Source organism: Drosophila obscura, unplaced genomic scaffold, assembly GCF_018151105.1.
Source record: "Drosophila obscura isolate BZ-5 IFL unplaced genomic scaffold, ASM1815110v1 contig_200, whole genome shotgun sequence".
NCBI lineage: Eukaryota > Metazoa > Arthropoda > Insecta > Diptera > Drosophilidae > Drosophila > Drosophila obscura.
Genome location: NW_024542791.1, coordinates 5,485,672 through 5,771,307, shown reverse-complemented (window position 1 = coordinate 5,771,307; position 285,636 = coordinate 5,485,672). Strand labels below are relative to the sequence as shown.

Here is a 285,636-nt window from a genome sequence, read left to right as displayed (position 1 = left end):
TAAACGACCCTCCCGCTCAATCAAAACCTATTGCAATTATAGAGAGTTGGGATGAAGAAACGCCCCTGTGCAATTTTACAATCTACACTTTTGCACACGGCAACGGAAGAACAAAAATTAAGCCAAGTCAGTGGGATGTTTGGTCCTTGTCACGTCGCTCCTTGAGCGGCAACTTGAGTCTCACGTAGTGACCCAGTCCTCAGTCATCCGAAAAAGGGAATACTTAATGCAAAACTTTTGCCTTTGCGCCTGCCTGCCTGCCTGCCTGCCTGCTGCTTATCTTCTCGTGCTGCACATTCAATATTTATTACGCATACGCCTGGGTGACACGCTCGACTAAAACGAAGCCAAGGCCCCAGACCAAAACTCTGGCCAAAGACCACCTATAAGTGGCTTAATTAGTGCGACAAAGTGTTTGCCAATTGAGCAGCTGCCGCTGCTGCCCCACTTCGTTGCAACTTGCGGCCTTTAATCAGCTTACACTCTGTGTGTGTGTGTGTGTGTGTGTATAAGTCGGGGTCCAGGGCTCCTGGTTTCCTGGTTTCGGGTCCAGTCAAAAGTGGCTTGACTTAAGCCCCGATTCCCCCGGCCACACAGAAATGGTGCTCCTCCCCCGCATTTCTACTTTGGTCTGCTCCTCTGGCCATGTTTCCGTTTGTGCGTTAATTTTATAAAAATTTCAGCGGCATTGAAACAAAAACAACTAAAAATTGTGCTACTGATGGCTTTGACTCGTGAAGCGATTTAATTTGGTCGGGAATACCCTATTTGTAGATGGAAGATGATGAAAAACGGAGGTGCAGAATATACAATTTTCGATGCTTGGCTACACTAAACGATGTCTATTAAAATTTTTCATATGTAGTTTTCGATTTAAATAATGCTGTTAAATAGATTTTCGTTAAAAATATATTTAATTCCCATGGTAGTAGGGTATTTCCGAGTGGTATATTCCCCTTGATTCTTTTTGGAAACGCTGCTCTAGATCCTGAGTACACAAAAGCCAGGAAATTGAATAAAATTGCCATGTTATGATTATGGAAAGGAAGTGTGTGTAGAGAGAGGGAGTCAAAGAGCAGAGCAGAGATGAGAAAACACAAGAAAGGAGAGGAGAGACAGGGAAGGAGAGAAGGACTGACTGCAAAAGAGAGTGGCAGCAGGAGCAATGTCAAATGAAAAGTTCTTTGCCTGCTGTGCACCGGAAACAGCCTTTGGCTTTGAGCTTTGCGCAAGGGTAACGGTAACGGTAACGACAACGACAACGTACGTACGGTTAACGGTAACGGAATGGCAACGGCAACGCGCCATACGGCAACGATAACGGTTACCAGCCAGCTGTTAATGAGCACGTATGATGACTTGACTTCTGTACTCCCGATGCATTGACTTTTGACTCTCTTTCTCTCTCTGTAATTGAGAATCGTAATTTTGCTGTCTGCTGTCCCTGTTTGTGTGGCATAATTTTAATATAATAATGATGGATACTATCGTATTTTTATTATTCCTGTGGCAGTCTCTCGAGCTGCATATTAAATTTCGTTGAAAATTTGTTTTAATTTCATTAAACAACAACAGCTGGCAATTTACACATCAGTAAAGACTGGCTACTGCCAGGGCTGCTGCCACTCTGCCACGCTGCTCGGATATAAATTTTGCAGGGCGAATCCCTTGCGGCCCCTTGTAACACAGGCTGAAGCGCAAAAATATTGACATGTGTGGCTATGGCAACGATTCCTGGTGGTTGGGCATGGGTAGGGGGAGGCACTGCAGTAGGGAGCAGTACGGGTATCATATGACCAGAAACAGGACCAGAACCGGCACTGGAAATGGCACCGGGTCTGTTGTAGGTCGGCCAGCCTTCTGCAAATAAAGCGGAAAATTGTGTTTTTTTTTGACTCTGGTTTTTGTGTTTTCCAAAAAAAAAATTGACGAATGAAAAAAGTGCACAAACAATCAAATGCATTTCACTGTTCGGTGTGCGTGTGGTGTGGGTGTGTGTGTTTTTGGGGTGCGGGTGGGTGTGTGCATGTGTTAAAATGACCTTTGGCTTTTATTGTCGCCAGCATTGTTTCACTCATGCTACCCCGCAATCGTGCTGTACTCATCGTGGGTATATTTTATTGTACATATATTTTACCACTCTACGAGTATCTACCCATTGCCAGTCGTTCTCTTGTCTGCCTATGAAAACAATCCCATCTTAGGATCTGGGGGGACAGAGTAGGCATTTTTTTCAGTTTTCCATCTGTTCAGTTTTTGTAAAATGTCTGCTGTGATTTAATTAGCATTAGCAATTGATAAAAACATTGACAATTGTTTTAAAAAAGAAACATTTTTTTTTGCTATTTATTAGTAATTTCCGCTGATTTTTTTTTTTTCTGCTCTGTGTGTGCTTGCTTCACCAATCTCCATTCATTGATCTTTAGCTCTTTACTCTTACTAGTCGCTGCTGCAAGGAAATGCCCTCCTCCTCTTCCCTTTGATTAAACGTATCTGCTGCTGCTTTCCTGCTTTGATCTCCTACGTTTCTCTTCGTTTTCTATTACTGCCGCTGCTATTGATCTGCTGCTCTTTTCAAGCTTTCTTTCGCTTTTCTGCATTTTGCATTTTCTGTCGCTCCCCTCATTCGCAATTCTTTTATGCACTCTGCCTTGCTCTCTGCCTCTTTTACAGTGGTTATTTGTTGCTTTATTCTGTTGCACAGCTTCCAGCTGCTGCGTTAATTGCATATTTAAATTTATGCCGTTAATTGCTGGCAGCCCACGAGCAGGATTCATTGCCTTCATTCCCGTTCGCTCGACTGAGTTATGTGCTGCCAGCCAATGCTCCCACTCCCACTCTCTGAAAGCCATTCACTCCGCCCACTTGATGTGCGGGTTTGGGCGTGTCTGCCGCCTCAATCGTTACATTTTATACATTCCATTCGTCTGCGGCTGGAAGGAGTCTCCGGGATGCTGGGGGAATGCGTGTATTACGGGAAATGCATTCAAAGTGAATAAAATGTCAGCTTTTCACTTTAAGGGAAATAAAATCATTCTCTCGAGGGTAAAAGACAAGAGGCATGCTTCCAAAAAATTAAAGAATTCATAACATATAAAAACAAAATTCCAAAAATTTTTCAAGCATGCTGATTGTTACTCGCTACCATCCCGTAAATTAAAATAAATTAAAAAATATAATAACGTAATTTATCAGCTTTCAAGAGAAATAGATTAAAAATAATGGCAACGGAGTAATTTCTTAAAAAGCAATTCTAGCTGAGATGATGCTTCTCTTCTTCTGCATCTGAAGATTGTCTTCCAAATGGAAAAATGGATCTTATTCTAACAAAAGTTTTAATTAAAAACCTTAGAACTCACATTAAAGATTGCAATTGTGTTTATTATTATTACATTATATAGCTGCATTTTTCCCTAATTTTATACAAACTCAAAGGGAATCGGACGCAAATGTCATCGTCAACGGAAATGTAAAATGCAAATGCAAATGCAAATGAGGGGAAAATTAAGAAAAATCATCAAAATGTCAGCAAACTTATGAACAAAACCGAAACATATTTTATAAGCAGTGTCGGCAGGAAGGGCCTGCTGTTGAAGGGACAGGCACAGGCACAGGCTCCCTTCAAATTGAGATTTCGATCGCCATTATTCGAAGAGACATCCCAACCCTGTAGAAGTCCCAAGGAGGATCGGTGTCTGCAATTGTTCTGGTTGTGGCTCCAACATCAGCAGCTCCTCTGCGGTGTAGCGTATGATGTTATCGAGCGGATAACTTTCCGACGATGGCTCGAACTGTACGGGCGGGCGACTAAGCAGGGCCTGGGCATAGGTGAGATTGCCACGACGCTTCTCTGTCTGGAGCAGTCGTGCCAAAACACAATCGGCTGTTTCGACAATGGGAATGGGTGGAATGTAGCGTGGTATGACTACAGCTACTGTCGGGTTTTCAAATTTGATCATTTCTGGTAAGTTTTTGGCCGAGTTGGACACTGTCAAAGGTCGATTGCTGTCGGCGCGCCACAATACCGGTTTGTTGGCGGTCAAAGTTGCATTGGGGTTTGATTTTGACTTATCATTCTCCTTGTCGGAAGCCTTCAGCCGTTCCAGTTGGCGTGTACGACATTTTTCATCCCACTCCTTGGTTGTGGGGATGTAACGTCTGGCGGGCAGGTTCGCCACCGGCTCAGACTTTGCCTCAGTGTTAACCTCAAGCTTTGGCTCAGTTTTCACCTCGGGCTTTACCTCAATTTTGACCTCTGACTGCACCACTGGATCCACCGCAGTCTTCAACTGTGGATTGATGATCGCTGTTGCCCGTTGAAGGCCAAAGTATCGCTTCTGGATCATCCTCTGAGGCGGCGGCTTCTCCTGCTGCACCTGTTGACACATCTCCTGCTGGAGACTCTCCCGTTTCAACATCTTCTCTTGCATCATCTCGTTATGTAACTTTTCCTGTTTTAGCGCCTCGTTAAGCTGATTCAGCTTGAATATCTCAAATTGGATATCCTTTTGTAGCTGGTCGCTATCAATCTTCATCACTTGATTTAACGTTGGCTCGTTTTGGCACTTCTCTTGATATGTCTTCTCCTTTTGGGGCTTCTGCTGTAAGGGCTTCTTCTTTTTCTGCGTCATCTCTTTCAGGACTCTTTCGATTCTCTCCTTCTTGGCCGCACGCAGCTTATCCACGCGCACCCTCTCCTCTGGAGTGAATCGCACTGGCGAATGCGATATATGGCGGATGACCTCTCCAGCCTCCGCTTTCTTAGAAGGGTCAACGAAGGGTCCGCGCAAGCGTCGCTGCTCCACCAATTTGAGGGCCTCCAAGGCGATTTTTCTTCCGTGCTCGAGTCGCTTTTCCTCCAGAGTTAGATCTACGGAAGCCACAGTGACTGCTTCAGTTTTGGCCTCTTCTGCGGGGACTTTTTTAGGTTTCTCCTCCGCGCTGGCAATCTCTCTTTTGGCTCGCTTGCCGCCAGACTTAATTTCGAAGGCGTAATCTTCGTTTATCTTCGCCGTAACGTGGGTGGGATTAGCTAAGAGAGACAGAGGCAGTGTACACCATCATACAAAGAAATGCTTTGAAGCCTCACTCACCTGCTTTATCTGGTCGCTTTGGAAATCCCTTCCAAGGCAATGTCAACTTTGTCTTCTGCTGCTTCACATCCTTGGACTCAAAATGACGCTTAAGCTGTTCGAGATCCACTGGGGCAATGTCTTCATCTGCCTTGACTGCCACAGAGCGTGGCACAAAGACACAAGCATTGGCATTGAGCGGAAAAACTCCGCTGCCAACACTTTTCACCCCAGCATCACGTTCTTCAACGCTTTTAACTGGATTGTGAAAATTCGGAAGCGGATACTTTAGGATCGAAAGCAGAGCAGGGCTCTGTATTAAATTTTGCATGTTTATGTTTTTTTTTATTTTCTATAGTTCTATTCTACTTTCGGTTTGTTGCTTCGGAATGTAACGTGTTGGCTACGTTAGTTATTCGCCACTAACGTATCATAAAAGGCCTACTTGGAAATAAGATTTGTAATCCGGCTCAAGCTTTTAGATTGTGGAGTTTATAGAACGTATAGAATGTCAAACTCCGAACATTTTCTTCTGAGAATCACTGTCCTACTTAAATCTCAGAGGCTCCCAAAGTTATAGCAACCACTTCAGGTTATTTTATATCTTGCGAAAACCGGCTTTATATTCATTCAATTTGTGCCACTAGGCTTACATATATGTATGTATGTATGTGCCTTTTATCCGTCATAAATCTCCGTTTAGTTTCAATAAAGTTTCTGTATCGCTAAAGTTCAGCACTGTGTTACTGTATGTTTGTGCATTTCTGATCGCTCCCACGAACATTACTCCATTGTCGACATTTATTCGCACAATAAACACAAAGCCAGCGCAGGGCCAAGAGTGAGGAGACGACGAAATAAGTCTTGGCCAAACGGTAGGTAGATGGCCAAGTGGGAGACGATGAAGATGGTTATGTGGTACAGGTAAAGGCACAGGCAGAGGCAGAGGCAAATGTAAACGGTAAACGACATTCAATAAAACGTTTGAAAATATCACGGGTACACATAGAAAGAAAAAGGAAAAGGTAAGAGTAAGGAGCGATACATGGGAGAGATGGCGAATCTACAGTGATGGTGGAGCTTTGTGCGAAATGAAATGAAAGAAGCACACAGAAATATGCAATTTCATCTCAATCAGAGTTGTAAAAACAAACAAACAATGGCCAAGTGCACTGTGAGCACAGGGCTCTGCTCTGCTATAGGGTTCCCATTCCGACCCATGTCATATGAGCCACATGCTGACTGGTGCCTTCCTTTCCTCACCATTTCTTCATCTTCTTTCAGTCTCCGTTTTCCCTTTTCTACCAAGTCCTGTATCGTTTTGCAAGCTCCAGCGAAAATGCAAAGAGCACAAAAATGCAATAAGTAAAATGTAATAACTGCTCAGGAGCTGTTGGAATGGTTGTTGGTACAATCAGCTTGTAACGACGAAAATACTAGAGCCAACGTTCATTTTCGCAGCTCTAAAGTGTGGAAAACTGCTGCCAGAGAAAGTGAAAATTTAAATGCTAAGATAATGATATCTATACAATTTGAACAGACACAAATAAATATGTTAGAGAGCTACTTTTCTCCTGAAAATATTTAATATAAGGATTGCGTTAAGTCATGTAAGTATTCATCTTTAATTCCAATCCAACTTATACTCAAACTACATAAGTGATGCAATCAAGAAGCTCAGAGATGCACTAAAATTTAAGTATGGATTCACCATTGTATCTTCAAATGAAAACTACGAGTATGTATTGGAATCCAACCCACGGGATCCCAAAATAAATCGATTGAAAACATTTCACTTGAGATAGAAAACTGAATGAAACAAAGTGCGCATATCAATTAAGGAATTATGCCATAAGCAGTGCAACAAGCTTGTCCAACAACTTGTAGGTCAGCCGGGGATTATCATACAGAGAGATGTAGAGGGAGAAATTGTCAAGCTCCGCACATTTATTTATACATGCAGGCGGCGGGCACAGAGCCCAAAGGGTTGCTGAAATTTTTGTATAATTCGACTTGGAAAGTAGGTGAAAGTGGAAACAGCAGTAGCAGCAGCAGCAGGAGGCCGCCACTAATGCATTTGTGGTCAATTTTTGGGCACAGGAGGAGCCGACACCAAACGCCCCGCACAAACACTGAAACACTGACATCATTTTAATAATAAAATTGTTAACAGAATTGCTGTGCTTTTGGCCATGGCCCGCACACACAAAAACATGTGTTGGCCTTGTTAGCACAAAACCTACACCTACACACACACCCCCACACGAGTATTCGTACAATTTTTGAGAGCCCCACGACAACGACCTCAATGTGTCGTTGTCATTGCTCCTGTTTCAGTTCCTGACTCTGTTTTTGGTCCTTTCGCAATCTAAATAAAATTGCCGACGTGTGTGTACGCACAACTTTTGCCATATTTAATCGTATTTGCACCAAACAACAACCACACCACAGAGAAATATATATATATATATACATTTTTGGCTGGATTTTTAGTGTTGGCAATTGAAGCCAACACTGAAGCACGAGAGACAGAGAGGGAGACTCCACTCCTGGCACTGCTTTTGAGCATTTGCTTATTATTGTTAAAAACTTTTTGCGCCCACACAACACAACACAACGAAACAGAAACAGAACAGGGATCACACAATTGGCCTCGACGCCCCTGTTTTGGTCTCTGCAAATGTGTTTTTAGAATATTTTGTAACGCAGAAATTACCCTAGAAATTGCACAGATGCAAATGAAACTAGAGATGGTAATGTGAGAAATGTTAAAAGTAAAAGATTGGGACACAAAGTGGATTTTATTCGGGATATTTTCAAGCTTAAATAAAATGATGAAGGCTGTGCCAGAATTTTACTAAGAGGCTAAAAATACTTCAATTGCGATAAACAGAAATAAAGTTAATAAATATATTTATTTATATTTATTAAACATGTTAAATATATATATATGTATACACAGTATGTTTCTGTATTCTCTATTCGGATTACTCTTTATACGATTACTTCCACTTGAAAATCCCATCTCGAATTCCGATTTTCGGGCTAGTTTACCTTTGTGCCGCTTTGGCTTCGTACAGATTTTTAAGCTTGTTTCGGACTCTGACTCTGCTGGGGCAGCTTAAAACGTGCAGCCGAAACTTTTGCCTGGGCTACGAGGCAACTTTTAAGACACAAATTTATGCCAGAACAGCGGACAGAATGGACAGAGGTTAGCATGTGTGCTTGCAAAGTGATTAAAAATTGGGTCAAGTGGCCCGGTGTGCGTGCGGTGGGATATTAAGCAATTTGGGATCGGCACGCACACAAATCAAAGGATTTGCTCATCTTTTTTTTATGAATACTTACCGTGCTCCGAGCACTTAAAGTTTCTCACCCATAACTATTTGTCATTCAACCAGAAAAAGAACCTCAGAGAGAAAGATAGAGAGCGAGCGAGAGATGAGAGATTAGAGGAAGAAATTTCAACTTAATTACAAAACGAGACCACAAACTGTACGCTCAGACAAGTGCAACAAACAGAGGCAGAGGTAACAACCAGTTAACTGGGTGGCATCAGCATCAACATCAGTTGACTGTGGCGCCTCCATGCCCAACCACAGGGAGAGACAGCCAAACAGGGATCCCACTTGCTGCTGCTTGCTACTCGTAGAGGTGGTATCTGGGAGGTACAGTGTGTTGGTGTTTGTTTCCCCGGGTTTGTTTTGGCTGTGGTTACAGCGGCCTCCCTGGCAGCGGCATGGACCAAACACCAGAAACAACAGAAACAACTCCCAGATGCCGCTCCACTCCACTCTCTGCGGCATTCCTGAAATTCTGCATTTCCACTGGGCTGCATCATGCACTGAGCGATTGCGAATCTGAGGGGATGCTTAAGCTTCGGGATTCCTTACTGAGCATACAACTCTGATTCGTGCCTGTGTGTCCTTCCAATTGTGTATCAATCATTCGCTATTCGTGCATAGGACTAGCGATTGGGCTTTAGTTTGCCTTGAAATTTTGGAATTGGGTTGAGGTACATGGCGTAAGAGATTTGTTTAATTGATTTCCTTTGTTTGGGAAAACGTTTAACCACCGATTCCCTTTAAATTTATTTTCGTTTCCAAGGTGCAATAATCTTTTGTTGTACCCATTGTACCATTTTCAAATCAAAATCAAATGCCACTTAAATGCCAGCAAGTGGAAAGATATGGGTTGTATGCGACTCTGTGTGTCGTGCTATTGCATATTTTATGTGGTCATCGGAGTTGGGAGAGGGGCCCCAACTGCAGCTGGGGCTCCAACCACAGGACACGACTCGACTCCACTTAGTGTCCGCTCGCTCTCCGTCTGACTGCCTTTAAATTGTTGTTTTGTTGTCCGAGCCTTGATTGCAGACGGAAGGATCTTTCTGGACAAGTATCTGCGTGGGGGCGTGTCTGTGTGTATTTAACGTGCCTTAAATCACATTTGGTCTGTAATCAAGCTAAACAAATATGGGCACACTGTACCGTACTGGGTGATGTGTGTTTGAACGAGTACGAGTATTGAGAGGAGGAGGAGGCGGAGGTGGTTCACTTGTGTCAAGCTTTCGGTTGCGTTTGGGTAAACTTAAATTTAGACCCCACAACCCTACCGAAAATGCATGCCAGCGGCTTTGGGGCTCTGTGTGTGTGGGGCTGTGTGGTTAACTGGGTCAATTGTTGAGCTGATTTTGGCTATAATATACAGTGAATCTGGAAATTAGAAGTTAACTGTAATGACAATCGATTGGTAGGCTCCACTATATGGTATGCTATAACCATAACGAAGGATTAGTAGGAGCAGCGCGTAGTTGAAGCAGAAAAAAATAGAAAAAAAAGAAAAAAAATAATTTAATGTCGAATTTCAATCTTTACTACAGTAAACTCATCGCAGATCTATTAATTTTTAGCATTATTATAATAACTCGGGTCGAATAGATTTTATCAGTACATATGTGCTTATCAAATGACGTCATGCAGTTAGAAGATCCGAACTACAAATCCATTTTGATGTCCCTTTAAATTACTCTCTATGCTCTTAGTTTAATAGTTTCAAATCCCCGTCATTTAGAGCTTTTGTTAATAGCCGTAGCATATATAAAATTGCAACTTTTCACTGCATTATAGTTACGCAACGCACTGTCCATAAAGGCTGTCCAACGGACTGACGAAGCTGCAGTTAAAGCGCTTATGCTCATGCACTTATATCTATACGTACAGTTTATGGCGAATGCCATGGATGGGCAATGCGGACATTTTATTGTCACAGCGACCCATCGTCATAATCATCATCGGCATTGCATTGGGGGCGGGCGGGATTCATTTTTTATGCAAAATCAATACGAAACTGTCTGCTGAGGAGGGGTAAAGGGCGAGAAAGAATTGAAATCTGATTGAAAAATTGCCATAAATCGACGTCAATTCAATTAACATAAATTGTTTGATTAATGATTGACAAATGCTAAGCAGACAGACAGGAACACGGTGGATGAGAGAGAGATAGAGTAAGAGAAGGAGGCCGGGTTGATTCCCGCAAGTAATTGCCGCATAATTCGATAACGATAGCCATGACTGATGGGGTCCACACACACAGACAAACAGATTTTACACTTTGCTCGAACAAAATTTGGGGCCAAATAATTTTTTAATTCCCATCCGAAAATCCAATGGAAAAAAATCATCAAATGCCTGAAAGTCATTAATCACGCATTGTACTTTCGAATCCCTGACCATCCACTCAGTCAGTCAGTCATTCTCTCACGCCTCCTCTCACTCCTTCAGTCAATCAAACAATTGAATACATTTCAATCATTAATGGACACAGACAGTCGAAGGTAGCACACGGTCACCGCCTTCCTTTCCCTCCCATTCGAACACAATTGGATTTGGCTCGACTTGACTTGGGTCAGAAAGTCGTTTAAGCCCCGGCGCCAGACGAGACGGCGATTGCGCTCATGTCTAATTGATGGACAGTTGCTGAAGTTGCCCTAATGACGGCGGCGGAATTATTGAATTATGATTGCGAGGGTCGTGACCAGTGGGAAATCGGGCAAAGCAAAGAACTGAAAGCTTAGGTAAGGAAATGTAACAGTCTAGGTGTTGTGCAGTCAGTGTCGAGAATGAAGTTGATTTGCTATTCAGAGTTTCCATAAGGAAATTAAATCATTTAAATGGAACGATACGAACGAAAGTTATTTGGCCTTTGTAGCAAAAATACTGATACGATACTGGGATCGTACTACTTTTTTTCCCATTTAATTTTCTCCTTCACCATTTATAGATACATCCCATCGAATTTATCCAATAAAATTCCCATCGCTTTTTGATTAGTTGATCATCGAATTGTGGTAAATTATTCTCGATTTTGCAGTGCATAAATTAAAACAAATTTTTGGCATTTATTTCTGGGGTAGGAGAAACGTAGCGATAGCCAACAACCATTATTTATCTCCGACCTATTCCATAGTTCGTTAATTTGCGAAATATTTTAGTGGCTCTTAATCGATGCATTTTCACTGTCTGCGACATGAATGCCACACTATGTGAGTCCTTCTACCCCCTACCAACACCCATATATAGTATTTGTATTTCTGTTCTAATGAATATGCATATTGGGGGTTTGGGGCCCCCAGCCACACTGAAAATGTGTGGAAATATATGCGTACTGCGAAATGGAAAGGAAAATGTATCGTTTTGGCTAGGACCAACATGAAATATTTTTGCATGCCTTTGCCCAGAAATGTTTTTGGAAAACATAATTACTTAGTGGGTTGGATGGCGGCTAAAGAGAGTTGTAATTAGCTTTTGTAATAACTCGTTGAATTATTTGCGTCGATTGAGCAAACAAAAGGCTGGCTAACAGTATTTGGAGTGGGGTTGGAGATACAGTAAGAACTCTATCGAACGAAACGGGAATCAGACGACTTTCTGGCCGGAAAAGTTATAAGTAATAATAACTATAAAATATTCAATAAAATGGCGACAACGATTTACTATGTATAAATATGAGAATTCTATGTACCCAAAATTAATACTCATATAGAACTCACTGTATAAAGTTTGTCTAGCCCGCAGGCTATTTTCCAAATAGAAATGTTGCATAGCTAATGTCAGTACCGACTCCTCTCTTTTCTCCGTCTTGTTCCTAGCTCTTTACTCTCCCCTAATTCTCCCTTTCTCCGACTAAGCTTAACCCCTTTCAATCAGCGAGTTGTGTTTTTCTTGTCCTTTTCCCGCTAATTTCCTGCGCTCTTTTGTCAAATTAAACACACACACACACACACACATACAGAGACAAAAAGTTTTCCCCTTTCTCAGTTTTCTCGGCTTTCTCCGTTCGCTTCTCAGTTTTTCTCTGTTGGTTTGTTTGCCTGTTGGTTGGGTTCATTTATCATGATTTTGTTTGTCGAACTTTGTCGCGTATGTTCCCCTCTCCAGCCGACTCCTGGATAGGCGGAAAAGTGTCTCCTCTGTTGTTATACCCTGGAAGAGGGCATTGTGATTCTGAACAGACGTTTGTATTTAACAAAAGGAAGGCTCTTCAGACTCATACTCAAGTCAGATGAATCAATATACTCGCATGTACCAATATCTGCTGATTTATACCATATAATCAATTGAATAGATCTTCAAGGGTATCTAAAACTTCTACTATCGTTTCCTCTGATACTTTTGTTGTTCTTGATGTGAATGCCAGCAGCAAATGGCAGCTGTTGATGGTACTTCTACTTCCCCAAGCCATAAGCAGATCCACAGCCCTTGGGAAGGGTCTCCTGCTTGTGTCAGGAATTTTCCCTCGGTGGGGGGGACGCTCACTTTTTGTTTGTCTTTTTGTCAGAGAGAGCCGAACCGAGCCAAAATTGCAAAGTGATTACTTTTGATTAGTTGCAAAAAGAAACGTAATTTGTTTATCGCTTTTGCTGTTGTTGCAGGTTGTCACTGTCGTTGCTTTGCTGCTTTGATAAATGTAATTTGGGCCAAAACTCGCTGATTACAACACAAATTTCCAACTGAAACAATGGAAAACAATGGCTAACGAGCTGAGATTCATGTGTGGAAGCGTTTGATGTGTGTCTTTGTTGATTGTGCTGCAGCAGAATCAATCCATGTTGATCAATTATTTAAGCCGGTTGTATCACAAAGATGAATACGAAAAACGTTACAGTCTGCCTCTTTCTGAATCATTATCTGGGACTGAGAAGCACAAGCCTCGACTAAATTTCTCACTATTTTCCAAACTAATTTTTTGCAGTCTTTCCCAACAACTGAAACCGCAATATGAAAATGTTTGTGATGCCACAAGTTTTTTGTTTAAATTTCAGTTGAACGGAGAAGCTAAACAACTTGGCTTGGCCATACTTCTGCATGACTTTCATTACTGATGGAAACGTATTCAGATTGTTTGTCTAGGATAGAGTGGAGTGGCGTCTGAAAGTGGAACAGTGGTGGAGTGGCTCTGGGGCAACTATGGAACTGAAGGGGCAAACTTAATCTAGGAGCAACCGAGCTTACATTTTTAAGCAGCGACAGCTGCTTGCATGCAAAATTATGACTTAAAGCGCAGCTGGGGCCATGGATCTAAAATGTACTCCTACTCGTAGTCGTAGTCGTACTGGTACTGGTACTCTAACCAACCAAGGAACCACTCTGTCCTTCGTATGCTCCCACACACACACACACACGCAGGAGTATGAGCACAAAAGGATAACATAGAAGTAAGTTATTCATTGTGCACGCAAACATTACGGAAGTCATATGTTAAAGGCAGGAGAGCAGGAGCGAAGCGAGGCAAAACCTGGCTAAAAGGTAGCAAAAGGTAAAACCAGCAGGCTCCCACTTCCTCTTCCAGCTGCCGCTCTCACAGCATGAAAAGCTGGCCAAGTTTTTGCCGAGTAAAAGAAAAGAAATATGAAATATGACTCCAAGTCGAATTGTGAAAACTTGCAGAAAGGTACGAATAAGCATATCAAGATCATAAATAAAACACAGTAACAGAGAGAGTGAGAGAGAGAGAGAGGGTTGGAAAATTAAATTTTCGACTAGGAAAACCTAACCGAAAACATGGCTCCCTTCACAGCTCGTAGTCCCTGCCCTATATGGTGTAGACTTGGAGTGCACATTGCTAATATACGCAACGCGCTGCCAACTTTGATTTGCAAATAAATTATTTCGTTTCGTTTGCTCTTTTACCTCCAAAATGAAAATCCTGCCCAAAAGACCAGAAACATGGAAACCAGAAAGAAGAAAAGAAACAAAAACAGGTGAGGAATAGCTGGATAAATGTACAAACGTATACATTTTTATAGGGTTTTATTGGGGTATACTGGTTATAGGGAGAATAAAAATTTCAATCGAAGTTTAGTTTAAGGTGGTCCAAAGCTCTTTTTATCCGATGAAGCTCCTACACTTCTATTATTTTAACTAGTATATACTGCTAAAATACCTCAATCAGTTATAGGGTTTCCTTTCAATCTCTTTCTATATTGAGTGGTATCAGCAATCCCACAACTTGACCATCAATTCCTGCCAACTCCCTGTTACCTTCCGATTCCTTCCCATCCTCCATCCCTCACCCACCTTTCACTTTACCAGAATTTTTCTTTTGCCTTTACCCCGCAGCATTCTAACCAGAAAGTTAACTTGAACTTAAAATAAAAGTTTTCTTCGTTTTTTTTTCGACTGGAATTTTTGTTTTCGGTTATTCCACATTTTTTTCGTGTGATTTTTTTTCCTTAGCGTTCCACACAAAGTCAAATATCATAAAGTTCGCTACGCCTTTTTGCATATTTTATTTGCGCTTATTTCAAAAAGCGAACGAACGGGGCAAGATGAAGATGACGAAGAAAAAGGAGCAGGCAGGAGAGAAGAAAAAGTTACGGTTGCTCCTTTCATTGCTGTTCCTCGCCTCGCACTGCTTGATTCTGTATGACACTTTACAGTGAACTTCATTCAGTGAACTTGCTAATGATTCGCTCTTTAATTTTGGCATTAAGACATTAACAATCTCTAAAGAGGGATTTTTCAGAACAATATTGAGAATTGTAGTACATACTGCACTGACAATTTGTAAATTTATCTGTGAAGAAGAACTTACTTTTGGCAAGCAATAAATCAATCCAAATGGTACAATTTCACTTATACTTTTGACTTCTTGAGTTTTAAATGTTTCATAAGGCTTTTTAATTAGTGAACTAAGTCATTCAGTATAATGTCATACAGCCTCACCGCTGCCTCTGCTTCCTTTACTTCTGCTAATGTCGCTGCCTTCAGTCAAGGTTTTTCTCATCCTCACCCACTCAAAATCCCAACCAATCCCCCCACATCCACCACACTTTCTCTCTCTCTCTCGTATTCTGTCTGTTCCCCTCTCCTTTTGGAAACAATTAAATTATTCAACCGAAATTTGTTGAAGCTCCCGAAAAAGTCACGCGCACTTGACGGCCGGCAACAACAACAATAGCAGTTTCCCAAACTAACTTTTCCCGCTTTCCACTCTCGTCGGTGGCTGCTGCTGTTGTAGCTGCGCTTTCGGTTCGGTTCGGTTCCAGTTGTCTTTTATCCTAGTGCTCGGTTCAGGTTTTTATTTTCCAAATGAAATGAGTTTGAAGTGCATTTGATGGTGGTCGCCAAAGTTCGGGCGTGCGCCTTCTTTTCAACATCAGTGGGCGTGGCCTGCAACTTTTTTGGCTGGTCTTTTTTCATTATAATTGTTGTTGTTGTATTGAGCATTTTAATGGAAAAGTTTTGCAGTTAAAGGCGCCTTTCCACCCAATGGTATTTTAAAAGCTATTCCAAAAAGGAAAACGCAAAAATGTACAGTTTGAATGCCAAAAACAATTTTTTTTGGAATGACATAAATTTGATATTTTGCGATTGGTTTTATAAAAGAAATAATCAGATCATTTTTTACATATTTTATTGATCATTTTATATGCTAAAATATTCTCGGTAAGCATCACTCGCCAGCGGCATTACACAATTTACGGTGAACCACGCTCCGAGGACCATCGCAACAGGGAAAACACACGTATACATGTATATACTTCAGACATATGCATACATACATATATAAATGATTAGGAATAGGTATTGGCATTGAAGGAGCTCTTTAGCTTGATCCAGTTTTTGGTGGCGACGTCGATGAGTAAGGAGTAGTTATTCCGCACGTCGCAGACAACTTTCGTCAGAGAGAGGCAAGTCTTCTCATCAATCTCGACAACAGCTTTTCGGTGTTCCTCGGCGTGCGGGTATTTCGCCACCAGTGCAAGGGTCTTGTCGCGTACGGCGAAGTACTCCGAAATCATTTTGAAGCAGTCGATTGCATTCAGCTCGATTTTCTTGAATTCATCGTTGATATCCTCCTGGATGGAGGCGCAAATTGCGCTACCGGATTGTATAGTCAGTACCGTTATCCACATATTCAAGAAATTTGCTGCAAGCAAATGCAACAACTCGTAAGATCTCCAATAAGAAATGACACGCTGTTCACTTACCCTGCTTTATCAGAGTACGGACAATGGTCTGGACCACTTTGATCATTTCGCAGACCGTCTTGTTACAAGGCACTGGGCTGCACGTCACAGCTGGGCATCCGGCGACAATGACATCGGTGAGCGCACGCTTACTCTGAGGCTGATCATCGATGCAGCCGTCGCAATGGTTTTCGGCAAGCACTGGAGGCAGGACAGGAATGCATAGCTCCTGGCGCAGCTCTTCGAGATCTCGGGGCTTGAACATTGGCATGCCGAGCAGCTCGTTCAGCTCGACAATCTTCTCAGGGTAGCACTTGGTAATCAGCTGCTCCACATTCTGAATCGCAGTGTCATACTTCTGGACTTTCGACGGCATATTTGTGAACATTACAATACCGAAATTCGCGATAGTGCACTGAGCAAAAAAAAAAGAACTGTGGAGCCGTAATTTGTGTATTGTGTGCGTTGGCTTTGTTTAATCTTTGTACTTTTGTCGGAAAATTGCAGTTCCTGACTGTGATGCAACGTGCTAAAGTCAACTTTTGTCAGTCACAGTCAACGTTGACAGTTTCACCACTAGCAATGTTTGGTGTTACGATAGATATTGCAAAGTCAACGTTTCTATCTATCTATGTTTTCAATATGAAAAGGTGATCTTTTAAAAAATGATTTAAACGAAAAATATACACCTTCCGCCAAATTAATAACAACGGATAATGATAAAGTGTATTATGAGTGCTGTCTGTTTGGATTGGATTCCGTTGATTAGCTGTTTCATATAGGATTGCACCATTATATCTCTGATCTAATTAAAGTTTATTTATTTATATATATTTATAAGCTGTTCAGACTGGGACTGTGTCATGCTTCTTTGCATCTTGACGGAGACGCAATTTTCGAAATATTCGATTGCCTTTGCGCTTAATTGCACAATTCTGCACTTTTCTGCCTATCAGCGCAACTTTCACCCCTAATAACAAAAAAAACTTGCAAATCAAAGATAAAATTTTGGCGCTAAAAAGTTATGGTTGTGGGAAAAGGTAAAAGTATACATAACATAAGTCCTTAAACTAATTTTATTATTATTATAAGACAATTCTCTGAGCCCCTGAGGCTATTCAAACACTTCTGGATAGAACTTCGATGGTTTTCATGGTGTGAAGAAGAACTCCCAACTACAAAGAAATGTCTGCAAGTAATAAATAAATATGAGCATCACTTGTCTTTGATCCATTTTGCCGTCGTCTTGCATTATTCTGTTGATTTGCGTCTGTTCCGATATCGATAGAAAACGCGCAGAGTGTGAAAAGGCTTTAACACGTTATATCCAAAAAATATCTGCAAGCTCTTCTGATGCAATTGAACTATCGTTGGATTTGCCACCTCTCTCCGAGTCCTATATTGTCATCGCTAGTGGGACAGCTGTTGTTTCAATTAATTTATCCGAAAAAAGCGTACGCTGCAAGGATTGGTAAGTTTTCGGGCAAAACCACGCGAATTAAACACACCCTGAACTCAGAATGTACAAATTAAGGCATTAGAGCTGCACAGGCTAATGAATATAAAGCCCCCAACCGCTCTTCTTGCAGACAACCAATAAGTGAATCCCATCCAGGCCCACAATCTAAGATGTCGCACACTATTCTACTCGTACAGCCTGGGGCTCGCCCGGAGACTCGCACTTTCTGCGACTACGAGAGCGTCAACGAGTGCATGGAGGGCATGTGCAAGAGCTACGAGGAGTATCTCAGGCGACTCTACCCTAACAAACTGACAATTGAATACGAAATCAGTCAGCTTTTCGATTTCATCGATACGATGAAGGACATCTGCTGCTTGGTGTACCAGAAGACCACCAAAACCTATGCTCCGTTCAACAAGGAGTGGATCAAGGATAAGATTTATGTGCTGCTTCGTAGCTCGGCATCCATTGTCAGCGCTTGAAACGAGGCGATGTCACGCAGATCAAAGCTACAAGAAGAAGAACCACAAGCACGATTCACACCTCCAACATAATCTGAACCGTGTTGATCTGACGTACTCTAAAATCAATCAATCAAGTGTATTCCTTACTTAACAAGAACTAATAAAATGTAGAAACTCACAGCTGAGCACAGATCACCTCTGGTTGGACTTGGGTTTCAGCATCGTCATAGAAAAGATCAATCTGCAATGGAAATACGAAGAGATCTCGAAGAGGTGTGCTGCTAGCAGCTAAGCATTCCTGTCCTGCCCCAGGCTCAAAGGTAGGGCGCCACCAGCATTGTCGCCGGATGCCCAGCTCTGACGTGCAACCCAGTGCCTTCTAACAAGACGGTCTGCGAAATGATCAAAGTGGTCCAGACCATGCCGTACCTGATAAAGCGGTAAGTGAACAGGTGCATTTCTTATGGAACTTACGAGTGTTGCATTTGCTTGCAGCAAATTCTTGAAGTGGATAACGGTACTGACTAACAATCCGGTAGCGCAATGCGCCCCACAGGAGGATACAACGAGAATTGAAAAAGCTGAATGCAACGACGCCAAAATGATTGAGTACTCGCCGACGCGACAGACCCGCACGGTGGCACCCCACGCCGAGGACACCGAAGCGTTGCGAATTGAAGAGACTGCCCCTCGAAGAAGTGGCGGACGGAAAACCACCACGACGCTACCAGACGGAACAGCAAAAGCCCTCAAGCCAATCCACCAACGCAAGAGCAATTAGTAAGCCCGTCCTGACGCCAGGTGCGGGACCGTACTACACAACCAAGGAGGGAGATTTAGAACCAACAGGGAACAAGGCGCAAAGCAAAGACCACCCAAAAAAAAAAAGCAGAGAAGGAAAACAAAGTGACATTTGGTTAAGTTTCAAAATTGCAGATGAGCTCTGTAGGGGAATGCACGTTCAGGTGGTTGTTTTTGGAGCAACAGTTTCGTAGTGCCATTTTTCACATTTAGCTACGGAAGTTTTTGGATGTAGATTCGAATTCGATGTATTACTTTTGGGATAGGACTGGTTTGTAAGTCAGGCGAAAAACACTTCCAAGAAAAGAGATCTTGAAAATTCGAAGGAAGGAAAATGTTATAAATATGGTACATACATATACATACATATGTACATATTTCTATTCGTTTGTTTTTCTATTTTCAGATATTTCTGTCCGTTGGTTCCTCAAACATATATTGATGGTTTTTCTCACCTGTGAGTCATCCTTCAGTTGCAGCTCGGCTTCTGGGTTTGCTTTAAGCCATTTTCCATTCAACATTCAATTCAATCTTTCCTATCCCTTGCACCGCTACGAGTCTCTCTTCTTCACTTTCTCTTATACGACTGTCTGTCTGTCTTGAAAGGCTCACCTGCATGTGTCACTCGATTCCGAGCAATGCTTTCCCTTTGGCTTGTTGCCTGCATTGCACTTAAGCACCAATTTACACGCAGAAAAAGACAGCAGAAGGCAAAAGACGACAGAAAGAAACAGAAACAGAAACATGAAGAAAGAGAGAAACACAGTAGTGCAAAAAGACACGGGCAAAGAATTGAAGAAAGAGTTAGAGAAGTGTAGTTTTTCTAGTTTCTTCTTTTTTCCCCACATTTCCATTTCCGGGCCTAATGGCGCATCGTGTTCTAGGCCTCTCACATCAGTCGTTGTTCTATGTGGGGTTTTTTGTTAGAGCTTAAAACAGGTTCCTTTAGAATTCGCTCAAATGCTGCTCCCTTTTAAACTCGCAAGTGTTCAAATTGAAGAGGATTTTGATCACACTTGATGTCATTTATACTAATTTAAAAAATTGAATATTTCCATGATTAAGTTTCCATACGTTTACTAATACACTTCATAAGAGCATAAAATTCCACTCAAAGAATCACTCTTCAACAGAGATACAGGTAAATTGGTGGAAGCTTCCCTCTTATAGTTGCTCTGTCTTGATATACTATTACGTTCATGGCCACATCGCTCCTGACATGTCTTTCACTTTCTTATCCTTTCGCTAATTATGTCCGAGAGGAACTTCATTAATGCAGCAATTCAACATCATTCCCGCTATATGCATGACGGCTTGGAAAACCAGGCTATTTACGCTCACTTCTTTAATCATGTGATATCAATATGATGTTTAATTTTTTGTACGTATTTTTCACAATGACTGGTCATTGTTCAACACTGGCTGCCAAATAAAAACAAATACCTTTATTTACAGATTTTATTTATGCGCTTCATTAAAACTTTAAGTCGGCTTTATTTACGTCGACTGACATCATGCGCATCAGCGGCATTGTTAATATTAATATTAAATTTATTTTATTTCATTTTGGCCAGTATGTACATATATTTTATGCACAATAACACTGTGTTGATGATGTTTTCGTTATCGTACGAGTATACAGACAGTATGTCGGGAGAGTATTCAAATGTTGGGAAAGATTTACTGTCATTTATTTGACAAGAATAAAATCGGTATTGAACCGTGGCTAGTAATTTTACGAGTGTCAAAAGTTTCAGTATCATAAAAAGAAGTTGTTTTTATTTTTAAGTGTCAGAAATTGTCCTTCAAATATTAAGGAACTGCTTTAAAGTCTTTTTGAGAGAGATTGTTTCTATGGTGCATTTCATATGATTTACTCTCACAGATTCGATCTTATGAGTTCCCACGTATGAAACTATATATATATACAAATAATTAAAACCATAATTTTTGTATTTTCATTGTCCAAAAACTTTCCGGACTCACTGTGTACATTGTGTTCAAAGTGAATTGGCTGACTCTGTCCGATGTCGTCCTGGTGCCGTATAAATCGCACTCAATAAAGCATATAGAAGGCATAAATTATATTTTGCCTGCTCGGAATTTTCATTAAGCCAAGTCCCAGACACAGTCGGCAGAAGGGAGACAGCAAGACGGGGAGAGAGAGAGAGAGAGTGAGACGAGGGGAAAACGAGAGAAGAGAATGAGAAAATTGCACAAATTAAAGCTCTTGAAACTTTAATGCAATTTCAGAGCTTCTACTTATTCCACCTCCTCTGCGCTTGAGTCTTCCTCTTCGAGTCGACTTGTGCTTTCTGCCATTTCTATTTTTATTGTATTGGCCAAAAAGCAACCGACAACCAAACAACCGGCAACAACTCTCCAAAAAACAACCAAAAAATTAATGAGCGCAATAAACATTTTAAGTGGAATTGTTGGTGAAGTTGTTAATTTTTAGTGCAATTTATAATTTTATTTTCCACCGAGCAAGTGTAATAAAATTGTTTGTGGGTAAAATTGGCAGTCAGAGAGAAAGAGGCGGAGAGAGGGTTAGGAGTATCTCTCCTCAATTGGCATCATAAATAATCAGTTTACAAGTTAGTTACGCAGCTAATTTCTTTGCGCTTCCTCTTGTTCCATCTGGTTTTGACCTTTTAAACTAATTTCCCCAAAGATTGGGCAACCTGAAACGCAAACGCAGTGTCCAAGTCTCAGGCACGCAGAAGGTGACGCTTTGGTAGCCTCCTTCCTAAAAATACCCCCACCATCTAACCTTCTACACCCAACGTATCGTATCGAATCCCCTCTCTGATACTTTGTTTATTGTTGTGAAAGCCAAGCACGACACCTGTCGAGCCGTTTCTGGTCTAGTTACGCTTTTGGCCCGCACAAAATTATTAATATTTTATTTGCCACACCATCCCCATCACCATTCCACTTTCACCTCACATCTCTATTCTGCCCCTTTTTACCACCCCTAATCGTTAGTTCTGTGTCGTTCGAGGGACCTGTCTTCCGTTCCATTCCGCATTGCATACTTGATGACGCTTTCATCTCGTTAAGTGGCTTAAAGCCTTTCCTCGCTGACCCCTGCCACATGAAGCAGACAGGGAATCTTAACGGAATGCGTGTGTGTCTGTCGCTATCTCTCTCGCTCCCTCTCTCTCGCTCTCTCTTTCTGTGTCTGACTCTGTTGCCCCGGAAAGTCCCCTCATTGAAGCTACCTGTCATAATTGCGCAATCTGTTTCGGGCGTTTATAGCATTAGCGGTTAGCGTATCACCAACAGGTCGATTCAAGATTGTCAGTGGGGGATTCTGGTGTGTATTGGATATGCATTTTCAATGCGGCTTAGATATGGGGGGATACTTTGGACGGATTTTAAGTGTGATAATTTCAGAAAGCGACTCCTCAGTTGGGAGGGGTTACTTGTACTCTTATGGCTAATGGAAATTCTAAACAAATGCATACATATGTATATGAAGTAGCCACAGATTTTATACCTTCCTGCATAGCCTGTCCTTCTGGTAGTTCTGAATTCAGAGCTTTTTTTATATGCAGCAGATAATGCTGTTCAGAAGTTGGCATTATAAGTCAGCTGTTTGACTTTCATCCTGCAATGTTTCATATGAATTTATGCATGAAGTCAATGCATTAAAAAGGAGCCCCCCTACCCCCACCCTCTGCTGTTGAATATGGAAAAAGGAAAATATGCAGTTACCTGAGCATAAATGCATGTCAAACATGTGTTTGTGCGTATCTGCGCGGAAGTTTTGCACGGTACTCAAAGAGTGAAAGGGTATATTGTTATCGCGAAAGCGCAGAAAATAGTCACTTACCTTTCAACACGAACAAGGGTACAGAAATGGAGAAAAACTAACTTGGGTATTCAGAACTTTAGTGATATATTTATTCCACAATTTAGTTTTATTTTATTTAATGTATACATATTATGTATTATGCATCGCCATCAGATATGCATTAATAATTTCAACTGAAATGTCTCTGACATTGAATCACTGCATGATGATTTTTTTTCGATGTTTTCCCAATCGAGGGTATTCCTATAGTCAATATGTGCTCTGTGGACTTGTGCTTGCTGTAAATAATTTTTTATGAACTTTAAAAATGAGAAGCATTAAAATAACTTGGAATATGTATGATGAAGGCGGAGGTAGGCGTAACCATGGACGAAAGAATGTTGGAACGGATCGGGATGGGGTACGATACGTACTCGTACACCGAAAAATAAATACAGCGAATATTTAAATGTATAATGAGCAGCTGAAAGCTTTTTAATGGGTTTTCAATTAGATGAGGTCAAGTTGAGCCGCAGTCTCCGTGTGTGTTTGCATACACATACATACATACGTATATATGTGTATTTGTGTGTGGCACCGAAATTAGCATACCACCTGATTGTGGACAGCGGTGGAGTTTGAGCTGGCAGCTAATTAGACACCAGCTGAGGCAAAAGCCATCTTCCTAATTGAGTCGGATATTGAAATTCTTTGTAATTACAGTTTAAAAGACATCAGATGCTGCAGAAGAACGACTGATGTTACCACTCCATGTAGCAAATTGGTTTGATATCTCTTTTAAGGCAATCAGATAATAGCTATAGGAATAAAGAAGAAACACTTATGGAATCAGAAATTTAATAGATGTGGTGTTTTTGCTTTTAATCCCGCATTTTATTAAGATTTTATTTGATCGATATGTACCGTTAAACTGGCATACACTCAAAATTTCTTAATTTTTATATGCTAATTTAGATGAACCTTAAACTAAAATCGCTTGTAAGTTCTCTTAGCATGTAAGGTTTCCTGTTAACTTTTTCCATTTAAGATTTTTCCAATACCTTTTTCTCTTCCCACTCCGTAATGAGCCCCGTCCCACGTGCCACGCTACTCCATTTCCGCACTTAATTCCACCTTTTCCCACTCGCTCTGTTTACTGCCAACGCCAACTCGCATTCCTTTGCCTCACAATCTCTGCCTGCCCACTTTTACAGTTATTTTAAGGATTTCTCCTGAGGCTGCGGTTCGTGGTTTTTTTTTACAATACTCTATAATGTGTGCAAAATTATTTTGCAGCACTGAAATTATATATAATTAGATTGGACATGTTACATCGTTTGCCACTTCACATCAGCGTGTGCACGCGGGAATTCCATCAGCACTCTTCAAAGAATAAGGAGTAGCACTCAAAGCTGGGAAGGGAAATATTCTCATATCGACGACTGATCAATGAGTCAACTGCACAACATCATTTGAACTAACACGGAAACCCATTGATTATGATATTGATATCGTTGTTCAGTCAACTTTTGGATTATATTCAGCATATTCAGCGCCAAAAAGTGAGAGGTTGAGAAGTAGAACTAAGAACCTTTACAGTTGAAATGATTTCCAGAGGGTTTTGTGCCATTTGAGCTGATATTTCCTACAGGCCGCCCGCTCTTTGCTCCAACATTCCAAACCTCCTGTCAGTTCCGCCCTTAATATAAACAGTAACCATTGTATCTATGAGTGGGATATATTTTTTGTATGTAAAAACCAATGCCCCATACAGAAAAAGAAAACGCCGCAAAAATTTTTGCATGCGTCAGTATTTCACCGAAAATATTTTGCAAGTACAAATAAATCCATTTCAATGCAAGTTGCACAGTACCCCCAACATACAACAATCGAACCAACGAAAAAATAACCCAACATCAAACAACAAAAAAAAGACGGAGGATATATGAAAACTCAGCGAAACCAAAGCGGCACAGCACGAGTATTAGTGGATTAGAGAGGGAAAAAGATATGGGCTAAAGATAGGGCCAGCGGGAGATGGAGAAAAAAAACATCAGAACTATGTATACGAAAAACCGCATAAACAACAACGTAAATAAATCAATGTAAACAATCGAAACAGTTGTCGGTAAATTGAAATTTGAAATGCAACGCTGCCGGTGCCGATACCACGGTACGGTTACGGGTACGGGTACGGGAGTACTCACCCCCTATTCACCACCCACTCGACAAAACGTCATTGTAACCCCACTGTCTCTTTATCCATGACTCTGCTCTTTGTGACAGGAACAACACTACCAACAAAACACATGTGTGAAAACAGACAGGCGGAAAAAAGAAGAACACTGATGATGACGACGACAACATCCCACATCTAGCATGAGGCTTGGTAACCCTGCCAACCAGATGACTGAAGAAGGAACGGAACAACAAATGTGGGCAAGTTCCGAACAAAATTCCGAGTAAGCGTTAATTGACAAATACTTGAATCGAGTGGGAAGAAGGGGAAATACAATAAGGATATAGACAGAGAGTAAGACAGAGAAATGAATAAATAAACGGAAATATGAGCAAACTGTATGCTATATTTTTAAGGCACTTGCAACTAAAAATTATACCACACAAAAATTCCTTTCAAAGAAAGTCCAACAAAAATAATACTGAGAGATAAACAAAATTGACCAGGAGTGTGCGAAATAGAAAGAAAGCTGTATAAATGGAGTGGCTGTTTTAAATTGAATATGAGATATATAACACAATAATTGAAATATAATTTCCATAAAAACTAAAGGTTTATCCTTATTTTCATACCTAGAATCCTGGCTTCATTCAAAAATCGTAACTTCTCTCAGTCCAAAGACATCTTAATCATTAAAGAAATCCATTACGATTGCCTCTCTGCTGAAACTTTTCAGCCAAAAGGGCAACTCTCTTCTGTCTTTCATTATCCATTCCTCCCAACATAAATCTCAACCCGTTTTTGGCCCCCAACATACTCCTTTTCTTTCCACCCTCTCCGTGTGGGAGGGGAGGCGCATCTTGTGGCACGTGTCATGTGTGGCACAGCAGTCAAGTCACAGAGGATTGTGTTGCTGTTGAAGCTAGACAAAGGCAGGAAGCAGGAATGCCAACGCATGTTTTGTTGTGAGGCATTGTGAATGCGGAGAAGAATGATGGAGCACAGGAGGCACAGCCGCAGCATAAAATGAACTGCGCCAGGAAACAAAGGAACAACATCCAGCGTCCATCTACACATCTCCGACACCGCCACCGACACCGACACTGGACTCTGTGTCGTGTGTGTGGCAATCAACAATGCCACAACTCTCGCCTCGGACCATGTCCAAGTGCCATGTATAACATTGTCCGCAGCTCCATTCATTTCACACCACATAGATTTTATGTACTGAGGAAATCTTTAGCCCAAAACTTGGCCAATAATATAAAGTAATTAAAAACCGCAGAGACACTCTCGGGGAAGATCCGAGCTGACGGCTAATCTGGTTGGACTTTTATTGAGGAAGCGTACAAGTGCTTGGAGGGGGAAGGATACACAGCGAATGGGGGAATGTTTATGTCTGGCCACAGGATTTGGTGGCACCTGTTTTCTCCCCCCGGCACCCAACCTTCTCCTGTTTTCTCCTCCCTTCTAAAACAAACAAATTTTTATGATGGAATTACAAAATTTTAATGTTTGCTTGTTTGTAATTAAATTTTCTGTAGCTGTTGCTGCTTCACGTTGATGTTTGCAGTGGATACCCTCGCGAGGGGTTTTATAAATAGGCTAAAAGTAAGCCAGGATACACATCTTGACAGTATTTTATTGATTTTAATAACAATCCAAATGGCAACCTTCCCTTCAATAACATTAAATTCCTATTTGGTTCTTCATAAGCTCGAATCATTATCAACTCCAAGGGTATTCAACCCTTCGACCCTTCAAAAGATCTCTCCATTCTCTTGCTCGCTTTTTTTTTGTTGTTTTATGTGTGACTTTTATGGGCGTGACACGTGAGCAATTTTTATTACCCTGCTAGAGAAAACGGAAGTGGAGACAGCAGAAGGAAGGGAGAATGGGGACAAACAAAGGGACTGGGCAAGGACACTGCCGGTGACCTTTAAACTTTTAATTACACACAACTGTCCGAGCGGCATAGTAAATTTTTAATTAAACCAAATTGCCTTCAAATTGCGCCTGGAAAGGAGGTAAAGCAGGTCCTTACATCGCTTTAAGCTAAGGACAAATTGCAGCTATTACTTTGCACTATTCCGATTATCTATGACCGACCCGACCAATCCATATGTGGGGCACAGCCACGGCAACCCTCTGCGCGTTTAAGTGAATTATAACTTTTGGCTCTTCATTCCCTCGCTTTTGTGGCATGTGGCAAAGTTTTGTGGCAGGCGGCGGGACCAAGTTATCCACAGAATCAACATTTATATTGGCGCGTGTGCGAAAAGAAAATAGCTCAAAGGTTCAATTCAGCCACTCAACCGCTGACTGACTCGAAACAGAACAGAGCACAAAACTTAACTGGCCAAAAAAGGCGAACCAGTCAGACCCACAAAAAAAAAAAACGAAACTGTCAAAAGTTTCATTCTCTCTCCTTTTTTTTTGGGCCAACAACAAGTTTAACTTATCCCAGAAGCCACAGAGTTGTGGCAGCGATCAATGGTTGCAAGTAGGGGAAATCACAGCTGCAAACGCGGCCTCGAGATGAAGTGAGACAACCTAATCGACTGCTGGACATACTAGAAATGTCTGGCATTCTCTTAGATAGAGATAGGGGGGAAAGTCTCTCGTAGACAGAGCGCCAGCATCCCAACATTCTGTGACTCGAATGCCAGGGGCATTCGTGAAGGCTCGTCAAAAGCTGGAAAAGTCATTCAAGTACGAAGATATGTGAGAGGAAAGAAAATGCAAGAATATGCTAAATAAAAAAAATTTTGGAATAAATTTATCCAGGGTGCAGGGGGTAGGCTAAAGCCTACGAAAAAAGGTGTATTAAATTCATGGCAGGAGTGTGTTTAAATTTTGACACGTTTTTCTGTTTGACAATTAATGAAATAAGACTTTGTGCCAAATCTCGTGTAATCAGCGACATTTGAATACCAAAGAAAGCAACCCATTAAAATCATATGAGACCCATCACAGAAACCAGGAACAAAGGTAAACAGAGAACGTTTAATTAAAGGGCAATTTTCCCCGTACCCAGAAGTGACACACTTTCATGTAACCAAAATCCTTGAGTCTTGCGACCTGTAATTCCTCATCCTCTGCTTTACCCACTCCATGTGCTTCAGTTTCACCTCGGGGTCGCATCGAAAGTATCAATTTGTTGTAATCCAAACTCCCCCAAGTATGGCAAATGACACATGCCAATTATTGGTGTGCATTTTTCATGACATTCGACCTGGATACGTATTCCTTTCAGCCATTCCTTCGGTTTCCCCTTTTGACCTTTCCGTTGGGTCGCACTTTTGGTGGGGGCGGATGTGGCGGCTCAGCCTTCTGGTGGGGACGAATGGCGACGATGTTCTCAGTGCCCTTGGCCTCGCCAACAAATGATTAAAATTGCATTCATGTCATTTCCTTTATTATTTCAGCACACAAAAAAGAAAAACAAGCAAGGAAATGGACGGAAAAGGAGGCACAGCAATAAGCAAATGTGTAAATCAACAGAATGAAAATGGCATTCAAATTATTCGGATTATAAAATCCCTACATGACAGTCATCATCGGAATCATCATAACCATCATACTCATCGATGACATCGACAGCATTGTCAGCGTTGACAGCACCAATTGTCAGAGGCCAACAGGCAGGGACATTCAGTAGCAGGCGAGTAGCAGCAACGACAGCAGAAGAAGACGTCTTGCAGTCTTGGTCTTGCAGTAAAAGGGGAAGCAGGGGCAGGTCCTTCGATCAATACGAAGCCAAGGACAAACGAAAGTCCATCTCATTTGCTTTTGCTGCTGGTGCCGCTCTGATGCCTACCAATTATGATTGGCTCCTTTGATTCGTCCCGTTCATTCAGTCGATTCTTTTTCAAAATTAAAGCCAATTATCCTTATGCAAATAGGCACGGAGGTGACCTTGAGAGGATTTCCGTTGGGCAAATGAATGGCTGCAGTATGCTGTAAGGATAAGATTCTTAATGAAGCGCACAGATTTATCTTTGCAGGGGATAATAGTAGATTGATTTGAATATAAACGACCAAGTAATCTGTAGAAATACTAATAAAAACTGTAAGGAAAAAATAATGCAAAATCTGTATGGTTTTGGGTTTCTTTTGGCCCTTAATTTTTCCAACTTTTGCTTTTGCTTTATAAGTACTTTTTAGATGCGGGAATATAAAGGGAAACTTTAACGTTTTTCATGTGTTGAGTCAAGCGCTGCAAATTTAATTTGCTTTGACTATTAGCCAATAGCCGGTTCGGACCGGATACTAAGGACTGGACACAACAGAATAGAACTCCACTGGAAAACGATCCATTCCCCTCATCAGGGGCATGTTTTGCGGCTTTTGTTGTTGGCCGCAACTTTGTTGTTTGCTGCCGGATTCTCTTATGCTCCGAATGAATTCTGTTCGTCCAAGGAAATATGTGTGTATGTAAAATACTTACATGAGTCAGGGTCTGACTGGGGTGTACATAGTATGTTTGAATGTTTCTTGGCATATTTCTTTGATTTTTGGCCACAAAACCGCATTATTTTGGTTTCAACTTGCACGTTTTCCCATTTACCGTCCTTTTCTCTGTTATTTTCTTTTCGTCACTTCTCTTTCAAGAGACCAATTGCAAACATTTTCTGACGTTTTCTTGTAAAATCTCAAATTCATTTAGCACACATGAATGCATGCAACAGGAAGAGAGAAATGGGCGAAAGGATGGGGAAGTTTTGGAGCAAATAAATTCTAAGCCATTTTGCGGAACTTGCTTCATTATTAAAGAAATTTCTATAATTGATTTACTTAACATTTAAAATGGAATTTGCCTTTTAGAGTATTTTAACAATTAATAAATAAGACTATCATTATGTTGAAATTCTACTATGATAAATGTAAGCGATTCTTCAAAGTTCAAATGGATGGTATTGCGAAAGAATTCAGATAATGAGTAAGAGATAATTAAATTTACTATTCCCACAGCTACAAGCCGCCTTCAACCTACCCCAAGTCAAGCGGATTCCAGCCTCATGATATCACCGTACGGAACACTCAAGCATCCCCATTGAGTAAACCACAACTTGAGATTGAAATATTCCTTTTGGCTGCTGGATGCTGGATCCTGGGGTTTTCAAATTTTGGTTTGGATTTGGGTTGTGTTTCTGATTCTGTTTGAGCTCTGGTTCTTGACTCTGGCGGTTTTCTTAATTAAAATGTCGTCAAAACAATGGAAAATTTGTCAAATGCAGTTGGTTCAAGGGACCGGCAAGGGTTTCGTGTTGAGGGTTGAATTGTTTGCTGAGGCTGGACATCAGAATGACAAACAGCTGCCGTCTTGAGAATGCTCTCCCTGTGACCACACATTGATGGTTGATTCAATCAAAGGGACACACGACACACACATACTCGTACATACATATGAAGATGAGACTTCCATACACAGAGATACGCACCCATACATCCACTATTAATCATGACATGTGTCTGCTGGCCCTGTAATTAGCTCATTTATGTTGATTTCCTTTGACAATGTAACAAAAATATAAATTGCTTCTATTAATTCCGGTTATTCATTATGCATTTGCTCGTTCCATCGCATCCAAAAATCCCGCAGAAACCAAAAGCATTCATAAATTTGTGGTTGTGCATGCTATCGACCAAATGGCTCAAATGGTGCGGTCACTAACTGTTAAGTGCATGCCATTCCGAATTGTGATTCAAATGCCAAATTTTAGGCTAAAATAATTATGGTCTAATGGTTGACTCCTCTTTAGTTCTCTGATGTTGCTAATTACAGATGCGAATTCATGACGAATTTGCGAGTAATGATTGACTAGTACAAACTCTTTGCTTACATTGTGACAACGTACGGATTTTCGAGTATTTACTCATACGAGTAGTTTAGTTTATAGTTTATATCCAACAATAATTGTTTTAACTTTAAATAAATTAATCATTCTCTGAGCTTGAATATAAGGTAGATCCAAGTCTGAATATATCGTTACCTCACTTAGCAACCAGTCCTTTGCTTCTTTCCCTGCTTGGATAAGCAAACTGGATTACGAGTAACCCAAAAGATAGATGAAAAACCCTTCATTAGGCGGCGCTCCTTAAATATTTCGCCTCTTCAGGCACTCGAAATGCTTTAAAAGTTGCAGCTTTTTCCTCCGTTATACTCCAGAATGGCATAGATACTCGTAAAGCAAGAGAGAGAGAGAGAGAGAAGAGTGGGAAGCCAGCATGGATTTAATTAACATTGAAATGGTTTCAATTACGTTGGGGAATTAGCAGAACTTTTGTGCTGCTACTTGGGTGCGAGGCGCCTGATTGGGGACACTTGTGTTTTTGGCCTTTTGCTGCACTTTGGCGCAACTTTTTGACTCTTAAAGAGGAACTCTTACCATCTGCATCTCTTGAGGCTCTGATTGGGTTTACGCCATCTCTCTGTTTCTGTATGGCTTAAGACCCTCTCAAAACTCTCTGTCGGGGCTTAAGCCCTCCCTACTCTCTTTGTTGTGGTTTTAGCCACCTCTCTTATATCTGCCTTGGCTTAAGTCTGAGTAAACTCTGAAGAGAGAGCACATCCATTTGCGTTTAATAATCTCATAATTGCAACTATGAAACTTAAGCCATATAAATTGAGTCTCGAGTTGGGGGTCTTGCACTTTGCATATGTAGATTTTCCAGCTTCGAAACTGGAAGTTCTCCCCATATATCCTCTGTGTGTGTGTGTGTGTCTGCAATAAATACGAAATACTTAAACTGCAATTGAGTTGCGCATACGCCATGTGTGCCACTGCCACAGGCAGCATCATCAGCATTCCCCATCCTCGTCCTCATAGTCCATTGCATCCCATTCCCATCATCGTTGCTTAAAACAATTAGAAATGCAACATTGTTTTAATCTCTTTCGCATTCAACGCAAATTGCTTAGCATTAAGGCGCTCGCCAAAACCTCCAATGCGAAAACAAAGGAAATGGAAAGTGAAAGAGCAAGGCATAATGTGGTAAAGGAGGAGTGAAAGAGCCAAGCAGAATGTACTTGTAGATGAAAGAGTAAGGCGGAGTATGAAAGAGGGTGACTGAAAGAGCCAAATAGAGTATGGAAGAGGGAAAAAAGATAGAAAACTATGCACTAATTCGAATTTAAGCATTTAGATGGATAAAGAAATTCAAGAATATATTTACACAATAGCATATAGATATCGGCATATGTAGAATCAGATAAGTATAACATAACCTGGTAAAAATTCATGGATTTCTATATAATTAAAAAGTTATAGGGATCTCATTATATACGTCCACAAATATTGGATAGCAATCGAGTTCTGTTCGTTCATTGACCCAACACGGCCAAGGCTAAGCCTATCTTTGGTCCACTCGATTGTTAACCCTTATCGGGAGTTTATTGTGTGTGGTGGGGTTAATTTCCGAAATAAAAACCCCAAATCCCCCTGTGGACATTCGTGTGCTCGTATTTTGTGTTGTTTTCTAAGCCCCGAAACTACAAACTGTTTAAGCCAAAGACAAATCCGCTGGAACCAAAAGCAGCTCCATGACAGGTACACACACATGGCTAGACGAGGACGGGGACGAAGCGATGGGGAACTGACGTGGCACACAGCATAGTAGAGGGAAACAAATATTTATTTGAGCATTTATTGCGAACCCCTACAGTAGGGGTTCTCCGTACTGGTGCTCTGACCTCGTCGCGCATTTGCTGCGTTTGCTGCACACACACACACACACACACACACACACACACACACACACACACCAAAACCCACACCAACGCACGCAATGCGGGCGTGCCTCAAACTGCTGCAAGCTTCGATAAGGGGAGCCCGAGCAGCGCTGCTTTGGTTATGCGTGTTAATTCCCTTTGATAAAATAATGCCAGGGATAACCTTTAAATGGTTTTCGCTGCTGCCCGCATAGCAAATCTCTCTCTCTCTCTCTATGGCTCTCGCCCTCCCGCTGGCTATCCGATGGCCTCCTCTGCGTATACTCAATTAAGCCTTATTTATTCTTGGGCCTCCACCAATTGATTGCTGTGCCAAGCAATAAATGTATAAATAAATATTATTGAGGAAACAGCACACACGGCTGAAGCAGAGGAAATCCATCACAACAGCAATGGAATCAAAGGCCGCGTTAAGTAATATCAAAACTCGTTGCTTTTCCCTGTTTATACACTTTCAGGGGGCAGTGTGCTTACAACTAAATGTTTGCCACGCTGAGATAAAAGCTTTTTTGAACCTATAATGTCAGCTCGGAAAAGATTCTTCATAAAAAGGATCGATATTAAAGGGCATTAAAAGCTGACCTTCCTTGCTCGTTTCCTTTTAGCCTCGAACAGCATTTCTCTTAGCACTAATTGGTGCTTTCCAGGCACACTTCCCACGCATCACACCACACACACACACACAGCCATACCGAAGACGGTGGTCAGGGTTTAAGAGTGGGTTCAGAGAGCATTTAGCAAACATGACAAAGTGTTAATACCCAAGGCTGGCTGGGCATTGCGTAAGCAGCTTGCAAGTGGCACCCGCTAGACCAGGTGTGGCATGCGGCATTTGGCTGGTGTTTGGTGCCTGGTGGCAGGTGGCAGGCAGTTGGCGGCATTTGTGCCAGCTCAACTTGCTTAACGAGGTTAGTTGCGTGCGAGCGCGCTCGCGCATCAACAAATTAAAAAGAAAAATTCTAGTCAAAGAAAAATTACGCCAAAAACTAAGCTCAAAACTGGGGGAGGAGACTACGAAAGAATGTTGGAAATTTGTGTGGAAATGTGTGGAGGAATGCTGGTACATATATCCAAGGAGTTTCACCTTTGGCTCATCAGATTCTTAACGAAAATTCCGCGACGTCTGAAATATCTGAAATGGTTCAAAAGTAGTTGAATTAGTTGACATTACACGCACGAGCTATTGAAGCTTTCTATGCTCAGATGGGACAGCAAATTTAATTCCATCATCTTTGCTTCGCATGTAGTTTGAAGTCTATCCCAAAATTATTTCATTTGCATTTGCATAACTCATACGCTTTTTAGAGGGACACGAAGCAATCTGCAGTCAATTTGCCATAATTTATCACATATCCAAGAACAACCTTGATTTTTTTTCCTAACAACTTTAGATCATACTTAAGATGTCATAAGCAGATGCCCCCTCCAAGGAACGCCTATCAAGCACATATGGGGTGTGGGTGTGGCCGTCCAGGCCATTGGAACTCCATGGATGTGGGCATCCTTGTTTTGGTCCATCCTCCGCTACAAATTGATCATAATCTGTAAGCCATTTATCTTACCAACACAAGCATTGGGGCTAGAACGGGGAATGAGTTCGCACTGAGGATATACATAGATGATAGCAAATGTAGGGAGGTGAGAAGCGAGGATTGACAGCGGCGGCTTAAGATGAATGACCAGAGATGCTGCTCGCACGATTGGGCAGCGCTATCCCCCGCCATGAATGACACTGTCTGAATGGATGGCTTTGTTTGAATAGATGAATTGCTTGGCACACACCCAGGACCCAGCTCCATGTCTATCTGTCGACCAAGAACCCCTCAACAGACTCAACAGATTTGTTTTTGGTTATTTTTTTTGGGGCACTGTGCTAATTTGCCAATTTGTTTATCGATTTTGTTTTTGGCTTGTTGTTTGCTCCACAGCGTTAAGTGGCCAATAATCAAAATCACTTAAGCTTAAGTGTATTGGTTAACACAAGAAATACTCGCAGCAGTACCAGATAAATTAATGGTTGATGATATTTTATTGCATTAAATAAGTGTGGGGGCATTGTCTTATGAACCATCAACTGTTAGTTTCTTTTGATACTCAATTGATAATTTACATATATTGAAATGCATAAACCAATCCTGAATACCTTAAATATTAAATATATTAACAGCTGGTGTGACTAGGAAATTAAATCACTTTCTTCAAATCATGTTTACACCCCCCAAAAACATATTCAACGTTTTTCTAATAAAGTCATTATTCCACTACATTTAATATAGTTTCATTTGCTTTTTTTCATTTTTTTTTGTGTGCCAGATTGTGTTTATGCCCCGGCATGAAGGCTGCCAAAAGGCTAAAACATTTGTTGAATATTTTGGCACACGAATATGCCGCATTTTGCGATTTGCCACTTTAAGTCACAGAACTCCTTGACCCCTATGACACTTCATCCTGCTGTTGCCACATTTGTGTGTGACACAAATTTGTGGCACAAGAAAACAAAGTAATACCGGGTTAGGTAGAGTTAGGGGCTGCTTTTACACGATACGTTTTCAACCGATGGATATTGGTCTTCTACACAAAATGAATATAAATTCCAATTGAATGGGAAGCACTGTAAATTTTCATGAATTTACCCGATGTCGAGGGTTTTCACTCAAAAAGTGTCGGTGAAAGTGCGTACCGTGTAATATCAGCTTAAGAGAAATCATTTTATGAGCACGCCATGCACATATTGATCAAGTGACAGGCTGGCTGAGTGACAAACAAACTGGGTCTCTCTCTCTCGTCGCTCGTCTCTCTATGCTTATTATGCAAATATGCAGGCCAAATTGATTTGCTGCTGCTGCCGCGGCTGCTGCTGCTGCGGAGGTGTGTAGACGGTGTTCTGGCTAGGAACTGTGTCAGCAAGACGGGGAAAACAAAACGCGGCGTATGCGCAATTTCCTTCTACAAAAACATTCACCGCAAAATGTATGCAAATATTACATATACTTATATATATATATGTATATGTGTAGGAGGCAATGGAGGCATACGGCCACGTAAACAATATAAGGAATTGCTAGGCACAAAATTGAAAAGAAATTGAAAATATATGTAGATATATGTATAACGTAGCTAGGGGCCATCACCTGAGTGCCGTACTGTGCCGCGTCTGTGCGCGGGTGTGTCTAAAGAAATCTCAGATTAAACTAATTTTTGGCTTGTTGCATTGGAGCAGCCAGCAACCAGCAACCACATTGGAGCCACTGAAGTTGCCTTTGAATATTTAATAAGCCCACCAACAAAAAAAAAAGGAAAAGCTGCCAAATATCAAAAGTGCTATACTCGCACAACAACAGGGCACACAATATAAAAAGACGTACAGTTTTTGGCTAACGAAAAGGGGAATACACTGTTGGAAAGGGATTTTGGGGAGAAATAAAGATATAGAAATGTATTTAGAAGAACATTTGTGAAAACAGTGAAGACTTCTATACTTGTACTATATATTCTACAAAGTAATTCCTCAATATTAATATCTATTATCCTAAAATGTATTTAAACATTTATTTGACCCAGAAAAATGAAAGAGGCCTGAGCAATCAGTCTACAACTTTGTATTTGGATGTTATTCCCTTTAAGTCAAATACCAAACGAAATTCCTATCCGCCCAAAACGGCAAATGCTCATCCAAAGCTTGTAGAGAACAAACACCCACACACAGATACACACCCACACCCATATATGTACAATTGTCCTGAGGGAAATATGAATGAACGGGCGCGAAAAGAGGCAAAAGCCAAGGTGAATACCAGCACAACTTCCTCTTCCTGGCCATGGCCTCTCTCTTGGCTGGCATTTTCATGGCCATAAAGGGACCTCCGCTAACACAGAACAAAGAACTTGTACACAAATTATTGAACGCCCAAACGAGTGCAGTGCGTTTCGGGAACGTAATACTGGTTTCTTGCATTTCGAATGCCTTTTGACCCATTTACTTTGGGTTTTTGTTGAATGAACTTTAGGTAGTTTTGGAATTTAAGGAGCTCTAATAATCTTGTTCCACTTACAACGCATTCACATAAGGTAATCAATATTAGCACTTTGCATTGTTTATTAATTAAAGTTGGCCCTTCTATGATTTTCATAATTAAAATTCCAACTTTCCATCAATATATATTTACGAAACGCACTTTCTATGTGCCTTTCAGAGGCAAAGTTTTTCCTGTTTGTCCTGTTTAAGGTGAAGATCACGACCCATAAATAAATTTGCGACAAAATAATTATAAAAAAAAAACAGGAAACAAAAGAACTGAAAGCGAGAGAAGGCACGGCTCAAGCGTGGCTATAAAACTAGAATCACAGACACTTTTTCGATTACAACTTTTTTGGTCCACTTGGAAATAGAAATAAAATTGGTCAGCCATTGTTTGGCCACGCCCCTGTCCCTGTCCGTCCGTCCGTCCGTTTCGTGGTGTCCGTGTGCGTTGGCAGTCCCGTCTGTCTGTCCGTGAGTCCGAGTCCGTGTCCTGTCCTGACCACCTACACAATTTCAACTTAATGACACAACAATCACGAATGCCATAAAACATTTTCCCTGCTCGTATGCCCACGTCTATATCTATTTTGTGTATATATTGTATTTTGAAAACTATTTCCGTTGAATGCCAAACGAAACGCAGCAAATTTGGTTGTCTGGCAGTTAGTTTTTGGCTTCCATTTCTGGCCTGGATACTGGGAACTCCTCCCCCCACATTGTATTGCTATATTCTGGTGATGCCAATGCCTCTGCTGCAGACTTTTAGAAGTTTTTACTGCAGATACCCTAGAAAATGGAGCAGTTTGGGAGGCCTTTTGTATCATTCAACATTATAAGAACCTCACCAGTAAAATTGGTATCTTTAAACGTTCTCCTGGCTTTTAGATGAGCATGATCAAATGATCCTCATTAACCTCAAGGGTATTGCAATCTTCGAGTCACCCAAGCACCTTTTCCAACTGTGCAAATTGTTGTTTTGTGCTGAAGTTTTTCTATTATATTCAAATTAAACTTTTGGGCTTGCCTGTCAGCCAGGTGGGGTTCTCTCTGCAGAGGATAGAGATGAGCTGAATTTGTTTTATTTCGAGGCGAACAGAATGTTGCACACGTTGGATATATATTTGATGTCCTGCCTAATAGGGCGCGGTAGCTGCCGCTTTATTCTGTGGCTGCGGCTGTGACTTGTGGCACGTTCTGTCATTAAATTCCGCAAAAAGACCAGGCAGAGGCTGACGCTTAAAAGCGTCATTAATACGTGGCCAGGAGTGGTCTCACAAGTCTCTACATTTTTCTTTTTCATTAAATAATAAATTTCAGTGCACCTGAGACGCAGCCCCGGAGTCCGTCCGAGGCCGTGCGGCATGCGGCATGCACCATGCTCCGTTTGCCTGGCGCCTTGTGCATTTTAGCAAGTTATCAAGCACTTGACTGTAATTCTATTTATTGCAGCATTTGCCATGCGAAGCAGTTCCCGGGGCCACGACGGGACAGGCCTTGCAGCAGAATGGTGTCGACTCCGCTGGGCATTGGATGCGCTTCACCGTTGGGCATGGGGGAATCGAGTGGCAGGAAGCCAAAGGAGAGTTCTTCTTCAGATTTATGCTAGAGAAATTAAAATAATACTTTTATAATTAAAAAATATAGCTAGAAGGTAGTTGGCACAGCTGAGAGCAACGCAAAGATTCAAATCTTTTGTTAATTGTATATTTATTTATCTATTTGTCTATTGTTTTAAACTATTTTAAGATATTATTCTTAACAAATAAAAATAGCCTCAAAGCGAAGTCAAACTAACTATGACAGCCAACTGTTTAAAGCGAAAGCTCTCCATGGTACAGATGTTTTCTTAAAGGAAGAACTCCTCTAAATACACCGCATTTACATTTACAAATATGAATAAACATTGACAGAATTTCACTTAAAATATTCCAAAGCCAAAATGCCGTTCGCCTGGACAAAACCGCAGGGGCTGCCTGCCTGGTGTTGGCCAAGTCTTTATGTTAACCCCAAGGCCAGGTTTGTCCAGGGCCAAGAAGCCGCCGCTGGCTGTAAATGCAGCTACAGCTGCCGTTGCCGTTGCTGCTGCTGAAGTTGCAATTTTAACTGCCTTTTTCTCTAATTTCTCTGCAGTTTTCCCCCTGGCTGTTGGCCGTTTTCCGACCGGGAGCTTAGCACTTGCGCTTTTCTGCAACTGCCGCAAGAGGCTGCCGGAGAGATGGGAGGTCTTCTGGGCTGGAAATATAGACATAGACGACTGGCAGCCAGCGTCAGGAGTTTATTTAGTTGGCGGGACTGTATTTCTTCAAACAGACTCTCGGTGTGTGTGTGTGTGTGGGACAGAGGGCAGGGTAAGACATTGAGAGAGTCACACTGACAGCCGTCGTCCATATTTCTTATTGATTTATCTGTTAATTAAAATTCCTAGCACGTAACAGGGTGTGTGCACGGTGGGTGCGGGTAAATGGGTTGGGTTCTGGGTTGAACATGAAGATAGTATACTCGTATTTATACACACAAACACACTCGAAGGGTTGGGGGTTGAGAGACATGCAACACGAAATGCATTTCAACGGCTTGTCTTCAAATTGCAGTGCCAATGTCTCTGTGTGTCTATGTCTCTGTCCCTGTCCCTGTCTCTAAACCTATATTTATCTTTCTCTGAGCAAGAAATATTGGTTCCCTTTTAATTTGATCAAATCCCACACTCCTCTCACTCTCTCAATGATATAGGGTTTCCTATCAGTTGTCATCGCATTTGATTTGATTGATTTCTCAAAAACAAAAACCCAACGCAACAATAAATAACTTTACTGCACGACTTTCATCTGCTGACGATGCAAAAGTTAGAAATCCAACAGCACAAATTCCAGATGTAATGAAAATTCTGAATACACTTTGGGGACACTTTATGTGGTACGTAATAGCTGCAAAAAGATTCATTATGCGCAAGATACAAGTGACGTTGCAGTCCCTGATATTTTTCACATAATTTACAATCATTTTTGTAACCTCTCTCCATTGCTTCCTAAAACATTCCCTGCAAATCCCAAGCTAAACTTTAAACAAATTAACAGAAAATGCAGGACCAAAGAACGTATCTACACGAACAGTTAGTGTATCTATATCTATAGTATCTATGCCCACATCTACAAGGGAGTTTCGCCCCAAATCTGACAGACAGAGAGACAGACGGAAAGAGGCAGGAGGCGGCAGGCGACAGAGACATAAGCATATTACAATATTACACTGTCACCGGAAATAGCTATAACAACAGAAAAAACATGCAAAAAAGAAAAATAGAGGGAAAAGTGAAGGAAAAGGAAAATAAAAAGAGAAGGCAAGCAGATTGTATGCGACAAATGGGAGATAATGTTACTGGTGAAAAGGGACTAGACTAGGTAGAATGTCTGGAGAAGTGGCATGAAATTGGGGCACTGTGATGAGCATGTGAAACCCGAATATGAACCCAAACTGAAGGTAAAGCGAACAGAGAGAAGCATCGCCCAAATAGAGACGGGCCCCTGTCTATGTCTCTGTGCGGCACATTATTTTAACATTTTATGCTGGCACAACGAAAATCTGACAGTTGACTAGCGCATAAAATATGCTCACATATGTATGTATAGCATAGTACATATGTATGTTTGTATGTACATACATATGTCTAAAGGGTGGGAGCTGAGTGGGAAAAATGAAGCCGGAAACGAGCACGAAAAGTGTTAAAGGAAGCCTGAAACGAGCACGAAAAGTGTTAAAAGAAGCCCAACAACGAGTGCAGATGAAAGAAATTCCTTTTGTGCCAGAGCGTTGATATTCAATCAGCAGCACTCATATATTCATCATCATCATCACCAGCAGCAGAAGCAGTAGGAGCCGCAGTAGTAGCACTCATATCATCATCACCAACAACCTCCTGCCTGCCGCCCCATCTCTGGGCGCACATTCCACATTCCACCTAGGCCATCATACATGATTGACAAACCAGATCACGTAGTGAATCAGTGATGAATGTTTTTATGCTTATTGTTGAGTTCACTGAGCGAAATGAGTTGTTTGTCTGTCCGTGGGCTCACGTATGTGCCAATGTGTGGGCATTAGCCAGCACTGCGCGTGGTACTGGTGCTAGCTGTGGTAGTGGGAGTGAAGCATGGCACGTGTTGGTCTCGATCTTCCTTCCAGCGAAAGGATTATAAATACAAGAATTTGGTAAATTTAATTCTGATAGTTTTCAGGATCAACTCGAACAGGGTACGAGTATCAATAGATCATAAGTCATAGAATTTATGTTCTTTTCTTGAATCCTTATCAAAATTATCTAGACTTTTTAACCCTCAAAATATAATTTGTACGAAAAGAAACGCAAGACTTATGATCTTATAATCTTATATTTCAACAAGAATTTTTTATAAATTTCGAATATAAGAATACCTTTATATCATTCAGTTAAGCTTTCTTGTCCGACATTTACTTCTTTATATTTCCCCTTTTGTATATTGGAAACATTTTCATGTAAACTGTAAATAATTTTCTGGCAAGTACAAATCTGTTTTAATATTTTTTTCTATTTAACAATTTCAAGTATTTAGCTGGGCAATTAAATACTAAACAACCAAAACCAAAATTAAGATACTTGACTTATATTTTAGAATTAATTTTCCACGAGCCATTTTATCTGATAGGCTACCACCTGTTAGCTGTATGAATTTTCATATGATTTTCCCCTGTCACATTCCTCGTAGGTCCCTATTCAAATGTTTTTTATAACGATGATCAACCAAACTTTGGCTAGACAGAATTCTACGCATTACTAATCCCCCTTTAAATATATATCTGCATAGTGTTCCCACCCACACACAATACTTGCAATTTTATAAAAATGTATCCTTTTTTCGATAGACCGCAAACAGCACAAAAATATGACTAATTTAAAATGTTTTTCCGCCAAGGCTCAAGGGCTTCAAAGTAACCGAGAAACAGATACAAAAATAAAAACCGCAGCCAGGGCTGCCAGCCACAACTGCGGCTGTTGGCTGTTAGCTGCTGGCTGCTGGCTGTTGCATTGCTCATTCTGCACAAAATGGCAATTGAAATTATTAACATTCATAACATTCATGAATGACAGTCATCGTCATCGCTGGGGCGGCCAATCGATGTGGTTTTCGAAGGGGTTTGCGTTTGGGTTTGAATGGATGTGTATAATAAATTAGGTTGATTGCTGTGGGTATTCGGAACTCCCTTCATTTGCCCTCCCCACTTCCCACTGCCCCTCTGTGCAATTGCCTGTGATTACTTGGGGCAATACTTTTTCCCCTCCCACAGTGCAAAATGGGAAAATATTTGTTTGTGCTGGCACTCGAATTTCTCAGAAAACGAATCAACTCTTTTGGAATTTGATTACCAGTTTTCGTCCTTTGGCCCATCATCAATTATTCGGTTGAGGGGGCGGCCAGTGGCAAGTGTCACGGGGACTCCCGCAGGCAATCTGAGGAGAAGGCGAGCAACAATTGCAATAATTAGCGAATGATTTAAAACCGTCAGTAATCATCATTACCGTTGTCGTCGTTGTCGCTGTCGTCTCGTTCTCATCTCCTCCTTTCCTCAGTCGATTCCTGGTTATGTGCCTCGTCCAGGTCCAGTTACTACGTCTGCTCCTGGTCTATTCACTGCTGCCATCATTAACAAAGGCAAAGGGACCAAACACCAGGCCCGTACCGCACCATTGGACGGACCAACAGGACCGCAGGCATTTTCATTTCAGCTCGTGAAAATTTCAAGTGAAAATTTCGTTTTGCGACCGGCGCTAATGACGATAAATTGCGTCGCCATCGCACGGACAACTATAAATAAGTTACGCTTGGCTTCTGCACGGGTTCGACTTGACTCCTGACCCCATTTCGGGGGTATCGTATACCCATCAACGTTTGGTGGTAGGCTTAAAAATGCTGCGCAATGCGCTTCTATTCCGCCACTGAATGTTATTTCGATTTATCAAATTTTAGATCGAAAGGGTATCTTGAATGCAGTCAGATTAGGTGAAACGCTATTTAATCTATAAAGCGGAAGGGCTGGTTTTACTTATGCATGAAATAAATCAATTACAGAAGTTTGAGAAATTTTAGATGAATGAATATTGGATATGGATATTCATTTGCAGCTTTTTCTTTGTCTCATAGTGATTCCCTAGAACAGAGACGAGCAGAAGAGTGCCAGAGAAGCGGGGACTTTATTAAGTTATACTCAATCAGGGGACACAAACAACACTCGAGTTGTTGCCCAGTTTCAGTTTTCGCTCCACAGTTGGCCATGGCAATGGCACAGCAAATAAATGAAACGAAGTCTTCGCACTCTGAGTGGAAGTTGTCGCACTAGCAGTTGTAGACCCTGCCCCATTCGACCATTTGTAGTCCTAGTCAGTCACCCACTTGGTCAGTCACTTGTGCTGCACATTCAAGTGTCACTGATTTGAGGATAAGCACTTCACAGGCAACTTGATAGCCCTCTTTCCTCACGCCCTCTGGATTCCAGCAATGAGCCCACTCCGGGGACGGATTGAATTGGATTTGCTTGGGATTCAGGCTGGGGCTTGGGTCGGTTGGTTGGTTGGTGGTCAGTCAGCCGTAGTTGGGAAAATATCACAGCAGTACGACGCTTTCATTCGAGTGCCACTCGTGCAAAACGAACTAATTTGAATATATAAAATCAACGGCAACAACGGCCAAGGGGGCAGGCGAAGCCCCACACACAGACTGACAGGCAGATGGACTAACAGACAGACTAGCCAGACAGATAGACGGCAGAGAGCAGAAACCCCAACCGAATGACTGAATGAATGACTGGCAAAGTGAAATTGATGAAAACAAAAGCCGTCAATTTGCTGTAGCCATCTTTAATTGATATTCCCTTCACCGTACGGAAAACAGTTGACAACCCTGGCAGAAAAGGGGGGTTGCATTTGATTGAATGGAAGAAATAAATGAATCTGATTTGAGAGGGCAAAAGTCTGGCAAATTATGAATTTGATTAACTTTTGTGGGTGATCTTTTGAAGGGTTTTTTCAAGCACTCCTTGGTAAAATATTTCATATTAAATTAGTCTCAAGGTTTAGTCTGTGCATTGAACAATAAATTTACTCCTTACATAAACATTTTCCATTTTCCCATAATACCCTTTTTTCTTTGATCCGTTTTTAATGTATTTGTGCACATTTTTCCTATATTTTCAATTAAAATATCCCCCGATTTCTAGTTAAGCCAACAGACACACAATTTTTATATACATATCATATGTAGAAATGCTGCCCACAAAATGGCCATTCAAGGGCTGGCCAATAAATTAGCGCAAGTAATTTGTGCAATTAACTAAAAAAAAAGTAAAAACCACTATTAGTTCTCGATTCTATGCGCAAATGCAATCCATTGGCCATAAATTAAGCAAATGGCTAACGACTGACTAAGTCGCGTGGGGCAAACTTTCTCTCTGTGGAGTGTGGGGGCGTGGCAGAGTCAACTAATTTATGTTTTAACACACTCGCACATGCAAATTAGTGCACACATATGGAATAAATTCAGCAAAGAGAGAATGCTATATAAGAGAGTGTTGCGACACTGAGATGCTTGTTAATTAGGTGCGGCCTTTGATGATTTAAATAAGATTCCGAGATTATACAAATCAAACTCCTATATTCCTATTCACTTCTGTTGACAGGAAGAATCTTGGATTAGATCATTTAATTTAGAAAAAATCGAACAAACCATGAAAACCGATTCTGTCTAGCTGTTACAAACATGTACATGACCAGAACACACCCTGATTTTCTGTGCGTGTACAGGGTACAATAAATTCATATATTTTACAACGGAATGGGGCACGAGAGTACACATAATGAGCTCAAGTTTGGTCTGCGTTCTGGCTGTGGTTCTTTGCGGTGTGGCGACTGGCAACAACTGTTGACAAAATGAAATCAATAAATTTTGAGCGCAAATCAATTAAAATCCACAGAGAATCCATCCGAAAGGTCTGCACTCTTGTGTATTCTCCCCCAAAATCAAAATATTTGCCAATTTGCGGTATTCATAAAATTAAATTTGTCCCACAAAAACGCACACAACACCCACACAGACACACACACAAGTTAATAGCGAGAGGATTTTCAGAAACGAGTATTCTAATTTATTTATACGGCTTATTAAAATTGTTGTAAGTTGTAGTATTTAATTAAAATTGTTGTCAAATTTGATTTGTGTCATGCCGCCCGCCCACTGCAGCACTAGGGCAAAAGTGACAGTTCAACCAACAATTTATAAATCAAATTAAATGCATATTCTGTGAATTTGTATAGAGAAATTCCACTGTAAGGCAATTCCTACAAACAGAATAAACAGATTATTTGCTTACGAAAGGCTAGTTTTTGTCAGTTCAAATTGAACATAGAATTTGATTAATGAAGCAAGCAGGATAGAAAGGTAAATTAACCTTTAAATTGTTTTAAAATTCAGTCTGTAATTAATTTAAGAAATTATTTTTACATTAACACATAATATTACCTTTGTAAGAAATGCAATAGTTATTCGGCGAGAAATTTTTCTAAATGTCAGACAAGAATTTGATTTATTTCACTCGGCCTACTCAGGATATTTGAATGCCATCAAAATATACCTATCAGAAATTTACAATACGTACTATAAAGTAGGCCCATATAATATTCATCAAAACAGTAAAATCTGAATTGGAAATCGTAGTCTAAAAATAGTTGTATTGTATTTACACTTTTTTTGTTTGCGCACATTTAATTTTCTGAAAGATGTCCAGTGATAGCAATAACGAATCCCTCGGCGAAATCAAACGCGAGGAAGGCGGTGAGGTGCCCGGAGGAAGACGCCTCTTGACAATCGATGAGACCTGTTCCCCTGGAGTGAACCGACTCTGGTCCACAGTCGAGGATACCAGCGGGATACCAGCCGATGAGGCCCCCTGTTGCAGTAGCACCCTGCTAGGACTTGGGGCTCCAACTCCCAGTCGCACTTGGACAGCACTTGGTGCCCCGGAAAGCAGCCGCACACGACAGGAGAAACGGCTCAATCCCAATGCTGCGGTATTTGTGCCAGGCGTCACAGATCACATAATTGCTGACAAAATTTCAGAGTGTAAGTTTTAGGCCCCATTTTAATAATAATCCATTCATTCTATTGATCTGCAGTGGCCTACTACTCGCCCTGGAGCATTATCGGCTGTCCGCAAAATATATCGTGTGGACCGCGATACGATAGCATTTGGCGCGAGAGCAGCTTACAACTGCAGCTGCCTCATTCGAGCCCGGCTCAGGATATGATCATAGCAGAGCCGACGCAACCACCACAAAACGTAAATGTTGAGGTTTCACGAGATAAAGTAAAGCCAATGATAACAAAGCGCCCAAAGGGGAATAAACAAAAGCAGGAGCAGGAACCGGAGGACGAAGTAGAAGAAGAACAGGAACCACCCAAGCCAACTAAAGATAAAAAGAAACTCTTGAAGATCCCTGCTGGGCTCAAACGAAGCTGCAGCCTCATGTAAGAGCCTTTGACACATGATCAGAAGGAAACAGAGCCGAAGCAGCCACAGCACTTAAATACCGAGGTTATACGGGAAGTGGAGAAGGTACTGAACAGGAACAGAAGGAGAATAGATCAAGAAACACAATTACAGAATTTGTACAATCATCATTCGATGGATGTTATGTCTACTGCACAGATACGATATACAATATGTAATCCTACACACTTATCGAAATATTGTACGCCCACTTCCAAACTAAACGTCCGATTAAACCTCAATCAAAGCTGCACAATTGAAGAATTCAAATCAATTAAGTGCTGCAATTAGAAGAGGCCCTTACAGACTCCTTTCAACAACTGCATTTGAGTAAGCTCTCGTGGAGAGAGGTCGACTCTACCTATGACATAATTTATAGTCTACATTTTAGCGCCTTAAACGGGTTTGTTTTACTTTCCCTGGAGAGCTGGAGAAGGCGCCTGTCCATGTCGTGCGTTGCCTTGCTGCTGCCTTCAGCTACTTTGTCCTGACTTTCTAATGATGTTGAATATGCATGGAAAACTTTTGCCTTACGCAAAATTTTCTTGCAGGGAAAGAAAACTTGATTCACCTGTCTATGGGTTGCGTGGACAACTTGCGCGTTGCACCAGTCGCACAGCAGGCATCCTTTCCCCATGCACACCCCCTTTTGTCTGTTAAGCAAAGTGGCGACAACTTTCCTTTTTACGCCTTGATTATTTTACTTTTTAATACGCGGTATTTTGCAGATTAAAAGGGTATGCAGCAGTCGGGTAAGAGTTGGTAACAGGCAGAAATCTACCTACCTTCTATTTTAATCAATCTCTGCTGTGGTCTGACTTCGGAGTTTTTTTTAATTAAATGCACTCTTTTTTATAGATTTACACATTAAAAATCCCTTAAGGTATCCTCTAGTCGCATGATCGATCATAGCATTACTAGAAGCTCAAAAGGTGGGAGAGAGAGAGGGCCAGTGTGTGGCATAATGAGAAAAGTTTCATGTCTTTTCATGTCTCATTTAGAGAGGGGCTGACAGCAATGTGGGCCAAAAGGGTTGACTTCCACAAGACAATGGCCGTGGTGTGTCCTTCTCTGGCCTGTCCTGATTATGCTGATCTGCCCGGCATGTCCTGATCTGTCTAGCACTCCGTTCTGTTATATTCTGTATCCAATTTCTCATGCGTTAGGATGACGCAGCTGCCCATGACTTTTGAATGATTAAAATGGCCAAAAGGAGGAGCATTACCAGCTGCAGAGATTGTTGGCGAAAACAATTACCAAGTTGTATGCAAAAGCGCCAATGGAGGACGAAACTTTCACGCCGCTCAATGTCAGGCCAGGACATGTGGCAGGCACCACCTGTGCCACACACTCACACACCCAATCCTTGGCCGACAAAAAGGATTGGCAATTTTGTGCCAATTTTCTCCGCCTTCTGTTTGTTTATGAAACAAGTCACGTAAACGTTGTTGTGTGTCCTCGTGGAAACCCCGTTCCCCTGCCGCTTCTCGTATATCTCTGCCGGGGGCGTTGAACCGGGGGTCTCACACTCAGACATCTGGCTAAATGGGCGTGCCATCACCTTGTTGTGTTGGCGGGTGCTTGGTCCTTGGTCCTTGCTCCCTGCTTCTCCTGTCCTTCCTTTCCCTGGCGATTGTCATTGGCATCGAGAATTTAGCAATTGGCAAACGTCACGAAAGTAGCACCAAAAAAACCAAAAACTTTCACGATCTTTCGCACCCTTCCTTTTGGCCGCCTCCTGATTGTTGATTTGCTAAAGTTTCTCTTTTGATTTTCTTTTTTCCCCTTGTTTTTTCGCTTGTTTGTTTTGTGCCCTGTTTATTGCATAAAATTTATGCCCGTATATTGTGCAATTGAAAAAGTTTGTCATATTTCACTGATTTTGCGCTTGTTCCGTCATCGTTACAGTGCGTTCCATAGTTGTAGGGAACTGTGGTTGCCTTACCATTCAATATCAATGAAATATTCAAATCTGCGAATGTGCATATTCCACTAACATATTAATTTGGTTTCCAACGGTTTGGTCTCTTCACTTTTGAAGCGCACTGTACGGCGGTTAGCTCTTCATCGATGTAGAGTAGGCCGCAACCAGAATGTTGAAACAAGGGGAAACCAGAGCCGCTGGCAGAAACCATTATTTATGCATCGATTTCAAATCACTAAAAACAGAAAACCAAAGAAGAAAAAAACTTGCAAAAAAAGAAGAGTTACGAATAAACACAATAACAAAACGGAAGGCGGCAAATAAATAGACAACAGAGTCGAATATGAGCAAACAATGCATGCAATAAATATCCGTACATTTATGCATATGAATGTTAGGATATGTATGTAGGATATATAGAAATGAATTTCGTGATATTTATGTCATGATATGGCAATCAGTTCAATGACCAACAGAAAGTTTGTCTTTTCAAATATAAGGCCCAATGCTAACTATGTATTATTATAGCTCGAGTATGGATATCTGTCGTTTATTCGATATCAGAATTTTCCTCGTCACTTTTAACATTGGATGTATTCTCGTTGCAGCAGTAATTACACTCGCGTGTTTTTTCCAAAGGGTTTTCATAAAAATTGACGACTTCCTTTGGTAATTCCTCCTTTTTAGCTTCTTGTTGAGTATCCTCGTTTGGTGGATAGGTGACTTTTAATTCTTTGGTAATTAAATCTAAAGCCGTTCCTAAACGGCCTGTCAGTTGGGAGAAAAATATCTCCCTTGCCATTTCCAATAATTCTTGGGCCACTGTTTTTATGGGTATCTTGCGGAAACGCTTCTTTTTAATTGACTTTTTCTGACAATTTTTAGGTGACTTGATGATGTCGTACTCGAATTTACATTCCATAAGCTTCGTTTCGCCGTGCGGTAGGAACAGGCGCTTCAACTCGTCGCTAAAGTCCTCATATTCGTCTATATCGTCAAAAGATCCTGGCATGGCAACGAAGTTCGCAAAAAAATATGTTTTTACATCATTATAGCGTTCAATGGACATTTTCATCCAAATATTTCCACTTTGGACGGCTGCATTATAACCCTCGCGCCATCCCTGGTGGTATATGGATATATTAAGCGGTTATTGTGTAGAATGCATTGTCAAAGTTATTCCGCTTACCTTAACATCCTTTGCCATTATCATCTTGCATTCGATTTTCTTTTGGTTATCCCTTTCTATAGTTCTTATTGAAAACATAATTAAGATCAATTTAACGTGACGTTTCAGGTAGAAATTTTTGACTTTTTGTCTAGTGTTTTGGGTAAGCTGTGAAAAAGCAGATTTAAAAGAATATTAGTATGAGAATTAGATATGGAGTAGGTCAATAAAAAAAGAGAAAGTTTCCAATTCGTTGCATACAACAATTAAATCGACAACTAATGCTTCGCTACAGCGTTAAATTTTAAGACATTTAAAAATAGTTGCTTCCAGCTATAAAAACATTGGTACTGGTCATTCTCCAGTACATGTACGGGAGTCCTCGTTTCCAAGATTATCACAGACGTCGTATAAAAGACGACTGGGAAATAGTCGCCTAACCTTGAGCGCAGTATACTGCACGCTATCATGTCAGCATTAAAATGCTCCGATATTCCATAATGAGCGCAAAACAAAAAACAAAAATGTTGCTAGACGCGAAAATGAGACTGTATTTATGGTGTGCCAAAACACGCATATTCCTCTTCCCATGCGTCTTCTCAAACAGCCTCAACAATTTTATATCTGCTTCTTCCATTCCTTTTACAATTCCCGCTTACCAACGATCGCAATCTGCTTTAGCCAAACGTTCGCTTTATTCTCCTTGCTCCTTTGCCTTCATTCCCATTTACCGTTCGTTCCGTTTTCGTGTCTGTCTCTTACCAATCGTTCGCTTTCTGCTTCTTATGCCCCCCGCTACAAATTCCTCTTTCAGGACAAGCCGCTCGAAAATGCAAGGCTAAGGGGAAGCGAAAGAGACAGCAAGAGTTGACAGCACTTTTAGTTAAATTGAGCAACAAACACATTTGGCAATAAAAATGATTCCACTTCCAGTTGCAGCCGCCACCCCCACCCCCACGCTCAAATCTTTTCGAACTATGTACTTTGCTGTAGTCGCCCTGTCTCTCTCACACGAGCAATCCTTAGAATCGAAACGACTTCTCTCCTCTCTCTCTTTCTAACTCTACCAACAACTTATTCAGCAGCAAAGGGTACAAAAGAGCAGCGGAGGCGCAAGGAATTGGCGGTATATTTTAAACAAGGTGAGGTATTCCGCGCATTTCGAGGTGCATATTATCCCTCTCTCTCGCTTTTGTTCACAAACACAAACACACACACACAGAGACATATTAATGCTATTAATGAAAAATATGTATTTATTGGAGTCTGCTATCTGCGTCACGTTACATTCATACACCTTGGTATCGCCCTCATTCACTCACATTCGTTTTCTCACTCACTCTTCCTTGCAAAGCACAGTCCCTTCCCAAAAAAAAAATGCCCGCCGCAATGCGCTTGGAAGGAGTTTTGCACATTCCAACAGATTTATTTCACTCGAAATAGTTTCATTTTTGTTGCGTTATTGTTATTGTTGGTTGTTCTTGTCATTGTTGTAAAACTTAGTTGTTGTTTTTGTTGCTGTTATTGTAAGGGTTATTGTTTGCCAGGAGTGACTGTAGAAAGTTTTTCTATTATTTTCAAATTTAACTTTGCCATTTGTTTGATTTTCATGGCTGTTCATGTGTGTGCCCCTTTTAGAGGGGCATATAAATGGGTCTGAGGCATAATAGTTTCTAGTATTTACCAAGTTTTTCCTTTTTGTTGTGCGTTGCGTCCGTTTTCCAATATGAAATATCACATCAGCTTTTCAGCGCAATTCCAATGGACACACCAATACCCTCAAGCGTTGGTGAAGAGGTGTGTGCGTGTGTTGAGAATTTCGTTGGATTTTACGAGCTGACACACAAACGGCAATACATACATATGTATGTGTGTCCAAATTGTGTAAAAAATCTTCAGATTCAAAAAAACAGCACTGATCTACTTTTAATAATGCGCAATAGAATCTAAAACAACAAAAAAAGAACAAAAAATATTTTCAACTATGTATGTACAAGCCACATGGCAAATTTTGTATGTTGGAATACGCAGATGTTGCCGTCAAAACGCAAGTATTTGAGAAAATGAACTATGAATTTAACAATTTAACCACACTTTTATAGTTGACGATCCGCGATTTGGAAATTTAACACAACTCAAAAGCGATTACAGAAGATAAAACACACGACTTTGCTTTGAATAATAAAAAAGAAAAAGCGCAGCCAAATTCGAAAGGCACGTATGTGTTAGAGCTGGAGAAACATCGATGTTAACATCGATTTCGTCGATGTTTGAGTGCAGACATCGATGATTTTTCTGAAACATCGATGTTTTTAGTTAAAAAGAATAATTTAAAAATTTCATACATTAATAATTACAAAGATTAAAAAGTTGATTTTAAGTTGTATATCCTAAATAATATACACATACGGAACACACATACATTCACAAATACACACAGAAAATTTAACCCATTGAGAGCTGCTTCTAGACGGCTTGATGAAATTTTGATATTATAATAGTTTATTGAACAAATAATTGTGCCTCCACGAATACCTAAGAGTAGATGAGTATTTAATCACCATAGTTGTATCCTTAGATACAAATAACTATGTTTTCGACCAAGTTTTGTTATTATATTTTTTTTTAAAACCCTTCGGGACATAATGGGTTAAGCTTACACAACAATTTCAAAAACATCAATGTCTGTTTCAGTTTCTGTTTTCACCACAATCGATAAAAATTAGCAATATTATCACTTAGATAAGCTTGCGGGAGCTCTTTGCAAAAACAAAAACGAAAAAACGAATGGTTAAACTAGTGAAACTGAAAGATATATTTAAATTAATCTGAGCTTTTTTCTTATCGATATATATCGAACGAAGTTCGGATGACAATTCGCTCCAAATAGGAAGAAATTGATCTCAAAACAGTCAGAGGAATGAATATTATAAAATAAACGGTATTTGGGGTCAATCTCTATTTGACAGCATACAAAGTACGTATATAACTGATTTATATCGATGTACGGCAGGCCGCAGTCGATTGCGGCCGTACGGTACCCCTGAAGATCTGCGTTGGCGAACAAACAAAATTAGTTCTCAAAGTTGATCCTGAGTAAATAACTGATAGAAGCCAGATGAGCTATAAACCAACTTCGTTTGTCTGCGATTCGACGGTAAGTGGAGCTGTGGCTTGATACTTTCCAATTAACTATTCTCTTGTGGATCCTCAGTCGCAGTTGGTAGAAGGCTGCACTCTATCTGTTCGTATGCAAAAGACAGGCTTGTGGAAAAGGGCCGAAATTTTGAGCATCAAAACAGAGGGGGGCAAGCGTCAGTACTATGTGCACTTCTTGGATTGTAAGTAGGCTGCAATGTCCAACTTTATTAGTTTACAGGGATTGCCTTTCAGTTAACAAGCGTCTGGATGACTGGGTCGGGGACGATGACCTTAATTTGTCTTCTGTGCGATTTCCTCGCAACCGACATCGCCAAAGAATGGAACTATCTAAAGAATCGCGAAAGAAGTTGCCCGATGAGGATCACACCGTCTCCGACGAGATCACTAAATCACAGCAATCCCAACTGAAGCAGAAGTCGGTACATGAAATCAAGAACGTGCAGTGGATTGAGCTGGGAAGGCATCGCATCAAGCCCTGGTACTTCTCGCCATATCCACAGGTAATGTGCGCCCAGCCGTGCATCTACTTATGCGAGTGGTGCCTGAAGTACGTGTTGAGTGCCACATGCCTGGGTCGCCATTTGATGAAGTGTAATCTTCGCCATCCGCCTGGCGAGGAAATCTACCGCAAGAACACCATATCCTTTTTCGAGATCGATGGACGTCGGAGCCGGACCTACGCGCAGAATCTCTGCCTACTGAGCAAGCTGTTCCTGGACGAAAAGACTCTGTATAACGACATGGATCCCTTTCTTTTCTACATAATGACTGTGTTCGACTCGCGCGGCTTCCATATTGTGGGATACTTTTCAAAGGAGAAGATGAGCGGCGAGAATAATTTGGCGTGCGTTTTGACTCTGCCTCCGTACCAGCGGCTGGGCTATGGCCGCCTGCTTATCGAGTTTAGCTACGCGCTGTCAAAGTGTGAGGGGAAGACGGGCTCACCAGAGAAACCGCTCTCGGATTTGGGACTCTTGTCGTATCGCTCCTTCTGGGCCCAGGCCATACTCGATGTACTCATCAATCAGAAGTACAACGATTCGGAAAATAAGATTACCATTTCCATCAAGTATACGCGTAAAGAGCTTTGCAGTTTCATCTACTAACTGATTTCTTTTTGTTCCTAATAGTGATATCTCTGAAAAAACTGCCATCAGCCCAGAGGATGTGGCTTCCACGCTGAAGCATCTGAACATTATCATGTACTATAAAAGCCGATACATTGTCTGCGTCAAAGGCGATATGGTTAAGAATCATCTGAAAACCAAGACTAAGCCTCAGTTTCGTATTGATGCCGACTGCCTGCGCTGGGTGCCCAAGGAATGGAACGGTACACTAGGAAAAGCCACTAGACATTAAACAAAACGTATCAATAAGCAGGAGTATAACTCATCTTATTTTCCGACTGTGGAACAGAGAAAAGTTTGAATCGACAACCTAGAATTAAACCAACCGTTATTTAAAAATTTTTTTTTCATTTACTTCATTCAAAGTTTTTAAGATGTATGTGGAAGATACGTGGAATAGCGCTTGAAGACTATTCCCGACCGGCCCAGGGCACGCAGAGAAGACGTCTGTGCCAGTAGCACGATTGATTTTTAGGACAGTGATGTCGCCCTTTTTTAAAGCCTTGAACTTTCTGAAAGCTCTGTCTCAACAAAAAAATAAGTAAATATTTGCCGATGGTTACTTGAAGGTTCATCACTGGTTCAGAACCAGAGGTTCATTAGCGACTAGCTTAATTGCACTTTTTCCAACACTGTTCAAAGAAGATGTGTCAAGACGTGCTACTTGTAATAAATTCGTAGGTTTGCCAAAAAGTTCTTCCAATTGGCAAGAAACCTATTCATCAGTATAATTAATAAGCAAAAATGGATCCAATAAACGAACAACAAAACACAAGCGAGCGGAGAATCGATGACGTTGAGGCGGAGGGCCAGTTCATAATGCGAGTTCCCGAGGTAAGCAGACTGTTTTGCTTAATGGCGCATGCTGCTGCATGGCCGTTTTATGTTGCACAATTTTGCATTGCATTGCAGGATCGTGCCGGGACCATTCACGAGGCCATCAGCGATGGAAATGTACACAAGAAATTGAGCATTGCACTGAAGAAAGACATGCGTCAAGGCCAGGTTTGGTTGGATGGGTCTATGCTCTACACAAAGCTCGTCGACTTGCCCACCATCGTGGAAAGCTATAAGACATCGGACAAGAAGAACTTTTACAAGACTGCAGATATTTCCCAGATGCTCATATGCACTGAGCAGCCACAGGAAGTCGAGAGCAAATCATCAGAATCAGACGAAGAGACAGCCAATAAAGTGCCCAAAAGTTACTTGCATCCACATGGCGTTACTCGTCCACTCAAGAACGTCCGCAAGCGTCGTTTCCGCAAGAAAATGATAAAGAGTCCAGAAATGCATGCAAGCGACATCTCGAAGCAGGTAAATTGGCTGCTCACCACCGACAGAAACGCCGTGCGAAGCCAATACGAGCTCATCTACGAGTCCGACCACACAGAGAACATATAGATGTCTTCTAACTGACAGCAACTACAAAGATTATTGTACAAATAAACTGAAATTTGTATCCGCTCCAAAGGAGAGGTCCACCAAGAGAGATTTCACTGTTGATGTTGATTATTAGAGCAAGAATAGACTTTTCATTTGCTTTATTAATAGTTTTGAGGCAGATACAACATAGAATAGCGCTTACAGACGGCGACCACGACGACCGCCCTTCTTGCGTGTGCTATCAGAGGGGATGGGAACGCAGTCCTCGATGCGACCAATCTTCATTCCGGAACGGGCCAGAGCTCGCAGAGCAGACTGGGCACCAGGTCCGGGAGTCTTGTTCTTGTTGCCGCCAGTAGCACGCAGATTGATCTTAAGGGCGGTGATGCTAAGGGTCTTGCACTTCTCGGCGACATCCTGGGCAGCCAGCATAGCAGCGTAGGGCGAAGCCTCGTCGCGATCGGCTTTAACCTTCATGCCGCCGGTGACGCGGACAATGGTTTCGCGGCCGGACAAGTCGGTGACATGGACGAACGTGTCATTGAAGCTGGAAAAGATGTGGGCCACGCCAAAGACGTCCTCGCCGTCGTAAACCTGAGGTCCCAGGTGGACCTGCGTCTCTTCCTTCTGGGCCTTGGATTTTCTGGGAGCCATTCTGAGCCGGATAGGATACGAAGAGAATAGTTTGCAGAGTTTATTCAACTGTGACGTGAAAGCTAAGTGTTGACTATGATATATTTTATTTGTATACGATTTTTTCGTCGTCAATTAAGGTATCGATATTACTTCTCAAGTATCGCCTTGTATTTACTTTTTACTATTCGCGCAACTGTTTAGTTTAATTCAGTTTTATACCTAAGCTTATGAAAAATAGTAGAAAAATATGTTAATTTTCTTAATGAATTAACAAATTATGTATAAGAACTCTAACAAGAATAGCATTAATGATATTTTCGAAGAAAATTACAAAATATATCGATATATATATATATATAACACATCGCAACAAACTTCGGAAAGAAGCGTAAGAAAAATAGATTTACTTGCGGGAAAAGTCCGAGTAATTGCTTTCGCACCAGTAGCTGTATTAATGATACCTAATGATTAAATAAATTTGTCTCATTTTTTAATTTTTATTTTGCATCAACTTTTTAATTTAATTCCCATACGACGCTGTGTGGACGAGTGTATACACCAGAGTTCTGTAAGAATCCACACTACATTCATCTATCTTTCTTTTAGCTTTGACGCCACATTTGCTTAAAAAAGTCTGTTATTACGTATAAAGTACATAACTGGAAGAAAAAATTTAAAAAGTATTATCGGAATCAATAAATTTGTTTGCAGTGAATTCCTTATAGGGTTCATCTGGTCCCCAATAATATTGAAGATGTGGTTTCCATCTATAAGCATCAGTAAGGATTCTCCATTTCTAGAGAATCCAGTATTAGTTGTGTATGGCCATCCACATGTACATAGTTTCTCTCCATCCTGCTTTTCGTTTTCCATTCCCGTTTGCATTTAGCTTTCTGGCTTCCTCTTGCCACCCACCGAACTGCTGCAACACCACAACTGCTACCCCTGTATTCCTTTCTGCTCCTCTAAACAAACACACCTAGACAAGGTGGCCAAATTACTGCCGGTTTGCTGTTGTAGTTGTAGTTGCTGTTGGTGTCGTGGCCGGGTGTCAGAGTGTGTTGCCACCTTGTCGGCCAAAAGCAAGAAAAAATGTGAGCGAACGAAAGAGAAAGAACAGTAGTACAGTTGAAAATGTTGCATTTGTATGCATGGCCAGTCCTGTGTCCTCCTGACTCCCGTTCCGTCTACGCTCCGGCCCCCCTCGACCACACCATCCGTCGCACTGTGGGACATATTGCTATAAGAACAGAAAAATAAGGAAAAGGAATTTTTTTGGATTCATTAGCTATTTTTGGAGCCATTATCTGCTTCGCACCCGATCATTCCCTGCCGAAGCCCATCAATATATGTTTATGAGTGTAGACCACTGTGCGTCGGCCAGTTCGAAATAAACACACACACACACACACTGATACAGGTGAACGGTGTCGCTGCTATTTAGACAAGTGACATATGCGCCATGCACACAGAGCGAGAAAGAGAAGGAGCGAGAGAGGAAGACACGCACACACATGGCAGCTTCATGCAACATGCAAAATGGTGTGTCAAAAAGGAAAGCCGCGTCGGTTTCTGTTTTCCCCCCATACGCCCACCCACCCATCCGTTCTCGCACATATTCTCCTCCCAGAGCACCGCTCGCTCCGACTGTTCGTTCGGCTGCAGCAAACAGATAGCAAAGGACGTTGCTGCAGCCGCCGCAGTCACAGTCTACGCCAGCGCACAGTGGTTCACGGCTAATGAGGTATCTCTCATAAGAAAATATTTGATTATATAATTAGTTTTCTTCCAGAAAAAGGGCTCCGAAAATCTCGTCTATACAAATTATATGGTAATAATATCTTGGGACTTTCAAAAATGCTTTTAAGACACTGTTTCTCACCGGCGCTGATGTTGATGCTGCTGCCGCCGCTTCAGTCCAACACCTGCGGCACCGGCTCCAGCTCCGTCCTTAAAGAGGAAGCTTTGGCAGAGCGCAAATTGCAGGAAGCAACGGGCAGCGAACAAACAGACACACGGATGGACAAACAAACAAACAAACAAAAAACCAAACAGAACTAAACAACAAACTTGTGTGTGAATCTTCAGTTTCGTTCCGTATATTTTTTACTGCTGCTGCTGCTACTGCTGCCATTTTGGCCGTTTCCCGGTTTACCGGTTTGGGCCCTTGTTTTTGACACAGTTCAGAGGAGCAGTCAACGTTATTTTCGTAGTTCTCTAGGAAGACCTAAACTCATTTTTTTTTATTTTTCTCCTGCTGTTGCTTTCCGCTTTTAGTTGCAATTAAACAAGCTACTGCCGAAGCAGACGAGGCAGAAAGCGTACCAACAGCGTACCAGAGAAACAAACATCGCTCATCAGTGCAATGTCCAATTTGCATGCATTCCATTCTCTCTCTCTCTAACTCTATCTCTCACAGTGTCTGTACCTCGTTCTCTTTTTCTCTTCTCTTCAGTTGTAACTCACAATCAGTAGTAGGAGATATTTTAGAAATACGAGTATGTGCATACGAGCGACCAGAAGTGGCTGCTTGAAATTTAATAAAAACATTCACGAATCACAGGAAACTTAAAGAAGTTTCTTTAAAGAAGAAACCGAACTTTTGTTCATCCATCAAAAAATGTCCCATAAGAAATGGAAATCTACTTTATCCACCGATTACTCAACAGAAGAGACAATATAAGCCATTATTTCTCTTAGTTAACTGCCACTTAATTTAACAAATAAAAATATTTAAAAAAATAGCCTCAATCAATTAATACACATTCATTCCATGCGAAAGGAATCGGGGATTGTTTTTCATTAGTTATTCATAAATGTTATAACTGCTCTGCTGGGGTCGGTCGGATCACGGGTTTATCAATTACGTTCACGACTGAAAAACATTCCATGTTAAAATTCAATCAAAGTTGACGTCTGTCGATTAGCACCAGCCACTGGGAGGTTCAATCCAAAAATGGTAGAAAAAGATCTACAGAAAAAAATCGAAAAACATTGAACCGTAAATATTTACCTATAAAAATTGTTTAAGCATTTTATGTTGGCACAGCAGTTGCCATAACGGAATATATACATACGATACGATACGTTACGTAAATATGGGGGAAAAGTTAAGGCGCAGACTTTATGTATATGTATTTTTTTTGGTGCGACAAAATTAAATTAAACATTTTTTATACCTCTCTTTGGTTTGGTTGGGTTCTGGATTTCCTGGGTTTCCCGGGGAGTTGCGTGGCTTGACAGGCGCCAGGCAAATAAATTTCTGTTTCGTTGGGTTGTGTATCGCATGACATATGCATCAAAGTGTGTGGCATGTGGCAGGGGGTTTTGAGGCGGCTTGGGGGCGTATCACATGCCTGTCGCAGCTGTCAATAAGTGCGCCGAGTCGACGTTAAAAATCAGGCATTAAAATATGCTGTTAAAAATGCAGATCATCTCCCCTATGCCCATACCCCAACTATGGTCTTTGTTAATGCGTTGCATAAGCCATAGCTGGCTGGGAGTGTTGCCACTTGCATGTGGCAAGTAAATTTAATGCGATACAAAAAGCAAACTTTGTACCGATTTGGGCATCGATATTACATGCTCCCACAACATCAGCCATACAAAGGAATGGCCAAAGTTTTGGCTTAATTTTAATTTGTTGCAAAGCTGAACGAAGCGAATGGGATGGGCATGGGGGTTGTCCAAATATGTAAATGGATAAGTGCATATGTATTTAAAGGAGAGGGTCGATCAGGATGTTTGAATACATGATGGATATTACAATTGTTGGATTCATTTTGACTTGTTTTGTTCTACCAGAACATCATCTCCCTTCTCCGAATGATTTCCTTTGAATGTCTGAATTTTGTTAACCAACCCTCGTATTGATGATTGCAAGGATGAGGCAAACGCCAATTGAATGTGTGGCCTGTAGCAGAGAAAAGTTTTTAAATAGTTACACAAACTGCAAAACGCTTTTCATTTTGCGCTCGGGCCAGCCAAAACGGATTTTCCAGCATTCTGGCCAAGCATTTGCCATTGCCATTGCACTTCGATTTCGATTTGGCTGCACAGAAAAGTACACAGAAGTTTTATGAAAGAAAATGAAATGAAAATCCTGATCCGAGTCGTCATTCCATTTGGCCATTCGCAATCCCTCAAAGCGTCTCAAACTAAACAAATCTTTAGTTTTTGGCTTCAACTTTGTGGAAACAATTAAATGGAATTTGATGTGAAAAAAACCCCAAAGAGAAAAGATTTCCGGGTCAGAATCCTTTAAGCAAACACTTAAAATCCAAGGAGCGGAAAGTTTCCTCTTTCCTGAAGCAATTAGCAGCTGGAAAGGAAATATTTTTCTACTCTGAAATCGAATCACACTCATTAGGACCTCCCGCCATGATTTGAGTGAATCGAATGTATTAATAAAATAATAATTAAATGTGTCAAAGTTTCCAAAGAGTAATTAATTATAATTATATAGACAAAACTTGACCAAATCACATCCACAAGAGCACACATCCCCAGGAAATTTGAGACGGTCGCAAACTCTGAAACAGTGAGGTCTACTTCTGATGAACAACATGAATGATAATATCCCTTGCAAAATGATTTTCGTACTCTATGAATGCTCGTCTAGGGTTTCACTGTTTGAGGCAAACAAAGAGCGCAAAACTTTTCTTATTGGCCCGCTCACATTAAATGTTTAATGGGCTTGGGTGACAAAGCACCTGCTCGTATAAGAACAAAAAAATATGTCCGACTTTGATGATGGCCAAAATAAATGTTAAATTCAAGTTAGTTTTGACCCAAATATGCCCTAGTTTTGTGGTAGTTCTAATAGAAAATAATAATTAAATCGTTAACTATAAGATAGTATGGAATAAGAATTTACTTCTTTTATTTCCATAAGTGCTTCCTCCCTGTCGATGCCTAAATTATATTTAATTCATTCCAACTTATACCACTCTTACACTCACATCTTACAGGGTATTCGATCCCACTCACCCATATACTTAGGTGCATGGACCTGTACCTGGCTGGAAAGTTTTGCTTAGTTTTGTTCTTTGGGGTTTGGGGTCACACCCAATCCATCAGTTAATAAAAATGTGACAAAATGAATCGTTAGCAAGTGAAACCTAGGGCAGGGTGTGAGTGGTGAGTGAGTGGGTGGAAAGGTTGTTCCCAGAGGGAGAGCACATTGAAAAATAATAAATCATAGGCAACTCGGACAAAAGCCCCGAATCGATTCGAGCCGAAACTTAAAGTCAACCATAAAGTGCACCTGTGTGGGCGAGTATCTCTGTGTGGCTGGGTGTGTGTGTGGCAAGCTGAGCTGCAAACAGCAGCTGGCAACAATTTGCTACGTGCCTCCGTTGCGCTTCCCTGTCAACTATTTTCTCAGCCAAAAATGTATAACGCAACTGAAGCAATGTATGGGGCAGAGAGGGAAATGTGGAGAGTGCTTGCTCATGTGTGTGGCAAATGAGTTTAATCACCTTCAAGAAAGTGCGAAAAAGGGCAGGAGAGAGGACAAAATACAGTGAAACGTCGGTGAAACGACAACACTAATGATAGTTACTACTGATATCAGTAGACTAGACCCAGAGGCTCCTATCCCAATTTCAAACCAGACATCTCTTTCTTCATAGAAAGATTTCACTGTACTTGCGTCTTTACGCATCCTCCAAGACAGTTGACATAGTTTTCGAAGGCGTTGTAATTGAAGTGTTGCTTAAACAAAAGCTAAAACTTAAATTGCTGTGAAATTGTCTGTGCAGTCATCCCCCTGAAAAATGGCAAACGTTTGCCATTTTTTTTTCTTTTCTGGTTAGTTGTTGGTGTGGCGGCTCCTACTCAAGTTGCAAGTTGCACAAACTCCAAAGGAGCAGCAGAGGGAGGGCACGGGGCACAGCGCACGGGGCACGAGGCTGGGCTCTGGTGCGGCAACATTTATGGCGTCGGCAACGTTGCTTAACTGCTCCAAGAGCCACTTGACGCAATGCTTTGACCAAGTAGCGGGTGACAAGCCAAGCGCTTTGTGGCTGTCAAGTGGCTCCAGCTTCCCCTTCCCTTTCCTTTCTGCCCTTTTTTTTTGGTGCTGATACTCGTACTCGCTTCGACTCCACACATAAGTGTCCTTGGCCCGGGACCGGGACCGGGACCGAACACAGAGACTGCAACAAAGTTGCCTCTTGGATCGCTTTAGCAGTGGTAACAAATTGCAGTTTGGTTTGGCGCAAGGAAGCGACTTTAACTGTTGACCTTGGTTGAGTATTGTGGGTGCGCACTGTAGTATTGACTTATTGACTAGCATAGGATACATCTCCAGCTAGTGAGTCTCTCTTCCATTGCTACCAAATGGTGCCAAACAATCGTTAGATATTTATTGTGAGACCTATCCCCGTAATATAATCGTACGAAAATATTTTACAAAAGCGGTTCAGGAACTTGTCTTGTGATATAGTCTGAATTTGTTCGCAATTTAATTTTCGTTAGAAGTTTTACTACTATATCTGTAAAGAAATTCTAGAGAGAACATCTTTATCTTAAATCTTACGACTGTGCCCAATCAAATACCAAAAGATCACTTCAATGGCTGTCCAACCACAGTGCAGAGACGCTCCGACACGACGACTGTCACTATGATGACATCGAGGATGGACACTTTGTCAAAATGTTGCCCCATCCCTTTTGCTGTTTGCCAAATTAAATCTAAACCATTGGCCACAAAAGCGCAACATCTTACCAAACTGAAAAGTGGCGTAGTAAGAGCCGGAATGGAGGCTTTCCCCCCCAAGTGCGAGTGTGTGTACAGTTGTGCTTTCAGACAACTATCGATTGGTGGCCAAAGCACAGATGTAGCACACTTTGTGGCTGGAAGGAAGTCAAACAATGGTCGAGGAGGGCAGGGAGAGAAAAAGAGAGAGAGATGAGGAAGGGCAGAGGCAACGAAAGAAAAAATAAACTTTTGCTAATACAATAATAAAAAGTTACTGCGCGCAGTGTTGCAAAAGTAAGAAAGTCAGACGCGAGGAGATGAGGGGAAAGCTAAAGCAAAATAATATAAAAAATTTAAGTGAAAACTTTTGCTCCAATCTCCAGGTCCTGCCTTCAATCTCTCCTTTCTTCCCGCTTCACACTCGTCAAGGAGAAGTTGCAACAAAACTTTTGCCTAACGTTAACCTTTAAGGTAAGCACTGACGAGGGGCGTGTCGGCTTAATGTTGCACGTTGGCCGCGACACTGATTAGATTTATCAGCGGCAACGGAATCAAGTTGCACATGACAAGTTGCAAGCAGCAAGAGGAAAGAGAGTGGGCTGCTGCAACTTATGCAAAAATCCACTACAGCAATCAAAATTCAATCAGACAGCAACTGAAGCCGCAACTGCCACCACTGGTGGCAGCAACAGTTGTCAATTGGTTGTGGCATAAGCGGCGTATGCGTAATGTGCAACAGTTTCCGGCGCTGATTGGTAGTGCAACATGACAGGACACAGCACGACATTTCAGTAATGAGTCGAGTGGAAAACAAGGATGTCAGAGAATTAAGTTCGTTATTGGATTATACTCGTAGAAGACACTACAGCACTGTTTCCGGAAGAATGGCACAACTCAAATCGAATTGGAGCATTTCCCATAAATGAGTGATGTATGGGTAGGGGAGGGGAGGGGATGGGAGGGTGGGCTATAGACAGACCATTTTCCCCTAAGCTCATCAAAATGCAAAAGCCTTTGAGGGAAATGTTCCTTTTGTCTAACCAACAGATCTGCTGCCTGCTTGTTTTACAATATCTCACAAATATCACGCTTCCCAATCATAAATGAGCCATAAATAACACATTGCCACCCATACGCACACTCCAATACGAATAGAACAAACAGAGAAAATGTTGTGAGCAGAGTAGGACACGTAATAACTGGGCCTGGGTATACCCTATAAAACGGAAAACATTTGTTTAATCAAAAATTAAAAAATAAAATTAGTCCTTAAGAAAACAACAATTCAGTAGAGAAAATTCTATATGGCTATGGAAGCCAAGTGATGTGCGTGTTTTGATTTCCTCATCCTTGACACTTGTCTGGTAATCACAAGCCATCTCCTGTATCTCCATCATACCCTTCCCTAACCACGTTAAGTAATGGGCATGCATATAACGATACTTATGGCCAGGCCTCATATAGTACATTTCTAGATGAAAAAGCTTGGGGAAACGGGCTGGGTTCTTGTATTTTCGTATTCTCTTTTGTTGCTTTTTGCTCTCTACCATACACAGGACCACTACCCTCTCTATGATACACCATTCTCTTCATTCTGGGAGTGATGTGCTCCTTCTTTCCTTTACATTGGTTGTACAATGCTGTTCCTGGCAGAGTTGCTTGTTGATAAAATTTAATCATATTACATATACTTCGCTCTTTACGGTCTGTTACCCCAATATGGCCCCAAGGTATGGGCTGTGAAAAAAAAAGGAGCTAGGGTGCATACGATGCTGTGATGCTGGAAGTATTTACTCTTGTTTACAGTTGTGCACCGCCGGCTGAAATGGGCAAAAATATCCAATTTGAAAATTAATGCCTTTAGGATATTATTCATAAAATTCGTGCATGCTGCAGGGGTAAGCAAGAGCGAACGAGACAGAGTGCGGGAAAGCGGGGCATATCAGGGATAAATAGCATGAAAGAGAAAGAAATTGGTCAGAAAAAAGCAGAGCAGCAGCAGCAGCTGATGCATGGCGTTGCTCTCTCTTCCCCACTCACTCACTCTATTGTTTTCTCTCTTCATATTTATGCATGTAGATTTGTATACCCTGTAATCAAAAAGTAGAAGGGCATACTAAGCCGTGGACTTGGCACGATAAATATAGAAACATTTCAATTGGATAAATCTTAAAGTAACAATAACAATTCCACCAGTGATTTTTACGCTGCTAATCATTTCTACTCCACGTTTCCTATAGCAAGTGACAGCTAGATCCCAAGAATGGGGTATCTTATAGTCGGTAAATCTGAGTGTATTTCTTTCTTGTTTGGTTTGCCCTCTGCCCCCGCTCTCAGTTGTAATTGCCCTGCGGCATTTGGCGCGTTGAAGTTTTGCCAGAAACCGCAAAAGTTTATTGTGCGCTATAAATTAAATGCAACAAACCATTTAGACTGACAATGAGGTACAGCGGAAGGAGAGATCTAGGGAGGGAGTCAGTGGATAAATATGGACCGAATGACATAATTCAATTTAAGGCATTTTCGGTAAACGCTCAATAAAAATAGCGATAAACGGATAGCAAGAGTCAGAAGGAAGATGGATTGCTCTCAAGCAAAACCCTGAAGAAATCCAAAGAGACTGTTAATGTTATCGTATTCTCTCAGTGAGTCAAATACTCTTAAAAAACAAAGACAGAGAAAGAGAGATTCAGTGAATTTTACAAGTGAGTTTACAAGTCATCGAATATCAATATGGTACACCATATTTTAGTAAATGAAAAGGAAAGAAATACATGGAATAATCTTGCTGTCGAGGACCCAAGTTCCGAAACAATCAGATGACCTACGGTAGGGACATGGGTTTATGAAGAATCAGGTGGAGTAGGAGACTGCATAAGAGCGACTCCACAAATGTACAGCATCGCCAAAAAATAAGAATGCGTTTTGTTTTTTATGGGATTTATCTGCAATTCGTTTAGGCTAAGAGGGAATTAGCTTCTGAGCGAATTAGATGGCTTGGCAACTGTGGAGATGGAGAGACATTCACGAATTAGTGAATGCAACTGAATGTACCAGATTTTCTAGTAATAATCCCTATTACCAATGAGAGAATATATTCAAAAACAGTGAACCGAAATAAAATCAATGAAAATTAAGAATTTCCGTCCGCTTGGAGAACACACAGACAAATGCGAAGCAAATAAAGCGTTTGGCTGTCAAGGTTAAATTCAGAATAAATGAAAATGTAGGAGGGGTGGGGTGGTGTAGCCAGGAGTTCATGGAGAGTGTGGTGGAGTCATGGTGAGAGTGTAGGTAGTGCGGTAGTCAGGCGATATCAATAAGCGCAGAGGGGCATAAAATGTTGTCGGAAATGATTGCGGAAATTACACTAAAACGCAACCCGGGTGTCGCGTCGCGTCGGACGCATGTGACGCAACAATACCAACTCATATGAGTACAAGGAAGGAGGGAAGGAGGCGCAGAGCCTGAGCGTGAGTGGAGGTGGGCCGGAAAATGCCTCAACCAACAGCCCAGGCAATGCAAATATTTTGTTACCGTCTGTCTGCGTGGGAAATTTCCTCACTCTCAGCTTTTTTTTTTTGTTTCGGAATATTCTTGGAAATAAAAGTATTTTTATAAAATGTCAGAGTATACGAATTTTATTATGACTTTCACCAAATCTTTGTCAGGAAGGAAATGATACATTTCCGACTGTATTCTTTATTAAATAATTCAAATATTCAAATTATCAGATATAAATTTCCAAAATCAAATCACTATTTCATACTATTAATGCATATCTGCACAGCAAATCGATGTATTTGCAAGTGTATTTAACGCTTCGGCTACCAAAACCAATTTATTAGTTTCCTGTTAAATTTAACTTTGGATAAAAGGATGTTCATATATAAAATGAGAGCTATAAAAATTGATATACACATGTAATATATAAATACATTTTTTTCTGTCTAAGTGTGGAAGTGGCAGACATAAATTTGACATGAAAATATGAGGAAAGTTTAACTGAATGATATTTATATGGAATTCCTTCAGCACATTGAGAAAATGTTATCCATTTGTAGGGGTTTTCAAAAAATTTAAGACAGTGAGGTGCTGAAATAGACATTCAGTGAATCTGTTCGTAGTGGTACGAGTGGAACCTACAGCGAAATGCCTCATTTCAAGAGAAATGCACACCCATTTACACCATGCTGGCGCCTGGGGGAATGTCGCTTAGTCCAAGCGATCGGTTTAATTCCTTCTCGACTCTAGGCTCCGTGTCGAGGCGCTAATGTATTTTAGTCGCGTGTGCATTTCAGCTGCCCCCCAGGGAGGCAGAAACACGTCAACGCGAGAGGTAAACAAATGGAGGCGGTATGGGTTGTAGGATTAACAGGCGCTGTGCTAATTATACCCTCAAATAGGGCACTGTAGCTTGGAAGAGTAAGAAAGGAACAAATAGGAAGCTATTTCTCTACTGTAGGGTATTCCCAGATACTTAATAGCTGTGATACTTTCTGTTTAAAATTTTGTTTGCTTACTAGTCTTCATATTTAACTGAAATTACGGATAAACTTAACCTGAAAGTTTATTTAAGCCATGAGAAAACCCTCTATTTCCTGTACTCGACATTTGAACTATTTTTCGGTTTATTTACTTGCATACTCGTACATACATACATTTGTTTACCCTCTCGCACATCGAAAACATCTGCTGACCAACACAGAATCCCAATTAATTGAATTTATAGCCACAAATTTTTATAAAATTCATTGAATTGCAATTTATAATTTTATGTAAAAACTTCGTGTGCATTTTTTAATTGCCAAATATTTAGTCTATGTATACATAATTTGTTCTGCATTAACTGGAACAAAGAATGAACCATTCAGTGCGCAGATAGGGTGTGGGGGGAAATAAAGTGGAAAATATTTGGAAAATGCAAATTAATTATGCTACACATGTATTTGTTTAAGTTATCTAATTAGAGTCGCACGCAATTCATTACCAATTGTTTGTCGCCACTGGCATTTGAATATTTATGGGTTACACTCATTTAATTTAATATACTACAAATTGCAGTTCTGAATCCACATTATTTTTCTACAGGATTAAATCGATTAGCCTGGGGCTGAAAATTTCATGAATTAAATAGATTTCTATTAATGGAATCTGTGCACTTTCAAATCTTTCTGATTTAGTGTTACTTAATTTTATGAGATTATAGCTTTAAATATCTAAAAAATAAAGGAATGAACCAATTTTAAAATTAAATGATTACCACCCTTACTTCAAGTTAAACTTCGCTCAACTCATCTAATTATCATTTGTTTAAGTTTAAATTTAAAATTTGACTTTTCCCAAATGAAAAAAATCCATCCAGACCCATAAATTTAATTAGTTTGAGCCACGCTCAGTGCGGTCTGGAGGTCAGCAGAAGGAACATCAGCAGGAGCAAAAGCAGAAACAGAAGCAGGCCGGCCAAGCAGCTGCCAGAGTCAGGGCCAGAGCCAGAGCCACATGCATACACTCGTACAGCGGGCCCGAACACAGAGCCAAAAACTTTGCCAAATTAGTTCAAAGTTCACAAAATTTTCCCCTGGCCGAAGGGGGCGAGTAGAGTGTGCCAGGAAAAAAAGCAGCAAACACCAAGTCAATTATTAAAAATAATTACTTTAGCCCAAGTTGCCACAGCGAAAATTTTGTATTTGTATACAGTTTTTTGTTTGGTATGTTCTTTATATTTGGGGCAGTGTTTGAGTTTTAGGGGTATACTCGTATTGAGCTGGATATAGGGAGAGACGACCTACAATGACCTATCGGCGCGAATCAATAACTGAGAAGATATTTTGTTGGCTGTTCTGTAATTTGTTTACAGGGAACTTTCAGTCTCGACACTTTTCCTTAATTTGGTGTTTTTAACTTAAACTTTGTCGGCTTTTTTCGTTTAAGCTGAAACATACAAAAAGAACCCCAGACCAGACCAAATGGTATTCAAAAATACAAAATACCTCGAAAAACACAGTCGGTCCCCGTGACACACCCCCGCCAACCACTTCCTCCTCCTCTACCAATGGTGCCACGCCCCATACTGCCAAAAAGGCAGGCAACTTATGCCATTTGTTATTTATAAAAGATTAAACCACAAAAAAGCAGAGTAACCCCACTTTGCCACCCAAAAAAGAGGTGGTAACTCAGAGAGACAGAGAGGGAAGAATGGTGTGGGAGGGAGATAGATTGCGAGAGACAGTGAAAGAGATAGATAGAGAATCGTTTTATCTGTTTCATGTCCTGACCAACCGCAAAAAGGCGCTGGGTAAAAAAAAAACGAAAGAGAAATTAAAATAATATTTAACTAAATACGAGTATGCCTACAGTCACTGGGGGGCTTCCAAGCTACACCCTCACCCTTGCCCTGGCTGCTACTGTTTCCCAACACAGCACCCCTCCCTTAGGCCAGTTCTTGTGGCTTATTTATGGCCGCGTCCCTAATTGAATTGCAGTTTATTTGAGAGCCCCCGCACTGGAAGCTGTTTCGCTCAGAGGAGGCTACTTACACAAAAGCTCTGGCCGCCGTCTCTTTCACTGGCCGCAATTTTTTAATTAACTTTCTGCTGGGCCAAAAGGTAATTTCTCCGTGTGTCTGTGTGTCTTTCTGTCTGTTTGTATTTCTCTGTATGTGTGTGTGTGTGTGTGTGTCTGTGTTGACCAAAATGATTTATACGAAACAATTATCAGTTTAAATGGCGTATTGAAATTTCTGCACAGAAGTTTTCCCCTTAGCGCAGCGCACCTGGAAAAGTGCCCTGGCATCGGGCTTTAATTTTATTATTCCGCCCAAGCTAACGAGATTAAAAAGTTTTGCCAACGCCTGTCACAGCTGGCTGACAGCGTGGTGGGTGGTAGAAGTGAATGGGTAGGTAGCTGGGTTTGAGCCAAAGTGCTTGCGATAGTTGCAGCTGAGAGCCGCGTTGCATTAGCCGTGAAGGGGAAAACTTGTTGCTGAAATGAAATGGCAGTGGCCATTAGGAAAACTTCACAGGGAAAAAAAGAAATGCTGGAGGGGAAGCCAGAGAGCAGCCGCAACAATAAATCAAAGCTGAAATATGCAAACATCCCCATACAAATCAAATGAAAGCCAAAGCCACAAAAAATAAAAGACAAACCCCAAACGAAACTAATAGAAAACTCTCTCCCTCACTCTCTCTTCGCTCCACACACACACACAGCACTGGGAACCCAATTCAATTGCAACTGCCAAAGGATCGCCCAACACAAAAAAAAATCAGAAAAAAACCCAAAAAAATATATATGTACATTTGGGAAAGTAAAAACAAGAAGCGGGCAATAAAAACGCCCATGCTTCAGCGATGGGCGTGGCACTGGACCGAGCTCTAGTGGTGCTGCCAATCGGCGTAAAAGTGAACACTGACTGTTTGACTAGGAGGAAGGCAGCGAATCCGCGGAATAAAGGAAATCAATTTGGTTTGATATCATACTCAAATTAAAGGGAATTGCGATTTTAGATGAAAATGTTTTATAGCAGTTCGGATTTGGTTTTTGCTTTTTGTTTTCTCCTTGTTATTTGGTTTTAATGATTGAATAGAAGGAAATATGGATTTCAGTACGGAAATCTGATGAAAGAAGGCAGGAATTGAATGAATTTTAGGATGCAATTAGAACGCACAAAAATATGAAGAAAAATCCATACAAATTTTTCAGGTGTGTGCAGTATTTTTTCAAAATAGTAATTTAATTTTGTAGTATGTTTCTACAAGTTTTTCATTGTATTTATTGAATTACAAATTTTCCACGGAAATTCGTTTAAAGATGTGGGAATGGAAGCTTTTTTAAATATTTCTGCCATTTGATTGCATTCAGTACTAATGCTCGAATGAGAAACTAAATTCCGAAACAAATTTCATGCTCTTCTAAGTTACATATTTGTTCCTGAGTTTAATGAATTTAATTTTAAATATTCTACCATCTAACTCTTAAACGCCCTTTCAAAGGGACACTACTAATGTTAGCTATATTTTACATGCTAAGCGCATCATTTATTTGAAATTTAATTTTCCAGTTGTTATTTCCCTGCGATTATCAATAATAGTCATCCTCAAAGCAGCCCATATCAATTCAATTTCAAATGAAACTAAAAAAACTCCTACCAAACATGTTGTGAAAAAATGCTAAACAGATAAAAATGTTCATTGCGGTCACCCAAAAAAAAAAGCAGAAAAGAGATAGACAGGGCAAGGAAACAGACAGGCATACATACATATATGGAAGCCATATCGGAGTCCTGTGTATTTTATAAATTTAAAGGGAAAGTTTTCATTTTGTAACTATTTTTGGGGAGTGTGTATGAGTTTACACAAAATTAAATGCCATAAAATTCAACAAAAAAGGACAGAATGTAGGGAGGGCCAGACAGAAAGAGAGGGGCAGAGGGTTAGAGTTAGAGGGAAATGCAGTGACATATTTTAGCGACAAAACAATTAAAACTGCATGCTGAGCGAAGCGACAGAGGAATCTCCAAGCTCTCCCCACATGCAAGTCCCTTCAGCCAGGGGCCAAATGAGCAGTTTCCGCTCTGCAGGAGAGCAGGACTGAACAGGACAGGACAGGACAGGATATGGGACAGGACGATGGGTAGACAGAGACAGGGTAGAAATCGAGCTGCAGTCCTGCGAGGCAGTGTCACGTTTGCCAGCCATAAATTTCGCATTATTGCTCGCGTATCCGTGCATAGATTTTCATGCACATTTGCTTAATAAAAACCCACCCCAAATCCCCTACCCCAAAAACAACTCATACAAAAAACAGCAAAAAAAAAAAAGTGTAAATCAAAAGCGAGCAAAGCAACGCACAGGCAACAAAAACAAAATTTTGATGGCCCACATGGCGTATGCTTAACCACATCCGACTACACACTTCCGCACATTTGGCGCTGTGTCTCCCCCGAAAACCGCCACCGCTTTGGATTGTTAACAAATGACTCGATGTGGTCGACGGGGTAGGGCCGAAGGGGTCGAAGGTTTAACGGGGAAAAGGATGCCATGCCCCGACTGATTGCATATACATACCATATCTGTAATGACTCATTTGGCATGCCCATTTTGATTCCCTTCAAACAAATGGGCAGTTTGATTTCGCTTTGAAGTTTGTCAATATCAGATCAAAGAATTTATTTAATCTTGAATGTATATTTCTATGTGTATGAATTATGTGTAGAATGGCCTAGGTATTTATCATTCTTGAAGAGTATTTATAGCTTCGCCCCATAAAGCACAAACTTCTTTCACGTTTAGGGGTGGTGTTGCTTCGGTTTCGAGTTTGGTTTTGCTTTGGTGGGTGCTGCTTTCCACATTAAATCAGAGCGTCAGCACTTGCTGGAGCTGGACAACAGAACAGAGTTGCAAATTACAATGGAGAGGAACTTCGAAGGAGGAAGGGAGGAGTTGAATTGGAGTTCCCTTCTGCGAGTCTGTGTGGCAGCTGCGGTCAAAGAGCGCCCATTAGTCTTCCACCAAAAATGAAATCTATATTGTCGCAGAGCTAGACGTGCGGCGCCTTTAATTAGACGCGCGACACACCACACAAAGGGGGGCACAGAGAGAGAGAACGAGAGAGAGAGAGAGGGACAAGCTCTGATGCTTCAAAGAGTGGAACGAGATACCTATCCCCATCATGCATAGCGCATGAGAGTCGAGCACTTCAAAGAGCTGGTTATCACATGGCCTCTGGCTTTGGGCTCTGTCCCTGTATCCTGCTACGTGTAATTGGCGCAAGTAGGCTGCCATGGGGCATGTGGGGCATGCACCTAAGGGCCACGTAAGTACTGTAACACACACACAAATTCGCATTCACATCTACTCGTATAGCCTATAGCCAGCGGATCTAACCCGAGGCCATTGTGTGCTGCGTTTGGCGACATGTTTTCTTTATGCATTGCAGTTCCCGTCGAATGGCCGCAGCAGAGGCACGGGAGGGCCTTGCGTCCATCCATTAAGCCGAATGTTCACTTCATTGCCAGTCAGGCCAGTCAGGGAGTAGGAGTGACGCAATCGATGTACGGCCTAAATTGGGTACTTTGATTGGAAACAGCTTCCCTGTTCAGCCTATTTATTCATTGAATGTTATCTATTAAGGATGTCATGAATATGATCAGAACTTGTATAGAAATAGGGTATATCCTTAAAATGATACTTAAATTAGGAAAACTCGATTAACGTATGTTAATAAAATCTTTCCTTGCAGTCGAATTGTTTTTGGCATTAAATCCAGAGTGTCTGATATGGGAGAAACTCTTTAATGTGGCTAATGTCCCAGCCATTCTGAACTTATGCCGAACCATTTCCAAGCCATTGCAATTGAAATGCGTTTGGCATGATTTTCAGCCCGGGAAATGGCATGAAATTCCAAACACCATGAAAATGGCATGCTTGGAAAATCCGTGTAAATGGCATCACACATACCAAGCCCATGGCTATGACATCACATCCCAAGCTTGTGACATTCAAACTCCTCAATATTCTCAATATAAATATTGTTTATTTTTCATACTGCTGGCCCCTTATGCACGAGTAATAAAACTTTTTGAGCTGCCATCTTTTGCCAAATATGCCAGACCTTAATTTGAACGAAATAAAAAATTATTAAAAATTCCACAAAATGTTCTCAATTGCTGACAAACTTTCAGCAAAATAGTTTATGCATTCTTTTCAAGTAAGGCAAAAAAGGAGAGACACGAAAAGGGTGTATAGAAAGAGAGAGAGGTAGAGAGAGGGAGAAGGCAAGAGAGCGAAAAAGTAGGGATGCAGAATATGGGCTAGAAATTTTAAATATTTTGCGAGGCCCGCAGCTAATAGTTCCCTAATGGCGGCAACTTTTTGCTAGGAGCCACCCACAAGGTCAACTACATGTGCCACAGATAAACCCCACCCAAAAATAAGAGGAAAAAAAATATTTGCAGAACGCTCAGAGACAGAAAGAGTGAGAGTTTTTCAGCTGGAAAATGCTGACACTTGCAGTCGCGTCCAGCGTTTTGGCTGCCAGCAACAATTTTGAGTTTATCACACGTGCCAAATTGTGCGGCGACCTCCTGCGGCGACAGCAGCACCGGCAGCACCAGCACCAGCAGCAGCAGCAGCGATGAGCCCTGGAAACGTGCATCAGGTCTACGTGAGTTAAAACTACAAAACGAGTTGCCCCCCGAAAACTGTTGGGCATCTCCAATCCATCCCCACAGCCATACCCGCACCGCAGCGAACCCAGTTGCACGTTTTGATTTATGCACCGGAGTTCAATGCAAAAAGTCAACTTTTCTTTGGGCTGCTGCTGCTGCTGCTCTGCTGGCTGTCTGGCTGGCCATAAAGAATATAATTTATGTCGTTTCACTGATGGCTTTCCCATGCGCTTAGGAGTTGAGTGCTTCGATGGGGTGTTGGTGTTGCTGCTGTTCGGCTCTCCACTAAAACTCAACATCAGGCAAAGGGTCTTTATTCATTCTATATCTGCCCCTGTGATGGACGAAAATTCAATTGTGGTTTCTGGCACGGGGCGAATTGACCGGAAATGAGCCTAATTGACTTGGCTTTTGCTTTTCTTTTCGTTTTGTGTGTTTCTCTTTTACAATTTAAGTGCATTAGCCTATGTATGTCCTCACAATTATTATTACAATGGGCGATGACTTCAATTTGATTGGGTCCAGCTCACAGGTATACTCTATTTACTGTGGGATCTCCCAGTTAAAAAGTTAACAGGAATAGTAGTCAGAGATAGATATTGAAATTAAATTTAAGCCAGAATAAACGCATTAATTAAGTCTTAAGAAACAATACTAGTATGTATAATTTCAGAGAATAGTAGCATGTTAAAATAAAACAACACAAAGAAAAAAGTTATTCCTCAAAAAATAGTTTAGCTGCTAGTTGTTGAGCCATCAAATGATTGTCAAGTTGCATCACCATTCAACATATAATGATGATAATAAATGGAGTTATATTGAATCATTCGAAATATAATCTTAGCTGAAAATGTATCCATTAAAGAGCATCTTCAATTCGACTTGAACATCAGTTCTAGTCCATTTCACATTGTGTTTTTTTTTTCTCTCTTCTTGCCGGTTAAGTTCTTTTTGAAAGGAGTTTCGACTATTGTTGTTGGCTTTTTATTTAGCTATTTTCATTGTTATGCGATTTTGTGGGCCATATTATTGTTACGGTTGCCGCTTGACGGGTTCCCAGAGCATTTCACCTCAACGTCCCTCTCTCTCTCTCTCTCTCTCTGCAGTTTTGGCCCTCCATCTGCCATCTGCAATCTTTCAGTTGCCATTTCTGGCTCCCATCTTCGTTTATGTAATTTAATTCAATGTACCGTTTCAAATTGAATCTGTGAAAAGCTGCGCAAAGAAAAATAAGCTCCACAACGGACTAACGGAAATTTCCATTAGCTGGGGAAAAAGCAAAATGGAAGCTAAAAAGCCAAACAAAGACAGGGGAGACAGGGGAGACAGAGACAGGTGCAGGTCGGGACTTTTCCTTCTGCTTGGTCTCTCTTTTATCCGATTTAATTGAGCAATGACAGGAAATATGTTTCATTTGTGGGTTTTTTTTTTTGCCGGACACCAGCTTTAAACCCAAATGGCAGCAACCTCTGGGATTGTTTGCCACACAGCTCCATCCTGTCCTTTCCGGACATATTAGGGGATATCTACTCACTCTCTCCTACACACACACACACACACACACACACTCGAAGCAGGCACTTAAAACTAAAACTGAACTCAAGAAAATTAATTGCAATAAACGTGGCGAAGAAGTTTTCGGTTGGTGTTGGTGTTGGTGGAGGAGGAGGAGGTGGCGCAGCCTTTGCCTGCAGGACTTGGCCGAAACTAATGAAGTGTCGCAATGGGATAATTAAGCTTTTAATCGCCGTGTCTGCAACGGTGTTTGTGGGTGGACGGAAGCCCGCTTGGAGCTCAAAGAAAGAGCGTGTTAACGTGCTTAGTTCGGGAAGCGTAATTAGTATTTTATGATCGATTTGTGTTCACACATAAGACCATAATTCAATTTGTGCGACCCCTAAAACACTTTAAACGGAATGCTGGATGAGTGGAGCCAGGGAAGTAGGTGGGTCTCCAGGGCTAGGGGTTTCTTTGGGTGATGTGTGGGTGTGTGTCTGTGTGGTGTTTGAGTGTAAGTTTTTGCGGGCAGTGCTCCTTCGCCTTCATCTGGCCCCTAGGCAAGTGGAGCCCCAAGTTAAACAGTTTGGCAAACAAACAGGCTGGCAAAATACACAGACACCCCAAACATACTCGGAGATTTCCCCGAGACAAGGCAAACGAACAACTCAAAGAAGAAGGAGAAGAAGAACACCACCAACGCTAACACCAACAGCAACAGCAACTGACACCAACATAAACAGCAGCAACCACACTTAAGTTGCTCTTACACTATGCGTTTTCCACCGATGAATCTCATGCTGACTAAAAATCGACACACAACTTATACAGCAAAGGACCTCACAGGCGCCATATTCATGGAAATTTATTTAATTTAAACCAAATAAACCGACAGTAGAAATTCGAACGTCTATTTGCTGCTCAAAGGGGCGACTAAACACCCAAAGCCGAGCATGGGGGTACTGCACCAGTCCTACTATTGGCAAAGATAAACAGCAGAAGAAGTAGTGAGAGACATGGGGGGAGCAAGAGCAGGATCAGCAGCAGTAGAGAATGTGCGAAAAAGAAGGAGCAGCCTAAGAGAGCACAGCTTAAAGGAGCCGCCGTGTGGAAATGGTAAAAGCCGCCGCTTTGAGGCTGTTAATCCTTTGAATGAAATCGGACACAAGCCAAGCGAAGGTAGCTAAGAAAGTTGGAAACTAATTGAATATATTGTTGATAGGTAGAGTGGATGATCAAGATAGATATAATAGAAGGAAAGTCAGATACATGGAGGTATACATCATGAAGTCTGACAAAGTTTGAACACTTTCTTCCCGCGTCTGATTACATTAAAATGAAGAAGAAGATCTCCCACATCCTGTCCTTTTCGACACTTAAGGAGAGCCCTGGAATGTGGTTAGTAAGGAAAATGTAAGGAAGAACTTAAGGCAGACTTACAGAGAACCACTCAGAGTACCACTCAGTAGTCCAAAGGCCACCCTCGCAGTCTTACTAATACTCAAAACATTCAGACACACACACACACACACCCGTTGATTTAGGAACCTCATACACACCACATACACACACACACCCTCAAGGATCAGACAAGTTTGAACGACAGTAAGCTGATTGTTTTGTTTGGCTTAACATTGAAATGTTGATATAAATTAATTAGTCTCGAAAAGGGCATCTAACTGTGGGCCCGACCCAGCCAATGCTGAAATATTTGTTGAGAGCCAACACATGGCCTAAACACACAGACACATTCCAACAAGAGTAAAGGAGACTCTGTTTGGTGTTTGAAGCATTCAAAACTTAAGTTTCTGGTGGAATGAATCTCTCGGGCACCCAAAAAAAAATATTAATATTAATAGAGCTGAAATTTTTAGCATTTTCTGCCTCACTTTTTATGAAAAATTACAGTTTCAGAGCAACAAACAGTTTAATTGTTTAAAAAGCGATAACAATCTAAATATGGAAAGTTATGAAAAAATAAAAGATATTTTTATACCCTACCCAAAATTAGGGATAGTGGGGGGGGTGTGGAGAGGACGTTTCACCCAACAAGGGCCCGCCGCCCGGTGGCGGGTTGCCCGCCCCACAGGGGGGACCAAATCTAAACCAGACCGGATCATAATTATAGCCAGAAGGGCGGGCCCGCGGCCCCCCCCCCCCCCCCCGGGGGGGGGGGGAAAACCCTAGCGGAGGAGATGGAGGGGGGGGCGGGGGGGGGGCCCGCGCCAGCCTTTTTAGTTTTTGCTCTGTTGATTTGATGTGGGATTTATTTTCTGATTTATTTTGTTTGTCTTTGATGTGATGCATTTCGTTTTTACATTCTTTGACATTGAATTGACTTCATTTCACTTTTGCTAATTGGTTAACGTCGACAGGATGATAAATGTAGGAATATGCTTTTAATTGAAGTAAGTTTACATTTCAAAGCAGTGTTATGCTATATCTTGTGCAGCAAGCATCAATAACATAGCAGTTCTTATACGAAAATGACTATTTGAAAGCCATCTGCAAGATCTGAAATTCATATAGCTAATATTCGTACTCTTAGGGCTATGCAAGTTTGCACTGTAACCCCAGTGCGCTTGAATGAATCAATTCAGTTGTCAAGTTCGTGCATAATTTAAGCGTGAGCACTCGTATCTTGCCACAGAAATGCGACAGTCAGCTAATAAGAAAACAAAAGGCCTCCTTTTCATCCTTGTCATCCTGCATCTATATCTGAACACTCTGTGTGCCACTCTGCGTACTAAATAAACATAACCTGACCCGGCAAATCGACCCTAATATATGCAATTAAACACACAAAATTCAGACAGTATGATTATTATACACGCACTTTCCACCCCATCAACACTGGTTCTCTCACCAGTTCCGACAATGTGATTATATAATGCGACCCGTACTGCTGTTTGTCCTGTGTGGCCAAATCAATTAAAAATTACGCATACGCAGTGTAAATATTTGGCCTTGTCCGCTGCTTATTTGCCCGCACACACACGGCCCATCGTGCGGAGCCGATGTGGAGCCATGATGTGGACCAGAGCAGAGCGGACAAAATATTTGCCAATTTACCACGGAATACAGTAATAATTAAAGCTGGCCAATGGATATGGATGGACATATCAGATCCAGGGGTAAATCAGTGCAGGGAAAGGCGGCACTTTGATGAGCCATAAATTGTGTCAAGACTGTGTTAATTAAAGGGGAAATTGTTTGCTTGTTTTTGGTTGTTTGCCCAGCTTCGGTTTTCTTCTTTTTTTTTTGGTTTTTTTTTTGCTTCTCCTGCAAGCAAATATTTTCCATTGGCATTAAGTGAAACGAATCTCTTGCTTTTTCGGCTACACAACTTTTCTGTGGCGCTCAAAAGTAAATGCCAGAAAAAATATATAAAACTTTTCCAAATAGCAACAATCGTGAAAGGTGTGTGTGAGTTTGTTTGTTTCCATGAATGTCACAACTTTCTCGTGTCTGACGACTCAAAGTGCAACTGCAACAGCGATTGCAGCACTGACAGTGGCTCTATCTACCTATCTCTTTCTCTCTCTCTCTCGCAATCGCTATCGCCCCACTCTACTTGTCTCGCTTTCATTGCTGACACAAAAGTTTAAAGCAAATATGCAACGGCGCTGCCAAGCCCGGCTTCGTGGCATGCAGCAAACATCAACAACATTTTGGCTCTTTCGTTTTGCATGCAAAATAAAAACACCCGTAAAACCAAAAGAGGATGGATATACTCCTATTATTAAAGCAGATGGTTTTAATACTCTTTTAGATGGATAATTTCTTTGGTAGCTCTTTGGTATCTCTTAGATCATCCAGATTTCCTTTTTCGAGCGGCGCTACTTACTTTTTTTGCCCTGCAAATATCTACTTTCAATCATTATCCCCTTTGTGAGGGTATAAAATGGAAAAAAAAATCAAACAAGCAAATGAAAATGGAAATTAGGCAGCGACCGTGGCACGACTGCAGATGCACTGTGGAGCACTCAGCCATACTTGATTTGGGCAAAGGAATTCTAGGCAGGGGAACCTTGACTTTTCACGATTTGATACTTTCGACTGCTCCTCTTGTTTGTAATTAAATGCGGAATGTATCTGCCCATCCACTGCAGTGAAATGGTGTATCAATCATCGATATAACTTTTATGCTTTTAAGTGGAATATCTGTATGTAAACATATGTAGATCCACTGCAGTACTTTTGCAGGGTATCTGACAAAAATCTGAAAATGAACTTGTGCATTTATCTTGACGCTAGACGTTAGAGCCAAGTTTGTTTGGTTGATTGCGGGGTGGCACCGCCCAGATGGGGAAGGGGGCCCTGAATGTGTGTGTGTTTGGGTGGGACACAAAATGGGTGTCCATGGAGCAGACTCCTGGAATGGTGGCGAACGAATGGCAAAGTCTTGCAATATTTCCAGTGACATTTATATCTCAACCGCTGTGTTTCGTTCATGTCTTTTTTGGCACTTAAAAATGTATGCAATAAAGTTTCTACTGCATGTGATGTAAGAAAGGAGAGCCATTCCATGTTTGGTTTATTTAGAAGAGATTTTTCATTATTTTTGGAGCCCCAACTTTGGCGGAGGTCAAGTTTGTAGAGAAAAGACTTTGAATTCTCTAATTATTCAGGGGTACAGCGGGGCGTTCTAGGAGATGGAGGTGCTCTCCAGAGTGGATGACTGGCCATTTGGACTGCCAAATAAATCAGCCACGCACTTGACAGACGCACTGAAGTTACTAATTTAATTTACATTTTTAATTTATTTTTGCGCTTGGCTTTTCTTTTTCCCGCTTGCTGCTGTCTTTTCATTGCTGCTTTTTTTCCGCCGTCAAGTGAATAAGTAATGAATTTACAACTTCTCAAGAATTCTCAAATTAAAAACAATAACACAAATGGGTGTAAGGCAAACACTCTCTGCGAGCACACAAATATACGTACGCATACAAATGGCAGTGACTGTGTGGCGCAGGGGACCGAGAAATGAGAGAGAAACTGAAATAGAAACAGGTGCTGGGATTTTTGCATATAGATTCAAAGCAAATGACTAATTAAAAATGGTTGTGGGCGTGGCACAGTTAGTCAGCATAAAACATAAAACAGGCGGGGGAAATTGTCAGAGTGGAAAAGAGAGAAATGAGCGGTGGAAGAGAAGAGAAGAGTGGCAGAAAGAGCAGTCTCCTCGCTAAAGGAAAGTTTAAGAACTGCAAGCACTTTAAGCATTCACCCCGAAGTGATTCCTCTGCTGGGTGGGAATTCCCACCAAACGAGGTGGCATGCAACCCTGCAGAAGACATCCCTGCTTCTTCTTTTTCTTCTCCTTGTTGCACAGTCATTGGTGCCTCAGCTGCACCGCCCGCCTTTGGTCACTGTCATTTGCACCTCTTACACTTTACACTTGCAAAAATGTCGGCCACAGAGCCCCCTCATGCATATGCAAATTGCATTTGCTCGTTCCTCGGACTCCAAATCACTGCCTCTCTCTTTCGTATATGCTCTTTTCCTCTCTTTCTATTCGGTTACTCCACGCACACAGGTTGCATCTCGTACAAGCAGCAGCTGAGATTGAGGCAAAGGTGGTTGGTAGCCTGACTTGATCAATTCAAGTGTTAGGCAATGTGTGTCTCAGTCTGTTTTTTTTCAGTCTCTCTATATAGGCGGATTCTCTCTCTCTTCCTCCCGCAAACGGTCATGATGTGTGTGTCCAATTGAATAGGTAAACCTGTCTGTGAGCTGGATGCCAGCTTCTGTCAGCCGCGAAGATTGCCACTGGAAGGGGATTATGGTGGGATTGCATAGCCAAAGCAGGGAATTAGGTGTAGACTTTGGCCCATGTATTAGGGGAGTGATTGTCGTTCTCTTATAAGTATAATTACCAGAATCAGGCCTCAAGGTATTACAAGCTCTCATTTTATGCCTTCCTATCAAAATTTTAAATTCAAACATTATCGAACCTAATAAAACGTATATCCATTAAGCTTGGTAATCAGTTAACCACCGAATCCACTTGAATAAATTCGTGAGTATCGCGAGCCCTCCGCCTACTAACTCTTGGTTTTTTCTGCTCAACAAGTCAAAGAAAGTATGAGAAGCGTTCATAATTGCGCATACGCCTTGTTGTGCCATTCACATAATAATTAGTTTGACCAAACCAAACCAACCCTTGCCCTGCACCACCCCACCCCACGGACTGGTCCACCTGCCCGCTCACAATTTCCTTCCGCCTCTCCAGTCAAATGGGTCACTTGACCTTGCCTTTGCCATTTCGACGGCCCCCCCAAAAAAAAAAACAAAACCCTTGATGCTTGTTAAACAATTTCTGCTGTTTGATTGCAGCAAACTCCGCCAGAAAACAAAGAAATACGAAAGGGAAAAAAAGTACTGCAAGTAAAGCAGGGGAAAAAAATCAGAAAGCAGAGCATAAAAATTAACTTTGTTAAAAAAGTACGAGAATTTTCTGCTCAAATGTCCAGCTGGAAAAAGGTTTATGGTAAAAACACTTAGGTGAGGGGCGTGGTAATGAGAAGGACGGTGTGGGCGCTTCCACACAAAAAAGTTACACAGAATGAAAATTAAACGATGCTTAAAATTACTTTTTCGTCAAAACTCTTTACTCGCTTGTGGATCGGTGTAGGTGTCCAGAGGGGGTTGTAGCTTGTATAAGTACTGGAATAACCTTTCCGTACTCTGCTACCTTCAAACCCTTTCCTTAACTTCGTCTTTTACTCATCATATTTCTCTCACCTTTCCCTCACCCTCTTTGGACCGATTCGGAAATCTTATTTGCCTCTCCTGCGAAACTTTAAAGCTTTTTGATTCAAAATATACCCATTGACCCTAGAAGTTTAAGCGAATTACATTTGGTTTTCTATGCCACTCTTTGGTCCTCATTTTTATTTACTTTTGTTAAATTACATTTTTTAATTAAGCGACCAGCGAAACGATTCGCTTTGGGTGTTTTTGTTGTTGTTTGTTGTGTGTGATATTTTATTGGGACTGGCGACATTAAAATGTTAATGAAGCCGCATTAACATATGACGGTCATAAAAAGGTATTAGCTCGGGCTAACACATACCCAGATATACGAATATATATGTATGAGCTCATGCATTAAGTGCAGGGAGCAGAGTAGAGAGAATGAGTGTAAACACACCTGAATTCAACAGGAACTACCCGCTGACCGCTTGATCCGGTCCCTATCCACGAATCGTACTGTCCTGGTCCCAACCTTCTTGCTGCCTTCAGCTTTCACCTCATGCCGCATAATCCCTCACACACACACACACACCGCACACGCACACACAAACACAGAAAGAAGAGGAGACAGAGAGATACTAACAGAGAAAGAGAGCCACAGCGAGAGAAGCAGACATCAAGAAGGGAGTGAGGGAGAAAGTGCGAGTTTAGGACCCGCACACATGCTGACAGGACCCCACTTACAGGGGACGTCCCAGAGTCCTTGCCAAAATGGCATAAAGTTGAAATAAAAGTTGACTGTCTGCTGTGGCTGCGGCTGCCCCCTGATGCTACTGATGCTCCTGATGGTGCTGCTCTTGCTCCGGATATCCCCACCTTCGCATTAGCATATCCATTGGCATTTTGTGTGATGTAGAACGAACCGTTTTTGGCCTTCCAAATGTCACCACAATAGTTTCCATTTTGGGTTCTGTTATGCTTGTTTTTTTGGGATCAGCGTTGTCAGGACAACGATCTCGTTCAAATGAGAGAATGATTTTTCAATGACCAAAACATATCCGATAACATTACGACGGAATCAATTATGTTAACGTATCTCAGGAATTTTCACAAGCTGGAGAAAGGGAAATACCAAAATGAAATCCAAGTAATATCGGTTGTCGAGTGCAATTTAAATATTGTCTGATTATGCAGAGTGATTATGAAATAATCATGTATGCTTGTCGTCTGTTACCTCGGAAGGTTGTTTTTTGAAGAAACATTAAGTAAAAATAAAGAGTAAGTCATAGATGTAAATTAGAAAAGGAGTTGGTAGAACGTTTTATTCTAAAAAATCTTCGTCAAAATCTTCCTCTCTTTCCAGGGTAAAGGTTCAGTCAATCCCACTCCACTCTACTCTACTTTACCTCTCTCCGCTTATTTTTATGAGCATTTTCCTAGCTGCTCTAGTTTAGCAAGTTAATTTGCGGTTTTTGCTAAGCCAAAAAAATGCTTCGCATATTTGTAGCCCGACTCTGGCGGAGAATCCGCACAGTAGCAAGGAGCAGAAGGACTGGCAGTACTAGTAGTACTAGTGGAAGAAATGCGGTAGTAAAAATTTAGTTTATTTCTCCCTGCCCGCAGCTCTTGCTCTCCGCTCACATGTATATTTATACGCACATAAATTTGCAGAGCCTCGGTTCGGCTCGGCGACTGGCAGAGCTTACATTTTTATGCATGGGAAAATGCCGGGGCCGAAACGTAACGTCGCTAATAAGTTGGCCCACAACGAGAACAAAGCTTTACTATATACCATACCGTACCAAAGCATTTGCTGGTACTCCCCCCCAAGAGCCCCTTTCATTCGCATCATTCTTGCACACATTTCACGCATTTTGATATGCAAACAAAATGCACTGAATACAAAAGGCTGGCCAACAACAAAGCGAATGGGGGAAAAAAAACTAAAAAACCCAGAGGAGAAAAAAAAAGTCTAAAAAACCGTCGAAATTTGCACGTGAACACAAAGAAGCAATTTAACAAAAAGCAAATGGCAAATAGCACAGCTGCGACCAAAACGCCGCTCCATCCCCCAAAAATAGGTGCAACAGGAAGGTTTCCATAATGCATATAATACACACGAGTAGGGGACTATCGTCCTTCTTTGCCGCTGCCTCTACTCTACTCTACCTCTATCTGTATCTCTCAGTTGTTTATTAAAAGTACAAACAAAAGGCTGCAACAAAAGGCGCTTTGCTTACTCCTTTATATGTACCTGCAATGTAGTTACTTTTTAGTGCAAACTGCATAATTTATAAATGTGTTCCATAGCTGATGGATGGCTGAATGTAGTCGTAAGACGACTTGCTCATCAGGATGCCAGCATGTAGATGAAAATAGAGTTGAAGAAGGTGAGAGTGTATGCAAATATTGGGCAACTTGTTAGTGAATGGGAAATGGGAAATGTTCTCTAAATTTTAGTTAGCACATTAGGTAAGTCTTTTGCTTAAGTATATTTTATTTGTCGCCTGAAAGCGTTGATGATTTGATAAAGCTGAAACCACATATCTTTATGGCTATATCTTTTGATGCTTATCGAGAACGATAATACTTCGTCCGTTGGGCTACAAAGCGTTTGAGTTGAAAGCGCAAGAATATAACAATGTTTTGCAATAAACAAGTAAAATCAATTTTCGTTGCTAGAGCAGAAGGCAATCACCGCAACGAGGACACGCGACAGAGACACGCCCTTTACTGGCAGTAGACCCCTTACCCCTACCCCTTATCATCACCACTTTTTCTCCCATCTACCACTTTCAACTACTCCTGAACCATCGACCACTTTCTACTCCTCCAAAGAGCCCTTTGGGGGTACTTTTTCGAACCGTTTGACGGCTCATCGGAGTCACGTAAATGGTGTGGAGGGGCACAACGACGGCATTGGCTCCCCTTCGATCAGCTGCTAGGTGGCATCCATACACACCTGTTGGCCCACTTTCCTGCTCACAAAGGCCACTCACGTGCTGTAATCCTCTGTTTCTCATTAGCCCAGAGAGTTCGTTGCGAAAAAAAATATGTAAAAAACCTGACAACTGAAAGATTCAAATAATACTTGAAATATAAAAAAAAAATGTGGCAGCATGTGGCAGAAGGCAAGTGCCCCAGAAGCGACGGCAACAAATTAAAAGCCATAAAAGGCATCAAATTATGTGACTCACTTGGTGTGGGAAGAGGTGGTGGCAGCCGCAAACAAAAGGGGGGAGGTCCTATGGGTGGCATGGACTGGTGGCAGCCTATTTGTTAACCCCAGCGTGCCGGCAAACAAAGTTTTTCAATTTCAGACGCATAATAAGCGACACAAAAGACACAGTGGGAAAAGGGAATAGGAGATAGAACAAGAAAATAATCCTTATTTGAGGTCGAGGCATTTGCTACTTATTGTAGATTATAGTAGAATAATGTCATCCGATTTCGACAAAATTAAGTGTTGTGTGAAGAAATAATTGAAAGATAATTGCTGCAATTTTTCGGACGGAGATACGAAGCTTTAAGATTATCAAAAGAGTCTTATAAAGTTAGTGAAGACAATACTGCGACCTACAGGGGGTCTATGGATTAAATTATAGATAGGTAAAAACAGAGGTAGAGCTAGATAGAGCAGATCTTCCGCTTAAGGAGGGTTGACTTCGGCGTGTATCAGGAATTCGCCCCGATCACTCTTTCGTTTCCTTTATCGTAGCTAGGTGGTATTTTTGCTGACTGACAAATCTCTGGCCAAACTTAGCATACCCAGCGCGTATATAAAAAAGAGAAGGAAATAGAGAAAAAGAGAGAGGAGCAGGCACCTAGAGAGTACCTGTCGTCTCTAAGGAAAATGAAATTATGAATGTGCGTTTGTTCCAACAACCGCACCCCAGACACCCACGTAGGATCGACCTCACTTGGTCTGGGGTTCTCTTGGGTTCGTTTTTCTCCCTTTAACCCTCTCTTCACCAGCACCCCGCTATGCCGCTATACCACCCCCTCTGGTGTGGTGTGTGTGCTCATTTTTCTGTCAAGGTGTCATAAATGACGCGACGTTGGCGGCATCGCCATCGCCCATTGCCATCGCATGCGTGTAAGTAAAATAAATGAGGCACGGCACAATGCCAACGACAGCGGGTGGCAGCCAAAGAGATGGGGAAGTGGGGCAGCAGACAGGTAGGGAAACAATGGGGCAGGTTGGAGGCGACTGCCAAGTGGAACAAAAGCCAAATGAATGACACAAACCACAGGAGCAACAGTGCCGAAAAAAGGTAAAAAGCCATATAAAATAATAGACTTGAAGATACCCTAGATAGAAAGGAAAAAAACAAAAATACAGTTTGTGTATTTTTCCATAAAGTAAGTTGGAAAACTATGAAGTTTTTCATTTAGCTCCAACCCATCGTAGGATTTTAGTCCTTTTCTTCAGTGAAAGAAACATTTAGGACTATATTAATGGTGTTTTAATGATGTTTTCCATTAAGAAACTAATCTAACTAGAGACTTGATAGATATGTAGTTGTGGAAATACCCAATGATTGATTATGGGAAGTGTGCACATATTAATAGAAACAGATACTTTTATAGCCGTTGATTAATGCATGGAATGGAATTTTTAAGGTAGTACTTTACAAATATAAAGGCTATAAATTAATTATGGGAATGGTAAACCCTTGAAGAGTAACCAAATTATCTGTATACCCTTGGGACAACTGCCTGTTGCAGGGTATCAATATCAGGTATTATGCCGAAAAGGTAGTCGTGTACAGCCATTTTATTTATGACATTATTTGCATGCGCTCAAATATACGGCAAACATTTTTTAAGTCAACAAAAAATAAAATAAGTAAATTTAATTAAAAAAATATTTGCCTTTTTTTTTCCTTTCGCATTTCAATGTGCGGATTCTATGGGCGTTGCGCAGGTTCATGGATTCGGAGACATTCAATGGAAAATAATGATCTCAATGGTGGGAAAATTTTAAGATGATTTGGGAAAAAATTATGACATTATTGCACTGCGTTTTACAACTGTAGGGAAAACTGAAAAGCTGTACCGAAATGTCTCCAAGTAAAATATATATTTGATTGAAATTTAAACCAATTAATTAATTGGCTAATATCCTAAAAATCAAGCATCTCATATACAAATTTAGCAAATGATAGAAAATCATTATAAAGTCATTGCCAATATCGGCATATTCAAAACTAAGTATTTCGAGACTTTACTAACATTAAAGTGAAAACTTTCAACTTACTCACAGTACAGTTGATCCTTTTGTCTGCCAGTCAAAGATGCCCCAACTCCGATAACAACTTATACTGTTCGCTCGTAAAACCTCCCCTTGACTCATGCTCCCATCGCTAATGGGCGATACTTGCAACTTTCTCGCAGTCCTCTAAACTGACAATTTCAACTAATTTGCTCAACTGACGCCCAATAAATCTCTGTGCCCAAATCAACTGTGCCACGCCCACTCCCGTTGCCGCATCAACACCCACTGCATTGCCTCAATCTCATTTACCCAGAAAGACTGTGAGACAGGGTGAGAGGGTAAAGAGCCAAAGGAGAGAGACAACTACAATAGCACCGTCGACATCGTCACTCTAAAGAAATGTAATTTTATGTAATTGAAACCATTTTCGTGTTAATTAAACTCTTTTTCTTTCCCACTTTGCTTCACTTTGCACTGCTCTGGACTGCTATGTCCTGCTTTGGTTTTGCTCTGTTCCCTGCTCTGGCAGTGCTTTCTATCTTCAGGGCCTTGGGAGGCTGATGGAGGTCTTGGTCTTGGCTTACACCATTTTACACTTGCCATTAACGTGGCTGTGCGTCCAAAGTGACAGCCGCAATGAAAACAAAGACGCGGACCAGGGACTGAGGCTGAGTGTGAGACTGGGGGGCCAGGCACAAGTCATCGCAGAACGGCTGTCCAGCGGTTGAGTTGGGTCTTTGAAGGGTCCACGGGGACTGCTTCATAGTCATTAAATTGGATTTCTTTTTGAGCATCATTCGGTGGCTCCACCGTTTGAAGGGTTGGGTCCACTCAAACGATGGCATGCGATGGGGGACTAAATGAGTATTTTGAATAACAAATGTTCTGTGTGCATTACAGTTATTTCTGTTTGTGTTTGCTTTGGCCTGGTCCTCGTCAAGGATCTGCTACTGGTCCTTCTCCTGGTGTTGGTTCTGCTTCTGGTTCTCATTCTCTCTGCGGTTGTTTGAGTTTGTAAGCTTTGAAGCAGCTCTTCGATTGGTGACAAGAGTATGATTCTAGCAAGTGGATGGTGAGTTTGGTTAGAGAAGAGTTGTTAATTGACGGAGAATTTTACAGGGATAACTAAAATATAAAATTCACGCATATCCATTTCTTTTAGAGGTGGAGCTTTGCATCTTTGCAGGTTAAGGACTCATTTGGTATGTGAATCAGAAGTCTAGTAATCTACAATATCTAGAAGTTTCCCCTTTAACCTTTTCTATTTTAACCAACGTTCCATCAGTGCTCAAACATATTATCTCTCATATTTTGCGACTTAAATTCGCAGAATTTCATCCTCCAATGCTTTAATCTGGCAATGCACTTTGTCTGGCATTCGAGTGGAGTTCGTTCATTCTTTGGCCAAACGTTCCGGGTCGCGGTCCGTCTGCCATTATTGACACATTAATCAAACAATGGACAAGTACTTTCAATTTATTTTCCGCCATCGTTTTAAAGCGCTTCGCTCGATAGAGAGTCAAACAGAACACAGACGTTGCTTCCATGGCATGGGGAATAGAAGTACACAGTGATTTAGCTGGTGACCACGACCAGTGGTGACCCCAGCCTACGGCATTGCCCTCTATGGAAACCATTGCTGCCTTTATTGTAGATTAGCTATCATTATAAATATTGACCAACTGACAGGCAGACACGAAACTGAAGAGAACAGAGCCGGACGCAGTGCATATGACAAATTAGGTTGATTGCTTGGGCTCTCCAACTGTCCCCAGACCCAGGCTCTATATCTATTCTTGGTGTCCACTCGTATTCCTGGCCCTACCTCTGCCTTTGGGAGTATTCATGGTCCTGCCTCTGTCTCTGGCTTTCAATTAAGCCACGCTCAATGTATTTTTTTATTTAATTTGATTCATTTATTTTGATAAGAAAAGCTAGAAACAGAATGAAGAGAAAGAATCGCCCAAGCGGTGCCTCAACATTTTTTTGCGATTTGCTTTTGCATATTTTAGCGCTTTCGCATAACTTTAAGCGGCCGCACAGCTGTGAGTGCAAAAATAGCAACAAATGCCACATACTTTTGGCTTAATAGTCATAAATTTGCTTTGTGCCATTTCTTGTGCCTGAACCAAGCCCAAGCCCCGGGAGCTACCACCCTTCCCTGCTCTTTCATCCCTCCCCTCCTCTTTGGTCTTTCGTCTGACCTCATTTTGCTGAAGCGTATGCAAAAAATACAAAAAAATATATGCTGGAAAATTTTCCGCTTTGCTTTTGATTTTATACTTTTACCAAATGGGGTAGCATTAATGTGGTACGGAGCGTGCCAAATGCTTATTTAAAATATTCTTTGGCTTAAAGTTTCATTTGGGGGAAATCTTTTACGGGGAGTTTCATTCAGTTTTGTAGCTTACAGTTTTTTGTCTGCGAGTAATTTAGGTGTAATTTTTCAAAAGAGAAGATTTTATCTGCATAGTTCTTCAGTAGTCATTTTAAATTAACTTAAGGAATACTTACCGATTCCATACTCTACATACACATTTTTTTTTAGATTTGGATGATTATTTATAGCGTATGGTGGCGTTTTGGGTTTTGTATAGAATCTGCTATTATGAAAATTATTTTTATTTTTTTAAGGGTATTTAAACCTTCTCATCTGTAATAAAATATTTACTTGACTTTGTTTACCCTAGGCAAAAATTTAACGCCACATATTTTACACTTGAACATTCATCACATTGCATTGCATTTCAATTTGCATTTTGCCCTGTGCCACAACATGCTTTCAACCCTTTTTCCACTCCATTCACACACGCCCGACAGCCTGCACACAGCTACATATGCCTACGTGGAAAACCTTTATTAGAGAGCAGCCCCAAAATGTAGGCAACACTTTTTACATTTATGACCTAATCAGCTATTAAACTACAATTATTTACTCCACGCATACATAAACACACCCGCAAACATACACACATACATGTAGAGATAGACAATTGGAGGTGGCAGCCATAAATTAAATCATTGCATCCTGGCCTCGGGGGCGTGTGTAATTGTTTTTGAATGGACACGCCCACGCCTGAAGTTGTGGTAGAAACCCACCAGCTCGTACTTCTACTGGTGCAGAGTTCAACAAGTTTTCGATTGAAAATTCGTTAAAGATATCTTTTAATCATTGAACAATATTTACACGGATTTACGGAACACATTTGCTTAACTAATTTTAGTTTTTACATGGCATAGTAGTTCATTGTGTTGGAAAAAAACTTGTATTTGCATGCAAGCTGTGGAACAGAAAAGTAAGTTGGGTTGGAAGATCCCTTCGAAAAGGTAGTATGTACTCTAAACAAATAAAACTAACATAATATTTAAGTTATAAATGAACGAAAACACGAAGCCACAGCTTCATATCTAGATGGAGCTACAAAATAAGAAAGGATTTAATCTTAAGTCAATTAAATTTATATCAGAACACATCTGTGGTTGGATTCATTTAATAATCTCCTATTTTGGCTCTCTGTTGGTCAGGAAATAACTTTAATTTTTTATACACATTTAATATTAAAATATGAGTAAGTTTATCCTTGGCTGAAAAGTGATTAAATTTCCAATGTTGAATATTTTTTTTCTTAAATTTTCTTTGCTATACTTTAAATTAAACTTTTCTTTTTCATTGTTTGTTTTTCTCTGTGAAATATTTGTGTTAATTAGGTCACTTTTTATGAGACTGTGAGGAATGTGCTTTTTGCTTTGTTTTTTTCTGTTTTTATTTCCATTTTTTTTTTTGTGAAAAATATGTTCATTTAATTAATTTACAATGCTAAAAAAAGTCACTTAATTATGAAAATTAACAATTAATTGGAGGCATATTACATTTTTTTCACCCTAAGACCTCTGTTGGAAATAATTGGCATGGACATGGAGGTCAAGAGACCTGGACCGACGCATCGCCCCTCCGAGGATGGCAGATGGCGTAAAACGAGAGTTGGGGGTAAAATTCCTTTACGCTTTGTCTCCCATTGGACATTCTCGTGGGCATTTAAATTTTTCGAACCAGTCATAAATTATGCGCTTTATCAGCGATAAAAGTAAATACAGTTGTTGCTACAAACACGCCTACTGGGACGGAGGGAGACCCTACCCAGAGCTCAGCCCCTGGTCACCCTATCTACCTAGCACCTCCTAGTGCTATCCTCCAACTCCACTCCACACACACACCAGTTGGGCCTCTAGGCATCCCCTGTTGGGTCAACTGTCCCTTGGCTTGCGTCTATAAAACAGTAAGAATGCCTTAGGCGAAGGTTACGGCTATGAGGTACCTATAACATACTTAGATGGTGTAAGTTGTCGAAATATCCATTGAATAAGTCAAATCAATTTGTGGAGAAATCATTAAATATTAAAAATAAATAGAGATTACCCCAAATAAATGTGATCAGTGGGATAAGAAGGTTATATTTGTCTGGATTCAAAGGGTTTTATGAACCTTAATATTTATTTTATTTTTTTATTTACTTAGTTTTAGCATAGAATTAATCATACATTGCAAAAAATGTTTATAACCAGAGCAACAAGGCCTTAAGGCTGATAAGACTGCGGTTCTCTGTAACGGGGATTATTAAATTCCTCCTTCCTACTGGGTTTATTATTTAATGTTTAATTATTTTATTAATCTGTATATTAACCAATACTTTTCTGTATATAACCGATCTTTCGAACAGATTATTCTCCGTGCTACATGTCCAATTCTACTCATTTTCAACGTACTCTTTCTCTCAATGAAATTACAGGGTATAAAAAGAAGCAGAACAAGAAAAACAACAGTGTGTAAATGAATAATTCAAAGTGTCCTGCAACGGTGTCCTGCGTCGAGGTATGAAGTTGGTGGTACGGGGGGAAGGACAATGGCATCCAGCGGAGGCTTTTGCGTAATGCGTAAAGCACGCAAAAGATTACACATACCAGTGTGCCTCTTTTCGTGGCTGTGTGTGAGAGTGTGTGCCTCTTTCTGCGTATGTGTGTGTGTCTCTGCTCATTCTCTGCCTGTGCGTATCTGCGTGTGTAGTTAACGCTTTATCTGAGGGACGCAAAACCAGGGACGCCACAGCGGCAGCATGCGACAAATATTTAACATTGGCATATTTTTCACACACACACAAACAGAAAGAGTCGCACAAAAGGCCTCCATCTCCCCCCACCGCTCTCAACCTCTGCTGTTTAACCCCCCCTATTGCCACCCACCACCCCAAACCCTGGCTTATGCATGTTTTATCTTGCCCACGTGGAATTTGCGTGCGTTTAAACGTTTTCGATAAGGTTTCGCTTTTAACCCGCAGACGGTAGCCCCAGCCTCGAAATCACCCCACACACACACACCGAAGCCTTGACTTGTTTATGTCTCCCTGTGTGCGTGAGAATACATGTGTACGTTTGTATGTGTTGTCTGGCATATTTGTATATGCGTGTTAAGACCTCGGCTGATAAAAATGCCTTTGGTTAAACATTCTCACCCTTTGACCCCCTAGGGGGCACGCATACATCGTACATTCACATTCATTCAACGAAATATTTCACTCGGTTCACTCGGTGTTGAGAATTAAAGATTTTTTGGCAGATTTCTCTACAGTTTATGGGTTTAATTGCCCAATGGAATGGCAGATTTTTCACTCACTTTCAAAGAGTTTTAAAAATCCATTGGAATAGTTTTGATTTCCCAGTATGTATCTTCATGAAGAAATCAATCAAAATATCGAATATTCCGATCACACATAAACTTATTTTCAGATCCACTAAGGTATGCCATTTAATTGTTTCTTTAGTCCTTCCTTGGACACTTTTAAATACTTCCCATTAATATGCAAATAAATTGCTGAATTGTTTGCTTTTATAAAATATGTATGGAAAAATGTTCCCACCAATTTGTCAGCCCCAAAGAAGCCCATAAAGTTCTTAAAGCAATTGTTATCGACATGAAGCGTCTGCAGTGGGGGTTCTCAGACCACAATCCCAACTCCTATCGCACATCAGGACTGGGGCTGTGCAACTCTGGTTTCGTGTTATTAAACGCGGATTAAGTGGCAGACGCAAGCGAACCCCGGGCCAGAACCAGAGCCAGAGCCAGACCAGACCTGATGCGAACTGAACCGACCCGGCCAGACTCCGTGGCTTGCATGTGCATAAATTATAATGCGACGCTTCCTGCCAAATACGCCCCTCTTTTCTGAATGGGATTGCCGGGGCTGCCTCAGCTCCAGCTCCAGCTCCATCTCCATCGCCATCTCCGACTGCAGGCTCTGCTTACTTTTACATACATAGTCCAATTTATCGTTACTTTGTTTGGCACACAATTTTATGCTTAATATGTGTCGGCGGCACTCGCATATGTGGCCCCAGAGCGTGCTCCGTGCTCAGTGCTCCATATCCGTGTCCGTGTCCGGTTTTCTGGCGCTGGAACCCTCCTGGTGCTCGTGGTCACGGATTGTCCTATCGAAGCACATGCAATATTTAAATTGCAGTCATGGCCGCAGCTACTCCATACTCCATACCCATAACCGTATCTCGTACTATATGGCATCTGCCTTCCATCCATATCGCTTGCTCCGCTCGTTGGTTCGTTGACATGGCCCACGGCCCTGGCATTGATCGGAGAACAGGGAACCGAGCGAGCTCTGGCTATGCAAAGTCACAGCTGCATAAATTTACCCACAAAACTTTGCATTTATCATAAATGTGTTTGTGTGTATGTGTGTGGTATAGGAAATGTCATCTGCATACAATACTCTCAAAACAAGACGTTGGCTTTGGGGTCGAATTCTATACAGATGCAGACAGAGACAGGGTCCCATTTGGAGTGTCGTCAAGTGCAACGAATATTTGGATGCTTCAAATGCTCTCTGCCGTCTGCTGTCATATTTTTAAGCTAAAACTATTTTCGATTTGAGGTAGTTAAATGCTCGTGTAGCTATTTGATGAAAAGGACATTCAAGTCAGCAGGATACATAAAACTTCGTTTAAAGACTTAAAGAAATGTTTGCCAATATAAATCAACAAAAAACCTTGAAGCTATTTACAACTTCAAACCCTATTCCACTTTACTTCAAGAACTAATAGCCAGACACACTTACACTATCGTATATATAGAAATCTCAATTTCCACTTGATACAAATTCCACTTGGGCAAAAATGGTAAAACCGAAACAGATATGTTGTAAGAAAAGTAAACACTCAAATTTTGTGCTTGATATTTCCACTCTTTCACAGGTGAAAAATAGTTTTAGTTAAATGAAAAGCAATGCGACAATAAACGCAATCAAATACTCATCGAAATATGTCCGATTGAATGGAAATTATTCACTTAACTAATTCCTGGTACAATTAAACTCCAAAAACTCGTTCACTCTTCACTGTGGCTGGCAGCCGGAGCACTCTTGGCCTACCCAACACTTTAGTGGTTAAACAATGGATTTGTGTTGTTGCAGTTGCATAAATTTCGGGCTAAAAACAAACCCAATCAATCCCCCAGACCCGACTCAATCCTCCCGCAACAATTTCAATTTCTCGCCCCCCTTCGCTCGGTTGCTCGGTTGCATGTCACAAACGCTAAAACAACATGCACTTAAAAAAGCCAGAAACATCTCGTACTCTTCCGTCGTACGCGTACGAACCACCATCTCCCCCCCCAGTGCCATCTCTAATGGTCGTTGTTGTTGAGAAAATAAACAAAATGCTTGTTGATATTTTGTGGCAGCCAATGAAGCAAACAACTTTCTGTCTGTCCGTTCGTTCGTTCGTTTGTCTTGTGTGTGTCCATAGCATCCGTTGGCCTGCAGCGGAATCGGACAAAATCAACAATACAGGACTCACAACCGACAAGAGATGGAGGCAGGACACACACACGCACACACACAAGAGAAAGAGACACAGCACGTGCAACGAAATCATCTCCATCTCTCTCTCTCTCTCTCTCTCTCTCTGTTTCTGGGAAACAAAAGCAGCTTCCATCTGCCGCATAATTGCAAACAAAAACTGAACTGAAAATATGTATGCCAATGCGAACCCGAATCCGAACCTCGACTGCAACTCGAATTGGAACTGTGCAAAGTGTTATCACATTTCACTTGCAGCCGGGGTCTACTCCAGTGTCCCACCCATCATCATCGCCTCGCCTCATCAAACTTCGCATGGCAAAGCGGTAGCAAGCGTGCCACTGGATAACCCGCCGCAGTAACTGTCAAATGAGAAATGTCAACCGAACAGGTCAGCGTTCAGGTTGCAGTGCAGTGGAAAATTGTTTGGAAGGGACAAATTTTCAGAGGAGGCGACCACCAGCATGGCGCCCACAGAAAGAGGGACACTGATTGGGAGTCTAGACTCTAGAGCGGGCTGAGCTCTAATTTGCTGGCGGGGAGAGAATTTATCGACTGTAGAGTTGTCACTGATGGAAACGGGAAACAATAAATCGATGTAAGAAGCAATTTGAAACCGCTTTTTAAAGTACACAAATGGAGCACATTTCTCGAAACTAATCTACAAATTGATCAGTAGATCGATATAATGGCCTATCTTTTAGTTATAAAGAATAGGCTGATGAATAGGATGATGGTTTGCTCAATGCAGATAATTAGACCCCCTCCTATATAGATCAATGACAGACTTTTACAGCAATACATACGAGTATCTAAAGTAAAACAAAAAACCTAAGCTATGATAAAAAAATTTTCGTTTTTATAGTAGTGAGATAGATGCTAGCAGAATTCAACTTGCCACATTAAAAATTACTCCAACAAATCCATTTATCCCTATGTATTCAGCAGAAGAGTTTGATGTCTTTCCTCTGGTTCTGTGCTGCAGTTCCCCCGTGTTCTGGAACCAATTCCCACCATTGTTGGCGACAGATTTTAGCCGCTTGTTAGTGGCTAACAGTGGCTTCATAAATACACACTCTGTCGGAGCTGGGAGTTGGGTTAGCTGGGGCTCAATATATCGGAGGCTTGTCACATGCTGCGTTACACCTTCGAACCTCACCATCGATGGGTATTTTTCTGCAGATTTTCCTTCGGTACGAGTACGAGTATCTGGGTGTGTGTGTGTGTGTTTTGTCCGCAACAAAGCAACGTTTACAGAATCAACCGCAGGAAGGTACACATCCAGGGAGTGAGCTGGGGAGAGAGAGATCCCAACCATATAAATAAACAAAGCTCTGGTGTAGCTCTTGCTGCGTCCTCCTCCTTACGCACTTTGTCGTGGAGTGAAACGAGAAGCAAACTGTCGAAACTGTCAGGATGTCAAATAAGCGACAGTGGGTAGGGAATACGACTACAGAGCGAGAAGAGCTGGGAGATCGGGAAACAGAACAACAACGACAGCAACATCAACCAGTACCAGTACCAATACCAGAGGCTGTAGCAGTAGCAGTATCAGAGGACCACCCTAGGCATATTTATTGGAAATCTGAAACAGCTCGAATGTCCATGTTCAACCCCGCTACACTCCAATCCACAATCCACTTCACTTCACTCCACCCACTTCCACTTCCCATTCCACAACCACTCCATCCGTGTGTATCCATGTCCGGCAGAAGGCACAAAGAATTTGTTACATGAAATTGTTAACGGGCTGAAGCTGAAGCCTCGACTCTGCGTTTGATGCCTTTTGCTGATATATGGCCAACCTTTGACATCCTTTAAACGAGCAACATGATGCTCTAGATTATGGTCCCGGGGCCCAGGCCAGTCCAGGATAGGATAGGACAGGACAGGAGATTGCCTGGGTGCCTGTCTCTGTCTCCCACTCCATCTCTCGCTCGCTGCGTGTGTCTCTTGTTGTCTCACTTGGGCGATACGTCAATGTGACAGTTTGATAATTTATTTTGTTCAAATTTTGTTTTTCCTTTCTGCGTATTTGTGTGTGTATGTGTGTGTGTGGGAAAAGCGCTTAAATAAGTTATCAACGGGCTTTGGGCTTGGGCCATGTAAATGGCAGCACGTAAATGAATGAAATTATTTTGCAACAAATTAAGGCAAATTTATGCGTCAAGACGACAGGACAGGACCAGGGCCATGGCCACCAGAGATGGGCAGCATTTTTTTGGGGAAACTTGTAACAGGAAACACAATCCACAGGCAAACAAACAAAAGCAAAAACGGAACGAAACGAAACGAAACGAAACCAACAAACAAACAAACAATGAAACGAAAACGGAACGAAACGAATTTTCCTTCAGCGAAATCTGAGCGAGGCTTTGTCCCACAAAGTGCTGCATGGGGGGAATCCCCAAGCCTCCTTCGAAATGGAGGCTAACTGGTGGTAGCACCACACACATCTACAGCTACAGATACAGATATATATATTTTTTATTTCTCTGCCTCTCGCCGAATCAAATGTCAATAGAGAGTACATTTCATTCAGCCGGGTGATGCTTTTTCCGCCTCCTCCAAACTCTTCCTTGTGGCCTTCTCGGCCAGAAACATCCTCAACCCTCCTCCTGCTGGTGTCCCCGCCCGCATTGTAGCTGTCACAGTGTTTGTTTGCGGATTTGAAGCTTTTTCCTCTTCGGCAACGCGCTTTTTTTTCCACGCTTCCCTTTCAAGAAGTAGTCCGATGATCAAAAGCTAAAGGTAACTGAGACTTAGATCAATTGAAATTGCTGGTGGAGGGTTAGGTCACCCTCTTGTGGTATTTATAAGAGAGTAATAAGAGTAATAAGAGCAATATAAGAGAGAGATGGGGTAAATAATAACAAAGCTACAGTCAAAGATATTTTCATAAGTCATTGCTTTTCTGATTTTAGATCTGATTTAAAAATCTATCTTTGCATCTGTAACAAAACAATGAGAAGAATTCCATCATAATATTACATTTTTGTAACAAGTTTTTTACTACCATTGTAATCCATATAATCTTTTCTTTGCATTGGTAAATAATAATAAACAATAAATTCAATTTAATTCACTTTCAGCTTAAATTTTCAAGCTAGTTTTTTAGTAATCAAATTTGTTTCAATTTCTCACTAACACTTAAATAAATTTAATCTTTAAATATTTAATCTGAATTCGTGTCCATTCCACATTAAATTTCTGAAACCCAGAGCATCTCGTGTTCGTCAAATTTTGCTCGATCCCCTAATCTGCTTTCTGGTTCTGATTCTGGTTTTATTTCCGGGGCATCTCCTTGATGTTCTCCTCTCCCTCATCGCTTCTGGCCGAGCTGCTCGTGCTTTGGTTTTTATTTGCACGGAAATGTATAATTTTTCCGAGTCAAATGTAAATACTTTTAGCGTATTTTAGTATTTTTGTGGGTTTCATCTCGTTTCTCTCTCGCTCTGCCACTCGTTGAGTTTTCGCCCAACAACTGGTATGAGGAGAAGGGGCGTGGCGCATGCAAATGACACGCCTGATGCTGCGTAAATAATTTTAGCGCTCTCCGTTGGCATGAAATGCAAAATAAACATTTTATTTCAATGTAGCCTTGCTTTTGCCTTCGACCGAACAGAGATGCCGATGCCGATGCCGTCGCCGTCGCCGTCTTTGAATGTGGGTCAAATGGTGGCCAAAAAGCGAACTGTTACCCAAGCCAAATGCCAAAATACAGTTTAATTATACAAATACAATATGTAGTAGCTACTAGTATATAGTATATATGTGTGTATGTATATTGGAGTAAAATGGCGCGATTTGGTTGCGGTTAGCATTTTGTGGTTGCCACAATGTCACGTTTCAACAGCTCAATTTTGGGTTTTGAAGAAAACTTTCGAATCCAATTAAATGCCAAATATATCTGTAAGCACAAATCTCGATTGTCGATTTGACAATTTATGCAGGCGCTGTTGAAACGCCGGTCGCATATTTATTTCCATCGTTCCATCGGATCGGTGGCTAGACAATGATGCCTGCGGCCCAATAAATAACACTCTTCTGACACAATCGAAATTGGCTGGCAAACAAAAATTTCTTGGGACTCTGTCTCCTTTGTCGATGTCAACTCCAGGGCAAAGGTCAGACATTTAACCCGCGTTTCGGCGTGGAAATCATGCCCAAAAACGAAACTTGACATCAAATTATGGAACCCCCAATCGTCTCCCCATAATCGAAAACAAAGTTGGCCCTGGGCTTAGTCTTTTCAGAGGCAAAACAATCTCAATCTCGATCTGTAAACTGGCTAACATATATAAAATTATACTTAAAATCGTTCCTATATTTTGAAAAAGAAAAAAAAATACGATTTAATCGCTCAACATGAGTGCGCAGAAGATTCGGGGCATCCTGAAGAAAAACCATGATGTAAGCCTGAAACCTTCAAAGTCAGCCTCATTCGACGAGATAAGTCTCATGCATACAGCACAGCGTACCGAAGTTTATATCCAGGACGCTCCCAAGCCGGTTATCTCTTCATATTTGTCCGTAACTAGTTTGGCTCGCGAGCTGGAGAAGGTATCGGAGAGTATTCAGTATGATTTCAACATCGACACAGAGGAGGATTCGTCTGACGATGAGCATATATTATCGGAGACAATCGAGGAGCGGGTGCAGCGTCTGGAGTTTGAACGTCGCCGCTCCCTGCACTACAATGAGTTTCAAACGGTGCAGCTGGCACGTCGCCTTATAAACGAGGAATTCTCCAACTTGACGGAGTCCATCGAGAGCGAAAATTTCTCCGAATTCATGGTCTCGAGCTGTGAGGCTGAGGAGTGTCCATTCACTGAAAGCGAAGATGAGCTAAAAAAGAGTAAGGAACAAATACTAGCCGAAAAACTCTTCTCCGAAACATATTACGGAGAGCCGGAGACAGAGCCAGAGGTCGCTATAGAGCCAGGATTCACGCCCTCTCATCCTTGCTATCACCAACTGATGGCCACAAAAAGCACAGAACTTCCTGAACAAACACTGCCCAACGTTGATCCAATTTAAAGTGAATTGGGGATTGGATGATCGAGTGTCACATTTGTTCCAAGGAGCTTCTTTGACTATTTTCTGTTAATTCTTGTTCATTTCAACTTCAAGTTATGCCATTTACAGAAGCTTTTGCGTTTTTTGTTCAACATTAGCTAAAAAACTAATAACAACGGGAGGAAATATACATAGAATCACTTTTCAATAAAAATTTAAACCAAAACACATGAAATCTGCTGCGGTCGTAGTTTCTTTTCTTAATTTCTTCTAGTTAATTTTGGTTTTTGTTTAAAAGAAGGAAGTACATACGTTGTTGTTCTTGTTGTTTTCATTTGAATAGACTTCCATATGTTGTTTTTATTGTGTCAAATATACATCCACAAGTCGATTGTTATTAATGAAGTAGTTTCCTCGGCCAAGTCTTAAGCACACAGCGATTGTTTTTAATGCTGTAAGAGAGAAAAACGAATGCCCTTGCAGAGACAGGCAGACAGACAAACCCGTTAAGTCAAGGCACAGCAAATATGTACAATGATTTTCTTGTCAAGATTTAATTAATGTCACACACATGCATCTAAGGAAATTTGTTCACGATTTCCAAAAACCATTCCCAAAATTTAAAAGGAAAGGAGCGTAATTAAATTAAGATTACATGCAGTGTTTGTATGAGCAAACACTATTATGGCAATTAAATGGTTCCCACCAATTCTATTACACTTAATTTTCATTCTCACACATATACATATATCATATTCAAATTTAATCTTCGCTTTTGCGGGCACATCACACAACACTCAATGACAATTATTCCATTTATTTCGCTCATTTTTTCCACACTCATACTAGCGGTTCTGCACAGCAAAACATTCTCGTAGTTTGCGGTTTATGTGCGGCAATCTTTTCTTTTCTTTTTGCTGCATTTTAATTACAAAAATGTATTTCCACTCATACGAGTATTGCTTTCACTTTCATTTGTTTTTCGTTTTTATTCCCTTTTTTTATGTCAAACAAAAGACGTGGGTGCTGCTGTGTAATTTTCACCGAGTTCTGCCTGCTGTTCAATGTTTGCGTAAAGCTTAAAAAAACAGAAATAATTGGTTTGGATTCTCTTTCAACCCCATCAAGGATTGCCTACCCTATCACATGAGCTTGGGTAATTCCATTTCAACTCTCCACTGTCAAAAGTACGAAGCACGAGGTGCAGCTGAGACGTCGACTTATACTAATTTAACATTCCTTTCGGCCATAAATGGAAATAAATATCACGTCATACGATCTGCACTGGCTAATGGCGACTTTGTTGTCTGAGCAGGATAATGTTAGTCGAAGGAAAATAAATTGTCTAGACATTGCTTGGCGGTTGCTTGAACCCCGGCTGATGCAGTCCCAGCTGTGGCTGTCTTGTCTCAGATTCAGCCAAAGACCAAATTTCAATCCCTACTTTAGTACATTGTGTGTACTTTTATGACATTTAATTGCCGTTTGCTTTCAGTCCCTACTCTCTCCTTCATTTGCACTTTTTGTCCTAAAAGTTTCAGCACTCGTTCAGTCATTCAACTTTTGTATATTGTAAGCTGAAGTATCAAATTCCAGCTGTATCTTGCCATATCCTCGGGCAAAAGGTGTGATGACCTCCCTCACAGATCTCCTTTGTTTCGTATATTAACGCAAACATATCTCAACGATGCAAAATTGCAGATCATCTTCAGTAAAGTCTTTTGTTGCTTGCGCTAATAATTTATTTAGTTTTTATTATAATTTTAAAGGCTACTTACTGGGTATCTAATTGTCGTTATACCGACTACAGCATTCCTCATGTTCTTCTTTTTTTTAGACGTCACAGAAAGTGACTCGTCATGCTGATGAATCGAGTCGAGTGGCTCACAAGGACCTCTTCCTAATCATCATAAAAACATTGTGGCCAGTCATTGTGACTTATGTCAACCCGATCAAGTGTGTCCTTGTTTTGTGTGTGTGTCTATGTGGCAACCAAGAGCGCAAACACAAATCGTCTCTTGCCCTGCTATTGGCAACATTTCGGAGAGTCTTCCGAGTTAATTCATCATCGAAGGAAGATTTTAGTGGGCAAAGCACAATGGACAATGGAGGGTAATCGAAGTTTCCGGCAATTGATAATCAAGTTGGTATGAGTACACTTGAAGTGGCTTGATTTTGCTTTGTTCCATTAGATGGATGCTGTTTGATGGCATCCCCTCATGCAATTCGATTTGTTAAGATACTTTTAATGCACAGAGGGCAGTGGTTTCTGCTTGATTGTACAACATTTTCTATCGAGCCAGGGAGGCAACGGGCTGTCAAAGTGTTGACCACAGTAATCATCTAGCGTTGGCACCAGGGTATTGCTTTAAAGAGTCACGTGCCGCCGAATTGGCCGGAGAAAACCAAAAATTATAGCTCAATGTGGAGCGCAGCAAAGTGCAAAGCCCGAAATTAGTTTACACTTGAACTTTGCCCTGCTCCGTGGCACCTTCGCACAGGAACAGGTCACCTGTCCTCTCCTCCCTGCCACATGTGTGGGTGGTGCTGGTTGAATGTGGCACCACTGTTCGGTATTCCCTCCATTTGATTTCTTTTTGCTGCAGTTGCAGTTGCAGTCGCATTCGTTTCGTGTTCATGCATAAACAAAATGGCTGCTGCAACAACCGGAAACTGACAGCAAACGACATTTGCGATATGCATCATATGTCTCCCCTCTTTCCCACCCCCCCATTATCCTGCCACCAGTTCCAATTCCACACACCCGCACCACAGCTCCAGCTCCTGCTCCTGCTCCTGTCACAGTCAACGAGGCAGCTACTTGGCATATTTCTGTCGTGTCATTGTTTCTTGTGCGTCTTTTTTCCAGCTTGCTGCAGCTGGTCCTGCTCCTGTTCCCGTTCCCGTTCCTCCTCCACTGTATGCCCCATCCTCCTGTCTGCGACGGTTAGCCTTCCAGGTGCAATTATGACGGCGGGCACCGTTGTCTCTCTGTGTGCCAGCACGAGCGAGTGTGTGGGGGGCGAGGATGTGAGGCAGGGCATGTGGCAGTGTCAGCGACACATAAACATTACATCATCAGGCAACTTTTTGTAACTGTCATAAAATGCCAGCAACAGCAAACAGAGGAAAGAACCAGGGACTGATTCATCAGCTGGAAGATTAAATACCCTCTTTTAGGAATATATTTTCTCTTCGCGAGGGAAGATGACCGCCTGAGAGAGTCCCGGAATAAAATATGCGTGTTAGGGTTTCTAAAATTATTTAAAGATGTTGAATCTTACCTGCCATACTTATTGTCCAATCTAACTATAATCACTTTTTCTATTGTAAAATAGATTCCGAAATAAATCGGCTAGAACTGCATCTGACAGAGCATTTCAAAACGGGCATAAAAAAAGATAGCAAAAAAAAGCACTGAACAAGCTGAAAACAAATGAATGTTGAATGCTGGCAACAAGATGAGAGCACACATATCGTTCCTGAGCTACAACTACACGGAAGAAACACACAGTATCATAGCAATTAAAAAAAATCAGCTGTTGCTAGTGAACGAGCACATCATTAACCAAAGTATCAATACGTTTCTAGTACTCGTACTTTAATGAAGAATAGCAGAATATTTCTGGTGCATATCCTCTCTTTGCATCATCTTATTATCTTTCATATGGCTGCGAGGCATTGTTTGTTTTTCCAGTGTACTACTGCAGGAGCCACTGTTGATGCTGTTGCTGCATTTCCGGCTGCTTCTGCTGCTGCCTCTGCTAAGCCGGCGTACTAAATCCGTATACACTCTGCCTCAACTCTCCCCCGACCATGTCACAACTCTAATGAGCTGTGTGTGTGTGTGTCTGTGTGTTTGTGGCGCTGCATTGTTGTTGACGCTTCAGCTGGCATATGACGCTTGTTAGGGAGTTTTTCTCATCGCTGTTGTTCTGCTGTTTCTTTCGCTGCATGTTTTATGTGCGATCCTCCTCGTCGCCGTAGTGGGGACTGTGGACTTTGGACTGTGCCTGGATGAAATATTTTCATGAGTTTTGACAGTAATGTGTTGCAATGTTTGTCCCAAGCCGGCAGCAGCGCCGTCTAGCGACGGAATGTCAGCCATTGTCGTCTGTCAAGCAGCCGTGATAGAGATGGAAATAGTACGAGCCAGTAGGGATAGAGATAGTAAGTACAAGGCGCGTGATAGAGATGGTGATAGTGCAGGCAGAGCCCGAAGAACGCGAAGGGGTAGGGATGGAGCGCGAGCAAAAGAGAGACAGCGACATGTTGCAGTCCCGTTGCTCTGGCTGCGAGTGTTTAAGCGTTGATTACACTTTCGTGTTTTGGCGTCGCCTGTCACTTGTCTCTTGTCCCCGCACAAGTTGTACTGTACTTCCCGCCACTGTTCCTGTTGGGAAGTGTGTTGTTCATTTGCCACATCTGTCCGCATTTGCATGTTAGTTCTGCACAACGAGTCTGTTGTCTTACCCGCTACGCTACTCCTTGAGCAAAGGGTTGGATCTTGGATACTATGATGATTAGATTTGAGATTTTGTTCTTTTTGTGGGTTTCAGCGTGGCTCCAGGCTCTCTTAACGTGTTGTGGAAAAGAAACCAGAGAGCGCTCAAAAGCCACTCCTAGATCGGCCGCTCTCTCGTATGATAGATACATGACTCAAGAGGCAACCGACGATTGAGATTTTAGCTTTGCGTTTTAATCTATTTCTTTTTAACGAATTGCTCGGCATGGTGTTTACAGAATTCCGCTAAATTATAATTGAAAAATCGTCCTTGCGGCTAGTTTTGCGTCTGCCTTGTGAGGATTTCGGAAAGAATTTGTTGGTGCCAAGAAGCTCATCTCGTCCATGTATGTACATCCGTAGAACCGCTGGACTTCCACAGCCTTAGCAGCAGCTCCACCACTACTTAAATTTGTTGCTCTCCGCAAAATAGTAGAATCTAACTTTAAAAAAAATTTAGATAAATTTGTGACATTATGTTAATACATATTAAATATTATTGTTTTATTGTCAGCTTCTGCAGTCAGCGCGATTGCAACTTTTATTTTTAACAACTAATTTATCACATCAAGAGCTCTTAAAATCACCATGCTGCGTTTTAGCGATACGATAACCTTTTCGGAAGGGTACAATAAATACGTACATATATGTACACTGTACATACACATGTACATATATATGCAGAATAAAGTACTTGTGTGTGTGTGTATAGTTGATATAAATAATTCATTTTGTTATGTGCAAAATTAAAATGAAATGCGATCATCATTTTTGATGGCATGTCAAATGTTTGAGCATTGAGCAGAACTCAGAACAGAATTCAGCCCGAACTGAACTCGACTCCACTCGACTCGACTGACTGACTGGTGGGCCACAAATCTTGCGTCAGCGTCTGGTGTTGATTGCCACAATGGGCATTCTGCACCATGGGGCAAACAAACACTCGACGCACAACCAACCCACACACACACACCGCATGAGGGAAAGACAGAGAGTGGGAAACAGTCGTAACAAGCGATATTTCATGTACATGCCATATATCAATGTCACTTTACTTTGGCAAACAGTTTCAGTTAATACACAATCAATGTACCAATGTGTTATCAATAATAAATTGCTGGCGATTTATCAGTCAATGCAACAACAGCACCAGCAGCAGCATCAGTGGCAGCAGTGAGAGGCGAAACAACAAATAGTCGCACACTAGCTAAAGTCTTAACTTACTTGGGGAAACGAGTGAGAAACCAATGGAGGAGATAACTGAAAAGATTGCTTTAAATTGCGACCTAAGCGATACCTGAGGTTCAAATCTCGCAGGCAGAAAAACAGTACCGTGAAAGCAAATGAATGCGAATGAAATTTTATATATATGTATTATATATCTATATTCTTCCCATAAGTTCCATGACATCTTAATGACCTGATCTACCCGAAATTATCTCTCTTTTAAGGGGTATGTACTACCGATCCAGCCGAGACATTCGATTCTCGCGGGCGTTGGCTGAAGAGGGGGGATGTGGAAAGGTTGAGAGAAACTTTTAAATCTGCCCACCACCCACACACACACACACACACACAAACCGCTGGCCGTACACGAAAGTCAAACATAAATCGCTCTACCATTCCCGTTCCCATTCCTTATTCCACATCTCTCTGTCTCTTTCTCCCCTTTTTACTATCTCCGTCTCTCCCGCTCTGTGTAAAAAATTATAGCTTTCTGTGTGTGTGTGTGTGTGTGTGTGTATTTCCGTCTGTGTGCGAGTTATGCGCAGCATGCAAAACTATGCACGTGCTCGGTTGAAGTGTATAAATGTGCTGGTCGCCAGGAGAAAGAGGGGAAATCCCCTCAATACCCCCGAGTGGGTTCTCCGACTCCTCGATGCTCTTGCAGCCATCCATGTTCTTTGCTCCTGGCTCTGTGGCCCCTGCCTGCTCTTGGAGCGACAATGCGAGTCATGCGGTGGACTCATATCGGATGACAATTAGGCCCTGGTCATCAATTCCAAGTGCACAAGCGATAAATCTTTGGTAATTTGTATGTGTGTGTGCGCTCCTTTCCAAAGGGAAAAGAGAACTCTCCCAGCCAGAGAAAGAGCAAATGTATTTATGTGTGTGTGTGTGTGGTTGAGGTTAAGTGCTGGAATTCTGCTAAATGTGGCTAACCAAAAAATGGAAATATTCTCTCCCGTTGGTGGTCTAATAGAAATTTTGAAAATTACAGCAGCGTCCCTTTTTAGGCTTGAAGCCCATCAAGCGTGGGCAGACCTAGCGAGTTTTGAACATGGATTACATGCCAGCGGGGCTCCAACAACATGATGTGAAGATCGTTACATCCATGCTAATAGTTCTGTGTGAGTTTTACAATAATAATAAACATATTCGATTTAATTTTCGTTGCTCAGCATTTCTCGTTCTCTTCCTTCGCTATGCTATCAAGTAGAAGAAGGCAAGAGTGAGACAAAAGTGGATTAAAATAGGAAAGACAATTTGTTTATAAATGTATTTTGTTTATCCTTAGTAACAACTCCCCATAGAATTGATGTCAATCTAATTTGGTTCCGTCCAACATTTGGCAGCATTTTAGAATGCTGTGAATGTTTTATCTGTCTATTTACACACGACCAAGCACACAAGTGATCATTATGCCGGGCTTTAATTTAAATAATTAATAAATTATAATGCTGGCTGACTGGCCGCCTGCTGGGAAGCGGATGTTGGGTTGGTTGCAACCTAAAAGTTTCTCATTAAACAAATATTTTCACAGCAGTTAAAATTTACGAGTGTGTTGGCCGAGCTAGACGACGCAAACACATGGAAAATATATATGCAATTTATGTTTCGGCAAGGAAGGGACAGTCACAAAGGAGAGGACACAGAGGGTGCGAGGAGAAACTGCAGCAAGTAGTGCAGTGTAAACAGGATCCCGGGGCCGAGGACAGGGCAAGGACATGCCAAAGGACACACACAGAGACACATAATGCAAACATGTGACTTCCGCATGTGGTGCAAACACTTACGCACACTCCAGGAACCTCCACTGTCACCACCCTTTCTGTAGGCCAGCCTCTGCCTTCTGTCAGCTAGTAACCCCTCTTTGCAGGCGAACGCCCCTTCTGTCCTTCATTCATAAAGTTTGTCCCATAGTTGTTAACAACTCGAGCAGCAGCCACCCAGTCTGGGGATCCTTGTGGATGGATCCCTCCAGGACCCACTGCTTTTGGTGGGGCTTAACAGAGGAAGTGGAAGGGGAAGGGGAAGAGGAAGGTACTGGTCTGGGGGTTAAAACAACATAATGTGAAATAACTTATTGCCCTTAAAATGTCATTTATGTCAACGGTAAGATAAGTTACGCATACGCACTGTGGGCGCACACTTCCTGTTCTGGTGCTGTCCCACCGTTTCTGTGTGTCCTGTATGCTGTCTGCCTGCCTGCCAGCCTCTGACAACAATTAAAGTCAACAGGAAATGTGACACATTTACTTTTGGTAATATAATATTTTCAATTATTTAGCATAAATGCATTACACATCATACACATACACAGACATCTGCACTCCAGTGTCCTCCAGCCCATTTTGCATGTAATTTAACACATGTTTTGCGTTTTGCCATTCGAAATATCCTGCGGCATTTTCCGAAAACTAATTAGCTGCCTTGTTACAGCATCCCCCTCATAAATACACCCTCCTATGTATGTACTCATACGCACTCAAAAATAACAAGATTTTCAATTTACCGCCCCAACATTCGTGTCATTCGTTGCTTTCTGTACTGTGGTTTCCATTTTCAATGCATTACACAAGCGTGTCCGTCCCTGTGTAAAGTGACTCCCTTTGGTTAGGCATTGATGAGCACAATGAACAATTTCATGCGAGTGAAACTTTTCCAGTTGTGCCATCGAATCCATTTTGTTGTGCACTTCACTTTTGCCTCAATTCACTCCACTTCACTGAATTCATTCATTTATTCATTGACTCACTCACTTGATGTTTTTGTGGAGCTGTTCAATGGTCAGTCTTGAATATATTGTGACAGTTTATTACATTTCTGCTTGCAAATTCAACAATTCATAAAATTGTTAGCTTCAGTCCATGTAATCATTTTTAAGCCTTTCTAATGTGTGTGTCAGTCCTGTTTTCAATTAAGGTAGCAACGCCATCGCCAGGCTTTTAATTTCTGAAATCAGCTTTAATTCCGATTTTATGATATCCATGTCTTAAGAAACAGATTTTTTAACAAGTCAAACACATTCATTAAGAGACTTCGATTTAAAAAAAAATAAATTGAATATCCCAATGGTCCCTGCTAAAGCCCTGTCCTAAGGTTTTAATAGAAGCTATCAGAGAGTAATACAAAAAGAATACTTTAGGAAATTTATTTAAATACAATAACGAATTTTACGTGCACATTCTTATCCTATATATGCAGATTACCATACATTAAAAATGCATTCCCCCAATAACCAAACTGAATTTCAATATATGTGTGCTATGAACACAGCCAAATGCCTGTCCATTCAGATACTTATCAAACATTTAACCCAAGCGAACTCTGCACACGCACTGTCCCCTTCATTTAAATATTACCAACACAGAAATTCAACAATTCCAAACCCAAAGCGAAACGCAACCAAAATATATTATATATGTACACCGCTACACCGAAAACCCCACAAAAAATATTATAACCAGAACACATTACCAACAATTAGGTGTAAGAGCGGTAAGAGCAGAGGACCTGCCCAAAGTATGGGGGGTATGAGATACCGGTGTCTAAACACATGTAAAATACGTAGAGGAAACGGCATTGATAGAGGCAATTAACAGCTCGACACGCCATATTTCCTATATATGAATGGAATATTCAAGCCATGATTGGGAGCGTAGAACAATAAGAACTCCATGGTCGATATACCAACTGGAAACAACTGGAAAATACCCTCTACGCTGAGGTTCTTTAACGCTTATTGGTCGATACTGCATCTTGAAAAGTCTCCACCATCATGAGAACTCAGCTTAAATGCTGGTAAAGGCAAAGGATGCTTACAACAAAATTCGCTTATATTTTTAACTTTATATATTTTAAGAAAAGAAAATCGGTGCAATTTTCTTACAAATTTACAGAACGAATCTTCTTGTAATACTGAGCAATAATTATAACAGCTTAAAATTAAATTGAAATGCCCCACTAGTAAAAGGTATCAAAAGAGGACTACAAAAGCAGGTTAAAGAAAAAGAGGAGCAGTACAAATACCTAAAATTTGGACACATAATTAAAAATACAAAAGCATAAAGAGGGGGAACGAATGAAGGAGTGGGAGGCATAGCCCCACTAATGGCTGTCGATGGCGATTAATTTATTGTTATTGCTTAGGTAAACAAAAGGCGGCACCAGAATAGGAATTGGTGCCCAGTATAGGGAGGAATACGAGTGTGATGGGGAGGGGAGAATATTATTAGTAAACCAAATGCGTAGCCATAAATTACCACTCAGCGACCCTGAGAGAGATGCCCCAATGAATCCTGAGAGCAAAAACTTGGACCACAAAGCAGAAATGTAATGAAAATGCCTCATGCCTGACAGCTCCACCAAAGAAATGGTGGCATTGTGGCATGGGGGCATAAGGATGAGCCAGGAAGTGGACCTTGAGGTGAAGCTAACCGAACGATGGTCAGACGTGCGTGGCCAAGGCCCAGGATATGCTCACAAATTTGCGCTCTGAATTGATCGTGAGCTCGCATATTTTATTTAAGGGCCTCCCTCCAGCGATTTCAATCAGCAGCGGAAAGGGCCTCATTCACTTTTCCTTTTGGCTTTCTCCTTCTCAATCAGCAATGAAATTAATGTGAGATTGATGAAACCTTGAAGAAATCTGGGGCCAAAAACCAGAACCTTTGACCATTGAAGCCATGGGCACAAGAGAGCTTAAAGTACAGTCAAATGTGGATTGGGTTTCATTTCCATTCAGCTCAGAAATTGGCAAATTCGCTAATTTGCTAATCCTTAGTTCATTAACAATTCGACAAAGAGTTTTAATTCTAAGAAGCGAACAATGTTTTCTTTGTTTTAACTCTTTTCCGTTCAGAAAACAATCGAACAATCGACTTAAGAGCTACACTCCGCGGAATCCCCGCCCCCCGACAAAAGTCATCTACTTTTCCAGCTTATTTCGATTACTCAGACTAGGGGACACGAACAAACTTCGCCAAAGAGGGAGGGAAGGAGTGTGTGTCCAAGGTGTTTTAATTAATTAGCTTTTTGTTTTTACGTTTCCACTCCTGGTCTCTGTACCTTTCCCCTTCTCCCTCAGTCTTTGCCTTTCTCCCACTCTGAGTTCTCTGCCTCATTTCGATTGCGTTTTTACGACAATGCGCGACTAATTTGTGTAAATTAAATTTATCGACCAGAAAATGCCACAGCAGCCAAGGCTGGCCCCAAACTTCTCCATCGTAATCCTCCCACTACCAGATGCCTCTCACTTAAATTAATCATACGCAGTGGGGCTCGGTGCGCACTCATCGACAGAGAACGAGAGTAACCAACGCTATGCAGCGGAAATTTGGCTCAGTTTCTTCGTTTTGGGGTTTTGTTTTTCGATTTGTCTAGTACCCCTGCAGAGGGGACTACGATTTTGATCAACGTCGAAAAATGTAAACTGATTGCTGTCCAGATTGGACCATTATAGCTCATACTCTTATCTATGTTCGTATGTGTGTAGCTTCCATTAAAATGCTGGATCTGCATAAGGGTACATGCAACTGCAACTCCAACAAGCCGACTTCCATCTTGTATTCTGTTGTTGTTTCTTTTTCCGTTTGGGCTGTTTCGATTTCGATTTTGTGTGCATTAAGCATACGCAATGTGGTCCAACTGAGGCTGAGGGTGCAACTGAAACTGAGGCTCATCATCAGTAAGCATCGTGGGGATTGGGAGAACCCCTTTCTCCTCATCATTCTTCCCACCAACATATTTGCAACACTTTTTGGCCTTTAATGGCCGAGACCGTAAACAGGCAACGGCCCGAATGGCCTGCCAATTGCCCACTAAAGCTGAACCTTTTTTTATTCTTACTCGTACCTTATGTCCGCTTGGCCAGCTGCCAGGCAGTAGCCAGTGGCCCTCTCCATAGAGTGCCTGCCGCTCGCCCCACAAGACACTCATGCACTTTCATTAAGTTTAATTAAATTCTCACTTTGTAAATGTCAATGCACAAACACATACAGTAGTACTACACAACACAGCACTACGAAAAAAAGGGGCTATCTACATGGCCATGAAGGTGGAAATTTGAGGGGAAGGTTGCGAATGGTTGCTACTCTAGGTGAGAGAGAGCTGTAAGTATGCCAGAAAGTTTGAAATACCCAAAAGAAAAAAGAGAGTAACATTTTTGTTTGTGAAGACTAATTAGCCAAACTTAGCCTAAGATTCTTTCATAGCTGCCCACCAAACTCAAGCGTAATATTTTCATGTAATGATTTTAATGCATCCGAAGAGGCATTCGTAGGTTAGTATTTCCATCTCCCTTATATACCTCTGCTACCTTGTAGCTTTTGCCTGCCACAAGCCTGAGCGAATTTATAGCCCTCGAGCATGGCGACAAAAATCTTTCGGCAAGCTGAGGCACAAATAACAACACGTCGTGGATTGTTGCTCTGTTTTTTTGTTTGTTGTTTCTGTTGTGTACTCTGCTTCATTTTTTGTTGGCGAAATTTTTTTCAGTTTTTGGTTCATTTTGCAGACATTGTTGGCTTTTAATTTGCCAACACGCAACGGTAACAAAAGGTAACTGCTTATTATGCAACAAACTTTTCTATTTCTCTGGCGTTTTCATTTCTCTTCTTTTTGCTTGGGCTTGGCTTTATTAATTTTTGTGTATTTTTCATGGGAAATTTGTTGAGCGACGCCCAAGCAGAGTCAAAAATGTTGCCATAAACTTAACCATAAATAATTCAAAATAAACTCCAGTTGTGTGTGTGTGAATATATATTCGTGCCAGGATATTAACCCCAATTGCGCTTGGCACTTGTCGGCCTGCCCCAGGTTGTCCCTCTCTCCTTTCTCATTTTTGTACCCGGTATTTAGAAAGTTCAAGGGTATATGTATATATGATAATCGTTGAGAGGATAGCCAGTGATAAAACTAAATGCACTATAGGAACTCAATTTATGTAGCGTGTATTTTTTTCTGATATTAAGTTAGATACACTTTGTTTAGAATTTCAAGAATGATTGAGAAAATCCAAAAGTATATTTGAAATTTTAAAAATTGTCTCAAATGTCAAATAACATATACAAATGTCCATGTCTGCAGATCATGGCAAGCGAGACCCGATTATGTATGTATATTGCCTTTAAGCATTACTCCCAACTTAACTCGTAGTTGAAAGATTCTCGTGGAAAGTTATGTGATGGCGAATATATCTAGATATATTATTTATTTATTTATTTATCGCATAAATTTATAGCTATTGGTTAATGATTACAGCCAGAATGTGGTTCCAATTTTCTTACGCAGCATTACCTTCATTCCCCCACATTAAAATACTTAGGCTCCCTGATAAAAGCCCCAATTGGCGGGTATCATATAGTCGGAATATCGACTATAACCTTCTTCCTTGTTCCTTTTCTTTTTAAGTGTTTTCCTTAAGCGCCATAATCAGGCGCAACGGGAAAAGCAAAAGAAAGAGATAGAAAGTGGGGGGCTAGAAATAGCGGCATAGAAAACACGCAAATATGCAAATGTATGTGCCACATTCATATGTGTGTGTGTCTGTCAGGGTGTGTGTGTTTGTGTGTGGGGCATAAATTTAGTGGAATGTTTGTGCTCAGTCGCTGCTCCTGCTGCTCCTTAAGCCGCTTAGGGGCCGCCATGGGGCTAAGCAAACAACAAGCATCGACTGCTCAGCGCATACCCTTTAGATTCCACTCGATGAAGCGGATCAATTAGCTATAAAGGGTGCATAAAAATAAATTAAATTAAGCCAATTAATGGACTCGAAAAACTAGTTTGTGGATATGAAATAATGAAAGTAGTTTCCATTTGTTGATCAACTTGGAAATGAGATCTTTTATCTAAACCAGATTCATCAGATGGTGAATGTGACCATTCTATAATTTTATTGAGTACAGCATGGTCATACTTCGAGGAGCATCTTTGGTACGTGAAACTATGAGCTTGCATATCCTTTTTCTTGCTCGCTTGAATAAAACTCCACCATTTTGAGTTTTTCTTCTACATAATGGCAGAGTATCTTCTATCCTAATACCTTTACCATTTCTTATGCTTCTTCCTGCCTTGTTGGTTGATGTGCTCTTTTTTCTTGGGAGTACGAGTATGTATTGTATTCTGTGTTGTATTTTTGGCCTATGCATGTTTAAAATTTTATGTTTGCCAATGTGTTTGGCATAAATGCGCGCCTCTCTCCGGCTCTTTGGATCTGAATGTGTGTGAGTGTGTGTGTGTGTGTGTGTGTCCGTACTGTTGTCTAGGCAAATGTTTGGCACCATGTGGCATGCGGCAACATGCGTCTTGCATATAAATTTTCAAGTGCCTGACATTTTGAACACAGATTTTGCTATTGCCTGCTGCCTTCTTCTTTCGATGCATCTGACTCTTTTTCTCTGATGCTTATTTTTTGCCTGAGTTTTGCTTTTATCCTGATTCTTCATCTGCATCTTCTTCATCATCGTTCTCTTCCTTAATACTTCTACATCTTCGTCTTCTGCATCGTTTATATCTTTTGTGATGGTTCTTGTTCTCCCATGTCTTCTTTCCTAATGTGTCTTCTCTTCTTATAGTTATCAGTCTTCTGGATGCTTATTCTCTTATTCTTAATTCCTTTTATCCTTCCCTTTGTTTGGCCTTGATTTGCCTTTAAGCGTTTTGTTATTAAATTTTCCTAATTTATTTTTTTCCCGCTTTGATTTCGCACGAATGATTCTGACATTTTTCGCGGTACCGCTGCCCTCCAGTCAAACTGCCTCACCACATAATGCCTCAAAACTGTCAACGCATTTTGGCCAGCAAATGCCCGAATTATGATGTCAACTCTGGAGTCACCAACGCACACACACACGCGCGGACTCAGAGGGAGACACGCGTACGAACATCAACCCACTCTTGCAGCCCACACTCATCCATCCATCCTTCCAACCTTCCACCGCCCACACTCATTCACCCACTCGCACATTCATTAATCATTACACAAAAGCTGAGAAATTCTCCTCGTGGCCTCAGAGCGAACAAATTTTGTTTCGTATAATTGTCATGCATGTGGCATAAGTATCCCAGAAAGAGACAACGCCAGCAAGGGCGAAAACAGCAACAAAAAAATTATATTTAATTTCGTGTTAAATTGCGCATAAATACTTTTATGATGTGTGTGTGGGCGCTTAGATTAGAACTAGAGTTCTTGGTGAGGCCAGTGACCCGGTTGTACAGGATTTGGCTTGGGGAATTCTATCCGAAATTGTACCTACATAATTTTCTTGGAAAAAACATAGTACATAGTACGGCTAGAATATGAAATTTCTCAGAAAATATAGGATTTTATGATTGCTTTTTGTCTTTGAGTTCATATTTCAAAGACTAAAAAAAAAAAAGCCCAAGTTCAGCGCTTCCTTAATCAATATAATCTCCGATTTTAAGTGCAGTTTTACATTGAAATTAATTATGAAAAAAGTTTTCTTTTCCTGAATTCTTTACAAATTATTTTGTTTAAGTGTGTAAATTCCAGGGTAACTATACATTCATATTATCCCATTCAAGGTCATATAAAAGATAGATCGTTAGTTATAATATCAACTGACCCTAAAGATAAAGTTTTGAATAAAAGATATTTCAGGATATTGTTTCCTGCTGCATAAATTTAGAGCAAATATCTATACGTATACGTAATTGCATTGCTGGCTATTTGCTTGGCTCAAACAGAGAGCCATAATTGCATGGCTTATTCAAAGTGTTTGCCCTGCCCACAAATCCCGTTAAACGAGAGCTCCAGCAACGAGTCCGCATTCGAGACTGAAATCGTTTGCAGCTCCAAAAGCCCCACGAAGGTTCCCGCAACGAAACGAAACGCAGCGAAACGAAACGAGAGCGAAGCTCTAATTTGAGTTTGTGAGTTTCGTTTCGTTTCGTGCATTGACTCTCTCAGTCGAGCTTTCTCTCGTGGGTGCAAAGGATTACCCAAAATCTGAATGGGACGAACGGCATTGAAACGGTGCTCTGCCAGAAGTATATTTTTACAGGTGAGACATTTCCGCTCTTCGAGTCGCATATGCTAAGGGCCATTCGCTCTCTCGTTGTGAATTGTATGTTCTCTGAGTGACGGCATGGACTGTTACCAAATATGCGACTTTTGTCAGAGCGTTCCATGGGAATGCCTCAACCTTTATTTATTTACCTCCCGATGTCACTTCTGTCGTATCTTCTTTTGGCTCTGCTGTTCTTTCTCCCCCTCCTGCTGTTGCTGTTGCTGCTGTTGCTGCTGTTGCTGCTGTTGCTGCTGCTGCTGTTGCTGTTACTGCTGCTGTTGCTATCGTTCTTCCTCTGCAATGGTTCTGTTAGCCTTCTGTTACTGCTCTTGTCTCTGCTTTAGCTATGCAGCTGTTGGCTCCTGTCCACCGCCTCTGCTTTGGCTCTTCTATACCTGCTCCTACCTTGGCTTTGGTTTTGCTGCTGCTGCCGCTGCCGCTCTGCAGGTGACCAAGTTTTTGGTGTATTTTTTTTTTTTTTGGTGGCAACAGAGGCCCAGAGATATATTCACTTAATGCACGCCCGTATCCGTTTTGCTTGATGCGCCACGTTCTCAGTTGGCTGCTTGCCCACCTCCCTGGCTTTCAGCCACAACCCCTTAGTTTTTTTTTCGCCGCCGCCGCCGCTGTCGATGTGTGTGTGCTCACCCTGTACCGTTAACGCGTGACTTCGAGTGCCCTTAATGCTGTAAATGAATATTTAATGTTAAAAGCACTTGTCGAAAATGCAGCAGTAACGACGGCGCCGTGGCAGAGCCAGGCAGCAGCGGTAGTAACAACTGCAGCCTCGTTTTGGTTACCGGCGAGTGGGTGTCGCAGGGCCGTAGGGGGATGGTCAGAAATGGTTTTGGAACAGGCTGAAGCGGGAAAGGGGCCGGGCAGGGGTACCACCGACCAGTGTGCCGCTTCACTTAACGAACAAGTTGATTTTAAATTGTTTTTGCAATTGGAGCATGCGATTAAATGTAAATAGTTGCAGTTCGTTGGACCAACTTTAAAGGCCCCCCATTTACAAATTAGCCTTAACTTGAACTTGCCATCTCGCTCTAACTATTCCCATCTCCCTCTCTCTCTCTCTCTCTCTCTCTCTCTCTGTATAGCCTCTGTTTGGTATACTCTTTCAAAAGGGTATTTCACCAGCTGCGTTCAGTGCACAAGTAAAACAAAACAATCTAACACGGTGTTATTTTATCACACGTATGCCTTTACTTATGCTTGAGGCGAAAAGATTAGCGGGACGGACCATAGCTGTGGTCGGCGCCAAAGTAGATCAAAGAATAAACCGTGCAAAACGAAGTCAAATTTACGACTGCTTTATTCCCACGCATAACTTCAACTATCTATTAATTATATTGCATTTCATTATTTTCGGGTACTATATTCCAAAGGATCTGAAAGGGTGTCGCAGGTTTCGGCCTGGACTTCTCTTTCTCCTCGGCCTCTGGCTGGCTAGCATAAATAATGTTCGGGCTTTCAGTTTTAGACCCATCTTGGGCTGCTCTGTCTCCTACTTCGTCTGCTCCCACTTAACGTTGTCTGAGACAAATGTTTATAAACCGCTTAATTATTCACTTGGCCTTTTCCTAACCAGCCCCAGCCCCAATCCATCCTTTCTTTTGTTTGGGGAGTGCGTGAGACCCGGGTTCTGCTTGGCCCGGTTTGGTGGCACGCAAAACAAATTGACACAAAGGCTCAGATTTTGCGGTGTTAAGTCGAGCCGGCATAAATCACGGAACTCTCGGGCGGCAGGCACTCTTCTTGGCCTCCACAACTTTTGGGGTAACTGCTTAAGCAGTTCTGCGCTATATTTCATAATTTTTGTTGGCTAATGAAAAATTCGTTGCGCGCTGAAAGGGCCCTCGTTTGATGGGGCCGATATAAATGAAGGCAGACAAAAAAGACAGATCTGTAGAGAAATTAGCCAGGGGAAGGTTTAAGAAAAGAGAATAAAGTAACGAAGGGTTTCCATTAAATTTATCAGCTAAGTCTGGGCTCCTTTATCCCCCAGATTTATCTCCGTTGAAATGTACGAGAATGCTGAATGTGAAATATTTGAGCATTTCACATTGCTTCTTAGTTCTGCAACACACAAAAAACTATCCTTCAATTCATTCTTCTCTACCATACGCATTATAGCATTATCATATTTGTATCAAAGTAAATTTTGGTTTCTCTTTTTTCGGTTACATCTGTCATCCTTTACCTGTGTTTGCACCCACATATTCATTTCCCTTACTTTGCATATTTTTTCTCATTTTCTTGTCCACCTTTTCTGACCGCTCTGCCCGTGGTAGCGTTTCAACACTCCCAGCAGCCACATGATTAAGCCATTCCATTGCATGCTCGTACGTTACAGGGATATTCATTCCCGCCTCAGACAGATCCCAACAGTACCCTACTCTGACTGTGCATTCCCACACTTCCTTCATCTGGAGGTCCTTCACACTATAACGGGAACTCATGCTCGGCTGCAAATTGACCCGATTCGCAATTGTAAATGCAACACGCACGCGGCCAATTGGCAGCATGTCAAGCCAACTCAGCTCCACTCAACTCAAACGGAGCTCGGCTCGGCTGAGGCTACAATTTATTTGCAGCACAGTGGGGATAGATGGAGAGTAAGGAGCCTGGCAAGAAATATTACAAAGCAGGTAGGGCAGCGGCAGAGAGTGTCACCGAAATCTGCTTCAGCTGCGTTTCAGACTTTGCCGAGTGCATGACCCAAAGACATCGACACTGCCACTGCCTTACCTGATATTTAATACACCGTGGAGCTGTGCCACAGAGTGAGGAGTGAGGATGGTAGGCATCATCCAGTCAGTCATTGTGTGGCAGACTAAATATAAACTGCACTTCAAATGATGGGGCAACTCTGTATCTCTATCCGAGAGTGTTTCACTCTATATCTGTGTTTGTGTGTGTGCCTGTGTGGGTGTGTGGGTGTGTGTTCCATTTTGGCCCGCTGTCAACGCAATTGCTGTCATTGCACTTAACGCACTTGCGCCCACTCCGAGGGGCTGAGTTTGGACAGGGAACAGGCGGCAGGAGGCAGTTGGGGGGAGTGCACAGCACAGCACGGCATCCCCCGTGCAGCGACTGGCTGCAATTATGGCGTCTCAATGCATTTTGTGCGTGGCTTTGTCAGTTAGCCTGGAAGCCTGCCGCTGCATATTTGCAGCAGCGGCCGTCGTATGGCAGCTGCTGCCCTGCCTGCAGTCCGGTGACGGACGGAACAGTGCGGCGGACCAGGAGGCGGCCGGCAGCGGGACAAAAGCGTTTTGCTAGACACAAAAGCTTTGAATGCCCACGGGGCAGCCATTAGCCTAATAACGCCATGCACTAACACACATGGACACACACATTTATGTATACGGATAGGCAGCAGCAGGACACACTCACACTCACATTCACATAGATACTCTCTGCCACATACACAGGCGGTCTACCCATCAAGCACAGTGGGACAATAGTTTTGGAAAAGAAATTGCTACAGAATTCTGTGAACCTCAGGAAGTGAGAGTACCTCAGGGCAAAACGGACTTCCATCACCTAGATTTTGGAATAGAATGAAGAATTATTATGAAATATAGACAGATTTAAACTATGAATGGAATTGTGTACCGAATCACTGTGCAACGGGGATGCCGAGTTGAGAAGGCGCCAGACTAACTCCCGACACGATAGCCTCATTGTCTCGCATGGGGGTTTTGAGCTGCTGTCACGTGTGGCCCCACCGCAACAGCACCAACAACACAATAGCTGCAACAAACGGACTGAGAGAGAGAGAGAGAGAGAAGGAGGCCCAATGAGAAAGTGCGACAGACAGAGAGACAACATGATGAGCGTCGCCTCAGCTTCGTTACAATTAACATAAATAATAGCCAAGTGGTCGGTGGTTGTCGTTGTTCTCTTCCTTCTGGCTTTAGTTGTTTTTGCTGAAAAGTGGAAATATATTTTTCACTTTTTATTTCTAATTATGACGCCGGGGACATGCTCCAAATGCCACAAACAAAATGTTTTGTATTTTGCATATATTGTGATGTGGTCACATAAGTGAAAGGTGCGTTTGAATTTTGTGAAAAACATACATAAATATGTGTTTATATGCAGCCACAAATTGTAATAGGACCCTCGACGGAGCCTATAATTGTGGAGCAGTTTAATGGTATAAATAGTGAATGGGTCTGGAAAACAGCTTTTGCGGAGCAATAGCTTCGCAGGTGCGAGAGATATCTTTGCAATTCACTATTATTATCAGTTCACTATGGCAACAGTCTATAGATAAAGGAACTGAACCCATTCTTTAACGCTTTTGCTTTACAGAACCTTCAAACTAGTCCAAAATCTTATGTAAATAAATATTGCATTGACACAGCTCGCAGATTTCATTTGCCACCAATTTTCGTTTGTGTTATTTACTTAAGTTTTTACACATCTTGCGTATATCTTGTATATAGTATACATACAATAAATTGAGAACGCAGAACTGTAAATCAGAGCTAAATATATGTATGTACCCAGACAATTAATCACCAAAAGTGATCCCAATGTATCCCAATAAACATATATTATCTATTTACTCAATCAAATTTCGATTTAACTTTGACTTAAAGCTAAAATTTGTGGCCTCAGCCGAAAATTGTTACACGAAAGTCGCCCAAACATTTCCGTTGCTGTCAAACTCCGTTTGAAGAGCCCCGCAGCAGTCAGAGCTTTACTGCTTTACTCCACCTCCAACGATACGTGGTACGGTACCCTTAGTGCTGCTGCTACTGCTGCTGCTGCTTCCCAAACTCATTCCTCAAAATGTGGCAACGTATGGTGGAAGCATTTTGTGGCATTCCGTTGCTGATGCAGTAACAGCAGCTTACGCTACGTATACGCAACGTCTGAGGTTTGGCAATAAAATTGCACATTGTTGCCTTAACTTGTTGTTGGTGCTGTGGAAATACCAACCATTGCAAGATTTATATGTTTTAGCCCGCTTAAGTGGTAGTCAGACATTGGTTTTAGGATCTCCATCTCCATTTCTGTCTCTGTCCCTCTTGTGTCCCTGTGTTTCTCTGGTATAAGACGACTTTATAAGTCTAGACGAGATGGAGTTTAGGTTGGATGTATGAGTACCAAGAGAGAAGGGGGTCACTCGGTGCTTGGTGACATTCAAATGCTGAGTAAAATTTCCAGCCATCTGCTGAGATTTATGCGGATGATGTCCCCGTATCAGCCCAGTCCATGGAGTCCAGGGTCAAGCATTTCTGTTGGTGTGCATAGTTTTGGGGGGGAGGGGGCCAGCAAAACAACTTTCTACCAACATTTCCTACACACAGAATTTTCCTGTCTATCTTTTGTTGTTGCTTCGTATTTATATATAAATTTCTTTTGGCCATATTATTGAGCAAGTTTCCTGGTATTTCGAGCACAACTTATGGTGCAAAAATTGAATTGAATTGGGTACTCAGGCAGCGAGGCCCAGGACCGGGAAGAGGACCAGAAGAAGGACCAGTACCAGGACCAGGACCATGCTGGAGTTGCTCGTGCCGACTTCCTACGACCCAAAGCGAGAGAGAGAGGAAGTCGCAGACCGTGCAAAACCAAAAGTTTTCTGCTTTTACAGTCAACTTCCTCTCACACACACACACAAACACACACCAATACAACCCAAAATTTGTTTAATTAAAATTTTTGTGTAAAATCTGTAAATTGTTTTCGGTTCGTTTCGTTTTCTTTTTTGAAAATAGTTTTGACAACACACAAAATTATTGCCACCAAAACTGTGAAAATTGTTTAATTATTGCAAAGCGGCCATAGAAAAATCTTAAGGAAATAGCTTTCGGAGGCATTGGATAGTTTTTGAACTATTAACTTACTTGGCAGTGTCTCTGTTTCCACTTTGTTTTCGGTTTAGGGATAAGGACACTACGGATTGCCTTCGTTTGAAAGTAACTTGAAGTTGAAGTGGTTCTTTGTGTTCCTTCTTGTGCTGCTACCCTTGAATAAAATTCTCATTCATCCCCCATCATCTTGTCCTGAAATTTGTTCCCCAACCGCCAATGTCTGATTGTCTATCCAACATACCTTAACCATCAATTATTCACTAATGCGCGCATAATATAGTTATATAATTGTGACACGCACTGACGACAGTTGTTGTTGTTCCCGTTCTCCTCCTCGAAGGCCACAGAAAATTCATCAATTTATCATGCGAAACGATGGTGAGAGAAATGGATAGAGAGAGAGAGAGAGAGCGATTGTGTGTGTGAGTGGGTAGAAACTATCCGCAAAATTCCCCCCAAAAAGCGACAGCCCACAAAATTATTCAAGTCAATGAACAATTTAATTTATCATTAATATAAAATCCGACAAAAGTGAGAGCCACAGAGAGGGGGAGAAGTGTCGCCCTGGCGTGCTGCCATCGAATGCCACTTGAGCTAATCTCATATATCATCATCCTGGGGATCTGCTAACGAATGACGGTGAAACGGAGCCAAAGCCAAAACCAAACAAGAACGGGATGATGCCAGCAGTTAGTCCCAGCATTTGATACCCTAGGTTTTATGTTTTGTATACTGTGTGGATGGGCAGATGTGTTTCTCTGTGCGTTGCAAACACCACTTGAATATGATAGGACTCTCTGGAATGGTATAGCCAGACCAAGACTGACTTCAACCTGACCCCGACACTGGTCTCGTCGAACAATTTTTCTAATATGTTTGATTTTACTTTCAAATGGGCGACCTCTGGTGTCCCTGTCGCCCCCGATATCGGTTAGCCGCTGCCTGCCATAATTCTGAACGGGAAACTTGCTGGCATCAGCAGCAGAGGCAAAGGCAAAGGGCAGAGGCAAGAGGCAAGACGCAGTTGCAGACAGTAGGGGCAGCCAACAGTGGCAGTGGCAGTGGCAGGAGCAGCAGTGTGACCATTAATACTCAATTGGCTGTGCTTCCCGTGTGGATTGTGGTCGTGGTCGTTGTATCCTCCCTCTCTATATCTATCTCTCTCTCTCTCTCTCTCTTCCACTATCTGTTCCTGGGGTTTCTCTACTTGGTTGGCTGCCGTCATCTTTGTCGTCTTGTGCTGACACTTGAATTGAATCGAAATTGGTTATTAGCCATTCTTACGAGAATCCCAACGACCGACGGTCTACGAGAGCGGTATACATAGTATATGTACATATATGTATGGTGGAAGAGAAAGGGAGGGGGACAGAGAACGATGTTTCTTGCATCACTTGAAAAGCGAATATGTTGAAAAAATCATGTCGCTGTGGGAAATAGTTCTGAAAATGGTTAAGACTCCTTGGTATCCATGGATGATTCTTTGTATCCTGTAGGTTATTTCAATGGCAAGTCGCAATTCATAATTGTTTGGATGTAGCGCAGGTAAGTCTATCAATCGCAGTATGAGCAACTGCAATCACTAAGCAAAACAAATATTAGAAAAATATTGAATTATTGTTTACAAACCCGAAAGCAATGGGAAGGGGTGCTGATTAAATCTGATGCCATTTTCCAATTAGTGAAAGTTCCTTCCGTATCGACAAGCAATATACATGTATGTATGTAACAGATCCGACTTTATTGATGTTTTTTTTGCTGATACAAATTCTAGGTCATGGCATCGATTATCCTTAGCACAAATCACAAATACCCGCCGGATAACTGGATAACACATATAAAGATTGGATATATACGAGCAGATACACGTGTGTGTGCGTATATCTGGTACGCAATATTTATTTGCCACCTCATTTTTTATGGCCACAAGTTGACAGGAAACGAACAAAGCCTGGGGGCAAGTCAACTTTTGCCAGTTTGATAGCCGGTCCGTGTCAATGCAAACAATGCAGAGGCAAAAGCTGGCGAGCACGAGCACGAGTACGAGTATTACTATACGTATACTAGAACAGGAAGCAGGGAACAGAAAGCGGACATATCAATGGTTATTTGGAGGCAAAATGAAATCGTTTTTGTGTGTGTGCAAGTTGCGTTTCCGTGGAAAATGGCAGCACAGGCACAGCCATGTTTACGATTCGATCGCATTCGCACACGATTTTGAGTTTGATTTGTTTGCAGAAAACTCGGTCGCATCCAGTTCTGGTCTGGATTGGTCTGGACTGTTCTGTGTGTGTGTGTGTGTGTGTGTGTGTGTGGAGAGAGAGTGCATTCGCTTGGAATATCTTAGTTTTTCTCCTCCTCCGCCAATCCCTTACTAGTTCGAGTATACTCGTGCTCGCACTCCCTTCTGGCTCAGTGGGTTTCTGCTGATGTTCGCAAAATATCCAGCTCAAAATCGCATGCTTTATGCATAAATAAACAAATCACTGAAATCAAAAACATTGAAAATGACTTCAAAACTCAGCTCAATGTGCATCGATTCGCTGACTTGGACGAGTACGAATACGAGTAGTATACCATGTGCTCACATTCACATTCGCAGCCGCAGCCGCATCCGCATCCATATCCATATCCACCATCGACATGGCCATGGATCCGGACATGTGTGCTCTCCGTTTTCAGTTATTCCACTCGTATTTATTTTCGAGGGTTTTCACTTGCCATTTTGATATTTTTTCGGCGTTTTGGCTGGCATAAGTGTGAATCAAAGGGCTAGGAGAGGAGACAGGAGCGAGATAACTTGTTTGGTGGTTGCTTTAAAGAAAAAGATTTAAGCGGAAAATATAACTTTGAACTCCTTTAAAAATTTAAAACATCTATAATATATGTTTGTATGAACTGTCGCTAGCATGGTATTTGATATGATTGCCAAAGCCAAATGAAGGTTATGCCTTGGCTTGGCCCATTACAGAAACCTGGGTCTCTGCCTTCCTGGCACCCTCATGCATATTTATGGGCCGCCCACATACGGCCTAAATGAAGTTAGGCCAATCATCATCCAATTATAACTGTAAAATTATACTAATTACAACTTTGAAATTAGAAATATGCAAATCTCAATCTTTGTCGGCTGTGTGTTATGTGTTGTTGTGTCTGAGAGCAAAGTTTTGCCTGATTAAAAATTTCATCTATCGTATGCATGTGCGTGCCCCTCTCCTGTCCGTATGTGTGTCCATTCCATCCGTGAGTGCGGTGCATACATTTGCTTAAATTATATTGACACGGACGCCGTGCAAGGCGACGTCTGCCAGACTACTGATAAGTGAGCAAAGCAAAGCAAAGCTTTGCCAGCGAAGGCCATCAAAAAGTCGGCGCTTAGAGAGTCAGTCAAGCGGACAAATATGCGGACACTCCGTACCGGGAGCTAGATATATTTATAATATATAAGTTCATACATAGAGTTAGAAGGCAAGAGAGAGAAAGTGTCGCAGAAAAAGAGACAGACCCATGAAAGCCAAGCCAAGACCGTAATGCATAAATTATGACTGAGCGAAAGCTCACAAAATGCTAACTATACTCACACACACATCCACACATACACACGGTATAAAATTAAAACAAAAAGCTGAAAATAATCTGATACAAATTAAAACAAAATACATGAAAGAAAGAACTAAAAAATTAATTTGGAAAACTTGGAAGACGAAAAATATGTTTTAGAAAATTTTTATAAGAAAAAGAAAAATCATGGGTATACCAGAATATATTTTAATAATGTTTTTTTGACCCAATTCTGAATTGAAATTTAATTACAAGGATCCAATGCTTGTTAATTATTTTTGATTAAAAGATATACAAAAGTATTGAAGATCCAAGGCCACCATTTTTTTTTTTGGCTCTGAAAAAAAGATCCGAAATGCCAAGAGGACTTTCTCGAACAACAAAAATGGTTTTAGCCCATTGAATGCCAAGCGAACGCATTAGAAGAATGCCTCGGCGACACTTTGTTGCCCAATTAGCGCACCCATTTCTTCTTCAATCCCCACAGCGACATCACCGTCGTATAGTTCCATTTCAGTGGGGGTGGGTGGAAAGCCATCTCAGATATGCCAAACACGTGTCCTCTTCCCGTTGGAAAGGAGTGGAGCCGTTGGTCACGTTCCTGGCAAGTAAATTCAATCAATTTGGGAGGACACAAACTAGTGACAATTGTTGCAACCATTCGGACACTCGCTCCGCCTAATTGGTCGCTAATTGTAATGCATTTTACAAAGCTGCACTCGAAGGTCACCTCTAAACTGGAACTGTCTTGGCCAAATAATCTGGATAGTAGTTCGGGACTTGTCAGCCTCAGACTTGGCCTGGATAGTTATTTTTCGCTTTCGGCCTGCCAATTTCCATCTACACATTACTTGATCATTTTCCAATTGACAGCCCACAGCTGTTGCCGAAGGTTTTCCTTCAGCCTGAGCCTCTCCCTGCTGTCTGTTTTCGAATTGTCAAATTAAAACGGAAAAATGTTGAATTTGATTAGCGAAGCGTTAAAGAAAAGACACGGCCCCAGAAGGAGAAGGAAGCAAAAGCAAAGAAACGGAGCAACGAAGCAACGAAGAGTACGAGTAAGGCCAAAGATAATGAGTCTGTGTTGAGACATCGTTTAAGCGAAACTTTCCGCGATTCCTCTTTGCTGAACTAACGGTTCTCGTTGCTCGGCCAGGGTTGGATATGTCCAGGAATAGAAATATTGGCAGTTCATGGATGAAATGGGTAGAGGTAGATACAATTTCAGCCACTAATTGAGTAGGGTAGGGTATGGAGTAGAGCAGCTTTGCTGGCAACAAAGTCCGAAATCTACTATTATCTTTGGATCAGCTATAAGCTATCATTTATAAAAAGGAACAGTTGATATAAATCTTTTGCAGATATTTGCTTACTTTCCTTACAAATATTTGTAATACATTTTCAGATCATGTCGGCGAGGATGATCCATCCTCCATCCCTGGTCAAATAGTTAGTCAGTCAAGCAAGAGGCAGCTATCATTGGCAGTTACACACTGGGTACAAGGGGCAACGATGCAGCTGCTATTCCGGCAACGCCCCACTCCCACTCCCACACCCACACCCTCTGTAGTCACTCCTTTGGTGGATAATTTCGTAATTATTTAACTTAATGGAAAACAAACTTAATTCTCGTGCAGGAGGAACATAGCAAAAAAAGAACGGCCAAAAAGTAAAAATAAAAAAAATACCGTCGAGTCAACTCTGAGATAGGAAAAGAGTGAAAGAGGGTGTGACAGTGGGAAAGTGGATGCTGCAAGGGGTCTAGTAAATGAAAACTATTTAGTTTTTTTTTGTTGTGTGTGTGTGTGGGGGTGTGGGGGTGTTTGATCAAGCATCAGACAGAAAGAGTTTGGATTGACGTGTTTATGCCTATCCCGACCGAATGAATTACGCTGTAATTCGCTTAAATTATTTATCCATTGTTCGGTTTGAGGGCTTTGGCTAATTGACAGCGCAGAGATGAGACTGGAATGGAAACCCCTTACCAAAAATGGTCAGGGAAAATCCATGGCAGCGAAATGTGCAAGCCTTGCCAGCGAACTTATTGCGGAAAGTTCAAAGGTTTCCATAATGAAAAGCGAACTGAAAATTGATAATCCCCCCTCCCCACCCCGGCAATCCACTACTGCTCCATTCCACCAGGAGTTACAGCAGCGGATAAAGTTTTTGTGTGCTGAGGTCGGTACATGTCTGGGATCTTGGTTATTAAGTGCCGCAAAAGTTCCCAGCCCCAAAAATGATAATTGGGCATTGAGAAGAGAATTTTCGCTGCCCTGCCGCCCACTCCCCACTCCCCACTCCCCATTCCCCTTTTCACTATATCCGCCCGTCGAAAGATGCATAATTAACACAAAATAATGATAAAGTTCATGGCGAGCAAGGCTTTTCTTATCTCCGCCCATTCAATTATGTAAGTGTTCCCACCTCCCCAACCGCCAGGCCGGGCCAATCCAATCCAAGCGAAACTAACGCTCAAGTTTCTCCAGGGAGAGAGCAAGAGATTTACAGCAAAACTTGGAGAGATGCATTCTCAAGTGAAGTGAAGCTGGAATTGGAGGAAGCTCGGCTCTTTTGGCAGCCGCTGCCCTGACGGTCCTGGGGTTTCGGTGTTCGCCTTGGGTTGCCATCGAGGGGTCACTGGCCAGACAGAACCCACCAGCGGAAATTGTTCAATAATCAGCTTTGACCAGCTTAAGACGTTTGGAAAATGAATTTGATGGATGGAAGTTGGATTGGGATGATGGCAGATTTAAATATCTATCGCTTAGCATAATTCTAAAAATTTTAAATCCACAGAAGCTGATTTCAATCAATTTGTGTTCCGACAGTGCTCGTTGTAGGGATTTAGGGACATACATAATTGTATTCCAAATGGCTCAGTGCTGCATCTAGTCAGAGTCGCACTCTGAATCTTTCTCTCTCAGTCAAGGTCCTGCGGTGCATAATGCTTATTAAGGAGTGCTGCCACACACACAACCCACTTGCACTATTTTTCTTCTATGCAACCCATAACACTCTTTCCCCCTCTGCATCTCTTTCTCTCCCTCCCTCTGTCTCTCCCTCTCTTTGGGTTCTCCAACTGTTTTGCTATGACGCTTGAGTCAACATTAATTTAAATGAGTTGCCACTTAACTTTTAATTAAAAATTCACTTTTTATTTATTTAGTTGGAAACGGAATGGACTGGCCCCGACCCAAACCTGCCGCCCCACAGCCCATTCCCATTCCCAGTCCCCCCCTTGCACTTATTCTGCGTCCCTCTCCCGCTAACTTTGATTTAAAAAAGTAGCGCCAACTAAAATAAAAATTGCAAAAAATAAAATAAAATACCAAAAACTAAAAAAAGAAAAATAAGGACGAAGAAGGAGGTGCATTCAGTTTGGCATACGCGCAGTTTCATATAAATTAGAGTTTGTATTATTTTATTCTGCTTGAAATGAGCGCAAATGGTTTTCATTTAATTTGGCGCGCGACTTTAATTGCCATCGACTAAATAAATAACCGCGAATGAACAAACGAGTGCAACGATATGTGAAGTGTGACTGAAGAAAATGGGGAGTTCATCAAGCTATTTTCGTAATTCTTATTTTTCCCTGCCGGGATTTGCATTCATTTTCATCCAGCACTTGTGAAATTTTGAGACGTGCTGAGCCTCTATATGCTAACCCCTTAGTTCCTTATATCCTCTTACTTGCATAAATCGAATCGAAACACAGCAGAGCTAAGTTATTAATTACGTCCAGTCTTCCTCTCGACTTCATTGATATACATACATACGTACATAGGTATGGCATCAAGGCATTTTGGATGGCTTCTGGCATCGATTCAAGAACAATTCGAGCTGTGAGCCTCTAATGTTCTGATATTTGAGTGTTGACTGCTGGATGGGTTCGTAGCAAGAGTTTATTTGATGCCAATGTGTTAATTTTGACAGCAAGACATGGCCAATTAATTACAATTGAACTGCTCTCCCTGCCACACACACACATATACGATAATGCTGAAAAGTCTGGATGGGTTGTCAACCCACACTGTCCACGTATATTAAATTTGTTTGCTGAGGTTTATTCAACTGTTTGCCAGAGCTTGTCACGGTGGGAACGGGGACAGGAGAGGCGGACATGTGCAGCCCTTGAACTGGAATTGATGCATTTACATCCGTTTGTAATTTCCTACTTGTGCATGGAATATACAAGGGGGTCTATATCTGCATTGCTCGTCTCCAAAACTGTTCCACCAATGCTATGCAGTCAACCGATTCGAATTCCAATACCGGGCTCAGTCACTCACTCAATCTGCCTGTTACCTCTCTGTCTATATTTGGGTAGTCCCACTTCAATCCTTGCAGTTTTATTGCGTTAATTTCATCATCATCATCATCGCACTCACTCGTGACCCCGGCTACATGCAAATTTTCCCACCTCCGTCACTTCTCTGTGTGTGTGTGTGTGAATTTCCACAGCTCAGTCAATATTATTGATCAGGCGTCAAATTTTGGATGCGGGGGAAAGGGAAACTCTGAATCTGCTGCACACACAAATTGTGGCAAAATTTTCATAGTTGGTCTATCCACGGCCCTTGGCTGTCGCAGCTGGAGGCGGATTTGACTTGTTCTCGGGGCTATGTGTGGATATACCCAAAGTAATAGCCCTTAATGTGAGACTTTACAGCAATTAGCTTTCAAGCAAGTTGCACAGAAAGCAAAGAAGCACCAGTGGTGAATGTTGGGGTTTTATTGTACTGGTGTTTTAGCTGATGATTCCCGATTTGTACGAGAACTTGTAGGAAAAATCTATGTTAAATTGCCGAGCGTATCGGCACGTCTGATCTGATCTCTTCAAACTAAATAATGAAAATATTGAATAAAATCAAAGAGCATTGTGCGGTTTCATTTTCGAGTCAATAAACTTTCTTATATCCGACTAAATATGTTTTTTGACCCATTGACAAAGTCTCCAACAGACACGATATTTAAAACGAGCTGTCTTCCGAAAATCCGGAACATCAGCGTCTCCCATTCTTCTTGTGAAGTTTTTATACCCGTACTCAAAAAAGAGTTAAGGGGTATATTAGATTTGTGGTAAAAGTGGATGTGTGTAACGCATAAAAGACAAAAATCTGCGGCAGGCAAAATTTTAAAGATACGCTAAAGCTAAAAACGCAGTATCGAAGAGAATGACCATATCTACCAGATTGCCGAGATCGGATCATAATTAGAGCCAGAATGAAGAAATTAATTTTCAGTTACTTCCCCCTCACACGTTCCTTCTCGTTTTTCGTAGTCTGGTTAAACGTAAATATTTCAGTTGAGAAATCTTAAACTTTGTAACTATAGCGCCGAACAGCTGGAGTCCAGAGCCTCACTTCAAAGTCGCTAGTGGCGCCCCGAATCGACTTTTCTTCTTCTTCCATTTTTCGAATTTAGTTTTAGTCCAATTTAGCAAAGAATTAAACCACATTTAACATTTTATAGAATTTGTTATTCGAAATTTGTTCGTTCAGTCTTAGTCCAATTTAGCAAAGAATTAAACCACATTTGAAATGTTTTAGAATTTCGTATTCGAAATTTGTTCGTTCAGCTTTAGTCCAATTTAGCAAAGAATTAAACCACATCTAAAATGTTATAGAATTTCGTATTCGAAATTTGTTCGTTCAGTTTCAGTTCAATTTAGCAAAGAATTAAACCAGCATTTCGATATTCGACATGCTACAGTGGCGCCTTACTTTGAGAAATTGTATTTTGAGATGCGCCACTGCTGACACTACACAGATGGCGCTACAACAAATTGCGCAGAAGTATTTTTTATTTGCATGGTATTTATTCGTTTCAATTCCATACAATTTTTTTGAAAACCTGGTATTTTCTTGCTTAGCTTGGTATTTGTTTGGTATATTGCAGACGGATAGCAGACGAAAAATAAATAAATAATTAATTAAACAATAAAAGCTGTTGTTTGGATGATTATTTAATATATTTAATACAGATAGTAAGGCACATTTATAATTATAAAGTTAAATGAAGCTGTTAAAAGGTGCTAGCGAGTAATTTCTGCGAATTTGGGCGTGTTTAACAACAATATAATGGCAACAATACGGGTGACGTAGTAAAATTGGTCATCTTTTAGCTCTGCCATTTGGTGAGCCAGCGTAGTTGCGTACGCCCTAATTTCGTTCATTGGCTATCTGTTCGGCGTTGAGAAGTACTTCTCCACCATCTTTCGGATGGCCTCCACCTCGTTCCTATTTCCAGAGTCGGTCGGCGTCCCTGAGAATACTTCCGCCCAATTAAGGGCAGTGTATTATTGCTCGTATAATTTCTGTACCGTTGCAACGGTTTTCAGGTGTAATGCTGCCACATTACCTGGTGGAAGATATCCCAAATGACTGGGATCCATATTCGCTTTATTGTGGTCGGACACAATGGCCATTCGATTTTTGGCCAGGCCCAGTTTGGAGATTTTTTTCAAAACGATCTTAAGAGCCGTGGAAGCCCTCCCAAGCTTTGATTGACGATTTGTAGCTATATCAATACATATGTTGATGTGTAAAAATATATATTTAAATAGTTTGTATTTATAGAAGCGAAATAATTCTACTTACCACTCGGATATATACATACATAGCTAAAGTGGCTGTCGTCCAAGTGAATGGCAGCAAAAGCCAGCACCCTCAATTTAACTTTGCCTTGACCACTTGGTGTCCTTGGCTGAAAATATTAAATAAATAAATATGTATATAAATGTCTGTATTGTATAAATAATAATATTAATTAAACACTTACGATATCCATTAAATAGTATTCGTCAAAGTACAAAAAAAAGGGGTTTGCTTTAAAGGAACCCAACGATGACAGCATGTTTACTTTTCCTCGATGCATCTCATCCAGATGCGCCGGACGCTCAAAAAACTTTATAAGACGCTTTATTTCTCCAACATTTGTTTTCCTATCAAAGGTTATAAAAAATACTCCATAATATTTCTAATTTTGGGTGTTCTTGGAGCTTCGGTCGACGCTAGGAAAGGATACACTCCCGCTTCGCTATGAGCTGGCAATGGCGGCATGTAGTTGGCATTGTGGGCATAGTTGAAGACATCAACCGGAAATATACTACCTATGGAGGTATTGAGGGAAATCCTCGCTCCTCCGGTTGTGGGAGTGGATGTAGCACTGGTTTCCGGCGTGTAGCCGCCTCTCGATTTGAGTCCTTGCAGCTGACTGTTGGATGCCGACAAGGCGGCTGTTGCTGTTGCTTGTCATGAGTTGTGTCCTCTGCAGTAATGTCGACACATTATGAAATCTAGTATACACCAAGCATATGGTGCCAACTGATGCCAACTGACTGCCAACCTGCCCCATCATAAATGAGGAATGGGCAAAGAGGGTGGGGGTGGGCGTGCCGTATTATAAACTTTGTCCATAGATTCCTATTTTTCAGAGAACTTTTATTTTTCATATTGGCGAATAGATACTACGATGCTACTTCGAGGACTTCAGATTCGATGTCATCACCGACCATCTCGCAATATAAAATGGCTGAAAATCCTTGAAAGACCGTACGGACTCAATACGACAAGTATTATCCCACAATCTGTTGGATATGGTGGGGAGAGCACAGAGTCGCGTTAGGCGCACCCACACACTTTGCACATACGCTCTGGGCTTAATTCCAATACTCTTGTACATCAAAAAACAAAAATACAAAAAAATACGCGATGGTAAATAGCTGTTCGTTCCAGTAAGCGGCAGTTATTATTTATTATAAATAAATGAACATAAAACAATTGCAGCATTATTGGCGAAGTGGTCCCATGGCCTCCTGCTGCGCATCGACGACCAACTCGTCCCCATGCGATGGCGGGCCGTCTCCTTTCCACAGCTCCTGCAAGCACCCGATGTACTGTTCAAAGTCGTTGGCTTTGAAATTTAGTTCTACGTCAGAAACTCCCAGCACGTACTTGTGGTACGGGCAATGGTGATGGTAGACGTTCTTGCGAGGATAGGTCACTGGCAAACGATGCTCTTTCATGTGATCCAAATAGCTGTCATAGTCGCCAAGGAAAGAATCAGCCGTGGCTACGTAGGACATGGCATCGGTAATGATCGTTTCTGTTTTAGGATCCATGTTGAAGGCTTGCAGCATGGGGTCTGCCGAGAAAAGGTGATCCTTGTCCGGGTGCGTAAAACCGTCGCGCAGTGTCCACAGAAAGGCAATCGGCATGAGACTGAATCGAACGCAGTCCATTAGGCGGCCCAGATGCTTCACGCGTTCGTCGCGCGCCAGGTTCATCCAGCGCAGGACCAGGAAGAAGACCTCTATTTCGGAGTTAACGCCGATAGAGTCGCGCTTGAGTAGGTATTCCAGGTCGTCAACTGATAGCTCCGTGAAATATTTGCTCCCCACGAGCGCTAGGAAGTAATTTCGAATCCTTCCGCTCATCGCATTGCATACATCCTGAAGATCCGGGTATGGCTTTGCCTGCCGAAACACCATAAAGGCAGCCTTTTCGCGCAGACTATCGGCGTTCAGCACCGCCCAGCATATGGGCTCAAGAAGGTCAATCTTCAGGTACCTGGCCACCTGGAGTGTATACACCACGTCAGCAGTGCTGGGCAGCTTCTGGAAGCGCAACCATTCGTAGGCGCACTCGAAGCCTTTGGCCGGCACCTGACTTGGCAAAAAGTTGAAATTGGTGGCACGCCAATCGCGGCTCGCAAACCACATCGAATAGCACTTGAGAAGGCTTGGTATGCAGTAGAACTGACTATCCTCGATATTCACCTGCAAGGTGGCCCCTGCGTTGTCCCTCACCTGTTTGGCGAGTAATTCGGAGATCGGCTTCGTGTGCGGCAATGTTCCAACGTATATGGGAGTTTCCTCCAGGGGCAAGAAGTCGAAGAGGGAGCGCAGAGGAACCGTTTGCTCCCCCAAGCCCGAGTACTCGTCGGGAGAGATCAACCAACGGCGAGGACTCGCTTCATCCGTTTCCATGGTTCCAGCAGGAGGCTTCTGTTCCCCCAAGGCCGAACTGGTAGACGACATCTCCGAGTCGGTATTCTGGTCGTTGCTCGTCGAGCTTTTGCCGACTTGAAACGTTTTCTTAATTTTTTCCATTATGTTAAATATTCCGGAAATATTTTTTTTGTGTTGAAAGCAAATTGAACAGTCAGGACTGGAACTTTTCAATAGTGACGTGTTACGGGATGGTGACTGTTTTATACTTTTTCAAATACATTTTTTTGTTTGCCTATAAAAAACTACCTCGGGTATCAGGCCCGATTAGTGGGCATAACGTGCGCGTCATACCGGGCATACGATTATTATGGGATGCTATAATAGCCCGTCGAAGCATTCGAGAGACGACATCAAAATACAGTTATACAGTTATACAGCACGGAATTTAGCGCCCAAAACATTGCAGAAATTATTGGCCATCTTGCTCGTTGGCTTGCAACGGCTGACACCCTTCTCGGAGCACAGCCACCGAAGTTCGTCCCCAGAAGTGTTATAATGGCATCAGGGGGTCACAACATTTTTGTATGATAATAATACAATTAGTTTCAAGTATTTTATTTAATGATTTTATGTATATTTTCTCCTTTTTGCACAAACATAAATTTTTAGCGCCAAAATATTTTTTTTGTTCTACAAGTTTTTGTTGTTATTAGTGGTGATAGTTGCGCTGATAGGCAGAAAAGTGCAAAAATGTGCTGTTAAGCGCAAAAGCAATCGAATATATCGAATAGACGCACATGAATCAGAGACCGACGCAACTTTTTGCCGCCACTAGGGCCCTATGCTTAACAGCCTATTAGTTCCACATTGCCACATCAAGAGAAAAAATTAAATTCAGGTATCTGGCAGCCACGAATACTCGGTTTGTAGGACTGACGAGAGCTGGCCGGCATGAGACTTGGGCGTTGCTATTCTACATACATTTTACAAATCCATATTCGATAACCAAATACTCGATACATAATAGCGCCCAACAGCACTTTTTGTATCTCGCGCCTAACAGTTCTATTTGTAATGTTTTGTGCTCAAAACAAACTAATTCGGGCCAAAGAATCATCAATTCAATGCTGCAATTTGCAATTCAGAAAAGCCGTCAAAGTTGGTTTTATATACGTTGCATTTCTGCGCGTAATAGCTCGTCCTGTATTCCGTCTATTTAAGATTCATTTAGTTGCAGGACAATGGAGGAAATGTGCAGAGTTTGCATGGGAACGTCTGGAGCATTCACAAACATTTTCACCGAGACACAAATGTGGGACACCTGCATTGCTGACATGATAGCTCAGTGTACCGGGTATGAGGTTAGCCGAGGCGATTCACTATCCGAAAACATATGTCCGCCTTGCCTTGAGGATGCAGTGAGTGCATTCAATCTTAAGACCACCTGCGAGCAGAGCCATAAACTATATTTCAAACTGATGGAAGAGGATAAACAAGACGAAATCTGTGATAATGAGGAGGACGAGGACTGGGAACCGTCAGATAATGAAAGTGAGCAGTCGAACAATTTTGAAGCCGATGCAAAGGTTCAAGGTGATCGTTCAGACGATCGTCTGTTCAAATGTAGTCTTTGTCCAAAGAGCTATGCGCAAAAATCGAATCTTAATAGGCACATAAAATTGCATACAGGTGAACGACCCTATCAATGCTCCCAGTGCTCAAAGTCCTTCATATATAGGTCCAATCTTGAATTACACAACCGTACTCACACTGGGGACCGACCCTACTCGTGCTCTCACTGCTCGAAGACATTTCAACAAAAAGGCCAACTCCGCGATCACATTCGTACTCACACGGGTGAAAGACCATACAAGTGTTCTCACTGCTCGAAATCTTTTTCATGCTCTGGATCTCTCCGGATTCACATCCGTATGCACACGGGTGAACGACCCTACCCATGCTCTCAATGCCCAATGTCTTTTGCACAAAAATACCATCTTGAAAGACACTTCCGTTTGCACACGGATGAACGACCCTACCAATGCTCTCAATGCTCGAAGACATTTATAACAAAATCAAACCTTGAGATGCACACCCGCATGCACACGGCTGGACGACTCTACAAATGCTCAGACTGCTCGCAGTCATATCAGACAAAATCCCATCTGAGCGAACACCTCCGTACGCACACGGGGGATCGACCCTTCAAATGTTGCCACTGTTCCAAGTCATTTAAGCAAAATGACGAACTCAAAAAACACATCCGCACTCATACTGGGGAGCGACCGTTTCAGTGTTCTCTCTGCTCGAAATCATTTAAACAAAAATGCCAAGTAAGCGAACACCTTCGGACTCACACGGGGGAGCGACCATTTAAGTGTTCTCACTGCACAAAGGCTTTTTCGTACTCTGGATCTCTGTGGGTTCACATCCGTACGCACACGGGTGAACGACCCTACCAATGCTCTCACTGTTCAAAGACATTTATAACAAAAAATACACTTGAAAGACACACCCGTACGCATATGAGTGAAGGACCCTACAAATGCTCCGACTGCTCGAAGACATATCATACCAAATCCCATCTGAGAGAACACATCCGTACACACACGGAGGAGCGGCCCTATAAATGTAACCACTGCTCGAAGTCATTTAAGCATACCCAATCTCTTAAAAAACACATCCGCAGTCACACGCCGAATGATAGTTAGAGCGTTCCAAATACAAAAAAAATATCTCCCTATTCCAGCACTACGTATCTTTTTCCTTATTTCCTTGGGTACTGAATATATCCAATATCTAAGATAAAAAATCGGTAAAGCAAGAAAAAAAGAAAATATTTCGTTCAAACGATCTAATATGTACTTATCTGGAAGATAAAGATAATAAAGCCAACTTATTCAATTATATAGTGATTCCGGCAGCTTTCAGCTGGGAGCACAAGGGTCCAACATGTTGGCTGCCAGTGGGTCTGCTCTCCTCCGACGTGTTTATAAAAAGGTTGCAGAAGCATTCCACGGCATCTAAATATTGTGTGTTTGGACATGAGAGCAAAGAAGTATATAAAGTAGAGCTGTCAAACGATTGATAGATATTTTTCAAGCGTAGTGATATAAAGATTGATCAAATCAAATGTATTGTAATTAAAAATTGGTAATCCATCAATTTTGTGTTAAAAAACAAGAGTTGAATAACACATTTTGGCATTAGCAATCATTAGATTCCAGCCACCAGTAAATTTGTTAAAAAATTTGTCAAAACTATAAAATCGTTTAAATCAGCCAATTTACCAATCAAATCAAAAACAATGCAGAGATGGGAACGTGACAGCTGGTAGCTCGATACTATCATAATAGTCTCAAAACTATCGATAGTAGCGGCCATCAGCAAAACATTGATACCATCGATAGTGCCCTCGATGGTTTGACACCTCTAGCGTACAATAAATAAAACAAATATAAATACAACAAATTTGCAAAAAATAAAGCCCATCGGATCGCATATAAAATGAACAATGGAAACCCAAATATAGTATTTAATCCTCTGATCAGTTGCATACAGAAGGTAGTGCTATATGAGACCCGCACAGTAAGTAGTTGTAATTAACTTGTAAACAAACATTTTTATTTGTTAACTGTTCGTGATTTAGCGTTTGTATTTGGTTGGCAGTAACAACCGTGAGACGAGATTTAGGCTGCTCACAATCGATCGGCTTGCACACAATCGGTTGAGTATTGAGGAAAATGCCAATGAATTCAATAGCTTGGAAATTAGACGCTTTGTGGCTTCCCTCACGGGCTCGCCGAAGGTGACATCAGCCTATGGAGTGCTGGGCTTTGTCAGATTCCTCGAGGGATACTACCTGATACTGGTTACCAAGCGCAAGTGTTGTGCCTTCATTGGAAACCATTTGGTCTACACTATTAAGGACACAGTGATGGTACGTGTGAACGAGGTGACATCCCAGCGACCACCGCACCCCCACGAGGATCGCTACAAGAAAATGTTTCAGAACATCGACCTGCGTAGCAACTTTTATTTCTCGTATTCATACGATCTGACGCGAACCCTGCAGTATAATGAATCGGCGCCGCGCTTTGTGGGAGCCAAGGTGGATCTGGATCGGGACGAGCCACTACCCGACTGGAACACGCTGACTAACAACGTTGCGCAGATTCATGAGCGTGTGGACTATGCATTTCGCAGCGATTCCCGCAAGCGTTTTGTATGGAATGCCTATCTGCTGCAACCAATGGAGGGTATAATGCTGAAGGACTGGCTGCTGGAGGTCATCCACGGATTTGTTAGCCAATCGTGCATCAGCATCTTTGGGCGGCATGTAAATGTCTGCCTTATAGCGCGACGCAGTACGCGCTTTGCGGGTACACGCTTCCTCAAGCGTGGTGCAAACTTTCAGGGCGATGTAGCCAATGAAGTAGAGACGGAGCAAATTGTTAGCGACGGTCAGCGACTGTGTGCATTCACGCAAATGCGTGGCTCCATACCATCCCACTGGTCGCAGGACATCAGTAAAATGGTTCCCAAGCCTCAGATTCAGGTCGTTATATGTGATCCCTATGCTCAGACACCCTCGCGGCATTTTGAGCGGCTGCTATTCCACTATGGGGCCCCATTGATAATGCTGAACCTGGTTAAGAAGCGAGAGCGCCGGAAGCACGAGTCTATCATCTCCAAGGAACTGGAGTACAGCATTCGCTACCTAAATCAGTTTCTACCCCCGCCACATCGAATGAAGCACATACACTTCGATATGGCCCGGCAGAGCCGTTTGAGTGGTGGAAACGTCATGGAGCAGTTGGCTATATACGCAGAAAGTGTCATTCAATTGACGAATATGTTCTTTAAAGCTCGAGGCAGTGATCTCAGCCTTCAGACTGGCATTGTACGCACAAATTGCGTGGACTGCTTGGACCGTACCAACTCTGCCCAGTTTGCCATTGGAAAGTGTGCACTGGGGCACCAGCTAGAGAGATTGGGCTTTCTGAAGTCGGCGAAGCTAGAGTTCGACTCGGATTGTGTAACGATGCTGGAGCATTTGTACGAGGAGCATGGCGATACGCTAGCGTTGCAGTATGGTGGCTCTCAGCTAGTGCATAGGATTAAGACATATCGAAAGACCGCTCCCTGGGGCTCCCAAGGCAACGATGTGATGCAGACCCTCAGTCGCTACTACAGCAACACTTTTAGCGACACTGAAAAGCAGCACAGCATCAATCTATTTCTTGGCATTTACAAGCCTAGCCTCACAAAATGTGAGTACATGCATATATGTATCATTTAGTTCTGCATTGATAGTGTTTTTTTGTTTTGTTTTTTTCATCTAGTGACTCAACCTATATGGGAGCTACAAACCGACTACGATATGCACAATGACTTTGTGCCCAGCACGGATAGCAAACAGATAACCGATTGGGTTCGTCATAAGGTACGGGAGTGCCTGCCATACTCGTGCGCCGATTCGAACAAGCTCGTTAAGGAGCTATTCCGCGTACACAGCAATGGCTTGGAGATGATCGATGCCTACTCGAATTACCATCAATCCTTCAAGTGGAGTGATCTTAGTGAGCACATTGCCTTTGAGATCAGCCAGCTGGCAATGCGCTTTATGCCAACATTCCGCACCAACTACAGTCCGTTTCAGAGACAGATTCAGACGTCACGAAAAGCTCGTCAAAATCCCTCGATGACTGGACAAAGTTCCACGGGGTCGGCGAACAGCAACTCTTCAAGCTCTAGTGAAGGCGATGACAGCTCCAGCGATGAGGAGCTTAGTGCCAGCTTTGCCGAGAAAGAGGCCAAGCAAACAGAATCGGCTGAGCCGGCCGCTATAACCCTGGATTCGGTGCTTCCTTCAATGGAACAGGTTTACGGCTGCAGCATTAATCCGCCCTCCAAACAGAGCATGGCCATCTACAAGAAGTACGTGCAAATGGGAAAACTGTCCAGTGGAGGAGCTCGGCCTGCCCAGACATCCGTTGCCCAGCGCGACCAGGAGCTCGCTAAGATCATGAGGGGCATCACCATGCGCCCGCTGAGCAACTATGGCCAGGACTCGTATCTGAGTGTGCGTCCACCGACCGTTCCAAGCAAGAGTCAGAATATATATGTAGAGTATTGTAAAACACCGCGCAACTTCAATTCCGTGCCCAAGTTTGAAGAGTTCGATGTGCTCTATCGATATGTACAGAAGCTCTAGAAGCAGCAAAATTTTAATTTCGTTTGCTCAAACGTATGTATGCATCTATGTTTTTAAGATTGAAATTATTGTATTTGTAACAACAATAGAATTCAATAGCTGACTTGCGCCTAACAGCACATATTTTTAACATTTTACATTTGACAATGGAGGAAATGTGCAGAGTATGCATGGAGACGTCTGGAGCATTCATAAACATTTTTGAACATAAACGGCACTTTTCGTGATCACAAAAGGATGATACTATTTCTCCAACTGCAGATCGAGATATGACCGATATCTTAAACGACGCCTAATAAATGCATCTTTACACAAAATGTACACATACACAGAATATAAATTTGCTTTCCACTTTTCCTGAATTTTTAAATTCAAAATTTTTTTTCCTTGAGGAAAAATCGTGTCGAGTAGTGTTATTTGCATTAGGTTGTTACCTACATTTTTAAGTTTGTTAAAAATACTGAATAACGTTCTTCTAAAGAAGCTTAACCGTGTGATCTTTCAATATACATATATGTACAAAAATTATATATCGGATTTACCTAAAAAAAATATTTTCAAATGTATACAGCTAGTAAAAACCAATTCGAGACTACCCATATTTTTACATCCGATAACACAACATATGTTTTCATTCGACTAGTATGTGAATGAGTTTTGCGCCTTACAGTCCATTTCGTGTATTCATTTTCTCAAACCAAAACAATTCACGCCTAGGAATCATTCATATTGTCAATTCGGAAAAACTGCACCATTTTGGCTGCTTGTGGGTTTGATTCTAAGCATTTCACATGTATGTATTTAAATGTTGTTGCATTCCGTTTATTAAGATTCATATATTTGCAGGACAATGGAGGAAATGTGCAGAGTTTGCATGGGAACGTCTGGAGCATTCATAAACATTTTTGATGAGACACAAAAGTGGGAGACCTGCATTGCTGACATGATAGCTCAGTGTACTGGGTATGAGGTTAGCCAAGGCGATTTACTATCCGAAAACATATGTCCGCCTTGCCTTGAGGATGCAGTGAGTGCATTCAATCTTAAGACCACCTGCGAGCAGAGCCATAAACTCTTTACACCACAAATGGAGAAGGGAATAGATGAGGTCCCCTGGGATGCAAAAGTAAAAAGAGCTGATAAGGATGTCGATCTTGTATTTAGTTGTCCCCATTGTTCGAAGCAGTACACGCATAGAAGCAACTTATACAGACACATTAAATTTCATACTGGTGAACGTCCCTACAAATGCTCCGACTGCTCAAAGTCGTTTATACAAAAAAGCGAACTCGAGGTACACATCCGTATTCACACGGGTGAGCGACCGTTTGAGTGCACTCATTGCTCGAAGACGTTTAAGCAGAACTCGCATCTGCAAATACACATTCGTACCCACACAGGAGATCGGCCCCATCAATGCACCCAATGTCCGAAGTCATTTCAAGAACTGTCCCACCTAAAAGTACACAGCCGAACTCATACGGGAGAGCGACCGTATATATGTTCTCATTGCCCCAAATCTTTTTCCCATGCTGGAACACTACGGGATCATATCCTTTTGCATACCGGTGAACGACCTCACGAATGTCCACACTGCTCCATGTCTTTTGGGCAAAAATCAGAGCTGCAAGTGCACATCCGCTCTCACACGGGAGAGAGACCGTTTAAGTGCTCTCAATGCCCCAAGTCCTTTGCCCGAGCCGCTTGTCTCCGGTCTCATATCCGTTTGCATACTGGCGTACGACCCTACCAATGTTCCCACTGCTCAAAGTCCTTTGTACAAAAATCCAATCTTGATACACACGTACGTACTCACACGGTGGACCGAGCCTACCAATGTTCCTACTGCTCAAAGTCCTTTATGAAAAGTTGCGATCTCCAAGCACACATCTGCACTCACACCGGGGAGCATCCCTACAAGTGCTCATTCTGCTCAAAGGGGTTTATTCACAACTCATCTCTGAAGAGACATACCCTCACTCACACGGAACAAGGGCATTCAAGTGTACCCGATGCTTAAATTTCTTTACTAACTCGGTCATTCGGCGAGCTCACATTCGTAAGCTCCCTGAAGTATGGCTCTACGAGTGCTTCTACTGCAGATCGAGATCTCTAAGTTCTTTACAGATCTTGACACTTTCCGGCTGAGGTAAGAATGACCGATATGGGGGTAAATGGGAGGACAACGCAAATTCAAGACGGAATAACTGAAATATGTATATTCTCCAGATGCTTAATCTGTCATTACTTGTTCTTTAGATTCTCAAGAACTGGGTATATATTTAATAAAAATATTCCTAAACATTTTGAAATGTAACAATGTGTTCTTGAACTTTTGACCAAAACATCATATGTCGATACGTCGGATGCGAGGATATTTAATTTAATTTTGGCTGAGCATTGACGAAAAAGATTAATTTGAGGAATATCAAAATTCCCTATTCAGGTAAGCCCAAAAGCATATTAAAATCTCTTTCAGGAACACCCATATTGTTACAGATTCTGGTAATAGCCTGTTACCGTGATGCGCGCGTAACAGCACATTTTGTAGACTTCAGTGTATCAAAACAAAACAATTCACAAGTAATACTTGAGAGTAGCTTTTAATTTAATATAAAAGGCACAATTTGATTGCTTGTGGGTTTAATTTTCCACTTAATTCACCAATAGATGTAGATTTCTGTATTCCGTTGATTAAGATTCATTTAATTACAGGTCCATGGCGGCGATATGCAGAGTTTGTATGGGAACGTCTGGAGATTTCACAAACATTTTTAATGAGATTACAACATTGGAAGCTTGCATAGCTGACATGATAGCTCAGTGTACCGGGTATGAGGTTAGCCGAGGCGATTCCCTACCAGAAAACATATGTCCGCCTTGCCTTGAGGATGCAGTGAGTGCATTCAATCTTAAGACCACCTGTGAGCAGAGCCATAAACTCTATTTCCCAGCAAAGGAGGCGGGGATACAAGATACTCTGGATCACGAGGATTGGTCAGGTAGTGGAAGTGAGCAATCGAACAATGTTGGAACTGATGCAAAATTTCCACAAGAGTATGTAGTGAGGAACAATTTCGTACGAGCCTACAAATGCTCCGCCTGCTCACAATCCTTTGAGAAAAAATCCCAACTAAGCGAACACATCCGCACTCACACTGAAGAGCGACCGCATAAATGCTCTTATTGCTCAAAGTCCTTTATTATAAAATCCAAACTTGTAAGACACACCCGAACGCACACGGGTGAGCGACCCTACAAATGCTCTCACTGCTCGAAGGCTTTTTCGCACGATGGAACTCTCCGGATACACATCCGTACACATACGGGTGAACGACCATACCTATGCCCTCACTGCTCGATGTCCTTTACCCAAAATCCCGAACTCAAAGCACACATCCGTACACATACGGGGGAGCGACCATATAGGTGTTCCCAGTGCTCCATGTCATTCAAACAAATCGCCCATCTTCAAATCCACACACGTTCCCACACAGGTGAACGACCGTATCAATGCTCTCACTGCCCCAAGTCATTCAAACAAAATGTCGAACTCAAAGTACACATCCGCACTCACACGGGGGAGCGACCATACATGTGTACTCACTGTTCGAAGACATTTAAACATAACATATCTCTAAAAAAACACAATCGCACTCACATGCAGAACGATCGTTAAAGTTTTCCAAATGAAATGCAAATCCATTTATTTCGCTATTCCAGTACTACTATTCACGTTTGTGCCTAATTTGGAGAACGACTCTTTTAGTGTTCAAGGGTTTTACAGTTCCTTGGGTATCTTCCTTCCAGTATCTTCGATAGCCAATAACTATAGCAAGAAAACTAAAAACATTTCATTTCTATACATGTACATACACACACATATTAATTAAGTTTTTAGGAATTAAAATAGATTTCAAAATAATAAAAGCAAACGTCAATTGACAAGTGTTTCCATACGTTTAACTTAAATAATGTACGACAAGAAGCTTCTCCACCATAAGTTCGAAGAATTTTAGACTGTCTGTCCTTTGTCCAGCGTTTTGTCACTTTCTTTTTAGATGAACAATGCCCAAAGGCAGGTTCAAACTCTGTTTTAACTCCCTCTCAAAACGAGTTACCACACAACTGCCATAGAGGACTGTGAAACGAAAGAAAATATTTATATATAAATGTTGGAAATGAATGCCGAATCGTATTATTTATACATACCAGTACGTTCCAAGTATGGATTCTATGCCAACCCACTAACTATCTCCAGTTTATCATTTAGCATTTCCACACTTTGATCCTTCGTTTAAAGTTGGGCATAGCATAATTTTTAATTTGTGGTTTATTTATTTAGTGAATTTAAAAGATGACTATAATTTATGAAAAATATTTTAAATCGATACCACATTCGCGCTTTCCGCCCTATACTTTGCGCTTAACAGCTCTATTTCTTATGTATTCAGCTCCTGGCTAAATAATGCGAACCAAAACCACATTATACATACTTATGTACATATGTATATCCAACCTACCCCTCAGCTTAATCTGAATAAAGCAAAAAAGCCAAAGAAATTGACATCTATAGTTTGCAATTCGGAAAAGCTGCACAAGTTAGTTGTTTGCACTTTATATTCGAATAGATTCGAGAACGAAATTGTGTATTCCGTTTACTTTAGTTCTATTCCAATGGAGAAAATATGCAGAGTTTGCATGGGAACGTCTGGAGCATTCACAAATATTTTTGATGAGACACAAAAAAGAGACACCTGCATTGCTGTCATGTTATCAGAGTGCACAGGATACGTGGTTAGGCGAGGTGATTCCCTACCAGAAAACATATGTCCGCCCTGCCTTGAGGACGCAGTGAGTGCATTCAATCTTAAGAAAACCTGCGAAAAGAGCCATAAACTATGTTTCCAAGTGTTGGAGGATGAAGAATTAGAAGAAGAAGACTTTTCTGATAGTCTGGAAGATGAGGACTGGGAACCGTCAGATATTGAAAGTGAGCAGTCGATGCATTTTGAAACCGATCAAGATGGTAGCGATAACACTGATAATGTTGATAGAACCTATAAGTGTTCTGACTGCTTGAAGTCTTTCTCACACGCCGCAACGCTCCGGCATCACATCCGTACTCACACGGGAGAACGACCCTACAAATGCTTATTCTGCGCAAAGAGATTTCGAAATAAATGCAATCTTCACACCCACACCCGTACGCACACAGGGGATCGACCCTTTAAATGTTCCCATTGCTCGATGTCTTTTGCACAAAAATATAATCTCGAAAGACACACCCGTACGCACCCGGGAGATCGACCCTTCAAATGTTCCCATTGCTCGAAGACATTTGCACAAAAATTCGAACTCAAAATACACATCCGGAGACACACGGGGGAACGACCTTATAAGTGTACACACTGCTCTAAATCCTTTGCCCGATCCGATTGCCTTCGATCTCATATGCGCTTTCACACGGATGAACGAACCTACAAATGTAGTTACTGCTCCCAGGCATTTAAAGAAAAATCCCATCTGCAAAAACACAACCGTACTCACACTGGGGAACGGCCGTATAAATGTTCATACTGCTCAAAATCTTTTATGCAAAAATCTAAACTTGATAGACACACTCTCACTCACACAGGTGAAAAACCCTACCAATGCGCTCTCTGCTCAAAGACATTTCCAGAAAAATCTAACTTACAGATACATATCCGTACTCACACGGGCGAGCGACCGTACAAGTGTACCCACTGCTCCAAGTCTTTTTCTCACACCGGGACTCTCCGGATTCACATCCGTACGCACACTGGGGAACGACCCTACAAATGCTCTGAGTGTTCGATGTCTTTTACACAAAATTCCGAACTCAAAGTACACATCCGCACTCACACGGGGGAGCGACCATATAAGTGTTCCCAGTGCTCGATGTCGTTTAAACAACTCGCCCATCTTCAACTACACAACCGCACCCACACAAGTGATCGACCCTACCAATGCTCTCATTGCTCGAAGTCGTTTCAAGAAAAATCGAATCTCCAGGTACACATCCGTATTCACACGGGGGAGCGTCCGTACAAGTGTAATCACTGCTCTAAGTCCTTTACCCATGCCACAACTCTTCGAGGGCATATCCGTTCGCACAAGGATGAACGACCATACGAATGCACCCACTGCTCAAAGTCTTTTATACAAAAATACAGACTTGATAGACACACCCTTACTCACACAGGTGAACGACCCTATCAGTGCGATCACTGCTCAAAGACATTTACTCAAAACTCCCATCTTAAAGTACATATCCGTACTCACACGAAGTAGCGACAACCGGAATAACTCACATCCGTAGGCACCCTGCTGCCACTGTAGTTCGAGATCTTTAAGGCTCTTCAAAGATTTCGAGCTAGGAGAAACCGACTGCGACAAAGGACACGGCTCACGATCGAATACAAGCTTCTCCAGAAGCTTAACCGCTCGCCAACTCAAAAGCGACTTATCCTTCTGACATAGGGTAATATGAAAATATTTAAATAGAAACAAAAAAAAAACCGATTGATGTATATTTTTAAAAGTATTTTATAATGTACATATATATTTAAATGGAATAAACAATACATAACATACATACATCACTATTTCGCTAACATAACATAACATATGTTTCTGGCGCCTAACAGCACATTTTGTATACATTTTCTCAAAGCAAAACAATTTGAGATATGGTTTGGCAAAAATTAGGTTGGTGCTTTTTTTTTTTTTGTATTTTACTTAAATACCACACGTAGATATACTTCGTTTTACTTCAGATATAATCAATGGAGGAAATATGCAGAGTGTGCATGGGAATGTCCGGAGTATTTACAAACATTTTCGAGGAGACACAAGAGTGGGACACATGCATTGCTGACATGATATCGGAGTGCACAGGATACGTGGTTAGGCGAGGTGATTCACTATCAGAAAACATATGTCCGCCTTGCCTTGAGGATGCAGTGAGTGCATTCACTCTTAAGAAAACCTGCGAGCAGAGCCACAAACTCTATTTCACTCCGTTGGAGGAGGAAGACGAGGACTGGCAGGATGGTGAAACGGAGCAATCGAGCCAATTTGAAGACGATGAAGAGATACACCAAAATTATGGAAATAAGACGGATAATGTACAAAAGCGCTACAAATGCGCCGAATGCTCAAAATCTTTTTTACACAAATGCTCTCTCAGGGAACACTTCCGTACTCACACTGGGGAGCGCCCGTATCGGTGTTCTCACTGCCCCAAGTCTTTTGCCAACGGCTCAACCCTCCGATTTCACGTCCGTACGCACACGGGAGAAAAACCCTATCAATGTTCATACTGCTCGATGTCTTTTGCAAATAACTACAACCTTAAAAGACACACTCGTACTCATACGGGTGAACGACCCTATCTATGCCCTCATTGCGCGATGTCATTTTCACTGAGTTCTGAACTCAAAATACACATCCGTCGTCATACGGGGGAGCAACCGTTCCAGTGTTCTCTTTGCTTAAAATCATTTGCCCGAGACGATAGTCTCCGGGTTCATATCCGTTTGCATCAGGCTAAAAGACCTCACCAATGTCCTTACTGCTCCAATTCATATATCGGGAAAGCAGCTCTACAGGTTCACATTCGTAAGCACACTGGTGAACGACCATTCAAATGCACTCAATGTTCAAAGTCATTCGCACAAGAAGACAGCTTTAAAAGACACTGCCGTACGCACACAGGTAAAGGACCCTACAATTGTTCGGACTGCTCAAAGTCATTTAAATATAGCATATATCTTAAAAAACACATCCTCAGACACTCGGAAAACAATGGTTAAAGCTTCCCAAATACAAACGCAATTTAAACATTTTTTTAAGAATGTGTACATATATTAAGAAATAAATTAAACTATTGAATTGAATGGTCATTCTTGACGTGTACAATCTTCAAATACCAAAAATGTTATGCAACTGAAGAAAGATCAGTCATATGCTGGCGTTATTCGTAGATACATATGTGCATAAAGTCACTCCTAAGCGTGATCCATGTGGGCACCTAGCACCATACCCGGACTTCTGTCTCAAGAAAAGCAGATGGCTGTTCCTGGGCCGGCACGCGGTGTCCAGCTTCTACGCCAGCATGTGCTGCTCGTGCTATGGATAGTCAGATATCTTGCACTTGAAGATCTTTAGTCGCAGTGCCTTTCTGATGACCTATTCGGAATGGAATACATGCTTACATAAATTAATAAACGATAACTGATAATTAGGAATCTATCCACTTACATCTCAAAGCTTAATGGCAATAGATAAAGGAGCCAATTCAAGTGGCCAACATGCTGGCTGCCAGTGGTCTGATCTCCACCGACGAGTTCATGAAAAGGTTGCAGAAGAATTCAACGGCATCTGACTTTTGTGTGTTAGGACATGAAAGCAAAGTATATAAAGGCTGCGAAAGGATTCGAGATTATAAATACCTATATGAGAATGCATTATTATTTTTAGCAGACCCACTAACAGTGGTCCATGCCCCCACCTGTTGCATTGGTACTAAATCCAGGCGTCGTTCTTGTGTATAATCGCAAATCATTGCAAGCATCGGTCCTCTAATGCCTTGTATGAAATTCAACTTTTCGTCTATCTTGTTCGGTCTTGTTGCTCATAATATTAAAGGTAAATATTACTATGTTTTCAAAACATACATAGATACTCTCGCACCTAACAGCACTTTTGGTTTCTTTCATCTTGCGCCTAACAGCTCTTTTTGTAATGTTTTGTGGTCAAAACAAACTAATTCGGGCCAAAGAATGATCAATTCAATGCTGCAAGTTGCAATTCAGAAAAGCCGTCAAAGTTGGTTTTTTATACGTTGCATTCCTGCGAGTAGTAGCTCGTCCTGTATTCCGTTTATTTGATATTCATTTACTTGCAGGAAAATGGAGGAAATGTGCAGAGTATGCATGGAGACGTCTGGAGCAGTCACAAACATTTTTGATGAGACACAAAAATGGGACACCTGCATTGCTGACATGATATCGGAGTGCACAGGATACCTGGTTAGGCGAGGTGATTCCCTACCAGAAAACATATGTCCGCCCTGCCTTGAGGACGCAGTGAGTGCATTCAATCTTAAGAAAACCTGCGAGCAGAGCCTGATGGAGGAAAATAAGGCAAGAGACCTCTGTGTTAATGTAAAAGAGGAAGACTGTGAGCTGTCAGATAGTGGAAATGCGCAATTAAAACGTTTTAAAACCAATGCAAAGGTACATCGAAATGATAATCTAGATAATTGTAGCGTCGACGGTTCTGACCACTCCAAATCCTATCAACTAAAATCCCAACGCGGCGAGCATAAGTGCTCTCAGTGCCCCAAGTCTTTCTCATGTGCCGGAACTCTCCAGCGTCACATCAGCACACACACTGGAGAACGGCCCTACAAATGCTCCGACTGCTCAAAGACATTTCGACATAAATGCAATCTTCGAACACACACCCGTACGCACACCGGAGAACGACCCTACCAATGTTATCACTGTTCGATGTCTTTTACACAAAAATCAAATCTTGAAAGACACACCCGTACGCACACGGATAACCGACCACACAAGTGCCCTCAATGCTCCAAGTCCTTCATACAAAAATCCAGTCTTGAAAACCACATAATTTCCCACACGGGTGAACTACCATACCCATGCTCTCATTGCTCGCAGTCTTTTGAACAAAAATCTCATCTCCAAAAACACACCCGGACACACACCGAAGAGCGCCAGTATAAGTCTTTTCGAGGAGTCTCGAGGAGGTTTTCTCAGACTGTTGCGCTCCGAGACACCCATTCAGGAGGCGGACCACACCAGTGCATTCAGTGCTCTCAGTCATTTACAAAAAAAACCGAACTCAACGACCACACCTGTATTCACACTGTCGAGCTGCCGCATAAGTGTACTCACTGCTCCAAGTCATTTGCTCGATCCGACAGTCTCCGGATTCACATCCGTTCGCACACGGGTGAACGACCTTACCAATGTCCTCACTGCTACAAATCGTTTATTAAGGAAGAACAACTGCATATTCACATGTGTACGCATACGGGCGAACGACCGTACAATTGCTCCCAATGCTCGCAGTCTTTTGAACAAAAATCTCATCTCCGAGAACACAACCGTATTCACACTGGCGAACGACCGCTTAGGTGTTCTTACTGCTCAAAGTCTTTTAAACAAAAATCAAAACTTGATAGACATTCTCTCACTCACACAGATGAACGGCCTTTCAAATGCTTTCAGTGCTCGAAATCATTTCAAGAAAAATCGAATCTTCTGGTACACATCCGCTCTCACACTGGGGAGCGTCCTTACCAATGCACCCACTGCTCGAAGAAATTTAGATACAAAAACAGCAGCTACCAAAGACACATACGTAGTCACACAAGCAATGACAAGTGCGTTAATCCGGCACTCTTCGAGATCACATCGGTAAGAACGCTGGGAACGAATGATTCTATTTCTCCAACTGCAGAACGAGATATTTAAATTTATTCAATTATTTCCGCCATCCTCTTTACTGTGACTTTTACATATGTTACGTACTTTTGTACGTACAGTCCAAGCCATTTTTGGACAAAATAATTGACGAAATATTGGGCAATGTCCAAATTTCTGTATTGAATGTTAAATGTGGCCTTTATAATACAGTTTTAAGTGTTAAAATATTAAGGATAAGATAAAAAAAGACATCGAAATTTTATGAAATGTTAACCTTTTAGAATGAGCGTTTTTTGCAGAGTTACCTTGTAATCTGCACTTCGACAATATATCTGAAATGACCATTAATGAAGTGTACAAAAAAAGTAGCAATAAGCTATTTAATTTTTAAGTTAGTTTAAAATGTTACATTGGTATATTTTGAGTGAATAATTGATTTATTCGACAGAAAATCATAACACATATGTATGTGTGTATTTTACTAATGCATTTTTTAAGTTCAATATGAGATTTGTTGCGACGACCCCAAAAATATATACACAAGACCATTAAAAATTCGAAATTTGCATCCAGATGTGGCCTGAATTCTTCAGAAAAGGAAAAACTATTCCCAGACGGAATTACTGAGCTACGTTCTCCAGAAGCCGTGAGTTCTTTCAATATAGACCAGAAGATTTATGTAGAAGCATAATATTACAGATTTGATGAGCTTTGCGCTTAACAGCCCATTTCGTCTATTTATTTTCTTAAATCAAAACAATACACGCCAAGTCATATTTTCAACTCGGAAAAACAACACTATTTAGCTGCTTGTGGGTTTGAATATACTCTTTTCACATGTATGTATTTTAATTTTGTTGCATTCGGCCCTTAAAACTATTTCAAACTGATGGAAGAAGATGAAGAAATCTGTGATATTGTGGAGGACGAGGACTGTTCGTTGAACGACCTTATCAATGCTGTCACTTCTCAAAGTCGTTTCAAGACAAATCTAAACTCCAGGTGTACATCCGTACTCCCACGGCGGAGCGACACAACACAACATGTCAGTTCGCACAAGGATGAACGACCATACGAATGCACCTACTGCTCAAAGTCATTTACTCAAAACTGTCATCTGAAAGAACACATCTGTACTCACACAGGTGAACGACCCTATCAATGTTCTCACTGCTCGAAGTCATTCACACAAAAGTACAGTTTTACATCACAAACCCGCACTCAAATAAAGGAGGCACTCATGAAAGCGATCCTCTTAAAGTCGACTGATTAGAATCGCTTGGCTTTCAAGGTGAACAATGCCCAAAGGCAATTCCAAACTCTGATAAATTCTCTCGCCTGAAAGGTCTGTGAAACCCTACAATTCTAAAGATATGCAACAGAAGATATTGATCAAAGCGAATGTGAAAACCGGAGCCTGAATGTCGATAATTTATTTAACTTTAGTTAATCCTGGAAAGTCACAAAAATGATTCATTAAAATACTCTGAAATTGCTTTCATTTGAACAGGATACGGATACTCGTGGTAGTCTATTTGCCATAATGCTCCTCTGTCGTATTTGGTGGTGGCTCCGAGTGGACCTTAGACTGATATTTGTACTCCGAGTGGGAACCGGGTGGCGGGCCCGTGCTCGACGCCTGCATAGCATTATAGCCGGACTTTTGTCCCAAATGATGTAGGTGGCTGGTTGTGGGCTTGTACACGGTGGCCAACTCCTGGGCGAGCATGTACTGCTCCTGTTCTGGGTAGTCGTGTTCGCAGTGATGTTCGCCACAGATCTTGCACTCGTAGATATTTGGTCGCAGCGTGCTCTTGATGCGCTATCGAATGGAATATGCTCATGGTTATTGACGGACGCTAACCTAACTGATGAATGAGAATCTAATCACTTACATCCCAAAAGCTGGTACCGCTGGTCCGCATGAAGTTGATTATCGCATACCCCGGTATGCAGATCAGCGAGAAAGATGCGAACATCCATCCAATGCCATAGGCCCAGTCCGGATACGTGTATCTCCCATTGTGATACGTTGGCTCACGATAGTTGATGAGACTCAGCACCCAAATGGCCTACAAAAAAGAGATGAGCATGAGATATGGTTCAACAATTTCTATAGCGGATCACATACAAAGAGGAGGCAGGGTCCCAGCACAAGCCAGCAGGATCTGAGATAGAGTGATGGAGCCTTTCCGGTCATCTGTTTGACATTCTTCGACAGTCGCCCGGTGCCGTAGAACCAGGCAATGGCAATCATTTGGCAGAAGGCCAGAAACATAATTGTCACGGAGGCGGCATAGTGGTCCATCAGCTGGAAGTAGTAGATGCCGCCCTGTATGATGTTTGGCATACCGAAGAGGCACGAGATAACGCAGACAAAGAGCACGACTATTTCGTGGTAGCCCAGGTGCCGTTTAATCCAACGCGGAAAGCCATCCTGTATGGAGGTGACCACCACCTCGACAATGGCAAACTGAGAGTTCAGGCCCAGGCAGAGCAGCATGAAGAAGAACATGACCGCCCACAGCTGGGCGTACGGCATCTTGGCCATGGCCTGTGGATACACCACAAATATCATGCCCGGCCCATCGCCAATGACGTCCCGCACATTGGTGTTCTGCTCCAGCGCCAGGTTGCCCAGGGTGGAGAAGGCGAATATGCCAACCAGCAGGCTGGTTATCATATTCACCGCACTCACAGCAATCGTGTCGCGGAGTATGTTGTTGTTGTACTTGTTGTAGCTGGCAAAGGAGATCATGGATCCGAAGGTAATGCCCAGCGAATTGAAGTTCTGGGAGGCAGCATTGATCCACACATTGGCATTCTTCAGCTCCGACCACTTAGGTCGGAAGAAGTAGCGCAGACCCTCGGCCGCCCCGTCGAGCGTCACGGCCCGTACCATCAGTATGATGATGAGCACAAACGGAAAAGTGGCCGTGAAGTAGCGCACCTTGGCCGACGACTTGATTGACTTCCATGTGGCAAAGTAAACCATCAGCCAGGCGCAAATAAGACAAGCGAACAGCTCCCAGCGCATCATGCCCGGATATTCCAGGCCACCGCTGATCTGCAGCACCTTATTCCTGCAGGAAGAATTATAGAAGAGTCTTAGTAGAATTGTCAATTCGGGGGCAAACTTGAATGCATTCATTACTCGAAGAACTCCTCAGAGGGGGTGCGTGATGTGTCCGGTGCACTGGCATTGTTTTCCTTGCGTTGCGGCACCCAACAGTCGGGCGTATTCCATCTGAAATTTAAATTTAAAGGTTCGATAGTATATTGCATTGCCCTGCTGGGCCCTCTAACCCACCTGTTGCTGCAGTCAATCCAGGGCATCTCCGTTTTAAATGACGTAAAGAAGTAGTAAATGGAATAACCTATGATGACGCTGTAGTACGTGGACATGAGAAACGAGACGACCACACTAGCGAGTCCAGCTCCTGCAATTGTTGGTGGGGCATTCGTAAGCCCATTAGAGAAATTGAAGAAAACATTATAGAGACACCTCGCACAGGTATAGGAATTAATTATTCTCTTATTTATATTGACAGAACGCTGTCCAAAAGTAAGAACTAGGATCGGATCACTTTTTTCTAAAGGTAATTCACCTAAAACTCAGCCACATTTAGTGCCCTTCCCACGAGGTTTTATTGTATAAATTGTGTACAAATTGGGATAAGAGTAAGCCTAAGACGGCAGCACCTTTTTTGGAGGTTGTAATGTAATGTCGATTGGGTGAGTTGCCGCGGGAATATGAATTCCTAATTGGTCCAGCAGCAAATTCGACCGGTTTCATTTGGAACTACATCCGAGTATGTACATGTCTAGACCCTAGCCTAGACTGGCATTCATATGCATAATTTGCCGTTCGTTCTGTACGCCACAGCGACAATTGGATGGATAACCAGACATTCGCGAATCTTGCTTAAGTAGTTTTACACATTATTAATATTTATTTTCTTGGCTCTGCCTTTGGGCCTGCGAGTGGGGGTGTCGCTGCTTTTTTCGCAAAATATTGACAATAATTAAGCGTTTTGTAATGTTGTTTTCTAGATTTATGACCCCTCTGACAACCTCAGCCTTGGGTCGGGTCCGAGTGTGGAGGCGTTAGCAGGGAGCCGGGAGCTTGCTTCCGCGCCTCACATTTTCACGCCACTGCCACAACGACAACAATGAATCCGGCTAATTAGTTTCCGTCCGTATGCAAGTAGAGCACCGCACGGGGTAACTCAAAGCTAAAAAAAAAAAACATAGCTCACACATCCATGAGCAGGCGAGTATGTAGGTACATATATTTTTGTTGTTTTTCTAACCGACCTTGGCAATGGATCTGGCCAAGGCAGCGACACTTTTGAGCTTGTCATGGTAGGATGGGTAGCCCTCAGCCTCGTTTTTCCATTGTTTCACAGCCCACATTCATTGTGACGAAAGAATATTTGTGTAACTCGAAACATTTTCACAAATGACGCAATGAACTTTATTTCGAATTAGCTGATTTATTTCGAGTTTGTTATAAAAATAGCCTGAATTTTGATAGACCATTACCCATTAGATCAGGCGACTCGAATCACTATACCATTAAGCTGTCATAGGAATCAATCAAAAGCATCTGCGGTCTAATGATTTTCCACATAGTAACTTATATAAATACGACCAGAATCGGTATTCAGATCCATATAGCCCCCGAATCTAAATCTAATTAATTTTTAGAAGCATTCTCTGTCGTTTCGTTGTAAACTTACCTTTGAACAAAGGACACAGTTGACCCAAGGCACCGATGGGTCCACGACCAGTGTACTGGCCCACAGACAGCTCCATGAATAGCAGCGGAATGCTGCATATGAACAATATTATGCAATAGGGCACTAGAAAAACACCTGGAAGTAGCAGTAGCAAATGCAAAAAAATATTAGTTATGGGTCGGTCTCAATGTAAATGTGCGCACAAATGTGACAGCAGCTAAGTAAATAAATTAAATTAATTATAAATATTTGAGATCAACAACTGCAAATTGCATAAGGCCATACGAGCTGTACAAGCATCTGTCTCTCCCTACTTTTCCATCATTATCAAGAGATCTTGTGCTCATTATATACGTAAATGGGGCACCAGGTCCGAGTACGAGTCCGAGTCTGAGACCGAGTGACCAAAGTAAATGAAGATGGACGCGGGTCTCCAAGTGACTCGCGTGTTCATACACCATGGATGGTGGGTGGGAGGGACGGTAGGGAGGTATATGTACGGAAAGACGTTGTCTTCGAGATGATGACAGTGACCGCTTTATTTTAAATTTTAATTTATGGCTTTTAAACGCTGGAGCGGAAATGCCACATAAAGCGCAAAATTGTCAAATGCTTTTAGAGCAACTAAAAGTTATTCTTGCCGCATGAAATCAAAGCAACTATCTGCCCCATCGCATGTGCGGCACTCTTGGAGCGAATTCTTTTTAATTGAATTTCCGAACATATATTGATCCAAATTGGAATTCTATAAAGATCACTCCACTTACCACCGCCACTTTTGTAGCACATGTAGGGAAAGCGCCAGACATTGCCCAGGCCCACCGAGTATCCGATGCAGGCCAAAACAAACTGCATCTTGTTGGCCCAGTGCTGCTGGCGCGGCTTCAGCTGCACAGCGTCGTCGGACATATCCAGGTAGCTGTCATCGTCATCGATGCCCAGTGGCCTGCCAAGGCGAGAAGAGGGTGGATAATATTGTATTGTAAGTTTTGTGGTGTCAAAAGCCCAGCCAGGCGCATCCAATTGGTGTCAACACTCAGCCAGGCCGTAGGCAGTGCAAGTGCACCCCTCACTGATTTAACGAGCACCCAAACAGCGAACGCGATTAGTTGTTGCGTCAAATGGCTTAATTGCAGTAATCACATGCTCCATGCCACAATGGGGGCTGGCCTGGCCCCGTGAGGTGCTAGTTGCTATGGCATCAGTGGATCAGATGATGGGGCTGATGGGGCTGATGTCGAATTGGGGGGGACTGAATGCCGAATGTGTGCGAGGGTGTCTGATGTGGGTGGCGATGCATCTCTTTTTCCCCTCTTTTTATATCGACTGCATAAATAATTCTGACCACCACAAAGCAGACATTTAAATAGGAACCAAGTATTCAGAAGGAATTGCTTGGTATTTTTGATTGTTCGGATCAGCGCTAAAGAGATTATAAACATTCCACTTAGCCATTTAATAATCGTTCATATTTAATCAGCGCTTATTCGCTAATGCTCTAAGCTAATAAGCTCCCCGATCGTACAATTTTGGGCTTAAGAAATGGCCTGATTCGACTCGGGTTTTACGTAATGATCGCGCGATCGATTCTTACACTTTGGCCACACGCTGGAAGCGAAAGGTGGATTGCTCCGAGTGTTTCGATGACTGCGCATCGTAGTCCTGACGATAGGGCATTTTGCTACGGTCTACTACGGATCTGAACTCAGTATATAGTCTGGTATATGCGAGAGTAACTTGATGCTATGTCCTTAGTTCACGTTATCCATGCGGCCATCACTGTTGGATTCACACTAAACACGCCCAGGAAAGGATACGGATTACGGATTACACGGAACTGGGAGAACTGTGCCGTCTGTGGGCTGACACGTTACTGACTGCTGATCCGTGCACTTGGCCGCCAGATTCCAGCCAACAATCGCAGCCACATTTTGGAGCACAATGGCGCGTGGTAATTGCTCGAATCAATACAAATATCAATCTATTGATCTCGTTAAGGAACACTGCTTAAAAATAGCTGGTGCCCCGATGAGAGGCTGCCCGCGACACGTTGCCAGCTGCCCAGAGGCGCTATCACATGTCCCCCGGCCAGAGATGCCACAATGGTGCTAAAATTATCTGTTTGCCTGCCTGTTTGAATGCGCTTTATTTGCTTTCATTGCTTTTTATGCTGAGGTGCCAAATGTTGGCCAAATTTGCCACAAATATTAGTTCGTTTTATCGGCTCCGCTTTGTTATGCTAATGGCCATAGGAGATACGCCATACTTACGGCGGTGTCTGGGGATTGACCATGTCGAACAGCTCGTTGGCGGTGGTCGGCACTCGACGTATGACCAACTTCCGTCCATCTGTGGATCCAATGCCAATGGAGGCCAGGGAGCGGACCGATGTCACATCCGAGTAGATCTGATGGGCGGGCAAATCGTGAAATAGATAGGAACTGCCGCTCAGCGAGGCCTGCGGTTGCATATACAGCGGATTGGGGGCATGCAGCCCAGAAGGGGCAACCGCAATGCTAGCCACAAGATTGCCACTGCTGTCATTCAGCGCAGGCATATAACCTAAAGGTAATTTTTAATTTAAGAAATATATATAAGATTATTAAACAAATTATTCAATTGAGATTAAATATAAATTGGTGTAAGTATTTTGTATATTTTTTGAGGGGGATTTCCATGCGGTAAATATTAATTTTTATAAGACAAAAGTTCAGTGGCGGTTAGGAAGCCCCTTCGCATACTTAATGATCATTACGAATCGTTTCAAGTACATGAGATTAAGTCATTTAATTTTGTTATATATGAGTAGTATTTCAAGTATCGGAATTTTGAGTGTGTGCGAAACCTACCTGAGGCAATCGAACGCATGCTGCTGCTGTGGCTGCCGATTCGCGAGCGCTGATCCATGCTGAGCGGCGACATGGCCACCGTATCACCGGCCATGGTCGTGGTGGTGGTGCAGGTCAGGGTAGCGGGCGTGGGTGAAACGACCGCCGGGCTGTGCGTGAAGATGGGCCGCGGCTGCCCACCAGCTGCCTCAACTGGCTCTCCATCGCAATCTTCCAGGGTGAAGGTCACCGTGGAGGTGGATGTGGCCGCCGCTGGCGGTGGCTGAACCATCAGCTGAGCCTGCTGTATGACCTCCGAGCTGGGTCGCGATTTGATCGACGTCTGTCGAGGCGGCTGCTTGTGCAGTGCCGCCGACATGGCAGCCAGCGAGGTGGTTGAGCTGGTCTGACGGAATGGCAGTGGACCTACGGGGGTTCCCGGCGTGGCAGTCGCTCCGGGCGTGGCCGGTATAATGATGAACTTGTGGGCACGTGCGGAGGGTGAGCGTATGAGACGGGTCTGTTCGTCGCCGCCGTCGCCACAACTCTCAGCACCACTGTCCGACAGCTGGCTGTGTCGAAGCGTGGAGCGCTTCGTCACCAGGTTGAGGGCGGTGGGCGAGGAGGCTGTCTTCGCCAGTCCACCAGCGGCTTCATTGCTCTCCGACATGCTGATGGTTATTCTTTTTTTTACAGGGATCTGGTCTGGGATCTCCTCCTGGTGGCTGCGTTTTTTTGTTGCTGCGCAAATTCGAGCTTCTGGGCTTGAGTTTTGGGGGGCGATCATAAAACCATGTTGGTCTGCTGCTTCTGCTGATGTTTGCACTGGCTTGCTGATGCTGCTGCTGCTGCTTTCGTATCTTTCATTTTAATGCTCACAATCTGAGGCCGGGTCGTTTTGCAGCGTTTGCGACTCTCTCAACGGGATGTTGTCGGTGCTTTAAATCACATAGAAAGCCCTGAATATAACAATCTTGTTAGTGTGGTTCTCTGTAGTATGTTAGGCTTAAGCTTTCAAGTCCTATGTATTTAAATAAATCAGCAGCACACCAGAAATACACATGGCATATCATGTGCTCTCACTGAAGATATGAGAAAACTTTCTTAAAAAAAAAAAAATATTTGGACTCTAATTTTAGCCTCTTAGAAACCCTAAGAAATACAACACAAAATGTACAACGTTTTTCACTTATAATTATCATGACATAACGAAAGTTTCGTATGAATTCTCTCCGACTCTCGCGACTCATTGCTGGCCCATAAATGTGACTGCACTTGTACACTTTTTAGGGGAATTTGTATGAACGTTGTATATATTTATTTTTATTTGTTTATATAAATAAGCAACAAGCTGAAGTTTTGTCCCATTTTTGTTCCATTTTATCACCGTCAGAGATAAACCTTCACACGAGCTCTTCAAACAGCAACACTCACACAGACAGCTACTAGCACTTGACTCGACAGATACAAATTTGTATCTTATCGGTAGGTAGAGTTAAGGTACGAGGTATCTACACCCCGCCCACTCTCGGAGCAGTCAGCACCTTATGTAGCAGCATTTCTTTGTCTGCTTTCATTTTTGATAGCTTAGCCATATCGAGATATTCCGTGCTAGCCGATTTACGAATTCACATACAATTTGAAAGTTTCCATGGATTCAAATGAACAGACGATGCGCGTCATAAGCATGCGATGATCTTTTTGATCTGTTGATTTGCTCCACTGACTTTTCGGTGTCCAAGGGTCACTGAATTCGAAGAGAATGGCAAAACTATGCGGCAATTAATAATGTCATTACGCATCTTACACGACAAACACTTATACTCGTATGTGTCGCATATCAAGTCGCACATGACACGCTATGGGGTTTCATTTTTATTGTAATATCAATAAGCTGAGCCGGTCTGGTCCCCAAGTTGTATGTAAATTTTCTGTCCGAGCACGAGGCACGAATGTAAAATGTTTGAACTAAGCCTGGAATGTGAAATACTAAGCTGATTCGTGTATGGCAAGTGTTGGGCTTAGGTGGGGTATCAGTTTTACATAACTGTGTGCCGTAAGCCTCTTAAGAGATCACTTTTGAAAGCATCTGTTGACTTGTTGTTGGAATGACATTGAAATTTGTTTGGATATATTTTCAGTATTTGTTTGAATCAATCAATCATTTATGATACGTGTAGAATATAATGACTTTCTTTGTGGGGGGGATTCTCAGTGGCAAAACCATGAGAAAATTCCAATGGTGAGAAATGTTTTGCTAATTTTTGTTTTGTCTAACAATGGGCTACAAATTGTCAGCCAATACGCGAACTTCGATTATAAAGCGAAAACTTTATATGGATCTTGTGCATCGTAAAACAAATGTTCTACGAGTATTCACATTGTCGCTTGTTGGTCTATAAAAAAATTAGCACTTGGACTTGCTAATGAAAGCTTCGCCTATCAATCGATGGGGCGACAAGTCATAGCAAGTCATTATACAACTTTTGCTTGTCCAGATGCCCAAACAGAGATTAAACAAATGTTTTATTGATGGGTTTGTTGGGCCACCAACAAGTCACCAAAATCACAAAAACACGAAACACTAAACCGAAATATAATCACACACATTAATTATGATAATCAGAATGATTGCAATTGACAATAATAATGGTAATTTCATTCATTTTGTCAGCTCAAAAGCTACAATCAACTTTGGCAGGGATTCACTTTATTTATTTATTTATATTTCCCGTTTGTTGCCTAATTTGCATCCTAATACTCGTAATAACATAATCAACACACACATTATATGGAATTGTATCAATTACCCGACGACGACAGTCGCCCGGAATCAATTTGGTGTCGCGGTATACCCGTACTTTATGCTCAATCTGAAAGCCAGTGCGATTGCAAATTTGACGAGTAGGTACACTTTGAAACCACGAAAGACACCAAAAATGTCGACGAATTTGCGGCCCCGGCGTATACGCGCTGAATTATGGATTTCCCTCCAGACAATGGGCCCAGAACGTGCCACCACGCGCGCTGTCAAATGTCAACTGATCCCATACACGTTCGCGAATATCGTTTACACTTTACGGGGACGCGGTGGCGGCACCACAACACAATCAGCACGATCCGCTCTCTCATTCTCTCTTGCGGCCTCTCCAAATGCCTCTCGTACTCTTCATGCGTATGTGTGTGTGGGGGCTCTCCATTATCAAACAAAGATACTACAAGCAGAACAACAGCCAGCCAGCCAGCCAGCCAGCCAGCCAGCCAGCCATACCCATAATAGGCATAATGAACTGGGACTGGAAGTGTAATTGGGGATCTCCAAGCGGGGTAAGCGGGTTAAGCTTGTTCTGCGGCTACCACTCCACTGTCCCCATATGCTTATGCATATTAATTTTGATTACGGTTATGCGCCGACCAATTTTGCGTCTCACAGATTCAACAGTATAAGCGCAGAGATGGTATGCTTGACATTCGAGTATTCTGAGTTCAATAAGACATAATGTGATTTATATTTATTTATTTATTTATTAGTTTACAATAAGCGATTACAATTAATTTCGTTTCTCATTTTTTTTTGTCGTTTTAAATACAATTCTTTATAATTACAATTGAACTATTGTGTTCTTTTTACAATAAGGGTTTACTTTCTTTTGAATTCTTGATATTTGCTGCCAGTGCAAAAAGTTTTGTCCAGATTGAACTCTATTTGGAGCTCTATTCGGATAAAAGGTTATACATTTTTGTTAAATTTATAAAAGAAAAATAAAAGTGTGTGTTTGGTAACGTTTAGGGTTAAATAATTTGAAATATTTTTTGTGCACTCGCTTAGGTACATCGAAGTGCGCCCATGTGGTTGTGGTATTAAGAAAATAATTTCAATTTTATGCCTGGCATGGAACGGATTCAGATTTGGGATAGGATAGGATCAAAGTATGGAAACCTATACACAATAATGCGCTACCTAAAATACCATAGAGTTTTGCTGCCTGCGTATTATTTACAATGTCTGTCTCTTTGTGTACGTGTCTGAGTGCGAGTTTATATATTTTTGTATGGTATTTTCACCATAAAGAAGTGCTCTTCTGTCTCTCAACGCTTCACGTTCGGCTTAAAGTAGTGACTATACATTTTGTTTACGTTTAATAATATTAATTTAAAACTTCATTTTAATAATTTAATTATCCAGGCTAATCATTCCCCCCTCTCCTATATATGCCTATACTCAAATTAAACTCCCATCAAGTACAGTTGCGCTCTATGAACTGACACCGGAAACGAAAATTCGCTGCATAGTTTCCGGCGCGTTGACAGCAGCGGACTCTCCCTTGATGAAGCAAATATAAGTTGATGGTGGTGTTGGTGGTGGGGGGCGGATAGGGGGCGCGCTGGTTCGTTGCCTTTTAAAGTACTCTTTATACTTGGGTTCCCTACATATTAGTAAGTTTAGTGGAAGTATCTCTTTTGCATTAAAAACAATCACAACAATTTAATATTAATTGACTAAGAAACTACAAAAATAATTGGTTAAACATAGTAGAGGCTAGTGGTACAGTACAGTACAGTGGTAAGTAGTCGTGGGTGGATAGTGTTCAAAATCAAATCCTCCATTAGTCGTCGTCGTTGCAATTAAAATTAAAACAAACCTAGTATTTTTCCTATGCATTAGATGGACAGTATGTATCGTTTTGTGCGCTGTTTGGACGCCTCAGTGGCAGTAAAAGGTTATTATATACTTTTTTTCTCGAACGTACTTCCATGTGCTTCGAGCTTAGAGTTTGTGTATCTGATTGTGTGTGTGTGTGTGTGTGTTTAACTCTTGAGCTCTTGTACAATCCATCAGAGACAATCGTTGGCATATTGTCAAGTGGTTATAGCTGACACAAGCGGAAGGTTCAGCGGAAGGTCTTACATACTGCTAGAGAGAGTATTCTGTGGTGCATTGTTCGTTTGTGTTGGAAAATCAAGGCAGTTTTCAATTTTAAAAGGCGAGTTGAGTTCATATTTAAAGTTACAGGAAGTGTGTGTGTGTGTGTTTCTGTGCTATAATACAAAGTGTCGTTGGTACTACCCACACCCTAAATATTTATAGGAAGTCTTTAGTCATACATATAATACGCATGTACATATAACAGAATATTAATATTGATAATCGACTAATGAAGAAGTTGTCGTTAGAGGACGAGAATTCGTTTGTAGCTGCACTCTGTGTACCCCCGCTTCGCTCCTACATCTACATCTCTTCTGTTTTGGCAGTTTCTGGATTCGATTCTATTTTTATGCTGGAAGCTAAATACTCTGCTACACTACGCAAAATTCTCATATTAGTGGGGGAGAGAGAGAGAGAGAGAGAACACTAAATGTTAATACAAATAATAAAATTATTCTCTTAAAGTACTATTATTATCTTCTGCATGCATGCATTTTGTTTGCATACAAAATTCTCGCTTTTTACAATTTCATTTTCATTTCGTTCTACGGCCATTATTCCGGCCGTGTCATTCTTTCAGCTCACAAATTTACTTTTGTTTTTCTTTGATTCATTCTTCGCATTTTCATTGAGATATCATTAGATGTGTTTTGCATTTTGCAGAACTTTTTGCACGTGCCTTTCAAATATTCACATTAATTTAAAATTCTGTGAAAATATTACCCTTTTTTTTCTCTGGTAGTTTTTTTGTTCTTTCTTATCGTCTAAGGTGTGTTATAGCTAGGTGTGTGTGTTTGTTTTTGTGTCCGGTGTAGTGTTTAGGATATGTAGTCCGGCGTTGGCTCGGGCACAGCGTCGGGATTGGCAAAGAGCGGATTGGGGAACTCTGGCGGATGTGGCAGGGGCGCTATGGTCTTGGGTCGCCTTCTGTAGGCCATTAGCCAGCAGGAGACGGCCACGGCGACGGCCACAAGTGCCAATAGAGCCGTGATGACCAAGGCAATGATCAGTCCCACCATCGATACGCATATATCCTCCACTCGCTGTGCCGCCGGTTTGACTAGAGGATGGCAGACGAAAGGAAAGGAAGCAAAGGGTTAGTGTTTGTCATTGAGAATGTGCGGAATGGGGGCTACTACTCACTGTTGGCATCATTGAGGCCTGGACCGCTGCGCTTCTCGAATGTGAGAATCGCATTCGATGAGATGGTTATCTCCTCGCGCAGCTGACCCTCAACCCCCGAGTTGGTGGCAATGGCAGTCGTGTCGCTCGAGTTGTCGGCTATGGAGCGGCGACGTCGCCCAAAGGCATTGTAGCCACCACAATTGACCGGCTGGCAGCGGCCGAAGCAGACGCGTATGTTGCACTGGAATCGTATGTTGTCGCTCGAGGGGAACTTGAAGGCATTGAAGCTGGCCAGCAGACTGTTGGTGTCCGGATTGTATTCCCAGTTGCCAAAGATGCTCGTGTCCGTGGCACAGCCGTTCTCGTCCGTGACCAGATACTCGTTCTGGACATTATCCTCCATGGTCTTGGCAATGCAGGAGCGAGCAAAGCCACCATAAATAGCTGTGGGCAGAGAAACATAAGAGGATTAGGATACTGCTGAGACATGGTCTTGGGGGCTTGATTCTCTTACTGGCTGGCTCCACATCCACTTGCAGCTTGAGATTGTCGCCGATTTCGGCCGAATTGATCTCCTCGCCCTCGTTGGTGATGATGCGCATCTGGCAGATGGGCGGCGGTCCGGTGTTGGCAATGGTGCCGGCTGTCGTCAGCATGGACACATTGAAGCCCAGCGTGACGTTCTTCTCGCCCGTCTGGTAGACGCACTTGATGTTGTACGCCTGGGCCTTGTAGGTGACCAGCTTGGGATGCTTCTGGATGACCAGCACAAAGCTGGCCACATCCTTGACCGCCTGCATGCCACAGCTGCCGAAGTGAACGCGGAAGATTTCGGTGCGTGGCACCGTCTCGCCATTCAGATTGACCACACGACGGCAGTCCTCGTCCTTGCTGTGGCCCTTCACGTACAGGACCCCATTGAAGCCGGGCTCCGTGATGTGAATCTCGACTTGAACGCCATCGGCCAGGCAGCTGACGACCATGTCGGGTCCTGGGGAAGTCGGTGCGGAAGTTGGTGTGGTTGCAATGCAGCTCCGGATTGCCCGTGTAGCCGGTGATGCACTGGCACTGGGCACGATGGTTGACGGCATTGCAGAAGGCATTCACTCCGCACACCTTGGTCAGGCAGGGATCCTCGCAGGTCTTGGTATCCAGATTGCAGTAGCGATTGTCCGCGCACTGGTCGTTGGTGGTGCACTCGGGCGGCTCCTCCGGCTGGCACTCTCCTCGTGGCGTCAGCCGGTAGCCCAGCTCAATGGGACAGGTGCAGCGTCCGCGCTCGTCGATGACCATGCCGCGCTCCAGCGCGCACACGCAATGGCCGCTCTCGTCGATGCGGAAGCCCTGCTCCACCTGGCACGGGGTGCAGTACTCGTAAATGTCCAGCGCGGTGCCCGGCGGGCACACACACTGCCCGTCCACGTCGCGCACGAAGCCCTTCTCGATGACGCAGAGCGATCGCTTGTCGCACTGCACCGCCGCATTGCCGGTGTAGCCCTCGAGGCACTCACAGATCATGGTGCGTACGGGCAGGGTGTCGCGCACACGGCACTCGGCATTCACGCCGCACGGCTGTGTGGCATTGCAGGGATTCACGCACTCTCCGCGCAGACAGGCCCTCTGGCTGGGGCAGTCCCCGTCGCTGATGCAGATGGGCGCATGCCGTTCGGTCTCGCAGCCATTGCGTCCGGGCACAGTGCCCGGCGGGCAGGCGCATTGGGGTCGATGCTGGTACACCTTGCACAGTTCGTCGCGGCCGCAGATGGCCGTCGTGGCGCACGGATCGTTGCACTTGCCGTTCACACACGCCCGGTCCGTGGGACACTCGTCGTCGGTGCGGCAGCCGAGCGGTGTGCAGCCCAAACGGGCATTGCCACCGTGTCCCGGCGCACACTCGCACACGGCCCGATGGTTGATGGCCAGGCACTGGGCATTCGAGCCGCACTGTTCGCCCTGGCAGGCGGGCACGCAGAGTTGGTTGCGGCACGCATGCGTGCCGGGGCAGTCCGCGTTGATGTGGCACTCGCTCTTGGCGCACTCGAACTCGGGATTGCCCTCGTAGCCCTGGCGACACGTGCACACCGGCTTGTGGTCCTTGATGCGGCACTCGGCGTTCACGCCGCAGTTGCACGGATCGCGGCAGATGCCGTTCAGGCAGGACTTGTCGGCGGCACAGTCAGAGTCGGAGATGCAGCCGCCCACCTTGACGATGCCGGTGGTGGGCTTGCAGCTGCCGCTGCCGCTGCTGATGTAGCCGTCCGGGCAGATGCAGATCATGGTGCGTACCGGGGACGTGGGCGTCACCTGGCACTGGGCGGGGCGTTGGCAGGGCTCCAGGACGAGGCAGGGATCCACGCACTGTTCGCTGATGCAGGCCTGTCGCGACGGGCAGTCCGTGTCCAGCACGCAGACGGGCTGTGGCTGTGGGCGGCAGTCCACGTAGGGATTGCCGACATGGTCGGCGGGACAGCGACAGACGGCCAGGTGATTCTGGGGGCGGCACTCGGCGCGCGGGGCACAGGCATTGTGGTAGACGCAGGGATTCACGCACTGCTCGTTCTGGCAGGTCTTGTCCGTGGGGCAGTCGTTGTTGCTGCTGCAGCCGATGATGCGGCAGCGCTCGTAGGGATTGCCGCGGTAGCCGCTGAGGCAGCGGCACTGGGCGTGGTTCGACTGCACGAAGCACTCGGCATTGGGGCCGCAGGGATCGTTGATCAGGCAGGGATTGATGCAGTCGCCGTTGATGCAGGCCTTGCCCGAATCGCATTCCCCGTCCACGCGGCAGCCGATCGAGCGGCAGGCGGCGTAGGGATTGCCCTCGAAGCCATCCTGGCAGCTGCAAACGGCGCGATGTTGGGTCACCTGGCAGATGGCATTGGTGCCACAGTTGCAGGGATTGCGGCACTGGCGATGGATGCACGCCTCCTGGTCGGGGCAGTCCTGGTCGCTCTCACAGCCCGGCGGACTGGCCAGCACCAGTTGGCGGCACTCGCCACTGGCGTCCGGCACCTGGGACTCGGGACACTCGCAGACCATGGTTCGCACTGGCACACTGTCGAGGACACTGCACTGGGCGGTGCGGGCGCAGGGCGAGAGTTCGGTGCACGGGTTCTGGCACTTGGCATCGATGCAGGCCAGGCCGCTGGGGCAGTCGCCGTCATCGCGGCACACGGGCTCGACGGGTCGGCGCTCGCAGTAGGCGTACGGATTGCCCAGAGGCATTTGCTCCGGACAGCGGCAGACGGCGCGATGCTGCAGCGCCTGGCAGATGGCGTTCTGGGCGCAGGGATTCTGCTGGCCGCACGGATCCACACACTGGTTGGTCAGACAGGCCAGGTTCGAGGCACAGTCGTAGTCCGAGTGGCATTCGAGGCGCAGGCAGCGCACGAACGGATCTCCCTCGAGGCCGGCGGGACAGCGACAGTTGGCGCGATGATTGCGTCCGTAGCATTCGGCATTCAAGGCGCAGGGATCGACCACCAGGCAGGGGCTGATGCACTCGCGATTCAAGCACTGCTTGTCGCCGCTGCACTCGTCATCCGACTGGCAGCCGATGGCCGCACAGCCGAACTGGGCATTCCCGGAGAATCCTGGCTTGCAGTAGCAGATGGGATGATGGTTCTTCACGCTGCACTCGGCATTCGGTCCGCAGTTGCACGGACTGATGCACTGGGCATTGATGCAGGTCTCCGTCACGGGACAATCGCTGCTGGACTTGCAGCCCACGGTTATCACATCGGAAGCTGTACGGATGGGAGGAAAAATGGGAGAGATGGAGGGTTAAATCTATTGGCAGGAGTGATGCTCAGTGAGTGATGTACGTACGTGGCAGACAGCGTTCCTTGGGATCGCCCGTGTAGCCGGGCGGACAGCGGCAGATGGCCTTCCGCTGCTGCACATGGCAGTAGGCACCGATGCCGCACGCATCCGCAGCACAGGGACTCACACACAGTTCGTTGCGGCATGTCTTGTCCCTGGGGCAGTCGTCGTCACGCGTGCAGCCCGGCTCTGGACTCTTGGGCAGTCCGATCTCCGTGGAGTAGCACTCGATGCGGGGATTGCCCTGGTAGCCAGCTGGACAGCTGCACTGGGCGTAGTGATCCCGCGAGGTGCACTGCGCATTGACGCCGCACTTCTCGAGGCGGCAGGCGTCCAGGCAGTTGCCGTTCGAACAGACCTCGGGATTGGCGCACTCGGAGCTGTGCTGGCAGCCACCGCTGGGCGGGGCAATGGGTCGCCTGATGGCCACACAGTTGCCGGAGCTATCGGTGACCGTGTCGCTGGGACACTTGCAGATCATGGTGCGCAACGGCAGGGTATCGAGCACGGCACACGTCTGCTGGGGGCTGCACACATGCGGAGTGGCGCACGGATCGGCACAGCGTTCGTTGATGCACGCCAGCTTCGAGGGACACTCGGCATCCTGGGTGCACTCCGGCGACTGTGGGGTGCGCTGCGGCATATCGCACTGGACAAACGGATTGCCCTGGTAGCCCGCACGGCACTCGCACTGCGGCTGATGGCGTCGTCCCACACAGATGGCGTTCAAGGCGCAGGTCTCCTGCTCGCAGACGGGCCGGCAAACGCGGTTGAGGCGATCGCAGGCCTCGTGATCGGCACAGTCTTCGTTGTACTGGCAGTGGCCGGTTATGCAGGCCACGAAGGGACTGCCCTGAGTGCCGGCCGGACAGCTGCAGACAGCCTGGTGATTCTGCGGCAAGCACTCGGCTCCACTGCCGCAACGCACCTGTCCATGGGTGCACGGATTCACGCAGTTCTCGTTCAGACAAGCCTTGTCGTAGGGACAATCCGCATTTATTTTGCATTCAGCTGTAAATATAAAAAAGCGAATTTTTAGGGCTTGTCAAGCGGCTCTCTCGCTCTCTCTCCTCCCACTTACGTTTGTAGCATTGGACTTGCGGATCACCGCCCCAGCCAGCGGGACAGTAGCATATGGGACGTGAGTTTTGCACACGACATTCGGCATTGCCGGCACAGGGATTGGCCTCGGCACACGGGTCCTGGCAACGCTTATTGATGCACGCCGTCGTCGGTGTGCACTCCGAGTCGTGTGCGCAGCCAGCTGTGATTTGTGCTGCAAAAGATGATCGAATAATGTTATCGATCCATTAGGGGGGGGGGCCAATCGATAAATGCAACTTACGTGGCTGGTAGCAGTTGGTAAAGGGATCGCCTTGGGTGCCTTGCGGGCAGCTGCAAATGGCGCGATGCTGCTGGGCCAGGCACTGGGCTGTGCGGGCGCACGGTGAGCCATCCAGGCAGGGATTGACACAGTTGCCAGCGCGACAGGCTTCCGTGTCCTGGCACTGATCGTGCGATGTGCAGCCCAGATCTTGAGCGGGTTCTAAATGGAGAGGAAAATGCAGCAAATTAGCAGCTGTATAAATATATGTGGCATAGTGGCAGGTGCGAGAGTTAAGAGTTAAAGAGTGCGCGATACAATATATATGTACAACTGCAAAGGTGGTGCATATATGCGCTCTAAAGATCGGGTTTATATATATTTATATATTAATATTTTTCACACAATAAAAAAGTCTCTGCTGCAATGAGATAAAAGCAAACTCAAAAGTAAAGCAAAGCGAAAGCAATGAATCGATTCCGACTGGGACCGATGTCTCACCTTTGCGACATCCAATGTCAGCATCACCCACATAGCCGGGCTCACAGCGGCACGTCATGGTGCGCAGGGGCAGTGTGTCGACCACATCGCAGATGGCGTTGGCCCCGCACGGATGGGTGACGGCGCAAGGGTTCTGGCATTGGCCGGAGAAGCAGGCCAGCCGGCTGGGACACTCGGCGTCCATGGTGCAGCCCTCGGGCTGCACGGGCACCAGGTCACAGCGTACGGCGGGATTGCCACTGAAGCCCGCCGGGCAGCGGCACTGGGCGCGATGGTTGTCCACACGGCACTGGGCAGCGATGCCGCAGCTGCACGGATCCTCGCATCTCTCGTTGCGGCAGGCCAAATGGAAGGAGCACTCGTCGTCGCTGCGGCACTCGGGCCGCTCGCAGCGCACCAGCGGATTGCCGCGGTATCCATCCGGACAGTGGCAGCGCGCGCGATGGTTGAAGTCGGCGCGACAGGTGGCTCCTGTGCCGCACTGGGTGAAGCCGCACGGATCCACGCACTTCTCGTTGATGCAGGCCTCGGTGGGGGCGCATTCGGTGTCGGAGCGACAGCCGAGCAGGTAGCAGTGCTGCAGGGCATTGCCCGTGTAGCCCTCGTTGCAGACGCACAGCGGCCGGTGCAGCTGGACGTGGCAGCGGGCCTGTGGGGCGCACAGATTCGACTGCTCGCAGGGATTGCGGCAGGCCTGGTTGATGCAGGCCTTGTCGTTGGTGCACTCCGCATCGCTGACACACTCCGGCTGCGGCTGCTTGGGCTGCTCCAGCTGCGGCGGTATCTGCCGCAGGCACTGGGCGTACGGCGAGCCGTAGAAGTCGGGCGGACAGCTGCAGACAGCCTTGTGGTTGATGGCGCGGCAGATGGCGTTGAGGCCGCAGGCCTGCAGACAGGGATCGCGGCACTTCTGGCTGACGCACGCGCGATCGCGGGAGCAGTCCTCGTTGATCACGCACTCGGGATAGCTGCAGGTGGCAGCGCCGTTGTGGACGCGGCAGATGCCGTTGCTGCGGCAGGGTGACGGGTTGCAGGGATCCACTGGCTCCGCCTGGCGCGGTGCCTCGCACTGGACGAACGGATTGCCCACCATGTTGGCGGGGCAGCTGCAGACGGGACTGTGGTTGATGGTCTGGCACACGGCTCCGTAGCCGCACTCGCCCACACAGGCATCCACGCACTTGGCATTGATGCAGGCCCTGTCCTTGGCACAGTCCGAGCTCAGGGTGCACTCCGGGCGACAGCCCTGGGCCAGCGGATTGCCAAAGAATCCTGGCAGGCACTCGCACACGGCCTTCTCGCTCTGCACGCGACACACGGAATTGGGTCCGCACGGCGAGGGGTAGCACGGATCGGAGACGGGCGGCGGCGCCAGCAGGCGCGTGCACTGCACAAAGGCGTTGCCCGTGTAGCCCGTCGGACAGGAGCAGATCGGTATGTGGTTGTTCATGTTGCACCTCGCCTCGAGGCCGCAGACGCCCGGACAGGGATCCACGCACTTGTTGCGCACACAGGCCCGGTTCGCCGGGCACTCGGAGTTGCCCACGCACTCGGGGCGGCAGCCCTCGTAGGGATTGCCAATGTACTCCGGCTGGCTGCACTCGCACACAAAGCTCTGGCCGGTCACGCGGCAGTTGGCATTGGTGCCGCAGGGCGATGGATAGCAGGGGTTCTTCGGGGTGGCTGCTGCTGGCGGCTCTTGCAGTGGTGGCTCTGCAAAGGGTGGAGATGATGGAAGGTTAGACGGGTTAAATGGAGTCCTGCAAGTGGAGGTGCCTGCCTGAATACAATATGCAAACTTGTTTTGGGTGTTGTACAGTGGGACTGGGACAGGGACAGGGACATGGACTTATTCTTACTTTGGCACAGGCGGAAGGGATCCCCGGTCATGCCGCTGGGGCACTGACAGTTGGGTGTGTGCAGCCGGACCACGCACAGGGCGTTCTGGCCACAGCTGCCGGGACAGGGATCGCTGCACCGCTGATTGATGCACGCCAGACTGGTGGGGCACTCGTCGTTGCTGACACACTCGGGTCGGCAGTTGGGGGGCGTGCCCTGGAACTCTGGCAGGCAGCGGCACTGCGCCTGACCCTTCTCATTGCTGCACTGGGAGTTGGGGCCGCAGGGCGATGGGTAGCACGGATCGCGCACAGCATTGGACACGGGTCTATGCACAACCAGCAGACGACACTGGGAGTAGGCATTGCCGGTGTAGCCGGCAGTGCACTCGCAGTGGGCCCTGTGCTGCACCGCCTGGCATACGGCATTGAGGCCGCACTGGCCGGGACAGGGATCCACACACTTCTGGTTGATGCAGGCGTGCACCTGGGCGCAGTCGGAGCTGGCGTAGCACTCCGGTCGGCAGTTGGGCGGCTGACCGAAGTAGCCCGCCAGACAGGAGCAGATGGCCACGTCGTTTCGCTCCAGGCACTGGGCGTTGGCTCCGCATGGCGATGGCTGGCAGGGATTGGCCGGGCGCGCTGGGGGCTCGTCGCGCAGCGGGGAGCAGGAGACAAAGGCATTGCCCGTCATCCGCTCGGGACAGTGGCACATCGCAATGTGGTTGACGGCATCGCAGAGGGCGTTCGGCGCACAGTTTCCGGGGCAGGGATCCACGCACTTCTGCCGCACACAGGCCCGGTTCCTCGGGCAGTCTGAGTTGAGGACGCACTCGGGCCGGCAGCCGGTGTACGCATCACCCTGATATTCGGGCAGACACGAGCACTGGCCATCGCGGCACTGGGCATTGGCGCCGCACGGAGACGGCTGGCAGGGATCGGAGATCGGAGCTGTAAGAGAGGGTTGGCCGGCATTAGAAGGGACCACAGGGGGGGCTGTGAAATGGTGGGCGGGCATACTCGTCGGCGGTGGGGTGGGCGGCACAATCCGGCAGCTGGTGAATGGATCTCCGGTATAGCCGCTGGGACACGAGCAGCTGGGCGTATGATTGATCACGTTGCAGAGGGCGGCAAAGCCACAGGAGCCGGGACAGGGATCGCGGCACTTCTCGTTGATGCACGCCTGGTTGCTGGGGCACTCCGCATTGATGGTGCACTCGGGCCGGCAGTTGGGCGCAGTGCCCACATAGTTGGGCAGGCAGCTGCAGCTGGCTCCTCCGTTCACCGCCCGACACTGGGCGTAGGGACCGCAGGGCGAGGGATAGCAGGGATCGCGTGGCGGGTCCTCCGACTTGGCTGGCTTTGGCGGTGGGGGATTGGGCAGACAGCGGGTCAACGCATCGCCCGTGAATCCGGGCAGACACGAGCATAGCGGACTGTGATTCCGCACATGGCACTGGGCACTCAGGCCACAGGCGCCGGGACAGGGATCCTGGCACTTCTGATTGATGCACGCCTTGTCCGCGGCGCACTCGGCACTGATCACACACTCGGGACGGCAGGCGGGCGGCGTGCCCACAAACTCGGGCAGGCAGGAGCATATGGCCTGGCCCTGGGACTCGCGACACTGGGCATTGGCACCGCACGGCGATGGCTGGCAGGGATTCACGTATTCCGGTGGCGTGGCTATATTGGAGAATATGCGAGTGTTTAGCATTCGTACAAATCACAGGACCATGGCGAAGCGTTTAGCGATTAACAAGGCAACCAAAAGCGTATTAAGTATCGTATAAAAAGCTAGCATATTGTCACAGACGCGCGAGGGCAGGGAGCAGCAAAGCAAACATGTCATGCACACGACATGTATGTTGTTCTTCCCTTTAGAAGGCTAGCAATTGAGCACTGCGTTGTTCGGGATGAGAGATTCGATGGATTTAGGGGTTTAACGATGACAGGGAGATGATGGCATATTGTAGCGAAGGCGAAGACGAAGACGAAGAAGGCGTAAGACTGAGAATTGAGTAGGGGCTTTTTGTAGGTATTGAGCACTGCGTTGTTGTTTAGAGAGAGAGAGAGATGAGAGACTGTATGGATTTAGGGGTTTAACGATGATGCTTAAGATTACGAGGAGATGGCGGCATAAGGAGCAGGCTGAGAAGGCATAGGACGGAGACTTGAGTACTGCATTGTTGTTGTTTAGAGCAAGGGGAAAGAGACGCAGACGCATTAGGATTAGGGCGATGCTTAGAGTTCGTTTCTTACGTTCGTGCTGCAGCCGACGACATGCGAGATAGGGATTGCCAATATAACCCCCATGGCACTCGCAGACGGGGCTGTGATTTATGGCCACACAACGGGCATTGGGGCCGCAGGCACCGGGACAGGGATCGCGACACTTCTCGCCGAGGCAAGCCCGGTCGCTGCTGCAATCCGAGTTCACTGTACACTCGGGCCGACAGATCTCATACGGATTGCCGTAATAGTCGGGCAGGCACTGGCACACGCTCAGGTCATGGTGGGGCCGACAAATGGCATTGATGCCACAGGGACTGGGCTGGCAAGGCACAGCCACAGCCACATCCCTCACGGGCGGCTCGGGACGTGCACAAATGCTGTAGGCATCGCCCACATAGCCCTCGGGGCAGTGGCAGATGGGACTGTGGGCCACCACACGACAGAGAGCCAGTTGGCCGCAGCTGCCGGGGCAGGGATCGATGCACTTGTAATTGCGGCACGCCTTGTCGGCGGGGCAGTCAGCGCTGCTCACACACTCGGGCCGACAGTGGGGTGGGGTGCCCCTGGCGTACTGTGGCAGACACGAGCAGCGGGCAGAGCCGTCTGGCGTCGCCCGACATTCAGAGTGGGGGCCACAGGGCGAGGGCAGGCATGGGTTTACTTCGTCGCGGGGAGGTGGTGGCAAAACTGAAAGAGGCAAGACGTGAGATCAGGACGGGGTTTGGATTTGGGCTTGGGGCTTAGAGGATTATCGGGCATACCTATGGGCTGACACGATAGCAAGGGGTTACCCGTGAGATGGGGCGGACACAGGCAGCGGGGACTGTGGCTCTGCACGTGGCAGATGGCCCGCAGGCCGCATGCCCCCGGGCAGGGATCGCGACACTTGAGATTCAGGCAGTATTTGTCCAGAGCACAGTCGGAGTTCGAGGTGCACTCGGGACGACAGGCGGGTGGAGTGCCCACGTATCCCGGGAGACAGTAGCATATCGCCTGCTCGTGATAGGCCCGGCAGTTGGCGTTGGGTCCGCATGGCGAAGGTCGGCAGGGATCGATTGGTTCGCGCTGTGGTATCACAGCGGGCAATGTCGTTGGAGGTGGCTCTATTGGGGCTGGTATGGGATCGCAGCGCACAAAGGCATCGCCCCGCATTCGCTCCGGGCACGAGCAGGTCGCCAAGTGGTTGTAGACATGGCAGAGGGCGTTCAGTCCACAGGTTCCTGGGCATGGATCCTGGCACTTCTGATTGACGCAGGCCTTGTCCCGCGCACACTCCGTGTTCAGGACACACTCTGGACGACAGCCAAAGTAGGGATCGCCCCGATACTCCGGCAGGCAGCTGCATTTTCCATCATGACACACCGCATTGGCTCCGCATATTGAGGGATAACAGGGATCCTTCTGGACTATGGGCTCTTCATGCTGTATCGGCGTGGGTTGGCAGGACACGAATGGATCTCCTGTGTAGCCGGAGCGACAGAAGCAATGAGGCACATGTTCGTGCACTCGACACACTGCCTCATAGCCACAGGATCCCGGGCAGGGATCGCGACACTTCTCACTGATGCACGCCAGCGCCGAGGGGCAGTCCGATTGGACGACACATTCCGGCCGGCAGTTGGGAGGGGTTCCACTGTAGTTGGGCAGACACACGCAGGCGGCCGCTCCAAAGCGATTGTGGCACTGCGAGTACGGTCCGCAGGGCGATGGATAGCAGGGATTGAACTCGAACACGGGTCTCGCCACATCATAGTTGGGCCGACGAGTGGTTGCTGGTTGTGCCACGGCTGGTATGTTGATAATTCCAGGTGTGGGCTGTGGTTGCGGTCTCTGAATCTCGTAGTTCACATCGTACACAGGCTGTTGAGGTGCCGCGGGAGTAGGTTGTGGCACCGAAGGAATGTTTACCACTCCGGGAGTTGGTACATAAATCGGTGGCGACGGTTGTGATGGTATATTGATCACACCAGGCACAGGAGTTGGTACAGGGTAAGTGACGTCCTGGATAGGTGGATTCTGTGTGGGATACGTGGGCTGTGGCACTGAAGGAATGTTGATAGCTCCAGGCCTTTCTACAGCTGTCGGTGGTGATGGTTGCGAGGGAATATTGATCACACCAGGGATCGGCGAAGGCACTGGCTGCGGCACAGATGGAATATTCACAACTCCTGGTGCAGGAGGAGGATTTGGCTGTGGTGTCGGGTAGCTAACATCGTGGATGGGTGGATTCTGATACGGATACGTGGGCTGTGGTACTGAAGGAATGTTAACCACTCCGGGAGTTGGTACATAGCTCGGTGGCGACGGTTGTGAGGGAATATTGATCACTCCAGGCGCAGGATGTGCCACGGGAGTTGGTTGTGGCACAGAGGGCACGTTTATAACTCCCGGTACAGGATTTGGTTGACGTATTGGATAACTGACGTCCTGGATGGGTGGATTCTGTGTTGGGTACGTGGGCTGTGGCACTGAAGGGATGTTTACTACGCCCGGCTGTGGTTGTGGTCGGGGAATAGGAGCTGGTGCTGGTGCTGGCACATAGATGGGCTGCTGGGGCACCGGGTACACTGGCCGTGGGGGTGAGGGAATATTGATGACACCTGGTACCGACGGAGGCGGTGGATAGTACACGTCGTATATGGCAGGACGCTGCACAATCGGCGGCTGAGGCGTGGCATACACTGGTTGTGGCGGCGCAGAGGGAACATTGATCACTCCCGGCTGTGGTGCAGGTGACACAGGGTTCGCTGGCGAGGGTATAAATACTGGACGCTGCGACACGGGTGGCGCTGGCTGCGGCACAGATGGGATGTTCACTATGCCAGGCCTCTGGGGCACTGGAGTGTGTGGCGTGGGATAGTTGACATCGTACACTGGCGCCGGAGGTGTGGGATGCACTGGCTGCGGCACTGAAGGTATATTTACTACACCAACAGGCCTCTCAGAGATCGGTGTCTGAGGCGTGGAATATGTGACATCATGGATGGGGGGAGGGTGCACAGGCTGCGGCACAGAGGGAATATTAATCACTCCCGGATGTGGCGGTGCAGGTGGCACAGGGTTCATGGGTGTTTCCACATAGACGGGAGGTTGATGAGAAGGCGGGATCGGTTGCGGCACGGAGGGAATATTAATCACTCCCGGCTGTGGTGCAGGTGTCGGTTGTGGCACGGAAGGAATGTTCACTATTCCGGGTGCAGGTTGACGTTGAGGAGTCGTTGGATAACTAACATCGTAGATCGGTGGCTGGGGTGATGGGTACACAGGCTGTGGCACCGAAGGGATGTTTACGACTCCTGGATAGCCTGGCTGTGGCTGTGGCACCGACGGAATGTTAATCACTCCCGGCTGGGGTGGTGCAGGCTGCGCCACTGAAGGAATATTCACAATTCCTGGTGCCTGCTGAATCGGCGTCTGAGGCGTTGGGTAATTCACATCGTAAACTGGTGGCTGGGGTGATGGATACCCTGGCTGTGGCACGGAGGGAATATTCACTACTCCAGGCTGTGGTGCAGATGGTATAAAGACTGGACGTTGGGGAACAGCAGGCACAGGCTGTGGCACCGAGGGTATATTCACTATTCCTCCAGGTTGTTGTGGAGTTGGAGATGGATAATTCACATCGTAGAACGGCGGCTGAGGTGTGGGATACACTGGCCGAGCCCCTGCAGGTATATTTACAACTGCAGGCTGTTGTTGGATCGGTGTTTGGGGTGAGGGATACGTTGGGATGTTTACGACTCCTGGCTGTTGTGGAGGGGACTGTGGCCTCGGCGGTTGGTTGGGAATGTTGACGATTCCCGGCTGCTGTTGCTGGATGTACACCAATCCGGGTATAGCCACCGGATAGGGTGGCGATGGAGTGTCGTATATCTGTTGGGGTCGTTCGGCTGTCGGCGCTGTCGGGGAATGAGGGGTTGGGGCCAGAGGAGTGGGATGGTTAGGCTCTGGACCGTTTACACTGTCGTGGAGTATATTCTTACGTCTGGTGGGTAGCTCGTAGCAGCGGCTGAACGGATCACCGGTGTGCGCGGCGATGCAGTAGCAGATGGGACTGTGGTAGTGCACCCGACAGTCGGCATTTAAGCCGCAGGTTCCGGGACAGGGATCGATGCACTTGCGATGGACGCACGCCCTGTCGAGGGCACACTCTGAGTTCAAAGTGCACTCGGGTCGACATTGGGGCGGGGTGCCATGGAAGTCGGGCAGACAGGAGCAGACGGCTTGGTCGTTCGACGGCTGACACCGGGCATTGGGTCCACAGGGCGAGGGATCACACGGGGTCAGGGGTGCTGGGGCGGACGAGAGGATTAGATTGGGGTTCGAGGGGGTGCGATTGCATGGCGGTTGCTTACATTCCTGGACAAGGGGCTGCGGGGCACAGTAGGCCAGCGGGTTGCCCGTGTAGCCGCTGAGGCACTGGCAATGGGGCAAGTGATCCAGCACGTGGCACTGGGCGTTGAGGCCGCAGGTGCCCGGGCACGGGTCGCGACACTTTTGCTGCACGCACGCCCTGTCCGAGGGACAGTCGGAATTGAGGATGCACTCGGGCCGGCAGGCGTCGTACGGATTGCCGTAGTAGTCCAGCAAGCAGACGCAGGAGGCAGCGCCCCTCTGCTGACTGCATCGAGCATTGGCCCCGCAGGGATTCGGCTCGCACGGATTGCGCAGGGGCTGATCGTGTTGCAGTACCTCAATGGCCGTTGTGGGTATCACGGGGGGGGACGGGGACGCGTAGGAGGGCCGAGGTGCTGGTGGCAGACACGAGCTGAACGGATTGCCCACCAGGCCCGGGGCACAGACACAGTTCGGCTGGTGATTGTACGTCCGGCAGATGGCGTTGTAGCCGCAGAGGCCGGGACAGGGATCCTGGCACTTCCAGTTGATGCACGCCCTGTCGCCGGGACACTCGCTGTTGGCAATGCACTCCGGCCGGCAGTACGGCGGCACGCCCACATACTCGGGCAGGCAGCGGCAGATGGCGTTGAGGCCGTCCTCGTTGCTGCACTGCGAGTGGGGGCCGCAGGGCGAGGGCTGGCAGGGATCGATGGGCTCCCGCTGCACGGGAGCTCTACGGATCAGCTGGCACTGGGAGTACGGACTGCCCGTGTAGCCCGACGGGCAAACACACTGCGGACTGTGGCTGATCACGTGACATTGGGCGAGGTAGCCACAGGCGCCGGGACAAGGGTCGCGGCACCTTTGATTCACGCACGACAGGCTGGGGGGACACTCCGGGTCGCTGACGCACTCCGGGCGACAGACGGGCGGACTGCCGTAGTAGCCGGGCAGGCAGGTGCATTCCGCCCGAGAGCCAATCTCGCGACACTGTCCATGGGCGCCGCAGGGCGATGGCTGGCAGGGATGCAGCTGAGTGGGCGCTGCATCCTGCCGCTGGACGGGCTGGCACAGCACGAACGGATTTCCCTGCTGGCCATCCGGACAGTGACACAGGGCCACATGGCTGTGGACGCGGCAGTAGGCGCCGGAGCCACAAGTTCCCGGACACGGATCGAGGCAGCGATTGCGTATGCAGGCCTTGTCCCAGGGGCACTCTGTGCTCAGCACGCACTCGGGACGACAGCCCGCGTAGGGATCGCCCTGGTAGAGTGGCAGACAGCTGCAGACGCCGTTCGAGCACTGAGCATTGGGGCCGCAGGGCGAGGGGTGGCAGGGATCGTCTTCGGCCACAATGGGAGCCACTGGCGATGGGGTTGGCGCTGGATAGCAGCGGTAGAAGGGATCTCCGAGGTATCCTTGCGGACAGGAGCAGCTGGGGACATGGTTGAGGACCGCACACTGGGCGTACAGGCCGCAGGCGCCGGGACAGGGATCCCGACACTTCTGGTTGATGCACGCCCGATGGCTGGGACAGTCCGAGTTGAGGGTGCACTCGGGGCGGCAGTGGGGCGGGGTGCCGTAGTAGGAGTCCAGACAGGTGCACACACCTTGTCCGTACTGCTCGCGACACTGGGCATACTGTCCGCAGGGCGAGGGCACGCAGGGATCTACGGGAGCAGGGGACGACTGCTGTCGAATGGGTGGCTGGGGCGGCGGGGGCAACGGGAGGCATCGCATGAAGGCGTCGCCGGTGTAGCCGGGCGGACAGGAGCAGAGGGCTCGGTGTTGGTGCGCCTGACAAATGGCATTCTGGCCACAGGCACCCGGACACGGATCGGCGCAGTGTCTGGCCACGCAGGCCCTGTCCTGCGGACACTCGGGATTGGTGGTGCATTCGGGTCGACAGGCGGGCGGAGTGCCGTAGTATTCGGGCAGGCAGCGACAGACAGCCTGTCCCTGGGCTACGCTACACTCAGAGTTGGGGCCACACGGCGAGGGGCGGCAGGGATCGACGGCTGGAGGGGTGCAGAAGGGTGCAAGAGTGTTGGTGGATTGTGGGTTAGACTGTGGGCAGGTGTGGGGGGGTTGCTTACGTTCCGCCTGGACAGGCACCGCCTGGCAATGGGTATAGGGATCCCCTCTGTAGCCGGGATAGCAGCTACAGCTGGGTATGTGACTCACGACCTGGCACTGGGCATTGGGGGCACAGCTGCCGGGACAGGGATCGCGACAATGTTGATTCAAGCAGGCCAAGTGGCCCGCACAGTCCGAGTTGAGCACACACTCGGGTCGGCAGCCCTCGTACGGATTGCCATAGGTCTCCGGCAGGCACTGGCAGGCCGCAGCTCCGCTCTGCTGTCTGCAGATGGCATTGCTGCCGCACGGACTCTGCGCACACGGATTGATCTGATCGCGTTCGATCGGTGGTCGTGGCCGGCAGGCCGTGTACGGGTCTCCGATGTAGTCGCCAATGCAGAGGCACGCGGGCACATGGCTCACCACCTGGCAGCGGGCTGCCTGTCCGCACAAGCCGGGACACGGATCGCGGCACTTCCGCCGGATGCACGCCAATTGGTTGGGGCACTCGGACGATGTTATGCACTCGGGTCGACAGTTGGGCGGCGATCCTATGTGGCCCTCGAGGCACTTGCAGACGGCTTGATCGCCTTGTTCCGTGCACTGGGCATTCGATCCGCACGGGGATGGCTGGCAGGGCAGCAGGGGTTCCCGCTGCACAATCGCCGGTGGCGTGCGCTGGCACAGGGCGAAGGCATTGCCCGTGTATCCGGCGGGACAGCTGCAGTGGGGCACATGGCGAATGACCTGGCAGTTGGCAAACTGACCGCAGGCACCGGGACAGGGATCGCGACACTGCTGATTGAGGCACGCCAGGTGGGGGGCACAGTCCGAGTTGATGGTGCACTCGGGTCGGCACGCGGGCGGCACCCCAAAGTATCCGCTCAGGCAGGAGCAGACGGCCTGCTGGTTGGCCACGCGGCACTGGGCATTCGATCCGCAGGGCGAGGGCTGGCACGGATTCAGTGACTCCGCGGGAGCAGCTAAACAAGAGGCGGGGTGGGAGACATTAGCTGGAGGAGTTCTTTCCACAAGAGATGGCCAAGGGAACCTACATTGGATGGTCGTGCACTGGGTGAAGGCGTTTCCGCTCGTTCCGGCCGGACAGCGACAGATGGGGATGTGGTTGCGCACCTCACAAACGGCGCCCACACCACAGGCGCCCGGACAGGGATCCACGCACTTGCTGCGCTGGCAGGCCCTGTCCCGGGCACACTCTGTATTCAGGACACACTCCGGGCGACAGCCCACATAGGGGTTGCCGTCGAACTCCGCCAGACAGCTGCACTGCCCGCCGGCACTGCAGACGGCATTGGGGCCGCAGGGCGAGGGGTTGCAGGCGTCGCGCAGCACGGGAACCGGAGACGGCGGCGGTTGGGGTCGGCAGCTGACAAAGGGATTGCCCTGATGGCCAGGCGGACAGCTGCAGATGGGCGTGTGATTGATGACGTTGCAGTGGGCCAGCAGGCCACAGGAGCCGGGACAGGGATCGCGGCACTTCTCGCCAATGCAGGCCAGGTGCGAGGCGCAGTCGGGATTGATCACACACTCCGGCTGGCACTGGGGCGGGACGCCAAAGTATCCGGGCAGACAGGAGCACAGGGCCTGCTGGTTGCCCTGATCCCTGCACTGGCCAAAGGTGCCGCACGGCGAGGGGGCACACGGGTCGCGGTAGCTGTCCTTGGGCGGGGCATCATAGCTAATGGCTGCTCCTGCAAAGGGTTTGTTCTCGGTGTTAGGCAAGGCCAAAGGGTGGCTGGGCGGGGGGGTCTTACGGATCTTCTGACAGCCACTGAAGGCATCGCCCGTGTAGCCGGGCAGACAGCTGCAGTGGGGACTGTGGTTGAGGACACGGCACTGGGCGTTGCTGCCGCAGATGCCGGGACAGGGATCCACGCAGTGGTGCTGCACACAGGCCCTGTTCAGGTCGCACTCGCTGGAGATGGTGCACTCGGGCCTGCACGCGGGCGGGGAGCCCACAAAGTCTGGCAGGCAGCTGCAAATGGCTTGACCATTCGCCTCACGGCACTGGGCATTGGGTCCGCAGGGCGCGGGCTGGCAAGGACGGGAGGCAATGGGCTCGGGCAGGGCTGCGGGGAGGAGAAGTATGGGCTGGGGTAAGTACGCCAAAGGAACATCAAGGAGGGTCTTACGATCGCGCTGGAGACTGCAGTGGGTGTAGGGATTGCCCTGGTAGCCCGCCAGGCACTGGCACTGCGGCAGATGGTGGCGCACCTGGCACAGGGCGTTGGAGCCGCAGCTGCCGGGACACGGATCGCGGCAGTGTTGATTCACACACGCCAAATGGCTGGGGCAGTCCGTGTTGAGGACACACTCGGGACGACAGCCCTCGTAGGGATTGCCATAGGTCTCTGGCAGGCACTGGCATGCGCCTGCTCCATTCCGTTCGCTGCACAGAGCATTGGCGCCGCACGGACTGGGCACACACGGATTGAGCGGCGTCTCTGGTACATCGCGCACCAGCACCTGACAGCCGGCAAAGGGATTGCCATTGTATCCAGCCAGACACGTGCACATGGGCGTGTGATTGATCACGTAGCACTCGGCGTTCTGGCCACAGACTCCGGGGCAGGGATCGCGGCACTTTTGGTTGCGGCAGGCCAGATTCGTGGGACAGTCGGAGTTGGAGACGCATTCCGGTCGGCAGTCGGGTGGTGTGCCCACAAATCCAGCCAGGCAGCTGCACTGGGCGGTGGTTCCTTGGACGCGACACTCGGCATTGGCGCCACACGGCGAGGGTTGGCAGGGATCCAGCAGCAGAGGGGGCGGCACTTGGCGGTGGCAGGCCACGAACGGATTGCCCGTGAACGATGGGATGCACTGGCAGTTGGGACTGTGGTTGATCACGCGACAGTCGGCATTGAGGCCGCAGGATCCGGGACAGGGATCGCGACACCGCTGCTGCAGACACGCCAAGTGCAGCGGACATTCCCCGTTGCTGACGCACTCGGGACGGCAGGAGGGTGGTGTGCCCACAAACTGTGGCAGGCACGAGCACACGGCCTGGCCATTGATGCGGCGGCACTGGGCATTTGGTCCGCAAGGCGAGGGCTGGCAGGGATCGACGATGATGGGCGGATCCTGTGCCGGCGGCAGAGCTCGACACTGCGAGAAGGCATTGCCCGTCATTCCCGGGGGACAGTGGCACATGGCCACGTGTCGGTGAACCTCACAGATGGCACTGGACCCGCACGTGCCGGGACAGGGATCGACGCACTTGTTCCGCACGCACGCCTTGTCCCAGTCGCATTCCGCGCTCAGGATGCACTCGGGTCGGCAGCCAATCAGGGGATTGCCAATGAACTCGGGCAGACAGCTGCAACTTCCCAGGCGGCAGACGGCATTGGCGCCACACGAAATCGAGGCGCAGGGATCGCTGGTGTCACGTTCTGGTGGTGGGGGGTCGCGTGGCCGCGCATGGCAGGATGCGAATGGGTTTCCAATCAGCCCGGGCGCACACTGACACGTGGGACTATGGTTGATCACCGTGCAGTGGGCATTGAAGCCACAGGCTCCCGGGCAGGGATCGCGACAGTGTTGATTGGCACACGCCAAATGGGAGGGACAGTCCGCGGCGATGGTGCACTCGGGCCGACAGTTGGGCGGAGTGCCGTAGTACGAGGGCAGGCAGGTGCAGGTGGCACTGCCTCGGTTGTCCCTACACTGCGCATACTGGCCGCAGGGCGAGGGCACACAGGGATCGCGATCGACATCCAAGAGCGGGGCAATGGGTGCTAAAAACAGGGAAAGATGGAGGATACTGCTGCTGCTTGGGTTCTGGGATTCTTCTCTTACGTGGCAGGGGCAGGCAACGGGTGAAGGCGTCGCCCGTCAGCCCGGAACGACAGCTACAGATGGGGGCATGCTGGAAGACACGACACTCGGCATTGGAGCCGCACACTCCGGGACAGGGATCGGCGCACTTTTGGCTGAGGCACGCCTTGTCACGCGGACACTCGCCATTCGAGACGCACTCCGGACGACAGTTGGGCGGCGCACCCACGTATTCCGGCTGGCACGAGCAGATGGCCTGCTCGTTGCTCTCCCGACACTGCGAGTTGGGGCCACAGGGCGAGGGCTGGCAGGGATTCACATACTCCTTGAGAATGGCTAATGAGACGGTAAGTAGGGCGGGGGGTTAGGGCTGCTGATCTGGGGCACACACACACACGCAGGATCTTTGACTCACGTTTCTCGGGCAGACGACAGTAGCTGTAGGGATCGCCCAGGAATCCGCTGAGACAGTGACAGGTGGGCAGGTGATTGATGACGCGACAGGCGGCGTTCAGGGCACAGACCCCGGGGCAGGGATCGCGGCACTTCAGCTGATGGCAGGACCTATCCGCCGGACAGTCGCTGTCGGCCAGACACTCGGGTCGACAGGCCTCGTACGGATTGCCGTAGTACTCGGGCAGGCACTGGCAGGAGCCGGCACTGCCCTCGTGGCGACACACGGCATTGGCCCCGCAGGGATTCGGCGAGCAGGGCTGGACATATTCGATCTGTTGGAGGATCGGCGGCTGGTGGCAGGCGCTGAATGGATCGCCCGTGTAGCCGGGCAGGCAGTGGCACATGGCGGCATGGCTGATCGCATGGCACTGGGCATTGGAGCCACAAACGCCGGGACAGGGATCGCTGCAGCGCTGCCTGAGGCACGCCCTGTCGAAGCTGCACTCCGAATTGGCCACGCACTCGGGCCGGCAGTTGGGCGGCGTGCCAATGTAGCTGGCTAGGCAGCTGCACTGTGCCTGATCGCCCACAGCCCGGCACTGGGCATAGGGGCCGCAGGGAGACGGCTGGCAGGGGTTCCTGGGTTGCTGCTCATCGCGACGCACTGGCTCCGGGAAGCAGCCCGTGAATGGGTTGCCATTGTGTTGCGGCGGACAGCTGCAGATTGGCGCGTGATTGACCACGTGACAGAGGGCGTTGAAGCCACAGGTTCCGGGACACGGATCGCTGCAGTGCTGCCGCTGGCACGCCAGGCGCGGCAGACAGTCCGAGTTGTGGCTGCACTCGGGCCGGCAATTGGGCGGCGTGCCCACATAATCCTCGATGCAGGAGCAGACGGCATTGTTGTTGAACACGCGGCAGCGGCTGTTGGGGCCGCACGGGGACGGGGCACACGGATCGGGTGGCGTAAGGGCCACAGTTTGGGGCCTCGCACTGAATGAAGGCATTGCCCGTCATCCGCTCGGGACAGCGGCACATGGCAATGTGATTGATCGTCTCGCAAATGGCATTGGGGGCACAGGTGCCCGGGCAGGGATCGACGCACTTGTGGCGCACACAGGCCCGATCCCGCGAGCAGTCCGCATTCAGGACACACTCCGGACGGCAGCCGCGGTAGGCATCTCCCTGGTAGTCCCCAATACACGAACACTGACCGTTCGAGCACTGAGCATTGGCCCCACAGGGCGAGGGATGGCAGGGATCGTCGAGGGCAATGGGCGTGGCTACGGATGGGCAGGGGTGGGAGTTGAGGGTTGAGTTCACAGCAGGATTCGTTTCCATTTGATGCTTACGTGCTGGTGGTGGTGGTGGTTCGGGGTAGCAACTGGTGAAGGGATCTCCCACATAGCGGGCGGGACACTGACAGCTGGGCACATGGTTGCGGGTGGTGCAGAGGGCGTTGTAGGCACAGGAGCCGGGACAGGGATCCGCGCAGCGTTGATTGATGCACGCCTGGCTGGACAGGCACTCGGCACTCTGGGTGCACTCGGGTCGGCAGTTGGGCGGCAGACCAAAGTAGTTGGGATAACAGCTGCAGATGGCCTGGCCCTGCGCCTGTCTGCACTGGGCATTGGCGCCGCAGGGCGACGGCTGGCAGGGATCGCTGACAATGTCGTACAGGACATGCGAGGTAGGAGCTGATCGAAGGGGAGGGATGAGGGATATTAAGAATCACACAGTGGTCAGGGTACAGGGGGGCCAAGGGACTTACGAGGCACTGGATAGCAGCGGGTGAATGGATCTCCCGTGTAGCCGGGCTGACAGGAGCAGAGAGGGGCATGGTTCATGCCACGGCAAACGGCATTGTTGCCACAGGCACCCGGACAGGGATCCACGCACTTGTGGCGCACACACGCCCTGTCCAGGCTGCACTCCGCGGAGACCGTGCACTCGGGACGACAGCCAGGCGGACTGCCCACGTACTCGGGCAGACAGGAGCAGACGGCCTGCTCGCCGGACTCACGGCACTGGGAGTTGGGGCCACAGGGCGAGGGCTGGCAGGGATTCACATACTCACGAAGGGCTGCAATGGGAAAGGGAGGAAAGGGAGGAGCTCCAGAGATGCGGATACGTGGACTCAGGGCTGATGTCTGCTTACGTTTGGTCTCGATGCTGCAATAGCTGTAGGGATCGCCCACGTAGCCGTTCAGGCAGTTGCAGGTGGGCAAATGATTGCGGACATAGCACTCGGCGTTGTGGCCACACACTCCGGGACAGGGATCGCGGCACTTCTGATTCACGCAGGCACGGTTCGAGGCACAGTCAGAGTCCAGGACGCACTCGGGGCGACAGGACTCGTAGGGATTGCCGTAGTATTCGGGCAGACAGGTGCAGGAGCCGACTCCATTCTGCTGCCGGCACTCGGCAAAGGCGCCACAGGGACTCGGATTACAAGGCTGCAGCACCTCCACGGGGTCACGCACGACAATGGGATCACAGCGGATGAACGGATCGCCGCTGTAGCCCGCCTGGCAGTGGCACATGGCGCTGTGGCTGATGACGCGACAGACTGCGGATGTGCCACAAAGTCCGGGACAGGGATCGCGGCAGCGATTGTTCACACAGACTTGCACAGAGCTGCACTCAGAGTTGGACACGCACTCGGGCCGGCAGTTGGGCGGCGAGCCAAAGAAGTTGGCCAGGCAGGAGCAGGATGGCGTCTCGCCCACGGGGCGACACTCGCTGTTGGGGCCGCAGGGCGAGGGCTGGCAGGGATCTCGCGGCGCAACATCCCTCAAAGGCTCAACTGGACACGGGACAAGCATTAGGTGGGACTTCTGCTTAATGGACTGGGGGATGCACTTACAGATCATGTGACACTGCGCGAAGGGATTGCCCGTGTAGCCAGGCCTGCAGCTGCAGAAGGGACTGTGGCTGACGGCGCGGCACTGGGCGTTGGCGCCACAGGCGCCCGGACAGGGATCGACACAGCGCTGGTTCTGGCACGCCAAATGGGGGGCACAGTCGTAGTTGCTGCTGCACTCGGGCCGGCACGCGGGCGGCACCCCAAAGTAGTTGGGCAGGCAGCTGCAGATGGCCTGGCCATTCCGCTCGCGACACTCGGCGTAGCTGCCGCAGGGCGAGGGGCTGCAGGGATTGCGATAGACCGGCACTGCATCGCGTACGGGACTGGGACTGCACTGGGCGAAGGCATTGCCCGTCATTCCGGGGGGACAATGGCACATGGCTGTGTGGCTCTGGACTTCACAGATGGCATTCAGGCCGCATGTGCCGGGACACGGGTCCGTGCACTTTTGGCGGATGCAGGCCAGATGCCGAGGACACTCGGCACTCAGCACGCATTCGGGTCGGCAGGAGACATAGGGATCGCCCAGATAGTCGGCCACACAGTGGCACTGTCCCTCGCCCGAGCAAATGGCATTGCTGCCGCAGGGACTGGGATTGCAGGGATCGCGCGGCTCATCGTACGTGGGCGGGGCTGTGGGGTGGGGGACTTACAGAGAGTTCTGGAACAAAGGTAAAGGTCAAGGGTCTTACGTGGAGCGGGGTGGCAGGCCAGGAAGGCGTCGCCCACATAGCCCTGCAGGCACAGGCAGCTGGGCACGTGATTGGTCACCCGACACTCGGTCTGCTGGCCGCAGGCGCCGGGACAGGGATCGCGACACCGCTGCTGGATGCACGCCAAATGGCTGGGGCACTCCGCATTGATGGAGCACTCGGGTCGGCAGTGCGGGGGCGTGCCAAAGTATTGGGGCAGGCAGGAGCAGACAGCCTGCTGCTGCTGGTTGCGGCAGGCGGAGTACAGGCCACAGGGCGAGGGTACACAGGGATCGCGGTAGGGGGCCACATCTCTCAGGGGTGGCGGAGCAACTGTCAGGGGGCGCAGAGGATTAACACCATTCCGGATCACGTTTCATGGTTCTGAATCTTTGCTTACTCTCTGGTCGTGGCAGGCAGCGCACAAAGGGGTCGCCCATCAGGGCTGGGGGACACCTGCAGACGGGACTGTGGTTGCGCACCTCGCAGATCGCTTGATGGCCGCACACACCAGGACAGGGATCGGCACACTTGTAGCTGATGCACGCCTTGGTGGCGGCACACTCAGAGCTGGAGGTGCACTGGGGACGGCAGTTGGGCGGGGCTCCTTCGAACTCGGGGGCACAGGAGCAGACGGCCTGCTCGTTGACCACGCGACAAATGGCATTGGAGCCACAGGGCGAGGGCTGGCAGGGATTCACGTAGTCATGGACAATAGCTAGTGGTTTGGGTTGGGGGTTAGGATACGAAATACGCTTGGAATTAGTAACTAGTTCAACTACGAGCAACAGTTTAGTACAACTACGGAGGAGAATTGGAGCTGGCTTACGTTCTGGCGGCTGGCTGCAGTAGCGATACGGATCGCCTATGAATCCGGGGAAGCAGCTGCAGAGGGGCGTGTGATTGACGACATTGCACTCGGCGTTCTGGCCACAGCTGCCGGGGCAGGGATCGCGGCACTTCTGCTGCTGGCAGGCTCTGTTCGCGGCACAGTCCGAGTTGAGCACGCACTCCGGTCGACAGCCCTCGTAGGGATTGCCAAAGTACTCCGGCAGACACTGGCAGGCGCCCGCGCCGTTGCGTTGTATGCACTCGGCGTTGGAGCCACAGGGCGAGGGCTGGCACGGATTGATGGTCTCCACATCGCGCACAATCGGCTGGCACTGGGTGAAGGGATCGCCGGTGAGGCCCGCATCGCAGACGCACATGGCCGTGTGGGAGACAACGCGACAAATGGCACTGAGACCGCACAGACCGGGGCAGGGATCGCGGCACTGCTGATTGATGCACGCCCGATTCGATGGACACTCGGAGTTGGTCACGCACTCCGGCTTGCAGTACGGCGGAGTGCCCACGAATTGCGGCAGACAGGAGCACGACGGCGTGTCCCCAACGGCGCGACACTCGGCATTGGGTCCGCACGGGGACGGGCGGCAGGGATCGCGTGGAACTATTTCCTCTCGCTGTGGCGGCTCGATGATCTGCTGGCAGCCCACAAACGGATTGCCCGTGTAGTGGGGCAGGCAGGTGCAGAAGGGATTGTGATTGACGACACTGCACTGGGCACTCCTGCCGCAGGCACCCGGACAGGGATCGACGCACTTCTGGTTCACACACGCCTCGAGGGACACACACTCCGCGTTCGAGGTGCACTCCGGACGACAGAGCGGCGGCGTTCCAATGTATCCGGGCACGCAGGAGCATACGGCCTGACCGTTCGCCTCACGGCACTGAGAATTGGGGCCACAGGGCGAGGGTTGACACGGCTGGACAATGGCAGGTGCTGCAGAGTGGAAAGGGCGGGGGTAAGTGGTTTGAGTCCCTGTGAGGATGTTAAGGCAGCTGTTCTGGGGGCTTACGTGGCACTGGTTGGCACTGGACGAACGCATTGCCAGCATAACCCTCAGGGCAGGTGCACATGGGCACGTGATTGAGGACCGTGCAAACGGCATTGGGGGCACAGGTGCCCGGGCAGGGATCGAAGCACTTGTGACGCGCACAGGCCCGATCCCGGGCGCAGTCCAAACTGGTGATGCACTCGGGGCGACAGCCGCTGTACGGGTCCCCATGATACTCCGCGATGCACGTGCAAACGCCTGCGCTGCACAGCGCATTGGCACCGCAGGGCGAGGGCTGGCAGGGATCCTCCAGCTCCACCACTAGGACGGGACAGATCGTTGTTTAAATCATTTCTGAATGGGAGAACAGGGACAGGAGGGAGACGCTTACGTGGTGGCGGCGGTGGTTGGGGCTGGCAATTGGTGAATGGATCGCCCGTGTAGCCCGGCGGACAGGTGCAGCTGGGCGTATGATTGATCACGTTGCAAGTGGCGCCAAGGCCACAGGAGCCGGGACAGGGATCGCGACACTTCTCGTTGATGCAGGCCTCACGGCTGAGGCACTCTGCATTGATGCGACACTCGGGACGGCAGTTGGGCGGAGCGCCCAAGTAACCAAACGAACAGGAGCAGGCAGGCGCCTCGCCATTCGCCCGACACTCGGCATAGGGGCCGCAGGGCGAGGGCACACAGGGATCGACAGGTGTCTTTTGCACTGGCGGGGCCACTGGCACAGCTTTGTGGGGGAAATTGGGAAGATTAAAACACTGGGAACCGCGGCTCTGATCGGTCTGGGGGGCTCAACTTACGGGGCTTGGGTACACAGCGATAGAAGGCGTCGCCCGTGTAGCCGGCGCGACACGTGCAAATGGGACTGTGGTTCAGCACACGACACGTGGCCTGCTCGCCGCAGGTATTCGGACAGGGATCGACGCACTTCTGGGCCACGCAGGCCTTGTCCTTCGCGCACTCTGAGGAGATGGTGCACTCGGGCCGGCAGACGGGCGGTGCACCCACATATTCGGGCAGGCAGGAGCACACGGCCTGCTCGTTGGACTCGCGACACTGGGAATTGGGGCCGCAGGGCGAGGGCTGGCAGGGGTTCAGGTACTCCTTGATGGCTACAAAAGTTAGAGCAGGGATTGTGGTGGTGGGACTAGATCTCCAAGTGATTAGGTCTGATGTCTTACGTTGACGTTCGGGCAGGCACTGGCGGTAGGGGTCGCCGGAGTAGCCCGTGATGCAGCTGCAGCTGGGCACGTGGTTGAGGACATTGCAGATGGCGTTCTGGCCGCAGGTTCCCGGGCAGGGATCCTCGCACTTCTGCTGCTGGCAGGCTCTGTTCGAGGGGCAGTCCGAGCTGAGGACACATTCGGGGCGGCAGCCCTCGTAGGGATTGCCAAAGTACTCCGGCAGACACTGGCAAGAGCCAGCATCCTGGCGCGAAGTGCATCTCGCATTGACGCCACAGGGACTGGGATTGCATGGGTCCAATCGGTCCAGCTGCTGGATTCTCTTCTCCGTGCACTGGGTGAACGGATCGCCCTCCAGGCCCTCGGGACAGACGCAGCTGGGGGTGTGCGAGAGCACGCGGCACTCGGCCAAGAGGCCGCACAGACCGGGACAGGGATCGCGGCACTTCTGCTGGATGCACGCCTGCTGGGTGGGGCACTCGGAGCTGGTCACGCACTCGGGTCGACAGTTGGGCGGCGCTCCAATGTACTCGGGCAGGCAGGTGCACGACGGCGTCTCATTGATCTCCCGACACTGGGCGTACGCGCCGCAGGGTGAGGGCAGGCATGGCTGGCGAGGCGGCGGCACTGGCGGCTCAATGATCGGCTGGCAGCTGACGAAGGGATTGCCCGTGTGGCGGTCCAGGCAGCGACAGAACGGACTGTGGTTCGTCACATGGCACTGGGCACTGCGGCCGCAGACGCCCGGACAGGGATCGCCGCACTTCTGGTTCAAGCAGGCGAGGTTCAAGGGGCATTCCGCGTTGCTGGTGCACTCCGGCCGGCAGAAGGGCGGACTGCCAATGAAGGGTGCGATGCAGGAGCAAATGGCCTGCTGGTTGGCCACGCGGCACTGGGCATTGGGTCCGCAGGGCGAGGGCTGGCAGGGATTCTCCACAACATCGAGTTCTGTAAGGGGTTCCAAGGACTTTTGTAGCGACTCCGAACGGGCAGAGGGTAGGGGTTTGAGGGTTTGGGCTTACGTGGCACTGGGCTGCACTGGATGAAGGCGTTGCCCTGCATTTCGGCGGGACAACGGCAATTGGGAATGTGATTCAAGACCTCGCATATCGCATTCGTGCCACATATGCCGGGGCAGGGATCCACACACTTGTGCCGGACACAGGCCCGGCTGCGATCGCATTCTGTGTGCAGGACACATTCGGGCCGACAGCCGGTGTAGGGATCGCCATGGTACTCGGGCAGACACGAGCAGACGCCATTGTTGCAGCGGCTATTGGAGCCACATGGCGAGGGATAGCAGGGATCTTGAGGTGGCAGAGGATCTTGAACTGGGATTTGCAAAGAGAAATGAGAAATGATTTCTGTTCCGGGGGCTGACAATTCTGGGCGCTTACTTTTCTGCGGTGGCTCGGGATTACAAACGCTGAATGGATCCCCAATGTAGCCCAGAAGACAGCTGCAGATGGGCGTGTGATTGATCACATTGCACTGGGTGTTGAGGCCACAGGAGCCGGGACAGGGGTCGCGGCACTTCTGATTGATGCACGCCTGATGGCTAGGACACTCCGCATTGATGGAGCACTCGGGTCGGCAGTTGGGCGGCGTGCCCGAGAACTGCGGCAGGCAGGAGCACGAGGGTGTGCCATAGACATCGCGACACTGCGAATTGGCGCCACACGGCGACGGCACACACGGATCAAGGGGTTCTCTTTCAACGGGCACCTCGGGTGGAGCTGCAAAAGGGGGGAGGGGAGGGGAGGGTTTGATAGGATATTTTCCATGACATTCGAAGGTTTCTCTGGCGCTTACGCGGCTGACGGTAGCAGCGGGTGAACGGATCTCCGGTGTATCCGCTGAGGCAGCTGCAGATGGGATTGTGATTGCGAACGCGACACTCGGCCTGCTGGCCGCACACATTCGGACAGGGATCGACGCACTTGCGATTCACACACGCCTTGTCGGCGGCACACTCCGAGCTGCTGGTGCACTCCGGACGACAGGCCGGGGCACTGCCAATGAACTCGGGCAGACAGGAGCACACGGCCTGCTCGTTGATCTCGCGGCAACGCGAGTTGGGGCCGCAGGGCGAGGGCTGGCAGGGATTCACGTAGATGGGTACGGCTAAAAGAAGTCACACGATGGTCAGAGAGGATCAGTGGGCGGGGGAGAGGATCATAGGCCTGGATAGTCTTACGTGGTTCGTTCTCGACGATGCGGCACAGGGTGTAGGGGTCTCCGGTGTAGCCAGTCAGACAATTGCAAGTGGCCAGATGATTGACCACCTGGCACTCGGCGCTCTGGCCACAGACTCCGGGACAGGGATCGCGGCACTTCTGATTCACGCAGGCACGGTTCGAGGGGCAGTCGGAATTCAGGACACACTCGGGGCGGCAGCCATCGTAGGGATTGCCAAAGTACTCCGGCAGACAGGTGCAGGAGCCGGCTCCAGCGCGCTCCTCGCACCTGGCATTGACGCCACAGGGACTGGGATTGCAGGGCTGCAGCACCTCCACGGGGGCGTCTCGGACCGGGCTACACTGGGTGAATGGATCGCCGGTGAAGCCGCTCTCGCACAGGCACATGGCCGTGTGGCTGAACACGCGACAGTTGGCATTCTGTCCGCACAATCCGGGGCAGGGATCGACGCATTTCTGGTTGATGCACGCCCTGTTGGTGGGGCACTCGGAGCTGGAGATGCACTCGGGCTGGCAGTTGGGCGGAGCTCCGACGAACTCTGGCAGGCAGGAGCAGGATGGGGAGTCTCCGGAGACGCGGCACTCGGAGTTGGGGCCACAGGGCGAGGGCTGGCAGGGATTCTGTGGCGGTCGATCGTCGCGTTGTGGCAGCTGCTGGCAGCCAACGAACGGATTGCCGGACATGCCTGTGGGGCAGCTGCAGAAGGGACTGTGATTGACCACGTTGCACAAAGCATTGAAGCCGCAGGTGCCCGGACAGGGATCGCGGCACTTCATGTTCTGGCACGCCTGATCCGCCGGACAGTCCGAGTTGGTGACGCACTCCGGCCGGCATTGGGGCGGACTGCCCACGTAATCGCTCAGGCAGGAGCAGACGGCCGTGTTCTGCACCACGCGGCACTGGCTGTTGGGTCCGCATGGCGTTGGCTGGCAGGGATTCTGCTGGACGATGGGCGCCGTCGGCACGGGACGACACTCGAAGAACGCGTTGCCGGACATCCGGTCGGGACAGCGACAGATGGGTATGTGGTTGGTCACCTCGCAGAGGGCGTTCACGCCACAGGTGCCGGGACACGGATCTATGCACTTGTTGCGCACACAGGCCCGGTCGCGGGCACAGTCCGTGTTCAGCACGCACTCGGGCCGGCAGGAGACATAGGGATCGCCCTGGTATTCGGGTATACACGAGCACTGGCCGTTGCGGCACACGGCATTCGAGCCGCAGGGCGAGGGATTGCACGGATCGTCGCTGACCGGTGGCGGGGATGTGGGCTCCGGTGGCTTGGGGCTGCATCTGGTGAACGGATTGCCGATGTACCCATCGATGCAGGCGCAGAGCGGCGTATGATTGATGACGCTGCAGACGGCGTCCAGGCCGCAGGCCCCTGGACAGGGATCGCGACACCGCTGATTGATGCACGCCCTATTGGCGGGGCACTCGGCATTGATGGTGCACTCGGGCCGGCAGTTGGGCGCCTGGCCCATGAAGCTCGCCAGACAGGAGCACGCGGGCACTCCGTTGATGTTGCGGCACTCGGAATTGGGGCCACAGGGCGTGGGCAGACAGGGATCTCGCAGTGGTTCTTCGATCCTTTCGGGCGGTGGCGCTGTTGCGGTGAGGCAGATTCTTCTTTCAGCTGGAGTTCTTTTACAGGATTGAGGGGGGGCCACAAACTTACGTGGAATGGGGAAGCAACGCGTGAAGGCATCGCCAGTGAAGCCGCTGAGGCAGCTGCAGATGGGACTGTGGTTGCGCACTCGGCACACGGCGTTGCTGCCGCAGGTGTCGCCGCTGCAGGGATCCACGCACTTCTGGTTAACGCACGCCTGATGGCTGGGACACTCTGAGGAGATGGTGCACTCGGGTCGGCAGGCGGGCGGAGTGCCCACAAACAGGGGCAGACACGAGCAAACGGCCTGCTCGTTGGCCACACGACACTGGGAGTTGGGGCCGCAGGGCGAGGGCTGGCAGGGATTCACGTATTCGTTTTGTGGTGCTAAAAGTGGCGGCAAATTAGTGGGACAGAGAACAGAGAGGGCAGGGCGTTTCTTACGCTCTTGCAGTCGCGTGCACTGGCGGTACGGATCACCCACATATCCGGCGAGACAATTGCAGGTCGGCAGATGGTTCACCACCTGGCACTGGGCATTCAGACCGCATGTTCCGGGACAGGGATCCTGGCATCTCAGCTGCTGGCAGGCCCTGCTCGAGGGACAGTCCGAGTCGAGCATGCACTCCGGCCGACAGCCGGCATAGGGATCGCCAAAGTATTCGGGCAGACACTGGCAGGAGCCAACGCCCTGGCGATCGCGGCACACGGCATTCGGTCCGCAGGGACTGGGGCTGCACGGCGTGCGTATCTCAATGTCGCGTATGACCTCGGGGCTGCACTGCACGAAGGGGTCGCCGGTGTAGCCCTGCTGGCAGATGCACTGCACCGCATGGCTGACCACACGACACTCGGCATTGAGGCCACAGCGTCCGGGACAGGGATCGACGCACTTCTGGTTGACACACGCCATCTGGCTGCTGCAGTCCGAGCTCGTTACACACTCTGGCCGGCAGTTCGGTGGCCGTCCAATGTACGTCTCCAGGCAGGAGCAGGCGGGGGCTTCTTGGCCGACGGCGCGACACTGGGAGTAGGGGCCGCAGGGCGATGGGCGACAGGGTTCGACTGGGACAAGATCACGCACGGGTTCAACTGGGAAGGACAAACATTAGGGACAACTCTCTCTGGGGGTTTTATTCCCCTTTCCTTGTGTGGCTTACTTTGTGGCTGGCAACGGATGAAGGGATTGCCCGTGAAGCGTTCGGGACAGGTGCAGAAGGGGCTGTGGCTGACCACAGCACACTGGGCACCCACGCCACAGGTGCCAGGGCACGGATCACCGCAACGCTGGTTCAGACACGCCTGCGAGGGCGCGCACTCAGCGTTCGAGGTGCACTCGGGGCGGCAGGATGGCGGGGCTCCGATATAATTGGACAGGCAGGAGCAAACCGCCTGCTGGTTGATCTCGCGGCACTGGGAATTGGGTCCGCAGGGTGAGGGACGGCAGGGATTCGTTTCCACAGTCGTTTGCTGGATGGGTGAGCAGCGTATGAAGGCACTGCCAGCGGTGCCATCCGGACAGCGGCACATCGGAATGTGATTTCTGACATCGCAAATGGCATTCTCGCCGCACGTTCCCGGGCAGGGATTGTGGCACTTGCTGCGCAGACAGGCCTTGTCCCTGGCACAGTCCGAGTTGAGGACACATTCCGGACGACAGCCGGCGTAGGGATCGCCATGGAATTCGGCCAAACAGCTGCACACACCGTTGGAGCACTGCGCATTGGGACCACACGGCGAGGGGTTGCACGGATCCACATATTCACCTACGTAGGGGGAGTGGGTTTGGCAGTTAGGGAGGGACTCGGCGGCATACAGGAGCTGGGATTTGGCTTACTTTGAATGGGTTCGGGTGGTGACAGACGACAACTGCTGAACGGATCGCCGGTATAGCCCACGGGGCAGACGCAAATGGGCGTGTGATTCACCACATTGCACTCAGCACCGTAGCCACAGGACCCGGGACAAGGATCAATACATTTCTCACGGATGCACGCCAGATTGGAGGCACACTCGGCACTGATGGTGCACTCGGGTCGACAGTTGGGCGGCGCCCCCAGGAATTCGGGCAGACAGGAGCAGGAGGGCACACCCTGCACATTGCGACACTGGCTGTTCAAGCCGCAGGGCGATGGCATGCAGGGATCACGGTCCACACGCTGAATCACAGGCGGTGGGGCTAGAGGGGTTGCATATCTGTTAGATCTATCTGTGTGCGGGGGAGGAGTGGTGGTGGGTGTTGGTCTTACGTGGCAGGGCATAGCAACGGGTGAAGGAATCACCGGTGAAGCCTTGACGGCACTGACACAGTGGACCATGGTTGCGCACCCGGCACTCGGCATTGATGCCGCATGTACCGGGGCAGGGATCCTGACAGCGCTGACTTATGCACGCCTTGTCCGTGGCACACTCGCTGCTGAGCACGCACTCGGGCCTGCAGTTGGGCGGCAGACCGATGTACAGCTCGAGGCAGGAGCAGACGGCCTGGCCGTTGAGTTCGCGACACTGAGAGTTGGGGCCACACGGCGAGGGGCGACAGGGTTGAGTTGGTTCGGCCAGACGGATAGCTAGAAGGGGGACGACAGGACAATCTCAGGATGGATCGCAGATAGGAAGGTGGGCTGGGTATCTTACGTTGCGCTGGCTCCACATGGCAGTAGCGGTAGGGATCACCTATGTATCCGATGCGGCATATACAGGTGGGCAGATGATTCGTAACGCTGCAGTCAGCATTGGTGCCGCAGGTGCCGGGGCAGGGATCGCGACATTTCTGCTGCTGGCAGGCCTTGTTCGTGGGACAGTCTGAGTTTCGGATGCATTCGGGGCGGCAGGACTGGTAGGGATCGCCAAAGTAATCGGGCAGGCACTGGCAGGAGCCGATCCCATTGCGCTCGCGGCACACGGCATTCGAGCCGCAGGGATTGGGTTCGCAGGGCGTCACCTGTTCATTGACAATGCGTTCTATTTTGTGTGTGTTTGGGGGTAAAAGTGATCGAGTGGGAGAGACGGAGAAACGGAGGTCAGAGAGTTGTAATTAATATTCTTCAGTGGATCTCGGGTTTAGTACAATAAAACACACACACCTGGCGTGGGCTTTTGCGGCTCTGATTAATCCAATTGTGGTTATAGAGATTATAGTACGAGTTAGGTGTTGGCTTCAGTTAACGAAATTTGCAATTGCAATTGCATTTCAAGTGCTCCGCTTTATTTAGTGTTGTTAAACGCTGTGCAGCTGTACCGCATTGCTTAGTGTGGTTAAGCGCTGTGCGCTGCGTGTGTGCGTTGCCAGTGGCAGTGTTGTGTAAGTGCGGTGGTGGTGCCATTGCAATGGCGTTACATTATATTTTTTTTGATAAGTTTTGGCGTGTCGTAAGTAAAACAAGTGTCTATTGCAGGGGTTATATCCTTGGATTTATTGATTTCTTTGGTTAAACTACAGTTTTATGTTATACATTTTAATACTCTAAGTTGGTTTGACTAGAATTTAGTTTAGATCTTTGGCGTAGCGTAGATTTGTTGTTGGTGGTTTGGTAGGGGTGGAGACAACAACGCAGTACTCAATTTTGGGTAATTTTTGGGTTAGGTTTCAATTTTTGTTGTGGGGGTAGTAAGCAAGTGGAGAGAACTGGTCTTTTGGTGGGCCAAATAACGAATTAGGTAAAAGCATTTCAACGGATTTGTTTCCCGCCCAAAAAATAAGGCGGAGGCAACAACAATATCATCAAAGGGTTAAAAGGCAAGAGTCAAGGCAGGTTTGGTTTTTTGGTGGGTGGTGAGAGGAGGCATTAAAATACGGCTTGGTTTTGGTTTTTGGTTTTTTGGTAAGAAAGCAAAAATAAAGGCGTGACAAGTTTGCATATTGTATATTCAGGCGTTAGGGGCAAAAGCAATATAATGTAAAATCAATATTAAAAGTTTAAAACTAATTAAAACCTTTGATTACCCCCGGCATACAGACACTTTCAGCGTCACGTTCACTCCGTCAGTTCGTACAGACTGCGTGCTCGTTGAAATTTGCATTTTGCGTATCGAAGTGAAAAGTTTGTGGTATTCGATTTGGGGGTGTAGTAAACTTCATTTTGCAATGCATTGTGCCAGTAAGTGCGGTAATCATAGATTTTAATGAAGATATATGTATGTATTTGTGTGCTGCCTAAGGAGCGTATTAGAACAAGTAACGCGTGTAGTGAGGTGTTCCATACACGTAGAGGTCTGCATGAATGCATTAACATCAGATTTTTAAATTCTCGCGCATTCTCTTTTCCATCCTTTATTTGTGCGTGTCCAGTCATGTGGGAGCAGTGAATGAGTGTATTCATTTTTGTGCTCCCATTTAGAGTACATTCTGGCAGACCTCTAGTGTGAATTGTAAGAAAAAAGTAGTGCAAACAAATAGTGCCTTGAAATGTATGGAATATGCAATTGCAGCGATTGCCATTGCAGTTTTGTGTTTTACAATAATACTTCATTTATTCTAATACGCAAAGAACGAATGTGAAACTTTCAAGAGGGGTGGGATACTTTCATTAAGCGGTTTGTCTAAGAGTTTCACATTCAAGGTGGGACCATCCAAGGCGTAAACGAATGTCTGCAGTGTGCATATAAGCTCCAGATCTAGATCGCATGTTGTACTGGGCGCCCAGTAAGCAGCAAACCAAAACCACGAATATAATAATAAGCTGGTTTACGCCTTGGCCTAGCTACTAAACAGTTGTAAAATATAAATGAAAACGGGGGTCCTACCTTGTTCCTTTTGACAGCCGGTGAACGGATCTCCTGTGTGGCCCACATCGCAGGTGCAGATGGGTTGATGATTCGCCACATTGCAGAGGGCATTGAAGCCGCAGGCATTCACGCAGGGATCGGCACACTTCTGGCGTATGCAAGCCTTGGTCGGCGGACATTCCGGATTGATGGAGCACTCGGGCCGGCAGCTGGGCGGTGTGCCAATGAAGGTGGCTGCGCACGAGCAGGCTGCATTGCCATTGAGCACCTTGCACTCGGAATTGGGTCCGCAGGGTGATGGTTGACATGGCTCAGTGGGTGTTGGCGGCTTGCGTTCTTCCTGGAAGCAGCGCGTGAACGGATCTCCGGTGTAGCCTGAATTGCAGGAGCACGATGGATTGTGGTTGATCACCTGGCAGCGTGCGAACTGGCCGCAGGCGCCGGGGCACGGATCGACGCACTTCCTTTGCACGCAGGCCGTTTGCAGCGAGCACTCGGAGCTGACAATGCACTCCGGCTTGCAGGCGGGCGGAGAGCCCAGCATGCCCTGCTGGCAGGCACACACCGGCCCTTGGGCCGACACATGACACAGGCTGTTGGGACCGCAGGGATTCGGCTGGCATGGGTCCTTGGCCACGGGCGTCTCCAGGCGGCAGTGCACGAACGGATCGCCCGTGTAGCCCTGCAGGCAGCTGCAGATCGGTATGTGGTTGGAGACATCGCACTGCGAGTTCTGGCCGCACACTCCCGGACAGGGATCCACGCACTTCTTGTTCAGGCAGGCCTTGACGGGGGCGCAGTCGGTGCTCAGCGTACACTCCGGACGACAGCCGGTGTAGGGATCGCCCTGGTAGTCTCGCAGGCAGGTGCAGGTGCCGCCGTTGCATTCCGCATTGGCGCCACACGGCTGCAGGTCGCACGGATCCTGTGGTTCGTTCAGTGGTGGCCTCGTGATCGTCTCAATGATCTCCACACACTGGACAAACGGATCGCCGGTGAATCCGCCGCGACAGGTGCATATGGCCAAATGGTTCTGGATGCGGCACTCGGAGTTGATGCCGCAGGAGCCGTCGCAGGGATCGCGACACTTCTCGGCAATGCAGGCGCGGTTCGAGGAGCAGTCCGTGTTCACAATGCACTCGGGTCGGCAGTTGGGCGGCGCCCCAATGTAGTTGGGCAGACAGGAGCAGGAGGCCTGCTCGTCGCGCACACGACACTCCGAGTAGAGGCCGCAGGGCGAGGGCTGGCAGGGTGTCTTCGATACAGGAGCATCCTTGGGTCCGGCAATAGCTGGCGCCGGGTAACAGCGGGCGAATGGATCGCCCGTCAGATCCGAGGGGCAGCTGCAGATGGGATTGTGATTGATCACCTCGCACTTGGCATTGATGCCGCACGTCTTGGCACAGGGATTGGCGCAGCGGAACTTGTGGCACGCCTTGTTCGGCTGGCACTCGGCATTCACCGTGCACTCGGGCTTGCAGTTCGGCGGAGCTCCAATGAAGTTCTCCAGGCAGGAGCAGACGGCCAGTCCGTTGGCAATGCGGCACTTGCTGTTGGCGCCACAGGGCGAGGGTACGCACGGATCGGCGACTGGCGGCGGCGTTGTCGGCTCCACGCGGCGACAGTTGGCAAACGGATCGCCCGTGTGGCCATCGAGGCACACACAATTGGGCACATGATTCACGGCATAGCACTGGGCGTTCAGGCCACAGATGCCCGGGCAGGGATCCTGGCACTTGTTCCGTATGCACGCCTTGTCCGTGGTACAGTCGGAGCTGAGCACGCACTCGGGTCGGCAGCCCTCGTAGGGATTGCCCTGGTACTCGTCGATGCACTTGCAGGCGGCAGCGCCGTTCCGTTCGATGCACTCGGCATTGGCCCCGCAGGGCGAGGGCTGGCACGGCTTGATGGGCTCCTCCTGTTGCGGCACACACTGGACAAACGCGTTGCCAGCATAGCCCACGGGGCAGGAGCACGAGACCGTGTGTCCGATGACGCGGCACTCAGCGTTGGTGCCACACGAGCCGGGGCAGGGATCGCGGCACTTGTTGTTGATGCAGGCCTGCGTCGAGGCACAGTCGGGATTGATGATGCACTCGGGCCGGCAGTTGGGCGGCGAGCCAAAGAACTCTGGCTGGCACTGGCACACGGGTCCGCGCTCATCGGGCTTGCATATGGAGTTGGGTCCGCAGGGCGAGGGCACACACGGATCTCGTGGCGCTTCCTTAACATCTGGCGGCGGTGCCACAGCGATCTCTGTGCACTGCTTGAAGGGATCTCCAGTGCGGCCAGGCGGGCAGCCACAGATGGGGCTGTGGTTGATGACCTCGCAGCGTGCCTCCAGACCACAAGCAGCGGCGCAGGGATCCACGCACTTCTTGTTGACACACGCCTGCAGGGCAGAGCATTCACTGGAGACAACGCACTCGGGACGGCATTGGGGCGGCGCCCCAATGTATCCCTGCAGGCAGGAGCAGACGGCATGTCCGTTGACATCGCGGCACTGGCTGTTCGATCCGCATGGCGACGGCGCACAGGCCTGGGGCTTGGGTGTATCTTCGATGGGCTTCACACGGCAATTGGTAAACGGATCGCCCTCGTAGCCCTGCAGGCACGAGCACACTGGTATGTGGTTCATCACCTCGCACACGGCATTGTTGCCACAGATGCCGGGGCAGGGATCCACACACTTGTTGCGCATGCACGCCTTGTCCCGCGAGCAGTCCGCCGAGAGGGTGCACTCGGGTCGACAGCCCTCGTAGGCGTTTCCTTGATAGTTGTTCTGGCAGCGGCACTCGCCGGCAAAGCAGTCGGCGTTCGGGCCACAGGGACTCGGGTTGCACGGATCGTTGATGACAGGCGGCGGGGTCTTGCCCTCGGGTTTCTCGGTGCAGCGCACAAACGGATCGCCCTCGTAGCCCTCGATGCAGTTGCAAATGGGCAGGTGATTCAGCACATGGCACTTGGCCTCGAAGCCGCAGGAGCCAGAGCACGGATCGCCGCACTTCTGATTGATGCACGCCTCCGTGGGCCCACACTCGGAGTTGAGGACACATTCCGGCCGGCAACGCGGTGGGGCGCCAATAAAGTTGGGCAGGCAGGAGCAGGCCGGACTATTGCCCACAATCTGGCATTTGGCATTGGGACCGCAGGGCGAGGGCACACAGGATGCCGCTGGTGGCTCTGGTGTCGTCACATCGTGTGTTATGGCTGTACAATAGAATAGGCTTTAGAACTTTGAATCTCTCGCATTCATTTGTCGTATACTCACGTATTCTGGTGCACTGCACGAAGGGATCGCCGGTCATGCCGCGCGGGCAGGTGCAGATGGGGCTGTGGTTCTTGGTGCTGCAGATGGCCCGAATGCCGCAGGTGTGCAGGCAAGGGTCCACGCACTTCTTGTTCACACAGGCCCGTTCCGGGGCACACTCCGCACTGACTATGCACTCGGGTCGGCAGTTGGGCGGCTGATTGACGAAGCCCGACTGGCAGGAGCACACGGCCTGGTTGTTGATGCTGCGGCAGTTGCTGTTGGGGCCGCAGGGCGAGGGATTGCACGGGTTGAGTGCTGGCCGGGGGGTAACCGGCACGGGCTTGCAGCTGAAGAACGGATCTCCGCTGTAGCCGGCCGGACAGTTGCATGTGGGCACGTGGTTATCGACCGTACAGAGAGCGTACTCTCCGCACATATTGTCGCACGGATCGATACACTTGAAGCGGACACACGCCTGGGCGGCCGTGCACTCATCGTTGATCTCGCATTCGCGTCGGCAGCCGCGCTGGGCATCGTAGGGATTGCCCTCGAAGCCCTCGTGGCAGTAGCAGGCGCCGGCTCCGTTGCGTTCGCGGCACTCGGCATGGGGGCCGCAGGGCGACGGTTCGCATGGCGATGTGGGCGCCTCGGTGGGCAGGAGCAGGGGAATCAGCTGGCAGCCAAAGAGCGGCTCGCCCTCGTAGCCATCGGCACAGGAGCAGACGGCATTGTGCTGCACCACCTGACAGACGGCATTGCTGCCGCAAGAGCCCGGGCAGGGATCGACGCAGCGCTCCTGCTGGCAGGACAGATGATTCTGGCACTCGTCGTTGTTGGTGCACTCTGGCCGGCAGTTGGGCGGACGTCCAATGAAGTTGGCATTGCAGGAGCAGGCCGCTTGGTTTCCGATCTCGCGGCACACGGAGTTGGGGCCACAGGGCGAGGGCACACACGGGTTGTCCGTGCTCTTGCCGTCTTCGCTGGGTGAACAGCCGCTGATGGGATCGCCGGTCATGCCGGGCACACAGCTGCAGATGGGATTGTGGTTCACCACCTGGCACTTGGCATTGTTGCCGCAGGAGCCGCGACACGGATCGGCGCACTTCTGATTGATGCACGCCCGATTCTGGGGGCACTCCGAGCTGACGACACATTCCGGCTTGCAGCTGGGTGGCGCTCCGGTGTAGCCTTCCAGGCAGGAGCACACCGCATGGCTGTTCGTGTCCAGGCACTGGCTGTAGGGTCCACAGGGCGAGGGCTGGCACGGGTTCTCCGGCCGTCGTGTGACCACTTCAATGAGGGCGCACGAGCGATGCGGATCGCCGGTGTAGCCGTCGAAGCAGTTGCAGTTGGGACCATGGTTGAGGACACGGCACTCGGCATTGATGCCGCAGGCACCGGGACAGGGGTCCTGGCACTTGCTGTTGATGCAGGCACGGGAGCGATCGCAGTCATCGTTCTGGACACATTCCGGTCGGCAGCCACTGTACGGATCGCCAAAGTATTCGGGCAGACAGGTGCAGGAGCCGGCGCTGTTGCGCTCCCGGCACACGGCATTGGCGCCGCACGGACTGGGATTGCAGGGATTGCGTGGCGCCTCCGTTGGGGTAACTATACGGGAAAGAAAATAATGCAAAAGTCGGGCAGTGAGTGGGGGATGAAAAGGTATATGCGTTGGCATGCAATTGATATATACTTTGCTGTACAATCGCACAGCCGGAGAACGGATCGCCGGTGTAACCAGGCACGCATTCGCATGTTGGACGATGCTTGATCACCTGGCACAGGGAGTTCTGGCCACAAGCTCCAATACACGGATCTGCGCAGCGCTGATTGACACAGGCAAGGTTCGCCGGACAGTCGGCACTACTCATGCACTCGGGCCGGCAGTTTGGCGGCCGTCCGAGGTAGTCCGGCAGACAGGAGCATGCAGGCGAACCGCGCACATCGATGCATTTCGAGTTGGGTCCGCACGGTGAGGGTACACAGGGATTACCGGATTTTTCGGGTATTATGGGCTCCACTACACATAGCCAAATAGCCAATAGCCGATAGTCAATATATCCATGCCATAACACACACAATTTACACAAAACAATTACATAGGTAGGTACGGTACGGTAGTCGAATAGATCGGAGATAGATTGGAGTTGGAGTTGGATGGATAGTAGTTTACATAGTGTACATAAAATCACAAAAAACATAAAATAGAGAAATAGAAAAATAAAAACATTAAAGTAAAGAGTGTATAATACATGCAAGAGGAAGGAAGGGGAGTATCGAGACACACGGTTGCCATTAACACACCAGAAAGGGTATTCATTTTAATACCAATTACATAAAAGTAGAATTGAAGATTATAGAACACTGGAAACGAGATGTCAACACAGAGAATGAGAGCGAGTGTCAGCTGCGAGAGAGTAAGCTCTCGGTACGACAAGCAAGAGAACGAAATCAAACGAAGAGAATGAGAGCTGAGAGCGCTACTTGTTCGCCGTTAGGCAAACGGCTTCTACATTTGTTTTCTTTATGAATATCATCTTCCACGTGTTCTGTAATCTATGAAAGATTTCTGGGATTTTATATATTTAATTTCTAAATGGCAACCGTGCTTAAGGCAGTGCAACCCAACTGGTTGGATCTGACATCCTCCAATTGGCTTGCACCACCTTCGTATGGAGGGACTTCGAAACATGCTTACACAATATTTTAGTGCATCGATTGAAGGGATCTCCAGTGTAGCCTGGGGCACAGGAGCATGCAGGATAGTGATTTATAACCTGGCAACGTGCCTCAATGCCGCATGTGCCCGGACACGGGTCCACACACTTCTGATTCTGACAGTTGAGATCTTGGGCACAATCGGAGCTTATGATACACTCGGGCCGACAGTTGGGGGCAGAGCCAACGAGTCCGGGCTGGCAAGAGCACACGGCATGGTTATTGATCTCCCGACACTGGCTGTACGGGCCGCAGGGCGAGGGTCTACACGGATTCACATCGGCCAGGGCTGGGGGGTTGAATGGGGATTTAGTTGGGTTTTAATCGATTTTGTTTCATTTCGTGATTTCGGCAGGGTACACCTACGTGGTGGCGGGAGTTGGGGTATTTCACGGCATGCACTCGACGGATTTCCAGTGTAGCCGGCCAGGCAGGAGCAGCTGGGCAAGTGATTGGACACACGACACTCGGCGTTCAGGCCACAAACGCCCGGACATGGGTCCGCGCATTTCTGGTTGACGCACGACTTGTCGCGCGAGCAATCGCTATTCACCACGCACTCGGGTCGACAGCCACTGTACGGATCGCCAAAGTACTCCGGCAGACACGTACAGGAGCCGGCGCCGTTGCGTTCACGGCATTCGGCATTGGGGCCGCAGGGCGAGGGTTGGCAGGGTGTCAGGCGTTCATCGGATTCGGGCAAGGCTGCAGGTCACAGACGAAACGAGATTAGGACGCATATCAAACGGGGTCTGGGGGAGAGCTTCGAAGTGAAGGCGCTTACGTTGCGGATTGCAGCCAGCGAAGGGATCGCCAGTGAAGCCATTGTCGCACGAGCAGATGGGCGAGTGGCCAACGACACTGCAGTAGGCATTGAAGCCGCACGAGCCCGGACACGGGTCTGTGCAACGCTCATTGATGCACGCCAGGTTGGCCGGGCACTCGGAATTGAGGGTACACTCTGGTCGGCAGTTGGGGGCACGGCCCACGAAGTTGGGCAGACAGGAACAGACGCCAGTCTCGCCCACGACGCGGCACTGGGAGTTGCGACCGCAGGGACTGGGCACGCAGGGATTCTCATTGGACTTGGGCTGTTCCGGTTCTTGTTGCCGTGGGGCGCAGCGCACAAACGGATCGCCCGTGTAGCCACTGGGGCACGAGCAGATGGGATTGTGGTTGGTGACCTTGCAAATGGCCTCGTGGCCGCAGGTTCCGGGACAGGGGTCTACACAGCGCAGGTTCACACAAGCCCGGTCTTGGGAGCACTCGGAACTGACCGAGCACTCTGGTCGACAGGCGGGCGGAGTGCCCACATAGTTGGTGGTGCACGAGCAGACCGCATGTCCGTTCACCTCGCGGCACTGGCTGTAAGGGCCGCATGGCGACGGGCGACATGGCTGGACAGGCGGGGCCACTAAAATATTCATAGGGGAAATAAAATGCGTTGAACTGAGTTGTTTCGGGAGAACGTGAGACAAAAGATGGACCCTACATTTTGGTATTTCCCGGCAGTACTGCGACGGATTGCCCGTGTATCCGGAGGGGCAGCTGCAGCTGGGCCCGTGGTTAATCACATGACACTCGGCGGAGACGCCGCAAACGCCGGGGCAGGGATCGCGGCACTTGTTGTTGAGGCAGGCGCGATTCTTCGAGCAGTCGCTGTTCAGGACACACTCCGGCCGGCATTCGGTGTACGGATCGCCACTGTATTCGGGCAGGCAGGAACAGGAGCCGACGCCGTTGCGCTCGTTGCACACCGCATTGGCGCCGCAGGGACTGGGGTTGCAGGGCTGGGCCACCTCGGGCGGTACGATAACTGAATGAATGAAGTGGGGAAAGGGGTGGCGGTTTAGCAATGTGGGGCAATGACGTTGACCTTGACCCTTACTTTGTGGACTACACTCGGAGAACGGATCGCCCGCATAGCCATCGAGGCAGCGGCAGATCGGTCTATGATTATTTACAAGACATGTGGTCTGACTGCCGCAGGTACCCACGCAGGGATCCCGGCAGCGCAGATTGATGCAGGCCAAGTTGCCGGCACACTCCGAATTTGAGGTGCACTCGGGTCGGCAATTTGGCGCCCTACCCACATAATGTTGCAAGCATGAGCAGACGGGCTGCTCATTAGCCGCCGACACCCGACACTGAGAGTTTGGCCCACAGGGCGAGGGCGCGCACGGCTCGACGCGATCATGAACGATGGGCCGTTCTAAATGTACCATCACACCACGACACCAGGACACCACAAATATGATAACAGCATGCACAAAGATAAGCCATAAGATAGAGTACATAATAAAAGAGATAATAAGGTAAAGATATAGTATACAAGTATAAGGAGAGGATGATGTCAAGCATGGAATGAAATGGAGAAAGTACTTGAGGGGCACTTCCGTTGATGGGCGATGATGAGAGATCATTTCGGTTTCTATACCCTTGCAGATGAATGTACGAGAATAATGTAGCCTATTTCCCCCGTTGGCTCTCTGCCAATTCAGATTTGTACTCTTCATAATAGCTCCTCCTTCCCTAACAGGATTAGGGACTAGTGTATGCCCCAGCCTGATTACCAGAGTGTCATTATGTCGAGGCACGTGTGTCTCTACAGTCCGACTAGTTTAATTTAATTTTAATCGAATATTAATGGTCGAATGTAGTCATGTGCACGACATGTAAATGGACATATATATTTTTTCTTTTTTACTTTTCGCTTGTACTTTTTGCTTTTTGCAATTGTCGAAAAATATATATTCTGTCATGCACACGACATGTATGTCGAAGAACAAATCTCAGAGAAATGGAAGAAGTTGGGAGCAGGGACGTGGCCACCGCTGATGTAATATTTGGGAATTAACATATTCGACCCTTGTCGTAATTTTTAATCTTGTCCGACTGTCCAGATCAAATAGTTATTGTTATCAAAATTGTATAGGACCGTCGGTTATGTTATTTTCCTTTCAGATTTAATAAAAATCGGACAAACATGTCGTATAGTCTTCAAAAAGGACTCTCTCTACTCTATGGATCTGCAAAGGTATTTGAACCTTCGGCTTGCCGAAACTTCGTCTTTCTACTCGAGTTTTGCCTCCGTTTCTTACTTTCTTGTGGGAAACAGCGCACGAATGGATCACCGCTGAAGCCGGGACTGCAGGAGCAGATGGGATTATGGTTAACGACACGGCAGAGCGCATTGTTGCCACAGGTGCCCGGGCAGGGATCTTTGCACCGCTCGTTCAGACACGACTTGTCCTGTGCACACTCCGAGCTGCTCATGCACTCGGGCCGGCAGTTGGGCGGCGAGCCAATGTAGTTGGGCACACAGGAGCACACAGCATGGCCATTGACCGGGCGACAGATGCTGTAGAGGCCGCAGGGCGAGGGTTGGCATGGATTTTCGGGTACTATGGGGTCGGGATCTAGATCGGGCAGGACGACAATTAGTATTGCTTCAAGTGGGGGCCTAACTTTTGGGTTGGGTCTTACAGCGTGGCGTCTCGGGCACCAGGTGACAGCCGACAATGGGGTTGCCCGTGTAGCCGGGCAGGCACTCACAGTTGGGCGCATGATTGAAGACGGCGCAGAGGGCGCTGTGACCGCACATGCCGGGACAGGGATCGACGCATCGCTGATTGACGCAGGCCCGCGACTTGGGGCAGTCCGAATTGATGACGCACTCGGGGCGACACTCGGTGTACGGATCCCCAAAGTACTCGGGCAGACACTTGCAGGCAGCAGCGCGATTTCGCTCCTCGCACAAGGCATTCAAGCCGCAAGGACTGGGACGACAGGGCTGAGAGACCTCAATGGGCGCTATGTGGCACAGAAATGGAGGGGTTTGAGTATTTTTTGAACACCTGCTGTGGGCATTTCCCCAGAAGGACCTACTTTCTAAGATCTTGTAGCAGCCGGAGAAGGGGTCGCCACTGAAGCCGGGCTCGCACATGCACACCGGCGCATGCTGGCTGACGTGACAGAGGGCATTGTTGCCGCAGGAACCGATGCACGGGTCGGCGCAACGCGCATTCATACAGGCCATCCGGGCGGGGCACTCCGAATTGATGCTGCACTCTGGCCGGCAGGCCGGCGGACGTCCAATGTAGTTGGCCACGCAGGAGCACACGGCTCCGGTGCTGGCCACCTGGCACTGGGAGTTGGGGCCGCAGGGCGATGGCACGCAGGGATTCATAGGCACGATGGGGTCTGGTATTGGCGCCGGTTCTACAAACATACGACATTTCAATTTGAGACGCTATCCAAGGGAGAAATTCGGACAGCGGGAAACCTACTTCTTTCGGGCAGACACTGGTGGAACGGATCACCGGTGTAGCCATCAATGCAGCTACAAATGGGGGAATGATTCGTGCAGCGACAACGCGCATTGTAGCCACAGGTGCCGGGGCAGGGATCGCGGCAACGTTGATTGATGCACGCCCTGTCCGAGGGACATTCGCCACTTGTGCGGCACTCGGGCTTGCAGTTGGGCGGAACGCCCAGGTAGTCCGGCAGGCAAGCGCAAACGGGATGATCTCCAGCCACGTGGCAAGTGCTAAACAAGCCACAGGGCGATGGTCTACAGGGGTCTTTGGGCAAGGGCAGGTACATATCTGAGGAGAGGATGGGCATATAGCATTTAGAGAGGACTAAGTTGGGGACCAAGAGCTGGTTGGTTGGGCATACTTGAGGGACGTTCGACGCAGGCGCGTTGTGGATTGCCGGTGAAACCGGGCTCACAGCTACACACAGCCTGGTGATGGGCCACACGGCAGATGGCATTGAAGCCACAGGCATTTTCGCAGGGATCGCGACACTTCATGTTGATGCAGGACCTGCTGGCGGGGCAGTCACTGTTCTGCACGCACTCGGGGCGGCAGTTAATGTACGGATCACCGAAATAGTTCTGGATGCAGCTGCAGGAACCAGCACCGTTGCGTTCGCGACAGATGGCATTCGCACCGCATGGGGATGGGTGACATGGATCGGCGGGTTGGTCCAGGACCACGACTATCATAGCAAGCAGGTATAGGAATGGATATAGATATAGATACAGGATGTGGATACAAACACAGTAGACTTAAAGCTAGGATGGATGCTACAGAAATGTACATAATACAAGGAACATGCATAAACAAATGTAAACCAAAAGCCATTTACGTCTAGAGCACCACTGAAAGGAACATGTAACATTACGAGCAGGCAGCCTGCTGCGCTCTCGGAAAGGATAGCAAATAGTCTGGAAGAGGTGTACTCACTCTCTCGCATGTTGCAACCGGTGTACGGGTCGCCCTCGAAGCCCTCAATGCAAGCGCACTTGGGCTGATACTGCTGTGTGGAGCACTGGGCATTGAAGCCACAAATGCCAATGCAAGGATCCTCGCATCGTTGTCGAATGCAAGCCCGGTTCGATGGACAATCCTGATTGATAACGCACTCCGGTCGGCAGCTCGGCGGGGCACCGAACATGCCCTGGGCACAGGCGCATTCAGCGCGATTGTTCACATTCCGACAATTGGCATTGGGTCCACATGGACTGGGCAGGCAGGGATCCAAAGTTTGTGGGCGTTCAGATGCTGCAGGAAGCCGCAAGAGTGTGGGTTAGAGTGAGCTTCGATTGGGGTTTAATTTGGACTTACGTTTCGGCACACATTGCTCGAAGGGATCGCCTATGTAGTCTCTGGGACAGGAGCATATCGGATTGTGGTTGTTCACTTGACACTTGGCATTGAAGCCGCAGGTTTCGGCACAGGGATCGGCACACTTCTGGTTGATGCACGCCAAATGTTGGGCGCACTCCGAGCTGACGACGCACTCGGGCCGGCACTGGGGCGGGGCACCGAAGTAGCCAACATGACAGCTGCACGTGGGATGGCCCTCCACCGTACGGCAGATGCTGTTGGGGCCACATGGATTCGGCTCGCAGACGCTCACAGGTCCCACGGGCATGCGCTTGCAGCCCACGAACGGATCGCCCTCGTGGCCACGCGAACAGATGCAGGATGGCAGGTGGTTAACCACCGCACACTCGGCATTGGCGCCACAGGCACCGGTGCAGGGATTGCGACAGTGCTGCTTGATGCAGGCCAGCGACGAGGGGCATTCCGAGCTGTAGATACATTCGGGACGGCATCCAGTGCTGTACGGATCGCCAAAGTACGGCTCAATGCAGCTACAGCGAGCGGCATTGTTGTGCGGGGTGCACACGGCATTCTCAGCACAGGGATTGGGATAGCAGGGTCCAAAGTCATCACCGGATTCTGTGTGGATTGAGGATTAGATATACAGGGTACAGGAAAGATTAGATATCGGACTTACTCTCTTCCTTTGTCTGGGAGCAGCCGATGAAGGCATCTCCCTCGTAGCCCTGGTCGCAGCTGCAGTGGGCTGAGTGCGCGATGACCGTGCAACGGGCATTGTGGCCACAGACATTGGCGCACGGGTTCTGGCACTTCTCATGGATGCAGGCCTTGTCCGAGGGACACTCGCTGCTCAGGGTGCACTCTGGCCGGCAATAGGGCGGGCTGCCGATGTAGTTGGCCACACACGAGCAGACGGGTCGGTTCTGTTTGATCTGGCATATAGAGTTGGGTCCACAGGGCGAGGGCACGCACGGATTCTTGGGCAGATCCACCTCGCGTCCCGGCTCCGGGTATGGGCGAGCAGGCAACGAACGGATCTCCCTCGAATTTTTGCTCGCACGAGCAAATGGGATTGTGATTGAGCACCTCGCAGCGGGCGCCAACACCGCAGATGCCGGGACAGGGATCCGCGCATCTCTGATTGAGGCAGGCCTGGTTGGGGGCACACTCAGAGCTGACGACGCACTCGGGCTGGCAGACGGGCGGGGCACCCTTGAAGTTCGGCAGGCAGGAGCAGGCAGCATAGCCCTCGGAGGTGGCCAGGCAGCGGGAATTGGGACCGCAGGGCGAGGGTTCGCACGGATGTGGCCGCTCAATGGGCGGTGAAACGGGTGGCAGATAGTAGGGATTGCAGGCAATGGAGGCATCTCCACTGTAACCCTCCGAGCAGATGCACACCGGGGCATGGTTCACCACACGGCAGATGGCATTGATGCCGCACACGCCGACACAGGCCTCCACGCACTTGGAGTTCACGCAGGCCTTGTCCGCGGGACAGTCGCTATTGAGTACGCACTCTGGGCGACAGCCGACATGTGGATCGCCAAAGTAGCCCTTGCGGCAGACGCAGGCGAGGCCACCGGGGGCCCGCTTGCATTCCGCATTGCCGCCGCACTGCAGCTTCGCGCAGCTTGGCGCTGGCGTTGGCACAATAGCCGATTGAATGGTGCACTGCTCGTAGGGATTGCCATAGAGTCCCGCGGGGCAGGAGCACACCGGATTATGTTCGTACACATTGCAGATGGCGTTGCGACCGCAGGAGCCGGGGCAGGGATCGAGGCAGCGCTGGCCCAAACAGGCACGATCGAAGGGGCAGTCGGAGTTGGCCACACATTCCGGTCGGCAGCGGGGATTCTGCTGGGCATTGGGTCCAAAGCAGGGATCACACAATGCCACACCATCGCCATAGACCGAGCAGACGTCGTGCGGTCCACAGGGCGACGGGGCACACGGGTCTCGGGAGACGTTCTTCAAGATGCCGATCGGCACGCACTGCAGGAAGGCATCGCCGGCGAATCCGTCCAGGCAATGGCACACGGGCGTATGCTGGCGGACATTGCAAATGGCATTGATGCCGCAAATGGCTCCCGCACAGGGATCCACGCACTTGTGGTTGATGCACGACAGGGTCTCGCCGCAGTCCGAGTTGATGTCACACTCCGGCTGGCAGCCCGACTCTGGATCGCCCAGGTAGCCGGGAATGCAGGAGCAGACGGCGCGGTTGTTCAGCAGCTTGCACTCGCTATTGACGCCACAGGGACTGGGCACACACGGATTGGTCTTCGGATGGTCCAGGGCATAGCAACGGACTCCTGGGTTTCCGGTCAAGCCAGCATTGCACGAGCACACGGGGTGATGCTCCTCAACGCGGCAGTTGGCTCCATGGCCGCAAGCTCCGGGGCAGGGATCGTAGCAGCGGAAGCCCATGCAGGCTTTGCTGTGCGGACAATCGGCATCCACCTGGCACTCATAGCCGTGACAGCCCACGAGAGATGTGGGGTCCCCGGAGAGACCTTCGGGACACACGCAGGCGGTCTGTCCATCGCCGGCCACAACGCAATTGGCACTAGGTCCGCACGGATTCGGGTCACAGACGGTGCGACTGGGCTCGCGGCAGCCTTGGTAGGCATCGCCGACATATCCAGAGCGGCAGTAGCATTCCTCACGATTGCCGGCCACATAGCAGTCGGCATTCCGGCCGCAAGGACCTGGCTGGCAGAGTTCGATCGATACCGCGGGCTTCTCGCACAGCCTGAAGGGATTTCCAATCTTGTTGTCGGGACAATAGCACACGGGCTGACGCGACGAGTCGCAGATGGCACCAGTGCCGCAAGGGCTGGGATCGCACGGATTGATGGGCTCCACACAGCCACGAATGGTGTTCGGGCTCTCCACGTAACCCGGCAGGCAGGTGCACTTGGAGAAGCCGTTGCTCAGGACAGAACACTGTGTGTTGGGGCCGCATGACGACGGTTCGCATGGGTTCGATGGCAGCTCGCAGGCTATCGCCGGTGGCTGGCCCTCGTATTCGGGCAGGCAGAAGCAGATGGGTTGTCCATCCACGCGACGACATCCGGAATTGGGTCCGCATGGATTCGGTGCGCATTCATCGCCCTCTGGGACTGCATCATCAAGAGTAGTTAGTATTTTTGTTGATAGGTAATCCTTAATGAATACTTACTGCAATTCTTGAATGGATTTCCAGTGAGTCCCTTGGGACAATAACAAATGGGATTGCCATTGTCCAGTTCGCACAGCGCACTGAGGCCACAGGGATTGGGATCGCAGGGATTCTGCGGTGGACTGCAGCCCACCTGGGGATTTCCATTGTATCCAGGCGGGCACTTGCACACCCCACGATGATTGATCACATCGCACAGGGCAAAGGCGCCGCACTGGCAGGGCGATGCACACTTTCCATTGATGCAGGCCTGACTAGAATCGCACTCGGTGTCGGCACGACATCCCTGGAGCGGCGAACACTGCACATAGGCATTGCCCAGGAAGCCGGGCAGGCAGCGACAATCGGTGCCGTGGTTGATGGGCACACACTCGGCATTCTCGCCACAGGAATCCTCTTGACAGGGATTGATGCAGCGACGATTGAGGCGATCGCAGAGCTTCGTCGGTGGACAGTCCTCGTTGTATTGGCAGACATTGGTGCGTGCTATTGTTTTGGGTTACGATTACGGGTGCGAGATTCGGGTTGTACGGTTGTGGGTGTATTTATAGTTGAGGTGTCGGGACGGTACAAGTTTTATACATGGTGTATACGTGGTGTACGGGTATTTGTACAGTGTTTATGAAAGAGAGAGCGTTTTGGGAAACGAAACGATGTGTAAGATTAGCAAAGGACTCCTTGGAGGACAACAGAAATGTGCCATATACTGTGTGCTGCTGCTATAGCTCTTTAACGGATACTAACCTGGCTGACAGCCGACACGTCCATTGCCCTGGTAGCCATCGGCACAACTGCAGTCGGCCTCATGGTGGGTGTTGATGCAAATGGCATTCGTGGCACAGGGATCATGCACATCGCATGGATGCTGGCATCTCTGATTGATGCAAGCCTCCGTGACTCCGCAGTCGGAATTGTCTGTGCATTCAACTGGAAAGTGAATGAATTTTATTAACATATGTCAGACACAAATATCTATACACAAAATATTTATCCCTCGTTAAGTTAATTCCATTTTTTTAAATAATTGTTTAATTGATTAATTTGTTTAGTGCCTTACTTGAGGTTTCGGTGGGCACACACTTGACCATCGGATTGCCCTCGTGTCCCTGCGGACAGGTGCATATGGGTCGATGACTCTTGGCCGTACACTTGGCACTCGCGGCACATATCTTGGCAAATTCGCACGGATCCTGACACAGACCCATATAGCAGGCCTCGCTCTCAATGCAATCGTTGTTCGATTGGCAGGGCTCTGGTGTTTTTGGTGTACCCGGTGGCTCTACTTGTTAGAAAGGATTTAGTGAGTTAAAGGCGTTAAATTAATTGATGAAGGTTTTTTAAAATGGTATTAAATGACTGCAATAATATGTACAGGGGCTATGGCTAAGGTATGTACAATTTTTACAAAATTATTTGGTAATATTCCAGATCAAAAAAACAAGCCCTATACATAAGTATTTATGTATATATTATTTATATGTACAATATGCTCTCTTGCCACTTTGGGATCTTTTTTTGAACATTAAATTATTAGGTACAGTGTCGAAGAGTGAGTTGTGTGTCAGAGATCTGCAAGAATGCACTCAAAATTGAATACCATTAGAATGGAAGGCATCGAAGCCAGCTTCAGTCTCTTAAAAATATTTCAAACAAATAAGTTTGTAAAGTGGAATTCATTTGCATCACGCGTTAGTCCATGTAAATGGGTATAAATGGTGAATGAGCTGAGCTCTTTAAGCTCTCTTTATGCGCTTTTATTCGCAATCGTTTAATTTGAGGACTGCTTGAATGGCAAAACCTGACATTTGAATCAAAAATGACCAAAATAGAAGGCATCATGGACATAATTCATTCGAATGCTTAATTTTTCTGGTATTTGATTTTTGTATGTAAAGTAAGTAAATTTTTAATTATTGTTGGAAAAGAAGAATGAAATAAATAATTTAGCCACAAAAGAACACACAATATGGACGCACAATAATTCGAGTAATTCGAATCTCTTCGGCTAAGACATTTAATTCACTTTTTTGTTGAAAATGAGCACACAATTTCAGGTGCATTCATTCGAGTTTTCATCTTTTGAATTTTGAGCATAAAAACTCCCATGTGGTGAATTCCTGCAGATCTATGCATAATGTGTGTGCTGGGAAGAGATCCCAAAGTGGCTTGCATTTCACTTATAAAAATGGTAAATAAATATACCTTTCTTACGGCAATTGCCCAGCTTACAGTGCTCGTTAGGGGCACAGTTAGTATCTACTGTACATGGGTTAATTAATGAGATGTCAGTGGTGGTTGTGCCGTTGTTGTCCCCCAGTGGGACAATTATTGTGCTGTAGATCTCCGTTGTGGTGCCATCAGTGGTTGGCAGCTCGATCGGCCAGTTCGTTGTCGTATCGGGCACTTCATTGGATGTATCCAGACGCGTGGTCTTCATCTTTGGCGTCGTTGTGGTGCGCCGTTGACTGTCGCCATCCACGTCTTCACCACGCAGCTTGGTCGTTGCCACCGATGGCCTTGCCGTCGGTGTATCGGTTATATTGTTCTCACCATCACGGTACCGCCTTGTGGCATCCGTATGGGATGTTGTGCTTTCGGTATCTGCTGGTTTACTCTTACTGGTACTGGTTGTTTGGTTAGTAGCGCTTGTGGATGCTGTGCTCGATTCAGTGCTAGTAGAGGTAGTGGTGGTGGTGGTCGGTGTCGGTGCTTTGACACCTGTGTTTGGGTTAGCAGTTGTTGTGGTTGTGGTTCTGGTTGTAGTTGTTCTTGGTGTTGGTGTTGGTCTCTTGGTTGTTCTTGATTTCTTGGTAGTACTAGTAGTTATTGTTACATTAGCTAAGGAGAGAGACGGGTATTTACACGGGTAACCGGGAGGTTATTTTATATTAGACATATATGTATGTACACATTGTATTTACACGTTAAGTGTTAAGTATTTAGTATTAATTGGCTAGAACTTTGGCGAAGAGGACTTACCCTTGATACAAGCACCAGTGGTGGGATCGCAATTGGCACCCGGTGGACAATGCTCGCAGCCAGGAGTGCGACCCATTTCTGCCGAAAATTCAATAGCATTATGCATTATTTAAATTTAAACTAAGAAAAGTTTTCGATTTTGGCTGGAAGAAGACACATACCTGCAGAGCACAAAGGCTGATGGTTGAGAACACGACAATCCTCGGTACGACTGCAGGGATTACTGTAGGTACAGGGATCCACGCAAAGCGCATTGATGCACGCCTGCTGGGTGGGGCACTCATCACTCGATGCACAACCGATTTCTGTTGGTGCCAGAGATGAATGCGATTAGTTGGGTTCGTCTAGAAACAACTTATAGTTGTTGGCACACACGTGCATTAATATATTGGTCGTTAAAATTTAAGTCATTCCTTTGGTCAAGAATCCTGTTCGGTAGGTAGTTTCTCTTTCATTAATTCATTTCAATGCAGTTAGTAGTAGAATTCTTCTATTTTCAATATTTGTTCTTTAGTCTCAATTATTAAATACTAGCAGGCATTATCCATTAGTTAAATACACATATATGTATTATATTTTAGTTGTAAGCTGTTGCCTCAAACAACATATACACATGCAAAAGCATTAGGGGGTTAGTGCATTTATTTTAAATACTATTTCATACAATATCCATTTCTATACTAGGGTTGTTTTTTAAGGTATTGTTATAAATTAGTAATCCATCAACCACATGCAGCTAATACAGTCGGATACACTTACGGTACATGATAATGTTCAACTAAAACGAGTATATGTACTAAATACAACAAAAGTCAACACAGATTAAAACACACAAAAAATTGAAGAGGTGTCGTCACGCCGAGTGAGAGAGAGAGAGAGGGAACATGCGAGTGGAAATGACAATTCCAGAAAAGAACATAACGATAACGATAAACATTCAAGATGATGACAAAGGATTTGGATTTGATTTGATGAGATTTGCAGCAGGCAGGCAGATGACAGGCAGGCAACTCTAAAACATGAACGGGCAACATTGCAAACATTGAAAGGACATGCAAACTGAACAGCTGAACGCTAAACGGTGAGGAGAACTCCAATGGATTGGCATTCAAAGGCCAGTTCGAACTATCTCAGGTGTAATATTGCAGCTGGTGGTGAAGAAGATTGATTGATTGATTGATTGGTGGGTGGGTGGGTGTATTGATTCGGTGCAAAAACGTTGAACGAAGGACAGCCAAAAGAGAAGCAGTACGAGAAGGGGAGTGGAGACAAATGTGAAGGAAGAAGTAGCGCATGATAACCGCAAAGGCACAAAGAACACACGCGGGGTATTGCGAGGAATAATAAAACAAATGGTAGCATGCACGTGCCCCCACAAAATCGGATGGCTGCTCATACATGAACATAAATATAGGAGTATATGCCACAAGTAGAGAGGGATAATGGCTGGAAATCCAAGAGAAGAGATAGATTGAAGTAGGCTACTACGATTTGCCAGTTATATGTATTGGCGTTGAAAGTAGTCGACGCCACGATACCGCAACCCTGTGGTTCCTTGCACTTCATTCATTTATGATTCGATATCAAGACTTACAACTTATATACACAACTTTAGTTACCTGCTTTCATAGAGCAATCGGGTCTATTTACATCAGCGGCGGAATCACAAAAGCACATTGTAGTGTGGTTCAATGTGCGACAGATAGTCAAATTTAGCACAGTGCAAACATTTTGATAGTACTCACAAGGTGATATGCATATGCCTGCCACACAGGTCTCATCGTCAGAACAGTCGTCTTCGGTCATACATTTAATTTCCGGAGCATCAGTCACAAATCTATCGGTGCTATTTGGCAAACTAACCGCCGAACCAGGCGTCACTACCGACAAAGAAGGGGGATCTGTTTCCTTTGAAGCAGATGGTATGGTGGATCTATTGGATGGACTAAGAGTTGGCAAAGGTCTTGCCGATTCTTCTGTCGTGTAATCGGTCATTACCAATCGAGTAGTTTCTTGTGGAAAAGCTGTGGTTGTTTCCGAAGCAGAGACTGGCATGGTAGTTTCCCTAGAGATTGGTACTACAGTTGGCATACTTCTAAGGGCGCCTTCTGTGGTGTAATCGGCAATTCCCTTTCGGGTTGTCTCTTGAGGAAGGTCCGTCGTTGTTTCAGAAGCAGATGTTGTACTAGTAGTTTCCCTAGAGATCGGTACTACAGTTGGTACAGTTCTAGGAGCTCCTTCTGTGGTGTAATCGGTAATACCCATTCGGGTTGTCTCTTGAGGAAGGCCCGTCGTTGTTTCAGAAGCCGATGTTGTACTAGTAGTTTCCCTAGAGATTGGTACTAAAGTTGGTACAGTCCTAAGAGCTCCTTCTGTGGTGTAATCGGTAATTCCCATTCGGGTTGTCTCTTGAGGAAGGGCCGTCGTTGTTTCAGAAGCCGATGTTGGCATGGTTGTTTCCCTAGAGATTGGTACTAAAGTTGGTACAGTTCTAGGAGCTCCTTCTGTGGTGTAATCGGTAATACCCATTCGGGTTGTCTCTTGAGGAAGGGCCGTCGTTGTTTCAGAAGCCGATGTTGGCATGGTTGTTTCCCTAGAGATTGGTACTAAAGTTGGTACAGTTCTAGGAGCTCCTTCTGTGGTGTAATCGGTAATTCCCATTCGGGTTGTCTCTTGAGGAAGGGCCGTGGTTGTTTCAGAAGCCGATGTTGGCATGGTTGTTTCCCTAGAGATTGGTACTAAAGTTGGTACAGTTCTAGGAGCTCCTTCTGTGGTGTAATCGGTAATTCCCATTTGGGTTGTCTCTTGAGGAAGGGCCGTCGATGTTTCAGAAGCCGATGTTGGCATGGTTGTTTCCCTAGAGATTGGTACTAAAGTTGGTACAGTTCTAGGAGCTCCTTCTGTGGTGTAATCGGTAATTCCCATTCGGGTTGTCTCTTGAGGAAGGGCCGTCGTTGTTTCAGAAGCCGATGTTGGCATGGTTGTTTCCCTAGAGATTGGTACTAAAGTTGGTACAGTTCTAGGAGCTCCTTCTGTGGTGTAATCGGTATTTCCCATTCGGGTTGTCTCTTGAGGAAGGGCCGTCGTTGTTTCAGAAGCCGATGTTGGCATGGTTGTTTCCCTAGAGATTGGTACTAAAGTTGGTACAGTTCTAGGAGCTCCTTCTGTGGTGTAATCGGTAATTCCCATTCGGGTTGTCTCTTGAGGAAGGGCCGTCGTTGTTTCAGAAGCCGATGTTGGCATGGTTGTTTCCCTAGAGATTGGTACTAAAGTTGGTACAGTTCTAGGAGCTCCTTCTGTGGTGTAATCGGTAATTCCCATTCGGGTTGTCTCTTGAGGAAGGGCCGTCGTTGTTTCAGAAGCAGATGTTGGACATAGTAGTTTCCCTAGAGATTGGTACTAAAGTTGGTACAGTTCTAGGAGCTCCTTCTGTGGTGTAATCGGTAATACCCATTCGGGTTGTCTCTTGAGGAAGGGCCGTCGTTGTTTCAGAAGCCGATGTTGGCATGGTTGTTTCCCTAGAGATCGGTACTAAAGTTGGTACAGTTCTAGGAGCTCCTTCTGTGGTGTAATCGGTAATTCCCATTCGGGTTGTCTCTTGAGGAAGGGCCGTCGTTGTTTCAGAAGCAGATGTTGTACTAGTAGTTTCCCTAGAGATTGGTACTAAAGTTGGTACAGTTCTAGGAGCTCCTTCTGTGGTGTAATCGGTAATTCCCATTCGGGTTGTCTCTTGAGGAAGGGCCGTCGTTGTTTCAGAAGCCGATGTTGGCATGGTTGTTTCCCTAGAGATCGGTACTAAAGTTGGTACAGTTCTAGGAGCTCCTTCTGTGGTGTAATCGGTAATTCCCATTCGGGTTGTCTCTTGAGGAAGGGCCGTCGTTGTTTCAGAAGCAGATGTTGTACTAGTAGTTTCCCTAGAGATTGGTACTAAAGTTGGTACAGTTCTAGGAGCTCCTTCTGTGGTGTAATCGGTAATACCCATTCGGGTTGTCTCTTGAGGAAGGGCCGTCGTTGTTTCAGAAGCAGATGTTGTACTGGTAGTTTCCCTAGAGATCGGTACTAAAGTTGGTACAGTTCTAGGAGCTGCTTCTGTGGTGTAATCGGTAATTCCCGTTCGGGTTGTCTCTTGAGGAAGGGCCGTCGATGTTTCAGAAGCAGATGTTGTACTAGTAGTTTCCCTAGAGATCGGTACTAAAGTTGGTACAGTTCTAGGAGCTGCTTCTGTGGTGTAATCGGTAATTCCCGTTCGGGTTGTCTCTTGAGGAAGGGCCGTCGATGTTTCAGAAGCAGATGTTGTACTAGTAGTTTCCCTAGAGATTGGTACAAAAGTTGGTACAGTCCTAAGATCTCCTTCTGTGGTGTAATTGGTAATTACCGTTCGGGTTGTCTCTTGAGGAAGGGCCGTCGTTGTTTCAGAAGCAGATGTTGTACTAGTAGTTTCCCTAGAGATTGGTACTAAAGTTGGTACAGTTCTAGGAGCTCCTTCTGTGGTGTAATCGGTAATACCCATTCGGGTTGTCTCTTGAGGAAGGGCCGTCGTTGTTTCAGAAGCCGATGTTGGCATGGTTGTTTCCCTAGAGATCGGTACTAAAGTTGGAACAGTTCTAGGAGCTCCTTCTGTGGTGTAATCGGTAATACCCATTCGGGTTGTCTCTTGAGGAAGGGCCGTCGTTGTTTCAGAAGCCGATGTTGGCATGGTTGTTTCCCTAGAGATTGGTACTAAAGTTGGTACAGTTCTAGGAGCTCCTTCTGTGGTGTAATCGGTAATACCCATTCGGGTTGTCTCTTGAGGAACGGCCGTCGTTGTTTCAAAAGCCGATGTTGGCATGGTTGTTTCCCTAGAGATGGGTACTAAAGTTGGAACAGTTCTAGGAGCTCCTTCTGTGGTGTAATCGGTAATACCCATTCGGGTTGTCTCTTGAGGAACGGCCGTCGTTGTTTCAAAAGCCGATGTTGGCATGGTTGTTTCCCTAGAGATCGGTACTAAAGTTGGTACAGTTCTAGGAGCTCCTTCTGTGGTGTAATCGGTAATACCCATTCGGGTTGTCTCTTGAGGAAGGGCCGTCGGTGTTTCAGAAGCAGGTCTTGTACTAGTAGTTTCCCTAGAGATTGGTACTAAAGTTGGTACAGTCCTAAGAGCTCCTTCTGTGGTGTAATCGGTAATTCCCATTCGGGTTGTCTCTTGAGGAAGGGCCGTCGTTGTTTCAGAAGCAGATGTTGTACTAGTAGTTTCCCTAGAGATCGGTACTAAAGTTGGTACAGTTCTAGGAGCTCCTTCTGTGGTGTAATCGGTAATACCCATTCGGGTTGTCTCTTGAGGAACGGCCGTCGTTGTTTCAGAAGCCGATGTTGGCATGGTTGTTTCCCTAGAGATCGGTACTAAAGTTGGTACTGTTCTAGGAGCTCCTTCTGTGGTGTTATCGGTAATACCCATTCGGGTTGTCTCTTGAGGAAAGGCCGTCGTTGTTTCAAAAGCCGATGTTGGCATGGTTGTTTCCCTAGAGATGGGTACTAAAGTTGGAACAGTTCTAGGAGCTCCTTCTGTGGTGTAATCGGTAATACCCATTCGGGTTGTCTCTTGAGGAAGGGCCGTCGGTGTTTCAGAAGCAGGTCTTGTACTAGTAGTTTCCCTAGAGATTGGTACTAAAGTTGGTACAGTCCTTAGAACTCCTTCTGTGGTGTAATCGGTAATTCCCATTCGGGTTGTCTCTTGAGGAAGGGCCGTCGTTGTTTCAGAAGCAGATGTTGTACTAGAAGTTTCCCTAGAGATCGGTACTACAGTTGGTACAGTTCTAGGAGCTCCTTCTGTGGTGTAATCGGTAATACCCATTCGGGTTGTCTCTTGAGGAAGGGCCGTCGTTGTTTCAGAAGCCGATGTTGGCATGGTTGTTTCCCTAGAGATTGGTACTAAAGTTGGTACAGTTCTAGGAGCTCCTTCTGTGGTGTAATCGGTAATTCCCATTCGGGTTGTCTCTTGAGGAAGGGCCGTCGTTGTTTCAGAAGCAGATGTTGTACTAGTAGTTTCCCTAGAGATTGGTACTAAAGTTGGTACAGTCCTAAGAGCTCCTTCTGTGGTGTAATCGGTAATTCCCATTCGGGTTGTCTCTTGAGGAAGGGCCGTCGTTGTTTCAGAAGCAGATGTTGTACTAGTAGTTTCCCTAGAGATCGGTACTAAAGTTGGTACAGTTCTAGGAGCTCCTTCTGTGGTGTAATCGGTAATACCCATTCGGGTTGTCTCTTGAGGAAGGGCCGTCGTTGTTTCAGAAGCCGATGTTGGCATGGTTGTTTCCCTAGAGATTGGTACTAAAGTTGGTACAGTTCTAGGAGCTCCTTCTGTGGTGTAATCGGTAATTCCCATTCGGGTTGTCTCTTGAGGAAGGGCCGTCGTTGTTTCAGAAGCAGATTTTGTACTAGTAGTTTCCCTAGAGATTGGTACTAAAGTTGGTACAGTTCTAGGAGCTCCTTCTGTGGTGTAATCGGTAATACCCATTCGGGTTGTCTCTTGAGGAAGGGCCGTCGTTGTTTCAGAAGCAGGTCTTGTACTAGTAGTTTCCCTAGAGATCGGTACTAAAGTTGGTACAGTTCTAGGAGCTCCTTCTGTGGTGTAATCGGTAATTCCCATTCGGGTTGTCTCTTGAGGAAGGGCCGTCGTTGTTTCAGAAGCAGATCTTGTACTAGTAGTTTCCCTAGAGATCGGTACTAAAGTTGGTACAGTTCTAGGAGCTCCTTCTGTGGTGTAATCGGTAATTCCCATTCGGGTTGTCTCTTGAGGAAGGGCCGTCGTTGTTTCAGAAGCCGATGTTGGCATGGTTGTTTCCCTAGAGATCGGTACTAAAGTTGGTACAGTTCTAGGAGCTCCTTCTGTGGTGTAATCGGTAATACCCATTCGGGTTGTCTCTTGAGGAAGGGCCGTCGTTGTTTCAGAAGCCGATGTTGGCATGGTTGTTTCCCTAGAGATCGGTACTAAAGTTGGTACAGTTCTAGGAGCTCCTTCTGTGGTGTAATCGGTAATTCCCATTCGGGTTGTCTCTTGAGGAAGGGCCGTCGTTGTTTCAGAAGCCGATGTTGGCATGGTTGTTTCCCTAGAGATCGGTACTAAAGTTGGTACAGTTCTAGGAGCTCCTTCTGTGGTGTAATCGGTAATACCCATTCGGGTTGTCTCTTGAGGAAGGGCCGTCGTTGTTTCAGAAGCCGATGTTGGCATGGTTGTTTCCCTAGAGATCGGTACTAAAGTTGGTACAGTTCTAGGAGCTCCTTCTGTGGTGTAATCGGTAATACCCATTCGGGTTGTCTCTTGAGGAAGGGCCGTCGTTGTTTCAGAAGCTGATGTTGGCATGGTTGTTTCCCTAGAGATCGGTACTAAAGTTGGTACAGTTCTAGGAGCTCCTTCTGTGGTGTAATCGGTAATACCCATTCGGGTTGTCTCTTGAGGAAGGGCCGTCGTTGTTTCAGAAGCCGATGTTGGCATGGTTGTTTCCCTAGAGATCGGTACTAAAGTTGGTACAGTTCTAGGAGCTCCTTCTGTGGTGTAATCGGTAATACCCATTCGGGTTGTCTCTTGAGGAAGGGCCGTCGTTGTTTCAGAAGCAGATGTTGGCATGGTTGTTTCCCTAGAGATCGGTACTACAGTTGGTACAGTTCTAGGAGCTCCTTCTGTGGTGTAATCGGTAATACCCATTCGGGTTGTCTCTTGAGGAAGGGCCGTCGTTGTTTCAGAAGCCGATGTTGGCATGGTTGTTTCCCTAGAGATCGGTACTAAAGTTGGTACAGTTCTAGGAGCTCCTTCTGTGGTGTAATCGGTAATTCCCATTCGGGTTGTCTCTTGAGGAAGGGCCGTCGTTGTTTCAGAAGCCGATGTTGGCATGGTTGTTTCCCTAGAGATCGGTACTAAAGTTGGTACAGTTCTAGGAGCTCCTTCTGTGGTGTAATCGGTAATACCCATTCGGGTTGTCTCTTGAGGAAGGGCCGTCGTTGTTTCAGAAGCCGATGTTGGCATGGTTGTTTCCCTAGAGATTGGTACTAAAGTTGGTACAGTTCTAGGAGCTCCTTCTGTGGTGTAATCGGTAATTCCCATTCGGGTTGTCTCTTGAGGAAGGGCCGTCGTTGTTTCAGAAGCAGATGTTGTACTAGTAGTTTCCCTAGAGATTGGTACTAAAGTTGGTACAGTTCTAGGAGCTCCTTCTGTGGTGTAATCGGTAATTCCCATTCGGGTTGTCTCTTGAGGAAGGGCCGTCGTTGTTTCAGAAGCAGATCTTGTACTAGTAGTTTCCCTAGAGATCGGTACTAAAGTTGGTACAGTTCTAGGAGCTCCTTCTGTGGTGTAATCGGTAATACCCATTCGGGTTGTCTCTTGAGGAAGGGCCGTCGTTGTTTCAGAAGCAGATGTTGGCATGGTTGTTTCCCTAGAGATCGGTACTACAGTTGGTACAGTTCTAGGAGCTCCTTCTGTGGTGTAATCGGTAATACCCATTCGGGTTGTCTCTTGAGGAAGGGCCGTCGTTGTTTCAGAAGCCGATGTTGGCATGGTTGTTTCCCTAGAGATCGGTACTAAAGTTGGTACAGTTCTAGGAGCTCCTTCTGTGGTGTAATCGGTAATACCCATTCGGGTTGTCTCTTGAGGAAGGGCCGTCGTTGTTTCAGAAGCCGATGTTGGCATGGTTGTTTCCCTAGAGATCGGTACTAAAGTTGGTACAGTTCTAGGAGCTCCTTCTGTGGTGTAATCGGTAATACCCATTCGGGTTGTCTCTTGAGGAAGGGCCGTCGTTGTTTCAGAAGCTGATGTTGGCATGGTTGTTTCCCTAGAGATCGGTACTAAAGTTGGTACAGTTCTAGGAGCTCCTTCTGTGGTGTAATCGGTAATTCCCATTCGGGTTGTCTCTTGAGGAAGGGCCGTCGTTGTTTCAGAAGCCGATGTTGGCATGGTTGTTTCCCTAGAGATCGGTACTAAAGTTGGTACAGTTCTAGGAGCTCCTTCTGTGGTGTAATCGGTAATACCCATTCGGGTTGTCTCTTGAGGAAGGGCCGTCGTTGTTTCAGAAGCCGATGTTGGCATGGTTGTTTCCCTAGAGATCGGTACTAAAGTTGGTACAGTTCTAGGAGCTCCTTCTGTGGTGTAATCGGTAATACCCATTCGGGTTGTCTCTTGAGGAAGGGCCGTCGTTGTTTCAGAAGCCGATGTTGGCATGGTTGTTTCCCTAGAGATCGGTACTAAAGTTGGTACAGTTCTAGGAGCTCCTTCTGTGGTGTAATCGGTAATACCCATTTGGGTTGTCTCTTGAGGAAGGGCCGTCGTTGTTTCAGAAGCAGATTTTGTACTAGTAGTTTCCCTAGAGATCGGTACTAAAGTTGGTACAGTTCTAGGAGCTCCTTCTGTGGTGTAATCGGTAATACCCATTCGGGTTGTCTCTTGAGGAAGGGCCGTCGTTGTTTCAGAAGCAGATTTTGTACTAGTAGTTTCCCTAGAGATTGGTACTAAAGTTGGTACAGTCCTAGGAGCTCCTTCTGTGGTGTAATCGGTAATTTCCCATTTGGGTTGTCTCTTGAGGAAGGGCCGTCGTTGTTTCAGAAGCAGATGTTGGACTAGTAGTTTCCCAGAGATCGGTACTACAGTTGGTACAGTTCTAGGAGCTCCTTCTGTGGTGTAATCGGTAATACCCATTCGGGTTGTCTCTTGAGGAAGGGCCGTCGTTGTTTCAGAAGCCGATGTTGGCATGGTTGTTTCCCTAGAGATCGGTACTAAAGTTGGTACAGTTCTAGGAGCTCCTTCTGTGGTGTAATCGGTAATACCCATTCGGGTTGTCTCTTGAGGAAGGGCCGTCGTTGTTTCAGAAGCAGATGTTGCCATGGTTGTTTCCCTAGAGATCGGTACTAAAGTTGGTACAGTTCTAGGAGCTCCTTCTGTGGTGTAATCGGTAATACCCATTCGGGTTGTCTCTTGAGGAAGGGCCGTCGTTGTTTCAGAAGCCGATGTTGGCATGGTTGTTTCCCTAGAGATTGGTACTAAAGTTGGTACAGTTCTAGGAGCTCCTTCTGTGGTGTAATCGGTAATACCCATTCGGGTTGTCTCTTGAGGAAGGGCCGTCGTTGTTTCAGAAGCCGATGTTGGCACGGTTGTTTCCCTAGAGATCGGTACTAAAGTTGGTACAGTTCCAGGGGCTCCTTCTGTGGTGTAATCGGTAATACCCATTCGGGTTGTCTCTTGAGGAAGGGCCGTCGTTGTTTCAGAAGCCGATGTTGGCATGGTTGTTTCCCTAGAGATTGGTACTAAAGTTGGTACAGTTCTAGGAGCTCCTTCTGTGGTGTAATCGGTAATACCCATTCGGGTTGTCTCTTGAGGAAGGGCCGTCGTTGTTTCAGAAGCCGATGTTGGCATGGTTGTTTCCCTAGAGATTGGTACTAAAGTTGGTACAGTTCTAGGAGCTCCTTCTGTGGTGTAATCGGTAATACCCATTCGGGTTGTCTCTTGAGGAAGGGCCGTCGTTGTTTCAGAAGCAGATGTTGTACTAGTAGTTTCCCTAGAGATCGGTACTACAGTTGGTACAGTTCTAGGAGCTCCTTCTGTGGTGTAATCGGTAATACCCATTCGGGTTGTCTCTTGAGGAAGGGCCGTCGTTGTTTCAGAAGCCGATGTTGGCATGGTTGTTTCCCTAGAGATCGGTACTAAAGTTGGTACAGTTCCAGGGGCTCCTTCTGTGGTGTAATCGGTAATACCCATTCGGGTTGTCTCTTGAGGAAGGGCCGTCGTTGTTTCAGAAGCCGATGTTGGCATGGTTGTTTCCCTAGAGATTGGTACTAAAGTTGGTACAGTTCTAGGAGCTCCTTCTGTGGTGTAATCGGTAATACCCATTCGGGTTGTCTCTTGAGGAAGGGCCGTCGTTGTTTCAGAAGCCGATGTTGGCATGGTTGTTTCCCTAGAGATTGGTACTACAGTTGGTACAGTTCTAGGAGCTCCTTCTGTGGTGTAATCGGTAATTCCCATTCGGGTTGTCTCTTGAGGAAGGGCCGTCGTTGTTTCAGAAGCAGATGTTGTACTAGTAGTTTCCCTAGAGATCGGTACTAAAGTTGGTACAGTTCTAGGAGCTCCTTCTGTGGTGTAATCGGTAATACCCATTCGGGTTGTCTCTTGAGGAAGGGCCGTCGTTGTTTCAGAAGCCGATGTTGGCATGGTTGTTTCCCTAGAGATCGGTACTAAAGTTGGTACAGTTCTAGGAGCTCCTTCTGTGGTGTAATCGGTAATTCCCATTCGGGTTGTCTCTTGAGGAAGGGCCGTCGTTGTTTCAGAAGCCGATGTTGCCATGGTTGTTTCCCTAGAGATCGGTACTAAAGTTGGTACAGTTCTAGGAGCTCCTTCTGTGGTGTAATCGGTAATACCCATTCGGGTTGTCTCTTGAGGAAGGGCCGTCGTTGTTTCAGAAGCAGATGTTGGCATGGTAGTTTCCCTAGAGATCGGTACTAAAGTTGGTACAGTTCCAGGGGCTCCTTCTGTGGTGTAATCGGTAATACCCATTCGGGTTGTCTCTTGAGGAAGGGCCGTCGTTGTTTCAGAAGCCGATGTTGGCATGGTTGTTTCCCTAGAGATCGGTACTAAAGTTGGTACAGTTCTAGGAGCTCCTTCTGTGGTGTAATCGGTAATTCCCATTCGGGTTGTCTCTTGAGGAAGGGCCGTCGTTGTTTCAGAAGCCGATGTTGGCATGGTTGTTTCCCTAGAGATCGGTACTAAAGTTGGTACAGTTCTAGGAGCTCCTTCTGTGGTGTAATCGGTAATTCCCATTCGGGTTGTCTCTTGAGGAAGGGCCGTCGTTATTTCAGAAGCAGATGTTGTACTAGTAGTTTCCCTAGAGATCGGTACTACAGTTGGTACAGTTCTAGGAGCTCCTTCTGTGGTGTAATCGGTAATACCCGTTCGGGTTGTCTCTTGAGGAAGGGCCGTGGTTGTTTCAGAAGCCGATGTTGGCATGGTTGTTTCCCTAGAGATCGGTACTAAAGTTGGTACAGTTCTAGGAGCTCCTTCTGTGGTGTAATCGGTAATTCCCATTCGGGTTGTCTCTTGAGGAAGGGCCGTCGTTGTTTCAGAAGCCGATGTTGGCATGGTTGTTTCCCTAGAGATTGGTACTAAAGTTGGTACAGTTCTAGGAGCTCCTTCTGTGGTGTAATCGGTAATTCCCATTCGGGTTGTCTCTTGAGGAAGGGCCGTCGTTGTTTCAGAAGCAGTTGTTGGCATGGTTGTTTCCCTAGAGATCGGTACTACAGTTGGTACAGTTCTAGGAGCTCCTTCTGTGGTGTAATCGGTAATACCCATTCGGGTTGTCTCTTGAGGAAGGGCCGTCGTTGTTTCAGAAGCAGATGTTGGCATGGTTGTTTCCCTAGAGATCGGTACTAAAGTTGGTACAGTTCTAGGAGCTCCTTCTGTGGTGTTATCGGTAATACCCATTCGGGTTGTCTCTTGAGGAAGGGCCGTCGTTGTTTCAGAAGCAGATGTTGGCATGGTTGTTTCCCTAGAGATCGGTACTAAAGTTGGTACAGTTCTAGGAGCTCCTTCTGTGGTGTAATCGGTAATACCCGTTCGGGTTGTCTCTTGAGGAAGGGCCGTGGTTGTTTCAGAAGCCGATGTTGGCATGGTTGTTTCCCTAGAGATTGGTACTAAAGTTGGTACAGTTCTAGGAGCTCCTTCTGTGGTGTAATCGGTAATACCCGTTCGGGTTGTCTCTTGAGGAAGGGCCGTGGTTGTTTCAGAAGCCGATGTTGGCATGGTTGTTTCCCTAGAGATCGGTACTAAAGTTGGTACAGTTTTAGGAGCTCCTTCTGTGGTGTAATCGGTAATACCCATTCGGGTTGTCTCTTGAAGAAGGGCCGTCGTTGTTTCAGAAGCCGATGTTGGCATGGTTGTTTCCCTAGAGATCGGTACTAAAGTTGGTACAGTTATAGGAGCTCCTTCTGTGGTGTAATCGGTAATACCCATTCGGGTTGTCTCTTGAGGAATGGCCGTCGTTGTTTCAGAAGCCGATGTTGGCATGGTTGTTTCCCTAGAGATCGGTACTAATGTTGGTACAGTTCTAGGAGCTCCTTCTGTGGTGTAATCGGTAATACCCATTCGGGTTGTCTCTTGAGGAAGGGCCGTCGTTGTTTCAGAAGCAGATCTTGTACTAGTAGTTTCCCTAGAGATCGGTACTACAGTTGGTACAGTTCTAGGAGCTCCTTCTGTGGTGTAATCGGTAATACCTATTCGGGTTGTCTCTTGAGGAAGGGCCGTCGTTGTTTCAGAAGCAGATCTTGTACTAGTAGTTTCTCTAGAGATCGGTACTACAGTTGGTACAGTCCTAAGAGCTCCTTCTGTGGTGTGCTCGGTCATTCCAATTCGAGTTGTGTCTTGAGGAATGGACGTGGTAGTTTCAGAAGCCGATGTTGGCATGGTAGTTTTACTAGAGAGGGGTGTAAGTGTCGATCTATCGATCGGAACTACAGGTGGTAATGTATCCATTCGTATATCTATGGGAATTGTTGCTGATTGGGATTTCGTAGATGTTTCAAAAGAAATTGATTCCGTCATTGTTGGAGCTGTGCTTGATGTCTGTTCAGTGAAGAGTGTTCTCGTTGTATTTGCATCGGGGATAATAGTGGTCAGATTTTCAGCTAAGGATATTGGGGTATTTGTTTCTGTGAATGAAGAACTGGATGTATCTGAAGGGGTTGGTGTAGTTTCAATTGCCAGGTGCTTGGTAGTTTTATAGGACTCCGTTGTAGTGTTATAGGAGACGGTTGTTTCGTCCTCAGCTTCTATATCGGTATAACGAGTTCGCATTTCGGTTTGATTTGCCAATTGCATAACCGTGTACTTAACACTGACTGATTCCGTTGTCGTTTCGATGGGTTCGTCTGTCACATTGGTCGGTATGCAGTTCGGGGTAGTACTGTTGTTCGTCGAGGTCTTGGGGCATATGCATGTAGTAACCTTATGAGCAATAGTGACGCACTTTATCGCGTCCACACAGAGTGTGTGACAGGGATCGATACATTGACCAGACGATCCACATTGTTGCGCTTCACTGCAATCTTCGTGTGAGGTACAGTTGCCACCTGGCATATCTGCTTGGTTTTTGGTTTTGTTTTTGTTTAGATAATTTTGGGTTTTGAGTGGAGTATTTTGTACATAATTCAAAATAAAAGTATAAGATTTAAAAAATAAAATACGTTAAAATATTTACAAATTTGTACCATATATATATATATAAGGAGGGATAGAAAGTGTATAGCTACAACAAAAAAGAAGTAGGTGCACTATATATATATACAGAGGGGGTAGGGTACCTAGGAAAATACTCTTTGAATTTTCATTCTACTAATTCTCTTGCATACAACTGCAAAACTGTAGGGGAGATTCGAAAGCTTTATTAACTATTATACGGTTAATCAAATTTCAAATTAGGAACAAACTTCTTTACTATTAGTTAGCTACATATTGGGTTGGTTTTTGTTTGTTTGTTTTTTGTTTTATTGTTTTTTTTTTTTACCATTAGTAGTACATGTGTTACCGTTTATAATAGAATCATAGGTTAAGATTTTCATAGTATTCAAGAGGCATTTTGATTAAATTGATTAATATCACGGTGAGCATGAGCGTGTGTGAATGTTCAGAAGAGTTTTGCTTGTATTTATTGTGTCTTCATGTTACTATTGTTTTGTATTTGTATAGATCAGACCTATAGATCTGTACTTTGGTCAACGTTTTGGATTGGATTATGGTGCATTAGCTTTGGCACAGGTGCTAGTGGCGCAAAGCGTTTAACTTGGGGGATATTATGGTCGCTAGACACGAGAGAACTGGCCCACACTTTCGGCTTGTAACTAAGCTTTCTGTTTCTATGGACCATATCGATAAGCAAAAGCTTTATACGAGTACAGGCGGCAGTTAGTTTCTCAGTCCTATGTACATTTACACACAAAAATCTCTCGAGAAACAGATTGACGAGTTGTGAAACTTTAGATAGGAATATCAAGTCAATGTATTTCGTCGGGTAAATCGGGTATATTTGTGTGTTTCTTGTGAGGGGACAGACAATAAGACAGAGCTAGGCAAAAAGGTGAGAGCGTGTGTGAGAGACAGTGAGAGACAGAGAGTGTGGTAGGTGGTAGAGAGAAGAAGGCAGGAAACAGAGATACAATATTCGAGAGACAGAAAGACATAAGGCACTCTCTTGCGGCATGGAGCCAAAGAGTGGTTGGTGAGAGAGAGTACGTTTGTGCTTTACCTTTTTGACATCCATATTTGGCATCGGCTATAAATCCAGGTGGGCAGAATTTACATATCGGCTTGTGATCCTCGACAATGCATGGCGAGTTGGGGGCGCATGTTGCAAACTTGCACGGATCGACGCACTGCAGTTTGCGGCAAGCGAGGCCGGCCGGACAGCCGGCATCACGCAAACAAATGGATATCGAGGGCTGACAGTCCCGCATGCAGATGCACACGGGCTTGTGGTTCTGTACCTCACAGGACTTGTTCTCGGCACAGATCGGTGCCCGGCCCAACGGCACAATACATGGGTTCCGACATTTGCCATCCGTGCAGGCCATATTCGAGGCACAGTCATCATCGCGATAGCATTCCCGCTTATCCGGTGCACACGTCAGCTCTCCGTACTCGTTGACTATGAAGCCCGATTTGCAGATGCAAACGGGTTGGTGGCGTCGTGTCTCGCACTTCTTGTTGCTCTCGCAAATGAAAAGCGGATTGTTGCATGGATCTGTGCACTGGCCGTACTGGCCGCACTGCAATGTCTCCGGGCATTCGTTGTCACTGGAGCATGGTATCTGCTCCTTGGTCTTGGCATCCATGTCATCAGTGAGACAATTGGGATCGGGCTTGCACTCGACCTCGGGCCGGCCGATGTGACAGCTTGGACAGGAGCAGCGTGGACGATGCAGAACAGTTTTGCAAAGCGCATTCGAGCCGCACGCGCCACGCATTGTACAAGGATCGCTGCAGTGTCCTTGGAGGCACGATTTTTCACTGGGACAATCCGTATCTGAGTAGCATTGTTCGGTGTCTATAACATAACATACAGCAGGCGGGAAGAACGAGAGAGAGATAGACAGGAGTTGTTTTTTTTTTTTTGGTTGGTTTTAAATGTTAAACGTTGGTGGTTTCGTGGGTGCATTCATCTATTCGGTGGCATAAACGCGGTACGCTACTAAATAGATATACCTAAATATATCTTCATTCCGAGGGAAACACATAGAAGTACGGAAGTGCGACATTGAAGGGTCATTGAGTCAAAGGTTTTTGGGTAGACAGAGCTTGGTAGAAGATTCAGGGCTGGCTTTTTGCATGGAACAAAAGTGTTTTTTGGGTTTTTTTTTGGGGTGGATGGGTGCTGTAGGGTCTGGAGGGTAAAACTTATATCTAAATGTTTCTAATAAACAAAAAGGGAGAAATCTTAAACGAGACAATATATAAACAGTATAATCAAGTTATATTTTTGTTGGTTTGCTTTGATTTGGACTTCTTTTTTTGCTTGAGTGTTTTTGTGTGGATTTGTTTTGGTGGTTGGGTGGTGTTGGGAGTTTTTGTTGTTTGTGTGTGTTGTGGGTCGGTATTTGTGGTTTGGTTTGTGGTGTTCGATTAAGTGTCAGTGGGATTGTTGTGGACTCATTTTTGGGGTTTTTTTTTTGGGTTGGTGGGGTTTTGTGCATGGGATTTTGTTAGAGTAAAATAAAATTTTAGAGTGGGGGTGGTTGGGAATTTGTCAACGAACTGTGTTCAGAAACGGTGTGCATAAAGAAATCATAAGGAAACGAAAACTAAAGAAAGTTAAATAATGGATTTCCTTATCCAAAATTTAGTGCAGCAAAAGGTTTCTTTCAGATTTCATTTGGTTGTCTTATTCAAATTGTAGAACTGTGAAGGGAACATCTCACAATAACTCGGGTTTTATAGTATGTAGTATTTAGTATCGTATTTAAAAGCAAGCCAATTTCTGGGCTGCTTTCTGGGTTTCGTCGTATGAATTTGATAGTATTGGAGGCAGCGTACAAGAGAGCGAGTAGCAGGCGTAGTAGCAGTGAGAACATGTGAGCAATAGTTACAATCCTTGATGATTTACCATATATTAACGAGCGAGCATATAGAGCAGGAGATATACCCAATTTGATGCTGATCAATGATATATATATCTGGAGATTAATGCGAATTCGAGCTAATACATATTGGTTTTTGTATGTAATTGTGTTTTTCGTTTTTTTTTCTTTGTTGTTTCTTTGGATTTTGTTCAGTAATGGCAAAAATTACACGACATCCAACACATGCGCTCTGCCCTCACGAGAGACACGTTATTGGCGATTGGTTTTGGTGAGTGAGTGATTGATTGATTGATTCAGATTCAGAGAAAATATAGAGCGAAAGATTAGCTTTATAGGAATATAGGTAGGCTTTAGTAAGAGTACAGGAAATAGTAGTTGAAAAATCGATGGGTAAGAATAAATACAATTTGGAAAACGTACGTTAGGTATACTTTGGAGACTAGTTTTCAAACTCTTATTCCCCGTGTGTTATTCATAATTCACAGTATTGTTTTGTTTAAATTTCGATTATATTTACAGATTGGATATTTTTGGGTTTGATTTTTTGTTGTTGTTTGTTTGTTTGTTTGGTTGGTTAGTTTTGGCCGCTTAGATGCGGCCTATAAACAATATGTACATATGTACAAATTTTTTTCTGTATATACAACTTAATCGCTAGTCAAATGTACCAAAAAACAATATTGAAAGGTTAGTTAAATTTAGTTACATTTTAAAATTCAATTCGGGCTGGGTTTTTTATTTGTTGTTGTTTATTATAAAAAAGAGTTTGCAACCAATAGAGTGTGTGGTAGGATAGGCAGCAGCAGGAGCTTTCTTAATATGTACTTTTTGTAAGGAGTGTTGTGTATTTTGTACAAATAGTAGATCATTTCGGTTATATGTATTTTGTTGACTTGCTTTAGGGATGCATTGAAAATAGTAGTAGTTGTTGTATTGTTGTTGTAGTTGCTGTTGTTGTTGTTGTTTTTGATGTTGCTTTATGGTTTGCTATGGATTCTATACAACCGTTGAATTGTAATGGATCTTAAATTGATTTACTATTGTATGTTCCTCTCAATTGGTTTTTTTTTTTTCAATTTTCAAGCATATGTTTTGTGAACTATGTGTGAGAATTGTCCCGTCCACAGTTCCCAATCTGAGACTTTATGTTCATTTAAGAAATGTACGAAAAGGGTTTTTTCTTTTAGCAAAATAATAGGGATACGACAGAGCGGTGGATAGGGCAGGATACAATAGGTGGGCGGTGGACAGAGCGGAATCGGTAGGAAGGAGGGATAGGATTATTTTGGGATTATGGATTTCGATCATCATTTTATCAAGTATCAAGGATGTGTTGAGGATTGTTGTCTATTATGTGTTGTATTTTTTTTTTCTTTTTTTTTTTTGTTGTAAATTTTAGTTTTATTTAGATTCGTTTTAGATTTAATACTGGGGCTACGTATCGCTATCGCGGCGTTTTTTCTTTTGTTTTTGTTTGTTTGGTTAAATAGGGAGCAGGATGAACCAACTTGTTGTCTACTGAATCTGTGCGAGAATATGGATGCCGCAGAGAGCTGTTTTTGCCAATACAGATGGTTATTCAAAAGCCAATTTGTATGTGGTAACTAAACGAATTCCAATGAGAGTTGAGCAGCTCTATGAAAGCCAGAATGAAAAATGAGTACGAACGCAAGCTTCAAGCTTTTTTTTTTTTGATTTGTTGTTGTATGGGGGAAAGAGCCAACTCTTTTTTTTGTTTTGTTTTCAGATTAGTATGATTTTAAATTTACTTAAAGTCTAGACTTAAAAACTGCTGCATATAGTAGTAGTATTTTGTGTGTGTTTCAAAAATGAATTTAGGCACAGATTGGGTAACCGCGATAGCGACAGCAACAATCCACGAATTTCCATATGCTGTATTGATGTATGGTTTGTGTTCTATATATTAAAGGATACTTGAAAAGCTAGAGCTAACTCTTTGGTCTGGTGTTTTTGCTATTTGGGGAAGGGTTGTTGTTTTTGTTGTTGTGTAGGTGGTTGTGTGATTCGGTTTTTGAGCGTGCTGGGGTTGGAATTATACGTATACCTGGCTTTTCGCACATGTGTATAGGTTGTTAAGAAATATAAATACTCAAATAATTACGTATTAGATATTGGCACACACACACACACACACTACACTGAATTCTTTGGTCAAATACGTATGTACGAGTATATCTAGGCAGCCGGAGGAGGCTGTGTTTGGAATTAGTGGAATTAGCTAATTAGCTTGGGGGTTGTTTGTGTGTGTTTGTGGTTTAAGAAACTCGCATCTATGGCTAATAAAAACCATTAAAATTATAACAACAAAATCAATTTCAATTGGTTACTAACAGACCTCAAGTTATTAAGTTTTTGGTTGGTAAAAAAAACGGCAACGGAACGCTGGTTAACATGATTAGGCACTATTCTGTACGCTAAGGACTATAAAACACACGAAACTTGAATGAATGGAGGGCCACTTACCCTGCTGGCACACATAGTCATAGCCATGGCGCACACAGTCACCCACATCGCAGCCGAGAGTACGGCAGTCCTGCTGCGGTGGCGTCAGATAACCTAACCCAAAGGATAGAGTTGGTTAGCTTTTGTTTTTTGGAAGGCATTTTAGCTTGCAGTTTACATTGAACATAGGCATCACCATTGGGGAAGTCCTCCGGGCAGTAGCACTCGGCTTGGTCGTTGTCCAGTACATGGCAGGCGGCATTCAGGCCGCATGGATGATCGTGGCAGGCATTCACTAGAGGTCCCTCGCAGAGGCAGCCCTTGTTGGCATCCCCGATGCAGCCATCCATGCAGGCACACTCATAGCCGCCGGGCACTTCGGTACACTTGGAGTTGACGCCACAGGGGCTGTTGGAGCAGCCGCCATCCAGGGGCTGGCACTCACTGGCGGGATTGCCAAAGAAGTCGGGTGGGCAGGAGCATTGGGCCTGGCGATTAGCCACACGGCATTGGGCATTGGTGCCGCAGGCACCGTACTCCAGGCATGGATTGCGGCACTTGCCGCCATCGCATCGCTTGTTGCTGTCGCAGTCAGAGTCCTGGCGGCACTCGAACTGCACGCACTCCTTGCTGGGTTCTCCCTCGTAGCCATCGGGGCAGTAGCACAGCATCCGATGCTCGGACACGGTGCACAGGGCGTTGCGTCCGCAGGCCTTGTCGTCGGCACAGGGGTCCGTGCACTTGCCGCGCACACAGCTCTGGTCGGCGGCGCAGTCACTGTTGGACTTGCAGCCGGCAATGCAGGCTCCCCGCTCGCAAAGCTGTCCCACGGTGCACTGTCGCTTGGGTCCGCACTTGTTGCGGCACTTGCCACGCGCGCACTGCTGTCCGCAGGCGCAGTCCTCCGTTCGGGAGCACTTGGTGGCGCAGTAGGCCCCATTCTCGTCGCATTCGCAGCCGGGATGGCAGCGTTCCGCTGGCAGTTGGCAGCCGGTGAGACCGTCGCCAATGAAGGAGGCCGGACACTGGCATTGAACGCCATGATTCACCACCAGACAGTCGGCACACTGGCCACACTGGCCGGGGCTGCGGCAGGGATTCTGGCACTTCTTGTTCACGCAGGCCTCGTCGGTGGCACAGCTGAGGTCGTTGCGGCAACCGGTTTGGCAGACACGACTCTCGCAGATCTGGCCCTGGGCACAGGCTTCGTCCGTGTTGCAGACGGTGCGGCAGGTTCCGCGCATGCAGCGCTCGTCCGAGAGACAGTTCTGATCGTTGCGGCACTTGCCCTGACAGCTGCCGGCGTAGCACAGCTGGTTGTTCTGGCAATCCTCGTTGCGTCCGCAGGCGATGCGCGGCACCTTGCAGGCCACGTTGGCCTTGCCGCTAAGTCCCTCCGGGCAAGTGCACTGCTTGCGATGGTCCACGGTCTGGCAGAGGGCATTCGTTCCACAGGCAGTGGGGTCTGCACATGGATCCACGCACTGCTGGGCAATGCAGGAGAGTTCGGACGGGCAGCCCTGGTCGGAGCGGCAGCCGGGCACGCAGTTGAGTCCCAGACACAGTTCGCCGTGGGCACACTCGTTGTCGTGGCGACAGAGTGGCTTGCAGACGCCCTGCTGGCACCGCTCGTTGGTTATGCAGCCGGCATCGTCGGCGCACAAGGGGCGGCACACAGACTCGAAGCACGCCAGACCGTTGCCACAGTCGCGATTCTCGCGGCACTCAAGCGGAGGGGCACGCACGCAGCCCACCTGGGGCGTGGGATTGGGCACCATGCTCTCCAAGCAGCTGCATGTGGCCCGATGATTGGACACCGAGCAGGCGGCATTGGGCCCGCAGGGACTCTCCACACAAGGATTCACACACTTATCGTTGCGGCAGGACTCCGAGGCACTGCAGTCATCATCCACATGGCAGCCGTAGACGCACTTGTTGTGCAGGCACACATGCCCCAAGAAGCAATCGTTGTCCACGCGGCAGGTCACTAAAATCGAGCAACAGACACAAATTAAACAACTGAAAGCCATGTGAGATGGAAGGTAACCTACGCATGCAATTGCCCCGCAAGCATTTCTCATTGGAGGCACACTCCAGATCGTTTTGGCACACAGGCAGGCACATGGAGTCACGGCAGGTGTAGCCGGGCGAGCAGTCAACTTCGCAGGCCACTGGCACCCGGACACATTCCTTCGACGAGTCTCCGGTGAAGCCCTCCGGGCAGTGGCACTGTTTAAGGTGATTCAACATCACGCATTCGGCATTCTGGCCACAGGCCTGGGGCTGGACACATGGATTGAAGCATTGGCCGCCCTGGCAAACCTCCGACGGCCCACACTCGGTGTCCAGCACGCAGGCAGCTATATTTATACGGGGAAATCAGAGACAGAATTAATTGACTTGCAATTCCATAAGTAGTTGAATTCCCGTCTCTTGCAACGTTCGTGTGTTCGGCGTGTGTTGTCGTTTTACTGTGTAATTTGTAGTTAAGTTTTTCTTTTTTTTTTTTGCATCTAGTCTAGGAGTTAGAGTTAGCGTTTGATTTAATGCGTGGGCATCGAAGCCAGTCCAAGGTTTTTGTAGTAAGTATCTAGTAGTTATAGTAGTTTCTTGAGATGTTGTGACACACTTGAGGGTTTGCACATAAATTCAAATTATATATTTATAAGTACATAATCGGTGGAATACTTGAACGCTTTTGTGAGGTTAATGCTTACATTCAACGAATTCCCTTATTTATAAAATTTTCAACACAGCATCAATGCTATGGATTTTAAATTAAAGTAAATAATCGTAGCGAGCATAAAGATTTTCCTTATACTTATTATTTCAAGTCCAGCAGCCAGATACTCTCGGCTTTTTATCTCTGTTTTTTTTCGTTTGCTTTTGGCAGCATAAAGTACACTCTTCTGTTTACTACATATTAATTTCAAAGGCCACTGTACCGAATGTGTACAAATTTCCCACAAGTGAATGGCTACATTCGTTCGAAGCATTCGATATTAAAGATTCCTATATATTTACGATGAAATACTAAAAACGTATCCCTTTTCTTTTAAATTACGATGTCAAATTGGTTTAGAAATTACGAAGATCTATGGGTTTTTGATGAAATTTAAATATTTTAGTATTCTTTGCATTTAATAATCTTTTTGTGGATCAAGAGAAGTTCTCGCACAACTTCTTTGGTATAAAATTCATGCAAGTCATTTATGGTTCTGCTTGTAAAAAGAAAACTTTAACAACTATTTCTGTATGGTTTTTTAAAGACTGAAAGATAAATAATGATAATCAGCATCCCATTGAATGTCACAACATCTCTCTGGCATAGATTTCTGTGCTAGTTTTGTTTTTGGTAAGTAAGTGAGTGAGTAAGTACTAGGAAGATAGGCATAAAGAGTTTACTCGTTCAGGTGCACCAAATGCAATTGTTTGCTGTAGAGTTTTGCAGTCGGATGGCGGTAGAGTCGGTGGTGGGGCAAAGGTTTGGCAGGCAAAGGTGCGTGGGGAGTACTTACGTTTGCAGACGCTATCCGAGCAGTAGGTGTTTGTGGGACAGTCGCCGGTGACCTGACAGGGAACGGGCAATGGCTTACAGCCGGCCACCCGGTCGGCGGGTTGGCCGTCATAGCCCATGCGACATGCACAGTGAGCGATGTGGCCCTTCGGAACACATTCCGCATTGGGGCCACACAGCAGTTGGGCGCAGACATCGTGGCACTTGGCCACACCGTTAGTTTTGGTGCATGCAGCATGCGGGGGACAGTCCTCGTTGGTCTCGCACTCCACGGAGCTGCGACAGCCCTCGTTATACGGGTCACCAACGAGGCCGGGGGGACAGCTACACTTATAGGAGCCGCGCGAGTTCCGGCAACGGGCACCGGGTCCGCACGGAGCATCGCGACAAAAATCAATGACATCGCAACGCACGCGTGGATCGCCACTGAAGCCGGGCTGGCAGTGGCACACCTGCTGATGGTGCTCCGTGGTGCAGAGAGCATTCTCGCCGCAGGGCTGGCCTATCAGGCAGGCGATCTTGCACATGTGATTGTCGCAGCTCTTGTCGTTCGAACAGTCCTCGTCGCTGCTGCACTCGATCTTGCGGCATCCCGACTTGGCATCCCCAAAGAAGCCATCCTTGCAAATACAGTCCGGAGAATGGGAGCGAGCCACACACTCGGCATTGCGGCCACAGGCGGCACGGCCCAGGCACACCGGCTCACAGCGGGCACGGCCGTAGGCATCCATCAGGCAGGTCTCGTCCTCGCCACAATCCGTGTTGGCGCCGCACTCCAGCTCCTTGGTGCAGATGTTGTTCGAGCAGAACTGGAACTGGGGACAGGTCGTGTTCGATTTGCAGGTGCCCTGGCAGACGCCCTGAAGGCACAGCTGCTCCGTGATGCAGTCCCGATTGGTGCTGCAGAGGGGACTGCAGATGCCATGCGAGCAAATGCTTCCCTGTGCGCACTGTGCATCCTGCTGGCAGTATTGCAGCGGCACACATCCCTGTTTGGCATCTCCGGTGCTGCCCGACTCGCAGGCGCAGACTCCAATGTGGTTCTGGACCGAACAGAGAGCCTGAGCTCCGCAGGCGTTGGGCAGGGAGCAGGGATCAATACACTTGGCGTCCAGGCAGGCCTTGTCGCCGCCACAGTCGTCGTTGTCGGAGCACTCGATGTGTACGCACTCGACGAGAGGATCTCCGCGGGAATTCGCGGCGCAGGTGCACACGGCCTGATGGCTCTGGGCCTGACAATTGGCATTGATGCCGCACGCGTTCTGTCGTTCGCAGGGACTGCGGCAGCGCGAGTTTTGGCAACTGGCGGTGGCGGGACAATCGACATCGCTGAGGCATTCGCTGGGATCGCGACAGCCGGCCTGCAGGGGATCTCCGATGAGTCCCTCGGGGCACTGGCAGTTGTAGCTGCCCGGCAGATTGTTGCAGAAGGCCGTGCTGTGGCAGGGCTGGGACAGACACTCGTTGACATCCTCGCAGACTCCTCCGCTGACCAGCTGGTATCCCTCGTAGCAGGCACAGACGGCCTTGTGGTCGGACACCTCGCAGTTTCCTTTACCGCAGCCGGTCAGGTCGCAGGGTTTGATGCAGCGATTCGTCTCCGCATCGCAGGCACGATCGCTGGCACAGTCCACATGATCGATGCACTCCACCTTGAAGCAGCCGACTCCTGTATCGTTCGGATCGCCCAGATATCCAGCGGGACAGCTGCACAGAGCCTCGTGTCCCTCGGACTGGCAATGGGCATTGGCCCCGCACACTGTCTGCAGGCACGGATCCGTGCACTTGCCTTGGATGCAGGCCAAGTTGTTGGCACAATCGTCGGGCTGGTGGCATTGGCGGCCCTGGGAGCAGCCCTGCTTGGTGTAGCCATCGCCGACCGTGCCCTCGGGACACACACAGCGATAGGAGCCAGGGACATTCTCGCACCGGGCACTGGCATGGCACGGCTGCTCCGTGCACTCATCGATGTCCGAGCAGCCGAAGGGCGTGCCAATGAAGCCGCTGGCACACTTGCACTTGCCAGTGAGGCACAGCTCCGTGGGCGGGCAGTCCGCATCCGAGTCGCAGCCTGGCTGGCAGGTGCGATCCGCATTGCAGATCTCGCCGGCCAGACAGTTGTTGCTGGTGTAGCAGACCTTGCGGCACACCTGCTGGTAGCAGCGCTCGCCAATCGCGCAGGAGGAGGTCTTGGTGCAGGGCAGGTTGCACTGGTTGCCGATGCACATGTGTCCGTTGGGGCATTGATTGCTCGCCAGGCAGGGGGCGGGCACTCGAACGCAGCCCTGTTCGGGCGTGGGATTTCCCTCGAATCCTTCCGGGCAGCTGCACTGACTCCGGTGCTCGGCAATGCTGCAGAGCGCATTGGGGCCGCAGCTGTTGCCGGACTGGCAGGGATTCAGGCACTTGTTCTCGATGCAGGACTGATCCTGTTTGCACTCCTTGTTGCTGCGGCAGCCGATGGTGCAGTGACCCTCCACGCAGGCCAGACCTTGGCCGCACTGGCTGTGGTCCAGGCAGGCCACCACACAGACGTTGTTCAGGCAGCTCTCGCCGTCGGAGCAGTCCTGCGAGTTGCGGCACGCGATCCTGCACTGTCCATTGAAGCACAGCTCTCCGCCGCAGTCCACGTCCGTCAAGCACTTGGAGGCGCTGCGGGCGCAGCCGTCCTTGGCCGTGTCGGAGATCGGCTGGAAACGCAGCGGACAACTGCAGACGGGCTTTCGGTTCACCACCTTGCACTCGGCATTCGAGCCGCAGGCATTGTCGCACGGATTCTGGCAACGTCCGCCCGCGCAGATGGTGTTGGCCGGACAGTCGGCATCCCCATTGGGACACTGCCCGTCCGGACGGCAGCCCGCGCTCTTGGGTTCGCCCACGAAATGCGGCGGACACTTGCAGATGGGTCCCTCGGGTGTGACCTCACAAATGGCGGATGGATGACAGGTGCCGGCGGCACAGCCGCTCTGTTTGGTGCATGCCACCTCTGGCAGCGGGTCGCCACGGAATCCGGGCGGGCACTGGCACACGGCGCGATGATCCTCGGCCAAACAGATGGCATTCTCGCCGCACGACTCCTCGTCGCAGACATCGAAGCAGGTGTGAGTCATTCGGTTGCACATTTGGGTGGTGGGGCAGTCATGGTTGTAGACACACGGCACGCTCTGGCAGCCATTGAACGGATCGTACGGATCGCCGGCAAACGGTCCGGGCGGACACTGACATTGGGCCTGGTGGTTGTTCGTGATGCAGACGGCACGGGGACCGCACTTGACCGATTCACAGGCCGGGCGACAGCTCAGCGTTTGGCTGGCCTCATCCTTGATGCAGGCCTCCGACTCCTGGCACTCGGCATGGCTGCGGCACTGATGCTTCTGCGCCGGCTGGCAGCCATTGCGATCGTTGGGATTGCCCACAAAACCATTCAGGCAATCGCAGCGTCCCTGGTGCTGACGGGCCACACAAATGGCATTGGCCGGGCAGGTGAAGGCATCGCAGATGGCCACGCACTTGAGCACGCCCAGGACATCGGGCCGACAGGCGGAGGCATCCGGACAGTTGGCATCGCTGGTGCAGTCGGGCAGCGAGGGTTTCTCGCACGAGGAGACCACCGGATTCCACACGAAGCTCTCGGCACAGTTGCAGTTGGCATGTCCCGCGGGATTGATCTTGCACAGCTCGTTGGGTCCGCAGACCACATTCGCGCACAGATTGATGCACTCCCGAGTGCCATGGGCCGTGGATGTCTGGCAGCCGAAGCCGCGTTCGCAGTCCTTGTCCGTCTTGCATTTGTCCTCCTGTTCGGGTATCGTGCGTTCCGGCTGGCAGCCCACTTGAAGATTGCTCGGATTGCCAAAGTAACCGTCGGAGCAGATGCACGACGAACGATGATCGTCGGCCACACAGAGGGCATTGGGACCGCACTGGATCTTCGAGCAGGCATCCACGCACTTGCGCAGACCCCGGCCCAGCTGGAAGCAGATCTCCGTGTGCCGGCAGTCGGCATCGTTGCCACACTGTCCGCGCACGCTGCAACCCTCGCTGAGATCGTGCGGATCGCCGATGTAGCCCAAGGGGCAGAGACACTTCCCAGCATCGCAGATGGCACGCGGTCCACAGGCCGCCTTGGAACACAGGTTCTTGCACTGTCCCTTCTGGCAGCTGTAGCCATCGGGGCACTCCGTTCGCTCGTTGCACTGGCACTTGTTGGCATCCTGGCAGAACCTGCTCTCGATGGGCTGGCAGCTGCTGTAGGGATTTCCGGCATGGCCCGAGAGGCACAAGCACTCGAATCCACCGGCTGTGTTGAGGCAGGCGGCATTCAGGCCGCACGGCTTGTTGGTGCATTCGTCCACGTCCTGGCAGCCCACATGCGGATTGCCACTAAAGCCCTGCGGGCAGAGGCACGTTATGTGGTTGCCCACAGCGCGACACTCGGCGTTGGGGCCACAGCTATTCGGCTGGCAGACGTTCTTGCTCTGGGCGCCGCAGCCCTCGTAGGGATTGCCATAGGTGCCCGGATTGCAGGCACATCGGCTCTGTCCCAGTCCGTACTCGCAGTGGGCATTGTCTCCGCAGCCTGGCGAGCACTTGGCCATCTCGATGGGCGGCATGCACAGCAGGTCCGGATTGCCGACAAAGTTCGGTTCACAGACGCACTTGCCATTGTTCTTGTCGCAGGTGGCTCCAATGCCGCAGACGACGCCGTCGCAACGCTCCTTGCAGCGGCCATTGATGCAGATCTGACGCTCGTCGCACGGCCGGGAGGCTGTGCACTGATCCGTGCTGCAGCTGCCGCCGGGGAAGGGATTGCCCAGCTGTCCCTGCGGACACTTGCAGGTGGGTCCATCGCTGGTGGGTATGCACAGCGCTCCCTCGCCGCAGATCACGTCCTGGCACTGGGAGACGCACTCGCCATCGGCATTCTTGACGAAACCAACGCGACAGCGACACCATCCCGCATGCTGTTCCGTCTCGCAGTAGGCATTCGATCCGCAGAGCAGACTGGCACAGGGACTCAGGCAACTGCCGTCGAGGCAGGCCAAATTACTCGCGCAATCCTCGTTGCTGAGGCACTTGCTCTTCGGCGTTCCATTCTCGAAGATGCAGCCGCTCTTGTACGGGTCTCCGGTGAATCCCTTGGGGCATACGCATTGGTATCCGCCCTTCTTGTTGACACAGTAGGCGCCGTAGGCGCATGGCAGATGGGCGCACTCATCCTCGTCCGTGCAGCCGAGCAGGGGATCGCCCTTGAAGCCCGCCTCGCACATGCATTGCGGGGGATCCGAGGGCGTGCACTTGGCATTGATGCCGCACGGGAATCGCTCGCAGGGGCTCTTGCACTTGTTGTTGTCCTGCGGATCGAGGAAGTAGGGCGGCGGGCAGACGCACTCGCCCGGCTGGATGCACTTCTCATTGCTGGCGCACTCCTTGTCCGCCGCGCACTTCCGCTGGGCCGGAGCACAGAGTCCGTTGTAGGCATCCCCCAGGTAGCCCTCGGGGCAGTGGCAGGTGTAGCCTCCGGCTTGGTTCACGCACTGAGCCCCAAAGGCACAGAGCTGCGTGCCGCGCTCCTCGCACTCGTTGACATCCGCACAGGTGCCGTCCGGCTGCGTCTGGTAACCCTTGGGACAGGCACAGTAGCTCACGCCACCGGCAATCGAGATGCACTCCGCGCCACTGGCGCAGGCCTGGCCGCCACTGGAGCAGCCCGCGAGCACGCAGCTGTTGCCCAGCAGCTTGTACGGCGCCTGGCACTGGCACTCTGCGGTGCTGCAGATCTCGCACATGATGAAGGGATTGCCGGTGTGGCCCTGCGGGCAGCGGCACTCGTAGCTGCCAGGCAGATTCTTGCACAGCGCATTCAGTCCACAGGCTGGCTTGCCGCGCGCCGCGGAGCACTCGTCTAGGTCCTGGCACTGGCCGCTCTCCGCACTGCGTTCGTAGCCCTGCCGGCAAATGCAGACACTGTTGCCCGTGTACGAATCCTGCACGCAGCTCTCGCCAGCCGCACAGGGATTCGCGTCGGAGCAGCCCGCACTCTTGGACGTGGCACAGCCCTCGCGGTAAGCGTCGCCCGATGAACCGCCTGGGCACTGGCACAGATAGCCACCCGCTGTGTTCGTGCAAATGGCCTTCTCCGCACAGGGATTGGCCCGACACTCGTCGATGTCGTTGCAGCCGCCGGGTAGCGCAGCATTTCCGGTATAGCCGGGTGCGCAGAGGCACTGCGCCTGGCCATTGGCCAGCATGCACTGGGCATGGGCTCCGCAGTCCTGCGTTTCACACGGATGCCGGCAATCGTTGCCGATGTTCGGCTCCGGGCAGAGGCAACGCTTCGTTTCATCACAGATGGCATTTCCGGGGCAATTCTCGCTGGTGGTGCAGCTCACGATGGGTACGCAGCGCACACTGGGATCGGGATCGGCAATGGTGTGCTCGGGACAGCGACAGGTGTAGCCACCGCCGGGCATATTCACGCACTCGGCACCCGATCCGCACTTACCGCCCGTCCGGCACTCGTCCACATCCACGCACTTGCTGTGCGGATCGCCCGAGTATCCAGGCGGACAGGCGCACGAGTAGCCGCCAGCGGTGTTGGAGCAGGTGGCATTCTGGCCACAACTGCCAAAGGGTCCGTGCAGCACATCGCACTCGTCAATGTCCACACAGCCGGCGGCCACATCGCTGGGATTGTAGGTCCATCCCTCCTCGCAGACGCAGTAGGCCTCGTTCTGGTCCGGCTTGCAGTAGGCATGCGGCCCACAGCGTACATCCTCGCACGGCTGCTTGCAGGCCATTCTCGGGGGACTGCCCACATAGCCGGCCTCACAGTCGCACCGGTACGAGCCGGGTGTGTTCAGGCACTGGGCATGCTGTCCGCAGGCCTCTGCATGGGTGCGACACTCGTCGATGTCCACACAACTGGCGCCAATGGGCTCGAAGCCGTCCAAGCAGAAGCACTGGTTCTCAATGCACTCCGCATTGTTGGTGCAATCAAAGTTACTGCGGCACAGGATATTCACATCCACCTGCTCGCAGGCCACCTTTGGATCCGGCTTGCCGTCGTAGCCCTGCGGACACTTGCAGTTGTATCCAGGATTGGTGTTCTCGCACTGAGCATGCTGTCCGCAGGGTTTGTCCAGGGCAGCACACTCGTCAATGTCCACGCAGCCGCGGAACGGGTCGCCGGTGTAGTCCGGTTTGCAGTTGCACACGAAGCTGCCGATGGTGTCCGTGCAGATGGCATTCTCGCCGCACGGATTGTCCTGACACTCGTTGATGTCTGAAGGATCGATCGAGGGGCAGGGTGTTTGGGGGGCAAACGCGTGGTTGGTTCATTGGCGGGTTGTGGTGGTGGTGGTGGTTGGGCGGGGGATTGGGTTAAATATATTTATAAATTAATTAAATTAGTATTCAAAAACAATGCAAAATTGGATGATAGATAGGCGTGGGAGCATATAGCGTGAAGTGGTGGAGCGGGAGCAGCAACAGGATGTAGATACTGTAGATATAGACGGGATTTGGGTGGGAGGACTGGTGGGGTTCAAGGAGGAAGCTGTCTGAAAAGCATGCAGCTGCTAGAAAAGCACAAAAGCTAGGCTTTAAGCTTGCTAAATAAAAAAAAAAACAGCTTTAAAGGAGTTTAGCAGGTTTGGTGGGGGGATTGGGAGGAGGAAGCGCACCCCACAAGGTCTGCAAATCCAGGCGGGTGCTTTATGCCCTCTGATAGTGCAAATCTCGTGTGGTTGCAAAAATGTCGAGGCTTCACTTTCAGTAATTCAATTCAATTTAAGTACTAAATAATACCGAAATTTCAGTATTATCTAGGCGATATTTGCAGTATATTCGACTGAAAGTATAAAGTATTTAAATTTGAATTTGTGTACTGTATTAAAATACCAAAGATTCAGCTTTTTTTGGAATTTTGCAATTTTGTGCAGTATTTTTTAGGTTTTAAGATTTAAATTTTCCAATTGAAAACTAAATAATTTCCAACTTATTTTTTTGTTTTTTTTTTGCGCAAACAACTTTAAATACTGAAAATGGAGCCTGGGGACGAAGCATATCTAAAGCAGGCAATAAATACTAACTCTCGCAATGCAAATAGCCCTGTCCTTGGAATCCACTCGGGCACAGACATCGATACGAGCCCGGAAAGTTAATGCACTTGGCGTTGGTGCCACACTTGGCCACACCATCCGGCTGGTTGCACTCATCGATGTCCAGGCAGGCTAAGCCCGCGCCCGATGCGACAGCGACCACCGCCGTCTGGCTGTCGGCGTCCCCTTGGCCATAGCCCAGTGGCAGTAGGTCAACAGGTGGCTCTGCGTTCTGATCGTGCTCGAGGACAAAGCCGAGGGGACAACGACATTGATAGCTACCGCCCATGTTCACGCATTCAGCACCCGAACCGCATGGATTGTTAGTGGCGCATTCATCGACATCTGGTATTATATTTTTTGGTATTAATGTAGCATTTTGCGGTGCATTAATGTTGGTATGTTTTGTGTGTGAAGTGTGTGTGTTGTTTTGGTATTTTGTAGGTGCCGCCAATTTAAAAACAAACAAAAGTGCAAAAAATACAACCAAAATGGTAAATGTCAAATGATGATTCGATTTCTAAACTATTTATTAGACTCACCCTCGCAGCCATGCATGGGATCCCCGCTGTAGCCATCGGGGCACAGGCAGCGGAAGCTGCCATCATTATTCAAACAGTTGGCATTGCGGCCGCAGGGAGATCGAGCACACTCGTCCTGGTCCACGCATCCTTGGTCGGCGCGTCCATCGCCGTCGTATCCCGTCGGGCAGTCGCAGCGATAACTGCCCGCGAGATTCGTACATATGGCACCGGGTCCGCAGACATTCGGATATGTGCACTCGTCCACGTCCTGACAGTCCTTGTAGGGATCGGTACCCACAAAGCCCTCGGGACAGGCACAGGTGTAATTGCCAGGCGTATTGATGCACTGGGCATTCGGGGGACAGGCCTGCGGATTGCGGCACTCGTCCACATCCGTGCAGAGCACTTCACCATCGCCCTCGTACCCATCGTGGCACTTGCACAGGAAGTGCGACGGCAGATTACAGCACTCGGCATTCTCCACGCATCGCGCTGCTATCGCGGGATCTTGGCATTCGTCAATGTCTGCAAGTAAAGGAACAAGCGACGCAGGGGCCGTGATTAATCGAAGATGCTACACAGTAAATGACAAGTAATTAAAATCCAAACGCAGTACATTATCTTCCACCTTCCAACTTATTTATTGCATGCCATGCCCGCCATGCATCCCGCCCCCCCACGCAGGCGGCACAATCCAAGAGACGTGTTCTGGCTCTGACTTTGGGTCTCTCTACGCATTTTGCCGCTTGAATGCGCACTTTGCTCGCATTCACAGTCGCCGCGAATCGGACATGGAGTAGCAGCAGTGTGGCAATGGATGCCATCGAGATTTGCATGCTACGCATGACATTTCAGTGTCAGTCGGCGCGAGTGGAAGCCACGACGACAATGTCAAAGCACAGGATGCACCAGTTGCATACATTTTCATATCAATTGGATACGAGTACGAGTATGTGGTCAATGTTAATGGGACAATGTGTATGAAGTATTTATTTGGAATTTGAAGCTAGCGATATCATACAAGTCACTAGACTTTTATACTCTTAAGAGAAGGAATATACCTACTAGATCTATGTACATACATACAGAATTTTTATTCCGAATTTTGCACAAGCCTGATAACAATATAAAATGGTTTGGAACATTACAGGAGTCGGCACACAAAACCTGGGTGCCCTATCTCTCAAAGCCTCTGAAATCTAGAACAAGAATCTTATCCACATTGCCAATTGACGCTCTAATGAATAACCTAAGGAAATCATAGAAATTAAGGCATAGCGAACTCTTCGAAGAAAGAACAAATCTCTTGATTACAATCTTAATCTATGACATTTCTTAAAAAGAATCGATTTCTACATTCACCAGAATTCTCAAATTGCATAAGCCTGAATCCAATCTAACCTTTCATGTCGACTGTCTGAGTCTCTGGCGAAAGACTCTGGGCGGAGGAGGAGGAGGAGGAGAATGCGCTGTAGATCAGAGCTTTCTGCTCCAATAGCGCGCAGCGCATCGCATCGTATCGAATCGTATCGAGAATTGAATATTGCCAGAGAGAGAGAGAGATAGAGAGGGAGAGACATGGAGCCAATGAAGCGGCAATACAGCTGGATTGAACCAGACCGACTACGAGACGGCAGCCGTTCTCTTCTGGACCGCAATCTGGGCCCATTAATCATCAGAGGGCCTGCGATTAAGCAAAAGTTGTACATTTATAGCTAATATGACATAAGTACAAAAGTTGGCAAAAGGCAAAGACAAGGACGAGCTCTGCAGATATATAGCAGGGAATGGGATGGGGAATGGGTATAGGGTTTGGGTGCCTTATAATTACAACAACAAGAACGAGTTGGTCGTTCAGTTATAATTACTAGTTTTTAGCTTATAAATTAAGAGGATCATCACTCCCTACTCCCTCCTCCCTACTCATTCTTTCTGGCGGGATACGACCGAAACTGGTATTTGCTCTTAACAACCAACTGATATGACAGCATTCCATGTTTGTGGCAATTGCAAACTCTGATTACTCAATGTCATCATCCTCGTCGACTACCGAGTAGTCTCCTCCACTGCCATCTGCCATCTACCGTCTACCATCCCAATGTTGTCCAGGAGTCGGGAAGTTTTTCCAGAAGCAGGAAGCATTCTATGTTCTTCTAAGTTTCAATGTCAGTTTAATTACTTTATGCAATGCGACTGCAAGACGACAGCAGCAGCAGGTCCCCATCCCCATGGCATGCCGTTCCTCATCTCGATTCCAGACTCAAACAGAGACAACGAGACGTGGTCCGAGACAGAGACAGAGCCAAAGCTAGGCCATTGACCAAAGGCTGTCTAATGAACTTAGTAGCATGCCCCGTTGCGTCTCTACTGCCAGCTCTGATTCTTTTACAGCCTGTTGGCCTCAGACTCTGAGTGTAAATTAAATTTTTACCTCCTCTCTGATTATACAACGCTGAGAATAATGTTCACAAATTTGCTAGTTCTCTAGTTTTTGGGCAGTAACGCCTACTGGGTTCTGGCCACATTTGACCGCTTTAAAAGCAATCAAATATATGCGTGACTCAATGTGATTAGACCTAATGATTGCCTGAAATGATGCTGACATAATTTGCCGAGCTATGCTTCTTCTTAGATTTCCTGTCCGTCTCTATAAATGCTAGCCATAATCGTCAGAACAAGATTTCTTTCAAGTGGCATTTTAAAATGCGGTGATCTGGTGATTAAATAAAAATACAGACACGACAAGGGAAATGCTTAGATGATTATTTTATAAGTATTATATCATTTTCTATCTATACTTTCTATATACTCGCAGAGAATTGGTTAAGGTTGGATATGTTATGTCTGATGGGACATTTCCTGCTTCCAAGAAAAATCATACATAATTGACTACGTATTTAAATACTTAATTAAAGATTTTGGCAAACGGAAGGACTTGCGGTTCTACGGATTACATTTAAAATTGATTTATCATTAGCAGCACATTCGCATTTTAATGGCAATATCTTTTTGGATTTTATCATCCGTTGGTTTCCCTTGGAAGAAATGTCTCCTTTTGTCTCGAAATTGTGTGCAGAAAATAAAACATGAGAGGGAAACTCATCAAATAAAATACATATTGGAAAAATATACCATATAAAAGATATATTTATGTAAGCGTAGTGTTTTATTTCCTTCCATTGATGTTTGCAACCTTTGCACTTTTTTTTACCTTCCTCCCATAGCGCTGCTCTAATTAAAACTAATTACCAATCAGACTGTTGTAGAAATCTATTCCACAACTAAACTTAAAATGCAACAACTGATCTGGTATGCACATTAGATAAACCATGGTCTGGTCTGTCTGGCGTCTATCTAATAAATTGTGTAATTGTGGACTTAATTAGCATCTACTGCAATTTGAGTTATGACATTCGTGCCATGATTTTTTAGTGCATCCGAACACCACATGCGACCGACTGACTATAGCTATATAGTAGAAGAGAGATACAATTTACGAGCGGACATGACTTTCATGCTCCACTGCCAGACAAATGATTAGCAGCTCGAATAAATCGTAATAATACGAATAAAAAAAAAATATACTCTGAACTTGAACTCGAGCAAGGCAAAGGGGTGGGGGGAAAGAAGAAGAAGAAATCATAGTAAAGAAAACCAAAATTAGTTAACAATTTGTTACGCAATTATGCGTCAAGTTTTTCCATAAACTAAGTATGTGCTCTAAGATCAAGGTCGAGTGGCAAGCGAGTGATGTCAGCCGGATCTGGGGCTACAGGGAGACGCAGAGCTGTAGCTAGAGCCATATACATGGGTGGCTTTTTCTGTTTGGTAGAGACGCCCCTCATTTGTGCGTAAATGTGGCAAATACACGCTCGTATAATTAGGCGTGTCAATGCCGACGCTTAAAGCCATTTTCATGCCTTATCAGCGTGCCGGCTTCGACACGAGAATTAATTGCTGCCATTTTGATATGCAAAAAGTGTAAAGTACCAACAAAAAAATAATACTAAAAATAATAAGAAGCCACCGACAATCGACGACCAGTATGTTCTGAGCCAAAAAAAAAAGGTATAGTACTCTTATAGTATACAAAAAAAAACCTAGAGCTTATCATCTGACGTTGATCTCAAACTGCTGCGTTGCCCAGCCCCAAAGACGACGACGGATTGAAGTCCGCCCTGGAGTTGAGGTTGTGGTTGGAGGCAATCGCGGGAGTCCCGCACAATGCAGGTTGGAGGGAGTCCAAGTGCCACATTGTAGGCAGTGCCGTTTGCGGCTTTTGAGGACAGGCGGCGGCATTAAGCGCCGACAATGCTACCGCCACAGACCTGAAGCTGGTGCGATCGCGACTGTGACGGCGTTGCTACGTGGGCACAATCTATTTTATCCGTTTTAATGATCTGCCCCAGTTAGCGAAACGAAAGGGAGCAGCCGCCTGCCAGCCTGCCTGCCAGTGAACGTGGCGGCCAGCGCGTACGATCGTTCGGCTCGAGCGGACAAATCCAATAGCAAAAAGGCCGCAGCTTTAGACGATTCGAAGCTATGGATACCCTTTCGCAAAGAATAGTGTTTCAACCGACTAGTTCCCATGGAAAATATGGATATTAACACAAAATCCGGTTTCTATAGCATTTATTACTCCTGCAATACAGGCGTCAAACCTTTGTCCGAAATTTATCTAATTTACAAGCTGTATGAAACCTTCCCTGCGTCCCAAACATCCACTTAAAATCATACTACACTCCCAGCCAGGGTATTTTGCACTTTTATTGAGTGTGTTTTTTCCCTGTTGTCTTTGGATATAAATTTTAGCACTCTATTCGAGAGGCTCTTTCCATTTATTGCACGCAGAGTGCTGCCGCGGCTGTGTCTGCTGTGGCTGCAAGACAAATGCATTAGAAGGATCGATAGGCCAGATATAGGTCTCTATCTATGGCGCGACTTTACGACTGTGTGCGTGTGGATATATCATATTTTTAACAGTCATTGCATAACTGGACTTTTGCGATGCGTTAACGAAGCCAGCGCCGTGCCATCGCCATCGCCATCGGCATCGCCATTGCTGGATCGAACGCATTTGAGTTATGAACATGAAATAAATGCGCCATCGAGTCTAAAAACAGGTGTTGCCACCAACTACCGTTAGAGGCATGAAAAGAAAAAAGAAAAAAAATAACCAACCAAATACTAAACAGGAAAACAGGTACATAGGTATATATATATATACTCATGCTTGAGGCTGGTGACTCTGTGCCTGGTGCCTTCATCCGACGCAAAATGTGTCTCTAAGCCAAAGAGCGTAGAGTAGGTTTGTCAGGCCAAGACCAAGACGACGGCAATGTGATTTGTTGCAAAGTTTATTGGGTGAACTTGATGCAAAACTGGATTTACATAACATTGGGGGACACATTGAGTTACATTTAAGAGTGGTACGCCAGTGGTACACATTTGTGGATTGAATGGTGCGCACGATAGAGGGGAGAATACTACTTTCTTTTACACATACAGAGGTGGTAGCTGGGGTGTAGTTTTTAACTGAAGAATATGGGAACACATGTGCAGCAGCGATAAAAGGCTAAATTTTGGTTTGGTGACACACATTTAAATGAATATTTGAGAGATCGCAAAATATAGCACTGTCTGCGGAGGCTAAAAGTGGCAAATGGGACAATGAGAATCCCATTTTACCACAATTAGAAATTATGATTCACAATTTGTATGGACATACGAGTGGGAAAAATAACTGCTATTTGGCTGTCAAACTATTGTTAATGTTTATGAACTCTTGGGGGAATCCTTCTACCATTTCTTATCGAAACGGGGCCTCACGAACCTCAGCAAAAGAGAACTGCCTCCCTATGCCTCATTTATGCCACCACACTAAAATATTCAAGGGGGAAACGCTCAATCTCAATCTCAATCTGATACTCTTAAATAAATTAAACCTCAAATCTATAATTATAAAGCCTGGCTACTGGCACTACATCAACATTTAATTGTGTGTTTAAGAGCACTCGCTCTTGCCGCCGTCAGACTCTCTGGGAACGCACTCCGTGTGCGTGCCCCTGATGAAGGTGCAACTATTCCACGCACATGAGCAGAGCGCTGAAAACTTTCCCAGCATATTTAAAACTAATTCAGATGATTACAGACAATTTGACGAGGTTCTGGATAAGTCCAGAGCTAGAGCAGAGCCAAGACAGTGCCAGAGAGAGAGGCCAAGGCCCCTGTCCCCGATACAACGTGCATCCCAATCATCATGATGATCTTCGTCATGATCATGGGATCATGCATAATATGCGAAAAAGTTTCTATAGAAAAGAATTAGATAATGCCGACTGAAATGACTGAAATGCGATGCTGGCGTTACACGTCGCTGGCTCTGAATTTATGCATGCCTGCCCGCTTTTACTGAAGAGACACAGCGGAGCAGCAGCAGTCGTCACATGTAATCTAGAATCTTGGCAACGTCTTCATACTTAGTGGGGTAATGTCAGAGGGTTGGTGCACACATGCTGCTACACCTATCTTTCTCTCTCTGTTTCTATCTCTCTCCAGAGTGTTGAAAGTTCTGGCGTGTCCATGTTTGGGGTCAGATTACATGACACTGATTCCTCCACTTCTAACAGACATCTTCTACATACATACATATGTACATATATGTATGTTGCATGGCGCGAAAGCATTGCTACAAATGTCTGTGGCTTTTTATTGTTTTGGATTTTTTTTCTCTCTCCTTATTCTCTTCTCAACCACAACGATCATCATCATCATCATCCGAAGAAGCAGCAGCATCATCATTATCACAATCATCATCTATAGGAAACGTCTCAGCAGAGAAGAAAGAGCCTCTGTACGTTCTTTACACTTTTTCTAGTTATTATTGCTCTTCTTTCTGGCTGTTTTTTGATGGGTTTTTATTAGGTAACATTAGAGCCAGGTCCAATTATGGCAGCCGGTTCTTGCTTAAAGGGAACAGGTGGGCTTTTCGAAGGTTTTTATTTCGGGATCCTGCTGTGAGCATAACGAGCAAATGAAATGACTACACAGGATACAGATCAACGGAAACTGATGAAGATATTTCGTAACTCTGATTTTTCCAGACCTTAATCTGTACTATTTGCGAGTGCATGTGCGATCGTTGCAAACGTTGGGATCGTGTAACCCTGGGTTTGCTGCTGCTGCTGCTGCTGCTGCAACAATGACTGGCGGGGAGGCGGCACTCAAGTGTAATCGCTACACGGTCATTATTATTACCTCGCAGATAAGTATACTTTATTCTCAGAGAGCCCACGGTTCATGGCGACTGGGAAAAGCTTTCATATTATTGTTTGGCGCGTCTTTTGTTACATTTTCTTTTGGCTTTGGAGGCTGGCACTTGATACTTGCTATAAACCGTTAGCCCAAAGTGCTGCCTGGCCTAAAGTCTGGGCCAAGAAACGAGACGACGATGACGACGACGACGTTGACGGAAGTACAAAACGGCAACAACAATCATTTGTTGGCTGGACCATCATTATGCCAACAAATACAAAGAAGAAACTGCGAAGCTGTCGACTGTGGACTGTGGACTGGGGACTGGCACTTACCTTCACAATGAATACCATTGCCACGATAGCCCGGAAAGCAGGTACACGTATAGCTGCCCAATGTGTTTGTGCAATGGGCAAACACATCGCATGGATGCTGTTTGCATTCGTTCTCATCTGAAAAAGAGATTTGGTGTAACGGTTATGTAAAAAGAGAAGCCAGTAGCTCTCACTCACCTAGGTCAACGCAATTGCAGCCGCCATAGCCATCGTTGCAATGGCAGACGCCATTCAAACACGCGCCATGTGTGCACACTGTGCCGTCCTTATCACAGTCATCTAAACAGGAGAGATTGAAACATAATGTTAGACTATCCAAAACAACAAAAGATATTCCTAGGATTACTCACTTGTGCATTTGAGCTCTTTGTTTTGCTCATCGGAACCAAGATAGCAGTCTTGATTGCCGTCGCATAGTTTCGATAGTTCGTATAATTGCAAATAGTCTGTCGACTCGTTGACCTGGCATCCAAAGTAGCCATCCTCGAGATTCAGGAAGAATACCTCGCCACGAAATCGACTGTTCTTTCTCAAATTTGTCTGGATACGTTGCGGTTGTTGTGAATATTGTGAATGTACCTGTGTTTGGGGGTTGGAGCAAAACAAAAGAATTGTTGTATTAGTTTAATTACACGCACAAAAGTCGGAGGAAGCCTGCAGCTTAACCCCAATTCCCCCTTAATGGCAACCTTCGCTGCAACCTCTACCACCAGGGGGACGGACAGGTGGCGGCGGCAGGGGCACAATCAGGTTTAAACTAATTTAAATTCAAATTAGATACAGAAAAGGTAGCAGGCGTAGCACCGGCAGCACCGCACCAACCAGAGCTTCTTCTTCCACACAAACAGAGAGCGCGACAGAGAGAGAGACAGCGATTTAGTAGATGATTTCTCAACCACGATGTGGTCCATATGGGCACGATGCGATCGTACCAGGCTATAGCCATACCATACCATACCCATACCATAAAGACATTCACATCGCGGGTATGGGAGCATAGAGTAGTAGTGTAGTGCCGCTCTGCTACTGCCTGTTGCTGGCGTTGTTTTGCCGCCACTTAATTGTTACACTTGGCTGATTTTACTTTTAACAAAACAAAAGTTGTTTGCCGTTTGCCATATTTTCTTAGCCAAAACTCTCGGCTGCCGACAGCAGCAGCGGCAGCGGCGTCTGTCTGTTTCTGTTTCTGCCCGCTCGAGTGTTACAAACATTAGATATAGGCTCTGGGTCTGGGAAACACGTTTGTCACTTAAGACCTTTTTGTGCTCCAGCAAAATGAATTAAAACTAGTTTCTTCTATATTCACACACTGCTGGCTGCTGCTATATGTACATATGGACACTTCTATTTTCGTATCTGGTTTAATTTGACTTCCTACGTCGTGGCTATTATTTTGTCGAATATAGTCATTAAATGGCGGCTATGCTTTGGGTATACTTCTTCCAGCATTCCAACAATTCCAATCTGCTTGCCAATTGTATTGTGCGGTTCCGTTCAGAACAAGTTCAATTGAACGGTTCATTGAAATGAACTACAGAAAATTGTTTGTGCCATGTAAATAGGTTGTTCCATCGTTCCACTTCCAATTGTTCCACTTCAAAGTTGTTGCATTTATTTTTAACGACTCTTCAAGTCAACAAATCAAAAACAAACCTATGAACTAACTCCGAAAATTGAATTCAACTCTATTTTCTATTTGCAATTATTCCATTATCAGATTAAACTAAATAAACTGTTAAATAGTTTGTAATTTGTTGTGGTGCAAATGTTTTATTTTAAATCTTATTTTGCATTTTGAGAGGAAACATATATGCTCTCATCGAATTACTCTCGAATTGGTACAGCAGAGATAAAGAAATTATAATTCGCTCTATATGAATAAGCTTCGATCGTATACCGATATTGATGAGCGATGGAATACGACGTTTACCAACACTGATATGAATAACACATCAAGTATCGATTGCATTCAATTGTTGGCCTCGCGCGCGAAAAATCTCTGCCATTTTCTTAATTTCCTCATTTACGACCAATTTTCATTTCGTTTGTTGTGGCTGCTTAATGAGCCGCACAATGGAGTCTACGAAAAGCCACTTGAAGTGCTATACGACCCTGCAGGAAGGTGTGAACGCAAGGCAGACGGCTGTCAAGTTCAAGTTTGTCTGAGAATTGTTTTGGGCAGATTCGTATCGGGCCATCGCCACCGCCAGCCACTAAGCAGCAGCACCGCAGCCCGCATCGTCATCATCATCTGCTACTCGTGGAGGTTCTATGTTGTTTTAAGTTTTCAATTGCTCGCTTCACGCCATGCAACGCTAACGGCCTTGCTAAACAATAGATTCAGCCGCCAGTCGCTGTCGTCGGTTGCTGCTGCCCTGCCTCCTCCGCCTCCTGCACTTTTGCCTCCGCCTCTGCCTGCTACCTGTGTATCTCTGCCACTATGCGGCTGTTACTTTTATCAATTGACAGGCGTCGGCGGCGTCACAATAAGCAGCACATGCACTCAACTGAGGGAACAGCAGCCCCAGCGATGCAACAATTAAAGGCGTGCGAGTAAAGATGTGCGAAGCCGATGTGGGGATGCTGATGTGGATGATGATGATGCGACTGCTGCTGCTGATGCTGCTGCTGATGCTTCTGCTGAACGGCTCCCATGACATTGAGCGGCGCGCCGTGTGTGCCAGGCCCCGGGAACGACTACAATGAGCAATTTTTCGTAGCCAAGCGGTTGGATGGCTGGCTGGATGGATGGCTCGCTCGCTCGCTCGGATGCTTGTTAACAGCCACAATGACAACGGCAGACAGATGACGACGTTGCACGTCAACGCTCAAGTGCATCCGTTATAACTGTCAATGAACATTAACTCTTGTTTCGCACTGTGTCGCCTCTCTCTGCTGTTGTTTTTGGCAACAGCAGCAAGGTAAGGCCAATAAATAAACCACAAAATTCGCAACTAATTATCATCTCTAGCTATCTACCTATCTCTAGCTCCAACGCACAAAGATCTAATCAAATAAATTATAACTGCCTCCGTTGGCTACGAGATTAGACCATAAATCATATCCCAACGCACAAAAGAAAGCAAATCTATGAAACCAAACAACAAGAGAGGGCCCCTCCATCTCCATTGACAGACCAGACGTGTCGCAGAACAAGCCACAAAAACGAGTATAAAGTCAATGAACTCGCCCGCTCGTCTTACCTTTCGGCTTAGAGAGCATTCTTTTGGCCAATTTCTCAAGGCACCGAACCTCGCCGCACCGTGTTCCCGGCACTCGGAGTGCATAAATCGATGACTATCAAAGCGTTTTTTTACAGCTAATGCGGCTATTTTTATTCATTACGTTTTCTTGGCTTTCTTCTATCGATTGGAGTCCCGGCCCCAGCTTTGGCTGCGTCCGTCCAGTCGTTGACCGTAGTGGCGGCCCAGTCAGTGATTTTACTCTTCCGCCTGGCCCTATCATTACTGCCACACTCTCTTCGTGCCTCTCTCTACCTTTAGTCGCTCGGCTTGCTTTTTTGTTTGGTTTGATCCGGAATTCTTGTGTCTGGCTGCCAAATTTGCTTTGCATCTTGGATCATCTTACGAGTAGGTTTTCCTCTCTGATTTCACAGTCAGATGTTAGTTTTAATAAATATGTTTTACCTATGCATGGCCGGCCGTGGAGTCGGTCGGAGTCGAGTCATTTGGCAGTAATTTCTTTTTATGGCTCATTTGCATGACAGGAGACCGGCGAGCGACCAGGTACCGTTAGGTCATCAAAGGTCTCTACCATCTACCATCGCTATATTATGCTCTACCCTTCCATTCTTTTTCTCTCTGTCCGTTCTGTTTGGGGTTTCCATTTCCCCCATTTGAGATATTTGTATACGAATTTGTTTCATAATGAGGTGCCAGATCGTAAATTTAACCAATATCTTTCTCTTCGGGGCGTGAGCCCCTCCTTTGTTTCGAGCCTTTTCGAAAGGCTTCTTCTTGAGAACTCATAAATTCATTATGAACCATACGCTAACTGCTGGATGATCTAATCGCATTCTTAAAGCTACTTATTTTTTAGTTTAATGTTTAATACTTACTGCACTCGAGAGTAGTAGCACTATCCACGTGACTAGTGGCAAAAATATTTTCATTTTTGCTGCAAAGAAATGGAAAGAAAAAAGAAACAGAAATCGTACATTAAAAACCATTAAAATCATGTTAAGTAAATGAAACAAAAATACAATTAAGGCTAAGGCGATTTGTGGGACTTGAGCTTGAGTCCCAAAACAAATACAAATAATTAACTTGAAAATTTTGAGCACGAAGAGGCAGCCAGAAATTGGCCTGGTCATCTCGAACAGGTGCCAAAAAATAACAGAAAAAGAAACAGAAACAGTGGAGAAAGACAGACAAAAGACAAATGTGTGAGGACAGGTAAATGACACTTGAAATTTATGCGCAAACACGGGCCCTGTCACCGGACTTGTGTATCTTTACTTTTCCCCTGAAAACTTATACAACAACGGGACCGGCATAAAAATTTTCAACCCAAACAACCATTTGGCGAATGAACAGCAAATGTTTTTTCATTGTTTGTGGCACCAAACAGTTTTCTCACGCATTCCATTTTCCACTTTCAGTTTCTCGCCATCACTTGGCGACTGATTTTCATTAGAGTTTGGGCTGTCCAGTCGCCTGGGACGACTGTTAATTGGATAGAATGACTGAAAATTGTGTTTCTCCGTTCGAGGGAAAAATGTCATAATTTTTGTGTGGAAAACAGATAGCATCTTTATATGGTATAATTACGATATAACCGGACAGACAGCACAGGAAGTGGGCCCTGGACCAAAGTTTGGGGCGTTAACAAAACAACTTTCTCAGTCGAGTGTGTAAAAGTATTTGCCCATTATCTATCTTGGGTGTACATGTTAAAAATGTAGCCTTTGGCTGGCAATAAAACCTTCAACGGGCCAAAGGGTACTACAACCACAGAGTTTGGCAAAGGAGTTGCGTTTCCCTTACGATTTATCTGTTTCAGTTTATCAGCTAATAAACGCTTAAATAAAATACACACTCTGAGCTAAATTACATGCGCTTTGGCTGTGCTGTGCGGATCCTCAGGATGCTGCAGTTCTGAGACTGGGGATCCCAGTCTTGTTTGGCCTGTTGCTGTTGCTGTTGCGCTGGTCTTGGCCATAAAAAGAATTGGCTTGGCCATAGATTTGCTCTGTTCTAACGACATTTGAAGTGCTCCAGCCATCTTCTAATCTTGTTTGGTCGTTTGTGTGGCTGGGTACCATCTCCATGTCCGGGTAGGGGTACCACCAGCTCTCCGAGGTCTCCCAAGCCTTTGGCGATTTGTGTTTGCCCATGTTCATGATCACTTAATTAAAGCTGCCTTTCCTCTGGTTTCCTCAAACCAGAGAGAGGTTCATTTTATGTTTATTGTGGTTGAGAATATTCTGTGATGCCTGATAAATTTATGTAGCCGCAAAATGAGCGTAATTTGGTTGGTTCTTTCCCTCTTATTTTTTTCCGATTGACTCTGGCTCTGCGATTGGGTTGGGCTGGGTTGCGTTCCCTTTTTTCTTTTAAGGGGCCTTGTGGCTGACAAGCTGATATATGTGCGTGATAAATGTAGCAAATGCTGTTGTTCAGCTGCCTGTTGCCGGCTCACGCTGATTGGGAATCACGAATTGCATAGTCGGAGTCCAATACCAAATGCAATGCGGCAGCCCAAGAGCCTAATCTCTGGCACGTATTTCAAATTTCCAAATTATCAGCCGTCGCAACAAATCGAATAGCCATTTATCTGAGATTCGCCCTTAATGGCTTTCTTTGTACTGTCACGCTTTTAATTGTAATTGCCTTCGGTTTCACTATCTTGGGAGCAGTTTAAGACTTAAGAAAACCGATGGACACACACCCGAAGTGGCTTTAAGACCGATAGTCAATTCGCTTCGGTAAAAACGGATGTTAATAGCTATGCAGCTAATTAATTAATATAGCTTATGCATACTTTTAGTTTTTTCAAAAGACAGATCCATACAAAGATCTGCTGGATTTTCGTCATGCTTTTAGTATTTTGTGTTATATAAAATAAGTCATGGGTAATTTCATCGTGATCTCAACATCGAAATCTTTATCGATAAATCCATTGCAAAGTCTAATCGATACCGTTATCACTTATCGATTTCCTACACAGGTATACTTTAAAAAAAATTATTGAAATCCTTGAAAATAAATGATGTACAAATCTGTGGGGTTACTTTTGTACTCAATCATCATTTTCCATATTTATTGTAGAAAATAAAACATGAATGAAATCACTTACAATGATATAGGGGGTTGCTGGTTGTACATATTCAGTACTTTCAGTATTTTTTATAAATATTCAGATCATTAAAAATAAATGAAATCATTTTTCATTCAACCATTCGAAATATATAGGCGATTATTGGCTGTAATAAATCGATATTTTCAGTGCTTTCAAAAGCATTTGGTTCATTGAAAATGAATAAACTCAAATCCATTCTATCCATTCAAGCATTGACATTATTAAGCATATTCCCCGCCCTCTGCTCAGTTAACGGCACACAAACGGCTCTCATGAGAGATCTCTACCTCCACGCATGTGAGTGGTAGATCTTATCAAAATATTTGTACAATGTCAAATAATTTTGAATGAAGGCCAGTCGCCGCCAGCGGGGCTCTACTTTCAGTTGATGTCGTCGTAGCCCCCCTTGGTATGAAGCCGAAATTCGTTGAATTTCTTGATCTCTCTCTCTCTATCTCTTTCGATGTGAAACTGGCTCTTCGGCCTGCTATACCCCTTGGATGCTGTCAACGCTATCGTCGCCGTCATCAACGTTTGCTGTCGCTGTGTCGCCGTCGCTGGGGGATGATCTCATCTGGTATTAACCTGTCTAGCCACTAAATCAAAGTCAAAGAAGCGAATGACACATTTTTGCCCGATCGTCCGAACAAACATTCTGTACGTAAACCCCAGGCACAACACATTGGAAGTCTAAATTAATGATGGCATCTTTATTAAAAATAAATGCTGATAGCTTGAAAAATGTCTACACACCCAAAGTATGCGACCGGATGCGTCAGACGCATCATCGAATGCAATGACTCGATTAACAGTAGTTTGGAAATTTTGTTTGCATATAAATACTGTACAAATGTACTTGTTACGGGTATACCCAGTACTTCTATAGTTCAGGAGAACATTTTGAACGTGAAAATGGCTGTATCAGTTAGAGTTAAGCGTTTCCAAAGGTTGAATAAAACGCGGGACACATTTTTTAAGCTACTAAAAATTCCAGAAGTTCGTTTATAATCTACTCAATACCCGGTATTGCATAGTCGAAACACTCGACCTATAGTTTTATCTGTTATTTCTCTCGTATTTCATTTTGCATGTCGCGTTTCGTGCAATCGGTTTTTGATTGATTTCCAAATTGCAGGCGGCGCCCCATTTATTTGTGTGGCTGAATATTTTCGTATCATAAATCTCCCCTTAATCGATTAAAGCTGCTGCTGGGGGCCAGGCCCTTGCCACGCCCACCTGCTGGTGGGCTAATCAATTAATTATACTTTTTCAATGTCAAACTGTCACAGAGACCAGAGGGTGCGGTGCATCCTCTCCGCTTTTGCTCCCTTTGGCTGGACGCATAAATCTTGTGGCACAGCGGCGCCATTAACTCGCAACTTGCGCGCTTTATCCTGCGTCTTAACATTTTGTCTAATTGTGGGTTTTCTGCCGCCTCACACTGAAGGTCACTGACAGCCACAACGACTCCGAGTCGGAGTCGGAGTTGGAGTTGGAGTCCACAGTCAGGCTTATGAGTGCCCCAGACATAAATACATACATATGTACATACGAGCATTCGCGCCTGGCAGACAATGCCGCCGCCGCCGCCGGCCTGTCTCCAACAAGCTGCGGGCTGCGAGGAGTTTGGTTGCAGTCATACAATCTGCTCACCTGCCCGCATGCCCCCAACTGTTGCGGCAGGAGCCGCAGCAACTGCAACCAGTTCGCATGAAAATGCATAATCAATCAAAAGAAAACAGAAACAAAGAGAATGCCACAGTTTTGTGGTGGAAAATGAGATGCTCTTCTGAAAGGTATTAACCCTAAAAATAAATAAAATCTTAAATATTTATAAAGGGTGCTACACTGTTCTACTTATTGAAATTTCTATTTATTTTCTATATTTTATTTCCTTTAAAAGCTGCGGCTAGCATAAACCACAAAAAAAAAAAAATATTTATACCCAATGACAAGACAGTTTAAGCGCAAAGTTAGGGTATATCTTGCATTCCAACGCCCATTGACCGTATCATTGATGCATCTTCATATCTGGTAGACTCGTTCGACAATTCGCACGACTCGAATATGTCAAGGTGCGAGTGCGAGTGCGCATGGTTTAGTGGCCTGTCGCCTCGCACCATATTGCCAGCTCCAGCTCCAGCCTACAACTTGTTAACAATTCGTGTAAAGTTGCCGCTCATTAAAAACTCATAAATCAGAGCAGCAGAGAGGCGGCAGAAGCAGACGCAGAAGCAGCAGAGCCCGAAGTAATTGCCGTTTCTGGCCCAATGTCAAAATAAAGGAACTCGTACCGGTCGCCGGAAATGATCGACCACCGGGGTAACAGCTGTTTTGCAGCCCGCTATGTTGGCATGGCATAGCATGCCACGGCATTGCTTGGTACTAGTACAATTTCCGCATTGACATCCAAGAGTATTGGAAGTCTCTGGATGGGTCTTTGATTAATGATAAATGCGCTCAGCGCATCCGCCGCTATGACATTTATCCAGCATCGGCCTGAGAACCCAGCCGAGGCGACGATGATGAAGAAGCCAAAGCCAAAGCCATTAAGCCGCCTCGGAGGAGTTGCCGATGCAGTCCGTTGAAGTTGCTCAGGCGCACAATTTAAAGCAAAACTAACGCAGTTAGACAACAAAACCACTTTCAAGTGGTGGTGCTGCTGTTGCTGTTGCTGTGGCTGTTGCTTTTGGCCAACTGGCTGTGGAGCTTCCCTCCGGTCCCCGTTCACCGTTCCCCGGTCCCTAGTCCCGGTCGAGGGAAACAGCTTTCTGGAAAACGGCTTTCAACTCGTTTCAGTTGCTGGCTGGCTATTGCTGTTGCTGCTGTTGCTGTTGTTGGTGCTGTGCCGTGGGTGCAGCCGTTGCATGTTGCATGCTGCAAGTACGTTCAACTTTTCCAGTTAACAGTTAGATTTTGAAATAGCCAACAGCAGCATCGGCAGCGACTTCGACTTCGGCTTGGGCATACCAGTTTCTGGCCACGGCCTGAGAACCCAACTCCAACTCCAGCGATCAAGATGCGCAATCCGTCGACGGAAGGAAATTGCAGTCCAAGTCGAGTCGCTCCATCGAAGAGCTCTTTGTGGCAGTTGCATTGCGCACATAAAATAAATACTGGTGCTGGGCAATTTTTGTGTTAAAATAAAATTAAAGCAATGCAAACGGCTTTGGTGTAACATTAACCCAAATACATAATTCTTGGCGCATTCAAAGCCAGGATCTTAGCCCACATCTCGGGCACATTAATCATTTGGCTGTGGGACAGGCCATAGCTCGCATCGGATTTGGGTTTATGGGTGAGTGCCTCCTGACGCTACCTAAAGCAGGAAGTCATTAATGGTCCAGGGAATCCGTATGAATTTGAGCGATTCTTTGGAATTTTTGTGCTCGTCTGAAGATCAGTTTTTCGGATGGGGAAGGGTATGAGGTATGTTGCGAAAAATTGGGGGCTCTGCTAGGATGATTCAGGGGAAGCTTCGTTGTAGAAAGGTTGGGGGAACAGCACGAATTTACTCCATGCCTCAGGATATGACATGAAATGGGCTGAGGCGCGTCTAATATCTTTGAGCCATTTCAAAGCAGCTTTACCCAACAGAAGCTGTCCTCAAGAGAGCATAACTTGAAATCTTGGTTGCCCAATGCTGAAAGTTCAAGAACAAAATGTTCCCATAATTTCCATTATATACCTTCAAGTGTTTAAGCCCAAGCTGTCCAGATCCTTGTGCATCAATAGCTGTGATGATAAACGCAACGAGGACTGAGGGTCAGTCCGATGTGGAACAATGCATACATCTTGTCAGCGAGAAGAGCAGCTGAGCTGGCTGGGATCGATTGACTTTTGCTGACTGTTGACAAGTTTTTGATAAGATTAATATGCCGCACGAGCTTAAAGGTTAAGCATGCAAAGCAGACGAATGCGAGGGAGCATTGCACGCGCAGAAGGACAGTCATCCAGTTGGAGCAGGAGCCTGGCACCATGTTCGAGCTACTAAATCTCTTTATCGGATAGTCTCAACGATGAGAATGGGTATGGGGATGGGGATGGGGATGGCGATGGCGTAAACAAGCAACACAATGGGGGAACCTGGGAGACGACTTTAGCGACTTATTTGTAGTAGCAGCCACTACGCACTGGCCCCTGCCTGATGTATTGTCTCTCTGGCTGGGCTGCTGGACTGCTGGGCTGCTTGGCTGCTGGCTGGTGTCTCCTCTGGTTTATGGTGTGTTGGCCCCTGTTTTGTTTATGCACCCAATGAGATCCACCAGCGATATGTATTCGATTTGTTAAGAAATGGCACTTGGTGTACCGTAACCGTAATCGAGTTAGGGCAGAAGTGCGATGATGCTGGAGCGCGATGGTGCGCGCGATTGTGACAATAGCCATGACATAATTGAGACATTATCGATGCCATGCCACTGGAAAGACTCTATTCTCGTTGCGAGCAGTAGCCGCAGCCGCAGCCGCAGTCGAACCGCATCGAAGAGAAATGGCCATCGATGGTCGCGCTTCGTTGGGTGGATGAAAATGTCAAGGTTAAATGCTTAACCTTTTGGCAAAGTAGCTGCACGAGCGGCAAACAATTTAAATGCAATTTTTGCTTAAATAAGAAATAAAATCCGAAATGCAATGCAAGTTGACTGCGACTGCAAGTTCGAGTCGTCGTCCCTGCCCTGCCCTGCCCTACCCTGCCCTGCACTGGCCTGTGTTTCTGAACGCAACAAAGCCAACAAAACTGAACAACAAATATTTGCTAATTTATCCTGTACGTGTCCTCCAACTAAGTGCACAGGTTTTAGGCCTTAAGCCGGCACGTTGGACATGTCTGTGCTGTGATGCTGTGGTGCTGTGGTGCTGTGCCCTACCCCTAGCCAGAGTCAGAGCCAGAGCCTATGCTCTGCCTCTTTTGGCCGTGTTGATTGTTTGCGTTGGACGCGCGGTGGACGCGCTGGCTGTTAAAATGCCTTTGATCTTCTGATATTTCTTGGCCTGGCCCCCAGACCGAGCGGACATGCCAAAAAGCCTCAGCCCCGACGCACGGCGGGCGTATTTAACTTGACTTTGACTGCCTCTCCCCAGTATCGGACCGGGTCCAGCTTCAGCTTCAGCTTCAGCTCCAGCTTCAGGCCCTTTTCTGGTCTCTCTGGGCCCATCCTCCCGGTCTCTGCCCCAGCGGGCAACTTGTTAAAAAGAATGTTGACTGCAGGCGACGCATGTTTTTCTTCCTCTCCCTCCGTTTGGGGTTTCGGGGTTTGAGCTTAAGTTTCTTTCGCTTTTCGTTTTTGTTTCAGGAATGGCAATGGCAATGGTCGCGCAGTGTCCGTAGTGCAAAATTTCGCTTTCATTGCTGACCATGACGCTGTGATTTTTTACCCCGTACTTAACCCAGAAATTAGCTTCGATTTTTTTCTGTTTTCGTGCAGTAACCTACCAATTGTGATGGCAACCCTGGCGGTGACCAGCCTTTAATGCATTTTCAATGATGACTTCGTATCTTTGCTTACCTGCAAAAGAGCGAGAGAGAGGGAGAGAGAGAAAAAAGGAAGGTGTTAATTAGGCTTTTTATAGTGTGTCATGACTTAAACTACGATCTGTGTCTGTGTCTGTTTGCCCTGTGCAACATTATTGGCCACAACCACAGCCCATACCCAAGCGATGATCCTCCGGGGGCCCTACATCTTGCTAAACATAAATGTCAATATTTATTTACACCGCTGCGGTTGCAATTTATTTCAAGTTTTTAATTGAAAAGGCTGTCCCTGGACTGTGGCTTCAATATGCAGCACAATGTGTCTAAGCTGCGCCTCGTAAATGTCCAGAGAGTCGTAAATTGTGCACGCACTCTGGGAGAAATACATATATATATATATGGATTTTCGTTAAATGTGCCAAGGGCATAACCTCTAAAAAAAAAAGGTTTTTCATTTTTGAACAAGGAGAAGAAAACAAAAACAGGGAAGTTACACTGAAAGGAAGCCTCTAGTTTGTAGAGGAGCTTCGCCTGGAATGTACAGTACGCTCCCACCACCTGGACTTAGGGTACTTGCCACCTCTATTATAGATAAGTGATAAAATCAGTAAAAGATATTTCCTTTAGAATAAAGAATGTATAAATTTTAAGCTTTAAAAGAAGGCGCTCTCACAGCATTTATAAAATTAGATTAAAATATGAATATTTAACTAAAATATTAACTTTTTAATGGAGAACGAATACACATTCAGTTTCTTCCACAGATTTACTTCAAGTTTCCAAAGCACTGCATTAATGACTAAACCCCGTGTAAGGCATTGCCAGCTCTAATCAAAAGCAATCTGTAAACCCATTAACTCGCTTCAATACCAAAGCTGACACACTTTCTTGAAGTGTAGTCGCCTCCCAAAAACCCACATGTGCGGGACCTGACCTCCAATTCGATGAGTGCCTGTGGCGCCTTTCGATGGCCTGGCTTTCCAAACTGCACAATTTTCGCCTACGCTGACGCCGAGTGAAAGAGACCAGAGTCTGGACAAGGAGGAGGAGGAGGAGAAGAAGAAGGAGGAGGAGGAGGCACTGCATTCCGGCCTGCAGACTCGAACCATAAATGGACACACACGATCTTTGAGTGCAGTCCAAGCTCGCCCATAAATGGAACTGGCCATTAGAAAGGTAAATTGCAGTCGATTTAATTCAATGCAGGCCGAGGGAAGTACCAATCCCAGTCGTAGTCTCGGCTCTAATTACAAGTGTTTTGGGCCAGTAGTTGGTGACCTTTTGGGACGCTTCGCTGATTTGTTTAAGTGCTCCGCACGCACTTGACGTGGGACACCTATCCAGTCCCACCCTTGAAGACGGGCCACTAATGATGATAGAGCGCCTGGGATCCACTACAAAACGATCAATCATAAAAGGGCAGTAGCTAACGGAAATACACAGATATATTTTTTTTTCGTTGAGTCAAGAACCCAAAACGGGTATCAGACACTCACTTCTGAGCACATTATCCGCAACCAAAAGTGTCGACTTCTCCCTGTCTTTTTTTTCATTCCCCCCTGCAGACTGGCCAAGTGCGTGTTTGGTTTGTATGGCAGGTTCCACTCCAAGCTTAGGCTCTTACAATTCTAATTTATATGATTTTTACGTATTTTATCCGGCGGAAGTAAACCTTCGCTGGTGTTGTGCCGTCGTCTCTTGCCACTTCTGGCTGCTTCTTTCTCCACTTCTTGGCCCATGTTTATTTGTGTTGTAAATTGCGAATGCGCCCCAAAGCGGTGCGCAGTCGCAACACTGACAACAAAAGGAGTTAAATTCAGATGGATTTTGAGAGCCGAAGGCATAGATACCCTTGAATAGTGAGTGGTAGGATATATTCATACGATTGTGGTTGGAATATCTTATGAAATGTTTGTGCCATATCTAATTAAGAATCTAGATACCTATAATAATAGGAAACTTGTGTGCATAAAATATAGAAAGATGAACATGTGTGCAGTGTCTAGACCTAATCAGATCAAAAGTGCTTCCACTTTTCTTGCCTTGCCAAACAGCTCTTCAGAATCATAGTACCCTCTTCAAGCGTACAAAGAGGAAAACATAACGCGTAGTCCCGCACTTCAATAAACAACACCAGCAACAACTATAGATACATATATATATATGTATATACACACAGACGATATACAGACTTGGGCATTAGTTGCCGGTGGCTGGCATTGCGTACGTGCCCGGACCCGGCGTCGCCATCGTCGTCATCATCGTCATGATGATGTTGATGGTTTCTTTGGGTTTACCACTGACAAAGACGACAACCACGCATCGTAAAAAGAGTTTTATGCAATTGCCTATTGTATAATAGCTCCATGTGCCAGTGTGTATGTGTCTGTGGTGCGGTGTGTGTGCGTATGTGAGTGGGGTATGTGCTCTGCATAATTTTATGATTCGCCTGCAAGTTCCTGCAACTGAAGCCAACTCAAGACCCATGTCCATTGGCAATTCCAAGCCCAAAGTCGTTGCCGAATCGATCGCCGACTTCTTTTCTTTTTTGTCATGGAACGCGTGGGCGATGAACGATGAGCAGACAGACGGCCTGGCCCAACCAGCGTTGGGGCGTGCGTGGATTTGATGCATTGATTGAATTTAACGTAATACAATTTGGTCGATGCTCTTGACCAGAAGGGCCATGCCATACCACGCCATGCCATGCCACGAAGCCATGCCACAGGGGCCCCCAGCATGAGTCAGGCGGTGATGTGGGCAGCAGCAAAGTATGATTATGTGACTAGAATTGGAATGCCCGGCCAGAGGATGGACTTTGTTGGGTGATTGGGTGAAGGCGATGGTGATGGTAATTGTAAATGGCCGGACAGCTCGGTAGCTGCCATTCAGTGTTGCCAATTTAGCCAAATTTAGGCATGCGACTCTACTGGGCTTTGAAGCTGGAATGTGATGCTTTTTTGTGAGATATATAATCGTTCTAGTTAGCGTTGAACACAATAATTAATCGCTTACAACAGAACAGCTATCGATGGGAATGAAAAAAAAAATAAAGAGACAATATACCGCAAAAATCAAAACCCAATTAGAGATGAAAGAGACCGAGCGACTAAAGTAAAGATAAAAATTCTACTGGACTTATTGCTGAATAGTTTCTTAAGGAAATATAAAAACGTTCGATAGAAGAAGAAATAAAAACCTTGGCATAGAAATTCTTATTAGGAATAGCGCTTTCGCAGAGGTATCTTCTCCAGAATTACCTTAGACCACAACCATCACATCTCACATTTGAGAGCTAACAAAGTTTGAAATGCTTGAACCATAAATCATCTCAGCGATGATCATGAAGCCTATTCGAGGTTTATCTTGATTTATTTAGTTTCCTATAATTTATGACTTCCCAAGAACATCACAAAGCGATATTTCTGGCTAATCCTCGGCGCAGCGTAATGCATTCCTGTTTAAATTATCATACAAGTACGTACTCGTACTCCCGATTCAGTGGCAAGTAGCAGACTGGACGCGAGTGGACCTTGAAATCCACCAACTACATGCAATTTAAATATACAAAAATAACTAAATCTAGACATAAAAAAAAGCGACAACAGTGCCGCGAACAAGAAGTCTTGTAAAAATGCAAATCAATAAGCAAAGTTTCCAGTTTGCCAGCAATAAAATAAATGTAAGAAGCCAGCCATAAAAACCATCGACATGAAGTTCGGCTACAGGAGTACGAGTTTTTCTCTGTTATACGAGAGAATGCGGGTCTCCTTTTTTAGTTGTTTTTTATTTTTATTATTTTTTTTTGTGTGTGTTTGTGTTTTGTGTCGCATCTGGCAGCAGTTGCAATTTGGTTTAGTACCTAGGTGTTAATTATCGCTAAAAGTCAATGGCGGACAATCGGCGAAATCTGTACAGGGGCATCTCGCATCGCGAATTGTCGCTGTCCACCATATCGGCATCGGGGGCTGTGCTTTGCATCTGTGGCCCCAAGAGAATACTTAGAGAGGAGTGGGAACTCAAGCTCGAGTGTGCAGCTAAGTGGATTGGAGTGGAGTGGAGTCCAGAGTGGTGGCTGTGGACTTGGTTGCAGGTTGCAGACCACAACACACACTCACACACACACACATTTTGCTGCAGTCGGACAGCTGTACAAGTGGCCAAGAGAGTGGCCACGATAATTAATATGAAAATATGTGAGGATAGAGCAGGACAACTCCCCAGGAACAGAACCGAACCGAACCGAACTGAACAGAACAGAACACAAATGTTTGCTGCTATTTTTAGCGGGCCATTTTTAATGAGCCCTGTCCAAAGTCGTGCCAATGCTGGAGGTTGCTGGATATCCTGGCTGCCTGGCTACTCCTCCTCTGGCCCACCCGGGTGTCCTAATTATGCGCTTATTTCTTTTTGCTTTTATGAATTATTAAAATAATCAAAATGGAGCGAGCCTGGGCATTAATTGCTTTATAATAGAGATGGAGAAAACAAATGTAGTAAGCGGCGGCGGGGGTTGGGATTGGTCACTCGTTTCTCCGTTTTGAGTTTCAGTTTCAGTTTCGTTTCAGTTTTTCGCTATGCTCATATTTCTATAATTTATTGTAATGCACTTGGGGCGTGTTTCATTTCTCGCTTTAAAATGGCATAAATATTTAAGCCATGCCCAGCCACAACCCTCACTCTGTCTCGCTGGATGGGGAACAGTATTGAGGTTGGGGTCTGTGGCTATTTAACAATTTATTGTCTGTACATTTATATATATACATATATGTGTATTCATTCCTTTATTTTCAGTTTTTGTCTGAACCTCGGACAGCGGCCACGACCACCTTGATGTTCATGTCCCGAACCCGACAACAGCGACGTCGACGATGACTACGACTTGAGGCCAATTTACTTTACTTTTCATTCATGTTGTACTACGGCGGGTACTACGGCAGTGGGAACAAAACAACAACAACAACAAAAAGAACAAAAAATAAATAAGAAGAAAGAAAAGAATAAGAGAGAAAAAACTGTAAGCTGCGTTCATTACACGTTGTTATTTGTTGTCTGCGGTACATTATTGCTCTTGTTCGCTGTTTTGCTCACCAATTAGCTGCAGTTGCAGTTTGCAGCTTTACAGTTTGTGGCAAAGCGAAAGACTCTGGCAGCGAACTTGCGGCAGTCACTGTTCTGGAAAAGCTCAGCACAAAATGGAAGAAGAATTTTCACAGAACTTGAACTTCAAATGAAAGACTCTGGCAACGAACCTGCGAGAAAACTTGAACTTCAAATGAAAGACTCTGGCAACGAACCTGCGAGAAAACCTTCTCTGGAAAAATTTGCCATGGAAAAGGGTAAGACATGCAGCTGCTCAAAGTATTTGCTACTCTTCTAATCACAGTATTTCCACAGTATGATTTCCTCAAAAAGTGACAAACGAAAGACTCTGGCAACGAACTTGCCGATGGACTTGTACCTTTTGCAGTTATGCAAACGCACTAAAAAACAGGGAGAGTGCCAAGCTTTTGTCACATAAGTTCCACTGTTCTAATCCTCACCCATTGCACAATACTTCGTACTCGTACACCCAAGAAGTCAAAGAACTACAACAGCATTTGGTTGATGATGGGACTGGAGGAGCTTGAGAATTTCTTGCTGACGCACCGGCATCATCATCATCATTATCATCATGATCTCTGACGAAGAGGCACATCAATCAAATGCCTCATTGTACATTGTTTTTACACATTTTGACTACAAGGGCCGTCACTTGAACTTGACATTTGGTGTAAGTGACTATTAGGGGAAGTGCCATGAGAAGGTTCTTCTTCTCGGTCCCAGTCCAGTCCAGTCCAGGCCAGTGTCAGAGTCAGAGCCAAGCCTTTGGCAATTAGCCGTGAATATCAATCAACGCACCATTTGAGTGGAAAAACCGCTCAGCTTTTAATTACACAAAAAGCTCTTTGTGCTGTGCTTTGTGGCTGTGTGTGGGACTTGGAGTGGCTTGAAGGCCTCCCATGTCCCCGCCCACGGTCACCACAAACGCCTCTGCAGCACACACCCGACTCAATCTTGGATGTCGATGTAGCTGTGGCTGTGGCTGTCGATGTTTGTTACCAAGTCGCTTGTTAGAATCGCATTTTCTCTCTTTCTCATATATGCAAAGCGGGCTGGGCTGTTTCTGGTCTCGGTCTTGGTCTCGGTCTTAGCCCCGGCTCACGGGTAATAAGCCAATTGGCGTTGGCCACACTACTCGTACATTTTAATCAAGCCAACAGAGTTGTAAAGCCCACGCACCATCAAAGCCAAATATGTTCCGAGGTGTCGCCAAAGCTGTGAGATGGCGGCAGCTGTCGACCTTCGAAGCGTTGACTCATGGCCCGTCCGTGTCCATAACCGACAAACAAGCTAGAACCGGAGCTGATGAAATTGAGGAGGCTTTTTGGGTATACTTGGGGGGCAAACCCGAAAGGCAATGACCAAAGATATTGCAGTGCTAAAACAAGAATTTCCTAGCTAGAATTTAGCTGTAAGTTTTGCTGAATATTTTATCTCATCCTGAACATGAAAGTTTTCTAAAGAGTGGTATACTGCCTCTTCCTGAATTGTGGTCACAATAACCTCTACACTTTTTTAGCACTTCCTTTATCCACTGACAATTATCTAGCCCCATTTTAGCCTGCTTTATTGCAGTGGACAAATCAAACACCGATATTTCCTTCTTCTTTGAGGAAACCAGAAGTGACTGTCGAGCTTAATTAACAGAAGCGACTCCGACTCGTACCTCTATGGCTACTGTTGACTATATCACTTACTGCGGTGGCTGGCTGTAGCCTGAGGGGTGTCTGTTCAGTGGCCACTGGGCATCGGTCACTGGCTGCCGGTTGCCAATTCGATTAGGCCACGCAAATGTAATTTAATAAATGCGGTTGCCCATGTTGATTAGCATGTGCGGTTTAAGCAATTTACGAGTACTGCCACGCATCCGCGCATCCACAGGATATGAGCTGGCACTCTGACAATGACAGGATGCATCAATGCTCTCTGAAGTCAAGGCGAACTCCAAGATGAACTCCGCAGCGAACTATCCGCCACTGGACACTGGAGACAGGGGAAATGTTTATGGTTATGTGCTCGCCTGCGGTGGCAGCTTCAAACGCTTGGTAATTGAATTTTAAAATGGGGCTCTACGTGCAACAGGCTCCCCATGCTCTCTGTTGTGGCAAGATTAATTTAAATGAAGTTATTAGTCAGCCCGATTGTGCTGTGACAGGGCGCAAACAAAAGACCTAGGCTCCAGCCTCAGCATCAGCGCCAGCCCCAGCCCCAGTTCCTACTCCAACTCCTACTCCAACTGCAGTTTAAAGTGCCCTGATATGGGGATATAGGATATATGCATGTCTACAACGGGTTTTCGTCTGGCACATTGTTGTACGAGTGCTCGTAGTGGTAGTTGTTGCTCTGCATTTGAAAGTTAAATTACGGTAGCGATATCGGAGCAGACATTCCGTTAATTGGCCGCACAACAGGCGGAGATCAGGCTGCGGGTAGTAGCTGTTTTTGGTCTTCAGGAAGATATATTGGTGTTCTGAATACACTTTTTTGTACATTAATTCAGAGGTTTATGGCATCTCCCAGAAGTTTGCCCGCAGAAAGATTTGGCGCGAGAGTATATGGGAATGTATGTGCGAAATTTATTTGGACTAGGCCTTAAAATATTCTGAAAAGTTATTGATGTTCAGGAAATGAATTTCTTAGGTATGCATCAACAATATGAAAAGTATCGTTGGGAATTATTGCATTCCTTCTACACTACAGGGACTGTCTCAAACAATTTTTTAAGATTAAATGATGTACATTTTTACAATCGTTTTTATAATAAATGGTTTGTGATATTTAAAATATGTAAATGAGTTTTCACCAAAGTTTGAAGCAAATTTTGATCGCAACTGTGTGTGTTGATCATTCCGAAATGATTTATTAGTGCGCATCTACATGCATTTGGTCTGAAAATATACTGGATGATTTCTAGATTTATCTATTTGCTGTATGTGCAGGTAAATATATAGATAGGTATGGAATATATGCTTTCTTTGAGCTTTAAAAATATATTCCTCTTTTTTATATATCTTTTGGCAAGTGCAACAAATCTTCGCTGTGCCGCAGCAGAATTTCCTTCTTGATGCTTGGTTTTTCTTTTTCTTATTTTGGCTAAGTCCGCTTTACAGTTGCTACGAAAATTGTTGCAAATTGCAGTTTAAAAAGTTTCCGTGTTGGTTTTTTGTTGCTGTTGCAGTTGCGCGGCACCAACGTGGTTGGTGGCGGCGTCAGAGTCTGCGACTCGGCGGCGACTGCAACTAATATGAGTCATAAATTTAAAGGCTTAACTCGAGATGGAGGCTGGGCCTGTAGTTGAAGCTGTGCCGTTGACAGGGATTTTTAAAATGAAATAAATAAACGGCATTACAGCTAGTTATATGCAGCCAGATCAGGGTCTGGTGCGGCATAAACCACGGCAACAACAACCACAGCGACAGCGACAGAGTGTTGTGTTGGTGGCACTCGAAAGTTGAACTGTATATCTGAATCGGAACTCACTCGTTACTGGGCTGGGCCAAAGTCGTCTGGTTACTTTTGCATTTGGTTGCATGCTGCCCCTGCCCCCGTCTCCTGCATGACACGAAGCCATTTTATTGATACAGATACTCGTAGAGGCCAAATTTTGGGGTCCACCAAAAGAGCCGCTTGATGTCTGCTGTTTTTTGTTGTTTTTTTTTTTGGGCAATTCCTTTGCCACGGACCCGCAGCATGACATCATTTTGAGTTACTCCAAAATCCCAATTCAAGTCTTTTCGTGGCTGCAGCAGCCCTACACAGCGAAAAAACTGGTCGCCGTTTTTACTTTCGCTTTTGTCTTGACTTGACTTCATTTCGGTTTCTGTGCTGCTCTTTTTTGGCAGAGATGTTTCGATGGTCTCCATTTTTATGTTTTTGGGTCATCGCAAAGAAGTACCCGCGTATATGGCAATGAAAACGAAACCGAGTTCTGGTGAAAGTAGGTTGTCCCACCATCACGAAATGGAAAACGCATAACAAGTGCAAGTCAAAAGGAGGACCACATGGTCGGTGCCATGAGCACGCTGAGCGATTGTGTCATGGTTGGAGCCCACGCATCACATCGCATCGCCCACAAAGCCACCAAAAACCTCCACAGACTCTAATGATGTTAGACGCTTCGAAGACAACACAGGCACAGGTTGGCACTGACTTGGGACTTGGCTTTGGCTTCTTTTGATTTGGTTTTGAGTTTCGTCTTCGAGTGATTTGCTCATCTGGTTCGGTGCCCACACAGTTTGACTCTTTTTGGCTTTTGCGTCAGCCAGCAGAGATCAATGCGAAATGCCTATTTGTGCGAAAATTAATTAGAATTTTGTGGCTTTGAATATTGGCTGCTCTGCCGCTCTGGCTGGGAAAAGACCTTGAGTGGCAGCTCCAATCGAACCAAAGTTTGCGGTTCAAGAGACTGTGTGGGATGCACAAACTAGTTGGAGATCAGAGCAGCCAAATGAATCAGAGTTTCGACAAATGCGGCTTGGGTCATCATAAATCTGTTCAGCGGCTCCCGCTGATGGAAGCCTCGCAACATGACTTACGAATTACACAAAATGCCTTGTATCAATCTTCCATTTGGCTGAAAGTAGCTAAATCTCTTTCCCACGAGTTTCACTCGGCCATAAAACTTTAGTTTTATTTGCATTCAATAAAAGTTTCATCGACTAATGGCGCTTGTTAGCCCAGTCTTTTCTTTCCTACTGCAATCAATCGCGAAAAGTCTGTGTATACACAGCACATCAGGAGTGCCTTAGACTGAAACAAGTTTTTTGCTCGAGTCTTTTGATTTTGCAATTAAAATTTCTCCCTCCGATAAAGATCTCTGCAAAATGTGAAAGATGTGTCGCCTTTTCTGTGGAATGGGAATCACCAGCGAAGCATTCACTTGGGTATTTTGGGTCCCTTGGCTCATTTAATTGTGGCAATTTCTTTCGCCCACGCAGCGAGTGAGTCAAGCGCTTTGGCTCATAATTTATAGGCATTATTATTGTAATTTCTCCCAGACGCCGGAGACGGAGCAGATCGCACGCAAAACAATCATATATACACGTAAAGTGAAAGTTTTGCACCTTTTGCCGCACAGCAAACAACTAACAAACGCATCGGCATAAACAGTTTGAAGAAAACAAAAGTAGTCAGCCAGTCAGGCAGTCAGTCAGTTACTCAGTCAGTTTGGAGAATCTGTTAGCGAGTCAGTCAGTCAGTGCGATCCCCCCAAAGATGAGCCACGAACTCCAACCAAAGTACAACCCACGACCAGAGCAAAGACAATGGCTTTCAAATGACTGGCAGCAACTCGTATCTCCAACCAAAACTGGCGCCGACTGACTGACAAATGAGAGCTGCAGTAGTTGCTTTTTTCTGACCAAAACAAAACAAAAAAAAAAATCAAAACAAGACACAGCTAGAGATCTCCTACTGGCATCATCAATAAGCCGCAAGCAATTTGCGGCAAAAGCTGTGGGCAAAAGATTTCGACAAATATTCGCATGCCCAATGTGCGTTTGCCTTGGCCATAAAAATCACTCTCAAGAGTCAAACAAATCCGCCAAAAATCTAAACAATACCAGAAAAACAAATGAAGCTAGTCTAGCTTCGAAGAATTTAATACCCTTAAAGATATAGATATATTTTATTATTTTATAGAAAAATCTAAACGTAAAGCTTTCCCAAAGCTTATCTTCAGAAAAAAAAAACTTGTTCGCCCAAAGACTTGCTTTTCGATAGATATAAGCCTATTGAATATATATGAATTAGTGATTCGATTGAAGCAGTTCCGACTCATATATTTCTTGCAGCAATTCTAAAAAGGCCTTTGACAAATTTCAGCCAGAAACATGTTTATTGAATACCCTATATTTTTTGTGACCTCAGCCCTAAGCCCAGCTTCATTTTTGTCACTTTTTGGGACAATTGTAATGCCTTGAAAAACTCTTTCTTTGGACAAGCGAGCAAAAGTGTGTCAAGACAGCATTTGAAGCAATTATTTGTCATATTTTCTATTTGTGTTTGGGTTTCGTCTTCCACAAATGAGATGCAGAGAAAATAAACAGCATTAGTGGAGAGCTCATGACCAAAAATCCCAGTGACAAGGCGTCTTCGGGCTCGCTTCCATCTGCGTATTCATCTTCACCAAACTCTCGACTCATCAAATCTCACAATGACTTTGGCTTGGGATTTTTGCACAAATGAAAGTGAACGTTTCTTTTTGTTGTTTCCACTTTTTGTTTTCAACACTGCATTTGGGTGGAAAAAACGGAAATTTGTCATGTAAATTTTTGTATGCCAGCGTTATTTGTGTCAGTGATCTCAGGTCTTTTTCAGCTGGAAAATGGTGTGGGAATCTTTTTTTTACTTTGTATTGAGTATGTGGGGGAGACTCACTCAATTTGTTTGGAAAAGGTCTTGACACTTGTTAACTTTGTTTTTTATGTAGTTAAGCTTCAAGTATTAGTTATGGTTTTTTTTTAGATTATTTTTTATTACTAAATTAAAAATACTTTTCTAGTTTTTATTCAGATAAACTGCATGAAATGTGGAAATCGTCTCTAGGATTATTAAAAAATAGTTATTACTTTTTGGTTTGCTTTTTTACAATTTTTTCAAACTATACTTTCTGTATAATTCAAATAAATCATTTTCGAAATTTGTTAAATTTTTGTTTTGTCTCTCAAAACTCGTTAAATTATATTTGCACTTGTCACCAACTGGCACTCATCTCTATCTCTCCTAAAAATCCCTCGAATTGAAATGCTAATAAAAATGTTTTATATGATACTTAAAATTTGCACTTAGAAGTATCCAAAAAAGTTGTGCTCACCATTTTATTCATCAACTGGCGGCCAAAATCAGTTCATACTGCCAACAGCTGCCAAACGAAGATCGACGCCAGCAAAAAGCGTTGGCTTTTTTCTTCTTTTGGCTTGGCTTTTGCTGCCGTAGCAGCTGCCAAAAGCGATTTGCCGTCAAAAGAAACACACAGATACACAGGCACACACTGGATATATTTCTTATTTGCTGGGATCTAACGATATTTCACGCTTTTCTTGGAACACTTTTGATTGGTTTGCGCGCGTTTGGTTTTTTGGAATTTTCACAAGGTAAAATTGAAACAATTAACAGACGCCTGACGCAAACTTTCACTGCAATTCAATAAATATTTGTTGCTTAGATTATGCGCTCAGGCAGCAGCGTCTGCAGCTGGGTATCCGCCAACACACAGGTAACACTGTCTCTGTGCACACACACAGGCTGGTATACACTCGGTGCTCGGTACACACTGTACACACTTCGTAGGAGACCCGTTGGTAGAGAGAACCGCACCGCACGCGCGCTGAAAACGAACTGAAATGTGAAAGAGCTTAAAGCCACTGCCGATCTTCGTTGCGACTTCAAACTTGGCTTAAACTGGGCCTGTATGTGTGTGTGTGTGTGTCTGTGAGAGAGTGTTTTCTTTCACGGTGTTCGTGTGTGTTTATGTGTATTGGCTGTTAGGCAACTTTGCTGCCCACACTCGGCCCAGACGCTCTCTGCCCGCTCTGCTGGTCCATTTTTGGCCTGGACCGCTCGTCGCCAGCAAACCAGGCAATAGTTTTTTTTCCTCTTTTTTTCTTTTTTTTTATAACCAAGACGCCTTTGCAGATAAAAAAAAACCTATACGATTTGTGGCTAGCTTTTGATATTTTGTTGCTTGTTGGCTACCAAGTTTTCAGCTTGCTTTGACTTTTGATTGACGTAATTTTTGCGCTTGATATTCAGTTGAATTTCTTGTATTTCCACATTTAACCGTTTTGGTGTCAGGCGCACATTACACGCCCACAACACCCACACATATGCATATTTATATACACAATACACTGACTAATTGTGGGCGTGTATCTGCCTCTTTCTTAATGTTTCTTAAACATTTTGTTTCAACAAGAGTTTTGTGAACTTTCGCTGTGGCGCGGCACGGAACTGCTCGGATCGTGTGGGAGTGAAACCCCTATATGTAGGGTGTATAGCCATTGACTCATTCGATTTGCATGGCTGGCTTGCTTGCTGTCTTATGCTAATTAACCAGCTTAAACTTTGGTATTTAAGAGTTTTCCCCACCGAAAACGAAAGACTTAGGCAACGAACCTCATAGCTTTTGCTGACCAACAGCTGACCTTGCAGTGGGGGCCTGGACTATGTATATCAGATCGGGGCTGAGTACCCCATTTGGAGGGTCCCTGGCCCTATCGACACGGCGATCTTTATTGCAATGAAGTAATTTCCGCATGTAATGGGACAAGCGGCAGCAGCAGGAGTAGGCACCAGAATATCTCCCATCTTACGGTAACCCTTTTCTCTTTTGGAGAACGCCCCGTTTTGCACATTAATTTCTACGCCCCGCAATTATTTCATGCAGCAAATGAAGTATGAAGGAACATTAACGCAAAACGTGTGCCACATACCAAAAATGGGGTTAAAAAAAAACCACTAAAACAAAGTAAAAAATTAACAAGAATAATTAAAAATGCAAGCTTTGGGAATGCCAATGGAAAAAAAACCAAGAAAAGGATGAGGCATGACGACCTCCTGGTAGAGTGGTTTTTGCAACAGTTGCTGGCGTATTCGTTTTGGCCAACAGACAAAAGAGAGCCAATGCTCAAAGTGCAGTAAAACTTTTATTTGATCAAAAATAAAACCTGCTTTAATTGCCTAACTGTTGATGGCTAACTAAAAAAGGCAAAAACAAATTGTTTATTTAACAATTTTCTTCATTGAAAACTGGGTACAATTCAATTGAAGAACATCCAAAAAATATATGGGGGTAGTTTAGTTTAGTATCGAAATAAAATGCTATGTCTGCGAAAGTTGTACAAAGAATGAGTTAAGAAGGGCGCTTTTTTTTAGCAATGAATTCTGGAAAGTATATCAAAAGACAATGCTCAAAAAACATAGTTTCTAGCTCCGTTTAAATCATATAATTATCCTGCATTTATCTCAATCTTCAAGATTCCAAAGTAAACTTCAAGTCATAGCTGTGTTACCTTTGCCTTTAGAGTGCATTCACAGCCAAATCAAGCAAACTGCAACAGCTGCCATATGTGCCGCCACAGCGGCAACAAGTGCGGCTAATTTCATGCAAGTCTGATGTCTGATCGGCCACAGGAGGGGCTGAGAGACTGAGAGAGACTGAAGACTGAGAGCAAAACCCACACGCGTCGTCTACACTTGGCATATTTAACACATTTAATGAAAAATCAACAAAACATCAGTATTTATGATGGGCCAGGCCAGTCGATTCGACTGGGACTTGGAGTTGGTCTAGGGACTGCCCTCATTGTTGCTTCAGCTTCGAGGCGCCACATTGCCAGCCGCTGGTCCGCTGGTCCGTTGCTCCGCTGGTTGTGGCTTTATTAAGTTGCTGTTGTTGTGGCCGGTGCCCGGACCTGCCCAAAGTTGTCTGTTTTTATTAATAAGTCATATTTTTATATGGTTCAACCAAGAAGGTAGCCCCAGAAGCGGCAGCAAAGGCACGATAATTTATGTTGTTTGCTCGGGCTTCGAGGAGGATGACAAAAGTTGCAGCCGGACCAAGGGCAACAAGCGGCAGCCAGCTAGCTATGTGGGCTTATTCATAAGTCACTTACACACTCATTCACTCACACACTCGGGGCACTCATTCATTCATAAACAACCCAAGCAAAAGCTTAAAACTCGAAGCTCATTTTGTGATTAATTAAATGCAACTTTGCTTCGGTTTGTATACTCTTAAAGAGAGTTTTATGATTGCGACTAGATGTTTGCAAGGCAAAGGAGAAAGCCATACGTGAACAGCATCCTTAATTTCTAAAGATATTCAAGGGAAAATATTCCTATTCCCTTTCTGGATGTCACACCAAATCATTCATACCCTAGCTATCAAAAACAAAAATCCATCTCCAAGTGTAGCAAAATCTGCGACTTTCAATCAGACTTATTTTCTTGAATTTTCTTGGCGTTATTATGATTTTCGCTGTTGAAAAAGTGTGCCACTGCAACAGAGAGACTGAGACATGCAACAGGTTGCTGTGATGTAAGTGTTTATGGTTATTTACAACTTTTTTATGTCTTTATTAACATTTTATATCTTCTTATTTTTTTCGTAACTCTGTTAGTGGGCGAAAGTTTGTTGCCCAAGTCGTTTGCCGTGGGATGGATGATGCACTTTGCACCTGGCGAACCAGAAAGTCACTCAAACGTGGCCAATTGGCCTCCGGATAAACCCAAAAAAAAAACAACTGTGTCAAAGTCCTACTAATTTTGCGGGTTCATAGTCATTTTCCATTTTCGCGAAAAACATTTGCAAAAATATAATTGCAGAGTGGAAACACACAAAAAATTCGCGAAAAAGTCAGAAATAGTCCAAGCATTACGCAATCATTTAAACATCTAAATTCCAGTTTCAGTTTTCAGCACGAACAAATTGCAGGGCGTCAACGAATTAAGCAAATAGCAATAGCCATAGAAATGTTTGCTAATTTTTTTGTATTTTATCATGTGTTTTGTTTTTGTTAGTTTTAATTTTGTTGCCGGCACAGTTTTCACTCTTTTCAACTCTTTTTCAGCTGTTCAAATGTTTGAACATTGCACAAATATGATAGTATCGAGATCGGGGGAACGAACGTACACTTGAGAGACAAAACGAGAATCGATTGTTCCGCTGGCGAAATATCGAGCGTAGTGCACACAATGCCGTGCGCCGGCAGACTGACTCTCTGGATCTCTCTCTTTCTCTCTGTGTGTCTCTGTCTCGGTTGCAGTTACGATCGTGTTGGCCAAGTTAACAGGCCTGGCCAACAGCTGACATACAGCTCTATGGCTCTCTATGGGGGCAAACCTTAGAAAAGGCAAAAACTAGTTTCGTTTAAGTGCGGAATGGCATTTGAAAAATCAGTTTGAACGTATAACAGTTTCAGATTGAGAGAGACAGAATGGCCAGTGAGAGGGAGAATCAGTGAGAGAAAAACTAGATAGAGAGAGAGACACACAATCAAAGTGGCAGAGACACCGAACTGAGCGACTGACTAATTTGTTATAGCTATTGTATTTGTCAAGTCAACTGATAAATTGAGTTGATATTGAAAATAAATTAATTATATCTTCAAAAAATGGAACAGCGGATTTTCATTGGGATTAGGCAAGCATTGAAGTTGGATCTGAAGCCCGAAGCGGATCTTGTACTTGTGGATTAAAAATTATGATTTCAATTTTGATTACCTTTCAAAATGAGGTCACAATTGTATATAAATGCGTCATGGCATACTTCTAATATGAATTTATAAATAAATTTATATAGAATTCAGCTTGCAACTTGTTTCTGCTGCGATGAAAAGAGTTCTACTTCAAAAATCTTGCTTAATTCATGGGTATAAAATAGCTAATCAAATTCACATAAATAATAATCATACAATACTGGTAATGCTTCTTCTAGATGTTTTATACAAATCGTTTCCAGTTGAGCATGTCATTAATTTTATTTTCCTGTTTTTCAAGAGAACATCATCAATTAGAGGATGGCTTTATTAATCAAGTCAAGTGCTTATCAGAGCTGATATCAAGGCGATACGATACTGAAGAAGTAGGCCAGTTGGCGGAATCTGCCAGTGGTCGGAAATTAATGATGGGGTCTTCATCAGCAGGTGGGACTACATTCAAGTATTTTCTTATTGGATTTGATTTC

At 46.1% G+C, this 285,636-nt stretch overlaps 18 protein-coding genes and 2 long non-coding RNA genes across 35 annotated transcripts; 12 read left to right on the top strand and 8 right to left on the bottom strand.

The window, feature by feature from the left end:
• Positions 1–3,367: 3,367 nt before the first annotated feature.
• On the bottom strand, positions 3,368–5,492 carry LOC111078104 (GRIP and coiled-coil domain-containing protein 2). Its single transcript, XM_022372632.2, has 2 exons — positions 5,094–5,492; positions 3,368–5,032 (listed from the first exon to the last, which is right to left on the bottom strand). Exons 1-2 carry the CDS (start codon positions 5,401–5,403, stop codon positions 3,645–3,647), a joined length of 1,698 nt encoding a protein of 565 aa, XP_022228324.2. The 5' UTR covers positions 5,404–5,492; the 3' UTR covers positions 3,368–3,644.
• A 10,488-nt stretch (positions 5,493–15,980) lies between these two features.
• On the bottom strand, positions 15,981–17,159 carry LOC111078108 (proteasome activator complex subunit 3-like). Its single transcript, XM_022372638.2, has 2 exons — positions 16,567–17,159; positions 15,981–16,505 (listed from the first exon to the last, which is right to left on the bottom strand). The coding sequence occupies exons 1-2, from the start codon at positions 16,931–16,933 to the stop codon at positions 16,150–16,152; spliced, it is 723 nt and encodes a 240-aa protein (XP_022228330.2). The 5' UTR covers positions 16,934–17,159; the 3' UTR covers positions 15,981–16,149.
• Positions 17,160–17,925: 766 nt separating this feature from the next.
• Positions 17,926–18,650, top strand: LOC111078110 (protein enhancer of rudimentary-like). Its single transcript, XM_022372640.2, has 2 exons — positions 17,926–18,016; positions 18,135–18,650. Exon 2 carries the CDS (start codon positions 18,175–18,177, stop codon positions 18,487–18,489), a length of 315 nt encoding a protein of 104 aa, XP_022228332.1. The 5' UTR covers positions 17,926–18,016; positions 18,135–18,174; the 3' UTR covers positions 18,490–18,650.
• A 27,036-nt stretch (positions 18,651–45,686) lies between these two features.
• On the top strand, positions 45,687–46,847 carry LOC111078105. Its single transcript, XM_022372633.2, has 2 exons — positions 45,687–46,149; positions 46,203–46,847. The coding sequence occupies exons 1-2, from the start codon at positions 45,807–45,809 to the stop codon at positions 46,556–46,558; spliced, it is 699 nt and encodes a 232-aa protein (XP_022228325.2). The 5' UTR covers positions 45,687–45,806; the 3' UTR covers positions 46,559–46,847.
• Positions 46,848–48,908: 2,061 nt separating this feature from the next.
• On the bottom strand, positions 48,909–51,903 carry LOC111078106. Of its 2 annotated transcripts, XM_022372636.2 has the most exons (4): positions 51,763–51,903; positions 51,353–51,614; positions 49,690–49,836; positions 48,909–49,623 (listed from the first exon to the last, which is right to left on the bottom strand). In XM_022372636.2, exons 3-4 carry the CDS (start codon positions 49,765–49,767, stop codon positions 49,051–49,053), a joined length of 651 nt encoding a protein of 216 aa, XP_022228328.2. In that variant the 5' UTR covers positions 49,768–49,836; positions 51,353–51,614; positions 51,763–51,903; the 3' UTR covers positions 48,909–49,050. The 2 variants fall into 2 exon arrangements, with proteins under 2 accessions (XP_022228328.2, XP_022228326.2); XM_022372634.2 differs by having other exon boundaries at positions 51,353–51,903.
• A 674-nt stretch (positions 51,904–52,577) lies between these two features.
• Positions 52,578–54,278, top strand: LOC111078107 (histone acetyltransferase KAT5-like). The gene is made up of 4 exons (XM_022372637.2): positions 52,578–52,825; positions 52,883–53,009; positions 53,062–53,899; positions 53,961–54,278. The coding sequence occupies exons 1-4, from the start codon at positions 52,787–52,789 to the stop codon at positions 54,187–54,189; spliced, it is 1,233 nt and encodes a 410-aa protein (XP_022228329.2). The 5' UTR covers positions 52,578–52,786; the 3' UTR covers positions 54,190–54,278.
• A 306-nt stretch (positions 54,279–54,584) lies between these two features.
• Positions 54,585–55,451, top strand: LOC111078101 (transcription initiation factor TFIID subunit 7-like). The gene is made up of 2 exons (XM_022372630.2): positions 54,585–54,791; positions 54,870–55,451. The coding sequence occupies exons 1-2, from the start codon at positions 54,702–54,704 to the stop codon at positions 55,359–55,361; spliced, it is 582 nt and encodes a 193-aa protein (XP_022228322.2). The 5' UTR covers positions 54,585–54,701; the 3' UTR covers positions 55,362–55,451.
• Positions 55,452–55,486: 35 nt separating this feature from the next.
• On the bottom strand, positions 55,487–56,089 carry LOC111078102 (40S ribosomal protein S14a-like). Its single transcript, XM_022372631.2, has one exon. It carries the CDS (start codon positions 55,995–55,997, stop codon positions 55,542–55,544), a length of 456 nt encoding a protein of 151 aa, XP_022228323.2. The 5' UTR covers positions 55,998–56,089; the 3' UTR covers positions 55,487–55,541.
• A 43,289-nt stretch (positions 56,090–99,378) lies between these two features.
• LOC111078109 (protein phosphatase inhibitor 2 family member C-like) lies at positions 99,379–100,312 on the top strand. Its single transcript, XM_022372639.2, has one exon. The coding sequence runs from the start codon at positions 99,494–99,496 to the stop codon at positions 100,163–100,165; it is 672 nt and encodes a 223-aa protein (XP_022228331.1). The 5' UTR covers positions 99,379–99,493; the 3' UTR covers positions 100,166–100,312.
• A 32,772-nt stretch (positions 100,313–133,084) lies between these two features.
• LOC111080280 lies at positions 133,085–134,407 on the bottom strand. Its single transcript, XM_022375785.2, has one exon. The coding sequence runs from the start codon at positions 134,405–134,407 to the stop codon at positions 133,085–133,087; it is 1,323 nt and encodes a 440-aa protein (XP_022231477.2).
• Positions 134,408–135,306: 899 nt separating this feature from the next.
• LOC111080270 (zinc finger protein 501-like) lies at positions 135,307–137,155 on the top strand. 2 transcript variants are annotated; one of them, XM_022375768.2, is made up of 2 exons: positions 135,307–135,406; positions 135,480–137,155. In XM_022375768.2, the coding sequence occupies exon 2, from the start codon at positions 135,490–135,492 to the stop codon at positions 136,957–136,959; it is 1,470 nt and encodes a 489-aa protein (XP_022231460.2). In that variant the 5' UTR covers positions 135,307–135,406; positions 135,480–135,489; the 3' UTR covers positions 136,960–137,155. The 2 variants fall into 2 exon arrangements, with proteins under 2 accessions (XP_022231460.2, XP_022231458.2); XM_022375766.2 differs by having other exon boundaries at positions 135,322–135,406; positions 135,470–137,155.
• Positions 137,156–137,636: 481 nt separating this feature from the next.
• LOC111080268 (polyphosphoinositide phosphatase) lies at positions 137,637–141,343 on the top strand. Of its 4 annotated transcripts, none has more exons than XM_041593759.1 (4): positions 137,637–137,836; positions 137,898–139,521; positions 139,594–140,498; positions 141,306–141,343. In XM_041593759.1, exons 1-3 carry the CDS (start codon positions 137,756–137,758, stop codon positions 140,463–140,465), a joined length of 2,577 nt encoding a protein of 858 aa, XP_041449693.1. In that variant the 5' UTR covers positions 137,637–137,755; the 3' UTR covers positions 140,466–140,498; positions 141,306–141,343. The 4 variants fall into 4 exon arrangements, with proteins under 4 accessions (XP_041449693.1, XP_022231456.2, XP_022231455.2 ...); XM_022375764.2 differs by lacking the exon at positions 141,306–141,343 and adding an exon at positions 140,565–141,003; XM_022375763.2 differs by lacking the exon at positions 141,306–141,343 and adding an exon at positions 140,555–141,003.
• On the top strand, positions 141,106–142,485 carry LOC121403753 (gastrula zinc finger protein XlCGF8.2DB-like). Its single transcript, XM_041593761.1, has 2 exons — positions 141,106–141,258; positions 141,312–142,485. Coding segments are annotated over exons 1-2 (1,176 nt in total). The 5' UTR covers positions 141,106–141,256.
• A 338-nt stretch (positions 142,486–142,823) lies between these two features.
• Positions 142,824–147,013, top strand: LOC111080272 (zinc finger protein 239-like). Of its 5 annotated transcripts, none has more exons than XM_022375770.2 (3): positions 142,824–142,911; positions 143,181–145,066; positions 145,133–145,325. In XM_022375770.2, exon 2 carries the CDS (start codon positions 143,185–143,187, stop codon positions 144,142–144,144), a length of 960 nt encoding a protein of 319 aa, XP_022231462.2. In that variant the 5' UTR covers positions 142,824–142,911; positions 143,181–143,184; the 3' UTR covers positions 144,145–145,066; positions 145,133–145,325. The 5 variants fall into 5 exon arrangements, with proteins under 5 accessions (XP_022231462.2, XP_022231465.2, XP_022231463.2 ...); XM_022375773.2 differs by lacking the exon at positions 142,824–142,911 and adding an exon at positions 142,996–143,048; XM_022375771.2 differs by lacking the exon at positions 142,824–142,911 and adding an exon at positions 143,004–143,102.
• A 102-nt stretch (positions 147,014–147,115) lies between these two features.
• LOC111080273 (zinc finger protein 239-like) lies at positions 147,116–148,352 on the top strand. 2 transcript variants are annotated; one of them, XM_022375774.2, is made up of 2 exons: positions 147,116–147,197; positions 147,266–148,352. In XM_022375774.2, exon 2 carries the CDS (start codon positions 147,275–147,277, stop codon positions 148,301–148,303), a length of 1,029 nt encoding a protein of 342 aa, XP_022231466.2. In that variant the 5' UTR covers positions 147,116–147,197; positions 147,266–147,274; the 3' UTR covers positions 148,304–148,352. The 2 variants fall into 2 exon arrangements, with proteins under 2 accessions (XP_022231466.2, XP_041449704.1); XM_041593770.1 differs by having other exon boundaries at positions 147,136–147,194; positions 147,264–148,352.
• LOC111080279 lies at positions 148,353–149,155 on the bottom strand. The gene is made up of 3 exons (XR_005967961.1): positions 149,002–149,155; positions 148,752–148,914; positions 148,353–148,671 (listed from the first exon to the last, which is right to left on the bottom strand). It is a non-coding gene; the product is annotated as an uncharacterized LOC111080279 (long non-coding RNA).
• A 71-nt stretch (positions 149,156–149,226) lies between these two features.
• LOC111080278 (zinc finger protein 883-like) lies at positions 149,227–151,270 on the top strand. Of its 2 annotated transcripts, XM_022375784.2 has the most exons (3): positions 149,227–149,318; positions 149,398–149,807; positions 149,910–151,270. In XM_022375784.2, the coding sequence occupies exons 2-3, from the start codon at positions 149,402–149,404 to the stop codon at positions 150,992–150,994; spliced, it is 1,491 nt and encodes a 496-aa protein (XP_022231476.2). In that variant the 5' UTR covers positions 149,227–149,318; positions 149,398–149,401; the 3' UTR covers positions 150,995–151,270. The 2 variants fall into 2 exon arrangements, with proteins under 2 accessions (XP_022231476.2, XP_022231475.2); XM_022375783.2 differs by having other exon boundaries at positions 149,228–149,318; positions 149,398–151,270.
• A 1,097-nt stretch (positions 151,271–152,367) lies between these two features.
• LOC111080277 (sodium- and chloride-dependent GABA transporter ine) lies at positions 152,368–161,546 on the bottom strand. Of its 5 annotated transcripts, none has more exons than XM_022375780.2 (10): positions 161,303–161,546; positions 158,538–159,475; positions 157,959–158,250; positions 156,456–156,634; positions 155,689–155,823; positions 154,257–154,386; positions 154,101–154,193; positions 153,078–154,029; positions 152,842–153,018; positions 152,368–152,768 (listed from the first exon to the last, which is right to left on the bottom strand). In XM_022375780.2, the coding sequence occupies exons 2-10, from the start codon at positions 159,301–159,303 to the stop codon at positions 152,478–152,480; spliced, it is 3,015 nt and encodes a 1,004-aa protein (XP_022231472.2). In that variant the 5' UTR covers positions 159,304–159,475; positions 161,303–161,546; the 3' UTR covers positions 152,368–152,477. The 5 variants fall into 5 exon arrangements, with proteins under 5 accessions (XP_022231472.2, XP_022231473.2, XP_022231470.2 ...); XM_022375781.2 differs by having other exon boundaries at positions 161,327–161,546; XM_022375778.2 differs by having other exon boundaries at positions 161,378–161,546.
• Positions 161,547–164,047: 2,501 nt separating this feature from the next.
• On the bottom strand, positions 164,048–281,540 carry LOC111080276. Its single transcript, XM_041593903.1, is given in 77 exon segments — positions 164,048–164,503; positions 164,587–165,012; positions 165,083–165,557; positions 165,559–168,311; positions 168,394–169,398; positions 169,469–169,663; positions 169,733–169,933; positions 170,213–171,925; positions 172,072–173,001; positions 173,071–173,736; positions 174,313–174,972; positions 175,047–178,184; positions 178,269–178,577; positions 178,641–180,641; positions 180,720–181,685; positions 181,758–182,414; positions 182,478–182,792; positions 182,856–184,457; positions 184,519–184,833; positions 184,913–185,873; positions 185,875–186,176; positions 186,246–186,590; positions 186,665–186,976; positions 187,052–187,699; positions 187,760–188,392; positions 188,452–188,784; positions 188,852–189,169; positions 189,281–190,234; positions 190,311–190,602; positions 190,658–191,025; positions 191,099–191,410; positions 191,480–192,430; positions 192,505–192,813; positions 192,880–193,218; positions 193,295–193,606; positions 193,680–195,287; positions 195,360–195,677; positions 195,735–196,382; positions 196,451–197,056; positions 197,128–197,469; positions 197,540–197,857; positions 197,925–198,251; positions 200,034–203,225; positions 203,287–204,879; positions 204,965–205,291; positions 205,970–206,278; positions 206,356–206,694; positions 206,774–207,403; positions 207,482–207,805; positions 207,878–208,201; positions 209,091–209,408; positions 209,476–209,802; positions 209,878–210,210; positions 210,279–210,596; positions 210,670–210,993; positions 211,242–211,559; positions 211,623–212,243; positions 212,302–212,635; positions 212,637–214,747; positions 214,807–215,292; positions 215,551–215,733; positions 215,864–216,085; positions 217,009–217,644; positions 217,786–217,863; positions 217,947–218,090; positions 233,031–233,828; positions 237,346–237,438; positions 237,503–239,311; positions 239,376–239,684; positions 240,843–248,126; positions 248,935–249,288; positions 249,486–249,992; positions 257,057–257,173; positions 257,234–257,335; positions 257,407–257,635; positions 261,135–261,193; positions 280,765–281,540. Coding segments are annotated over 76 exon segments (55,872 nt in total). The 5' UTR covers positions 261,189–261,193; positions 280,765–281,540; the 3' UTR covers positions 164,048–164,261.
• On the top strand, positions 269,607–273,951 carry LOC111075253. Its single transcript, XR_002607904.2, has 3 exons — positions 269,607–269,657; positions 269,723–270,023; positions 273,642–273,951. It is a non-coding gene; the product is annotated as an uncharacterized LOC111075253 (long non-coding RNA).
• Positions 281,541–285,636: the final 4,096 nt, after the last annotated feature.

Excerpts from the sequence above, each read along its gene's own strand:
- LOC111078104 (XM_022372632.2), bottom strand. The coding sequence starts at position 5,403 with ATGCAAAATTTAATACAGAGCCCTGCTCTGCTTTCGATCCTAAAGTAT. Across the intron at positions 5,033-5,093 it reads AAAGCGACCAGATAAAGCAG|CTAATCCCACCCACGTTACG; the intron begins GTGAGTGAGGCT and ends TGTCTCTCTTAG.
- LOC111080273 (XM_022375774.2), top strand. The coding sequence starts at position 147,275 with ATGGAGGAAATATGCAGAGTGTGCATGGGAATGTCCGGAGTATTTACA.
- LOC111078102 (XM_022372631.2), bottom strand. The coding sequence starts at position 55,997 with ATGGCTCCCAGAAAATCCAAGGCCCAGAAGGAAGAGACGCAGGTCCAC.
- LOC111078108 (XM_022372638.2), bottom strand. The coding sequence starts at position 16,933 with ATGTTCACAAATATGCCGTCGAAAGTCCAGAAGTATGACACTGCGATT. Across the intron at positions 16,506-16,566 it reads CCGTACTCTGATAAAGCAGG|CAAATTTCTTGAATATGTGG; the intron begins GTAAGTGAACAG and ends ATTTGCTTGCAG.
- LOC111080277 (XM_022375780.2), bottom strand. The coding sequence starts at position 159,303 with ATGATCGCCCCCCAAAACTCAAGCCCAGAAGCTCGAATTTGCGCAGCA. Across the intron at positions 153,019-153,077 it reads TGGGACCCTGCCTCCTCTTT|GCCATTTGGGTGCTGAGTCT; the intron begins GTATGTGATCCG and ends TCTTTTTTGTAG. Across the intron at positions 152,769-152,841 it reads GCGGTACCAGCTTTTGGGAT|CGCATCAAGAGCACGCTGCG; the intron begins GTAAGTGATTAG and ends TCCATTCGATAG.
- LOC111078110 (XM_022372640.2), top strand. The coding sequence starts at position 18,175 with ATGTCGCACACTATTCTACTCGTACAGCCTGGGGCTCGCCCGGAGACT.
- LOC111080280 (XM_022375785.2), bottom strand. The coding sequence starts at position 134,407 with ATGGAAAAAATTAAGAAAACGTTTCAAGTCGGCAAAAGCTCGACGAGC.
- LOC111080272 (XM_041593760.1), top strand. The coding sequence starts at position 144,972 with ATGTATATCCAACCTACCCCTCAGCTTAATCTGAATAAAGCAAAAAAG. Across the intron at positions 145,067-145,132 it reads AATTCGGAAAAGCTGCACAA|TTCTATTCCAATGGAGAAAA; the intron begins GTTAGTTGTTTG and ends CGTTTACTTTAG.
- LOC111078106 (XM_022372634.2), bottom strand. The coding sequence starts at position 49,767 with ATGTTTTCAATAAGAACTATAGAAAGGGATAACCAAAAGAAAATCGAA. Across the intron at positions 49,624-49,689 it reads TAATGGCAAAGGATGTTAAG|GGATGGCGCGAGGGTTATAA; the intron begins GTAAGCGGAATA and ends ATATACCACCAG.
- LOC111078109 (XM_022372639.2), top strand. The coding sequence starts at position 99,494 with ATGAGTGCGCAGAAGATTCGGGGCATCCTGAAGAAAAACCATGATGTA.
- LOC111078105 (XM_022372633.2), top strand. The coding sequence starts at position 45,807 with ATGTCCAGTGATAGCAATAACGAATCCCTCGGCGAAATCAAACGCGAG. Across the intron at positions 46,150-46,202 it reads TGCTGACAAAATTTCAGAGT|TGGCCTACTACTCGCCCTGG; the intron begins GTAAGTTTTAGG and ends ATTGATCTGCAG.
- LOC111080278 (XM_022375783.2), top strand. The coding sequence starts at position 149,402 with ATGGAGGAAATGTGCAGAGTATGCATGGAGACGTCTGGAGCAGTCACA.
- LOC111078101 (XM_022372630.2), top strand. The coding sequence starts at position 54,702 with ATGGATCCAATAAACGAACAACAAAACACAAGCGAGCGGAGAATCGAT. Across the intron at positions 54,792-54,869 it reads TCATAATGCGAGTTCCCGAG|GATCGTGCCGGGACCATTCA; the intron begins GTAAGCAGACTG and ends ATTGCATTGCAG.
- LOC111078107 (XM_022372637.2), top strand. The coding sequence starts at position 52,787 with ATGAGCTATAAACCAACTTCGTTTGTCTGCGATTCGACG. Across the intron at positions 52,826-52,882 it reads CGTTTGTCTGCGATTCGACG|TCGCAGTTGGTAGAAGGCTG; the intron begins GTAAGTGGAGCT and ends GTGGATCCTCAG. Across the intron at positions 53,010-53,061 it reads CTATGTGCACTTCTTGGATT|TTAACAAGCGTCTGGATGAC; the intron begins GTAAGTAGGCTG and ends ATTGCCTTTCAG.
- LOC111080270 (XM_022375766.2), top strand. The coding sequence starts at position 135,373 with ATGCTGCAATTTGCAATTCAGAAAAGCCGTCAAA. Across the intron at positions 135,407-135,469 it reads AATTCAGAAAAGCCGTCAAA|ATTCATTTAGTTGCAGGACA; the intron begins GTTGGTTTTATA and ends CGTCTATTTAAG.
- LOC111080268 (XM_041593759.1), top strand. The coding sequence starts at position 137,756 with ATGAACAATGGAAACCCAAATATAGTATTTAATCCTCTGATCAGTTGC. Across the intron at positions 137,837-137,897 it reads TGCTATATGAGACCCGCACA|CGTTTGTATTTGGTTGGCAG; the intron begins GTAAGTAGTTGT and ends TTCGTGATTTAG. Across the intron at positions 139,522-139,593 it reads CAAGCCTAGCCTCACAAAAT|TGACTCAACCTATATGGGAG; the intron begins GTGAGTACATGC and ends TTTTTCATCTAG.